This window comes from Oncorhynchus keta, chromosome 2, assembly GCF_023373465.1.
Source record: "Oncorhynchus keta strain PuntledgeMale-10-30-2019 chromosome 2, Oket_V2, whole genome shotgun sequence".
NCBI classification, from domain to species: domain Eukaryota; kingdom Metazoa; phylum Chordata; class Actinopteri; order Salmoniformes; family Salmonidae; genus Oncorhynchus; species Oncorhynchus keta.
Genome location: NC_068422.1, coordinates 48202917 through 48451711, shown reverse-complemented (window position 1 = coordinate 48451711; position 248795 = coordinate 48202917). Strand labels below are relative to the sequence as shown.

Below are 248795 nucleotides of genomic sequence, written 5' to 3'. Positions count from 1 at the left end.
TTCTGGTAAAATGCACATGAAGGGGTACTTCAAGGGTATTCTGGGCAGAGCTGAATATACTTGATGTTACAGTAACCCAAAAAAGGTTGAGAACCACCGAAGCAGCTGATACAATAGTAGAGACCACTTATAGAATGTATCACTTCTTACCTTACACTAGATGGCAGCATGACGCTAAAACAGCTAAAAGCAACATGCTTGCTTTTAATGTGAAAAGGATTGTTATTGTATGGCCCTACTTGTGCACATTGATCCAGTGCAGATTACAATCAATCTTATTTTGTCTATAATTTGTTTACTAAATGTTCCATTCCAGTCCCGTGACATGTTACCTTTGAAATAATTCCGATGACATATCTGAACGTCTACTCAGGCACACCCCTCAATAAATGTTAAATCCCCCTGTGCAGTCTCTTTAATTTAAACCTCTTTAACGAATGTTTATTTACAATGGCAGATAGGATCGTCTAGAGTCTAGAGCCTACCCCGCTTACCCCTTCACAGTAGGAAGATACATATGCAAATAAAAGATGACTGGTCATTGGTCAGAATAATCAGAACAGATTCTGAGGTTCAATGACAAGGTTGCTGTTCTGGAAAGAGCCAAGAACTTGTCTTCCTCAACAACTACTATCCTGAAGCTGTTTACATCCTCTATGACAGGCTCATTGTCCACCCTCCCTCCTAAAAGCCTGGAAGGGATGAGAGAGCCAAGCCCATGGGTTTGTAGCTTCAACCCCGCAGCTCACACACTTACACACACCAGCTGATTAATGGGCTGCTGAATGTTTATTTATATCTTGCTTTGTTTGTTCTTTTACATATTATGAGATGCTACCCAGGAAAGGGATGAAATAAGCCCATATTTATGTAGCCCTAGAAATAAGGTTAATAAAAATCAATAACTTGCTAACATCAGATAACATTCAGATATTAGCCATTTCTGAGACTCACTTAGATAATTAATTTGATGATACAGAAGTAGCAATACAAAGATATAACATCTATAGAAGAGACAGGAATGCTTATGGGGAGGTATTGCTATATACACTACATGACCAAAAATATGTGGACACCTGCTCATTGAACATCTCATTCCAAAATCATTGGCATTAATATGGAGTTGGTCCCCATTAAATGTTGGAGCATTGCTGCGGGGACTTGATTCCATTCAGCCACAAGAGCATTAGTGAGGTTGGGTACTGATGTTGGGCAATTAGGCCTGGCTCGCAGTTGGTGTTCCAATTCATCCCAAAGGTGTTCGATGGGGTTGAGGTCAGGGCTGTGTACAGGCCTGTCACGTTCTTCCACACCGATCTCGACAAACCATTTCTTTATGGACCTCGCTTTGTGCATGGGGGGGATTGTCATGCTGAAACAGGAAAGGGCCTTCCCTAGACTGTTGCAACAAAATTGGAAACACAGAATTGTCTAGAATGTCAGTCTATGCTGTTGCGTTAAGATTTCCCTTCACTGGAACTAAGGGGCCTAGCCCGAAGCATGAAAACAGCCCCAAACCATTATTCCTCGTCCACCAAACTGTACAGTTGGCACTATGCATTGGGGCACGTAGCATTCTCCTGGAATCTACCAAACCCAGTTTCGTCGGACTGCCAGACGGTGTGATTAGTGTGATTAATCACTCCAGAGAATGCGTTTCCACTGCTCCAGGGTCCAATGGCGGCAAGATTTATACAACTCCAGCAGAAGCTTGGCATTGCACATGGTGATCTTAGGCTTGTGTGCGGCTGCTTAGCCATGGAAACCCATTTCACGAAGCTCCCGACGAACAATTATTATGCTGTCAGAGGCAGTTTGGAACTCGGTAGTGAATGTTGCATCCGAGGACAGACAATTTTTACGCGCTATGCGCTTCAGCACTCGACGGTCCCATTCTGTGAGCTTGTGTGGCCTATCACTTTGTGTGTCAGCAGTTGTTGCTCTCAGATGTTTCCACTTCACAATAACAGCACTTACAGTTGACCGGGGCAGCTCTAGCAGTGCAGAAGTCTTACAAACTGACTTGTTGGAAAGGTGGTATCCTATGACAGTGCCACGTTGAAAGTCACTAAGCTCTTCAGTAAGGGCCATTCTACTGCAAAGTTAGTAGAATGGCCAGTACTGAAGAGCTGAGTGGATGAAATAGCCAAATCCACTAATTTGAAGGGGTGTCCATATACTTTTGTACATATAGTGTACAGTGTATTTTCAGAGCCTTTTCCCTATATTGCTTAGAGAAGATCTCATGTTAAGTGATATTGAAGTTCTGTGGTAGCAGGTTAAACCTGCCTCACCTGAAGCTTATTATTTTGGGGTGTTGCTATAGGCCACCAAGTGCTAACAGTCAGTAACTAAATAATGTGTGTGAAATGCTTCATAGTGTATGTGATGTAAACAGAGAAGTCTACTTTCTTGGGGACCTGAATATTGACTGGTTTTCATCAAGCTGTCTGCTCAAGAGGACGCTTCTCACTGTAACCAGTACCTGTAATCTAGTTCAGGTTATTAATCGGGGTGTTTACAAGCACTACAGGGACAAGATCATCCACATGTATTGATCACATTTTAAATAATGCTGTAGAACTTTGTTCTAAAGCTGTATACGTACCCATTGGAACAGTGATCACAATATAGTAGCTACAGTGCCTTCAGAAAGTATTCAGACTCCTTAACTTTCCCCAAATGTTGTTACATTACAGCCGTATTCTAAAATGGATTAAATAAATAAAAATCCTCAGCAATCTACACACAGTACCCCATAAACACAAAGTGGAAACAGGTATTCCATTTTTTGCAATTTTTTAAAACATAATAAACAAATACCTTATGTACATGAGTATTCAGACCCTTTACTATGAGACTCTTGGATAAATCCAAGATGGCGTAGCAGTCGGTCGGTGTGTTGTGTTTGTCTTTTTTTGTCTCTGTCTTACACCTATAGACGTTTAAAAAATATATTTTCTCATATACATTTTATTCTCACATTCTATCTACAAACTAAATATACTTTCCTGCAACCCGCCTCACCTAATGCGGTACGGATCTGCTATTTTTATTCCTTATAACTGGAACCTCCGTCAGGAGCTCGCCAGCTAACTAGCTACTAGTCTTTGTTAGACACGGCTAGCGGTAGGACAATACATGCCAGTCTGCACAGCATATCGGACTGCTTCCCCCTACCACATCACCGGATTCCTGTCGCTTTGGATCATTACACTGGATCATCGCAGCTAGCTGCTACCGAGTGGCTAGCAAGCAAGTGTAACAGTATAACTTTAGACCGTCCCCTCGCCCATACCCGGGCGCGAACCAGGGACCCTCTGCACACATCAACAACAGTCACCCACGAAGCATCGTTACCCATCGCTCCACAAAAGCTGCGGCCCTTGCAGAGCAAGGGGAACCACTACTTCAAGGTCTCAGAGCAAGTGACGTCACCGATTGAAACGCTATTTAGCGCGCACCGCTAACTAAGCCAGCCGTTTCACATCCGTTACACAAGCAAGTATCAGTTAGCCTTGAGCTAGCCACGAGCTAGGCCCATATACCAGCTAATTCTAGGGCTACAATACCTCTTTTGCCAATTGGCCTGGACCCTTTGTTGTCGACGCGGAGCCCCGCCGATCCATCACGACTGGTTTGCCGACGTGGTCGCCCAATGTGGTCTCAACGGGATTTTCCGTTGCAATGTCGCCGAAGACCCATTTCTTGCCCTGGCCCACTAGCTTTCTAAGCGCCGTGTCTCCCACTCGCCTAGCGTAGTACTGACTACTGAACGGCTCCCTGACTCACCTATTGCTGTTCTTCAGACCCTATGATCACTCGGCTACACAGCTGATACCCCCTGGACTGTTTCAATAACACAGTACCTCATTTTGTTAATCGGTTGGCCCCAGCCTCGAATTTAGGTCCTGTATGTACCTAACTGACCCGCTCTGCCCATTCATCTCCATTTACCCGTTGTTGTCTTACCTCTCCCGATCAACACCTGTGACTGCTTTATACCTCTCTCTAATGTCAATATGCCTCTCTCTAATGTCAATGTGCCTAGTCTACTGCTGTCTTGGCTAGCCCTTATTGTTTTATTTCACTGTAGAGCCTTCAGTCGCTGTCACCTGGCCTTATATAGCTCTTTTGTCCCACCCCCCACACATGCGGAGACCTCATTAACTGGTCCCACCAGAGACAAAACCCCTCTTATTGTCACTCAACGCCTAGGTTTACCTCCACTGTACTCACATCCTACCATACCCTTGTCTGTACATTATTCCCTGAATCTATTCTACCACGCCCAGAAATTTGCTCCTTTTATTCTCTGTTCCCAACACACTAGACAACCAGTTCTTATAGCCTTCAGCCATACCCTTATCCTACTCCTCTGTTCCTCTGGTGATGTAAAGATTAACCCAGACCATGTAGACCCCAGTGCCACACCTATTTCCCAGGTGCTATCATTTGTTTACTTCTGTAACCTTAAAAGCCTTGGTTTCATGCATGTTAACATCAGAAGCCTCCTCCCAAAGTTTGTTTTATTCACTGCTTTCACACACTCCACCAATCCTGATGTCCTAGCCGTGTCTGAATCCTGGCTTAGGAAGGCCACCAAAAATTCGGAAATTTCCATCACCAACTACAACATTTTCCGGTAGAACTGCCAAAGTGGGCGGGGGCGGGCTCGCAATCTACTGCAGAGATAGCCTGCAAAATTCTGTCATGCTATCCTGGTCTGTGCCCAAACAGTTCGAGCTTATATTTCTAAAAATCCACCTTTCCAGAAACAAGTCTTCCACTGTTGCCGGTTGCTATAGACCCCCCTCAGCCCCCAGTTGTGCCCTGGACTCTATATTTGAATTGATTGCCCCTCATTTATCTTCAGAGTTCGTACTGTTAGGTGACCTAAACTGGGAAATGCTTAACACCCCGGCTGTCCTACAATCTAAGATAAATGCCCTCAATCTCACACAAATTATCAAGGAACCTACCAGGTACAACCCCAAATCCGTCAACATGGGCACCCTAATAGATATCATTCTGACCAACCTGCCCCCTAAATACACCTCTGCTGTCTTCAACCAGGATCTCAGCGATCACTGCCTCATTGCCTGCGTCCGTAATGGGTTTGCGGTCAAACGACCACCCTCATCAATGTCAAACGCTCCCTAAAACACTTCAGCGAGCAGGCTTTTCTAATCGACCTGGCCCGGGTATCTTTGAAGGATAGTGACCACATCCCGTCAGTAGAGAATGCTTTCCTCACAATCTTAAATAAGCATGCCCCATTCAAAACATGTAGAACTAACTAAGAACAGATATAGCCCTTGGTTCACTGCAGACTTGACTGCCCTTGACCAGCAGAAAAACATCATGTGGCATACGGCATTAGCATCGATTAGCCTCTGCGATATGCAACTTTTCAGGGAAGTTAGGAACCAATATACACCGTCAATTAGGAAAGCAAAGGCTAGCTTTTTCAAATAGAAATTTGCATCTTGTAGCACAAATTCCCAAAAGTTTTGGGACACTGTAAAGTCCATGGAGAGTAAGAGGACCTCCTCCCAGCTGCCCACTGCACTGAGGCTTTGACTTCCGGCGCCGACAGAGATGGCCGCCTCGCTTCACGTTCCTAGGAAACTATGCAGTTTTTGTTTTTTTACGTGTTATTTCTTACATTGGTACCCCAGGGCATCTAAGGTTTCATTACATACAGTCGAGAAGAACTACTGAACATAAGAGCAGCGTCAACTCACCATCAGTAAGACCAAGAATATGACTTTCGCAAAGCGGATCCTGCGTTCTGCCTTTCACCCAGGACAACGGAATGGATCCCAGCCGGCGACCCAAAAAACGACTTCGAAAAAGGGGAAAACGAAGCGGTCTTCTGGTCAGACTCCGGAGACGGGCACATCGTGCACCACTCCCTAGCATTCTCCTCGCCAATGTCCAGTCTCTTGACAACAAGGTTGATGAAATCCGAGCAAGGGTAGCATTCCGGAGGGGCATCAGAAACTGTAACCTTCTTTGCTTCACGGAAACATGGCTCACTGGAGAGACGCTATCGGAGACGGTGCAGCCAGCTGGTTTCTCCACGCATCGCGCAGACAGAAACAAACATCTTTCTGGTAAGTAGAGGGGCGGGGGCGTATGCTTTATGGTTAACGGGACGTGGTGTGATCATAACAACATACAGGAACTCAAGTCCTTCTGTTCACCTGATTTAGAATTCCTCACATTCAAATGTAGACCGCATTATCTACCAAGGGAATTCTCTTCGATTATAATCACATCCGTATATATTCCCCCCCAAGCAGACACATCGATGGCTCTGAACAAACTTTATTTGACTCTTTGCAAACTGGAATCCATATATCCGGAGGCTGCATTCATTGTAGCTGGGGATTTTAACAAGGCTAATCTGAAAACAAGACTCCCTAAATTTTATCAGCATATCGATTGCGCAACCAGGGCTGGAAAAACTGGAAAAACCTTGGATCATTGCTATTCCAACTTCCGCGACGCATATAAGGCCCTGTCCCGCCCTCCTTTCGGAAAAGCTGACCATGACTCCATTTTGCTGATCCCTGCATACAGACAGAAACTAAAACAAGAAGCTCCCGCACTGAGGTCTGTTCAACGCTGGTCCGACCAATCTGATTCCACACTCCAAGACTGCTTCCATCACGTGGACTGGGATATATTCCGTATTGCGTCAGACAACAACATTGACGAATACGCTGATTCGGTGTGCGAGTTCATTAGAACGTGCGTTGAAGATGTCGTTCCCATAGCAACGATTAAAACATTCCCAAACCAGAAACCGTGGATTGATGGCAGCATTCTCGTGAAACTGAAAGCGCGAACCACTGCTTTTAATCAGGGCAAGGTGACTGGAAACATGACCGAATACAAACAGTGTAACTATTCCCTCCGCAAGGCAATCAAACAAGCTAAGCGTCAGTATAGAGACAAAGTAGAATCTCAATTCAACGGCTCAGACACAAGAGGTATGTGGCAGGGTCTACAGTCAATCACGGATTACAAAAAGAAAACCAGCACCGTCACGGACCAGGATGTCTTGCTCCCAGGCAGACTAAATAACTTTTTTGCCCGCTTTGAGGACAATACAGTGCCACTGACACAGCCTGCAACGAAAACATGCGGACTCTCCTTCACTGCAGCCGACATGAGGAAAACATTTAAACGTGTCAACCCTCGCAAGGCTGCAGGCCCAGACGCATCCCCAGCCGCGCCCTCAGAGCATGCGCAGACCAGCTGGCTGGTGTGTTTACGGACATATTCAATCAATCCCTATCCCAGTCTGTTGTTCCCACATGCTTCAAGAGGGCCACCATTGTTCCTGTTCCCAAGAAAGCTAAGGTAGCTGAGCTAAACGACTACCGCCCCGTAGCACTCACTTCCTTCATCATGAAGTGCTTTGAGAGACTAGTCAAGGACCATATCACCTCCAACCTACCTGACACCCTAGACCCACTCCAATTTGCTTACCGCCCAAATAGGTCCACAGACGATGCAATCTCAACCACACTGCACACTGCCCTAACCCATCTGGACAAGAGGAATACCTATGTGAGAATGCTGTTCACCGACAGCTCGGCATTTAACACCATAGTGCCCTCCAAGCTCGTCATCAAGCTCGAGACCCTGGGTCTCGACCCCGCCCTGTGCAACTGGGTGCTGGACTTCTTGACGGGCCGCCCCCAGGTGGTGAGGGTAGGCAACAACATCTCCACCCCGCTGATCCTCAACACTGGGGCCCCACAAGGGTGCGTTCTGAGCCCTCTCCTGTACTCCCTGTTCACCCACGACTGCGTGGCCACGCACGCCTCCAACTTAATCATCAAGTTTGTGGACGACACAACAGTGGTAGGCTTGATTACCAACAACGACGAGACGGCCTACAGGGAGGAGGTGAGGGCCCTCGGAGTGTGGTGTCAGGAAAATAACCTCACACTCAACGTCAACAAAACTAAGGAGATGATTGTGGACTTCAGGAAACAGCAGAGGGAACACCCCCCTATCCAGATCGATGGAACAGTAGTGGAGAGGGTAGTAAGTTTTAAGTTCCTCGGCGTACACATCACAGACAAACCGAATTGGTCCACCCACACAAACAGCATCGTGAAGAAGGCGCAGCAGCGCCTCTTCAACCTCAGGAGGCTGAAGAAATTTGGCTTGTCACCAAAAGCACTCACAAACTTCTACAGATGCACAATCGAGAGCATCCTGTCGGGCTGTATCACCGCCTGGTACGGCAACTGCTCCGCCCACAACCGTAAGACTCTCCAGAGGGTAGTGAGGTCTGCACAACGCATCACCGGGGGCAAACTACCTGCCCTCCAGGACACCTACACCACCCGATGTCACAGGAAGGCCATAAAGATCATCAAGGACAACAACCACCCGAGCCACTGCCTGTTCACCCCGCTATCATCCAGAAGGTGAGGTCAGTACAGATGCATCAAAGCTGGGACCGAGTTACTGAAAAACAGCTTCTATCTCAAGGCCATCAGACTGTTAAACAGCCACCACTAACATTGAGTGGCTGCTGCCAACACACTGCCTCAACTCCAGCCACTTTAATAATGGGAATTGATGGGAAATGATGTAAAATATATCACTAGCCACTTTAAACAATGCTACCTAATATAATGTTTACATACCCTACATTATTCATCTCATATGTATACGTATATACTGTACTCTATATCATCTACTGCATCCTTATGCAATACATGTATCACTAGCCACTTTAACTTGGCCACTTTGTTTACATACTCATCTCATATGTATATACTGCACTCAATACCATCTACTGTATCTTGCCTATGTCGCTCTGTACCATCACTCATTCATATATCTTATGTACATATTCTTTATCCCCTTACACTTGTAAGGTAGTAGTTTTGGAATTGTTAGCTAGATTACTTGTTGGTTATTACTGCATTGTCGGAACTAGAAGCACAAGCATTTCGCTACACTCGCACTAACATCTGCTAACCATGTGTATGTGACAAATAAAATTTGATTTGACCACCGATAAATCGAGAATTTCAAGAAGCATTTCTCTACGGCTGGCCTTGCTTTCCACCTGGCTACCCCTACCCCGGTCAACAGCAACTTGCCCAAGCCCCCCCCTGCTTCTGCTTCAGCTAAATCCAGATAGCTGATGTACTGAAACAGCTGCAAAATCCGGACCCCTACAAATCAGCTGGTATAGACAAACTGGACCCTCTCTTTCTAAAATTGTTGCAACCCTTGTTACTAGCCTGTTCAACCTCTCTTTCTTATCAACCTCTCTCTCTTTCTTATCGTCTGAGATCCCTAAAGATTGGAAAGCTGCTGTGGGCATCCCTTTCTTCAAAGAGGGAGACACTCTAGACCCGAACTGTTATAGACCTATATCCATCCTGCCCTGCCTTTCTAAAATCTTCGAAAGCCAAGTTAATAAACAGATCACCGACCATTTCGAATCTCGAATCTCTGCTATGCAATCTGGTTTCTGAGCTGGTCATTGGTGCACCTCAGCCATGCTCAAGGTTCTAACATAACCACCATCGATAAAAGACAGTACTGTGCAGCCGTCTTCATTGACCTGGCCAAGGCTTTCGTCTATGTCAATCATCGCATTCTTATCGGCAGATTCAACAGCCTTGGTTTCTCAAATGACTGCTTCGCCTGGTTGACCAACTACTTCTCAGATAGAGTTCAGTGTGTCAAATCGGAGGGCATGTTGTCCGGACCTCTGGCAGTCTCTATGGGGGTGCCACAGTCTTCAATTCTCAGGCTGACTCTTTTCTCTGTATATATCAATGAGGTTGCTCTTGCTGCTAGTGATTCTCTGATCCACCTCTACGCAGATGACACCATTCTTTATACTTCTGGCCCTTCTTTGGACACTGTGTTAACAAACCTCCAGACAAGCTTCAATGCCATACTTACACTCCTTCCGTGGCCTCCAACTGCTCTTACATGCTAGTAAAACTAAATGCATGCTTTTCAACCGATCGCTGCCCGCACCCAAAAGCCCGACTAGCATCACTGCTCTGGACGGTTCAAATACCTAGGTGTCTCATTCCAGACTCACATTTAGCATGTCCAATCCAAAGTTAAATCTAGAATCAGCTTCCTATTTCGCAACAAAGCCTCCTTCACTCATGCTGCTAAACATACCCTCGTAAAACTGACTATCCTACCGATCCTTGACTTCGGCGATGTCATTTACAAAATAGCCTCCAACACTTTACTCAGCAAACTGGATGTAGTCTATCACAGTGCCATCCGTTTTGTCACCAAAGCCCCATATACTACTCACCACTGCGACCTGTATTCTCTCATTGGCTGGCCCTCGCCTCACATTAGTCGCCAAACCCACTGGCTCCCGGTCATCTATAAGTCTTTGCCAGGTAAAGCCCCGCCTTATCTCAGCTCACTGGTCACCATAGCAACACCCACCAGTAGCACGCTCTCCCAGCAGATATATTTCACTGGTCATCCTCAAAGCCAACTCCTCCTCCGCCTTTCCTTCCAGTTCTCTGCTGCCAATGACTGGAACGAATTGCAAAAATCACTGAAGCTGGAGACTGAAGCTGAAGCTGGAGACTCACTAATTTTAAGCATCAGCTGTCAGAGCAGCTTACCGATCACTGCAACTGTACACAGCCCATTTGTAAATAGCCCACCCAACTACCCCATTCCCCAAATTGTCAAATCATCTGCATATCTATTACTCCAGTGTTAATGCTAAATTGTAATTAATTTTGCCACTGTGGCCTATTTATTGCATTTGCACACACTGTTTCTAGATTTTTCTGTTGTGGTTTCTTTTCTATTGTGTTATTGACTGTGCATTTGTTTATCCCATGTGTAACTCTGTGTTGTTGTTTTTGTCGCACTGCTTTGCTTTATCTTGACCAGGTCTCAAATGTAAATGAGAACTTGTTCTCTACTGGCCTACCTGGTTAAATAAAGGTGAAAAAAATAAAATAAAGTTTTGATATTGAGCTCAATCCTGTTTTCATTGATCATCCTTGAGATGTTTCTACAACTTGACTGGAATTCATCTGTGGTATATTCAATTTATTAGACATGATTTGGAAAGGCACAGACCTGTCTATATAAGATCCCACAGTTGACAGTGCATGTCAGAGCAAAAATCAAGCCGTGAGTTCGAATTAATTGTCCGTAGAGCTCCGAGACAGGATTGTGTCGAGGCACAGATCTGGGGAAGGGTACCAAAAAATGTCTGCAGCATTGAAGGTCCCCAAGAACACAGTGGCCTCCATCATTCTTAAATGGAAGAAGTTTGGAACCACCAAGGCTCTTCCTAGAGATGGCCGGCTGGCCAAACTAAGCAGTCAGGGTAGAAGGGCCATTGTCAGGGAGGTGACCAAGAACCCAATGTTTTATGGCTTTTCAACCTCTGCCATATCGTGGATTCAGAGCTATTTAACTAATAGAACTCAGAGGGTTCTCTTTAATGGAAGCTTCTCAAATGAAACATGTAGGGTGTGGTGTACTGCAGCTCTCTAGGCCCTCAACTTTTTTCTATTTTTACCAATGACCTGCCACTGGCATTAAACCAAACTGTGTTTCTATTTATGCTGATGATTCAACCATATACGTGTCAGCAACCACAACTAATGAAGTCACTGAAACCCTTATAAAGGAGTTGCAGTCAGTTTTGGAATGGGTGACCAGTAATAAACTGGTCCTGAACATCTCTAAAACTAAGAGCATTCCCTCAGTTCTAGACCTCACCTGAATCTGGTAATGAATGGTGTGGCTGATTAACAAGTTGAGGATACTAAATTACTTGGTGTTACCTTACATTGTAAACTGTTATGGTCAAAACATTTAGATTCAATGGTTGTAAAGATGGGGAGAGGTCTGTTCTCTGCTTTTTTGACACCATACTCCAAAAAGCAAGTCATGCAGGTTCTAGTTTTGCATTATCTGGATTATTATCTTAGTCATGTGGTAATGTGCTCCCAAGAAAAACCTAGTTAAGCTGCAGGCTGGCCCAGAACAGAGTTGCACGTCTTGCTCTGCATTGTAATCAGATGGCTAATATAAATACTATGCATGCCAGTCTCTCTTGACTAAGAGTTGAGGAGAGACTGACTGCATTACTTCTTCTTTTGATAAGAAACATTCATGTGTTGCATAGTCATCTGACACTCAACTCTGACACACACACTTACCCCACCAGACATGCCACCAAGGGTCTTTTCACAGTCCCCAAATCCATAACAAATTTTAAAACCCGTACAGTATTATATAGAGCCATTATTGCATGGAACTGCCTCCTATCTCATATTGCTCAAATGAATAGCAAACCTGGTAAAAACAAACAAACAGCTAAGGCAACACATCACGGCACAACGCCTTTCCCATATTTGACCTAGATATTTTGTGTGTATGTGTTGATATGTAGGCTATGTGTTCCATTTTATTTGTATTTATTTAGTTCTGTCCTTGAGATGTTCCTGTCAATTAATGTTCTGTAATATGTCATGTTTCATATTTTGTGTTGACCCCGGGAAAAGTAGCTGCTGCTTTCTCAACAGCTAATGGGGATCCTAATAAAATACCAACATTTCATGCCCAACAGGCAAAAATTCCAGGCATTTTTTCAAACAGCTCTTACACAAAAAGGACATCATCCTAATTTTCACAATTTCAGTGTGATTTCGACATCACAGTGCAGAAATATAATCAAAATAACAGAATCATGTTTTTGACTGCACTTCCCCTGAATATGTTTTCGTGGTTATCTTTGAAGCAAAGAAGTAGCCTTGAATTCCAGAGAAAAACTACACCAAAAATTATTAACATAAAATATGCTCTAAATCCTTCTAAATTATGTATTTCTCTCTTCATTCATAATTGATTGCTTCAGGTCTCATGCTATATTACGTTTTGTTAGCTCTTGCATGTATTATGTTGAATTGGTTTTCAGTGATTATAAAAACACATTTAATACCAATTGTAAAATGATGATGAATAGAATACTAATTGTTTTTGACGACTCCTTGATCTTGGTCTATGTGTAGGCTATTCAGTGACCTGTACAATCATGTATTCGGAACAAGGTAGTTTTATCTACACAGTTTTCCAATACTTATAATAACATATGTGAACATGTCAAGTGTAGTTATTAATAATGTACTGTATCTGTGTTTACTGTGTAATGCAAATGAATGACATCATGGTTACCAAAGCAGTTAGAGAGTAATGGTGTAACTATGAGGTGCAATATTGTATTTCTACATTTTCTTAGATGAGTAACACAGCATGCACCAGAAGGAGAGGTACCAAGAGGGGAACATTCTATTTGAAGAAGGCCCTAGCGTGATTAACGTTCGTAAGCAGGTTCATAATTTAATCTTCTGTAAATCAGCTATAGGAGGACGGACTCATTGTAATGGCTGGAATGTAATAAATGGAACGGAGTCAAACATGCAGTTTCCATATGTTTGATGTGTTTGATACCGTTCCATTTATTCCATTTCAGCCATTACTATGAGCTGTCCTTCTATAGCTCCTCCCACCAGCATTCTCTCTATCAAACTGATTTACAGATGATTAAATCATGAACCTGCTTCTATTAATACTTAATATTACTTCATATGAAAGGGGTCACAGTAGAAACAGACCCCCATGCACATGGTGCAAGCATTCACTCCCTTGCAGCTGGAAAAAAAAAGTAGCTGCCTAAAACGAGGCTCATCCTTTTGACACTAAATCGCCCGAGTGCCTTTTCATCTGCTGGTCTCAGATGTAATTATTTATGACAAGTTTCACCCGGTGTTTGAATGAAACAGAACAGGCCTATGCCCTACAACCACTCCTACATATTGAATAGCAGCGGTGCCCACTGGAGAAGATACTCGAGCTTCTTCACTCTGCAGTACCTAAAAAATCATAGTCCAACGAGGCTTTGAAGAGACTGGTTTGAATTCTAAATCAGCTCGAGGAAAGACAGAGAGGTAGAACCATAATCTGACACAGCATGCCCTCTCCTAAAATCAACATAAGAAACTAAACTATTGTCATTTAGCAAGGAAAAAGGGAAAAAAGGGAGAATCTCAGACTTGATAATATAATAATAATAATAATAATAATAATAATAATAATAATAATACTTGATGGTGTTATAGACTTGATGGTGTTATTATCTCCCTCTGTGACAAGGCACTTGCTCTCCGTCCAACCACATCTTCCATGACTTACATACTTACATACTCTGCTGAGTAACGTAAGGCACTCTGCCATATAAAGTATAGGGAGAAATATTGAGCTGCTACATTTTCAAACAACATCCAGGATTTGCTTCTAGCCAAAGATGGTGTGGAAAGACTGCCCCTCCACTGAACTGCCCTCTGTTGTGCCATTGGAGAAATTATGATATGTCATATAGGAAACATGAAAGAAAGACCTGCTCACTTTCTGAGAGCTGCATGCACAGCCAACCATATGGTTAAAGCTATAAGTACCACATAAATATGCAAGGCACCCTCAGCACCCACACAGGCTGAAAGGAGGTGAAATGGCACCGGAGACATTCAAAATGGCGCCGGAGACATTAAAAAATGTAATATCATATGCTTCACGGAGTCGTGGCTGAACAACAACACTATCAACACACAGCTGGCTGGTTATACACTGTACCGGCAGGATAGAATAGCGACGTGTGGTAAGACAGAGGGCGGTGGACTATGTACTTTTGTAAATAACAGCAGGTGCACAATATCTAAGAAAGTCTCAAGCTATTTCTCACCTGAGGTAGAGTATCTCATGATAAGCTGTAGACCACACTATCTACCTAGAGAGTTTTTTGTAGCTGTATTGAATGAGCTGTATTCTGCCATAAGTAAACAAGAAAACGCTCACCCAGAGGCGGTGCTCCTAGTAGCCAGGAACTTTATTGAAGGGAAACTTAAATCTGTTTTACCAAATTTCTATCAGCATGTTAAATGTGCAACCAGAGGGAAAAAACTCGGGACCACCTTTACTCCACATACAGAGACGCATACAAAGCTCTCCCTCACCCTCCATTTGGCAGATCTGACCATAATTCTATCCTCTTGATTCCTGCTTACAAGCTAAAATTATAGCAGGAAGCACCAGTGACTAGATCAATAAAAAAGTGGTCAGATGAAGCAGATGCTAAGCTACAGGAATGTTTTGCTAGCACAGACTGGAATATGTTCCGGGATTCCTCCGATGGCATTGAGGAGTACACCTCATTAGTCATTGGCTTCATCAATAAGTGCATCGATGACGTCGTCCCCACAGTGACCGTATATACATACCACAACCAGAAGCCATGGATTACAGGCAACATCCGCACTGAGCAAAAGGCTAGAGCTGCCGCTTTCAAGGAGCGGGACTCTAACCCGGCAGCTTATAAGAAATCCCGCTATGCCCTCCTACGAACCATCAAACAGGCAAAGGGTCAACACAGGACTAAGATCAAATTGTACTACACCGGCTCTGACGCTAGTCGGATGTGGCAGGGCTTGCAAATCATTATAGACTATAAAGGGAAGCACAGCCGAGAGCTGCTGAGTGACACGAGCCTACCAGACGACAAACTACTTCTATGCTCGTTTCGAGCTAAATAACATTGAAACATGCATGAGAGCACCAGCTGTTCCGGAAGACTGTGTGTCACGCTTTCCGCAGCCGATGTGAGAAAGACCTTTAAACAGGTCAACATTCACAAGGCCGCAGGGCCAGATGGATTACCAGGATGTGTACTGAGAGCATGCGCTGATCAACTTGCAAGTGTCTTCATTGATATTTTCAACCTCTCCCTGTCCGAGTCTGTAATACCAACATTTCTTAAGCAGAACACCATACTGCCTGTGTAAGCTGCATAAATGACTACCAACCTGTAACATTCATGTCTGTAGTCATGAAGTGCTTTGAAAGGCTGGTCATGGCTTACATCAACAACATTATCCCAGAAACACTAGACCCCCCAAATTTGCATACCTCTCCAACAGATCCACAGATGATGTAATCTCTATTGCACTCCACACTGCCCTTTCCCACCTGCCCTGAATGACGGGTCGCCACTGTATACAGGAGTTATGCTACACAACGAGTTGCTCTGCTAGGTGGGGGGATAGAGAGGGTAGAGAGGACCTGTGCTTGCCATACTGCATGGCCTTTGTATTTCAAATAAAATAAAATACAATGTTATCAGTCACATGCGCCCGAATACAACAATCTTACAGTGAAATGCTTACTTACGAGCCCCTAACAAACAATGCAGTTTAAAAAAATAGGAATATGAATAAGAAATAAAAGTACCAAGTAATTAAAGAGCAGCAGTAAAAAATAAATAATAGCGAGACTATATACAGGGAGGTAGCGGTACAGAGTCAATGTGTACATGTAGGTAGAGTTATTAATGTGACTATGCATAGATTATAACAACAAAGAGTAGCAGCGGTACACATTGATACACTGTGATTCATTGGCAGCTAAAGAAATGAGCACATATAACTCAGAGATGGCCTATAGACCAATGCAGCAGTAAGCCTATAACTTTATCGTCAACTCAGTAAAATATACTGAACAAAAATATAAACGCAACATGCACAATTTCAACGATTTTACTGAGTTACATTTCATATAAGGAAATCAATCTATGAATTTCAAATGACTGGGCAGGGGCGCAGCCGTCCATGGGCGTGGGAGGGCATAGGGCCACCCATTTGGGAGCCAGGCCCATCCACTGGGGAGCCAGGCACAGCCAATCAGAATGAGTTTTTCCCCACAAAAGGGCTTTATTACAGACATAAATACTCCTCAGTTTCATCAGCTGTCCGGTTTGCTGGTCTCAAACGATCTGCGAAGAGTGTGCCAAGCTGTCATCAAGGCAAAGGTTGGCTACTTTGAAGAGTCTCAAAAATAAAATATATTTAGATTTGTTTAACACTTTTTTGGTTACCACATGATTTCAAATGTGTTATTTCATTGTTTTTATGACTTCACTATTATTCTACAATGTAGAAAATAGTACAAATAAAGACAAACTCTGGGATGAGTAGGTGTATCCAAACTTTTGACTGGTACTGTATGTGGGGTGTTTCTGGCGGTGGCTCCCGATAGTGGCTAATATTTAACATGATACAAATTGTAAAATAAAACTGAGAAAAGCTTGGTTATATAATCAAAACAGTCCATAGCTTGGATTTCCAAATTAATCTATGCAATTTATGAGGGCACACAATACAAATTCTGAATATTGCCACAGCTATATATAACATATTTCACTGTGGAAAAGGGGCCCAATACATGTCATGTTGATATGATTTTCAGTTTGCTTCCGTATGGCTGGTTTCACATTCGTCTCCAGGGATTTTTATTTTACCTTTATTTAACTAGGCAAGTCAGTTAAGGACAAATGCTTATTTTCAATGACAGCCTAGGAACAGTGGGTTAACTGCCTGTTCAGGGGCAGAAGAACAACAGATTCTTCTGGGGGTTTTGAACTTGCAACTGGGGGTTTTGAACTTGCAACCTTCTGGTTACTAATCCAACGCTCTAACCACTAGGCTATCCTGGATGATCATGAAACATAATTTAAAAAAATTGCTGTGTATTTACAGTCCCATTTTCCAAACGGATTACTCATTTACCCAGCTCTTCTCAATAGCTATCAATTTATAAATCACAGTGCACGGAGAATGCTGTAATTTCTGTTGATTTTTCCACTTAAAACCGGCAGTTTTGCTCGACTTTATTCATGGCTTCCTCATGTGTAAACGTGATGAAATTATGAGGGAATTAAGTCAGGGTCAGAATATGGCTTATCTGTAGACTCACTTCCACCACACCTTCATTTATTCGAGCTACACGTCAAACAAATAGTGGGTGAACAGCATGCTATACTCATACTTAAAGTCAAGGTCAGAATACGCATAGAGATAGAAGCGCATTAAAAGGGAATTACGTTCCATTTACACATGCTTAATCGGGTTCATGGGATTATTGATAGCAATAAATATTTGTGCAAACAATCATCAATTTGTGGGGGGAGAAATGGCAGGAAATGTCCCACAATGTTACACAAACTAGCTCTGTGGCTTTCTCAAAGTGGAAGTTACAATTGTCTTATTCACTCTCACATAAGAGACCTCACTACAGTGCATTCGGAAAGAATTTAGACCCCTTGACTTTAAGTAAAAAGAAGAAATTGATTCTAAAATGGATTTTTAAAAAAAATCCTCATCAATCTACACATAACACTGCATAATGACAAAGCAAAAACAGGATTTTAGAAATGTTTGCAAATGTATATGTATATAATTTTTTTTATATTAAATATAACATTTACATATGTATTCAGACTGTACTTTGTTGAAGCACCTTTGGCAGCAATTACAGCCTAGAGTCTTCTTGGGTATGATGCTACAAGCTTGGCACACCTGTATCTGGGGAGTCTCTCCCATTCTTCTCTGCAGATCATCTCAAGCTCTGTCAGGTTGGATCGGGAGCGTCGCTGCACAGCTATTTTCAGGTGTCTCCAGCGATGTTCGATCGGGTTCAAGTCTGGCCTCCGGCTTGGCCACTCAAGGACATTCAGAGACTTGTCCCGAAGCCACTCCTGCTTTGTCTTGGCTGTGAAAAATATGTTTAACTTTTTGCTGTGTAAAAACTCTGACAAAAGCGATCAAAGTTCATTTGAGTTTCCTCTTTGTTAATTATTCTGCCCCTCACAAAAAAACGTAATGTGAAAAAGTAGATTTTCAGCCAGGGCCTAATATTCTAAGAGCTGATTTGGGTTGGGCCGGCCCGGGTTTCTGATTTGAGCAACATTGTGACCTATGTTTGAGACCAACGAGTGGCCGTGTCTATGTGAGAAGCGTGCCAGCATCTCTCACATAACTAAAATAAGATTCACACATGATCTCTCTAACTCTCTGCTCTGACAGACATGAACCTGCAACTCTCATCTCACCAGCGATGCACTTCATAATTTATTTTCTTATCAAATCGAGTGAAGGGTTAAAAAGGAACTGCAGTACCTCTGATAAATGTAAATACATTTGGCAAAGTTATATAATTACTGCGGTCTGTTCAGAAAAAAAACGAAATAATTCAGAATGGCCTACTACACCATGAGCAGGCCTATAGCCACAGAGGCCCAATAACAATGCCCGGGCTACCAAAATATTTACAAAGTAAACCAAAAGCGAGATAGGCTTTTGGCACGAGCCCATCAGCCATCACCAGCGAGTTAGCTGCGTGTCATTGGGCGAGCTAGTGAAACTGGAAAGCATTTTTAGGACTATAATTTTCTCCTCATATTGTAGCCTAAAACATGTATCTCCACACACCTAGGCCTAGGCTATTGATGGATTCAAGAAAAAGTTGTTATTATTGATCTCAGATTCTCAGTTTGTCAGTGTCAAAGTAGCCTGCCATTTCATAATTTATTTGTGCGGCATTAAAAAAGATTCTGCCAATGTCATGTGTCATGTAAAATTGTGTATAATTGCATGAAATGTGTTTACAAAAGGCCACATTTGTCACGCCCTGACCGTAGAGAGCTTTTTATGTCTCTATTTTGGTTTGGTCAGGGTGTGATTTGGGTGGGCATTCTATGTTCATTTTCTATGTTTTGTATTACTTTGTGTTTGGCCGGGTGTGGTTCTCAATCAAAGGCAGAGCTGTCTTTCGTTGTCTCTGATTGAGAACCATACTCAGGTAGCCTTTTCCCACCTGTATTTTGTGGGTAGTTGTTTTCTGTTTTTGTGTCTGCACCAGACAGAACTGTTTCGGTTGCGTTGGTTCGCTTTGTTTTTCAGTATTCAGATCTATTAATAAATCATGAACACTTACCACGCTGCGCTTTGGTCCACTTCTTCAAACAGCCGTCACAACATATTTCTGGGACCCTAGAATACAAAAAATGTTCCCCATGTGTGCAACTTCTGTAAGTGCCTCTACTCCACTGCTCTGTGTCACTTTTTTCTCATGTGTTCAAGTACCTCAACTTCAGAACACCCCAGGTTAATCCCGTCTCGCACTCACTTTTCAGCACCGGAGAATCTTGTTTCTCATGGTCTGAGAGTCCTTTAGGTGCCTTTTGGCAAACTCCAAGCGGGCTGTCATGTGCCTTTTACTGAGGAGTTGCTTCCGTCTGGCCACTCTACCATAATGGCCTGATTGGTGGAGTGCTGCAGCGATGGTTGTCCTTCTAGAAGGTTCTACCATCTCCACAGAGGAACTCTGGTGCTCTGTCAGAGTGACCATCACGTTCTTGGTCACCTCCCTGACAAAGGCCCTTCTCCCCCGATTGCTCCGTTTGGCCAGGCGGCCAGCTCTAGGAAGAGTCTTGGTGGTTCCAAACTTCTTCCATTTAATAATTAAGGAGGCCACTGTGTTCTTGGAGACCTTCAACGCTGCAGAAATGTTTTGGTACCCTTCCCCAGATCTGTACCTCGACACAATTCCGTCTCTGAGTTCTACGGACAATTCTTTCGACCTCATGGCTTGGCTTTTTCTCTGACATGCACTGTCAACTGTGGAACCTTATATAGACAGGTGAGTGCCTTTCCAAATCATGTCCAATCAATTGAATTTACCACAGGTGGAGTCCAATCAAGATGTAGAAACATCTCAAGGATGATCAATGGAAACAGCATGTACCTGAGCTCAATTTTGAGTCTCATAGCAAAGGGTCTGAATAATTATGTAAATAATGTATCTCTCTTTTTTTTTAAATGTTACTTTTTTTTCAAATCTTTTTACTTTATCCCCTTTTCGTGGTATCCAATCGTTAGTATCTTGTCTCATCACTACAACTCCCGTACGGGCTCGGGAGAGATGAAGGTCGAAAGCCATGCATCCTCCAAAACACAACCCAACCAAGCCGCATCCAACACAGCGCGCATCCAACCCGGAAGCCAGCCGCACCAATATGTCGGAGGAAACACCATGCACCTGGCGACCTGGTTAGCGTGCACTGCGCCTGGCCCGCCACAGGAGTGGCTAGTGCGATGAGACAAGGATATCCCTAACGGCCAAACCCTCCCTAACCCAGACAACGCTAGGCCAATTGTGCGTTGCCCCATGGACCTCCTGGTCGCGGCTGCGACAGAGCTTGGGCTCAAACCCAAAGTCTCTGGTGGCACAGCTAGCACTGCGATGCAGTGCACTAGACCACTGCACAACCCGGGAGGCCTGTTTTGTATTTATTTTTAATACATTTGCAACAATTTCTAAAAACCTGTTTTCGCGTTGTGCAGTATAGTGTGTAGATTGATGAGGGGGAAAAAGTAATGGAATCATTTTAGAATAAGGCTGTAAGGTAACAAAATGTGGAAAAAGTCAAGGGGTTTGAATACTTTCCAAATGTACTGTATTTAAATAATTCTGGGAAGTCAGAGTGGGGATTTCTTGACTAATAATGGGCTACTTCCTATAAACTTTCCAGCCTTTGTTTAGATTTACTTTGCTCGTATCTTATACACACTCAGGCAGCATGGAAAGGATTGGATTTTTTTGTCCAATACCAGTTAATTAACAAGGATTTAGTGAGAATGGAAAATAATGTAAACTATTTTCAGCAACAATTGCCAAAAGTAGCATTAGGGAATTGTAATTATTGTACTCCTTTCAAGGCCATAATTGCTGTAGGATTTGCATGGGAATTTAGAGTATGTCCATTGTTCACTCTGACATCATTAGAACACCAAACTGAACATGGCTAAAATCCAAAAGTTGAAAATGTACCTGTTTATATCAATGCTGGTTTGTTGTGTTTGGTGGTGGAATTCTGTGGAAGCATTGGTAGTAGTATTTAGGTAGTAATACCTAAATAGAGAGTGAATTAAAAAATGACTTAAACCTGTGTCCATCAATCCTCATTCTTTTAACAGTTGCAGCACATTCTCACATTTGATTCTGAAAGCAGTATGACATACATCCTAATGATTAACTCATAATTTGCCGTGGTCTTGGTCAATTCCTTCAGTTGCAAACAATAATGTATTTGTTATTTTCTTATTGGTGAAACTAGCAATACTTTTACCTGGGTGCACCTCTACTGCTTAATACCACCTTCCACATCACTCTCTCTCTCTCTCTCACACACACACACACACACACACACACACACACACACACACACACACACACACACACACACACACACACACACACACACACACACACACACACACACACACACACACACACACACACACACACACACACACACACACACACTCACTTCAATTACTTCCTACTTCTGCACATAGACTCGGTACTGGTACCCCGTGAATATAGACAAATTATCATTACTCATTGTATATTTATTAATCTTGTTATAATTGTTCTATTATTTCAATTTTTTCTCTTTGCCTTGTTGGGAAGGGCCTGCAAGAAAGAATTTCACTGTTAGTTTTCACCTGTTGGTCTACAACTGTTGGTCTATTTGACTCACACACTTCTCCCTCCACTCACCTGGCAAAGGAAGCTGGCCACCTGAGCTGAACTCCAGTCCTCACACTGCTCCCTGGTTGGCAGGTTCATTACTGTCACCACCAAATGGAGCTCTGAAGTCCAGGCTCTAATTGGAAGTGATGGACTTACCTCTCTCACACTCCGCTACTCCACTACAGCCCACATCAGGAAGGAGGAGTGGAGATCTCTCACTGGGGCAGGCCATTCTCTCTCTCTTTTTTCTCTCTCTCTCTCTCTCTCTCTTTTTTCTTTCTCTCTCTCGTGTTCTATTTATGAAACCCTTATGGAAAAAAAATGCAGTCAGAGTGCAGTATAACTGCAGTAGGCTGCAAGTACTGCATCCAAAATAACACCGTTGTTTTGCTGCAGTAATTTTGCTATGCAATTGCAGTTAAAGTGCAGTAGGACTGCAGTTCAACTGCAGTACATTGCAGTTATTCTGCAATTACTGCATCCAAAATACCCCAGTCCACTGCAGTTACTGCACTTTTACTGCAGTTTCAAAACTGCAATCTTTTTTGTAAGGGAACAAATGTCACACTTAATCTGCAGGGAGAAAATGGGAAACAAAGACTTCCTCATAGTCAAAGTGAGAAATTACATTTGAAAGTGAACATTTCTGGCTACATGACACAATATTGCTTGACAGCATTATCCTTCTCACAGATGAGTCTGACCTCATCTATATTTTGTCAACCTGTATGTGTCTAAAAGTGTCATGTTTGACTTCAACATAATGACAGCCCACTCAATGTTTGACGCCATAGCCCTTGTCGTCACAAGAAAGAGGAGAGGCAACGCTCTCGAAACTCCATTACATTTGACAACAACAACCTTGTAGTTTTTTGCTCAACAATCACGTTCGATACAGCTGAGGAAAAAAAACGAAGCAATTTCTTTCAGTGAGACAATTATGTAAGGGGAGAGTTTCTTCTTGTATCATCCCCAATATACCCACCCAGCATTTACTGACGGCGACGTCTTTTTTTGGTCTTGTCCGGATTTGTCGTATTTCTTTGGTACAGTCCGGACCAAATCTGAACCAAGCAAATCTGAATCAATCTATGTTTCACACGTTTGGACAGCACAGTGCAGCAGTAGAGCACAGTACAGTAGAGATTTCATAGATCATAGATTTCATAGATACACCAGCAGCTTTAATTTGAGGGACCTAGGAAAATTATGTTGAAGCTAATTTCCTGCAATTCTACGTAGTTTAACAAGACTCATAAAACATTAGTTAGTTATTTAATAATAACAATAAAGGAAAATAGTCTAGACCCGCTTTCCCCAAATGTTCTTCTGCTACCAAATATATATTATTGTGATCATTTATAAGAACCCTCAATTTAATTACACAAATTCTCTTTTACAGAAAGTCAATAGATCAATTGATGGTGACAGTCACACATTGTGTAAGATTACTACTATAAGATTCATATCTTTGACGCCTCAACTTTATAAGGTCATAGCTCAGCTTCGGAATGTTATAGAGACAAACCACACACTGCTCCCTGGTCCGCATGTTCATTACTGTCACCAAATCGATCAGATTTAGATCTGGTCTGCACCGACCAAATGTGTACTTTTTTGGGGACGGGGCTCATTAGAATTATTACCCAGCATGCTTTGCAAGTGTTTTTTTTAACATTAACATTTTGGTCATTCAGCAGACATTCTTATTCAGAGCGACTGCAATCAATTAAGTTACATACAACATATCACAGTCATAGCATGACTGCTTTTCTATAACTGTTACTGAGAACGTAATTGTAGTTGAATTGGTCTGTTGGTTTATTTTTTGGGAGGTTGGACTAATGTGAATATCTTCACAGCCAGTCTTAACCTCTTACACAGTCTGAAACAAATCTACTTTGAAACAAAAGTATACATCTCATACACAAGGTTATGGGCTTCAAAAAAGAATACACCTGTGCCATGTCAGATATAGAGTTGAAATTTATACTTTTTTTTGTTTGTATCCCAATATTACATTATTATGTAATAAACTCGGCAAAAAAAGAAACGTCCCTTTTTCAGGACCCTGTCTTTCAAAGATAATTAGTAAAAATCCAAATAACTTCACAGATCTTCATTGTAAAGGGCTTGGTGTCCACACCACATACCGACTGTTAATTTTGATTTTGACCCACCCCCCTTTTTGTTCAGGGACACATTATTCCATTTCTGCTAGTCACATGTCTGTGGAACTTGTTCAGTTTATGTCTCATTTGTTGAATCTTGTTATGGTCATACAAATATTTACACATGTTAAGTTTGCTGAAAATAAACTCAATTGACAATGAGAAGACATTTGTTTCCATCACAGAAGTATGAAATATAACAAAACCATTTGTCATAGAAACACTGGATTTTCTGAGTATTTCATTTTTTTAATGTTGATTAATTATGAAATTCAAAAAATATTTATAACATCCCACTCATGAGGCCGCTATAGGTAGATTTGTGCATTTTACAGCAGGAAAGGTCTACAGCTTTTGAAAAAGCTAACATGAGAGCATGTGACACGGGCGCACTGATAACTATTCTGTTGCAGTCTTCAGCTGGTTCCTCTTTCCTATATTAAGATGCTTTCAATGTCTGGAGAAGGCGTCTTTTCACATTTCATTCAGCAACTAAAATTCACCTGACATCACTGTCCAGACGCATCTTTTCAAAGTAATTTTGCTTACTCGGTTCACATAAAAATGTAATAAAACTAATGAAACAATTGATTCAGGTCATATCATTTCCTTACTAACGTCACATGCGAACAGAGAGTAATCGTTTAGATATGATTGAAATTGGGTGTGAACTGTAAATGTGCCGACTGTGTGAGTCTTTGCGAGTATGTGTATTTCGTCAGATCACACTGTTGGACTTGGGCCAGCACGGCACACAGCTGAGCGATCGGAGGGAAGTGGGCCGACAATTAGACAAAGCCTAGCCTGTGACACTAACCCTCAAGCATCAGGCTAATGAGAGTTATAGTGGCTGAAGACATTCCATCAGGCAGACAGGCTGGTAGCCCCATGATTGGTTGGTTCACTCTGATCAAGGCATGACATCACAGATTCCCATCAAACCAACTCCTTGAATGCCCTACTCCTTGACGTTTGCAGTTGTGTCTAAAAAACACTATTTTGCTAAATACCATGTTTTTTTTACCCTTTAGTACAGAAATGTTAAACTAACACCACACCCAACCAACAACCGCTATGTTTCTTACGAGTCCGGTGGTCACGTGACTTGTAGCTGCTCTGTGATTGGATGATATAGACCGCAACGTTATATGGGATTTTTACATTTGTTTTGGCGGATCGCAAACAACTGAAAGGTGCATACACCGCCACCTACTGTACTGGAGTGTGAGGCCTCCCTATTAATCTATTGAGCTTATTTAGCCCTGTGTTTCTGCCTACTGTTCTGGACTGTGAATTCATTACAGTTTGTGACACAAAAGGGAAGGGAAAAAGGACTGGGAAAAGGGAAGGAAAATCAACCAGCTCTATACACATTATAACCTCACCATTATTACACTACTTGGCCCCATCTGATCTTAGACCAGGCCAGCAGCCTGGGAGGATGGTACACCATCATTCAACACACCTTGTAAATCCTCTGCAGTAAAATCTTTTACATCCAAGTACTTCTCTGCAGCTGCCACCACAATTTCTATTTTCTGTGATTACATTTCTGCAGTACAGTTGATAACCATTTCTATGAAAGCTAAGCCAACCTTCCTGAAACACATGTTATTCATATCACTCTCTATTGGCCATGGCCTACTTACAGGGAGCTCTTAGGATCCCCCACCCTGGACCCATCTTCCTCTACTACTCTTTTCACTGCATCATCATACGACAACTTCTGTACTTAACTGATCCTGGCAACCTCGACCTGTCTTTCTCTCACCGGACACTTCTGATCTCCAGCACCATGGGTACCCCTTCAGTTAACACACGCATCTTTTTCCTCCTGCTGGATTCCATCTTGAAATATACTTACTATACTAGAAGTTAATGATTACATGTATAAGGAATGTATATGGTGAGGTCAACGGAGGGTGGATAAGAGCTAGGGGTTACGGAAAGTTAGAGTGAGGAAAAAGACAATCACCTGGTTGTGCTCACTAATAAGGTTGGATAGCCGTGGATTATGGAGGAGTGAGGAATTCAGGCCGAGGTCAGTTTGTATTCGGCGTCACTAATAAGGTTGGACAGCCGTGGATTATGGAGGAGTGAGGAATTCAGGCCGAGGTCAAGTTTGATGAAGTGAGAAGGAGCAGTCCTATTACACACACACAACTTATATTTCTGCCTAGCAACAGAAATGTATTGGCTGTCTAGATGTGGAAGGAGTTGACTCCGCCTAGTAGGAGGGTATAAATACTTGTGCTGGTGTAAATATTGCTTTGTCTTTGCAGCTGTTTGACCCAGTGGGTGAATAAACTTGGTTTGAACTTTTACTAGTTGTCCGTTAGGTTCTGACAAACAGAGTGAAAAACTTCGCCCCGATTTAGAGTCGAACTAGAGAGTCAGAATCAGTGAAACAGTAGCCAGCACCGAAAACAAGGTAGACACAGTTCTTACACCTGTTACCACTCATTCTGACATCTTGGGGAGATGAGAGTCATAGGCTGAACCAATTATAGGATATGGACATAGAAAGCCAGGGTGCCAAGTCTAGGTCCAAGAGGCTTCTAAACAGATACTACCCCCAAGCCATTAGACTACTGAACATCTAATCAAATGGCTACCTGGACTACTTGCATTGGCCCACGCCCCCTCTTTTACACTGCTGCTACTCTCTGTTATAATCTATGCATAAGCCACTTTAATAATTCTGCCCACATGTATATATTATCTCAATTAACTCGACTAATCGGTGCCCATGCACATTGACTCTGTACCGGTACCCTGTGTATATAGACTCGCTAATGTTATTTTACCGCTGTTCTTTAATTATTTGTTAAATTGTTTTTATTTTTTGTTGTTGGTATTTTTCTTCAAACTGCATTGTTGGTTACGGGCTTGAAAGTAAGCATTTCACTGTAAGGTCTACACTTGTTGTATTCGGTGCATGTGACAAATAAAATGTGATTTGATTTATTTAGTAGGCCCATTGTGTAACTGCTGGTTGGAAATATATGGGTAGGTTCCGTAAAGAGGGGTCCCGAGTGGGATTAGTCCTCAGCGAGATCCATAGAAATGCATGGTTTAGGGTGGGTTCCGTTAGAATAGGTCCCAAGTGGAGATAGTTTCTGCGAGATCTGTGAGTGACACTACAGTGTAGGGTCAATTCCGTGTAGGACAGGTCCCTTATGGGGTTATTTCCCTGCGAGCTCTGTAAGTGGGACGAAAGTTCCAGCTGCAGTGACTGTGTAGGCCGTAGAGTGTGTGTGTATGGATAGATTGTCATGCTTGTGTACTAGTACAAAAGGTTGTAGCGGTGTAGTCCATATAGAAGGACAAAGGAAGGAAGTGCATACTAAGGAGAATAGGAGATAGCTGAAAACATCTGTGCTTTAAGATGAAACATTGTCAGTGAGTGGTAATGTGGATGGTGATAAAAGGTTGTTTACAAGGTTGCCTACAAGTTCTGGAAGAGAGCATTATTGCTAGTGTATTAGCAGTAGCAATAAGGAGAGAGGTTGACAGATGATGTGGAAATAATAAGATTACTGTAAATAATTTAGGTTATGTGTGTTGTCAACAACAGTGATATTTGAAGCGTGACACTGGTATAAGACATTAGGTCTCTCGTATTCTCCAGTAGTAAATTGGAAGTCACTTCAGTATTGGTTCTAATACAAGGTATCCGGTGGCGTGACCAATTAATAGGCAGAAATACCATAGATATTCTCCGGGGAAGTGGGTATCCCTACCTTGGAAAATTGTAAATACAGTGCGTGTATTAGAGTCGTGAGTGAGGAAATCTAAACATTTACATTTACATTTAAGTCATTTAGCAGACGCTCTTATCCAGAGCGACTTACAAATTGGTGCATTCACCTTATGACATCCAGTGGAACAGCCACTTTACAATAGTGCATCTAAATCTTTAAGGGGGGAGAAGGATTACTTATCCTATCCTAGGTATTCCTTAAAGAGGTGGGGTTTCAGGTGTCTCCGGAAGGTGGTGATTGACTCCGCTGTCCTGGCGTCGTGAGGGAGTTTGTTCCACCATTGGGGGCCAGAGCAGCGAACAGTTTTGACTGGGCTGAGCGGGAACTGTACTTCCTCAGTGGTAGGGAGGCGAGCAGGCCAGAGGTGGATGAACGCAGTGCCCTTGTTTGGGTGTAGGGCCTGATCAGAGCCTGGAGGTACTGAGGTGCCGTTCCCCTCACAGCTCCGTAGGCAAGCACCATGGTCTTGTAGCGGATGCGAGCTTCAACTGGAAGCCAGTGGAGAGAGCGGAGGAGCGGGGTGACGTGAGAGAACTTGGGAAGGTTGAACACCAGACGGGCTGCGGCGTTCTGGATGAGTTGTAGGGGTTTAATGGCACAGGCAGGGAGCCCAGCCAACAGCGAGTTGCAGTAATCAAGACGGGAGATGACAAGTGCCTGGATTAGGACCTGCGCTGCTTCCTGTGTGAGGCAGGGTCGTACTCTGCGGATGTTGTAGAGCATGAACCTACAGGAACGGGACACCGCCTTGATGTTAGTTGAGAACGACAGGGTGTTGTCCAGGATCACGCCAAGGTTCTTAGCGCTCTGGGAGGAGGACACAATGGAGTTGTCAACCGTGATGGCGAGATCATGGAACGGGCAGTCCTTCCCGGGAGGAAGAGGAGCTCCGTCTTGCTGAGGTTCAGCTTGAGGTGGTGATCTATCATCCACACTGATATGTCTGCCAGACATGCAGAGATGCGATTCGCCACCTGGTCATCAGAAGGGGAAAGGAGAAGATTAATTGTGTGTCGTCTGCATAGCAATGATAGGAGAGACCATGTGAGGTTATGACAGAGCCAAGTGACTGGGTGTATAGCGAGAATAAGAGAGGGCCTAGAACAGAGCCCTGGGGGACACCAGTGGTGAGAGCGCGTGGTGAGGAGACAGATTCTCGCCACGCCACCTGGTAGGAGCGACCTGTCAGGTAGGACGCAATCAAGCGTGGGCCGCGCCGGAGATGCCCAACTCGGAGAGGGTGGAGAGGAGGATCTGATGGTTCACAGTATCGAAGGCAGCCGATAGGTCTAGAAGGATGAGAGCAGAGGAGAGAGAGTTAGCTTTAGCAGTGCGGAGCGCCTCCGTGATACAGAGAAGAGCAGTCTCAGTTGAATGACTAGTCTTGAAACCTGACTGATTTGGATCAAGAAGGTCATTCTGAGAGAGATAGCGGTAGAGCTGGCCAAGGACGGCACGCTCAAGAGTTTTGGAGAGAAAAGAGAGAAGGGATACTGGTCTGTAGTTGTTGACATCGGAGGGATCGAGTGTAGGTTTTTTCAGAAGGGGTGCAACTCTCGCTCTCTTGAAGACGGAAGGGACGTAGCCAGCGGTCAGGGATGAGTTGATGAGCGAGGTGAGGTAAGGGAGAAGGTCTCCGGAAATGGTCTGGAGAAGAGAGGAGGGATAGGGTCAAGCGGGCAGGTTGTTGGGCGGCCGGCCGTCACAAGACGCGAGATTTCATCTGGAGAGAGAGGGGAGAAAGAGGTCAGAGCATAGGGTAGGGCAGTGTGAGCAGAACCAGCGGTGTCGTTTGACTTAGCAAACGAGGATCGGATGTCGTCGACCTTCTTTTCAAAATGGTTGACGAAGTCATCTGCAGAGAGGGAGGAGGGGGGAGGATTCAGGAGGGAGGAGAAGGTGGCAAAGAGCTTCCTAGGGTTAGAGGCAGATGCTTGGAATTTAGAATGGTAGAAAGTGGCTTTAGCAGCAGAGACAGAGGAGGAAAATGTAGAGAGGAGGGAGTGAAAGGATGCCAGGTCCGCAGGGAGGCGAGTTTTCCTCCATTTCCGCTCGGCTGCCCGAGCCCTGTTCTGTGAGCTCGCAATGAGTCGTCGAGCCACGGAGCGGGAGGGAGGACCGAGCCGGCCTGGAGGATAGGGGACATAGAGAGTCAAAGGATGCAGAAAGGGAGGAGAGGAGGGTTGAGGAGGCAGAATCAGGAGATAGGTTGGAGAAAGTTTGAGCAGAGGGAAGAGATGATAGGATGGAAGAGGAGAGAGTAGCGGGGAGAGAGAGCGAAGGTTGGGACGGCGCGATACCATCAGTAGGGGCAGTGTGGGAAGTGTTGGATGAGAGCGAGAGGGAAAAGGATACAAGGTAGTGGTCGGAGACTTGGAGGGGAGTTGCAATGAGGTTAGTGGAAGAACAGCATCTAGTAAAGATGAGGTCAAGCGTATTGCCTGCCTTGTGAGTAGGGGGAAGGTGAGAGGGTGAGGTCAAAAGAGGAGAGGAGTGGAAAGAAGGAGGCAGAGAGGAATGAGTCAAAGGTAGACGTGGGGAGGTTAAAGTCGCCCAGAACTGTGAGAGGTGAGCCGTCCTCAGGAAAGGAGCTTATCAAGGCATCAAGCTCATTGATGAACTCTCCAAGGGAACCTGGTAGGGGCGATAAATGATAAGGATGTTAAGCTTGAAAGGGCTGGTAACTGTGACAGCATGGAATTCAAAGGAGGCGATAGACAGATGGGTAAGGGGAGAAAGAGAGAAAGACCACTTGGGAGAGATGAGGATCCCGGTGCCACCACCCCGCTGACCAGAAGCTCTCGGGGTGTGCGAGAACACGTGGGCGGACGAGGAGAGAGCAGTAGGAGTAGCAGTGTTATCTGTGGTGATCCATGTTTCCGTCAGTGCCAAGAAGTCGAGGACTGGAGGGAGGCATAGGCTGAGATGAACTCTGCCTTGTTGGCCGCAGATCGGCAGTTCCAGAGACTACCGGAGACCTGGAACTCCACGTGGGTCGTCGCGCTGGGACCACCAGATTAGGGTGGCCGCGGCCACGCGGTGTGGAGCGTTTGTATGGTCTGTGCAGAGAGGAGAGAACAGGGATAGACAGACACATAGTTGACAGGCTAACTGCTTCTCAGTTTAGCACACATCATGTGTAGACCACCCCCCGTCCTTCACCCGGCACTTATCATTCTAGCGTGTCTTTTTCAGATATCGTCTTCTCAACGGCACATGTAACTTTTGCCTGTCACATTTTGTGGCCCTTGATAATGTCCCGATTTTAATATCCAAGTCGATACTTTTGTTTCTCCCACGTACACAAGTCTCTCACCGGAGCCGTTCTCTTACTCCACTGCTCACTCCACACGCGCTTTTGTTTACTACGGCCCCGGTTTATTGGTCAGTCTCAGATAGAAGTGGTAAAAGTCACTGTCTCTCATTGCATGACTTTGTCGCTCTTTCTTCAGCCGGTTAGGGAGGGTTTTGAGGTTCACACACACTGTTTGTGGACAAATTATTCCTACCATGCATTAAGACACGATCTGACGTCACCTTCCATCATAACCTCAAAACAGTTTAGTTCATTTAATTTCTGTTTCAGGAAATCCAGACAAACATTGACTATATGACGAATAATTACATTAACCATTTCTTAATAACCTTATCTCTACGACAAATGTCAAAAAGCATACAACATACTGTTACTGCTAAAACCATTTTGTAAATTAGTCCATACTCCCTCTACTGGCGACCTCTCGGAAGAGTTACCAGATTGTGAAGTTAGCACCCTAACCCCTCGCAGAATTCCACACTCCATTATCCAATCTGGTAAAATTTGTATGAAAACAAAACACAAAATGAAATCAGCAAAATATACATCACAATCCGTTTGAAGTAACTGTCATCCCTGATTAACATATATTTTCATTTCTATATGCAGACTGAACACAGTACCACTGTATAAGTACACAAAGACCAGGACCTCAGGGAACTGGTCATTTCCCCTTTCGAACATGTGATTCAAAAACATGTTATATCAAAAATAAACATATTCGAATAACTAATCAATTTAGAATTACAACACTTTATAACTCCCTACGGTAATAATAATAATCTCCTAAAGAAATGGTACAATTTGATTAGAGACTGGTGTTTCTCATTCATTTTATAATTAAATGCCCCTGTTCTGTTAATTTCTAGTGAGGTTAATTTCTAATCTCACGAGAGATTTTTAGGATACAGGGCATTCGACACCATTAAAATGTTTCCTGTCCCTTTTCTTTCCCTGTCCTTCAGAAACCATTTAAATACCTTTCAAAACATTTCCATCCTTCTGCATACCCAATTTTACTGAATTGAATAGACCCCATCCAAATAAATTCCACAGTATCAACACACCGCAAACGCATATTCGTAACCAGTAAATGGTGCTGGTGAACCGTAGGTCCAGAACACACATGAACAGGCCTCACATATTATCTGGAACTCGTTTATGGCCTAATCCAGATACGTTAATACCTAAAACTGCCGAATATCACAAACTGCTCTCCCCCTCAATGTCCGAGGACCTTCAAACGAAAAATAATGAAACCCACTCTTTTGGAAAAGAGTGCACATTTCGTTAGCATTCACTATGCAACATTTTAGTCAGCAATCCAAAAGTATTAATTATAAACCAAACCTGTTATTTGTAAATCTGCTGTCCATTATTTAGCATGTACTACCCATAGACACGGCACAATTATTTCTCCACCGAGTGTAACACTGGTCTCCTTACCCCATGATTCTCCATAACCACCACACCACATACAACTATTTCAAGTTCATTTTAGGTTCGGTAACCCCTATACCAATTCCTCGTGACCCCTCCACCCTTTCGACCATTCTAGAATTCTATTCCAGAATAAGACGACATAAAACGTAAATCTATTAAAAATAAAACCACATAAAATGTCTCATGATATATATAAAAAAAATAAGGCTTTCTGAGTTTGCAAGGAGTGTTTGGCCATCTAATTTAAATTTGTTACCTTTAGAATCCATTATTCAACCCAAAATACAGATTGTTCAACCCAGAATACATTTTCCTGCAAATTGAGCCAATTTCTCATTGCAAGGAATCCGCAAAACTTAATCCCTGGCCTAGGCTAGGTAAAACGTGATCTCATACGTCTTCCTCCACATAGAAACTGTAATCTCTATGAACCACTTATTGATCGAACAGAGACTATACATCCCTAGGTGAGAGTTCCATTCTTGCTAATCTCAAAACGATTAGTTGTTGCTCTTTTGAAAAAGATGCAAACTCTTGTATAGTGGCATTTCCTTCGAATGCAGTAGGATCCAGTATCACCTTACACTCATTCTTCCAATGCCTGATAGCTCCCTGTTTTAGATGTGGGACAATCTCCTCACGCTTTGATGTTTTTTCACTACGTTCCTTTGTCTTATCTTGGCCATTGAAACTATAGGTAGTGATTTTCTCTATGGCCCTATTAACCCCTCGCACGTCTGCGATGTGAGAGGAGTTATATTCCATTCTCAAAACATTGTCTTGAATTAAATCTTACTAACCCCGCAAATACCGTTTTGATCACAGGGTTCAAACCTGTCATCAAAGCATAATTGCACATTCTATCAATACACTCCCGTTCCCAGTCTTTCTGTGGTAGCGTACTGGTACTCATTCTGGGTTTATCGTGATGCATTTTTTTGTTGATAGAATCAAAATGTTGGCATATTGAGCTTTTGATTCTATTTTTACGTCTTTATGCCAAGTCATAATAGCCTCCCTGAATTCTTTATTTGATTTGAATTCTCCGTCAGCGGGAAAATATTGTCCAATTTGATCTACTTGATCTACTCTGCAATTTTTCCCATATTCCAGTCGAATTGGTAGAATGCTTGTGCTCTTCTTTCAGCGCCTCCATGGATGAAAACAATTATGCTAGCTCTACATTACAGGGAGAATCGGAGCTGTTTGTCGCCATATCAATAGTTATTATTCCTTAAACTCTCCCGACGGTGTTCAGGGTATCTTAGATTACTTCACTCCCGCCTATAATACACACCTTCTATTAACTATTTTCTAAGATAGCACTACACACTTCCCCGGTAAATAATTAATTGGTCACGACACTTAATACCTTGTATTTAGAACCGATACCATAGTCTCTGCAAATGTATTACAGGAGAATATGGATGACTTATTTCCTCCAATATCCCTATTATTGAAAACACACATCACCAAAATTATTCACACTTGTCTTCCTATTTCCACATAATCTGCCATGGTTCACCACCCCAACAAGGCACAAAACTAACCTCCCATTCACACACACTGTCACGATTGTCATGGAAAGAAGTGGACCAAAGCGCAGCATGGTACGTGTTCATTCCATGTGTTTATTAACCTTTCTACCGCAGGCGCGACAACATTCCACTGAAAGGGCAGCGTGCGAAATTCTAAAATATTTTTTTGAAATATGTAACTTTCACACATTAACAAGTCCAATACAGCAAATGAAAGATGAACATCTTGTTAATCTACCCATCATGTCCAATTTCAAAAATGCTTTACAGCTAAAGCACAACATATGATTATGTTAGATCACCGCCAAGTTAAAAAAAACACACAGCCATTTGTCCAGCCAAAGATAGGAGTCACAAAAAGCAGAAATATAGATAAAATGAATCACTAACCTTTGATGATCTTCATCAGATGACACTCATTGGACATCATGTTACACAATACATGTATGTTTTGTTCGATAATGTGCATATTTATATCCAAAAATCTCAGTTTACATTGGCGCGTTACATGCAGTAATGTTTTGATTCCAAAACAAACGGGGATATTGCAGAAATACTCATAATAAACATTGATAAAAGATACTGGTGTTATTCACAAAATTGAAGATAGACTTCTCCTTAATGCAGCCGCTGTGTCAGATTTCAAAAAAACTTTATGGAAAAAGCATAATCTGAGAAAGGCTCTCAGAGCCCAAAACAGCCAGAGGAATGTCCGCCATTTTGGAATCAACAAAGTTAGAAACAACACCATAAATATTCACTCTTCATCAGAAGGCACTCCCAGGAATCCCAGTTCGACAATAAATGACCAAGGCTCCCTGCCAGACCACTGACTCAAAGAGGTCTCCTGAGCCCCTCCTTTATAGTAGAATCCTGATTCAAGTTTCAAAAGACGGTTGACATCTAGTGGAAGCCGTAGGAAGTGCAACCTCATCCATATCTCAATGTGTATTCAGTAGACCAAGCTTTGAAAAACTACAAACCTCAGATGTCCCACTCCCACCTGATTGGATTTTTCTTGGGTTTTCGCCTGCCATATGAGTTCTGTTATACTCACAGACATCATTCAAACCGTTTTAGAAACTACAGAGTGTTTTCTATCCAATACTAATAATACTATGCATATATTAGCATCTGGGACAGAGTAGGAGGCAGTTCACTCTGGGCATGCTATTCATCCAAAAGTGAAAATGCTGCCCCTTATCCCAAAAAGGTTAACTGAACACCGACAACAACAAAACAAAATACGAACGTGACGTTCTGCAGGGCAAAATAACAACCCGTGCAAAATTAAGAACCCACAAATGAAAGAGGGAAAAAGGACTACCGAAGTATGATTCCCAATCAGAGACAACGATAGACAGCTGCCTCTGATTGGGAACCACACTCGGCCGAAAACAATGAAATAGAAAACATAGAAATAAAGAAACTAGAATGCCCACCCTAGTCACACCCTGCCTAACCAAAATAGAGAATAAAAACCTCTTTATGGCCAGGGCGTGACACACTCACACTCACACCCTACGCTTTTATTGCCACTGAAACTGGGCCTTTTGTCCTCTCGTTACAGTTTTAGCAGGGAACCAACCCCACCCAGAATTTACTCCGCTTGGACTTACCCTTCGCAGGTTTCAGTCTGCGCAGGCTTACCTTCCGGGACTCACCCTATTCTCATAGTATTCACATGAACAATCCCAATCAGAATTTACCCCCTAGGACTTACCCCACAGGTACTAGCCTGCTTGAGTTTACCTTCCGGGACTTAATCTATACTTATAGTACTAGCAGGAACCAACCTACTAGGGATTTACACCCTAGGACTTACCCTATAGGTACCAGCCTGTACGAGTTTACCTTCCGGGACTTACCATCTACCATAAAGCTACTACCGGTCGATATACAATGGGCCTATCGAATTAAACTCAGGCTCTCCAAGTCCGTATCCCATAATTTGTTCAGCCTACGATTCTCATCTCCCAAAGATGTCAAAATAAGTGGAAACAGATATAGGAACTAGCCTACCTAGTTTGTTGCCAGCTCTGCTCCACTGATCTGGACTCTTTGGTTTAACTACAAATCGTCTGTTAGGTTCTAATTTCAGAGTAAATAACTCACGGAGACTAGAGAAGCTTAACCAAGTTGAATTCTTCACAAAGGGTCGACATTCAGACAAAAGCATGTTCTCACCATCACAATTATATATACCCCAATTTGGACACTCCTCCTTCTCTCCAATCCTTACATCTTATGGTTCGACAGGAAGAGGGTAACAGGATACTAAACCCTTATTACTCCCTTCAGGGGATCTGACCTGACCTCCTGACCTCAACCCCTCCTTTGCCTAATCCACAGATGTCCATCCGCTCCCCTATAGCAATCCTGTGATGTCCTCTCGTCCACCCAGCACATTCCACAGCCACTCTGTCCTTCTACAGATCTTACTCCTTTATATACTATGCGTCTGATCTATCATGTCTTTAATATCTCAATGTTCAAAGTTTAGCCCTAATCAAACAATATGAAGTGTTGTTGTTTTGGTTGATTTGCGTTTGTCTTTGCTTCAATACAAACCTCACCAGATTGAGTTTGCTGTCTGGTCGGGATTTCTCCCAAAGGGTTAGCCCTCTAACTCCCTGACCCTGTAACTCTGAGGTGAGGTCGCCAATATGATAAGGGAGTATAAGCTAATTTGTTTCAACAGTGTGTTGTATTTGACATTTGTCTTAGAAATATTTGTATTAATAAAATAAAATGTAATAATTTGTCATACAGTGAATAGTTTGTCTTGATTTCCCAAATCAGACATGCCCTATACTGTTCTTGTAGGTCCAGTCTCGAAGTTATGGTGAGAGTGACTCCAGATGCCATCTAGGTGCATGGAAGAGATAATTCGACCAAGAAGAGTGTGAGCCTCACCCCCTCTAACTGACTGAAGTAATGGCGACAATGGCGTTCACTACGGCCCTGTCCTGCACCACTTCTACCTGAGACCTTAATCCGAGCTAGCAAGGAGTGCGGAATGAGTCCTGAGACCGTGCATGTGGAGTGAGTATGGAGAGAGATCATGTCCAAACTCCTCTCATGCTGCTGGTGCACTGGTCGGAAAATGAAAAAGAAAGAATGGACTGTACAGAATGGTGGTGGAGGCTCAGGTGAGACATTCGTTCACTTGGGAAAAACGGATTATTCCCCAGATATTGAAATCGGGACATTATCAAGGGCCATCAACTTCGACAGGCATGAGTTACATGTGTGCCATTGGGAAGATGTACTGTAACGCTATCGGAAGAAGAAAATTAAGAGAAGTCAGAAGAATGAGTAATGGGAAGGAGGGGGGTTGTCAACTGTAACCGTAATAGATTTAGGGTTGCTCTAAACTGTGTATTTGGGGTATCAGGTTGATTGTGGGGGTCTGCACACAAAAAAATATATAGAGATACCTATCTGTCATTAACATGCCACTCACGACAATGTGAGACAGGGATAAACGGTGGCTGTGATGAGAAAAGTTAATGCTGGTAATATGAGTAGTACATACTGTATATATATTTCCCCCTGCCTGTACATTCTGCCAGTGTCGGTGTGTGATAAGTTGAGAGTCAGGAATTTGATGATAGACTCAAAGTGAAGCACTCAGGACTGTCATTCCAAATTTGGGATGGATAATTTATCAATAGTTCTAATTGTGATTTGGAAAGGAGAGAAGGAGAGAGAGAGAGCGCTGCCCTTAAGCTGTGAGGAGAGCACAAAGTGGTTTCTGAAACTAATTCAATATTCGTAAAAATCCATTGAGTCTAGGGAGGCTTTCCTCCCAGGAAACCTTATCTTTTCGTGTCCTCCGAGAGGGAGGTTATCAGAGAACACAGTAGATGGTAGCGTGGGCTAACCGTAATAGGGACATTGATAGTAGGGGCTTTGTTTTACCATTGACCTCCAATGATGAGGAAGAAGAAGACTGGGTACAACTGAGTGGGATAACAAACAATGTTTTCTAGGTGGCATGGAACATGTGAGTGATCATTGTGCCAGAACTGACTAATTGACTTGAGCATGTCTTAGTATGTTTATAACTATGTGAGTGGCACAGCAGTAGTGATTAACGTGTTATGGGTTAGATGGAATAATCTAGGTGCAAATGTACTTGAGGTCAGAGGCAATGTACATAGGGGACAGAATGTTTGAGGCAGAATGTTTCCATATGACAGATCCTGGTAGGATCGATATCAGTGCATTCTACGGAGTTCCAAAAACCAAGGCATTAACATTACAGGGATTTGGGAAAGCGGAATTTAATATGACTGGGGCGGAGATTTGTGAGGCTCATAGATTAAGGAAGTGGGAAATAGAGTCTCTGGGGAACGATACCACTCCTTGTGTATAGTGATACAGGGGAAAGCACATAGTAGAGGAACGGACAGCTAACTATGCACAATATAGAGACTACTATAAAGTCAAGTGGTGGGAGTAGGTGGGAGTAGCAGAGATAGTGTTGTCATTTCAGACACTATTGTGAACTTTCAGTGAGGGCTTCATCCAAGAAGGTACAACGCTTGAAAGAATAGCCACAGATCCTTGTATACAGGAGGCCACATCACCGGAAGGGAGGTTTGCTGTAATAATAGCATCACATCTCCCACAGAGTGTGATTCAGAAACATGTGACACAGAGTTTTGTACGGTTGGATACTCTTCCAACGCCACTAATCTCTCCCCCATTCCTAACAAACCCGCAAACACTTGACGTATCTCCCAGAAGATTGGGACCAAGTGACTGTAAAAGGAAATTGTTAGAAGGTTGCTGCTTATCAACCGTTGTGACCTAAAGTTCACACTGTAACGAGGGTGTTCACAAAGGGGTGGGGTGTAGATCGGCCTTGGGATGAGAGATGTGTCCCTAACCTGAGCACACGGAAGTATTATCCACAGATACAGACTGTAGCAGAACACAGGATATCAGTGGAGATGTTGGTGTCTAGAAAACTGGGTATGGGTTGGGAGACAATTAGGGAGTATCTGAAATATTAAATTCTTGATCTATTGGTGAACCACAAAGGCAATAGGAGATCAGGAGCAGGAGACAGATTCAATACAATAGCTATTCTCACGGCTGTAGGGACAGCAACTGAATGAGCAGTAGTAGTGGTGAAGGATGCTATAGTAACAGCATAGAACTGGACTACGGCGCAAATGAGGTGTATTTTGAAGCAGTGGGCAGTGTTAGTGGTAGCAGGGGTGAACTTGTTAGCATTGCTGGGATATCAGCTCCTGGAGGCGTTACAGTGCCGATTTGCCTCAAGATGAGGTAAAGTTGATTAAGGCCACTGCACGTGTATATTGGGTGACCATGAAGGGAGCATCTTTTCTAACCTGTGCCCTAACGGGGGAAGACTGGGTGAAAGCCTAAGGAGGTATTTTAGGGCCTTCATTATTGTGGACCCCAGCAGAACAGTATCCTGAAGGTATATAGTCAGGCTAAGAGGGAGTGGGGATCGTCATGTATCAAACTTTTTTTCTGCATATATAGTTATGCAAAGCTTAACGCATTATTAATACTTGTTGTGTTTTGTGTTTTCTTTTCCTTTTCAAGTCTTTCGCTATCACTGGAAAGGGAGTACGTCAAACGCTCCAGCCGAAATGCCATTATCAGTTGTACAATAGGAGGGGGAATAAGAGTGTGCATAGTGTGATTATAAATCAGAGGCCAAAAGTCTCTGAGGTGTAAACATACAAATCAACTAGGAATGTTAATCATGTTTAATTTTCTGTTCATTTATAAGTCATTTCAAATTGTATATCATGTTGAAAGGAATGAGTAACTATTAAAAAAAGGAGTGACTGTTGGATTCTCTCTTGAAATATACAGTACTTGCTATACTAGAAGTTAATGATTACATGTATAAGTATATATGTATACATGTATGTATATGGTGGGGTCATTATGAGGGTGGATAAGAACTAAGGGGTATGGAAAGTTACTGAGTGAGGAAAAAGGCAATCACTTGGTTGTGGTCACTGATAAGATTGGGTATAGAGGTAAGATCCAGATGCAGACCGTGTCAAAGTAACAATGTTTATTACAGCAACAGGGGCAAAGTTAAAGGACGGCAGGCAGGCTCAGGTCAGGCACAGGTCGGTAGTCCAGAGGTGGGGCAAAGGTACAGGACAACATGCAGGCTTAGGGTCAGGCAGAGTGGTCAGGCGGGTGGGTACAGGGTCAGGACAGGCAAGGGTCAAGAACCAGGAGAACAAGAAAAGAGAGACTGGGGAAAAGCAGGATCTGACACAAAAATGCTGGTTGACTTGACAAACAAGATGAACTGGCAACAGGCAAACAGAGGTCACAAGTATAAATACACAGGGGATAATGGGGAAGATGGATGACACCTGGAGGAGGGTGGAGGCAATCACAAAGACAGGTGAAACAGATCAAGGTGTGGCAGATAAGGTTGGATTGCCGTGGATTAGAGAGGAGTGAGGAATTCAGGCCGAGGTCAGGTTAGATGAAGTGAGAAGGAACAGCTCGATTACACACACCACTTAAGTTTCTGCCTAGCAACAGAGTATTGGCTGTCTAGATGTGCAAGGAGTCAACTCGCCTAGTAGCTGGTGTAAACATGCCTTTGTCTTTGCAGCTGTTTGACCCAGTGGGGGAATAATAGTATCGCCATCTATACTGGGAGGTGTGAATTGCAGACAATTACCATGTGCCATATGCTCAGGTATAAACCATTAGCCATAACCATTAGCCCAAACAAAGAAATCCATTTTTCAAAGTTAATACATGTGCATCCAGGTATACTTATCCGGATGAGTCAATTTATTTGAATGAAATTATTTAATACATGCCATTAAAACCTGTTTGGGATTGGCGTCCCACTAGCGGGACACCTCGACAACATCCGGTGAAATGGCAGAGCATCAAATTCAAATTAATTTACTATAAATATTGAACTTTCATAAAATCACAAGTGTAATACATCAAAATAAAGCTTAACTTCTTGTTAATCCAGCCACCGTGTCAGATTTCAAAAAGGCTTTACGGCGAAAGCAAACCATGCGGTTATCTGAGGACAGCGCCCCATCATGCAAATGCATGACAAACATATTTCAACCAAGGAGGTGCGACACGAAAATCAGAAATAGTGATGTAATATAAAAAATGCCTTACCTTTGATGATCTTCTTCTGTTGGCACTCCAAAAGGTTCCAGTTACATCACAAATGGTCCTTTTGTTCGATAATGTTCTTCTTTATATCCATAAAAACTCAGATTAGCTGGCGCCCTTCAGTCAATAATCCACTCAGCTTCCCTAGATCAAAATGCATACAAAATGAATCCCAAACAATACTAATAAACTTTTCCAAACAAGTAAAACAATGTTAATAATCAAACCTTAGGTATCCTAATACGCAAACACACAATACATTTCAGACGAAGAATAGTATGTTCGTTACCTGAGATAAATAAGAAAGAACGCGCTTTCCTCCACACGCTTGGAAACACTACAGCCAAAATGGGAGCCACCTAGAAAAACTACAATTTCTGGGTCATTTAAAAAAAAAACAGCCTGAAACTCTTTCTAAAGACTGTTGTCTAGTGGAAGCCCTAGGAACTGCGATGTGGGAGGACTTGGGCTTAATTATAGTACTAGCCATTGAAAACAGTGGTAAGCTGAATTTTTATGTTTTGGGATGGTGTGTCCTCGGTGTTTCGCCTGCCATATCAGTTCTGCTTTACCCATACAGACATCATTCTAACAGCTTTAGAAAACACTCTAAAGTGTCTATCCAAATCTACCAATTATATGCATATCCTAGCTTCAGGGCCTGAGAAACAGGCAGTTTACTTTGGGCACGCTTTTCATCCTGACGTGAAAATACTGCCCTCTATCCCAATGAAGTTTTAACAAAGTCTGCTCTGTTTTGAAGTAGAAATAAAACATGTTACTTCATTACATTTAACAAAATGTTTAATGACTTTGAAACTACAGGAAATAGGTTGTCAACAGAATTGTGGCTACTGTAGTCTTTTGAATGTAGAAAAACAGGAACGTCTAAAGCAGTGGTGTCTGCTGAGGGGAGGACGGCTCATAATAATGTCTGGAATGGAGCAAATGATATGGCATCAAACACATGGAAACCATGTTTGATATATTTGATACCATTCCCCTTATTCCATTCCAGCCATTACCACGAGCCGTTCTCCCCAATTAAGGTGCCACCAACCTCCTGTGGTCTAAAGTTTTTCCATGTGAGGCAGGCATGCGTGGGAGGGGCAACTGCGAATGTGCAATTCACCGACTGAGCAAGCGAACACGCCCATTGTTTGCTACAAAGAGGGATTTCTGGAATGTATTTATTCCGCCAAAGGTTTCCATTGGACAAATTCAGGTAAGTCCCTCCCCGTTTTGTTCCGTTTGCTTCCATTTAAGAAACGTTTTGCAACAGAATCGGCAGAATGAATACACCCCAGGCCTCTCTTCTCTGTTTCTCACATTCTTTTGTTGGAAAATAGACATTGTATAGTTCAGAGCCATCCATTGCCATTAGACTTGCCATTGGATTAGGGACATTTACTTCAAATTGCCTTGGGATGACCTTTTTGAGTGTTTTTATATCCTTGGACAGGGACTTGAACATCCATTCAAAGACTCAAGCGACAAAATAATTTCAGTCCATTCTAGTGTCTTATCTGAGGAGTTGAGAAACATCTCAAAATTATACTTATGCTTTAATGACCTAATAATGTTTCAAAACTGACCACCATATGCACACCCCCAATTTGGACAAAATAGTCCTAATAATTGACCCCTGGAAAAAGGTTTTGCTCTAACCTGCAGTCCAGAATCATCCCGATTAATAATAATAATAATAATCTAACTGTAATTTTTTTCTGGGCCCCGTTTCATTGGTATTGTTAACATGGCTTTGCTTTTCCTCATTAGATTCTATGTAGATACATTTTCAATCCATTCTATGTGGATTCACGAAGCCCCTCTAATAGGCCAACCATAAGTTATTTATGTTTTTTCCTCTTTGTCATTGTTTGATTGCGGCAGTTGATCTCTGCCTAATAAAATCCAAATCATAAACACCTGTTGCTTTGCCAGAGGCTTCCTGTCTGTCAGCCCCTCACAGACCTCATTCCAACTGCCAGTTTATCCTTGTGTTGACAAATAAGAGGCCAACAACTGTGGCATCACCAAAACAAGCATTTTCCTCGAAGCAAGAGGTGCGAGGTACACAATACAGACCTTTGAGAAAGCAAAACGAGTTTCAAGTTTAAGTGCTCCACTTTCTGAAGCTCATCCCAAAGAGATGAACCATGCTGGCATGCTAGCTCTTGTGAAAAAGAGGAAGAGGCCGGTTGAGGCTGGTGCTCAGGGTCAGGTAGAGGTCAAGTTCAAGGAGGTGACTCTGTATCTGGTGGAGAGGAAGATGGGCAGCAGTAGAAGGAACTTTCTGACCAGCCTGGCCAGGTCAAAAGGCTTTAGGGTGGAAGATGTCCTCAGGTAGGCCAACCAGCACACTGTAATTCTCAAGTCAAATAGATTTATTTTGGTTTCCTTGTTTTAACGGTCAAATGAAGGTATTGATTGTGTTATGGTTGGCCCTATGTCATGTTTTTCCATAACCTCCTGGTCATAATGTTGTTGCTCTATGTCTGATTGTTTGACGTTTCTTGGTTCCAAGCAATGTCATTGTGTATTAAGAAGGAATCGCACACCAGCCACCACACAATAGCCTGTATAACAGGCGGGTTGTTCCACCTCAAATAGCACAATAAAGACACAATTTCGACACCCACCATCTCAGATTGTTCTGAAATGTTTTATGTTGTTAGAAACAGGTAAGATTAGCATTCCTGCAACATTATTTTGTTGAAATAGAATTAAATCTTTATGAAATTAACTCAATTGATTGCACCCAAATTGGCTATTTTAATTTATATAAAATTGAATAAATATATTACCCAACATCCAATTTGGACCAAACAATGAGATAGACATGAGGAATCCAAAGAAATGGTCAAAAGCCACAAACAGACCCATCACAACCCACACCAATCTTGTATTCCACATTATGTTGTTACAGCCTGAACTGCATAATTAATTTTACAGGCAGAAAATGATTCCATCTTGCCATATTTTGTTATGTAGACATTTGGAAAGTTTACTGACCAACTTGCTGTTTCCTTCAGGCCTATTGTGAAAATGTTGTACTCACATTCAAATGTTGGATGGGGAAAAAATGGTCCAAATCGGATGTTAGGTACTATAATTATTAAATATTACCGTGCATTCGGATAGTATTCAGACCCTTTGGCTTTTTCCACATGTTGTTACTTACAGCTTTATTCTAAAATGGATTAAATAAAAAATGTTCCTCATCAATCTATACACATAACCCATTACGACAAAGCAAAAACAGCAACAAAAAAAAAAGTTTTTTTATTCAACATTAAAAAACATAAATACCTTATTTACATAAGTATTCAGACCCTTTGCTTTAAGACTCGAAATTGAGCTCATGTTTCTACAACTTGGTTGTAAATGAAATTGATTGGACATGATTTGGAAAGACACACACCTGTCTGTATAAGGTCCCACAGTTGATAGTGCAAAACCAAGCCGTGAGGTTGAAGGAATTTTCCGTCGAGCTCTGAGACAGGATTGAGTCGAGAGACAGATCTGGGGAAGGGTACCAAAACATTTCTGCAGCATTGAAGGATCCCAAAAACACAGCGGCCTCCATCATTATTAAATGGAAGAACTTTGAAACTGCCAAGACTCTTCCTAGAACTGTCCGCCCGGCTAAACTGAGCAATCGGGGGAGAAGGGCCTTGGTCAGGGAAGTGACCAAGAATCCGGTGGTTACTCTGACAGAGCTCCAGAGTTCCTCTGTGGAGATGGGAGAACCTTCCAGAAGGACAACCATCTCTGTAGCACTCAATCAATCAGGCCTTAATAGTAGAGTGACCAGACGGAAGCCACACCTCAGTAAAAGGCACATGATTGCCCAATTGGAGTTTGCCTAAAGGTCTCTGACCATGAGAGACAAGAGACCAAGATTGAACTATTTTGCCTGAATGCCAAGTGACACATCTGGAGGAAACCTGGGACCATCTCTACAGTGAAGCATGGTGGTGGCATGGTGGTAATCCATTTTAAAATAAGGCTGTAATTGAACAAAATGTGGAAAAATTCAAGGGGTCTAAATACCTTCCAAATACAATGTATATGAATCCTTCAAATGTAAAATGGCCAATTTGGGTGAAATCAATTAGCTTAATTTCTCAGAGGTCAAATTATATTGCAACAAAATAATGCTTCCGGGAATGCTTAACTTCTCTTCCTGACTACAGAAACGATTTCAGAAACATCTGAGATGGTGGGTGTCATGGCTTGCTGAATTGACATGGAGCCAACAGCCAGCCACAGGTTCATTTAATGATCCATTGTGCCATAGCTGGGTGGCAGCGGTAGCTAGCGATACTGAGCTGATCAAGCTCAGCCAGGCAGATAGAGCTGTATAGGTCTGCCTGAGGGGCACCAGTGGGAGGAGGCGAACTGGGAGGCTGTAGAACAGAGCTGCTGCCAGCTCCGCATCGCACCAGGCTGCGGATGATGGCAGCTTTCCCAGAAACACAGCTTGAACGCCTCTACGGTTACACTTGGCTTGATACAATTGTTTGAAACCAACCACAGGAAATAGGCCGTGTGTGCGCCTCGAACTGACATTCTGCCTAGCAGACAGTTTGATATTAGTGGCAGTTTTGATAACACCTCCCTAACACAGCCTTACACAAACAAGATATTCTCTTGAACGTTATACACACACACACACACACACACACACACACACACACACACACACACACACACACACACACACACACACACACACACACACACACACACACACACACACACACACACACACACACACACACACACACACACACACACACACACACACACACACACGCAAGCAGGCACACATACATTGTTTGGTGCGGCTGAATGCTGTTCGTGAGGTGGATGAGAGGCACAAACCTTCATTTATAATTTATCAAGTGTGATCTGATCAGTTTAGCCACTTAGATAAATCCACCATTCTAATTTCAACTCTGAAACGCAAATACACAACACCTTAAGCATTATCAAGTTTTCTGAATTGTGAGGTTATCGTGGGAGTTTTGAGTGACCAGCTAGGTTGGGATTTTGGCTTTAGCTGCTGTGAAATTAATGGCATGTCGATAATTCTGTTATCGACACACACCTTCCGTAATCTTGATCTTGGATCTCCTAGTGGGATGCAGTAGGATGCAGTGTACACTCCAGTTAGCACAGGCGTCAGCGCTCCCTATCTGAACCCCATTGACTTTAGCCTGTCCTTGCTCACTGCGCTGGAGCTCAGGGTCCCACTGTTCCTGGGAACTCCAATCTGGTGCAGCAGGGCATGCTTGCTAATTTGCATATCTATCTGCCATGCCATTTTATATTCACTGCTGGTCGCAAGTCAGAAAAATATCAGGATTTTGGCCTAGATTATAGGGGCTGTGTTTCTGTTTAGAGGGCAGTGAGTAAAAGAGCAGTGAGTGAATGAGAGAGAGCATTCAGTTATTTATCCTTGAGAGAGCACTCTTTTTTATTTATCCACCATGGCTAAATTCAGTACCTATATATCAATTTAAGCACAGAGTTGAATATCTACATCAGTCCACACTCGATTGTGACATTTTGAAAGGCTTCCTGTTTTTTTGTAAGAATCAACAGATGGCGATTAATCTGAAGGACAATTTCACCACTTCTTTGTCGGTAAATAAAAATATTCAGTACACCACAATAACTTCCAAAGTTGATGTTGACAGTGTGTAAAATATTTTTTTCTCTCAGTTTGGTGATAATATAGTCATATTCACACCTGCGCAAAGATATTGAATGTGATTATATGCTCTATCCACCCATACTGTTTGTGTTATCTTTGATGAGCCTGACTCTGTTGCTGTTATTGTTGTGGAGCCTCTCTAAACCTGGTCTCAGCGGCAGGCCAACCAATCAACCAACCAGTACACAGAGCAGTCAGACAGAGCATAAGATTCACTGCTGATTTGGCCAATTAGGCCTTTGCCTCTCTGCTGAAGTGACGCTCTGTTAGGCTGTTGGGATGTCCTGGGAGGGCCGTAAGGAGCCGTTCCACTGTTTTACCTCAGTTAGGAGACAGGAGGAGAAGAAGGAGCATGGGGAGGATAATCATGCATGGACAGGTGCTCTGATTGGCTCATTGGTATGGTAGTTACACACTGGTGGAACAGAGAGGGTTTCCGGGTGGGAGAAAACCAGACACGTCTGTTGTGAGGATCCCTATGGAGCTGTGGGATACTCTAGGTCAGGGATGGGCAACTTTGAATGAGGTGGGTGCCATAAAACATCTGAACTCACCACGAGAGGCCGAAATTGCACCTTAAGTTTTCTACTATTCTAACTAGCAACATTAAGTTTCCCAATCCTGCTGTAGGTGAATGCATATCTTTATGGATCTCAATTGTGAATGCACATCACGCCTGGCTTGCCGGTCCTGACATTTTCCTTAGTCCTCAGCTCTCTGTAGCCACTGGACGACTCCTCCGCTAGCGATGTGTAGCCCCCACTTGTAACCACATCATAAGGTATTATACCTGCAGGCTTTATGTAAAGTTTTACTGTAATTTTACTGACCTGTGACTCCCTTCTTCCTGTTCCTTGTGCAGTGATGATGTCACTCACGTGGTGGCGGAGGACAATCAGGCTGAGGTGTTGTGGGCGTGGCTGATGGGACATGGTCTGAGGGATGCCTCCAGAGTGGCTGTGCTGGACATCTCCTGGTTCACGGACAGCATGAGGGAGGGGAGACCTGTCAGAGTGGAGACCAGGCACTGTATTCAGGTGAGGGAACCTGTGGTCAGTGTGAGTGTATGTGGGCATTTACCGCTGTGTGTGTGCGTGTGTGTGTGTGTGGGCATTTACCGCTGTGTGTGTGTGTGTGTGTGTGTGTGGGTGTTGTGTTACACACAAATCCCCAAAATACAAGTAAAGGAATAAAGAAATATCAGGACGAGCAATGACAATGAGTCCGTAAAATAAATATATATGTATATGATGGTGTGTACAGACATTATGGACAGCATATGAATAGAAAATATGTGTACATCAGTAGTTGTGTAGGATGAGCCTTGACTAGAATACAGTATATACATATGAAATGGGTAAAAGAGTAAACATTATTAAAGTGATCAGTGTTCAATGACTATGTACATTGGGCAGCAGTCTCTAAGGTGCAGGGTTGAGTACAGGGTAGTAGCCGGCTAGTAACAGTGACTAAACTTCAGGGCTGGGTGGAGGCCGGTTAGTGGTGACTATTTAACAGTCTGATGGCCTGGAGATGTGTATGTGTGTAGCGAGTGTGGATGTGTGTGTATGTGCAAGAGAGTATATTTAGGAAAACAAAGGGAATACAGTATAGATACTGTAGTTCTGAAAAATACAGACAGAGGGTGAGTTGAATTAATTTGTCTGAGGAGTCACACACAATATAGGCCTCTCCCCCCACTGAAACCATTTGCTAGCAGATGAGCATCTTGGTGGGGCTGTTTGTAATACTGTAGTATTTCATTATAGATGCACTGACAAACTTTTGTATAATTTCAGCCAGTAGTTTTGAAAGTGGTGCTCATGAGCAAAAAGTAGTCCCCGTTTTTTGTGTACTAGTCATCCATTTAGCAAGATATGTTATGTCCTGCAAAATATATACATGTATATATCATTTAATATAATGTGTTATTCTTAATATCCTGGAGTGCACCTTTAATTGCTGCAGAAGACTACAACATGTCTGTGTGATTGGTGCATTGGAGTGTTCATTTTAGCTATGTTGATTGGTTCAAGTCTATATCATGGCCTCTTGGCCCATGGTCTTACTCTACCGGTCAAAAGTTTTAGATCACCTACTCATTCAAGGGTTTTACTTTATTTTCTTTACTATTTTCTACATTGTAGAATAATAATGAAGAGATCAACACTGTGAAATAACACATATGGAATCATGTAGTAACCAAAAAAGTGTTAAACATATGTGAAAAGCTGCCATCAAGGCAAAGGGTGGCTATTTGAACAATCTCAAATATAAAATACATTTGGATTTGTTTAATACTTTTGGCTACTACATGATTCCATATGTGTTTTTTCATAGTTTTGATGTCTTCACTATGATTCTACAATTCATGTTTTAAATAAAGAAAAACCCTTTCGAATGAGTAGGTGTTCTAAAACTTTTGACCGGTAGTGTCTGTCAAATAGTCCCAGCCGGCATGAAATAGAACATCACAGTCCCACCTGCCTGTGGGGAATACAACCTGAGTGTACCTATGTTACCCCATTGCCTCACACCAAAATCTTGACATTTTCCAAACGCAATTTTCTTGTCTGCTTGTTTTAGTCATTTAAAAACAACATTTATGAAAAGCACAACATGTCTAAAGATGACTTTTCAACATTGCCTGCTCCCGAGCATTCTGACTATTTAGAAAAACATAATATTGTATGGCTTACCTCATGCCCCTTTTAATGACAGTGCTAGTGAGTGCTAGCTAGCTACCAAGACCAACAACACAAACAATTGGACTATACAGCTACAAGTAGTGAGTGGAGTTACAAACGGACGATACTAAACAAGTTAAATGTCTTACCTGTGATTCCACACATAGCTACACATAGTGTAGCCTACTTGTACACTGGGTCCCCACATTTCCCGCTCACCCACAATAAATAGCTTGAAGCCACCAGGCTCTTCTCGCATGCTATATTTCCCTATGCGGGAGCATTACTAACCACGGGTCAGGATTCTTGACCTGGATACGTGTACATTGAACAACACAGCAGCTATTTTGTCATGCTTTGTTATTTCTGTATGACAAAACATGTTCAACGAAGTTGCTTCTTTTATAATGTGGGGACAATGTTTTCCCAATTTGTGGGCGTGGTCGAGGGGATTTTCTTCTTATTAGTGAATATTGACTCGGAGTATAGCGCAGACATGTTTTATGTTTGCCTGCTAAGAGCCAGTGTTCATTTAAATCCAGTTTGACCCGTTCTATCCATGTCCATGGCAATTCCAAATGAAAATAATACATTACGTTTGGTTGGTTGGAACTCAGTTTTGGGGCAACAAGACTAGGTGTGCGACTCGTTTCTGCTATCTGAGATTATACATTTATCAAAAATGGATGTCTACATTCAGCAAATAGTCCAGTATTTCACATGGAAAGGGACAGGATCCTCCTGGTCCGGAGGTCTCCTCCACACAGAATACCACCTCAACTCCACCAAGCCCACTTTCTCAGGCATCCTCTGCTATAGGGAGGTGAGGTAGCCTGAGTTCACCGTAAGTGCCACCCTACTACAGTATCTACACTGTTAAAACCCATTCTGTTATCAGGTTTCCATACATTCGTTTTATGCGGGTAAAGTACATATCAGATAAAACATTTCATGACAGGCCTGATAGAAACAGCAAATTTGCCGGGACACTTTCCAAATGTCGACAAGACAAAATATGCTAGACAAGGTGGGATCTTTTTGTCAGTAAAATGATTTATGCTAGAAATGGCGGTGTAAACGCTTTTATGCTCAAAGATTGATTTAATAACCATCATATTGAAGTAAACTTGGTAGTGTGAATTAGTCCATGAAAGAATGATGTTGGAGAAGGAGAGACAGATAGTAAAATGCAACCTTGAACATACTGAGTCAATTTTCTCAACGACATTTGTAAAAATACTAATTACCATATGGTAACTGATTAGTCGGTATGTCACTGGTGACGCTCAATAAAGGAGTAATAAAATATAAAATCCTTATCTAAAGTTAATGAATTTAATGCTAACAGATTTTAAGGGGGAGCTTTTTTGTGTCGGTGTTTGCGTGTGTGTGTGTGTGTGTTTGTGTGTATGTACGTGTGTGCATGTGCGTGTTTGTGTTTGCGCATTGGTGTGTGTCTGGGCGTGGGTGTGTCAAAGAGAGGAATTGTAGAGAGAACACTTAACTTTCTCTAGCCTTCGCTCACATTAAGACATTTCAGTTTGCTTGACAGCGGCAGAAGGATCCCCCATATTGCTGTTGCATGTCAAATAGACCCATCGGCGCAACATCAGGACTCGGAGCTCGCTCCTAACCAAAACACAGATTTGTTTCTGCTGGAAGGCACTGTGGAGGCATCTACAACAGAATAAAGAAATAGACTGTCTGGTTCTTCTCTTCTTCCTACCATAACTGGGTACAAATGTGATTCGAAATCATTTCAAATACTTTAGCTGGGCTGGATGGAGCTTGCCTGGCGTAATAAAAACCAATAGAAAGACCCAAATGTGCAAACCCAGTCCATCTGACACTTCAGACAAGCTAAAGCAAATAAAGTATTTGAAATATTTCAAATAGTATTTTGAACCCAGTTCCGCTTCCCACCAACCTCATCACAAAAGGGCTTGCAAGCCTGCCTTTCTGACAACATTATGCAAAGATATGACGAGTGTGTGCCAAAGCTATGCAGCAACGGATATGAAAATGTCTATTTCCCATTCCTGCGCAGCCATTCGTGCTATTCCATATGAAATGCTCAAATCTGGCCCATCAATAGATTTCTGGTGGCTATGTCATCATGAAGCTGAGCTAATGATGCAATGTTAACGTTTATCGACCTGTCTCCTAAGGTAACCACAAGCCTCTTTTACTGCTTATCCCGTGATGTATCCCTATTCTAAATTGCACAAGGCAATACACCATGGCATTTACGTGTGCCACGCTTCCAGTAGAGAGTTATAAATCTATTTAAGAGCCTTGTGTAGAGAGACAATATTCTCAGAGCTGGCTTTGCTAACACTTTTGCCTCAGGGTCTTCCTAACACTATAAAAACATTATGCGTTTTACAACCATAAATATTTCACCCTGTACCCTGCACAGTGTGTCTGAAGGGAATTTTGCCTATTAAAAAACTATTGAAATGTAATATTTCTGTTAGGTACTTACCAGTAGGAAAACATACACTGAGTATAGAAAACACTAGGAACATCTTCCTAATATTGAGTTGCACCCCTTTTGCTCTTAGAACAGCCTCAATTCCTCGGGGCATGGACTCTACGTCGGAAGCAGGATACTGGCCCATGTTGACTCCAATGCTTCCCAAAGTTGTGTTAAGTTGGCTGCATGCCCTTTGGTGGTGAACCTTTCTTGATACACAAGGGGATCTGTAAATGTGTGCCATTCACCCTCTGGATGGATGTCTCAATTGTCTCAAGGTTTAAAAATCCTTTAAATCCTCCTGTTCATCTACACTGATTGAAGTGGATTTAACAAGTGACATCAATAAGGGATCATAGCTTTCACCTGGATTCACCTGGTCAGTCTATGTCATGGAAAGAGCAGAGCACTGTTTTGTACACTCCATAATTGTATTTACTGATATCAATAATTATCATTTTTATATCAAAGTATTTATCAATATTAAAAAATATATATATTTTTTTATATAAAATATTATATGATAATGACCTTCATGGGGCGGGATTACATTTGCATGCTCTTACATATGGTCGCTAGTGAAAGTCTACACACACCTTGCACAGTTTTATCATTTAGTTCATTTGATTGCTTTTCCTGTAGAACTACACAACCTACTCATATTTTTCAAAGTGAAAGTCAAATTATATTTAATAAAAATAAATGTTTTTAAGATATTAAAGTGTTTTGATTGTGTATGTCTTCACACCCCAGAGATAATTGGTGGAATCACCTTTGGCAGCCATTACAACTGTGAACATTTTTGAATAAGATTCTACTAACCTTGCACAACACTTAGGGCAACATATCTATTGTTTTTGTCAAAATTACTCAAGCTAAGTACATTTGTATGCGATCATTGATGAACAACAATATTCTAACATACTCCACAGCCACTATTGGTAACAAGCATACCCATAACATGATGCTGCCAACACAATACTCATCTTATTCAAAATTATTCACACCTGTAATGGCTGGCAATTGTGCTTCAACCAAGTATTAACAATGACCAGGCTGCCGGAAAACGTGTGGCGAGGAGGCATTTGCCCCAGCACTTTTCAACGTACTTTATTATGTATAAAATACAGTACATCGACACAAATAATTAAAAAGAGGGGCAAAGTACGTTTTTGTTGTTGTCGATTTGCCTCATGATTGGTGTACTCACAATTTCTCTGTTCTTCACATTGGAGTGCTGCTGCAGGCTTTGTGTGTGTCTGACCAATCAGATTCAAGGAAAGCGCAGGTCTCTGAAGGTCCACTCTCCACTTTCCTCTAAGTTTTTATTTAGCAAGCGTGATGAAACATCACTCCAGGCACCTAAACATTAGTGATCTGACATGCTGTATTGCATGGAAATTATACTTTTTTCCCATTCTGATCAACTGTAGGCTACTAACAACGGCAGCTGCATCGTCTAGCCTGCTATGCACCCTGTCCCTCTGGCCAGGGTAAACAAAGCAATAACGTTGTGTAGGCCTAGTTATAGGCCGTTTGTTTGTGAGAAAATGTGGAGGGGATCAAATTTGGTTTATATTCAAACTCGAGCTGACTAAGCTATCTAGACTTTTTCAATCCAAAATTATGAACTGGAATTAATCAAAAAGCACAATAGCTGACATAGACTGTGTGTTGACTTTTATTTAGGCCTACAGTTGCATAAGGCAGGACTACGCGATTGCAAACCTGCTTAAAGCAAGCTCAGCCCTGTGAGTTTTCAGGGAATTCAGGGGAGAGGGATTTGTGACAAAACTTTAATACAACTAGTCTTTTTTTTTACTGAGGATTTTTTTTTAGACCTGTTGTAAACCAAGGTTTACAGAACCCATCTGCTGCTTTCTTATGTGGTTTAACTAAGGGAAAGCAGTGGTGAAATACAGAATTGGACGATGTGAGGAAATTCTAGTAATAAACATTTCCCCATGAAATATCAACGTCTTAAAGTGCTCACAATTACTTTTGTTGAAGATTCTGGCTTTAATCATTCCCATATGTTCATTTCCAGCTGGCAGAGATAAGTGGAACATTGGGAAGTGCTCAGAAAAGTCAGTATAAAGGGAACCTGTACTAGCCACATTATTTAATGAATATGCACAAATATTTTCAATAAAGATCAATCTTTTGGGTTTATAGACGAGGGGACACAGATGGCTGGGGTATAAAGTATTCAAAAAGCCAGATGTCAGTGAGGGGTTCATCACTTTTAAATACGTTTAAGTTGTAATCAGCCAATAGAAAACCCATTTTATCTTCATTATTAATCAAATCCAAAGTTGATGCAAGGTTATCAATGAAACTACCAATAAACTATTTACCAGAGAGAATTTCTATGAAAAGAGATTCATCATCACTGTTATCAGATGTAAGTGCGGGGTTCTCTTTAACAAAGAGTTGAAAACGTTTATGAACAAAAATGGACACTCCTCCTCCTCCGACTCTTGAGGTTCTATAGTGGTGAACAGCATTATACGGAGATGTGATAAAACCATGCTTGTCTCTTCAGTTAACCATCTTTCTGAAAGGGCAACAAAGGAAAATGAATGATTGAGAGAAGACAGATAATGAACAAGGTGGTCACGATTTTTAAGAATACTGTAACGTTCATCGTCCTCGTCTGAGGAGTATGAAGGACTTGAGGACCAATGCGCAGCGTGGTACGTGTTCATGATGAATTTATTAAACACAGAACACTAAAACAAAAATAACAAAGAGAATGACACGAAACGAAACAGTCCTGTCTGGTGAGATACACAAAGACATAAAACAATCACCCATGAAACACAGGTGGGAAAAGGCTACCTAAATATGATTCTCAATAAGAGACAACTAACGACACCTGCCTCTGATTGAGAACCATACCAGGCCAAACGCAAAACACAACATAGAAAAACGAACATAGACAACCCACCCCAACTCACGCCCTGACCAACCTAAAACAAAGACATAACAAAAGAACTAAGGTCAGAACGTGACCAATACTGCGAACGTTCAAATGAAAGTTAGAAAATAAGCTTGTCTTGTAATTAGATAAACTGCTATACAGGTTGTTAAATTGCTTAGCATTATAGTAAACACAAGTGATCAAATAATTTCTGGTAAATTTCAGGAAATTTGAATCTGTATCAAAACAGTCATTATATTTATTGTTCTCCATTAATATCTAATGGGTTTTTACATCCTCAATTCCATCGATTAAAATGTTAATGCGCCTCGATCTGTTTTCGAGGTAGTCTCCTTTGGAAGAGTGCTTGTCAAGTGTTGTTTGGAAATTTGCGAAATCCTCAGACATGGTTTTGAATGCGGTCTGGCAGGTGACATTCGTGACCTTTATCTCCTCCACCTCCGACAGCGTTATTTCCAAACTGTGTTTAAATTCCATTACAGATCATCAACCCTTTGTGTGTAGAATCCAAAAAGAGCTCAAGCAACACACACTTGCACCTATGAGATCACACATGCACCAGTGAGATCACACTTGCACCAGTGAAATCACACATGCACCAGTGAGATCACACATGCACCAGTGAGATCACACATGCACCAGTGAAATCACACATGCACCAGTGAGATCACACATGCACCAGTGAGATCACACTTGCACCAGTGAAATCACACATGCACCAGTGAGATCACACATGCACCAGTGAGATCACACATGCATGATAAACAGTGAGAAAGCGTAGAACTTGCTCACTGTATGGACCCCGGCTGCACTTACCTAAACAAGCGGGAGATTACCAACTCGCATGTTAGTGTTGCGGATACAAGCAGTATGCGGGGCAGTAAGCCAAAACACAGGTCAAAGATGCTTGGGAGAGACAATGGTAGGAGTATTTTCTTACCCATGGAACGAGCAGCATGAACGAGCAGAGTGAACGAGTATCGTCCGATGTAGTTATTGATATACAAATATGAAATTATTGACATAAAAAATGCTATTAATATATGTTAAAACGGCTTTCCATCCTACAGTGGCTGTTTTGCGTAAGTGGAGTGGGATGTGGAATAGGTGATGGTGAGAACAAGGAGAGAGGAGACAGTGAGTGAAAGATTGTGGGAATGGTTGCAAGATTGGAAAGAGATGCGTAAGGTGTCTCTGTGAACACAGAGACACCTGTTATCCCTGTGCGGTGGCTGTCATCAATCTTCTGTTTAGGAAGAGCTAGTGCCTCCTCCCGTAGGAGTGGATGCCTCTGTGACCCCTAACCCTAGTTGGCGGCCCGAACACACCTCTCTGTCTGTGTGGATACCACTAGTCTGTGTAGACACACACACACAAGCGTTCACAGCCCCGTTCACATGCCCACACAAACTTTTAGTCAGAGGATTAAAATACCGCAAAGGCAGAATTTTATTATCTGTATAGAAGAGGTGAAATTAAGTTTCACTTTTGATTGGCATAAAATCTGGTGCCATGAATATATATTCAGAGCTATTCAATGTTTTTCTTTTAAGAACAGGAGAGCCCTCTGGCTCGGGAATAACTGATGATTTTCTTTTGTATCCCTTACTGATTTATTCCGTCATTCAGTGTGACAGAACCTGAGAGATGCCAAGCCCTTTTTCATGATCTTCCTTTTAACGCCCCTGTTCTTTCTTTAAACGTATCTCCGTCAACACAGCATGGTGGCATTACCTCCTTACGATTCTTCCCTGTCACCATGTTCCTGAGCCACTAGGTCATTTTCACAGACACAATGTGCCATTGTAGATGTCTCATTGTCTGCGAGAACATTAATATTACATCTGTAATCCTTTTGATACATCACACGTGGACAATTTCTTCTTAGGAAATGAAACAACAATTCACAAGAGGCACACTGGATTATGGGTTTGCAAGAATTCTTTATGTGTTACAGGTTAGCTGGAGTAATGGACTTGGATGCCACCAGACTGTATGATGAGTGCCATTAGACTGTTGCCTTGGTGACATGGGGACTGGGATATTCTCAACCTCCTTTATTGTTGTTCAGCTTTCAGAACTCATAACAATTTCATGTAACTTTTTGAAATCCCCTTTTGTCACATTTTGCATGATCCAGAAACTCTGGCTGATGCGGTGACTTATCATTGGATTGCTGGTGAACATCACTCCCACTGGAGCAAGTATTTCCCGATGATTTCAAATACATTTTTTTATGTTATTTTTTTACACAGAACACACCCACAGGGACAGACGGTTCTCCACCCACTGCTGTGGCCAATGTTTCTCAATACGCATGTCAGAGGCGGACGACCACGGAAAATCACAACAAGATATTCACAGTAAGGAAAAACAGAACACACCCCCATACAAGCACACTTTCTCAATTGCATGTCCCTATCTCTGTCTTTGTGAGGCTATTACACGCTCATTGCTCCCACAAAGCATCCATCCTAACCAGTTGTGCTCTGATTGGGGTCTCTTCCTTCACACACCAATGCACCGACGCTGACCCCAATCAGATAAATTAACCTACAAATGAGAAGCATCTGCAGGTAGGCCATGATGAAGGCAGAACAGCTGAGGTGCCCACGAGGACTGACACAGGCTGGTATGGGCTGACCCTGAGGCTAGGCACGCCAGACTGAGATGGGCACTTGACGTAAAGCTTCTCACCAACAATGACGGATCTGTCTCTTCGCCATCTGGCCATCGGGCAGCTAGTGGCCAATTCCAGAGGAAAGAGGGATGGGGGGGGACAGGATGTGAGGGAGTGTGAAGGCTGGTTTACAGTCCGTCTATCGGCATGTCTGTAAACAACACAAAAAAAAACATCAGTTTTAAAAATGAATTCGGTAAATGTCAACCTAGCAAGCCATGCAACTTAAAGCAATTTTCTAAACAATGTTTTGGTTCATTGCTAGCTAGTTTTCTAGCTGGCTAGTCAGTTCATATCATGAACAGAGTATATGATGACGTATTTACTTTAGCTACTTTTTATTAATTATTACAAGAAAATAAACCCAAAGTACATAATTATTTACAAAGTAATGGCACGTTTACAGAAAATAGCTTACTACTACAGTGTGACGAAATAAAAGGTCATTCTATCAGAGAATTTTAGAACTCCTTGTCACAAGAGGATTTGTTCTAGTTGCTGGAGCAGTCTGGCAACCACGACAACGGATGTTGCGACAGTCGCAGATACTTTTTTTCATGTCTGTGCGACAAGGAAACGGACAGATGCAGCAACGGTCTAAAGACATTCCACTGGAATGACCAGCGATACTTGTCGCATTCTTGTTGTCTACAGACATGTCGTTAGACCAAGTATAAACTAGCCTTAATACTCCAGCTTGCCATTGCTTTGTGTGCCGTAACGTTTATCGACACAATAACAATGCCGCCTTCTCACAAACATTTAAAAAATATATGTTTTCAGATAAATCTCATTACCAGTTTTTAATTATTTCTGCCAGTGTGTAATATAGTCTTTATGTGCACTGTGAGGGCTGTTTTGCTGACAGTCCACTTCTGACTACCGCTGATCTGATCTCAAACTTCCAGTGGGGCTTGGTGTGTGGGAGGTTGGTGCTTGGTGATGAAGAGTTCCTCCAAGCCTTATTAAGCAGAGCTTACTGGGAGCATATGGAGACATCTGTTTCATAATGACTTTCACTTCTCCCTGACTGACTACACATGCAGACTCTCACACTTGCACACATATTCATGCGACATGTTCATGCCACCCACACACACACACACCCACCCACACAGACAGACAGACCGAGACAGACACTTGAGTGCTCGGTTCCCCTTCCCCTGTTCCTTTCCACTGCATTAGTTCTGTAATCACCAGTCTCCCTTCACTCCTCATCAGGCTGATGTTTCACTCATTATTCCACTTCAACATACATCACTCACAAGTGTTATTTGAGATAATTACTGTAATGTCAGTTCAACCTGTGGCTGTGGAGAAGAGACAGAAGTAATTAAACTAAATCCTAATATCCTGGGAGCATTAGGGTTAAAGACCAGGGAGGTCTGGTGAAATATCAAAGAGCCTGAATGAATTACAGCACCTAGAAGGTTTCTCTACAAGGATGAACACATCTAAAAGGTGTGGAGATATACAGTGTGGTCTGAAATTATTGACACCCTTGATCATTTACATTTAACATTACATTTAAGTCATTTAGCAGACGCTCTTATCCAGAGCGACTTACAAATTGGTGCATTCACCTTATGACATCCAGTAGAACAGTCACTTTACAATAGTGCATCTAAATCTTAAAGGGGGTGAGAAGGATTACTTACCCTATCCTAGGTATTCCTTAAAGAGGTGGGGTTTCAGGTGTCTCCGGAAGGTGGTGATTGACTCCGCTGTCCTGGCGTCGTGAGGGAGTTTGTTCCACCATTGGGGGCCAGAGCAGCGAACAGTTTTGACTGGGCTGAGCGGGAACTGTACTTTCTCAGTGGTAGGGAGGCGAGCAGGCCAGAGGTGGATGAACGCAGTGCCCTTGTTTGGGTGTAGGGCCTGATCAGAGCCTGGAGGTACTGAGGTGCCGTTCCCCTCACAGCTCCGTAGGCAAGCACCATGGTCTTGTAGCGGATGCGAGCTTCAACTGGAAGCCAGTGGAGAGAGCGGAGGAGCGGGGTGACGTGAGAGAACTTGGGAAGGTTGAACACCAGACGGGCTGCGGCGTTCTGGATGAGTTGTAGGGGTTTAATGGCACAGGCAGGGAGCCCAGCCAACAGCGAGTTGCAGTAATCCAGACGGGAGATGACAAGTGCCTGGATTAGGACCTGCGCCGCTTCCTGTGTGAGGCAGGGTCGTACTCTGCGGATGTTGTAGAGCATGAACCTACAGGAACGGGCCACCACCTTGATGTTAGTTGAGAACGACAGGGTGTTGTCCAGGATCACGCCAAGGTTCTTAGCGCTCTGGGAGGAGGACACAATGGAGTTGTCAACCGAGATGGCGAGATCATGGAACGGGCAGTCCTTCCCCAGGAGGAAGAGCAGCTCCGTCTTGCCGAGGTTCAGCTTGAGGTGGTGATCCGTCATCCACACTGATATGTCTGCCAGACATGCAGAGATGCTATTCGCCACCTGGTCATCAGAAGGGGGAAAGGAGAAGATTAATTGTGTGTCGTCTGCATAGCAATGATAGGAGAGACCATGTGAGGTTATGACAGAGCCAAGTGACTTGGTGTATAGCGAGAATAGGAGAGGGCCTAGAACAGAGCCCTGGGGGACACCAGTGGTGAGAGCGCGTGGTGAGGAGACAGATTCTCGCCACGCCACCCGGTAGGAGCGACCTGTCAGGTAGGACGCAATCCAAGCGTGGGCCGCGCCGGAGATGCCCAACTCGGAGAGGGTGGAGAGGAGGATCTGATGGTTCACAGTATCGAAGGCAGCCGATAGGTCTAGAAGGATGAGAGCAGAGGAGAAAGAGTTAGCTTTAGCGGTGCGGAGCGCCTCCGTGATACAGAGAAGAGCAGTCTCAGTTGAATGACTAGTCTTGAAACCTGACTGATTAGGATCAAGAAGGTCATTCAGAGAGAGATAGCGGTAAATAATAATAAAATCTTGTTCACATGCATGCTGATAAAGATGAAAAACAATTGTTTAACAAGTAATATTTTTTTCTCTCAAAAAAGGTAGGGGTCAAAATGATTGACACCCCTGTTTTCAATACCTCACTGTGAGGATAATGGCACTGAGCCTTTTCAAAAATATTTGAATCCTTCCATATCCGTGATATCCTTCGTTTGCAATTATGGACTTCCCTCTTCATTTCAAACCACAGGTTTGCGATGGGTTTCATGTCCGGAGACTGAGATGGCCATTGCTAAATGTTGATTTTATGTTCAATTAACCCATTTCTTTGTGGAGGTTGATGTGTGGAGGTTGATGTGTGGAGGTTGATGTGTGGCTTGGGGTTCTTGTCTAGCTGGAAGATCCACTTGCAGTCAAGTTTCAGCCAGAAAAAAAAACAGATTTTTGGCTAAAATAACCAGGTACTGGGTAAAGCTCATGATGCAGAAGAATAATGTTGAAAAAAAAAACGAGTTAAAATACGGTACATTGAAATCAAACATTAAAAGCATCTTCTTAAAAATGTGTCTTCAGCATGGATTTAAATAGAGCCACTGACTCTGCAAGCCTTGATCTCCTCTGATCGCCATGCCAGAGGATCTCAGGCTGTGTCCTGGCTCGTAAGGGAGATACAATATCAGAGATATAGGATGGGGATAAACCAAGCCTAGTCTTAAATGTGATTCATACTTTTGTTAAATCTAGTCTAAAAGTGACTGGTAGTCAGTGTAAAGAAGCTAAAATAGGTGCCTGTTAAATGTCGAGTTGCAGCATTTGGGACGAACTGTAGATGATGGAGACATGCATTCAAAGAGGAAATAAAAGCATGTATACCTTTTTCCAGATCAGGGACTGAAGAAAAAGATTTGACTTTAGCTATAATTCTTAGATGAGGCAAAAGGCATAGTGAATAGGTGCTGGGAACGATACTGAACCACCCATGTTCACTGAAAAGAAATCTGCCACATCGATATGATCTGAACCAGTCGAGGGCAACTCCTGAGATTCCCACCCACCTCTCCAGCCGGTCAACAAGTATATAATGATCAATAGTATCCAACGCGGCACGGAGATCCAAAACAATTAGAATAGAGCATTCGCCGGCATCCTCAGCCAACACAAGGTCATTACTGACTTTTAATAAAGCAGTTTCCGTTGTGTGAAGTGAGTGGAAGCCCGATTAGATTTTTTTCCAAATAAGGTGTTCATACTCAAATAAGCCAACGTTGAAAACGTCTAAAATCTTGGATAAATAAAGCAAGTTGAGATAGGTCTATATTTGCTCAGTAAAGAGGGGTGAAGATTGAGCTTTTTAAGAAGAGGTTGGATGAGAGCAATTTTAAAGCAGGCTGGAAAGGAGCCATTTACAATTGACAGTGTGTTGGGGCCAACAGTAGACAGTAGGCATAACCTCTTTTTGTAGTCTAGTAGAGAATGGAAAGCCGTTTTAACATACAGGTATATTCATTGTATTATTTCTATTAATAATTTCATTTTTTTTTACAACAATAATGTTATTTTCGATATCAATGACACATTTTTATATCAAAGCATCTATTGATGTGAAAAATTGAATGTTATTTATCGATATCAATAGTAAGAACTTTTTATATAAATAATTCCCCATAGGATTCAATAGAGAAACAGATATCAAAAGTTTAAAACAAATATTTCAATAATCTTAGCAGATATTTAGCATTATAAAGACTTAAACAAATCAGCTTCTAGTGCCTTGAATGTCAATGAAGAGGAGGGTACCGAGAGACAGTCATCCCATTTTGTTGCCTTAAAATCTAAAAATGGATTACATTCGATTTGTTTCATACTTAACCTACTGTCTTAGGTTTCAGTTAGCATGAAAATATCAATGTATTTGGAAATAAGAAATTGCATGTGAACAACTTATTTAGAAATCTTATATTCAATGAACCGATCTTGACATGTTATTTTTGGGGAGGAACATAAATTAGGTTACTTAAATTAACTACACTACGGGACATAATATGCTTTGCCATGTCCTATGTTGCTAATTATGACAGGGAGGATTGGAGCACTACCAGACCAAGACCGTCAGTGTCTAAAACAGTTTGCAGTTGCTGGAAATAGGGTGAATCCCATCTCTTTTAAAGATTGCTGGTTGCTCCGAGCAGAAAGTTAAAATTGTTGCAAAAGGAGACCTTCTTTTAGGTACCCGTTCAGGGCAATGAGGCAGCTGAAACATTCAGAACCCCTATCATGGTCCAAACAAACTATCATGGTCCAAACACACCCAGAAAGTTGTGAACAGGGCACGACAACACCTTTTCTCCCCCAGGAGACTAAAAAGATTTGGCATGGGTCCCCAGATCCTCAAAAAGTTTTACAGCTGCACCATCAAGAGCATCCTGACCGGTTGCATCACCGCCTGGTATGGCAACTGCTCTGCATCTGACCATAAGGTGCTATAGAGGATAGAGTGTACGGCCCAGTACATCACTGTTGCCACACTTCCTGCCATCCAGGACCTATATACTAGACAGTATCAAAGGAAGGACCAAGGAAACTGTCAAAGACTCCAGCCACACAAGTCATAGACTGCTCTCTACCGGGAGGAAGAGCAGTTCCGTCTTGTCGAGGTTGAGCTTGAGGTGGTGGGACGACATCCAAGTTGAGATATCTGCCAGGCACAGAGAGATGCATGTTGCCACCTGGGTGTCAGAACGGGGGAAGGAGCAGTTATAGGAGAGACCATGTGAGTATATGACCGAGCCGAGTGAGTGAGCCGAGTGACTTGGTGTATAGAGAGAAGAGGGCCTAGAACTGAGCCGTGGTGGACACCAGTAGTGAGAGTACATGGTGCAGACACAGATCCTATCCATGTCACCTGGTAGGAGCTGCCAGCCATGTGTGATACAATTAAAAAATGTGCAGAGCCTGGTGGTTCACGGTGTCAAAGGCAGCCAGATAGATAAGAACAGAGAGAGCTGATCAAAGACAGCATGCTCAAGTGTTTTGGAAAGAAAAGAAAAGAAAAGAAAGGGATACAAGTATTCAGTTTGTCAGATGAGTCGAGTGTTGGTTTCTTGTGGGGAACAACTCATGCCATTTTGAGGTCAGAGGGGTCGCAGCCAGTGGTCAGGGATGAGTTGGAGGGAAGTGAGGAATGGGAGGTCTCCAGAGATGGTCGAGCGGGCAGGATGTCGGGCAGCCAGACCTCACTAGTTGCCGGATGTCATCTGGAGAGAGGGGAGAAAGAGGTCAAGGCGTAGGGTTGTTCTGTGTGAATGACACCAGTGGACACAATAGGCTGAATGAATGAGTAGCGGATGTTGTCAACCTTTTCAAAGTGGCTGACAAAGTCATCCACAGAGAGGGAGGAGGGAGGGGGAGGAGGAGGACTGGAAAGAGGACAGTGCGAGTCATAGGATGCAGAAGGGAGGAGAGTAGGGTCGATGAGGCAGAATCAGGAGACAGCAGGGAGAAGGATTTAGCAGAAGGGAAATATGATATCATAGAAGAGGAGAGAGAGTAGGGTTGCTTCTCCAAGCATCCGCCAAACCCAGATTGTCGGACTGCCAGATGGTGAAGAGTGAATCATCACTCCAGAGAACATGTTTCCACTGCTCCAGAGTCCAATGGTGGTGAGCTTTACACCACTCCAGCCTACGCTTGGCATTGCGCATGGTGTTCTTAGGCCATGTAAACCTATTTCATGAAACTCCCGACGAACAGCTCTTGTGCTGATGTTGCTTCCAGAGGCAAATTGGAACTCTGCAGTAAGTGTTGAAACCGAGGACAGACGATTTTTATGCTCCCCAGCACTCGGCAAACTCCCATTCTGTGAGCTTGTCTGGCCTACCATTTCACGGCTGAGCCTAGATATTGCCACTTCACAATAACAGGACTCACAGTTGACCGGGACAGCTTTAGCAGGGTAGAAATTTGACGAACTGACTTGTTGGAAAGGTGGCATCCTTTGAAAGTTATTGAGCTGTTCAGTAAGGCCATTCTACTGCCAAGGTTTGTCTATGGAGGTGCATGGCTGTGTGCTCAATTGTATACACCTGTCAGCAACGGGTGTGACTGATAAAGCCAAATCCACTAAACTAATTTGAACGGGTGTCCACATATACAATTTTGTATATATCGTGTATCAAAAGGCCTTTCTTTGAGGGCCTAGTTATACCCTAACACAGTGGTGTTAAGAAAATCCTGGTTTACAGGCCAAATCAAATAAATTCACGTGCAAAAACACAGATATTAAAACAAACAGTTCTGAAAATCACCCTGCAATAGAGCATGCTTGGAAATATGTCTCTATGTAGAACCCTTGTTGCCTTCCAAACAACACTTGCCTTCCGAAAAAAATCATTCTTGACTTCCAAAGAAAGAATCATCCTTTCTTTCAAAAACAGTTCTTAGGATATTAAACGTTCTAGGTAGAACCCTTTTGCATTACAAAGAACTCTTGTCTTACAGAAAGGCTACTTCAGATCAAAGCAGTTCTTGGTAGAACTATCTCTCCACAAATAACCCTTTTGGAACCCTTTGTTCTAAGCGCGCAAGCATCTTCACCTCGTTCTGCTATAAGATCATTGAACACCTTTTCTAATGCCTTTAGTGATCGGCAGTAAAAAAGGATGGAAGACATTGATATCCCCTTTGTCTCTGACCTCCTTCACTATCCAATCTAGGAAGTGCAGGTTATCTGTCTGATGTTTGTCTTGTTGGAGCTCACAGTCACTTAAGTTGCCTTCTCCATATGCAATAGCTTGGTCTCCCGGCCTCTGGACTCAACGTCTGCAGATGCTGCCGGCGCCAACACAGGTGTAACTGAAAGACAAATACGTGCACCATTGTATCAGTAATCAAGCCATTATAATAGCCTACAGTTCTCAAAGGAAAATCTCTGGCATCTTAACATTTTTTGAAAATATTACAGACACACTGCAGTATTTCAAGATGTAATATATATATATATTTTTTTACAAGGGTTTATGTGCAAAGCATATACCGTTTTTTTTAATCCATAATTTTAGCCAACACTCATAACAAAAGTGGACGACTGTGTTCTTGCATGTCCCTCACACAGACCTAGAGGCCCTCAATCCAGCATGACATAGAGATATTGTTCTGTTAAATGATAGGAAGTCAGCTGGTTAGGCTTCCTCTTGAATTTGAGGGCTACAGGATAGGAAGTTACAAGACACTTTATGAATATGGGCCCAGGACATGAACTGGCACTGGTTTTATTTGGTGACAAGGCAATGTTTACTCACCCTCTTTGGCAATGTATCAGAGTTCTCCCAGCTTTACAAAGCTGTCGTTGAAGGCTGGCCTCCCTTTTGTACTCTCTCTCCTGGTTGAAAGAACATAAGATCCAACATAAGAGCCTAGATCAGAAAGTGCAATAAAAACATACATAGTTATGGATTTACAAAGACAAGTCATCATATTGTCCATTACTGTCCGTAACGTTGAAATGTTAGGTTAGAGCAAGGCATATGGTCAGCTAAAGTTAGCTAGCTAGCTAGACATGGGAAACAACATCAAGAGGTTGTGTATTGGTTGGACTCTCTGAGTTGTGAATCGTTCTGGTGGGTTGGGACAGAAAATAACCCTACCATGAAAAAATATAACGTCAACAAAGACATATGTCTAATATCTAGGAACTCTACTTACCGGACGTAAAAGTGAAACGTGACCCTCAATATCAAATAAACTTCTGAATCCAACTTTTGTCCAAACCCCACCGTATTCCTGCTGTGTAGACAGTGGTAGATTTTGTGGCAGGAAGTCTTGCGTGAAGTGTGTGGTCTCATGGCAGCCCACTGTCTAACTCAACAGGAATAGGGTGCGGTTTGGACAAAAGTTGGATTCAGACGTTTATTTTATAGCGACGGACACATTTCACTTTACAGCTGGTAAGTAGAGATGCTAGAGATTGGCAAAGCATGGTATAGGTTCTTTCAATCGCATTCATCACCCTACTCTGCCTCTGTCTCCTTTTCTGTGTCTTGAGCTCTAGCAAGCAAACCTGCAACAATGTATCAACTGGGTCCAGCCAAAAGTATGAGGACACCCTTTTAAATGAGTGGATACGGCTAGTTCAGATACACCCGATGCTTGACAGGTGTATAAAATCGACTTTCAACGTGGCACCGTCATAGGATGCCACCTTTCCAGCAAGTCAGTTCGTCAGATTTCTGCCCTGTTAGCACTTACAGTTGGCCGGGGAAGCTCTGCTATTGTGAAGTGGAATCATCTAGGAGTAACAACGGCTCAGCTGCAAACTGTTGTATTACAGACTTGGTCAGGGAGAGGTTGAAAATGTCAGTGAAGACACTTGAAAGTTGGTCCGCGCATGGTTTGAGTACACGTCCTGGTAATCCGTCTGGCCTCTCTCATCTTTTTAAGTGGGAGAACTTGCACAATTGGTGGCTGACTAAATACTTTTTTGCCCCACTGTACATTGATACGTTAACAGAAATGACTGTAACCAAACATTGTAGATTAGAAATGATGGGGATTAGTAGTTCATTTACTACCGGTGATGTATGTAATGGGGAATTTATAAACACTAACACTCAACAATAATTCAAACAATGAAAGCACACAGGATAGGCAGGAAAAAGCGCGTTCTGGAAAGAGACGCGCCTAATGCATCTTCACTACAACCCCTTCACCTCCATTTAAAAGTACTCTCAAGACACATTATCTTCACACATAAGAAATACTCTCACGGACGTGGTCAGGTCCAAAGCAGTAGCAATTATGGAAAACCAATGCAAATTCAAAACAAATGCACGTTCACTTATTTAGTCAATTTTATACACAAAAAAAAAAGAAAATAAAAAGATGCCATACGATACCTGTACTAGTCAACCGATGCCTGTACTAGTCAACCGATGCCTGTACTAGAAAAATAGAGCTAAGATGTCTTTCCCTATAATCAGTGGAAAGCTGCCCCACTCTGTACAGTGGTTCTAGTTAAATTATGGCTAATGCCCCCCCTGCTACAATACTACCAAGCTAGCTCCTCCAGGCAGACCAAGAGTGCAGACAGAGTATCCCAGTACAGCAGGTGCCTTCCCTCTCATCATCTCAATGAAGGCCTCAATCCTCTTGTTATCTCATGCTGTGAAGGGAGCCCAGCTGTGGTATGCGTGGGAGTGTGTTGTGTGAGTGTGCATGCATACGTGTGAACTACCTGTGCGTTTGTGTTTGTGTGTGTGTGTCTGTGCGTGCTTGTTGGTGTGTTTGAGGTCATCCTCTCATTGCATGTTGTGAACGGGTCAGTGGAGCCTCCTGCCAGGCTGGGCTCAGGTCTTGCCTGCTGACCCGAGGCACCATGTCTGGACAGATCACCCATGGCCCGGCCACACTGTTGTTGACCGCACTGATCTAGCTCACTACTCAACCAGACCAGGAGAGAAAAAGCATGCAAACTTTCCCACATTCTGTTGTGTTACAGCCTTAATTTAAAATGAATTACATTGAGATGTTGTGTCACTGACCTACACACAAGACCCCATGATATCAAAGTGGAATTATGTTATTATACATTTTTACAAATTAATACAAAATGAAAAGCTGAAATGTCTTGAGTGAATAAGTATTCAACCCCTTTGTTATGGCAAGCCTAAATAAGTTCAGGACTAAAAATGTGCATAACAAGTTACATAATAAGTTGCATTGACTCAATCTGTGTGCAATATTTGTGTTTAACATGATTTTTCAATGACAATCCCATCTCTGTACCCCACACATACAATTATCTGTAAGGTCCCTCAGCCGAGCAGTGCATTTCAAACACAGATTCAACTAAAAGGACCAGGTAGGTTTTTCAATGCCTTGCAAAGAAGGACATCAAAAAAAAAGCAGACATTGAATATCACTTTAAGCATGGTTTAGTTATTACGTACACTTTGGATGGTGTATCATTACACCCAGTCACTACAAAGATACAGGCGTCCTTCCTAACTCAGTTGCAGGAGAGGAAGAATACCGCTCATGGATTTCATTATGAGGCCAATGGTGACTTTAAAACAGGTACAGGGTTTAATGGCTGTGATAGGAGAACCTGAGGTGGATCACAACATTGTAGTTACTCCACCAAACTAACCTAAATGACAGAGTGAAAAGAAGGAAGCTTGATCAGAATATAAATATTCCAAAACATGAATCCTGTTTGCAATAAGACATTAGTTAAGTTAAACTGCAAAAAATGTGGCAAAGAAATTAACTGTCACAATCTGATCTGTTTCACCTGTCCTTGTGATTGTCTCCACCCCCCTCCAGGTGTCACCCTTCTTCCCCAGTATCCCCTGTGCATTTATACCTGTGTTCTATGTTTGTCTGTAGCCAGTTCGTCATGTTTGTCAAGGCAATCAGCATTTTTGTTATCAGCTCCTGCTTTTCCCAGTCTCTCTTTTTCCCGCCCTCCTGGTTTTGACCCTTGCCTGTCCTGACTCTGAGCCCGCCTGCCTGACCACTCTGCCTGCCTCTGACCTGTACCTTTGCCCCACCTCTGGTTTACTGACCTCTGCCTGCCTTGACCTGTCTTTTGCCTGCCCCTGTTGGAATATTAAACCATTAAACCATCTGGGTCTTACCTTGATACCTGATATTAACTTGATGTCCTGGGGCAAATCCAACACCACATGACCGAGTACCACTCTTCATATGTTCAAGCATGGTGGTAGCTGCATCATGTTATGGGTATGCTTGTCATTGGCAAGGACTAGGGAGTTTTTTTTTATAGAAATAAACAGATTTGAACTAAGCACAGGCAAAAAGCTAGACTTCACAGTGCTTTCCAACAGACATTGGGAGATGGTCATGTATATTGATTTTGTGGTCAATTAACCATTTCTTTGTAGATTTGGATATGTGCTTGGGGTTATTGTCTTGATGGAAGATCCACTTGTGGCCAAAAACCTGGCTGCCTCTGCCACAGTCATACTTGAACCCCATTGAAAATCGGTGGTCTGATTTCAAGAGGGCAGTCCATAAGCGCAGACAAAGGATATCCAGGAGCTGGAAAGATTATGCATGGAGGAATGTTTTAAGATTCCTTTCAGTGTGTTCTCCAATCTCATGAAACATTTTCGAAAAAGTCACAGTGTTTTTATCCTCACAAGGGTAGGGAGCATAAAATAAAATAAAATAATATAATTTCCCATTTTTTAGCATGCAATCTTTATCAAGGGTGCCATTAATTATGGACCTGAATGTACATACCTACATTTACCACGAGTCTGTTCTGTATATCAATGCAGAGCAATAGGTATCGAGTAAGGAAGCTTCTCTTCCCTGGAACATGGTGTCCTCTGGGACAGCTCATGCATAAACCCGCCCCCTCCCCCCCGGCCAAATCCTTCTTCTAAAAATAACAAAAGGGAAAACTCCTGACAGTTGTTCTTTACTTTCGTTTGAACCACCATGTTGTGTCAGAAAAGAAAGAGCACTGCAGGCCCCTGAGGAGCCTTTTGTCAACAAGTGGAAAATGACAGGTTCCTCTCTGGCGCACACCGACCAAAATGTCGCTGTGCGGTCATCCAGTAGAAGTCCTGTGCGCCTGGGCCTACCACGACGGGAAGACAGATGGATGGGGGTAAAGAAGGAGAGGGAAAGGAGAGAGGGGGACTGTGTACTCCGATCCCTGTCTGGCTGTCACCACGGGTCAGTGCATCTGATGTTTGAGTGCACACCTGACATATCTCTCTCTCTCTTTCCCCATACTATCGCCCCCTTTGTTTTTCTCTCTGTTCTCTCCCATCCCTCTATTTCTCTGACCTCATATCACAATTCCTTTGGGTTTCCCTTTTCATCTTTGTTTCTCATCTTCATATTTCTCACATCCCTCTCCTCTGATTGTGGCCCTCTCTCTCTCTCCCTCTCCCTCTCCCTCTCCCTCTCCCTCTCTCTCTCATTCTCTCTCTCATTCTCTCTCTCTCTTTCTCTCTCTCATTCTCTCTCTCATTCTCTCTCTCTCTCTCATTCTCTCTCTCTCCCATCCACCCCTCTTCTCTGTAGGATGTGATGGAGGAGCTGGCTGAAAGTTCTGAGTTCAATGAAAGTAAAGGTCCATGCCTGGCATTCCGTCAAGCAGCCTCAGTCCTGAAGAGTCTGCCGTCAGCAGTGCACTGTCTGGAGGCCATCCAGGGCCTCCCCTGCATGGGGGAACACACCAAGGCTGTCATGGAGGTAATATCATTTCCACTGCATACCACATTAACTAAAGAGTAACATTATTGTTTAAATGGATTTTCTAAACTTTAACATTGAATCTAGAGAAATATAATCTATATTGTTCTCTATGAAGTGTTCAGTCTTGATTGTATGAAAATGAACCTTTCTGATTGATTGAATTACTTAGGCATCTAATTAATTATGTGAAATGTTTAAATTATCCTATATTCATTTTGTCAAAATAATTGCCGTTTCAGTGTCAAGTAATAATCATAGAGATAAATGGAGGACTCTGGATGGATCTAACTTGTTTTAGTATAGACATTGCCATTGAGGGCTTCCACCATTTAGTAATCAGTGAGTATTGTCTTTTTCAAATTGAGTTGCCTACGTTTTGTAAACCAAAGACTAAGGTAGTATAAAGGAGCCAAGACAAAGATTTATACCAGGTCATTGGTCCATTGGTCCCAAGATCCAGAATTGAGACCGCAATAAGTTCAAGACCAAATTTATGTTGTCTCAAGTGGTCTCAAGATCAAGACCACTAGATCAATAGTCCATGGGCCCTTTCTTCATTTGTAAGAAACTCAAGTACAGTACAGTACAGTATAGCACATTGTGTTTTGGCCAAATAGATGTCAATGTTTGGGCTCTTGGAAGATTGGAGTCTGGCTATGCATCTCAATACTTTAACGTTTTCCTGAAGTGTGCACTTGTCCACTACCCACATGTTGGTCCTCTGTAGCTCAGTTGGTAGAGCATGGCGCATGCCACTTTAAAATGGATGATAGCTTCAACGGTGTTGCACATGCTGTCACAGATGCCATGATGGCACAGATACAAGTTTTCATGTACTAAAAATCGATGTATTTCAATGTGTTTCCGTTGTATTTTCAACTCTACTGATTTTGTCACAAAAACTGTTGTGTTAAATAGCAAATGTGTCTACTCTGGTCTTATCACGTTCTCTCTAGCCAACAAATCGCAGATACAGTGCAGGTAGGCTGTGTGGGTAGGCTAGTCTACAAGATGGCATTATTATGGATAAGAGCGAGAATATTTCTGTTGTTGTCAAAAGGCAGTCAAGCATCGATCATCATATCACCAGAATAACACCCTCAATATTTATTGGAAAGGAGCATCAAGATCATTGTGCACTTTCACCACACTGTGAAGTTCACTGTAACTTATGTAATCTTTAGTCTAATGTAACTACATGGTTTCCTGAGTCGTAGTGGGGGGACAACACACTATGTCAACGCGTTACTTCGATGTGATGGTTGTTATATCATTATTTGCACATGAAGACGCTTCCACCGCCATTTCTCACAATTTTTACCGACACAAAAAGATCCCGTCACTGTCGACATTTATAAAATTGTACGGAGACGTCCTGTTTCCATCACAGCTGTCGTGATTTTTTTCTTCTACGGTACAGTTTTACTCACATAAAAAATGTGGATGGAAACGTAGTCACTGTTAAGGGGAAAAAAAAAAATCGACATTAGGACTGTTTCCAACATTAGGGCTGTTTTCCTAAAGAAGTTAAATCCGCCTCGTATTTTGTTTCCTTGACAGGATACTAATGAGGATCGCAATACTGGTATGTTTTGTCCCAGCCTTAATGCGAAGCTACAGGACTGTTTCGCTAGCACAGACTGGAATATGTTCTGGGATTCATCCGATAAGTAGTAGTTTACCACGTCTGTCACCAGCTTCATTAATAAGTTGTTCCCACAGTGACCGTGCGTACATATCCCAACCAGAAGCCATGGATTACAGGAAACATATGCACTGAGCTAAAGGCTAGAGCTGTCACTTTCAAGGTGCGGGACACAAATCCAGATGCTTATAAGAAATCCCTCTATGACCCCCTACGAGCCACGGCAGTGTCAATACAGGACTAAGATTGAATCCTCCTATGCCGGCTCCCTCTCCGTAGGCGATGTGAGTAAGAACTTTAAACAAGTTAACATTCAGACGGATTACCAGGACATGCACTCAGAGAATGCGCTTACCAGCTGACAAGTGTATTCACTGACATTTCCAACCTCTCCCTGACCCAGTCTGTAATACCTACATGTTTCAAGCAGACCGCCATAGTCCCTGTGCCCAAGGACGCCTATGTAACCTGTCTAAATGACTATCGCCCAGTAGCATTCACATCTGTAGCCATGAAATGCTTTGAAAGTCATGGTTCACATCAATACCATTATCCCAGACACCCTGGACCCACTCCATTTCACATACCACCCCAACAGATCCACAGATGACACAATCGCTATTGTACTACACATCCGCACTGTTAACCCGAATGAATACATCAAAAATATATCTAAAAAATAATAACACTATAGACTATGCCTATGTTGCGTTGTATGCTTTGTGAGTAAATCTGAGCTGGAATAAAATGTCAGGCTTTTCCATTAAAATAACCAGTGGTGGAAAAAGTGCTCAAAGCAAAGGTACCTTAATAGAAAATGACTCAAGTTAAAGTGAAAGTCACCCAGTAAAATACTACTTGAGTAAAAGTCTAAAAGTATTTGGTTTTAAATGTACTTTTTATTTATTGAACATTTACTTAACTAGGCAAGTTTTAAGAACCAATTCTTACTTACAATGAATGCCGACCAAGAGGACTCCTGCGGGTACGGGGGCTGGGAATAAAAAAATAAAAAATATAAATATAGGACAAAACACACATCATGACAAGAGAGACAACAAAACATTACATAATGAGAGACCTAAGACAACAACATAGCAAGGCAGTAACACATGACAACACAGCATGGTAGTATCAAAAGTAAATGCAATTGCTCAAATGTCCTTAAGTATCAAAAGTAAAAGTATTAAAGCAAACCAGAAGGAACTATTTTTATTTTATTTTTATTGACTGATAGCCAGGGGTACAGTCCAACACTCAGACATAATTTGCAAATGAAGCATTTGTTTAAAGTGAATCTGCCAGATCAGAAGCAGTAGTGATTACCAGGGATGTGTGTGAATTGGGCCATTTTCCTGTCAAAATGTAACAAGTATTTTTGGGTGTCAGGGAAAATGTATGGAGTAAAAAGTACATAATTTTTTATAGGAATGTTGTGAAGTAAAAGTAAAAGTTGCCAAAAATATAAATTGTAAAGTTCAGATACCCAAAAAACGACTTAAGTAGTATTTTAAAGTATTTTTACTTAAGTACTTTGCACCATTGAAAACAACTAGAGCCTATCTGCACGTTGTAATCAAAAATGGCATATTATTTGCTGCATTTCAAACTGTCCTTTTGTGAGGCGCAGCCGGAAACTAGTTGTTTCAAGTGATGGGGTCGGTAAAACCAGGAGGATTCTCCATCATCGTTAAATCTCCAGTTTGGGAACATTTGGGTTTCCCAGTAGATTACAACCGTGATGGACAGAGAGAGCATATTACCACTGCTCAACCTCAAACATGTTGACACATTTACTCAGACATCACCCCAGTATTCCTACTACCGGAGCAAGACAGAAACGCAAAAAAACAACAACACAACACAGCCAAATAAATGACAAGAGCAATAGGTTTGTTTATAGCTGTGGATATGCTCCCGTTATCAGTGTTTGAGAAGAATAGGGGGTTTCAGCACCTCGTGAACGTGCTCGAGGCACATTAAAAACTCCTCCCTTACACCCGGTGGCTGCATCAACGCTTGGTATGGCAAATACTTGGCATCTGACCGCAAGGCGCCACGTATGGCCCTGTACTTCACTTGGGCCAAGCTCCCTGCCAAGCTCCCTGCCAAGCTCCCTGCCATCCAGGACCTCTATACGAGGCATTGTCAGAGGAAGGCGCTAAAAATGGTCAAAGACTCCAGCCACCCAAGTCATAGACAGTTGGTAAGCGGTACCAATGCACCTTGTCTGGAACCAACAGGACTCTGAACAGCTTCTAACCCCAAGCCAAATAGCTACCTGGACTATCTGCATTGATCCTTTTTTTGTAACTCTTTTGACTCATCATAAATGCTGATAATATTTATTATCCTGTTGGTTAGTCACTTTATCTATATGTACATATCTACGTCAATTACCTCATACCCCTACACATCGACTCGGTACTCTTATCTCACTGCTCCTGAGTGGCACAGTGGGCTAAGGCACTGCATCTCAATGCTAGAGGTGTCACTACAGACATCCTGGTTTGAGTCCAGGATGTATCACAACTGGCCATGATTAGAGAATGTAAGTAAGCATTTCACTGTAAGGTTGTTGTATTCAGCGCACGTGACAAATACACTTTGATTTGATTTGAGTCCCATAGGGCGGCACACAATTGGTCCAGTGTCGGCCGGGTTTGGCAGGGGTAAGCAGTCATTGTAAATAAGAATTTGTTCTTAACTGACTTATCTAGTTAAATAAAGGCTACATATAGCCAAGTTGTTGTTGGGAAGGACCCATAAGTAAGCTTTTCACTGTTAGTTTACAAAGCATGTGACAAATAACATTTGGATACATTTTAGCTACAATACATACTGTATCTAAACACCCACTGAATTAAACATTCAAAAGCATGAAAGTTTATGAAATCACCCCAAAGTCTACCAAGAGATTATAGGATTAAGTCGTCTTTAGAGAGCTCAAGCTCATGCAGAAAACATTGTTGCTAACGCCAGCTAAGTTACTTGCATGGACAATGGAAATCAGTCATTTGATTCTAGGTGTAGCTAACTAGTTAGATAACCAAATATCCAACAATAATGAAGCCAGCTAGCAGCTTGAAATGAAGTGGTTTAAGTCCCCAGCCTTATTCAAATAGTCATTTTAATGATTAAATATTCTGGTTATTGTGTGCAGCTAGCCATCCATCTAGCCATGCTAGCAAGCCAGTCAAATTACCAATGTCCAAAACCAGCTAGCTAGCCACATCTCGGTTAGCCAGTTAGCTATCAAGTGAGAATGTGACGTATCAGTTACTGTTGATGTCTGAAATCTCATCTAGCCAGTTACATAACGCTAAAGAAAAGAACATGTCTTTGGGTGCTCCTGGAATGAAATAATAACATTTCTTCAATGCAAATGTCAGCTAGGAGACAGTCAGTGAGTGGCTAGCCAGGCAGTAAATGCTATTAAAACGTTAGCTAATCCGTCTGTCATGGTTGGCCAGCCAGGCTGTTAGCATTCCTCGATCAACTTCACTCCAAGCGCCGGGCATAGATTGCTTTAGCTTCGTCCAGTCTGTCAAATGTAAGGGTCTCTCCTTCATTAAAGACCTGAAGATGGAGCTGAAACTTGATCCCCTTTTTGTAGAGACAGGCTTTGATGACCTTCTTCACGAGTTTGGCACTCCTGTCCGGGTAGAAATGTATATCTTGCCCACTGAGTTTTTGTTGATGCTCTCTCGCCCAGCGCATGGCACATTTCTTGTCTTAGTAGGGATAAAGGCAAGCAATGATCCCCTAGGCCGCTCCATTGGGTTGGTTTTGGGGGTGGAGCTCTGTGTACTTGGTTGAGGTATCAGGAATCAAGGTAAGACCCAAGTGCAGACTGTGTGAAGTAACAATGTTTATTGTGACAACAGGGGCAGGCAAACGGCAGGTCAAGGCAGGCAGGGGTCAATAATCCAGATATGGAGCAAAGGTACAGGATGGCAGGCAGGCTCAGGGACAAGCAGAGTGGGCGGGTACAGGGTCAGGACAGGCAAGGGGCAAGGGTCAAAAAAACAAAAAAACAAAAGCGAGACTGGAGAAAAACAGGAGCTAAGATAACACACTGTTTGACTTGAACAAACAAGACAAACTGGCACAGACAGGCAGAAAACACAGGTATAAATACCCAGAGTGTAAGTGGGAAGATGGGCGACAGTGGTTAGTGCTTTGGACTAGTAACCAAAAGGTTGCAAGATTGAATCCCTGAGAAGACAAGGTAAAAATCTTCTGCCCCTGAACAAGGCAGTTAACCCACTGTTCCTAGGCCATCATTGAAAATAAGAATTTGTTCTTAACTGACTTGCCTAGTTAAATAAAGGTAAAATAGAAATAGGTGTATAAACAATGACTATATTCATATATAGTATGTTTGTTATTGCCTTGAATTAGAACATACAGTATCATGATGTAAATGAATGTATTTTTTTTAATGGTGGGACTGCAATTTGCACCACTTCTGTAGAATCACCCATATACACTTGCACATACATTTCAGACTTCAGCCGCAGTCCATGTAACATATGTGCAGTCACACACACACACACACACACACAGACACAGACACACACACACACACACACACACACACACACACACACACACACTTTTGAGAAGACTGTCCTGTCACATCGGGTCAATCCACCCCACCCTCCCTGAACACACGTTCACAAACATCTCCAGGGCAGAAATCGTTGCAGGCTGTAGAGTGTCAGAGAATGCCTATTTGAATTGAATGCTAAGCCACAGCTGGGTGAGATCTATGGGCAAATCCATGCAGGTCTGAAATTCAGGCAACGTCTCAATACGAAATGCATGGTGAGAAAGAAGAGAGAGAGGACTGACAGCTAACATCTCAAAGCTCAGACACAGTCTTTATCCAAAAGGATGACAATTCTTTATGTTAAGTAAAAAAGGAAACTGTCTAGAGATTCCCACTCATACTGTCATTTTGCCTGATATAGGTGTTCGCTGAGAGTCCGTCATTACCTAACCTACTTCTCAGAGTGGCTCCTTATAGAACACAAGCAAAAAAACTAAACCAGTGACATGATACAAAACAAAGTGAAACTAAAAAGAGTGAAGCCCAAACGTTTCACATGTCCGTGGACATCGGAGTGACACCCAGTAAGCAACCACTGAGTCGAGTATTGTTGAGTGAACATCAGAGAGGAAAAAGCTAAAAAACAACTTAGTAGTAGCTAGTAGTGAGCACCGAGGCAGTGGTAGTGCTGAACCATGTGTGTGTGTGCACCCCAATGAGAACGTGTGTCCGAGCAATATCCCTGAGCTTGAGGAGGGTTGGCCGTGGCTTGACGGTTGATTACCAGCATTGAGCAGTGAACTCTAGGCAGAAAAGTATATTCCACTTTCAGATTCCAAGAACACAGGATGAGATGTTACTATCCTTTGTGCAAGCACTTCCAAGAGTTCGTGAACAGTGAGCCTGGTGAAATTTGGGGAGCGCATCGTCAGTAGTGTAGCTGCTGTTCATTGTTACAATATTAACCTCAAATTTGTAAATGCTTCTCCACGAGTTGTGTCCTCTGAGATGACCAATTATGGTTCTATTAGATAATTGTGATGTTGTTTGGAGTGTTAATCCTACACCAGGGTCCCCCAACAGGTGGACTGCAGGACGATTTTGTTTTGGTCCCCCCACATTTTCTGAGCAAACAATAGCGATGCTTTTTTTTAATCATCATTTTTAAAACGTCGGACATAAAGTGATTCTAATTTTGGAAATCTGTTCCGAAGTATTCCCACGCATAATAGAGAGATATACAGTATGTGATCATTTGCAAATGTAAGCAGGTTTTAAAATAATTGTGTTTTAGTCAAATATTCAAATATCTGTTTTTTATCTTATTGCGGTAATTTTGCTTTTCTGTAATCATTTGTAATTATGTTCTGGCCCCCTGAACATGCGCTCGACAAGAAATCATCCCGAATCGGCTGAATCTAGTTGATGATCCCTTTACTACACCCTTTGATGAATGTGATATGGAGACACTTACAATGTGACCAGCAAATTAGTTCTGCTCCCCAGAGAGGAGAACACTATTAGGCTCGGGAACAAAGCCTGTTCAAAACAAACATTTGGAGCTGTGGAATATAACATCCTGAGCCTTTCATTACAGCTATTATGGAATTAATCCGATGCTTAACCATACCAAATATATCATTTATAGAATAGGAATGGAAATGAGCATCAAAGGGGTACTTGATTTAAGTATAATCTGTTCTTAAATGAAAAGAAATTACTCAAGCTTTATAACTGTTTTTAGAGAAATTACTTACAACTTACCAGCAGTTTGGAAGGTAAAATCAATATATTAATGTAGTCTACTTGATTTTCCACAGGAGATCCTTACATTTGGCCGCTCTTTTAAAGTTGAAGCGATACGATGTGATGAACGATATCAGGCACTTAAGGTAAGTAGCTCAAAAGGAACTTATTTTGAAATTCTTTTGAAGTCATAGACATACCATGGCTTTTATTTCCTGTACATTTCCACCAAATGATCATTGTATACACCTTGCAAATGCTGCCATTAAGTATTTATATAGTACAAGTACAAGTAATTACGCTTCCCAAAGAGGTCCAATCTGACAATATGTTCTCTTGAGTACATCTGTCCTCCCCTGCCAGCTGTTCACCAGTGTGTTCGGGGTTGGACCCAAAACAGCTGAGAAGTGGTACCGCAGAGGGCTGCGCTCACTCCAGGAGATTTTGACCGAGCCCAACATCCAGTTGAACAGGATGCAGAGAGCTGGTATGAACAGGAGTGGCACACAACCTCTTCTCTTTCTTTTGATATCACAACATAAATATCCAGGTGCACTTACATTTCATATTGACCAAACTCTGCTGGTATCTCTATCTCTGGGATTGTGTTCACAAAAAGTCTCAGAGTAGGAGTGTTGATCTAGGATCAGTTTAGCCTTTTAGGTCATGATGAATATGATTATATGAAGAGAGAGGATCCTAGATTAGTACTACTGCACTAATCTGATACTCTTTTTGAAAACAGTCCCTAATTATGTTAATGTAATGTCCTAGAGTAGGTTATTTACCACAGCAGTAGACCCCCAGACAATTAGCACTTCACGGAGAGAAGCTGAGACCTCAGGGGGAACTAGGTAGCCAGGAGGCAGATTGTCACGCCCTGGTCTAAGAATTTTGTGTTTTTCTTCATGTATTGGGTCAGGCCAGGGTGTGGCATGGAGTTTTTGTATTGTGGTGTGTTTTGTCTTGGGGTTTTGGTGTGGATGTATTTGTGATTGTAGCTAGTGGGGTTATCTAGCAAAGTCTATGGCTGTCTGGAGTGGTTCTCAATCAGAGGCAGGTGCTTAACGTTGTCTCTGATTGGGAACCATATTTAGGCAGCCATATTCTTTGGGTTTGTCGTGGGTGATTGTCCTGAGAGTCTTGACGGCCTTATTCTGTGTTAGTTTGCACCAGTTTAGGCTGTTTCGGTTTTGTAGAGTTTGTGTTTGGATTCGTGTTACGTTTGTTTTATTAAACATGGATCACAATATACACGCTGCAGTTTGGTCCGACTCTCCTTCACCTTATGAAAACCGTGACACAGATGGTACTGTAGCATACATTGTCTGATTCTCTGTAATAATGGTATGGGAATAATAATGCATTTTATTTTGTAAAGTGCTTTCGTGCATCAAACAAACACAACAACATGTTCAGTCACCTCCTTGTCTGAAGAACTAGTGAATAAACAGGATAATGTCAAGCCCTGCATGTTCTTTTCAAAAGTGTCATGGAATGTAGGCCTACATTGAACACCACACGTTGGCGGCTACTGTAGGCTGAATGATAGAATGTTCAAATGTTATGGGATGCATTTTCTCCATTGTTTTTGATGGTAGACCACTCTGATCAAATAGCCACAGGAGCGTACTTGACCACTGTCTGAAACTACTATTTAAAGCGGTTTGTGTTCACAGTAAACGCACAGAATTTTCACAACATTCAAGTTTGCGCTCAGTAGACTTGGAAATGTGCTTGGTGGCAATTTTTTTTTAGGGAACATTGGTACTAACACAAAAGAAACGTGGCACAGTGTGTAAATAATAACACATTAGCATAGGAAATTAAGAAATTTATTAAAATGCTGGAAGTGAATGCTAGAATCAAACAATTAACTATGCAAATGAGCAAAAGCTGTGTGCATTATGGAAATAGATCCCTGGCTGAAATAGAACCTGTCTCTAATAGTGTTCAGTGATTTAAGCAAATTAACACCCAGGCTATATATCCCCCCCCCAAGCAGACACATCGATGGCTCTGAACAAACTTTATATAACTCTTTACAAACTGGAAACCATTTATCCGGAGGCTGCATTCATTGTAGCTGGGGATTTTAACAAAGCTAATCTGAAAACAAGACTCCCTAAATTTTATCAGCATATTGATTGCGCAACCAGGGGTGGTAAAACCTTGGATCATTGTTACTCTAACTTCCGCAACGCATATAAGGCCCTGCCCCGCCCCCTTTTGGAAAAGCTGACCACGACTCCATTTTGCTGATCCCTGCCTACAGGCAGAAACTAAAACAAGATGCTCCCACGCTGAGGTCTGTCCAACGCTGGTCCGACCAAGCTGACTCCACACTCCAAGACTGCTTCCATCACGTGGACTGGGACATGTTTCGTATTGCGTCAGATAAAAATATTGACGAATACGCTGATTCGGTGTTCGAGTTCATTAGAACATGCATCGAAGATGTCGTTCCCATAGCAACGATAAAAACATTCCCTAACCAGAAACCGTGGATTTTCTGATGGCAGCATTCGCGTGAAACTGAAAGAAAGCGAACCACTGCTTTTAATCAGGGCAAGGTGTCTGGTAACATGTCCGAATATAAACAATGCAGCTATTCCCTCCGCAAGGCTATTAAACAAGTTAAGCGTCAGTACAGAGACAAAGTGGAATCTCAATTCAATGGCTCAGACACAAGAGGCATGTGGCAGGGTCTACAGTCAATCACGGACTACAAGAAGAAACCCAGCCCAGTCACCCAGGATGTCTTGCTCCCAGGCAGACTAAATAACTTTTTGCCCGCTTTGAGGACAATACAGTGCCACTGACACGGCCTGCAAAGAAAACATGCGGTCTCTCCTTCACTGCAGCCGAGGTGAGTAAGACATTTAAACGTGTTAACCCTCGCAAGGCTGCAGGCCCAGACGGCATCCCCAGCCGCGCCCTCAGAGCATGCGCAGACCAGCTGGCCGGTGTGTTTACGGACATATTCAATCAATCCCTATACCAGTCTGCTGTTCCCACATGCTTCAAGAGGGCCACCATTGTTCCTGTTCCCAAGAAAGCTAACTGAGCTAAACGACTACCGCCCCGTAGCACTCAGTTCCGTCATCATGAAGTGCTTTGAGAGACTAGTCAAGGACCATATCACCTCCACCCTACCTGTCACCCTAGACCCACTCCAATTTGCTTACCGCCCAAATAGGTCCACAGACGATGCAATCTCAACCACACTGCACACTGCCTAACCCACCTGGACAAGAGGAATACCTATGTGAGAATGCTGTTCATCGACTACAGCTCGGCATTCAACACCATAGTACCCTCCAAGCTCGTCATCAAGCTCGAGACCCTGGGTCTCGACCCCGCCCTGTGCAACTGGGTACTGGACTTCCTGACGGGCCGCACCCAGGTGGTGAGGGTAGGCAACAACATCTCCTCCCCGCTGATCCTCAACACGGGGCCCCACAAGGGTGCGTTCTGAGCCCTCTCCTGTACTCCCTGTTCACCCACGACTGCGTGGCCACGCACGCCTCCAACTCAATCATCAAGTTTGCGGACGACACAACAGTGGTAGGCTTGATTACCAACAACGACGAGACGACCTACAGGGAGGAGGTGAGGGCCCTCGGAGTGTGGTGTCAGGAAAATAACCTCACACTCAACGTCAACAAAACTAAGGAGATGATTGTGGACTTCAGGAAACAGCAGAGGGAACACCCCCTATCCAGATCGATGGAACAGTAGTGGAGAGGGTAGCAAGTTTTAAGTTCCTCGGCATACACATCACAGACTGAATTGGTCCACTCACACTGACAGCGTCGTGAAGAAGGCGCAGCAGCGCCTCTTCAACCTCAGGAGGCTGAAGAAATTCGGCTTGTCACCAAAAGCACTCACAAACTTCTACAGATGCACAATCGAGAGCATCCTGGCGGGCTGTATCACCGCCTGGTACCGGCAGACTGCTCTGCACAACGCATCACCGGGGGCAAACTACCTGCCCTCCAGGACACCTACACCACCCGATGTTACAGGAAGGCCATAAAGATCATCAAGGACATCAACCACCCGAACCACTGCCTGTTCACCCCGCTATCATCCAGAAGTCGAGGTCAGTACAGGTGCATCAAAGCTGGGACCGAGAGACTGAAAAACAGCTTCTATCTCAAGGTCCCATCAGACTGTTAAACAGCCACCACTAACATTGAGTGGCTGCTGCCAACACACTGTCATTGACACTGACCCAACTCCAGCCACTTTAATAATGGGATTGATGGGAAATTATGTAAATATATCACTAGCCACTTTAAACAATGCTACCTTATATAATGTTACTTACCCTACATTATTCATCTCATATGCATACGTATATACTGTACTCTACATCATCGACTGCATCCTTATGTAATACATGTATCACTAGCCACTTTAACTATGCCACTTTGTTTACTTTGTCTACATACTCATCTCATATGTATATACTGTACTCGATACCATCTACTGTATGCTGCTCTGTACCATCACTCATTCATATATCCTTATGTACATATTCTTTATCCCCTTACACTGTGTATAAGACAGTAGTTTTGGAATTGTTAGTTAGATTACTTGTTGGTTATCACTGCATTGTCGGAACTAGAAGCACAAGCATTTCGCTACACTCGCATTAACATCTGCTAACCATGTGTATGTGACAAATAACATTTGATTTGATTTGAAGTGTTAAGGTACCCTTGTTATTTTATCATTGGCTCGGCGAAGTCTTCCTAAACCATTCTTTTATTATCTGTTCTATAATGGATAATAATGTTTTATTCAACTCAATTTCTACTCAGATACGTTTTTTTTTGGAAGCAGGTGAAATTTCCAGTAAACTAAGCTGAAGTTAGAGAGTTTCAGCATTCTCTGTCGCTCTTGAGCAGTTTTTTGTGAAAGAGCAACCCAGATCGTGAACCTTTTTTGTCTTAGCAAGAGTACGACGTTCTTATATTGTTACACTATATGTTATATTTAAATATGTATATATATATATATATATATATATACTGTATATATAGTATATATTTTGAAACAGCCATGATTGTGAACTCGGAAGAGTGGAGGAGAAAGGTAGAGAGGAAAGGCGAGGCTAGTACAGAAGTGGAGTCAGGAGAGAGAAAATAGCATATTTCTTATTGTCACATGAATTTAGAGTAATACCTGTTGTCCTTGAACATCAATTAGGTTATATTCTCACTCTTAATTGTATTTTTTTTGGCTTAGAGAGCTTTAGCACTTAGGTGTGCAGTGTTATTATTATTTATATATTACATCCATTCCCCATGTATGAGACATTTAATTTGCACATGAGTATGTCATGCAGCATGATAAGTTTCATGCAGCTTTACATCAGCACGTATAAAACATCAAATATATACCATGTTGAAATCTTCATATTAAACAGCAAAAGTATTCACTAAGTTGATAGGTTATACTCAGGAGACTATTTAACAGCTTTGTGATTCTAGTTCATATTTATTGTTATTTCATTATATATTTGACATGTTATGAAAATCCACAAAATTCTTGAATACTTCCAAAATTACAGGTCAATTACTATACTGTACATCCTCCACAATTCTACTGCAGCTATTGCCCACTTCAGACAGACCGATTTGGACATTTTCCCTTCAGGTTTCCTGTATTACAGTGACATCTCCAAGGCTGTCAGTAAAGCCGAGGCCAAAGCTCTTGGATGCATCATCGAAGAGACTGTCCACTGGATCGCACCCGATGCTATACTGGCTCTGACAGGTGGCTTTCGCAGGTACAGTACAACTTTTGTCTCAGCTTGCTAGTGTACATGTATTTGAGTGTTTGTAGAGTTTGAAATAGTAGACCAAATACAACACTGTCTGTACAGTATGCAATAGTCTTAGTTCCTTGTTGTCTGATGAATACAACCCCACTGTTGCAGGAATCAAATGACACTTGGAACATTAAATGAACTATATTTCTAATATTATTGAGCCCATTTTTTATTTTTTAAAGAATGATACAAACCATGAGCGGGTCCATGACCCTCTAGCTGTCCAATTTATTCTCTCTGACTTTTTCACAAGCACACACACACACACGCACACACACACACACACACACACGCACACGAGTGGGGATTCCCTAGAGTCTAGGAAATCCCCTCTGTAATTTGTGTGTGTGTGCATATTTGTGCGTGCACTTGCATGTGTGTGCTTGTGAAAAAGTGATAGAGAAATAAATTGGACAGTTCAATCTGCCTTGACTTACTCCAATATCTGTTATGCACAAGGAGTTCATTCTACATACTTTATGACATACATGGTTCGTTAGTTCCTGCCAATAGAGAAGAGAGAAGAGTGTGCATCAAGCATATATGGTGCCCTACAGTAATTACTACAGTAGCTACATTCACATAAATTGCTGGCTAGGCGGCTACAAAGGGAGGCTCTTTATGCCAATTTCCTTTGTGCTCTATTTATGTGTGACACAGTGTGCTTCAGTGAGTTCGGAGCTCTGGGCTCTATGGTGGTGTAAAAATGTGGTGGTGTGGTGTTAAATAATGCAAGAGCAGTCTGCCATAAGGACATGCGCTGCTCTTCTCTACGGGAATGACAGGCCTGCTGCTGGTTAGCCAACAGTCTAACACTTACAGTTGAAGTCGGAAGTTTACATACACCTAAGCCAAATATCGCATTGCCTTTAAATTGTTTAACTTGGTTAAAATGTTTCAGGTAGCCTTCCACAAGCTTCCCACAATAAGTTGGGTGAATTTTGGCCCATTCCTCCTGACAGAGCTGGTGTAACTGAATCAGGTTTGTAGACCTCCTTGCTCGCATAACATTTTTCAGTTCTGCCCACATATTCTATAGGATTGAGGTCAGGGCTTTGTGATGGCCACTCCAATACCTTGACTTTGTTGTCCTTAAGCCATTTTGCCACAACTTTGGAAGTATGCTTGGGGTCATTGTCCATATGGAAGACCCATTTGCGACCAAGCTTTAACTTCCTGACTGATGTCTTGAGATGTTGCTTCAATGTATCCAGATAATTCTCCTACCTCATGATGCCATCTATTTTGTGAAGTGCACCAGTCCCTCCTGCAGCAAAGCACCCCCACAACTTGATGCTGCCACCCCCGTGCTTCACGGTTGGGATGGTGTCTTCAGCTTGCAAGCATCCCTCTTTCCTCCAAACATAACGATGATCATTAAGGCCAAACAGTTCTATTTCTGTTTCATCAGACCAGTTGACATTTCTCCAAAAAGTACGATCTTTGTCACCAGCTTTTTTTATGGCAGTTTTGGAACAGTTTGCTTCTTCCTTGCTGAGCGGCCTTTCAGGTTATGTCGATATAGGACTTGTTTGACTGTGGCTATAGATTATTTTGTACCTGTTTCCTCCAGCATCTTCACAATGTCCTTTGCTGTTGTTCTGGGATTGATTTGCACTTTTCACACCAAAGTATGTTCATCTCTAGGTGACAGAACGCATCTCCTTGCTGAGCGGTATGATGTCTGCGTGGTCACATGGTGTTTATACTTGCGTACTTTTGTTTGTACAGATGAACGTGGTACCTTCAGGCGTTTGGAAATTGCTCCCAAGGATGAACCAGACTTGTAGAGGTCTACAGTTGTTTTTCTGAGGTTTCGGTTGATAATTTTTATTTTCCCATGATGTCAAGCAAAGAGACACTGAGTTTGAAGTAAGCTTTGAAATACATCCAGAGGTACACCTCCAATTGACTCAAATTATGTCAATTAGCCTATCAGAAGCTTCTAAAGCCAATACATCATTTTCTGGAATTTTCCAAGCTGTTTAGAGGCACAGTCAACTTAGTGTATGTAAACTTCTGACCCATTGGTATTGTGATACAGTGAATTATAAGTGAAATATCTGTCTGTAAACAATTGTTGGAATAATTACTTGTGTCATGCACAAAGTACATGTCCTAACCGACTTGCCAAATATATAGTTTGTTAACAAGGAATATGTGGAGTGGTTGAAAAACGAGTTTTAATGACTCCAACCTAATCTCCTTGTTCTCTGTTGTCATTCCCCAACCATCTCTCTCTTTCTTTCTATATAATAATAATATAATAATATATGCCATTTAGCTGACGCTTTTATCCAAAGCGACTTACAGTCATGTGTGCATACATTCTACGTATGGGTGGTCCCGGGAAACGAACCCACTACCCTGGCGTTACAAGCGCCATGCTCTACCAACTGAGCCTCTCTCTTTCCCTTTCTCTCTCTCTCGTTCTTTCTTTCTCTCTCTGACAGTACAGTATAATCCTTGATAATACAGTATAATCCTTTATACACAGTAGGTAAAACTGGTGGAAAGAGAAACACACTGATTTCTTTTTCTTCAAATTTAGTTTTTTTTCTTTATTTTTCTAGTTTTTAGGATGTCCCACTACCCACCCCCCCAGGCTATTTCTATAAAGATTCCAGTCACCTTACTGTGGATACTTCCCTCAATAATAAATGGTGGAAGTATAGTTCTTTGTAACGCTCTGGGCAGCCACACTAGCATACTGAATCGATTAGCATTTTCGTCCCACATAGGCCTGTGTACCAATAACCTCTCCGCTCAAGTGTGGTTGATCTTCTGGAAACAGCTGTAAATGTCCCATGACTCTTGCACCCTATGGAGGGATGACAGCTGGAATGATAATTGATTATGTAAATATCGTCTTCACTGGGGGGAAGAGGGGGAGATTAAAAAGTGATTAAAGCATCATGGGTAGTTAACATGATTGGAGTTGAGAGGAGGAACTGTAGCTGATTTATTTTATTGATTTGCAGCTACAAGATGTGTTTATTACCCAGAAAACTGGGGACGTCCTGAGGACATTCAGCGACATTCCCAGTAGGTCTGTAAGGTTCTGCTTTTCTTTTCTTAGTCAACCTTGTGTTCTTTTTCTTTGTGTTCTTGGACGTAGCTCAGTTTCTTTGTGTTCTGGAACGTAGCCCTGTCTTTCATTTTTGTTCATTGATTTCACCTGTGTTCGTTTCTCACCTGGTCTCATCAGCTCCCTACTTAGTTAATTTCTTTATTTTTGTAAGGTTGTGAGATATTGTTTGTTTTTGACCGCCTACCTGTGTTTGACCATTGCTTGCCTGTGACCACAATTCCTGTCTTCTGCGAAGGCTTAATAAACTTAATAAACATCTGTCGCTCTCTGCGCATGAATATACCCTATTTTCTCCCTGAGCATTCATTACAAGGTCTCTTAAGGGTTTCGGCGCAAGGTTATTCATGTGAAGTTCTGAGAATGTTCTAAGAACGTTGTGTGATTGTCCCAAGGGAACGTTGTCTGGGGGACCTTTGTCTAGTTCCCAGTATGTTACTGGGGACAACGTCAGGACTTTTTTAGTCTGTTAGAAGGACCTTTATTTTACTAGTCCTTAGAACTTCACATGATGGTCCCAAGGAAACATTCTAAGGGGGACCTTTATGACCTGGGGACGTTTTTTAGGATGTTTTTGGAACATTGTGTCATGGTCCCCTGGAGGTTTCGTGTAGCCCCTTAACATGTATGAACACAGGGATGTGATCATTCTACAGTGGTCCCTGCAGCTATGCGCAAACCGATGTGATTAGAACACTTCATCAGAACGTCTAGTTACGATTGACGCAACAGGCAGCTTTTGAGCTGGCCAATGTTTCTTCATAGAACATTTTTCAGTTTTGACAAGGTTATGTCCTCAATGTGAGCAGTTTATGTTTAGATGTAATGTTCAGACATTCACAGTAGGAACAGCATAACATAATTCTCATCCACATCGGAAAATGTAGGCTACATTAGTCCTAGCGCTAACTGAGTAAAAATGAGCTGACACAAGCCGTCATATTTAGCCAACTCTCAGCTGATAGAAAGCATAATATGTATTAGCTAATACCAATTACTATTTACAATTCATCACATCATGGGAAGCTCACAAGTGATTGAAATAATTGAGCAAAATACTTTCTAAAAGTCTCAAGTAATCCCACGGTGGATAGAGTTTGTGCGAGCCACCATGTTTGTTTTTCTGTGTCAACCAAAGATAAGAGGTGACCAGATGAGTTGGGTCTGCTTGCAGTATGCATGTTAAATGTGACGTGGGTGTGTCGTTTACCATCATTCACTTCTACCATCCCTTCACTTCATTTTGCTGTAACCTCCTTGGTCTGACAGACGTTTACGTGCCACCCAGAACACATTGAATGATGTCAAGAAACATGGCTCCACACATAGCCGGAAAATAACTTACCATTACCTCATCATAATCCATACAACCGTAAAAATATATATTTTACACACAACATATGCATCCATTACAATCTATGCAAGAATCTACTAGTCACTAGTACTTGAAAACATGAAAAAACAATAAATAAAGAAATGATTACCACACAAACCATTTTCTGATAGTGATTTATTGATACAAGATGCCCGTGCCGGTGTGATAAAATTACTGATGATTTGTCGCCAGATGGTTTGTTTATCTTTCTACCATTGTCGGTAGAGGGAGTAGCGAGGCCTACAACCACTATATCACGTCGGGGACAACTGTTATCAACAAGGTGTTGATTCTGTCAAGAGAGCACTGGACTAGACATCTTTGTCCTAAAAACTTGGCAGCTCTCTCTTGCTTCCTTGAAAGTGGCAACTGTCTCTCTGTTTCAGCTGCACATGTTTTAGTGAGAGTAATCTCAATCTTGCTTGTAAACTCAGCAAAAAACAAACATCCCTTTTTCAGGACCCTGTCTTTCAAAGATAATTCGTAACAATCCAAATAACTTGACAGATCTTCATTGTAAAGGGTTTAAACACTGTTTCCCATGCTTGTTCATTGAACCATAAACAATTAATGAACATGCACCTGTGGAACGGTTGTTAAGACACTAACAGCTTACATACGGTAGGAAATTAAGGTCACAGTTATGAAAACGTAGGACACTAAAGAGACCTTTCTACCGACTCTGGGCCTTAGGCATGCTGCAAGGAGGCATGAAGACTGCAGATGCGGCCAGGGCAATAAATTGCAATGTCCATACTGTGAGACGGCTAAGACAGGATGGACAGCTGATCGTCCTCGCAGTGGCAGACCACGTGTAACAATACCTGAACAGGTTCGGTACATCCAAGCATCACACCTGCAGGACAGGTACAGGATGGCAACAACAACTGCCCGAGTTACACCAGGAACGCACAATCCCTCAATCAGTGCTCAGACTGTCCGCAACAGGCTGAGAGAGGCTGGACGGAGGGCTTGTAGGCCTGTTGTAAGGCAGGTCCTCACCAGGCATCACCGGCAACAACACCGACTATGGGCACAAACCCACCGTCACTGGACCAGACAGGACCGGCAAAAAGTGCTCTTCATTGGTGAGTCGCGGTCTTGTCTCACCAGGGGTGATGGTCAGATTCGCTTTTATTGTTGAAGGAATGAGCGTTACACCGAGGCCTGTACTCTGGAGCGGGATCGATTTGGAGGTGGAGGGTCTGTCATGGTCTGGGGCAGTGTGTCACAGCATCATCAGATTGAGCTTGTTGTCATTGCAGGCTATCTCAATGCTTTGCGTTAAAGGGAAGACATCCTCCTCCCTCATGTGGTACCCTTCCTGCAGGCTCATCCTGACATGACCCTCCAGTATAACAATGCCACCCGCCATACTGCTTATTCTGTGCTTGATTTCCTGCAAGACAGGAATGTGAGTGTTCTGCCATGGCCAGTGAAGAGCCCGGATCTCAATTCTATTGTGTACGTCTGGGACCTGTTGGATTGGAGGGTGAGGGCTAGGGCCATTCCCCCCAGAAATGACCGGGAACTTGCGGGTGCCTTGGTGGAATAGTGGGAAAACATCTCACAGCAAGAACTGGCAAATCTGGTACAGTCCATGAGGAGCTGCATTGCAGTACTTAATGCAGCTGGTGGCCACACCAGACACTGACTGTTACTTTTGGTTTTGAACCCCCCACCCTTTGTTCAGGGACACATTATTCCATTTATGTTAGTCACGTGTCTGTGGAACTTGTTCAGTATGTGTCTCAGTTGTTGAATCTTATCTTCATACAAATATTTACACATGTTAAGTTTGCTGGAAAGAAACGCAGTTGACAATGAAAGGACGTTTCTTTTTTTGCTGAGTTTAGTTGCAGTATTCTCTCTTCGTTTATGACAGCCTACAGCGAAGTGTTCATTACTGACACATTTGTTACAGTGCCCATTTCTTCCATCACGGTTGGACTCTTCACACTGTTGACAGCATCCTGGTTTGCTTTTACCATCACCACCATCAGAGTATATTATTTTGTACGTTGCTGGAGTGGTACTTCCCTATCTTTGTCCTATTGGTCTGAGAAAGGCTGGCTACTTCTGTGGTGAGGTATTGAAGAGTATCACAGATGGCTTTGTTTCCAGCTTTAAGCCTCTCAATCAGTGTATTTAGTTTAGGTGCGTGACCATTCCCCTTCCTAAGACCACTGACCTGTTCTGCAATTTTTCTCCTCTTCCTGAACTGCAACTACTTTAGCTTCTTTGCTCTTCAATAAGGCTGACATCTTGATGTTCTTTTCCATCTCCAGAAGACTGTAGACAGTATTCATCTTCTCCAGTAATGTCTCGTCCTTCACATTTGGGTCCTGTAAGCAAGGCTTGAGATCTCCAGATATGACGTCATCTTGGAGACCTGTCATCACTGTCTGCAAGAACTGTGTTTGGATCAATTCTGGGTTGTACTGAAATCCAGCTTTAGCTCGTTCTGATGCAAAGAAGACTTTCTGTCTGGTGCCCATTGTATGCACTAAGAACTGAATAGGGTTTTCTTTGGGTTCTTGAACTGCACTGATCAATGAGTTTAATGTCTGGAGCGATCGACTGAATGACAGCTTCAACAATTTCACCTTCAACAGACTTTTTTCAGATCTTTCAATCTGCATCTCAAGACTGTTGAAGTTCAATTTAGCCTTCTGGCCAACTTCACCAATCTGACTACTGATTCAGAACTATTTTATGTACGTGGGGTGTACACCTGCACTCGTATTGGGTTATTATGTGACTCAATTGCACTGGCTGGTTTGTGAGAAGAAATGCCTGTAGCAGTAGTACTATCATCTGCCACAAGAGGGCGTCAACCACAACCGGCTTGCCCATGATCCCCATCCTGATGTACTGATGCATCTTCAACAACATCACCCACGTTTCCCAAGCTGTCAATCTGATAATTTACTGCCAAAATCACTGCAAGTCCCTGATCTTTCACCTGCGTAACCTCACCTCCCGAGTGGCTCAGCGGTCTAAGGCACTGCTTCTCTGTCCAAGCGGTCCCAGTGGTCAACAGTCCCTGGTTTTCAATCCAGGCTGTATTACGTCCGGCCATGATTGGGAGTCCCAATTGCGTCATCAGGGTTTGGCTGAGGTAGGCCGTCATTGTAAATAAGAATTTGTTCTTAACTGACTTGCCTAGTTAAATAAAAGATAAATCTCTCTCTAAGTACTGAATCAAAGCTCTACTCAAATGAATTTGCAATGTCCTCACAAATTTTTAGTTTCAGATTCTCGCAAATTTTCTTTCAGCTCACTAACTCAGCCAATTTCTTCTCAATTTCGACTACAACATTTTCCCTTTCTGATGACATTTTTATCCTTTACTTGGATTGTTCACAGCTAGAAAACAAGACAACTAACGGTTGGTAGTTTCTCTCTCCTCCATACAACAAATCCGCCACAGGATCATGCTCGCTAGCTAGCTATGTATTTCTTCCCATTGCAGTCTTCTCTTGTAAGTAATTTGAACATTTTCACGTCTTGATTTTTGTTTTAGACCGGAAACACCCTTGAAATGACTGACAACTCCAGTCCATCTTTGTTTTGGCAACTTTATATGAGGGGCTTGGTTAAATGACTACATCTTTTGTTTTAGTAGTGTAGGTCTTCTATGATAGCAATCACGGAACTGACTGACCTCTTGCATGATGGAATTCTCAACTTGATGTTATTTTCTGAAGAGACAGTGTACAATTTCCAATGCAATTACATCTCAATAGGAAAACAGTGCTTTCACAATTAATTAACAGAATATTCCAATATATTACTTTTACAGGTATTTTACTCCACATTTTAGCTTCTTATAATAACAAATGTAAGTCGCTCTGGATAAGAGCGTCTGCTAAATGACTTAAATGTAAATGTCTTTACGGAGTCACATTAGTTTCTACAGGGTCACATTAGTTTCCAGGGTAAAATATACAGTAAACAAACCATCTGTGGAAACACATCATCAGTATCACCACACTGGCAGCCAATCACATCATTTCACCCCTCTTGGCCCTGCTGTTGGCTTTGACTTAGTCCCAGTCTGGAGTGCAAAGCCCCTGGCCATCTCCCTCTGAGGCAGAGTGCTCCAAACTTTTTCTGACGGAGGAGCTGGTGGGAGACATAGTGGAGGAGACCAATCACTATACCTTGGAGCCACAGGAGAAGAGAGAGCCACAGGGGTGGACCACCTGATGGGAGAGTGTGCGCTTAGCTATAATTACAAAATGGGGGCAGTGGATAAGGAAGACATGATAAACAGCTGTGTGTGTGTGTGCGTGGTTTCTGAAAGTACAGAATAAAGAGGAATTATTGCTATTTAGAATAAAATATCAAGATATAGAAATAAAACAATATTACAAGTACCAACGCTGTAGGGCAGGACAGAGCTATGCAAGTCAAATTAATACACAGGCCAATGCAATGGTCACAGTAAGACCAGGGCAGCTTCAAATAATGTGTTTATGATGCTTTCCGGACAACTGGGAACTCAAAAGTACGGTCAAATCATGATGTCTGCGATCTTCAGGTCGGAAAGTTGGAGCACTAGACAGAGGCCTGAGTTCCCTTTTGGAATTCCGAGTTGGATGACCGTTCAAAACGATTTTTCCCAGTCGGAGCTCGTTTTTTCCCAGAGTTCCTAGGTGTCTTGAACGCACTGAAGTCGGAAGTCAGAGTTCCCAGTTGTTTTGAAATCGGCAATAGGATACAACACAAGCTAATACTGCTTTGACGCCATTAGCATTGTTTTACAGAACTAACATTTCTTTTTTTTACTACATAAGCACAATTGAGTATAACACCATAAAGGTTATGAAATCAGTACCTTGTGTGTCACGTTGTTGCAACGAAGTCGTTGCCTCTCCTTGTTCGTGCGGGGCTCGGCGTTCGACGTCACCGGTCTTCTAGCCATCATTGATCCATTTTTCATTTTTCCATTGGTTTTGTCTTTTCTTCCCACACACCTGTTTTCAATCCCATTCATTACCTGTTGTGTATTTAACCCTCTGTTTCCCCTCATGTCTTTGTCAGAGATTGTTTATTGTCAGTGTAGTGTTTGTTGTATAGGTGCGCGACGGGTCTTCGTACCCATATTTTGTTTATGTTCTTTTTTTCCTGTTTAGTGTTATGGAGCAGGTTACTAGGACATTATTAAAAGACTACATTTTACACTCCGTTTGACTCTCCTGCGCCTGACTTCCCTGCCACCTATACACATATGCCTGACAGTGTGTCCACTGTTATAAAGAAATACATTATGCCCTATACATAAATATGGTGTGCTACAGTAAAAATGACAACACAATATACAGAAATTGTATTATGATAATGTAATAAGGCACTTAGTAAGGAAAACGACAATGAAGGCAAAATGGAAAATGCACCAGGAGGAAAAGTTCTGCCAGATTATTTTCTGACTGAAGCACTGGTGGAGTACTTCGTCCGTCTCTTCTAAATAATCCTCACCCTACATTAGCATAGCAAGCCTAAAATGTAAGTGATCCGCCACAGTGAAATGGGCTTCTTTTATGTGAATTAATGAGGAAGCAGAACATACCTCACTTCAAACTGCTGTTAGAAAATCATGGGAATTGACAAGTTGAACATAGCCTATAGATCATTAACAGAGAGAGTGCCTTGGTTTTAGGGCAGTCCTGTTTGTGTAACAATCTCATTTTGGAACTAACATATGCATAGAATACTTCCCAGTTTGTCCCGGGGACATCCCCGAGGACGTTTTAGGACGTTCTTGGGAGGTTGTGTCATGGTTCCCTGAATGTTCTTGGGAAGCAGTGTCATGGTCCCCTGTATTTTTTGTGGTCATTTTTACCCCCTTTTCTCCCCAAATTCGTGATTATGATCTTGTCTCATCGCTACAACTCCCCAACGGGCTCAGAGGCGAAGGTCGAGTCATGTGTCCTCCGGAACATGACCCGCCAAGCCGCGCTTCTTAAACACCCGCTCGCTTAACCCGGAAGCCAGCTGCACCAATGTGTCGGAGGAAACAGCGTTCAACTGACAACCGAAGTCAGCCTGCAGGCACCCGGCCTGCCACAAGGAGTCGCTAGAGAGCAATGAGCCAAGAAAAAACTCACTTCAGAGGTACCTTATTGTTTTTATATACCGGTTGCCAACACAGAAAGGCAAGGAACTACACATATAAATTGAAAATGTTGCTTTAAGAAATAAATGTATAATAAATACATTCCGCCAGAAAAGGTAGTCCGGTCAAAAGTCTCATTGCTAGACTGGTTGCATTGCAACATAACCACAGGCTAGCTCACAAGCTTACATGAAATGTATGCAAAAACCGAGCATTAGCGCTACTTCTAGAATGACAAAGACATGGCAATTATTTAATGAAAAATTGTCCCATGTTATCATTTGTTGTTGGCTTCCCCATGTAATCGTTTGTTTTTGGTGCCACGCTGCTGGAAATGAATGCGATTATTTTAGCTGGGGGGAGCTGCTGCTTTGTTGTCAGTTGTAAGTGCTCCACCACCTCCTCGCTTCCAGTAATTTTGAAGATGTTGAGTATCTGTGTCCTAAGACAGAGAATATTTCTCATGCCTCTAGTCAAGCTTCCAGCAGTTTCTGGATCATGGTGGTTCGGAAGCAGTGGTTTGTTTAAATCTGCGAAAGAGGCAGCTTTTTTGCAGTGTTTGGCAGCATTGTTGCTTGTTGTGAATTTGTGTCCTTTTGTATACTCCATGCCAGACTGAGAGGGGCGTCATTGATATGCCGGTTTAAACGAGCTCTGTGTCCAGCGTAGCTGCTAATCCCATATTCTTCGCTGTTCATGTTTCTCACTGAACCATAAAAGTCCCGTAGGATGATGTTCAGCTCAGTTTTTGTTCTATTCCCAAACTCACAATCTATCCCTTTTTTCTAAATGCTTATTTTCTACATTGGCATGCTGAACTATTGTTGATGTAGGCATTTTATTGAGGTGAAAATGTGCAATGATATCAAGGTGAAAAGGATAAACATCATAGTCATGATACAGTCTCACATACTGTACATACGGCTAAATGCTGTTATAGCCAATCAGCATCCAGTATCCAAACTACCCAGTTTATAATAAATAATAATTATTGTATGAATAAACATAAAGAATGTAATCATTTATCTCAAAGTGTGCTAAATATGTAAGTTAAAAGCACTCTTTGTGTGTAAAGAGCTGACTGGATCAGTGGTTCACCAATCAGAGCCTTGATGGGCTTGGCAACAGTATCAAGGAGTGATGTGTTAGGAAACTACGGTGCACGTGCCCTGGGTAGAACATTCTGTTTGTTTGTTGGGAGAAGGTTTCTTTGCGACCATCAGGAGACATCCCCGGGACAAACCTGGAACGAGACAAAAACCTTAATTACACAAAATCCCAAAACCTTGACGGAGCCTGTGTCACGCCCTGGTTGTAATATATTGTGTTTGTTTTCATTTTTTGGTCAGGCCAGGGTGTGACATGGGTTTATTGTGGTGTGTCTTGTCTTGGGGTTTTGTGGGGTGTTGGGTGTGTGGCTTAGTGGGGTTATCTAGCAAAGTCTATGGCTGTCTGGAGTGGTTCTCAATCAGAGGCAGGTGTGTATCGTTGTCTCTGATTGGGAACCATATTTAGGCAGCCATATTCTTTGAGTGTTTTGTGGGTGATTGTTCCTGTCTTTGTGTTTTCACCAGATAGGGCTGTTTCGGTTTTTCACATTTCATTATTTTGTAGTTTCTTCATGTATAGTTTTTCCTTCATTAAAATGTCATGAATCATCATCACGCTGCATTTTGGTCCGACTCTCCTTCTCCACAAGAGAACCGTTACAGAATCACCCACCACAACTGGACCAAGCGGCGTGTCAACAGGCAGCGACAGCAGGAGCAACAATATCGGGACTACACTACTTGGGAGGAAATAGACAGGTGGGCGGTCGACCCAGAGAGAGTGCCGGAGCCCGCCTGGGATTCGCTGCAGCAGTGCGAAGCAGGTTATCGGAGAATGGAGTTGGTGAAGCAGGCATGGCGGCGCGGAAGGAAGCCCAAGAGTCAGCCCCAAAAATGTATTGGGGGGAGGCTCAGGGAGAGTGTGGCAGAGTCAGGAGTCAGACCTGAGCCAACTCTCCCTGTTTATCGTGAGGAGCCAAGGAGGAAACCAGAGCCGAGGTGAGTGAAGCAGAGACTGTGAAGGAGTTAATGGGGAAATTGGAGGAGAGAGTAATGAGGGAGTTGCTGTGTTGGTGTTTTAAACATGGAATTCGCCCGACGGAGCGTGTCGGGGATTTGATGGCACCTGGGTCAGCGCTCCATACTCATCCTGAGGTGCGTGTTAGTCGGCTGGTGAAGATGGTGCCAGCCTCACGCACCAGGCCTCCTGTGCACCTCCCTAGCCTTGCACGTCCTGTGCCAACACTGCTCTCAAGATCTCCAGTATGCCTTCACGGCCTAGCCCATCCTGTGCCACCTCCACATACCAGTCCTCCGGTGGCAGCTCCCCACAGCAGGCTTCCTGTGCGTGTCCTCGGCCCAGTACCACCAGTGCCAGCACCACGCATCAGGCCTACAGTGCGCCTCGCCTCTCAGCGCTGCCGGAGCCTTTCTCCTCTCCTGCGCTGCCGGAGTCTCCCGCCTTTTCAGCGCTGCCGGAGCCTTTCTCCTCTCCTGCGCTGCCGGAGTCTCCCGCCTTTTCAGCGCAGCCAGATCCTTCCTCCTCTACAGCGCTGCTGGAGTCTCCTGTCTGTTCAGCGCAGCCAGAGCCGCCAGCCTGCATGGAGCAGCCAGAGCTGCCAGTCTGCAAGGAGCTGCCAGTCTGCAAAGAGCTGTCAGCCTGCATGGAGCAGCCAGAGCTGCCAGTCTACATGGAGCAGCCAGAGCTGCCAGTCTGCATGGAGCTGCCAGTCTGCAAGGAGCTGCCAGTCTGCAAGGAGCTGCCAGTCTGCAAGGAGCTGCCAGAGCTGCCAGTCTGTAAGAAGCCGCCAGAGCTGTCAGTCAGCGTGGAGCAGCCAGAGCCTCCAGTCAGCGTGGAGCAGCCAGAGCCGCCAGTCAGCATGGAGCAGCCAGATCCGTCAGTCTGTCAGGATCCGCCAGTCAGCCAGACTCTTCCAGATCTGCCAGTCAGCCAGACTCTTCCAGATCTGCCAGTCAGCCAGACTCTTCCAGATCTGCCAGTCAGCCAGACTCTTCCAGATCTGCCAGTCAGCCAGACTCTTCCAGATCTGCCAGTCAGCCAGACTCTTCCAGATCTGCCAGTCAGCCAGACTCTTCCAGATCTGCCAGTCAGCCAGACTCTTCCAGATCTGCCAGTCAGCCAGACTCTTCCAGATCTGCCAGTCAGCCAGATCCAGTCAGCCAGATCTGCCAGTCTTCCAGATCTGCCAGTCAGCAGACTCTTCCAGATCTGCCAGTCAGCCAGACTCTTCCAGATCTGCCAGTCAGCCAGACTCTTCCAGATCTGCCAGTCAGCCAGACTCTTCCAGATCTGCCAGTCAGCCAGACTCTTCCAGATCTGCCAGTCAGCCAGACTCTTCCAGATCTGCCAGTCAGCCAGACTCTTCCAGATCCGCCAGTCAGCCAGACTCTTCCAGATCCAGTCAGCCAGACTCTTCCAGATCCGCCAGTCAGCCAGACTCTTCCAGATCCGCCAGTCAGCCAGACTCTTCCAGATCCGCCAGTCAGCCAGACTCTTCCAGATCCGCCAGTCAGCCAGACTCTTCCAGATCCGCCAGTCAGCCAGACTCTTCCAGATCCGCCAGTCAGCCAGACTCTTCCAGATCCGCCAGTCAGCCAGACTCTTCCAGATCCGCCAGTCAGCCAGACTCTTCCAGATCCGCCAGTCAGCCAGACTCTTCCAGATCCGCCAGCCAGCCAGGATCCGCCGGCCAGACTCTTCCAGATCTCAGCCTCTTCCAGATCCTGAGCTTTCCTCCGCCAGTCAGCCAGACTCTTCCAGATCCGCAGTGCCAGATCTTCCAGATCCGCAGTGCCAGGATCTTCCAGATCCGCAGTGCCGTCTTCCAGATCCGCCAGTCAGCCAGGATCTTCCAGATCCGCCAGTCAGCCAGGATCTGCCAGATCCGCCAGTCAGCCAGGATCTGCCAGATCCCCAGTCAGTCCCAGATCCGCCAGTCAGCCAGGATCTCCCCGCCAGTCAGTCTGCCAGAACCGCCCCCCAGCCAGGATCTGCCGGATCCCCCTGCCTGAGCTTCCCTCAGTGCTGAGCTTCCCTCAGTGCCGGGCTTCCCCTCAGTCCCGAGCTTCCCCTCAGTCCCGAGCTGCCCCTCAGTCCCGAGCTGCCCCTCAGTCCGAGCTGCCCCTCAGTCCAGTGGGGTTCTGGGTGAGGACTACTAGGCCATGGTCGGCGGCGAGGGTTGACTATCCTAGGACGCGAGGAGGAGGGACTAAGACATTGATAGAGTGGGGTCCACGTCCTGTGCCGGAGCCGCCACCATGGACAGACGCCCACCCGGACCCTCCCTATTGTTTTGATGTGCGTCCGGGAGTCCGCACCTTAGGGGGGGAGGTTCTGTCACGCCCTGGTTGTAATATATTGTGTTTGTCTTCATTTATTTGGTCAGGCCAGGGTGTGACATGGGTTTATTGTGGTGTGTCTTGTCTTGGGGTTTTGTGGGGTGTTGGGTGTGTGGCTTAGTGGGGTTATCTAGCAAAGTCTATGGCTGTCTGGAGTGGTTCTCAATCAGAGGCAGGTGTGCATCGTTGTCTTTGATTGGGAACCATATTTAGGCAGCCATATTCTTTGAGTGCTTTGTGGGTGATTGTTCCTGTCTTTGTGTTTTCACCAGATAGGGCTGTTTCGGTTTTTCACATTTCATTATTTTGTAGTTTCTTCATGTATAGTTTTTCCTTCATTAAAATATCATGAATCATCATCACGCTGCATTTTGGTCCGACTCTCCTTCTCCACAAGAGAACCGTTACAGCCTGCAAGGGACCATGATCCAACATCCCAAGAAAGTCCTAAATATGTCCTCAGGGATGTCCCCGGGACAAATCGGGAACTAGACAAAACCTTCAGGGGACCATGATATAACTTTCCAAGAATGTCCTAAAATCTTCCTTGGGGATGTTCCTTGGGACCAACCTTGGAACTAGACAGAATCTCCAGGGGACCATGACACAACATCCTGATGACTTTAAGTGACCCTTTCGTAATATCCCGGGACGCCACAACGACTCATTATTGTTTGCAGGGTATGAGGAAGAGATTTCAAGTATCAAAGCTCAATGGAAGAGATAAACAATCTAAAGCAGCCAGACCTGGGTGACCTTTTTACCTGCCTGGATTGTTGGGTGGGCAGGGTTTGCACTTTTGGGACTTTTCTATTGGTTCCATTGCAAGCTGAAGCAAGCACATCTAAATGATTTCCAATTGTATTTGAACCCAGGTCTGGAAGTAGTTCAAAAAGCAAATACCATAATCTAATTTGCATCATGACTGGTTGCTATAGAGTTGTTCTTCGAGCCAGGTGACCCCCTGAAGTTCATAATCGAACCATCGACTGGCGAGAGAACATGCACATCGCCATGGAGATATTCTCAGGGTTGATGAAACACCTTTGCAGTGGAGACCTATTATACCAAAAATAAATGTTATTACATAATTCAAATGTTCTTAACAGTGAGGGGCCCTCCACTCATCCTCCTCTACATCACATAAAGGTGATAATAATGTAATAGCATAATATTACGTTACTGTAAGACAAAAAACATCACCTAATTTCTTATGAGATTATAGGATGGTTGTGCAAATGGTCACATTTTTCTCTAATAGGGCCAAAACTCAACACCACTCACCACTAGGCAAAATATGCGCTTTGCTAAAAAATTCAAAACAACACTGTACATAACTCACTAAGAATGGTTGGCATGCAGATTCTGCATGGAAGTTTCACTGGTATAACTTGAATAATTATCATTCATGATTTGACAGTGAGAAATGTGAATGGAGGGTGACCACAAATGTGACTGACTGCCTCAATTCGGTCTTATGTAGAACATTTGAAATTGTGTTTTTTATATTGGATAAAAGTAGAGATTCCAAGCTATAGAATTGTATATCATACATTGCAGTTGAGGAAAAATGGGGAAGTAATTTTGCTTTGAAACTTGGAACCACACTTTGGATGGAACCCCACTTTTCCAGTAGGTGTCCCAAAATTTGGTACACCTACTGGAGAGCTCTTCTTTGTCTACACCCATTCAGCATCGTTCACACCCTCTTAAGCATTATCCCCACCCATCTCTTTAAGGATTCACATGTGAGGCCACGTGGTAAACACATCAAATGTATGTTTATTTGTCACATGCACAGGACACAGAAGGTTCAAACAGTATAGTGAAGTGGTTACTTGCATAGTAGCAATATCAAAAACAGAAAGTGTCAAAATATTTAATAAATATTTTATCATTATTTTATAAATTAACTAGATGATGCGTACCCAACACACTTTTCTAAATTGATGGGTGATGTGAAGGAAATTCTATAACCACCCCCCAGCCACATCTAGCTAAGTGGATGGGTCACGATTGTCTAGACATGTACACATGTTCAGGAAATACAATATATGACCGAAATCCCCCCCAGACATACCTGGCTAGTTTGATGGATCGTGTAATAATCCTTTCGAAGTGGATTTTTTTGTTTAGACATGTAGCTCGCTTGCTAGCTAAACAATGAACTGCCATAATCCCAACTCATACTACTACCAATACATCATTGTCATAGCTGTCCCATATACATCATTGTCATAGCTGTGGTATAAATGTGCAGCTAACAAACTCGGTTCAATGTTAGCTTGCTAAGCTTAGGTAATAACTAGCAATGAAAATGGATTTCTGGTTTGAATAATATTACTACACAGATCAAACACGTAACACTAGCTAACTAACAATAAAAAGTACTTTCTGACAAAATTTGAAACTTATATCTGAAAATGTAGCTAGACTCTTACCCATCCGTATATGTGGATGAACGCCTCACGGCAGACTCGGAGCAACATCTTGTTTGGCCAGCATTGTGTCAAGTCACGCTGACCATGGTGGGTGCAGAAAGTAGCCCATCACTTTTTCCAATGAATCTGTCGATAGCGGCTGCTAAATTCGGGGCATCAATGTTGTTGAGAAACGGCGCGGTAGAAAAGACATGTTATAGACAGAAGCATGCTGTTACGATAAATGAGTGATGAGGTGTGGAGTCAGGCGCAGAGAGCAAAAGATGTGGGGAAAAAACACGCTTTAATGTCCCGGAAACATAACATGAACAAAAGTGGAAACACAAATGAACAGAAATATAAACGGACAGCGTGAAACCCAAATGCAAACAAAAATACACTCAAACAACAAAACAGACGAACAAGCCCGCACGAAACAGAAGCGGGCTGAACAGACTATATATAACCCTACCCTAACAACCAAACAAGAAACGGGTGCTACCAATTAGACAGAACTAAAGGAACACAGAACAACGGATCGGCGATAGCTAGTAGACCGGCGACGACGACCGCCGAGCGCCACCCGAACAAGAAGGGGAGTCACCTTCGGTAATATTCGTGACAGTACCCCTCCCCCTGACGCACAGCTCCCGCAGCGCGCCGACGCTGGCCTCGGGGACGACCTGGGGGCCGAGGCGCTGCCCGATCCGGTCGGAGGCGATGGAATTCACTCAACATAGATGGGTCTAGAATATCCCTCACTGGAACCCAGCACCTCTCCTCCGGACCGTACCCCTCCCAGTCAACGAGGTACTGCAAGCCCCTCACCCGGCGTCTCGAGTCCAGAATAGCTCGTATCTTGTACGCCGGGGACCCCTCGATGTCCAGAGGGGGCGGAGGAACCTCCGGAACCTCATCTACCTGCATGGGACCAGCTACCACCGGCCTGAGAAGAGACATGAAACGAGGGGTTAATGCGATAATACGAAGGAAGTAATAATCGATAACAAACCTTGTTTATTCTTCTCAGGACTTTAAATGGCCCTATACACTGCGGACCCAGCTTCCGGCAGGGCAAGCGGAGGGACAGGTTTCGGGTCGAGAGCCAGACCCTGTCCCCAGATGCAAACACGGGGGCCTCACTGCGGTGACGGTCAGCGCTCTTCTTCTGCCTTATACTCGCTTGGCATAATGACTCTTGGACCGCCCTCCTGGTCTCCTTAGAGCGCTGTATCCAACTCCTCCACCGCAGGAGCCTCAGTCTGGCTCTGATGCCACGGTGCCAGGACTGGCTGGTACCCCAACACGCACTCAAATGGTGACATGTTGGTAGAGGAGTGGCTTAGTGAGTTCTGGGCTATTTCTGCCCAGGGAATATATCTCGCCCACTCCCCTGGCCGGTCCTGGCAATATGACCGCAGAAACCTACCCACCTCCTGGTTAACTCTCTCCACCTGCCCATTACTCTCCGGGTGATACCCTGAGGTCAGGCTGACCGAGACCCCCAGACGTTCCATAAATGCCCTCCAAACATGGGAGATAAATTGGGGGCCCCGATCAGAAACTATATCCTCGGGCACCCCGTAGTGCCGGAAGACATGGGTGAAAAGAGCTTCCGCAGTCTGTAGGGCCGTAGGGAGACCGGGCAATGGGATGAGACGGCAGGACTTAGAGAACCGATCCACAACGACCAGGATAGTTGTGTTACCCTGAGAGGGGGGAAGGTCAGTAAGAAAATCCACCGATAGATGGGTCCATGGCCGTTGTGGAACGGGAAGAGGTTGTAATTTACCTCTTGGCAGGTGTCTAGGAGCCTTACTCTGGGCGCACACCGAACAGGAGGAAACATAGAATCGTACATCCCTCCTCAAAGTGGGCCACCAGTACTTCCTCTCAAGTCCTGTCCTAAAAATACCTGGGTGACCCGACGAGGGTAGACAATGAGCCCATCGAATCAATTGATCACGAACAGCCAGCGGCACGTACCTACGACCCTCCGGACACTGTGGAGGCGCAGGTTCCTCCCTTAGCGCCCGCTCGATGTCCGCGTCCACATCCCATACTACTGGTGCCACCAGCTTAGCTGCCGGAATGATGGGAGTTGGATCGATGGACCTGTCCTCAGTGTCATAGAGTCTTGACAGCGCATCGGCCTTAGTGTTGAAGGAACCTGGTCTATACGAGATAGTGAAACGAAATCTAGTGAAAAACATGGCCCACCTTGCCTGACGAGGATTCAGTCTCCTAGCTGATCGGATATACTCCAGGTTACGGTGGTCAGTCCAGATAAGGAAAGAGTGCTTAGCTCCCTCAAGCCAGTGTCTCCACACCTTCAGGGCCTTAACCATAGCCAACAACTCCCTATCCCCCACATCATAATTCCGCTCCGCTGGCCCGAGTTTCTTTGAAAAAAAGGCACAGGGGCGGAGCTTCGGTGGCGCACCCGAATGCTGTGAGAGCACCGCTCCAACCCCAGCCTCGGATGCGTCCAACTCTACTATAAACGCGAAAGAAGGGTCCGGATGCGCCAACACCGGCGCCTCAGTAAACATCGCCTTCAACTTATGAAAAGCTCCGTTCGCCTCTGCTGACCACTGCAGACGCACCGGCCCCCCCCTTCAGCAGTGAGGTAATAGGGGCAGCTACCTGACCAAAACCCCGGATAAACCTCTGGTAGTAATTAGCAAACCCCAAGAACCGCTGCACCTCCTTTACCGTGGTCGGAGTCGGCCAATTACGCACAGCCTTTACCCGGTCACCCTGATTGTTTGGAAAACTCACATTTCTCCGTCTTCACATACAGGTCATGCTCCAGCAGTTGTCTAAGAACCTTGCGCACAAGAGATACATGCGCAGTGCGTGTAGCGGAGTAGATTAAAATATCGTCAATATACACCACTACACCCTGTCCGTGCAGGTCTCTGAGAATCTCATCCACAAAGGATTGAAATATAGCTGGAGCATTCTTTAAACCGTATGGCATGACGAGGTACTCATAATGGCCAGAAGTAGTGCTAAATGCAGTTTTCCACTCATCTCCCTCCCGAATACGCACCAGATTATAAGCACTCCTGAGATCCAGTTTAGTGAAGAACTGCGCTCTGTGAAATGATTCCACTGCCGTAGCAATGAGAGGTAGTGGGTAACTAAAACCCACTGTGATGGAATTTAGACCTCTATAATCAATACACGGACGTCTTTTTTCTTCACAAAAAAGAAACTCGAAGAGACAGGTGACATGGAGGGCCGAATGTACCCCTGTCCCAGAGCCTCGGTGATATAAGTTTCCATAGCCACCTTCTCCTCCTGGGACAAAGGATACACATGACTCCTGGGGAGTGCAGCGTTACCCTGGAGGTTTATCACGCAATCCCCCTGCCTATGGGGTGGTAATTGGGTCGCCTTCTTTTTACTGAAAACGATAGCCAAATAGTCATACTCAGCTGGAATGCACACGGTGGAAACCTGGTCTGGACTCTCCACCATTGTCGCACCGATGGAAACCCCTACACACCTGCCTGAACACTCATCAGACCACCCCTGTAGAGTTCCCTGTTTCCACGAAATCGTAGGATTATGAATAGCTAGTCAGGGAATCCCCAGTACAACTGGAAACGCAGGTGAATCGATAAGGAACAAACTAATTCGCTCCTTGTGATTCCCCTGCGTAATCATCTCCAACGAAATTGTGGCTTTCTTCACCAGCCCTGACCCTAATGGTCGACTATCTAAAGAGTGCACGGTAAAAGGGGGGTCTACTTTTACTAACGGAATCCTCAACCTCTGAGCGAGTCCACGATCTATAAAGTTTCCAGCTGCGCCTGAATCTACCAGTGCCTTATGCTGGAGAGAAGGAGAATAATTAAGGAAACAAATTAATAGGAACATGTGACCAACAGGAAACTCTGGGAGAGTGTGGTGCTTACTCACCTGGGGTGACCGATGAGTGTTCTGCCTGCCCTCTCGATTCCCAGATGAATTCCTCCAGCACCGACCAGACGTGTGCCCTCTCCGGCCACAACTGGTACAGGAGGAGCTTCCTCCTCCGATCTCCCTTGACGCGGTCCCTCCTAGCTCCATCGGGATAGGAGCAGGAGGGTCAGGAGGTAGAACTGACAGGACCCTTTCAGAACGTCCACGAGCAGCTAGCAGATGGTCCAACCGGATCGACAGGTCTATCAATCCATCCAGGCTAAGTGTAGTATCCCGACAGGCCAGCTCCCTACGGACGTCCTCTCTCAGGCTACACCTGTAATGGTCGATCAGGGCCCTGTAGTTCCACCCTGCTCCCGCAGCCAAGGTCCGGAACTCCAGCGCGAAGTCCTGCGCGCTCCTCGTCCCCTATCTAAGATGGAACAATCTCTCACCCGCCGCTCGATCTTCTGGAGGGTGATCGAACACGGCCCTGAAACGGCGGGTGAACTCCGGGTAGTTGTCCCTCGCTGAGTCGGGCCCGTTCCAGACCGCATTAGCCCACTCCAGGGCTCTACCGGTAAGGCATGTGATGAGGACCCCTACTCTCTCCTCCGACGAGGGAGCCGGACGAACGGTGGCCAGGTAAAGGTCTAATTGAAGCAGGAATCCCTGGCACCCCGTCGCTGCTCCATCGTACTTCCTCGGAGGCGTCATGAGCAGAGCGCTGGAACCGGATCCAGATGGGGGAGATGGTAGAGTTGCTGGTGGGAGGGTCGGTGGGGTAGTAGGGAGACCATTCCTCTCCCAACGATCCATCCTCTCCATCTTTTTTTTCAATTTAAAGTTTTATGAAGTTTTCTTGTTTTTCAATCAACCAACAAAACACATTCCACATTCACAGATGTGACAGGCTTTAAAAAAATAAAAAGTCAAAAAATAATAATACATTTGAAAAAATAAAAATACAATTAAAATGAATGATAAAGTCAAATAAAAGCATTTATTTTTCTTAATCTATATATTTTCCTTGGTACATACATACATACATACATACATACATACATACATACATACATACATACACACACGTACTCAAAAACTAAATTTAAATAAAAACACAAAAAACACAAAAAACAACAACATATAACACTTGCAGCACTATCAAGATTCTTATCAGCTATTTCAAGCATTCGCTGAGACGACGGGCCAATAATTTGTTTTTAGGTTTTACAGTACCTTACACAACATGCGCATTTCCCTAGTCACCCCGTTCACTCTGTCCAGTTTGAAATATAGTTGAATAGTGGAGACCAGAGTCTATCAAACTTGGGCTGTCTCTTGTGGAGGTCATAAGTGAGCTTTTCAAGAGGAAGAAAGTCAACAATCTGGTCAATCCACATTTTAAATGTAGGGGGGGTATTAGAGGCCCACAATAGAAGAATACATTTCTTAGCAAAGTATGTAATAGTCATAAGCAAATTTTCTCTGTCAGGATCAAGAACAAAGTCCTGCTGGGCATTAAGAAGATAGATACACGGGGTCATATCAAACTGTACCTCTAGTATTTTCTGTGCCAGAATCTGGCAATCTCCCTACAGCTCCAAAATACATGCATATAGGTTCCACATTCAGATGTACATATTTTACAGTTCGGAGACATATCTGTTTTCATTCTATGGAGTCTCAAAGGAGTACAATAAAATTTGTACAAACATTTTGTAATTAGATTCTTTCATTTTTACACTGGTAGAGGAGCATTATACCCTGTCGCAAACCTCCGCCCATAACTCATCACTGATAGTCAGACCAAGGTCCTTTTCCCAGATTATTTTCAAAGGAGTAAAGGAGGAGCTTCCTTTCTCAGAAAGGAGTCTATAGATGTAAGATATTTTGCCTTTAATGGATTGTGCTGTGACAAGAAGGGTTTCAACTTCATTCAACTGAGTTCTAAACCTCCTCTTGGAGGTAAATGAGGAAATGACATGTCTAATTTGAAGATATTTAAAAAAAATGGGATCTTGGCACATCGAATTCACTGCAGAGCTCTTGAAAGGATTTCAGTGTAGTGGTTTTCTGATGAAATAGGTCTGAAAAGGTCCTGATTCCTAGAATATGCCAAAGATTAAAGTTGGCATCCCTCAGGGCTTTTGGCAAGTTTGGGTTGCCTACTATAGGCGAGTGAGAACATATTTGGGAGGAAATGCCCAGGTATTTCTTTACAGTCCCTCCACGCTAGTAGGGTGCTGTAAATCGCAAAGGTTTTGGCTATGTTTCCCACTTCACTAAAGTTATTAATGAATATAATTGAGCTTAAGGGCAATGAACCACAGGATTGGGCTTCTATCTGAATCCACGTTGACTCTTGTCTGTTTGATCCATGTTAGCATGTTGCGGATTTGGGCAGACCAGTAGTACAATTGAAGGGAGGGAAGGGCAAGACCACCTTTAGATTCAGGTTTTGATAAAGTGGAAAACTTGATCCTAGGTTTTTTATTGCCCCATATAAATTTGGTGATGCTTTGGTTAGTTGTTTTGAAGAAGGAAACTGGGAGATAGCATGGGAGCATCTGAAATAAGTAGTTCAGTCTAGGGAGGACGTTCATAAGGATTACATTCATTCTTCCTACTAAGCTAATTGGGAGGGAGATCCAGGTTTGGAGATCGTTCTTGATTCGATCCAGGAGTGGAAGATAATTTTCCTTAAAAAGGCTATTCAGATCTGGTGTTATGAAGATTCCGAGGTATTGAAACCCCTGTGTTTTCCATTGGAAAGGACAAAGTGTATTCATAGAGCTGGTGAGTGTAATATTGAGAGGGCAGACAGTGGATTTGTTAAAATTGATCTTATAACCTGAAAACTTGCCATACTGAGCAATTGTGTCTAAAATGAGAGGGAGGGATTTCTCAGGGTTGGATATGTAGAGCAAGACATCATCCGCGTAAAGCGAAATCTTGTGCTGCAGGCCACCTGCAGAAACACCCATAATACTTGGATTGCTCCTTATCAGCTCTGCCAGAGGCTCCGCCCCCAACAAGTAGAGCAGCGGTGACAGCGAGCACCCTTGTCTTGTGCCCCGTTCCAGGGGGAATCTGTCAGAGTTCAGTCCATTAGTAGTCACCATGGCATTTGGATGAGAGTATAGTGATTTGATCCATTTAATAAAATTTGGGCCCATATTGAACTTTTCTAAGACTGAAAACAGAAAGCTCCACTCCATCCTGTCAAACGCCTTCTCAGCATCCAGTAAAGCCAGCAGGACAGGGGTCTTTTGTGCATTTACTTGATCAATAATATCAAAAAGACGGCGAATGTTATCAGAAGAGTATCTGTCTCTAATAAATCCAGTTTGGTCCGCTTTTATTATTTTGGGAAGAAGAGTGTTTAGTCTTTTGGCGAGCAATTTGGTAATTATTTTATAGTCGAAATCCAACAAGCTTATGGGCCGGAAGGACGAGCAGGATAGGGGGTCCTTGTCCTTTTTTAGCAACACTGTAATGCGAGCTGTGTGCATTGAGTCTGAGAGAACTCCGTTTTTGCAAAAATCCTCCAGCATTGGCATGAAGATAGGGCTGAGCTGGGGCCAAAAAGCTTTGTAGAACTCTCTGGGGAATCCATCTGGGCCTGGGGACTTATTAGGTGGCATGGAGGTAATTGCCTCCAGGATCTCCTCAGGAGTGAAGGGGGAGTTGAGATCTTCCTGGTCGGTCTCTGATAGTTTAGGTAGCGAGATTCCCTCTAGGAAAGAGTGGAGTTCTGCCTCTGTGTGTTTTCTCTCAGAGGTATATAGTTTGCAGTAAAAATCATGAAAAGTTAAATTGATATTTTTTGGGTCATATGTGACCTCGTCCTCTGCTGTTCGGATAGCCATGATTGTACGCTCTAACTGCTCCTTTTTTAATTGGTAAGCAAGCAATCTACTGGGCCTATTGCTATACTCATGGTATTTCTGTTTAGTAAAGAAACTTTTTATCTCCCGAGTGCAGTCCAAATTCAGTTTGGCTTTGGCTGCTTTAAGATGACTCCAGGAGGTGCTGTCTAGGGATTGTTTATGTATTTTTTCACAGCATTCCAGCTCCCTCTCAAGATCTAGCCCGTGTGCTTCCATTGCTTTTTTCTTAGAGGAAGCATATGCAATTAGATGACCTCTTAGTGTGGCTTTAGCAGCGTCCCACATTGTGGCCGGAGAAACAGGAGAATCTTTATTGTCTTGTGTGTAATTGTCTATCCATGTAGTTACCAATGTATGGAACTCGTCATTTGATAGCATGGAGGTGTTGAATTTCCAGCTCTTTGACCTCGGGATGTTTTTGCAGAGGTCAAAGCGGAGGTGGACAAAGGCGTGATCTGAAAGTGCTATGGGTCCGATTGTACAAGTGGCTGAATTTATGAAACTCTTTGGGATAAAAATGTAATCTATACGGGAGTAGGTGTTATGGACATTAGAGTAGTATGTATAGTCCATAGATGAGCCATTATTCTCTCTCCAGATATCTACCAGTCCCATCTCTTTAGTAAGAGAGTTCAACATCTTTGCAGATCTAGGATTTGTGGTGGGGACTTGAGATGATTTGTCTAGGGTTGGGTTAAGTGTACAATTAAAATCTCCGGCCACCACGCCAAAGGAGACACAATGCTCATTGAACAGGGTTATAATTTTTGACATGAAGGCAGGAGTATCTGTGTTAGGGGCGTATATGTTTAGTATAGTAATTGTTTGACCATATAGTGACCCAGTTATCAAAATAAATCTCCCCTCCGGATCAGATATGTTTTTGTCTATTATGAATGGAACATTTTTATGGATAAGTATGGCTGTGCCTCTACTGTTTGATTTGAAAGATGAGAAATACACCTGTCCCACCCCCAAGCTCTGCGGAGTTTGGCATGTTCAGCATCACAGAGCTGTGTCTCTTGTAATAGCGCAATGTCTGCTTTTTCCTTTTTTAGAGCACATTGTATATTTTTTTTGTTTTATTGCATGCCCTAGACCATGGCAGTTCCATGTCAATAGATTTAAGGTACTAGTCATCGTCATCGAGCAGTAATCGAACTTTAGTGCAAGTCATCGCTGGGTAAAAGTGGATAGTAATTACAGCTGCGTTCACATAAAAGGAAAATAAAAGGTGTACATAAAATAATAATCAGTTAGCAACGCACAACGTCTCCCTCTCCCCACCAAAGAAATGCCTCATCCTCTCCACCGCGCATTGAGTAAATAATACAGTTACCCTCATTCAGACCACAGTAAAAGAGGGGAGAGAAATACAATCAATAGACCAGCCTACATATACCTCCCAAGGGACATAGGGAACCCCAGGTAATAATATCCACAACAAAAAAACAGGGAAATAAAAGTAGGCTGAAACATTAGTAGGCCTAGTTTAGGCTATACAGCCCATCCCTCTCAGTTAAAGGAAAATAAATATAAATTGGACGGCTATAATGACATTTAGGGGGTGGGTCTCTGGATATCGGCTATATGTCGTCTTACCTCCTTTAGTAATGGCATTAATCACATTTAGTCATTGGTCTGTTTCTCATTTTGCCAGGATTTACATTTACATTTACATTTAAGTCATTTAGCAGACTTACAAATTGGTGCATTCACCTTATGACATCCAGTGGAACAGCCACTTTACAATAGTGCATCTAAATCTTTTTAGGGGGGTGAGAAGGATTACTTTATCCTATCCTAGGTATTCCTTAAAGAGGTGGGGTTTCAGGTGTCTCCGGAAGGTGGTGATTGACTCCGCTGTCCTGGCGTCGTGAGGGAGTTTGTTCCACCATTGGGGAGCCAGAGCAGCGAACAGTTTTGACTGGGCTGAGCGGGAACTGTACTTCCTCAGTGGTAGGGAGGCAAGCAGGCCAGAGGTGGATGAACGCAGTGCCCTTGTTTGGGTGTAGGGCCTGATCAGAGCCTGGAGGTACTGAGGTGCCGTTCCCCTCACAGCTCCGTATGCAAGCACCATGGTCTTGTAGCAGATGCGAGCTTCAACTGGAAGCCAGTGGAGAGAGCGGAGGAGCGGGGTGACGTGAGAGAACTTGGGAAGGTTGAACACCATACGGGCTGCGGCGTTCTGGATGAGTTGTAGGGGTTTAATGGCACAGGCAGGGAGCCCAGCCAACAGCGAGTTGCAGTAATCCAGACGGGAGATGACAAGTGCCTGGATTAGGACCTGCGCCGCTTCCTGTGTGAGGCAGGGTCGTACTCTGCGGATGTTGTAGAGCATGAACCTACAGGAACGGGCCACCGCCTTGATGTTAGTTGAGAACGACAGGGTGTTGTCCAGGATCACGCCAAGGTTCTTAGCGCTCTGGGAGGAGGACACAATGGAGTTGTCAACCGTGATGGCGAGATCATGGAACGGGCAGTCCTTCCCCGGAAGGAAGAGCAGCTCCGTCTTGCCGAGGTTCAGCTTGAGGTGGTGATCCGTCATCCACACTGATATGTCTGCCAGACATGCAGAGATGCGATTCGCCACCTGGTCATCAGAAGGGGGAAAGGAGAAGATTAATTGTGTGTCGTCTGCATAGCAATGATAGGAGAGACCATGTGAGGTTATGACAGAGCCAAGTGACTTGGTGTATAGCGAGAATAGGAGAGGGCCTAGAACAGAGCCCTGGGGGACACCAGTGGTGAGAGCGCGTGGTGAGGAGACAGATTCTCGCCACGCCACCTGGTAGGGTTAGGGTTAGGGTTAGGGTTAGGGTTAGGGTTAATCATCTGGAGAGAGAGGGGAGAAAGAGGTCAGAGCACAGGGTAGGGCAGTGTGAGCAGAACCAGCGGTGTCGTTTGACTTAGCAAACGAGGATCGGATGTCGTCGACCTTCTGAGTTGATGAGCAGGTGAGGTAAGGGAGATGGTCACTGGAGGAGTTTCAAAATGGTTGACGAAGTCATCTGCAGAGAGGGAGGAGGGGGGAGGATTCAGGAGGGAGGAGAAGGTGGCAAAGAGCTTCCTAGGGTTAGAGGCAGATGCTTGGAATTTAGAGTGGTAGAAAGTGGCTTTAGCAGCAGAGACAGAGGAGGAAAATGTAGAGAGGAGGGAGTGAAAGGATGCCAGGTCCGCAGGGAGGCGAGTTTTCCTCCATTTCCGCTCGGCTACCCGGAGCCCTGTTCTGTGAGCTCGCAATGAGTCGTCGAGCCACGGAGCGGGAGGGGAGGACCGAGCCGGCCTGGAGGATAGGGGACATAGAGAGTCAAAGGATGCAGAAAGGGAGGAGAGGAGGGTTGAGGAGGCAGAATCAGCAGATAGGTTGGAGAAGGTTTGAGCAGAGGGAAGAGATGATAGGATGGAAGAGGAGAGAGTAGCGGGGGAGAGAGCGAAGGTTGGGACGGCGCGATACCATCCGAGTAGGGGCAGTGTGGGAAGTGTTGGATGAGAGCGAGAGGGAAAAGGATACAAGGTAGTGGTCGGAGACTTGGAGGGGAGTTGCAATGAGGTTAGTGGAAGAACAGCATCTAGTAAAGATGAGGTCGAGCGTATTGCCTGCTTTGTGAGTAGGGGGGGAAGGTGAGAGGGTGAGGTCAAAAGAGGAGAGGAGTGGAAAGAAGGAGGCAGAGAGGAATGAGTCAAAGGTAGATGTGGGGAGGTTAAAGTCGCCCAGAACTGTGAGAGGTGAGCCGTCCTCAGGAAAGGAGCTTATCAAGGCATCAAGCGATAAATGATAAGGATGTTAAGCTTGAAAGGGCTGGTAACTGTGACAGCATGAAATTCAAAGGAGGCGATAGACAGGTAAGGGGAGAAAGAGAGAATGACCACTTGGGAGAGATGAGGATCCCGGTGCCACCACCCCGCTGACCAGAAGCTCTCGGGGTGTGCGAGAACACGTGGGCGGACGAAGAGAGAGCAGTAGGAGTAGCAGTGTTATCTGTGGTGATCCATGTTTCCGTCAGTGCCAAGAAGTCGAGGGACTGGAGGGAGGCATAGGCTGAGATGAACTCTGCCTTGTTGGCCGCAGATCGGCAGTTCCAGAGGCTACCGGAGACCTGGAACTCCACGTGGGTCGTGCGCGCTGGGACCACCAGATTAGGGTGGCCGCGGCCACGCGGTGTGGAGCGTTTGTATGGTCTGTGCAGAGAGGAGAGAACAGGGATAGACAGACACATAGTTGACAGGCTACAGAAGAGGCTATGCTAATGCAAGGAGATTGGAATGACAAGTGGACTACACGTCTCGAATGTTCAGAAAGTTAAGCTTACGTAGCAAGAATCTTATTGACTAAAATGATTAAAATGATACAGTACTGCTGAAGTAGGCTAGCTGGCAGTGGCTGCGTTGTTGACTTTGTAGGCTAGCTGGCAGTGGCTGCGTTGTTGACACTACACTAATCAAGTCGTTCCGTTGAGTGTAATAGCTTCTACAGTGCTGCTATTCGGGGGCTAGCTGGCTAGCTAGCAGTGTTGATTACGTTACGTTGCGTTAAAAGAACGACAATAGCTGGCTAGCTAACCTAGAAAATCACTCTAGACTACACAATTATCTTTGATACACAGACGGCTATGTAGCTAGCTATGTAGCTAGCTACGATCAAACAAATCAAACCGTTGTGCTGTAATGAAATGAAATTAAATGAAAATGTGATACTACCTGTGGAGCGAAGCGGAATGCGACCGGGTTGTTGAGTGCGGAAGTTCTATTCAGTAGACGTTGGCTAGCTGTTGGCTAGCTAGCAGTGTCTCCTACGTTAAGGATTGTCTTTCAAAAAACGTTTTGCCTCTTCGGGAGTTTTGAAGTGTCGCAAGGCTCCTTGGTGAAGAATCCTGAGCTCGTTTGGGTATTTGAATCCCCTGAAGATGCCTCGGTCAATGGAGTATTTCTTCACTTCGTCAAATTCTCGGCGCTTTCGGCGTATTCCAGCTGACAGGTCCTGGTGTAAAGCGAGTTTGGCGTTTCCCACTGTGATGGTGTTGTTTTTCGCCGCCTGTAGGACTCGTTCCTTGTCGGTGAATCTCAGGAAACGTATGGTGATTGGGAGCGGTGGTTGTCTGGCTGCTGGTGGGGGCCTCAGTGCTCGGTGAGCTCTCTCGAGTTCTATAGGCCTGTCGGTGGGCAGGTGGAGCCACTCGGGAAGTTTGTCTTGCAGGTAGCGGATCAGTGGCATGTTTCCCTCTTCTTTTTTCGCCCAGATTGAATAGAACACAATTATTCCTTCGCCCCCTGTTTTCCAGGTCCTCTGTTTTCTCTTCCAGATGCTCGATTTTCTTTTTAGCATATGCTATTGTTTCCATGGCATCTGTCAATAAGTTTTCCATGGATAGGATTCGCCCCTCTGCCTCGTCCAGGCGCCCCGCGTTTATGGTTATCTTGTTGTTGATGTCAGGCAAAGCGTTTTCCAGGATTGTCACCTTGCCCCCTATCGCACTGAGCTGAGAGTTAATGGCATCTAATTTGGTGTTTAGTTCTGTACGTTGGGATCTCAACTCAGAAAGGATGTCTTCGACAGAGTGCGAGGTTGGCATTCGTTGTGCCTCGTGGGGGAGCGGGTTCTCTTGCTCCTGGCTAATGGCGCTATTTTTTTCTGAAGCTAGCTTCTTCTTGGAGGCTTTTTCCGTCGCTAATACTCGAGTCCGGGTAAAAATGTCACCTGTAGTGTCGCCTTTTGTAGCCGCCATTACTTTTTCTTACTAAAGCTAAATGAGTGTGAGCTTGGAGTGGAGGTAAGATTAGGAATTGTAAACTACTTGTGCGGAGCTCTTAGTTCATGCGGCCATCTCGTTCAAGGGTCACGTGATCCCCTCTCCATCATCTGATCCATCGCTGATCCTAGGCGATGGAGGATGGATGTGTGTTGATGGACTCTCTCCTCCATAGTGGGAAGAGGAGTGGTCGCTGCTCCTGCTGACTCCATATCGTGGTGCGGGCTTCTGTTACGATAAATGAGTGATGAGGTGTGGAGTCAGGCGCAGAGAGCAAAAGATGTGGGAAAAAAACACGCTTTTAATGTCCCGGAAACATAACATGAACAAAAGTGGAAACACAAATTAACAGAAATATAAACGGACAGCGTGAAACCCAAATGCAAACAAAAATACACTCAAACAACAAAACAGACGAACAAGCCCGCACGAAACAGAAGCGGGCTGAACAGACTATATATAACCCTACCCTAACAACCAAACAAGAAACAGGTGCTACAAATTAGACAGAACTAAAGGAACACAGAACAACGGATCGGCGATAGCTAGTAGACCGGCGACGACGACCGCCGAGCGCCACCCGAACAAGAATGGGAGTCACCTTCGGTAATATTCGTGACACATGCTACATGGCAGACTAATCCAAACTCATCTCCCGGCATGTCCTGCCCATCCATTATCTCAGCCAGTCATGGCTAGCGGGAAGGTTCCTGCCTTTTTCCGTGGCTAAACCTACTAGGCTCGTAATTTAACAATTTTATTCATATTTATGGAGTAACAAGTTTGTTATTAAGGCACATGAAAGTTCATATGTTCCAGAAGACATTTAAAATGCCACTCCTGTGAAGTAGTGACGTGCCACATAGGCCTAGTTTCCTGAAACAAGTCACAAATGTGTGCATTAGGTAGAGGTAAAGAAACACATGCGCAGAACATAACACTGGGACTTCCAGGGGGCAGGAGGGGGTGGAACGGGGCGGTTACCTTTGGAAACGCAGCCTCTGTCTGAAAGAAAATCTCCACCTAGCATAGAGAATAATCATTTGCCATTCAAAGTTTCTGAGGTCCCGCATTCCTGCACAATCTATAGCCCATAGCCTTGATGACACTTCAGTTGGAGAAGTTTGTGAGGATTTGTTGGCGTTAGTGATTTGATGCTTGTGACATTCACCTTTATGGAGAGGACAGCTGTCGAAGGAGGGTAACAAGGAAGATTAAAAAGAGATACAGAAAAGCTGTCTGCCACTTCAGTGTGAAAAGACTGAGGTGTCAATAAGGTGCTGTTTTTATTTGCAGTGATGTTATCACAGATCCCAGTCATGACATTTCTTTTTTGTCAATGACTTTTTCACTTAAAAAATGCATTAGCTCAACTTGCTCCATTGAACTGCAACTTTCTCTGTATTGTGGAATCCTATAGGAAGCATTTGAATTATTTATAGTGTTTGTAGAGTTCTCTCTGGCATCCTAAGAATGTTTTTGAGGATAAGTCATCACTTAAATCCTTTGCCAATTTTGTGATACATTTTGGGAAATATTGCTAGATGCAAGTATGCCTATCCTTAAGGATACTGACAGCATGTGGACTCACCCACTTACAGTATGTTCAGGTGTATCATCTTAGCCAACAAAACTGTTCCCCAAGATCCTCAAGAATGTAGGAGCTGTTAAAATGAAAACACATTAAAGAATCAGGAAAGTATTATTATTTTCTAGCTGCCATACCGTAGCTAACTTATTAAAATGTGTTTTTTAATAAGACTATAAGCACAGCCAAACAACCGACAAATCTATTATTCATCCGTGTCGCCCCTGTCATTTACTTGTAAATATCCATTTTTATTTTATATGTTCTGCACAGAAGTTATCAATAATATTACCGTTTTTCCTAATGTAATAGTGTTATAAGCTGTATGTACAGTAACTACAGATCAAGTATACAGCCCACAGTAGTAGATGTAGTTGTCTCAGAAACTGTTGCTGCTTTGGCTGGATAACTTGAACACAGCCATGGTGTCACGGCTGAGGAAAGGAGAGGACCAGGGTGCAGCGTGGGGAGCATACATGATCTTTTATTTAAGAAGGACGCCGACAAAACAATAAACAATACAAAACCAAACCGTGAAGCTCAACGGCAAAGTGCCATAAAGAAAGTCAACCTCCCACAAACACAGGTGGGAAAAAGGGTACCTAAGTATGGTTCCCAATCCGAGACAACGATAGACAGCTGTCCCTGATTGAGAACCATACCCGGCCAAACACAAAGAAATAGAAAACATAGAACGCAAAACATAGAATGCCCACCCCAACTTAAGCCCCGACCAAACCAAAATAGAGACATAAAAAGGATCTCTAAGGTCAGGCCGTGCCACATGGTTTATGGGTACAGCCTTTAAAACATCCATCAGTCTTTCTATTCAAGAAGTCGTATAAGCACACTTTTAGAGCCGTCTGATTGAGTTGGAGTAGATGCTTAAACTATAGCTAAATAAGAATACAGTGTTTTCAGGGCATACCATTAGAGATACAAAAAATCTCTTTGAGACTCAATGAAATGCTGTCTTTTCTTTTCCCGTTAACCAGGGCCTTTAAAACCAGGGTTGATTCAGAAGTATCTGCAGACTGTAGACGAAAGAAAGCCTCTAAACTGATGCCATGACTCAGTGACTGTACTGTAAAAGCTGCCTCTCCTTGGTAATGGAGCTTTCATCCCATTTTAGCAACCTGGACTCAGGGGTAGACATAACATAGTAAATGGAAATCCATCTCTCTCAGTATGATATTTTACGTTTCATATGGTATGTATTAATTTGTTGTATTACAATTTGTTATGGCTAACCTTTGGCTAGGTGGCTAACGCCAACGTTAGCTAGGTGGCTGACGTTAGCTAGAGTTAGGGGTTATGGTTAGGTTTATGGTTATGTAGTGAGGTAATATTTGATATCAATGCATTTATTATAGATAACACTATGCAATGAATATGATCAAAGTCTTTTCAACTGAATATCTGACTCCATTTATCATTATAGAAAAACCATGTGCAATCAAGTAATATGCCTTTAGCTGACTAAGATCAAGGAATATTCATAAGAAGCAAATATCAAAGCAAATATTATTTATTCACCTTGTAAAATGTATTAAATCACATACAAGGCATAACGCTTAAGATACGAAGAATTAACAGGTATTAACAAGTTTCCAGGCAAAGCAGGAACAACAAGATGCCTAGAAGCCTAGGAAATGAGAGAAATATTATCCAACCTTTCTTCAATGGACAATATACAGGATAAGATAACCACAGACCTTCATTTAATTTTTAACTTCTGAAAACCAACCACTATTTATCAATCAAATGATACCAAGTTTACAGTAACCTGATCATCCAGGCCCAATCTCTACAGGATATCATAGGCTTATGTGAGGGAGACCAATGTAAATAAGAAAAAATGCCTGAGAGGACAATAAATCCCTTTGCATGAAGTAATTTAAAATTGACCCTGTACAGATTCAAGTTACCACAGTGATCCTACATCCATATAGATGGCATCAGCCAGGCCGACGTGATTCCCTTTTATCGTTGAGCCGAAGCAAAGAAATTCATCCCAGGACTCAGCTGCTTTCCATAGTGTCAGTGATTAGATCACATGCTAGAAAAATACTTAATAGCAATAGGTTGAGTCAGAAAAGTCCAAATCTGAAATCAAAGTAATCTTTGTCATGTAAGGGAAAATAGTCAATCATCATTATAACAACAAGCAAACAAATGTAAACATAGGACACTCCTATCAAATATCTTAGACCATCCCGTGGAGCTTATCAAAAAATAGCCACTGGCTAGCAGAGGGGTGGGACAAAACTCATAACTCACAGATATCTTCACATATCCAATGGACTTGGCCATATGAACAGTACGCATGGGAATAAAAATCACACTCAACTGATTACCACACAACAATAAAAGGGTTAAATGTTATAAACATATGTTTGAGACTACATTGTCTCAGGCTACCCGGCTATGTTAGAATTACAGTTAGACAGTGCGTCTGAGCTCCAGGCAAGTGCATTTTGAGTTTTAAACATTGGGGTGAGTCTGCACCATTTCTCAAACAAGTCAGGATATTTATTCCCCGCTCACACCACGCATTGAGAGGATGTTTATACATTGTAATCACAATGTTTAAACCTGTCCTATGCGCAACCAAGACAACCACAGCATAATAAATAAGGTTTCCAAAAAACACTGCGGTTTGTCCAATGATCACGTTGTCATTTAAAACGTGCTGTTCATGCTAACAAGGAATGGTTCATGAATTACAGTGACTTCACACCTTTTGACTTTACCAACATTTTGTTGAGTTACAGCCTGAATTTAAAATGGATTGAATAGAGATTTCTGGTCACTGGCCTACACACTATAATGTAAGCTAACGCATGTTTGTACATCGTGCTGTTCCGTACAGTTGACCTTATTTTAGCGCCCCAAAAACATAATACTTCCAGGTCAACTGTAATATGAATACCATTGTAAAGCACAATTACTCCCCTTTCCAGCAAAATCAATGACGAGACCTTCATTGCTGCCCGTCTCTGCATGATTGAAGGCAATGGAGCTACATCTGCTCTTTTTAAAAATGGCTGGTTGGAAAGAGAAAGCTACTGCATCATAGTGAAAGGGGGAGATAGTGTGGTGAAATGGCTTTTTTCACCCGAATTTGCCAACTTATCACCCCAAATGTAAATTAAACATTCTAAAGAGTTTATATAATGTCTCATTACATACCTATTTGAAAGTTTGTGTAGGGTTTTTAGGGCGGCGCTGTGGCTGTCACGGTTTTTGAGAGTCATGATGGCTCGCAGTGATAACCCGAATAATTAACAATTGATTAAATTAACTATTGATGAACTCACAAGTAATTTACACTCACCATTGATAATTTCTTGTTTTTAATCTGCGAGAGAAGCGCTACACCTGCTGGAAAGAGGCTGTACGGCACATAATTTGTTGAATAATGCGTGCTGTACGTTACGGGACACGCCACACTTTAACGTACAGTGTCAGTTCAACTTTCTACTTTTCTCCAATACTATTGGGCCATTACCATGTCAATCAACGCTGAATCGAAACTTAGTTCATGATTTTTTTAATGACTACCTCATCTCTGTACCCCACACATACAATTATTTGTAAGGTCCCTCAGTCGAGCAGTGAAGTTTTCCAATACCATTGCAAAGAAGGGAACCTATTGGTAGATGGGTAGAAATAAAGCACATTGAAAGACATTGAATACCACTTTGAGCATGGTGAAGTTATTAATTACACTGGTGTATCAATACACCCAGTCAATACAAAGATACAACTGTTCTTCCTAACTCAGTTGCCAGAGAGGAAAGAATCTGCTCAGGGAATTCACCATGAGGCCAAAATGACTTTAAAACAGTTGCAGTTTAATGGCTGTGATAGAATAAAACTGATGATGGATCAACAACATTGTAGTTACTCCAATACTGGCTATGGCGCCTCAAGATGGACAAATAGTACTATTGTCACTTTTTTTCTTGCGTTAGGAATGAGACCAATGTCAATAAAACATTATTCATAAGATGACACAAAAATACCTTTGCATAGAGTAATTTATTAATTATTAGTAATCTATTAATTATTAATAGTCATTTTATTAAGTTACAACAGAGCTCATACATCCATATACACTGAGTATACAAAACATTAGGGACACCCCTTATTGATGTCACTTGTTAAATCCACTTCAATCAGTGTAGATGAAGAGGAGGAGATGAGTTAAAGAAGGATTTTCAAGCTTAGATACAATTGAGACAATGGGCAAGACACAATATTTAAGTGCCTTTGAAAGGGTAGTAGGTTCCAGGCGCACTGCGTTGTGTCAAAAACTGCTAACACTGTTGTGTTTTCAAAACTCAGTTTCCCGTGTATATATATATATATTTTTTTATTTCACCTTTATTTAACCAGGTAGGCAAGTTGAGAACAAGTTCTCATTTACAATTGCGACCTGGCCAAGATAAAGCAAAGCAGTTCGACAGATACAACAACACAGAGTTACACATGGAGTAAAACAAACATACAGTCAATAATACAGTATAAACAAGTCTATATACAATGTGAGCAAATTAGGTGAGAAGGGAGGTAAAGGCAAAAAAGGCCATGGTGGCAAAGTAAATACAATATAGCAAGTAAAACACTGGAATGGTAGTTTTGCAATGGAAGAATGTGCAAAGTAGAAATAAAAATAATGGGGTGCAAACGAGCAAAATAAATAAATAAATTAAATACAGTTGGGAAAGAGGTAGTTGTTTGGGCTAAATTATAGGTGGGCTATGTACAGGTGCAGTAATCTGTAAGATGCTCTGACAGTTGGTGCTTAAAGCTAGTGAGGGAGATAAGTGTTTCCAGTTTCAGAGATTTTTGTAGTTCGTTCCAGTCATTGGCAGCAGAGAACTGGAAGGAGAGGCGGCCAAAGAAAGAATTGGTTTTGGGGGTGACTAGAGATATACCTGCTGGAGCGTGTGCTACATGTGGGAGATGCTATGGTGACCAGCGAGCTGAGATAAGGGGGGACTTTACCTAGCAGGGTCTTGTAGATGACATGGAGCCAGTGGGTTTGGCGACGAGTATGAAGCGAGGGCCAGCCAACGAGAGCGTACAGGTCGCAATGGTGGGTAGTATATGGGGCTTTGGTGACAAAACGGATTGCACTGTGATAGACTGCATCCAATTTGTTGAGTAGGGTATTGGAGGCTATTTTGTAAATGACATCGCCAAAGTCGAGGATTGGCAGGATGGTCAGTTTTACACGGGTATGTTTGGCAGCATGAGTGAAGGATGCTTTGTTGCGAAATAGGAAGCCAATTCTAGATTTAACTTTGGATTGGAGATGTTTGATATGGGTCTGGAAGGAGAGTTTACAGTCTAACCAGACACCTAAGTATTTGTAGTTGTCCACGTATCCTAAGTCAGAGCCGTCCAGAGTAGTGATGTTGGACAGGCGGGTAGGTGCAGGTAGCGATCGGTTGAAGAGCATGCATTTAGTTTTACTTGTATTTAAGAGCAATTGGAGGCCACGGAAGGAGAGTTGTATGGCATTGAAGCTTGTCTGGAGGGTTGTTAACACAGTGTCCAAAGAAGGGCCGGAAGTATACAGAATGGTGTCGTCTGCGTAGAGGTGGATCAGGGACTCACCAGCAGCAAGAGCGACCTCATTGATGTATACAGAGAAGAGAGTCGGTCCAAGAATTGAACCCTGTGGCACCCCCATAGAGACTGCCAGAGGTCCGGACAGCAGACCCTCCGATTTGACACACTGAACTCTATCAGAGAAGTAGTTGGTGAACCAGGCGAGGCAATCATTTGAGAAACCAAGGCTGTCGAGTCTGCCGATGAGGATGTGGTGGTTGACAGAGTCGAAAGCCTCGGCCAGATCAATGAATACGGCTGCACAGTAATGTTTCTTATCGATGGCGGTTAAGATATAGGAATACTAAGATATTTAGGACCTTGAGCGGGGCTGAAGGTGCACCCATGACCAGCTCTGAAACCATATTGCATAGCAGAGAAGGTATGGTGAGATTCGAAATGGTCGGTAATCTGTTTGTTGACTTGGCTTTCGAAGACCTTAGAAAGGCATGGTAGGATAGATATAGATATATATATCAAGAATGGTCCACTTCCCAAAGGACTTCCAGCCAACTTAGCACAACTGTGGGAAGCATTGGAGTTAACATGGGCCAGCATCCCTATGGAACACTTTCGAAACACCTTGTAGAGTTCATACCCCAACGAATTGAGGATGTTCTGAGGGCAAAAGGGGGAGTCAACTCAATATTAGGGAAGGGAAAGGGGATACCTAGTCAGTTGTACAACTGAATGTATTCAACTGAAATGTGTCTTCCGCATTTAACCCAACCCTTCTGAGGAAGGTGTTCCTAATATTTGGTATACTCGGTATAGATGGCATCCATGCATGTGGGAGTCTGGGAGAGGAAGCGTGTCCATCTAATGAATGGGCATGTGCCTGAACTAAATGCTACACATTAATTGTAGTCTCACCCATTCATTTCTAATGAACGGTCATTTTTGACCGGGAACACCACAGGTGTACAAAAGTGAAATAAAACACCCCAAATTTGATGAAAATCATCCAAGTGTATTTTGTGTGTTCAGATGCCCGGAACCTTATGACAATCATATTAAATGAACTACATGTTTCAGAGAGAACTTGTAAATCGGTCCAATTCGAACGGAACACAGCAGGAGGGTTAATCGAAATTACTGATTGCCTCTTATTTGCTTGTGTGACGGATGTGAAACGGCTAGCTTGTCGCGCTATAGAGTTTGAATCGGTGACGTCACTTGCTCTGAGACCTTGAAGTAGTAGTTCCCCTTGCTCTGCAAGGGCCGCGGCTTTTGTGGAGCGATGGGCAACAATGCTTCGTGGGTGACTGTTGTTGATGTGTGCAGAGGGTCCCTGGTTCGCGCCCGGGTATGGGTGAGGGGACGGTCTAAAGTTCTACTGTTACACTTGTCGTGGTTTGTACATGTCAGCATATGCGCTACTGGTGTTGAAGTCAGGTGCAGGAGGGCAGAGAGTTGTCATAAGACGCACACTTTATTCGGCAGACGCAAACAAGACACGGACGCAACAGTGTCCACCGTCCTCCAGCCAAAGGCAAAAGTGCAAAGTGCGACAAAGTCACAAATAAGCAAAAATGTTTAACAATTAAACATACGCCGGGTTGAAACAAAGTACCCGGGGGAAAAACCAGCCTGGTGCGTCAATACAAAACACGTAACAAAACAATCCCACACAAAGACATGGGGGGGAACAGAGAAATATATATATATGCAGTTGATTAGCGAATGTAAACCAGGTGTGCGGAGAACAAGACAAAAAAATGGAACAATGAAAAATGGAGCGGTGATGGCTAGAAGGCCGCTGAACGTCGCCCGAACAAGGAGGGGAGCCGACTTCGGCGGAAGTCCTGACAGTACATCTCAGTTGTTATTAGAAACAACATTTGTTTAAGCAAGTCAGCCATATCAGCTATGTTTTTATAAAGGTAGTAAAATGAGGCTGAATTAACTGTTTTGCTGCCAGACAAGGCTCCCCCTGATAGCCATGTGTAGCAGTGGTAAGATGTTGGGACTGCTGTTGAGACAGCTTTCTGTAAGCCCTAACAGTTTGTGGGCACCGTTTGTCACCGTTATAGTGCAAGTAATGTATTGTTTAGTGTTGTGTTGTGTTTTGTTGCTTTGCTGGCATGCATTCCACTTTTTTGTTTTTGACCCACAAAGACTTACATGCTAAAATCATCACATGGTATGACACTACAAGCTTGGCACACCTGTATTTGGAGAGTTTCTCCCATTCCTCTCTGCAGATCCTCTCCAAGCTCTGTCAGGTTGGATGGGGAACGTAGCTATTATTTTCAGGTCTCCAGAGATGTTTGATCAAGTTCAAGTCCGGGCTTTGGCTGGGCCACTCAAGGACATTCAGAGACCCCGAAACCACTCCTGCATTGACATGTCTGTGTGCTTAGGGTCATTGTCCTGTTGGAAGGTGAACCTATGCCCCAGTTTGAGGTCCTGAGCGCTCTGGAGCAGGTATTCACTCGCTGTACTTTGCTCCATTCATCTTTGCCTCGATCCTGACTAGTCTCCCAGTCCCTGCGTTTACTAGGTTAAGACTATAAGACCAGACTGAAATTGGCTTCTGGAGCACACACTTCGATAAATCCTTGGTGTTTGAGATTTGATTGGAGGCAAACTGAATTTATGCTGATGATTCCCCCGGCCTCCAGTTTTGCTATTCATGACACACACTTACGTGGTGCACTCAAGTGCATTTTGCTAGCACAGCAGAGGTTAGCTCAGAGATTTACTTAACCACACTGCCTTGGTATTAGGTAGAAGTGTGTTGTGGCATATTTTCATGAAAGTAGTGTCCATTCATTAGATGTGGGTGTATCCAAAAAGGTTACAAATCTTTACTAGCTCTCTCACCTCACAGCTTCTGTGTCTCATTGAATCAGAATGTGGAACTCAGAATGATCGTCCTCAGTCCTTAGTAATTCACTTCAAATTACTCCAACTTTACAAGTTGGCACATGATGTCTTAGTTCTAAATCAAAATTTTGCTTAATGGTTAGATGGAAGTGCTTTTCAATCAACCTGAGCAACAGATTGTCCGTGATTGTGTAATTGTGCATCAGACTGGCCATAGTACTTTCAAAGCGTAAAATGCCCCGGATCTATCACAATAAAGCTATGACCTTATCTTCAGTCAGACTAAACATGTGAGCCAGGTACTGTCTATGTCTGCGAGGTAGACCTCCCTGCTGTGCTACAACTGAGCTGGAGAGGCATTAGCATGCCTTGTTGAGCTCGAAGCAGCTGTTGTCTCATTCCTTGCCCACTGAATTAGACACAATGACCTTTTGCTGCAGACCTCTTCCCCTCAGACAGTCTGTTTGTCCTCTCCTTTTTCTTTCTTTGACGCCCTGCTGCTCTGTTACTCCCATCATTCCGATGGCGGCGATGTGGACGAGATCAAACGCCGCTTTAAGACACCGGCCCGATTTGTTGCTGTTTTGACGTGTTAACCGTAAGATTGGCGCTTATGACTGTATGACTGTATGACTGTGGGTGCCTGTCGATCAAAGAGGGGCGATCAGGAACTGAAAGAAACGTGTGGTTTGCCTCAGTGCCCTCGGATGACACCAACAGGGTTACCTAGAGCCACCCAGGCCCAGGTTCTGAGGGGGCATGCTGCTCCTCTATAAACTACCTGCAGGATGACAATCAGGCATAACTTCGCTATAGGCCTTTGAGGGCCAACTCCCAACAGTCACAGGCAGTGCTTAGGTTCTTTGTATCAATGTACTCTTTGTGCAACTCACTGTTGATTCCATCTGAGCCAGAGACTAGTAGAGCTGGTGGGTTTCCATGATTTAATACACTTTTTTGATCATCCTCTCAGGGCAGCTGGTTCCAATTAGATTCATAGCAGAAGAATAGAGACCTCCAGATCTCTTATTTGATAGTTTGAGTAAATAAGGTCTTCGGGCCTTTAGGTCTAGAAACAGGTTTTTGAGGTTGTTCTATTAGGAATCAGTACACTTTCCCTCTACTCATCTGTCTATCTGTTCACTGCTCACATTTCTGCTGACGTTGAGAGACTACATATTGTGTGAGCAGCCATGCTCAGTACGAGTGTTCTTTATTACAGTAATCCAAGTAGAAAGTTATGATTCTCATAAAAGGGAAGGCTCTGCTGACAGCTGAGACAACAAACATGAGCTTTTGAACTTAATGACGCAGGACAAATTGCTTGTTTGAATAACAGAAAAAGTCAAATCCAGTAATATACTCCTTTCCCCCAATGGCCAGGCCACAGGCCATCTTACTGTGTAACAGTTATCCAGTGTGACTAAAGATCTTCTCATTTAATTATGTATTGCTTGCTTTGACTGGTGACAATGGTCTTAAGTCACTTTCTGTCCCCAGGGGGAAAGAGTATGGGCATGATGTGGACTTCCTCTTGACTATGCCTGAGATGGGGAAAGAAGAGGGGCTACTGCTTCATGTGATTGACAGACTGAAGGACCAGGTAAATTAATGTATTATTGCATATACAGTAGACAAAGCTCAATGTCTATGATTGAACAGTATAGCAGTTATACAGGATATACAGTAAAAAAACATATCAGTCCCATCAGAAGGTTCCAGGGTGATTTAGTTACCCTTTACCAAGATTAATAGTAGAAAAGCACAGCACTAAGTGATGTTTGGATTGTGGCAACATCAAGTGGAGTATCACTTCAGTAAAGATTGGAGGGTGCAGTTTCGGTGAAGGTTTGTTTGATTATAAAGGTAAATTCTACTTAATTGCATTCTTTCAACAAAAAGTTGAAAAGAGAGTAAAACCCTTGATTAGCAGCTTAGTCAGTGCTGACAACGAACAACTAGTTTGTCTCCTCAAGGTATGGATCTTGTGACTCCTCCCACATCTGTCCTAGTGCACATACACTACCGCAAAGACTGAGTACGATGTGCCTAACTGTAATGAACATGAGGGGAGACAGAGAGCTGGTTTCAAGCGCAGGGCGCAGCAAGTGTTTATTGCAAAGGACCACAGGAGGAGGCAGGTAGCTGGGTCCAGGGCCAGGCAGAAAGTCATACACAGGTGTTCAAAAGGGACAACAGTACAGGCAGGTAAAGGCAAGATCGGGCAATAGGTAGATAACAGGAAATCCGATAAAATACAGGCAGGGAATATGCAAAAGCCGTCATTAGTGAGGCAGGAAAAAACTATCATACACGGGAGGAGTAAATCACGGGAAACCCAGCGCTCCAAAAGACATGTGTCACAAAACAAACAATACCTCACAGGGATGGGGTGCAAAGAACTGAACTAAAAAGTGTGATAATGACTTACAGGTGTGTGAACAGGTAATTAGAATTCAGGTGATTGGGATCTGGACAGTGAGCTGCGTTCAGGGGATCTAGGTGTTTGAGCGTGTGAGCTGGAAAGTGGGCTGGAAAGTGAGCTGTGTTCAGGGGATCTACATGTTTGAGGCTGTGAGATCCACCCCTCAGAAAGAAATGCGTTGAGAAAAAAATTGAGAAAGAATGTTCTCAGAATGCAGTAGAGAAAAAACAAAGAAATGTTTGTAGAGTTGAGAGAGTAATATGAACAGAGAAAAGGAGGAGAGGGCTGAGGGGAATTGGGTTAGTGCCCTACAGTGTGGAGAGGGATAAAGTGATTGTAGGAGAGGATGATTACAGTGCCAAGTGCATATGAGTTGGCACATAAGGAGGCAGTAATAAGATGGTCACACCAATATCGAGGGCCTCGGCCCAGGAAATGATTATTTAAATGTGGTTTATACAGTTAACCTGGCTTTGAGAGAGTCAGAGAGAGAACGAGGTAGAAAGAGATGGGGTGCGGGGGGACGTGTTCTTTGGTAGCACCATACGCCTCTCCTCTGAGACAGTTGATGGATTTCATGTTGGAGGGGCTGAAAAGAGAACATTGTTTGATGAAGAGCAGGGCTGTGGTGTCTACTGTAGCTGCAGGCCTGTTTTTGTCATTTCTGCCTGGCTTTAAAAATCGTTCCCCTTTCCTTCCACCCCCACCCTCTACCCCCAGCCTTAACTTGCTTTAATGGGCATTCTTTTGATAAAACCTCCTATGCTAACACACACACACACACACACACACACACACACACACACACACACACACACACACACACACACACACACACACACTGGTTATTGCTGGTTCCTCCCACCCTTTGGTGAGAGGAGGGGGGGATGGGAAGGAAGAAACTTCCCTAGATAGTGTCCCTGGCATGGGGGAGGAATATGTCCATAGGAAAGGGAGCACGGGAGACCGTGATAAAGTGGAGGTAGCAGAGGTTGACTCTAAGTCGTGTAACCTTGTCATCTTCAATCTGGTCACCTGGGGGCCACATGTCGTCAACTCTTTGCCTATGCTGAATATCATGGCTGTTTTTTCCCCCTTTAACCCTGGGGGGAGGTAAAAATCTATCTATCTGGAAATGTCCTTGTGAAAATGGGCTTCATCATTTCTTCTGATGGATATGAAAGCATAACTTGGGGGCACAAGCAAAGGTCAGCCAGACATTTCGATGGTAGACGGATGAGATGCAGCTATTTGCCCTGGTAATAGCAACGGAGAACGTGAGAGGGCGATGCCTCATCCACCATTCACCAATCATCTGCTCTAACTGTCCGGGTGGTAGTGGTAGATTCATTTCCATTGCAGTGCGCTATGTAGATCAAGTACTGATGTAATGATATTATATGATTATGGATATGTTGGCCATAGTACTTCCAAAGCAACAACAGTAGCCAGAGGGCACATGAATTAGATATGTTATGAGATTTGAGTCCCATAAACTGTAGACTGTGCAGTTAAGACGTGTGTAGAGACATTTTTGAGAGACAGTAATACTGGGGTTATTTAAAAGTCAAGGACAATTATTTGGTTTAATCAAGTCACACTCAAAACACACTAAAAGCACCCTGGCGCTGTTGCGCTGTTGCGCCTTCTTCAGTGTGGGTGGACCATTTCAGTTTGTCAGTGATGTGTTCACTGAGGAACCTGAAGCTTTCCACCTGCTCCACTGCAGTCTCGTCAATGTGGATAGGGGGGTGCTCCCTCTGCTGTTTCCTGAATCAAATTAAATCAAATGTATTTATAAAGCCCTTTTTACATCAGCTGATATCTCAAAGTGCTGTACAGAAACCCAGCCTAAAACCCCAAACAGCAAGCAATGCAGGTGCAGAAGAACGGTGGCTAGGAAAAACTCCCTAGAAAGGCTAGAACCTAGGAACAAACCTAGAGAGGAACCAGGCTATGAGGAGTGGCCAGTTCTCTTCTGACTGTGCCGGGTGGAGATTATAACAGAACATGGCCAAGATGTTTAAATGTTCATAGATGACCAGCAGGGTCAAATAATAATAATCACAGTGGTTGTCGAGGGTGCAACTGGTCAGCACCTCAGGAGTAAATGTCAGTTGGCTTTTCATAGTTGATCATTCAGAGTATCTCTACCGCTCCTGCTGTCTCTAGAGAGTTGAAAACAGCAGGTCTGGGACAGGTAGCACGTCCGGTGAACAGGTCAGGGTTCCATAGCCGCAGGCAGAACAGTTGAAACTGGAGCAGCAGCACGGCCAGGTGGACTGGGGACAGCAAGGAGGCATCAGGCCAGGTCGTCCTGAGGCATGGTCCTAGGGCTCAGGTCCTCTGAGAGAGAGAGAGAAAGAAAGAAAGAAAGAGAGAATTAGAGAGCATTCTTAAATTCACACAGGACACCGGATAAGACAGGATAAATACATCATATATAACAGACTGACCCGAGCCCCCCGACACATACACTACTGCAGCATAAATACTGGAGGCTGAGACAGGAGGGGTCGGGAGACTGTGACTGTGGCCCCGTAGGATGATATCCCTGAACAGGGACAAAAAGGAAGGATATAACCCCACCCACTTTGCCACCCACACAGCCTCCACACTACTAGACGGATATCTTCAAGCACCAGCTTACCATCCTAAGACAAGGCCGAGTATAGCCCACAAAGATCTCCGCCATGGCACAAGCCAAGGGGGGGGCGCCAACCCAGACAGGAAGATCACATCAGTGACTCAACCCACTCAAGTGACGCTCTCCTCCTAGGGACGGCATGGAAGAGCACCAGTAAGCCAGTGACTCAGCCCCTGAAATATGGTTAGAGGCAGAGAATCCCAGTGGAGAGAGGGGAACCGGCCAGGCAGACACAGCAAGGGTGGTTCGTTGCTCCATTGCCTTTCCGTTCACCTTCACACTCCTGGGCCAGACTACACTCAATCACAGGACCTACTGAAGAGATTAATCTTCAATAAAGACTTAAATGTTGAGACCGAGTCTGCGTCTCTCACATGGGTAGGCAGACCATTCCATTAAAATGGAGCTCTATAGGAGAAAGCCCTGCCTTCAGCTGTTTGCTTAGAAATTCTAGGGACAGTCAGGAGGTCTGCGTCTTGTGACCGTAGCGTACGTGTAGGTATGTACGGCAGAACCTAATCGGAAAGATAGGTAGGAGCAAGCCCATGTAATGCTTTGTAGGTTAGCAGTAAAACCTTGAAATCAGCACTTGCCTTAACAGGAAGCCAGTGTAGAGAGGCTAGCACTGGAGTAATATGATCACATTTTTTGGGTTCCAGTCAAGATTCTAGCAGCCTTGTTTAGCAAGAACTGAAGTTTATTTAGTGCTTTATCCGGGTAGCCGGAAAGTAGTGCATTGCAGTAGTCTAACCGAGAAGTGACAAAAGCATGGATTAAGTTTTCTGCACAATATTTGGACAGAACGTTTCTGATTTTTGCAATGTTACGTAGATGGAAAAATGATGACAGAAATATGTGCTATGGGGCGATAGTCATTCAGTTCAGTTACCTTTGTTTTCTTGGGTACAGGAACAATGGTGGACATCTTGAAGCATGTGGGGACAGCAAACTGGGAGAGGAAAAGATTGAATATGTATGTAAACATTTCAGCCATTTCTGAGGACACGGCTAGGGATGCCTTCTGGGCCAACAGCCTTGCGAGGGTTCACACGCATAAATGTGTTACTCACGTCGGCCATGGAGAATGAGAGCCCACAGTCCTTGATAGCTGGCTGCGTCGGTGGCACTGTGTTATCCTTAAAGCGGGTGAAAAGGGTGTTTAGTGTGATGTCGGTGTCCGCGATGTGGCTGGTTTTCCCTTTGTAGTCCATGATTGTATGTAGACCCTGCCACATATGTCTTGTGTCTGAGCCGTTGAATTGCGACTCCACTTTGTCTCTGTACTGACGTTTGAGGGATAACTACCCTGTTTGTATTTGGCCATGTTCCCAGTCACCTTGCCATGGTTAAATGTGGTCGTTCATGCTTTCAGTTTTGTGCGAATGCTGCCATCTATCCACGGTTTCTGGTTTGGGTATGTTTTAATAGTCATAGTGGGTACAACATCTTCTGTACAATTCCTGATAAAGTCAGTCACCATATTCGTGTATTCGTCTATATTATTGTCAGTGACTAAACGGAACATATCCCAGTCCGTGTGATCAAAACAATCTTGAAGCATGGATTCCGATTGGTCAGACCAGCGTTGAATAGGCCTTAACACAGGTACTTCCAGTTTGAGTTTCTGCCTGTAGGAAGGGAGAAGCAAGATCATATTTGTCGAAGGGAGGGTGGTGGAGGGCCTTGTAGGCATTTTGAAAAGTTGAGTAGCAGTGGTCCAATGTTTTTTCAGAGTGCGTGCTACAGTCAATGTGTTGGTAGAACTTCGGTAGCGTTTTCCACCGATTATCTTTGTTAAGTTCCCCGCCTACAGTCCCCGCCTGCAGGCTCAGGATATGTGGTTTCCAGTTTGCATAGGGTCTAGTGTAGTTCTTTGAGGGACGTCGTGGTAAAGGCTTGATGGGGAATATACACAGCTGTGACTATAACAGAAGATAGTTCTCTTTGGAGGTAATGCGGTCTGCATTTGATTGTGAGGTATTCTAAGTCGGGTGAACAAAAGGACGTGAGATTCTGTATCTTATCACAATCACACCATGAGTAGTTAATCATGAAACCGATTTCTATTCCTGTCTGTGCGATGAACTGAGAACCCAGTTTGCTGTATGGACTCAGACAGTATATCCCGAGAGAGCCATGTTTCCCTGAAACAGAGTATGTTACAATCCCGGATGTCTCTCTGGAAGGAGATCCTACCCTTGAACTCGTCAACTTATCCAGAGACTGAACATTAGTGAGTAATATACTAGGATGTGGTGGGTGGTGTGCGCGCCTCCAGAGTCGGACTAGGAGTCCACTCCGAATATCTCTTCTCCGCCGGCGGTATTTTGGATCAGCCTCTGGAATCAGTTCAATTGCCAAACAAAGGATCCAATTTGGGAAAGTCGTATTCCTGGTCGTAATGCTGTTGAATTACCGCGACTGTGATATTCAAAAGTTATTTCCGGTTGTATGTAATAACACCGAAAGAATTCTGGGCTACCAACCAGTCAGAATTTTGCCTAAATGTACAATTCGGTTTCACTTTTGCCCAGTTTGACTGCAAAACATGACGTAATAAAAACAGCAAGACACTCCATATCTCTATTGCCTGCAGTTATCACAATTGTCTCCATTTGCTTTGGTGGCTGCGTTGTCTAAAAGAAAACTACAGCTGATTTTTGTTCTTTCACTGACATTGGATGAACACACACACACACACACACACACACACACACACACACACACACACACACACACACACACACACACACACACACACACACACACACACACAGTCTTGAATAACTGACCTTGTGGGGACACAATCCTATTTTCCCTAGCCCCTAACCTTAACCTGAACCCAAAAACCTAACCTTAACCCTAAACCTAACCCTAGCACCTAACCCTAAATCTAATTCTAACCCTAAAACCCTAACCTTACCCTTAAACCCCTTAGAAATAGCATTTGACCTTGAAGGACTAACAAAATGTCCCCAGTTGGTCAAATCTGTGTTTGTTTACTATTATTGGACTGCTGGTCCCCACAAGTAGAGTTAAACATGTCTACACAGTACACACAAACACACAGACAGAAGTTTCAAAATGCTCCACTTTAATTTCAGTAATCAGACCGGACTGTTCCGGCAAAGCTTTGAATCAAAGGAAAACACAGTTCAAACATAGCCTGCTAACACACACTAATCTGGGACATGAAGGGAGGGTTTGTGCTCTGATTCAGAGAAAATTTGACATTAGATCACAGCGGCCCGTGTCCCTGTCACCACTTTGACCGCCGCTCCCTTTGTCCTCTGGGGCAGGTGGCCATGGAGGCAGCTTGCTTGTCCTCTGGGGCAGGTGGCCATGGAGGCAGCTTGCTTGTCCTCTGGAGCAGGTGGCCATGGAGGCAGCTTGCTTGTCCTCTGGGGCAGGTGGCCATGGAGGCAGCTTGCTTGTCCTCTGGGGCAGGTGGCCATGGAGGCAGCCTGCTTGTCCTCTGGGGCAGGTGGCCATGGAGGAGGCAGCCTGCTTGTCCTCTGGGGCAGGTGGCCATGGAGGCAGCTTGCTTGTCCTCTGGGGCAGGTGGCCATGGAGGCAGCCTGCTTGTCCTCTGGGGCAGGTGGCCATGGAGGCAGCCTGCTTGTCGTCTGGGGCAGGTGGCCATGGAGGCAGCCTGCTTGTCCTCTGGGGCAGGTAGCCATGGAGGCAGCCTGCTTGTCCTCTGGGGCAGGTGGCCATGGAGGCAGCCTGCTTGTCGTCTGGGGCAGGTGGCCATGGAGGCAGCCTGCTTGTCCTCTGGGGCAGGTGGCCATGGGGGCAACCTGCTTGTCCTCTGGGGCAGGTGGCCATGGTGGCAGCCTGCTTGTCAGTTGTTTGTCACACACTTGAAAAGAACGAAACAAAAGAAATAATGAAATAAGAATTTTATCAATTTGGCAAGCCACAGAATTCCATCACTTGCATTTGTGTTTTTTGTCTTAAAGGCAAAGCTTAACTTCAAAGATTAACTCCCTGCAACATCTCCGCCTCAGTAATTCCCTCTGTAAATAGTTCTGGTGAGATAAGCTTACGATGGGATGCTCTCTGACATCACCTGCTGCATTTTAGAAGATTACATTGATTGTTGCGCTAAACAGCCATCCTAGACAGAAACTTTAAGGCGTCGCTTTTTTATGGTGGGTTTGTGTGCGTGGGGCCGTAGGCTTCATCAAAGGAAGGGCACTCATGTTTAGAGACTTATGGTCTGTAAAACTGTGAATGATTAAGTGATATGACATGTTATTCTATAAAATCCTTTCTCCATAATTAATATTACCTGATTGAGCTTATCATTTAAATGTAATTAAGTAGAGAGTCGGGGCACCACAAAATAATATTTATAGAGCTGTTATCTTCCGAATAAACTCTTAAGGACCTAGTAATATTTTACATCAATAGCAGTCAATATTAATCGTTACTTTAATTCAGTCTCATCTGAAAGTTGTACATTCTTGGTTATCTTCACGAACCCTGGCTAACAAGTTGAATCAGCAATACAAAATTGGGTTTAATTATTTATTTCCTAAATACTAACTAATCACGCAGATTTACATAGACACAGAATTAATTATATCTTGATTACAAATTACGTCATAAAGGAAAACGTCCCTTGCGGGCGGAACAGATATGAAAACTGGTTACACAAAAGAAAAGGGGCTGGGTTTTAGTGAAAGAGTGGGAAGACTGAGGGACAAAGGGAGAAGCTGTGCTATTGTAAATACAGTATCTTATGCATTCTAAATTACCGCCCATTTGGAAAAGGAAAATGCAATAAATATTTACTCTGAGCTGCACTTTGGCAGGTTGGTGGTAGATGGAAGGCCATGTTGCCAAACCGAGTCCTTTGTCCTTTGAAGAATGTCTCTGGTGGTCAATTGGATACGTTGTAGTAACGTCGTTGTGTGGTAGACGGGTTACTCTATTCTTTCCTAGACCACGTTTGCAACTGCTGTTGCTAACTCAACGGCTAGGAGGTATCACTTCTGTAGTGAATAAGAGTTCAAACGAGGTGTATGAGGTTGGTAAGGTGCCAGCCGATCTTGATGGGGGACCACAACTCATCCACTAGTCTGAAGCTGGATGCAGTACACCATGTCAAGTCATTCCAGAACCCTGCATGGGCCTTCCCAGTGACTCATTTGTTTTAGGATCAGACCACGCTTGTGCCGGTGCCACACTTTTTGGCCAATCTGTAAAGGCTGACCTCAACAGCAGGTGTTGTATGCCCACTTCTGCTTTACCCCTGCTTCCATCAAGCGATGCCGTGCAAAGTCATGGGCTGTGTCCAGGTGCTGATGAAGATGGTGGAGGTACTCCAAGCCTGAGGCTCCAGGAACAAGGACAAGTCCATTGGAGTGCGTAGTTCTCTGGCCACTTGGTAAAATAGTCCATGGCCACAAGTAGGTATCGATTGCCTTCCTCTGTCATGGGGAAAGGACCCAGGATGTCCACAGGGGCCCCCACCTGATATTACTGCAACGGGGCATGGGAGCGTCTGGTTGGTCCTTTATGGGCAGTGCAGGCGTCACAGGCACGCACGCACATACTGTTATGTGCCTTGGCGGCAGCCAGCCAGTAGAGTTTCCTTCAGAGTTGTTGGAGGGTCTTTGTGTACCAGAAGTGTTCTGACCCCACCGACCCATGGACAGCCCTGAAGGCATGGGCTCACATGGAACAATGCACCAGCCGCTACCACACCACCAAGTTGTATGTTGGTTCCCTCCATTTTTTAAACATCACCCCATTGTGAATGGCAAGGTTGTCACACTGGGAGTAGTAGGCCTTGGCTTCAGGGCACACTGTTCAAGGCAGGCCACTGACCGGTTTCCAACCAACCCCGGATAGTCGCCAACACCCGGTCACCTTCCTACTCCCTCTTCAGGTCCTGGTTATTCTAGCTCTCCAAGGGTGCTGAGCTCCTGTCTCCCATCTGAATTGCCACCAATGTGGGCAGTGCTTGCAGTCATCCTCTTCACATGGCTGGTGAGATAGGAAATCTTCCTGGTCACATAGTTCAGCTGCCTGTAGTCTATACAGAAGCACTATGAGCAGTCCTTCTTCTTGACAAGGACTACGGTGGGCCTCCCAAGGGCTGTTGGGTGGCTTGATGAACCCTGTCTTTGCCATCTTCCGGATCTTCTGCTCTTTCTCTCTTTGCCAGTGGCAAGCGATGGAGTGCTGGACCAGACTGGTTCTCTGGCAGTCTTCATCTCATACGGCAAAGACATCCACAAACTCTGCAAACAGTGCTTCCAACACATCCCGCTGCTCAGGCTCTAGCCCTTCCGAACACCTCTACACTTGTTTCCGCACAGCGTAACTTCTTGGAACTACCCATGCCAGAGAATTGTCAGCAACTACACTAATTAGCATAGCGCAACGATCAAATAATCTCACCAGAAAATATTAATATTCATGAAGTCACAAGTGAAATATAGCGAAACACAGCTGAGCCTTTTGTTAATCACCCTGTCATCTCAGATTTTGAAATGATGCTTTACAGCGATAGCAAGACAAGCGTTTGTGTAAGTTTATCGATAGCCTAGCATAGCATGTTGTCCAGTGAGCAGCAGGAAGCTTGGTCACGAAAATCAGAAAAGCAATCAAATTAACCGTTTACCTTTGATGATCTTCGGATGTTTTCACTGACGAGACTCCCAGTTAGACAGCAAATGTTCCTTTTGTTCCATAAAGATTATTTTTATAGCCAAAATACCTCTGTTTGTTTGTCACGTTATGTTCAGAAATCCACCGGAAATAGCGGTCTCGACATCGGCGAAAAAAATTCAAAATTATATCCATAATATCGACAAACATGGCAAACGTTTTTTTATAATCAATCCTCAAGGTGTTTTTCAAATATCTATTAGATAATATATCAACCGGGGCAGTTGGCTTTTCACTAGGACCGGGAGTAAAAATTCATTCTTCAATATAAAGGGGTGGAACTACGTCTAAAGGCTGTAGACACCTTAGGGAAGACATAGAAAAGGGAATATGGTTGATATCCCTTTCAATGGGCAATAGGGATGCATAGAAAGACAGGGCTTTCAAAATAAGGGTCACTTCCTGAAGTGATTTTTTTCTCAGGATTTCGCCTGCAATATCAGTTCTGTTATACTCACAGACAATATTTTTACAGTTTTGGAAACTTTAGAGTGTTTTCTATCCTAAGCTGTCAATTATATGCATATTCTAGCATCTGGTCCTGAGAAATAGGCAGTCTACTTTGGGAACTCACCTCCTTGGGGGTCTTTAGTTGCTCCTTCTCATCTGGGGGAAGGATCTTTGTGGGGCTGGCTGTCACCAATTCCTGACGAGTCAGCTGCGACTGCCGGTGTCTTCTTCCACTGCTCCGAAGTCCCATCATGGAGTCCTTCATCTGGAGGTTCCACATTCCAACATCTAGGTACTTGACTGAGTGAATCCAACCCTAGGATGCAGTCATCTTGGATATCGCCCAACCAGAACTTGTGCTCCAGCAAGACATTGCTGACTCTCACAGATAAGGACCGCCAGCGCTTCATTTCCACGAGATCCCCTGTCACAGTGTGAAGATAAACCAAGGTAGGGGTCCAACCCAGAGGGGAAGGACCCACTGTGTCTGGAAGAACACCAGGCCAAACAAGGGATATCGTGGAACTGGTGTCAATCATCGCCTGGCAGGCCTCACAGTGTCTCTTAGTGATGGCTGTTTAACAATCTGATGGTCTGGAAATAGAAGCTGTTTTTCAATCTCTCTGTCCCAGCTTTGATGCACCTGTACTGACCTCGCCTTCTGGATGGAAGCGGGGTGAACAGGCAGTGGCTCGGGTGGTTATTGTCCTTGATGATCTTTTTTGCCTTTTTTGCCTTTTGCCTGTGACATCCGGTTTTGTAAGTGTCCTTGAAGTAGGTAGATTGTCCCCGGTGATGCGTTGTGCAGACCACACCACCCTCTCGAGAGCCCTGCGGTTGTGAGCGGTGCAGTTACCGTACCAGGCGGTGATACAGCCCGACAAAATGCTCTCGATTGTGCACCTGTAAAGGTTAGTGAGGGTTTCTGTGGGGAGGTGCACATTTGGGCTGCAGATTGTGGTCTCAGAGACGCTTAGCTATGTCACAACGGGACATCGGACTATCATCTCTCAGCGTCTCAGGACTATGATTCACGCTTAAGGCTATACATTTTGGACGGAAGATTGCTTTAGTATTTCAGTAATTTCAGTTTATTTGGCTTTATAATCTACAGTATTTTGAAATGTAGTTAATGAGAATGTATGTAGAATGAAGGATGATGTGTCCAGTATGTGAGGGAGTTGGAGACTTTCTAATCTGCTCATATCCTTGTGGGAAGTGAAATGTTACCTGTACAGTAATTGCCGATAGAGAGTGTTTCTGTGGTTCAACAGGGGTGACATCAGGGGTTTCTCTCACAGTTCTGAGGACAAGCTGATTGGCGCCTGAAGCTAATTAGAGGAGCTGAGGTGTAAGGGATGAGGGAAGAGGGATGAGGACAACTTCTCTGAGTGCAGTCCACACGTGTCTCTCACTCAGTCTCTCTGATGTCATCAGTTAATGACTCAATCATCCCCTCCTCTCCCGATGCCCTCTGGGAAACGCTGTCTCTTCTAATGAAGCGGAGAAACGCGGTCAAACAAGACCAGGCAGTACTGGCTCAGTAGGGTTTAATGTCTCTTGATTGACCTCAGTGTCTTGGTTCGACAGGGGGAGCAGTTACAGCTGCACTTCCTCCTGCAATTATTGCTCTTTGAAGAGAGTCTGGCAGATTAATGGTCAGTTAGAGGAACACAGTATCCCAACAATTACTGTGGGTGCTGGAATTAAATTGACAATTTGTAATGTTAATCACCTTTAGCGCTCCTGGACTGAGGGAGCTGCATAATCAGCCGGGCCAAAGCCCAGAGGAAATCAAACCTCTTCTTCTTCCTGCTACTGCCTACTCTCCACTATCCACCCCACAAGTCATCTACTCCTCTCCCTCTTTCCCTTTGTCTTATCTAGCCGTATCCTCACTGATTCTCTCCCTATATCTCTCCCCAACCATCTCCTTTCTTTCTCTCTCTTTCTTTCTGTCTCTCTCACTCTCTCTGCTAAAAAGTAATATCTTACTTGGGAGTGATTTTCCATGGAGTGGAATTGTGTGCCATTGGGTCCGAATGGCCCCACTTTGTTATGCGTCTTGAAGGTTGTAATTTAGTTGCAATCTCACAGTTGGCATATTACACTAAGTGGCAGACACACTGTTTTTATATGCTTCTACTGCGAGTGTGTATATAAATCCTTCAAACCCATTGCAGGCTCTAGATGACAGCATGTGCAAAAACGCAACTACATTTTCATAATAACATACATCAGGCACTGAAGTACGGTAGTAGCATAAACCAATCCCATGACAAAGTCAATATCTACATTATATTTATAATGTCGATATCTGTTTTTATTAGTGGCGACAGTGACGATGTCCACGCTGATTAATATTCTCATCTCACAAGGGCATTCTGCTGTACTGCGAGTACCAGGGCTCCACCTTTGATGTGAGCAAGCTGCCTAGTTGCAGGTTTGAGGACATGGACTGCTTCCAGAAGTGCTTCCTGATCCTGAGGCTGGAACAGGGCCAGGTGGAGGGGGAGAGGGGGCTGCAGAGGGACCCAGGGGACAGCAGGGGCTGGAGGGCCGTACGGGTGGACCTGGTGGCTCCACCTGTTGACCGCTACGCCTTTGCCCTCCTAGGCTGGACCGGCTCCAGGGTAGGCTTGGATCAAATTATTGTGAAATAAATGTGGATGCCAAAACACGCAAAGATACATTGACTAAAATTGTTAATCAATTTTGATCTAAAGACAGCTGAGTTTGAATTAGGAAACGTTTCATTTGCAAAAAAACAAATGATCCAATTCACATGATGATAGTGTTTGACAGAGCAGTCAATAACCAAAAATAAAACATTGATGATGAGAAATGAATAGCTAAACACTAACAAGAAAGTTACTAACGGAACACATATGATATGGCAGATGTATTCCCTGCTGATAAAAACAGCATAGACCAGCATAAATTTCAAGCTGGTCTATGCTGGTCCATACTGGTCTATGCTGTGTTTTGGACCCTGGTCTGACCAGCATGGCCTAGCTGGTTCTTCTAGCTGACCAGCATGACCAATCTAGTTGGCCAAGCTGGTCTGACCAGCATGGTCTAGCTGGTTATGCTTACTTCATTGTGTTTTCGCTGGTGACTGACTTTTCACTACACCGGCAATAACATCTGTTAAAAAATGGTATTTTATTTTATGTGTTTTCGCTGATAATCAACTTTCGCTGTGTTTTGGACACTGATGACCACCATAAACTAAAACAAAACCAGCATCAAGTAACATCATGCTTGCAAAGTAATGTTTAATTCCTTGTTAGAATCCAGCCAGAGTGGATTCCTACAATCTGTATAAAGAATGACTGCCAGGTTTAGAGAAATGAATAAAGGAGACTAGCTAAACCATCTAAACTGGAACAACAATTTCAGTAATGGGTGCAATAATTCCAACTAACAGATTGGATTAGTTTAGAAAGTAAACTACCTTTCAAAAGTTTGGGGTCACTTAGAAATGTGTTTGTTTTTGAAAGAAAATGACATTTTTTGTCCATTAAAATAACATCAAATTGATCAGAAACACAGTGTAGACATTGCTAATGTTGTAAATGACTATTGTAGCTGGAAACGGCAGATTTCTTATGGAATATCTACATAGACGTATAGAAGCCCATTATCAGCAACCATCACTTATGTGTTCCAATGGCATGTTGTGTTAGCTAATCCAAGATTATCATTTTAAAAGGCTAATTGATAATTGGAAAACGCTTTTGCAATTATATTAGCACAGCTGAAAACTGTTGTCCTGATTAAAGAAGCAATAAAACTGTCCTTCTTTAGACTAGTTGAGTATCTGGAGCATCAGCATTTGTGGGTTCGATTACAGGCTCAAAATGGCCAGAAACAAAGAACTTTCTTCTGAAACTCGTCAGTCTATTCTTGTTCTGAGAAATGTAGGTTATTCCATGCGAGAAATTGCCAAGAAATTGAAGATCTCAGACAACGCTGTGTACTACTCCCTTCACAGAACAGCGCATACTGTCCATAACCAGAATAGAATGAGAAGTGGGAGGCCCCGGTGCACAACTGAGCAGGAGGACAAGTACATTAGAGTGTCTAGTTTGAGAAACAAATGCCTCACAAGTCCTCAACTGGCAGCTTAATTGAAAAGTACTCGCAAAACAACCAGTCTCAACGTCAACAGTGAAGAGGCGACTCCGGGATGCTGGCCTTCTAGACAGAGTTCCTCTGTCCAGTGCCTGTGTTCTTTTGCCCATCTTAATATTATATTTTTATTGACCAGTCTTAGATATGGCTTTTTCTTTGCAACTCCGCCTATAAGTCTAGAAGGCCAGCATCCCGGAGTCGCCTCTTCACTGTTGACATTGAGACTGGTGTTTTCCGGGTAATCTTTAGTATTCTTTCACTGTAATATACAAATGGTTGGATATCCCCACTCAGGCTGGATTCCAGTAGGAATTAGACATCCCTTGCAATGACTTGATGCTGTTTTTACTGTTTTTGCTGGTGACAAGCGAAGGCTGGTTACCAGTAAAAATACAGTGAAGGCTGGTCAACGGCGATAACAAAATAAAGGCTGGTCACCAGCGTAAATACAATGAAGGCTGGTCACCAGGGAAAAGGAAACGAAGGCTGGTCACCTGCGAATTAACATAGAAATCTGGTCACCAGCGAAAACACAACATGGGCTGGTTACCAACCTATGCTGGTCTATGCATTTTTTTCTGCTGCAGGGTTACTGTTGGAGAATACAACAAGGGTTGTAAGGTGGCTGGAGGGTGGTAGGAAAGGGGGATAAATAGATAACAAGAGATATGATTATCAATTCTCTTCTTCCACAGCAGTTTGGGAGAGATCTGAGGACATTTGCCCAGAAGGAGAGGCTGATGCTTCTTGACAACCATGCCCTGTATGACAAAACTAAGGTACGGTGTGTTCTCTCATTACAGTGCAATTGATAAATACAAGGCTCAACAATTGGTTTTAGACCGGTCTTGTCCCAATGGTGGTGATGCTCAATATATCTTTACCACGGAGGCAATTCTTTTGGTCACCTACAGTATTGTGCTGTACTAGTACAAATGTTTTAGTTGTCGTGTTGGTTCTCTCTCTCACACTCCAAAGTCTAGCCTCCAGAGTGTGTGTTTATGGATCTGGGTGGTGAATTACAGCAAAGCCCTTGTCCTCAAACTTTATTGGAAGGATTAGGCTTGGGTGTTAGAATGCCTGTGCTGGGAATACACAGACACATTATCTTGAGTAATTTTATAACAATGCGATTCTCCTCTGAGTGAGCAGAAACTAGATATTGGCATGAGGGCAACATTTTTAATGACAGTTCTGCTTGCTGTGAAGGGGCATGAAGGGGCACCCCACACACACATGCGCACATACATACAAAGGCATGCACACACAAACAAACAGACAAACACCTACCCATGCACGCACACACCACACCGGCAAATGCATACACGCACGTAAGAAACACACACAAACGCACATACATGTACACACACACACACACACACACACACACACACACACACACAAACGCACACACGTACACACACACACACACACACACACACACACACACACACACACACACACACACACACACACACACACACACTAAAATTAGAAGAAATAATGACACATCAGCATTAAGTTATAAGTGAATCAAATCCGTCTATTGGTTTCAATATATGAGGTAGAGGCTTGTTAAGGTGAAGTTAATTGTACTGGGAAGCGCAAGGTTCATTTACACATTTCCAAATGAATTACATTTGCATCTCAGTTTCAGCCAACAGATTGATCGAGAACTGATATGATAAAAGGCTATTATATAAATTTACATCTCATTAGAATTCAAATGACATTAATCCTCACTTGCCCACACAGCAAGAGCTAATTACACTCGGTTTAATACCTCTTGAATGATAGGGCAAAATGTAGATTTATTCATAAATAGACATATCCAAAAGTAATAACAATAACTGGTAATGCTGCATGGTTCTAAAAAAGTCTGGAACACTCTTCAATTTTTAAAATATAGATTGTTGACATTTTCTCACCTTTGACGCCACAAACGCAGTAGAAGTATTATGAAAATATAAAAATACGAAAAATAATATTTGATTTCTTTCCTGTTCAACAAAAGTGGTGCCAAAAGGGCTTCAAATGACTGAAATTCCTAGTAACAATCAAATTCTAAACATCTTTCTATAAAATGTCACCTTTCTTATATCTGTAAAATAAATATGATCATACTTAGTGACATACAATATTGGTGCCATTTCATATTACTGACGAAAGATACTTTTTTCCCCAAACGTCCTCTGAGACGTGCTGAGACTCCATTAATATGTGTGCAGTCTAGTTACAACAGGGTTGTTAAACTAATTCCATGGAGGGCCTAGTGTCTGAGGGTTTTTGTTTTTTCCTTTAAATTTAGACCCAGACAGCCAGGCGAGGGGAGTTCTTTAATGATTAGTGACTTTAATTTGTCAATCAATTACAAGGGATGAGTGGAAACCCGCAGACACTCGGCCAACCGTGGAATGAGTTTGACACGTGTTCTACGTGGTCTTTATGCTGAGCCACACTGGCTGCGTTACAACTTCAGCTTCAAGCACAAAGTGATTTCGTCTGTCTGTGACCAAGAGAAAGTGGTCTTGATTCAATTTTATGAAATTATTATTTTTTAAATCCTGTTGATAGCTATAAATCCATCTGAGAACATCACTTGTGCAATATGCACTATTGCAAGCGCAGCTGTGAGTTTCACAGGCACAGGAAATCGTTCTTTTGTCTGGACAGGCCAGAAAATATGACTTGTCGCTCCATATGCAAATAGCCAATTTCCTGTGTCCCTGAAACTGATAGCTGAGCTTGATATAGCATATATGAATTGGAACAACCAGTGCTTTTCGAGATTGTAAGGCAATTGATGTTGCACCATTTACAGAGCGCATTGTAAAACAGAATTATCAGTCGGAACTGGTCCAGAACTGCTCAAAGTCCAAAATACTGTATAGGGGACTAAGAGGTTTTAATTCATGTTTAGATACATAATGTAATTCATGTGTTTTATCACTAAGGGTTACTACTATCACTAATTACTATTGCACTACATGCTAAAGACTATGGCGTGAATTTATTGTTTATTTTTTACCTTTATTGTTGAGGCTAGATACGTTTTAAATAAGAGTGTCTCTTTTTTTTGATCACTTAATTTCAAGCTTACGCTAAAATCACTCTGAACAAATATGACATACTGTAAGAGAATGTGTCACATGAAAAACATAAATATGTTTATTCCAGTCCCAGATGACAGTCAGTGCTGAGGTTATGCATACACTTAGCCTTGCTAAGAGCATGGCATCCTGCAGCAATGCATCTTGGCTCATTTACATGTACAGGGCTGGGGGAGCATGGGGACAGGCATCTTGAGGAGTGAGTGAAGCAGGACAAGGGCACCAGGCATGTCACCTGACTCACCGACAGGGGGACACACTGTCACCACAACGTCCCCATTACCCGATCTCTTGGGAATGGGGGTCAGGACATAGAGAGAGCAGGGTGGCAGCTTTGACACATATTATACAGATGCGGCCATCTCAGAGATTGTTTATTCATACACAAGGGCAGAGGTAAGCATCTGGGTGCTGGCAGGGACAGGGTGATTGGATAACATGCATTTACACTCAAAATTAGATCTGGGGTCACGTCAGATGAGTGTGTTGTGTCTGTGACCATCATTAAATGTGAAGACTGTTATTTAATCAAACAATTCTGTCTGTGTAATTATTATTACGTGATTATACTAGTCATGTTAACTTTAATTAACTAGGAAGTCGGGGCACCACGGGAAAATGTTTATGGAGTCTCTATTTCCTGACTTGACTCTTTAGATATTGTCATATCTTATCAAAACAGTCGCTTATTAATGAATTGTACCTCATCAGTTCTCATTACTGAACATCACAAACCTTTGGATATCTGCACGAACCCTGGCATAAATTATGAATCAGCGATATACAAATTGGTTTAATTATTTATTTACTAACTAACTAATCAAGTCACGGAAATACATGAAAACACACAATTAGGTCATACATGGGGTATTACATGATACAAAGAAAAGTCCGATATAACGGCTTGGTAGACAAAGGAAAAGGGGTGTGGACCGCTCAAGAAATTGCTAATACTTTACATGAACGACCGCCCATTCGAAAATAAATTGCAATTTACATATTTACAAGTGTTGTCTTGTGGTCGCCGGTTCGTCTGCTGGAGAGTCAATCAACAAAAAGTCTCTTGTTGTGTTCATAATGGATAAGTCAGGTGTACCCATGGTTGATGCATAGAATAAATATTTCGGAGGTTGTTGGTATTCTTGTCCTAGGCTACATACATTTCCGGCTGCAGACTGGTAGTTTCTTACTTCTGTAGTGAATCGATAGTCTCAGAGTTTAACCATTTCTAGCCGTGTAGCCAATGCTCCACGCTGTATGGTCTTGTCCTTTGGTAGAGTTGTAGTGCCAACAATTTCAACATGTAGCTACCACTTTATATTTTCTGGTCTTAGAATTTGCAACCTTAGTTTACACCATGGTTGGGTGGTCTGGCGTGAATTGCGTCACAGGGGCTTTTATACTTGGGTAGAAAAGGGGCCATCTCTTCATGTTTGTGCCCACCTGGGCATGGCTACTGACTGTGTATAAGTTACCATAAAACAAGCAATTAAGAAGACTAAAATCACATGGTTAACTTTTCAAAAGTATTCTTATACTTATTCATCCATCTTATACAACATTCAGAAGTAAACCTGACAGCTGGGAAATGTACACTTTAAGAGATATAGTTATGTGTGTTTCCTGTTACCAAATGAAGCACACTCAACATGACTGAAGGGACAGTGTCCATGGACCATTCCTACCTTCTCAAAAATATAAATATTGTTTAATTCTCCAGTTTTGGGGATTAGGAGTTTTGGGAAGAAGAATGTCTTTGTTCTCCATAGGCTCTCTCCCTCCATACTCCATGGCAACGAAGATAGAGAGTTTCGAGCAGGAATTTATGACTGTTGTAAAACCTGAGAAAGAGAGTGAGAGATGGGGGAGCCACGTGATACACCCCAAAAGGGCCACGTCGTGACATATGTATGTTTGAGTTTGAGTTTGATGAGGAAAGTGGTCGGAAACGGTCTGATTAATTGAGATGTTGACGTTATCTGCATACACACACACACACACACACAGACACAGACACAGACACAGACACAGACACAGACACAGACACAGACACAGACACAGACACAGACACAGACACAGACACAGACACACACACAGACACACACACACTGTAGTTTCACTGCTAGTTTCAAGGTCAGCAGATCGCTTAAAAGGGTACTTTCTGACAATATCATTCAACAGTGTGGCCCGTTTTTCAGCTGTCAGCTTGACATTACAGCCATAATTAAGGTAATGAAGATCAATTCACTTTCTAAGTCGCCGGGCGGCCTCCGTCTCCACAGATCATTGACTATTCCTTCTGTTCTTCTGTTCGCTCTAGGCAGGGAGGAGTTGGGAGTTGTCCCTATCTGTCTGGTCCTCGTCACTGTTGCAAAGCCCTCATTAATTGGATGAACGTACGGCCGCCACCACTCAGATAATGGCACTTTTATCTTTGCAGCCGTCATAATTGACCAATCTTTTCCCCCCAGAGAGTCGATGCTCTGCGTCTGACTGATGTCAGGACAAACTGGAGAGATATCGGAATGGGCTGAATAGGAGGGAGGGGGTTTCAGAGAGGGGGGGTTACTCGTCGCCACCTGACCATTGAAGACCAAACACGGTCGTTTAGAGGACTTCCATCTCGTCATTTGCTTTAAAGAGCTCTTCCTGGATGGATGCACATGACGACGTGCTCTGTCTCACTGTAATATGGAATAGCTTAGAAATGATATGACTAAACTCACACTAATTATCCCAATTAAGGAAGGACAAGCCCAGGGGAATAGCCTTGAGAAGGAAATGCAACAGCTTCCAGAGACAGCTTGTCATAATACAATAGCAATACCTGGCGGAGAGTTGGACTTACTATACAAATATCACATCGTTGGAGTGCTACAGTCATTCTGTATGTCGTCCATATTACGACAGCAGAGAGTCCCAAGGCCTTAGATCAATATAGTACTACTGCAGCTGTATTTAAAGCATACATTGGCCTCGTCTGTGAGTGAGGTGTGATGTTAGGGCCTGTGTTCTATGGGAGCAAGGTTGAGTGTCTGTCCTCTGCTGGTAGGCTGAAGGTGTGGGATAATTAATATGTTTTGTGGGCTTGATGAATGAGGACAGGTGGGGGATTTCATCAGCCCCAGACAAACTGACTCCCTCCACAATGACGAGGGCTCTGTGACCTGTCCAACACCTCCTATACAAAGCCCTCTACTGCATTAAAATTCCTTACCTGTGGGATTATGTGTGTGTGAGAGAGCGCATGTGTCAAGAAAGGTATGTGAGTATTTGTCTGATACAAATGTGTATGCAAATGTAATTCACTACTGTATGTGCTAGTGTGTAAGTATGAATGTGTGCTGCATATGTCATGTATGTGCATACAGTGTGATTATATATTGTATTTGAGTGTCTTTGAGTGTTTGTATGGGTGTGAGTATGTGTGTGTGTGTGTGTATGTTTGTGCAGTAAATTGATTGACAGATACATTTCCTCTTATTTAGGCTACTGTATATCCTGATATTTGAACACTATTAAACAAGAGTGAAGCAGGGCTGTTTGAGTTCAAAACCTGGTGTACCCCATGCAAGGTTAAAGGTATGTATGAAACTCATCACTACATTTTGCCTTGCAAATATGAAAAGCTCGTGTTAGAATTGACAATTTAAATATTTAATGAACTTCGGCACACTCTGAAAAGAAAGTGTTTCATGACCTAAATTCCCCAATGCGACCTCGTTTTTCACTTATCCCTCAATACGTCACACATTTAGAGGAAATTCTCAGCGTCACAATCCAGATGTGACTTCTCTGTTGAGGTCACATCTGTTACAGTTGTAACATTCAGTATCACATCTTTCCTCCCGAAAGACAAGTCAACAGTGAGTTGAACTGCCTGTCCGATTTCAGTCGTAGCATGTGGAGTGTTCACAACTCATCCTCCTCCCCCCTCTCTCCCTCTATCCCTCCCTCCATTCTCAGAGAAGCGGATGGGTAGACAAAACCCGGAGCAATTGCACTGGGCTTTGGGGAGCGTCATTTTTTAATGCTCCCCAGCTGGTGCTGAAAAGCACTGTTTGCAGACAGGATGAAAACGGTCTGGAAAGAGGCCTTTCACAGAAAGGAGAGGAGAGGCGGGAGAGGATGTGGAGGAAAGGCTCTGGGTTTAATTTTGCGGCTCATGCCACAGTGCCCTCAAAGCGTCACATGTACACCGCTGAGGTGTGACAGACAGATAGGTGAGAGGACAAAGGAGGGTGGAGTGCCTTTATGCATCATGAGTGGTCGTTTGAGATTTGGAGCGTTAATGTTTTTATCATCTTTTGTGGTCAATTAACCATTTCTTTGGATTTTGATGTGTACTTTTGGACGTGTTTCAGCCTTCTGGCAGAGAGGCGACCAGGTTTTTGGCAAAAAATGTATTAGTATACATTTCACATTTACATTTTAGTCATGCAGCATGTGCTTTTATCCAAAGCGACTTACAGTAAGTGCGATAGTAAGATAGCTAGGTGAGACAACCACATACCACAGTCGTAGGAAGTACATTTTTCCTCAATACAAAAGTTATCAGCAAAGTAAGTGCTAGTAGGAAAAGACAAGTGCACAATTTCTTTATGGGGGTGGGGATACGGTAGGTAGGGTTTCAGTTGTTTTCGGAAGATGGGCAGGGACTCTGCAGTCCTAGTTTCAGGGGGAAGCTTGTTCCACCATTGGGGTGCCAGGACAGAGAAGAGCTTTGACTGGGCTGACAGGGAGCTGACCCCCGTACAGGTGGGACGGCCAAGAGAACAAAGGTGGCAGAACGGAGTGCTCGGGTTCGCCTGTAGGGGTTGAACATATCCTGAAGGCAGGGAGGGGCAGTTCCCCTTTCTGCTCCGTAGGCAAGCACCGTGGTCTTGTAATGGATGCGAGCTTCAACTGGAAGCCAGTGGAATGTGTGGAGGAGCGGGGTGACAGTGGTATCAAATTATTTACTTTTACATTTGTGAGCATACAAAATAGCTCAGTATTTGTATTATTTATTTTATACAGTCTTTTTTGCTCATCTTTATCAAGGGTGCCAATAATTTTGGTCGTGACTTGTAACTGTAACTTACAATCTCCACTTAAATTATCTACACTGCATTCATGTATTAAATTCATTAATCTACTCACAAAACACGTTTTTTTAGTCATTGTTGATACTTTATATATATATATAAAACTGAAATATCACATTTACATAACTATTCAGACCCTTTACTCAGTACTTTGTTGAAGCACCTTTGGCAGCGATTACAGCTTTGAGTCTTCTTGGGTATGAAGCTACAAGCTTGGCACACCTGTATTTGGGGAGTTTCTCCCATTCTTCTCTGCAGATCCTCTTAAGCTTTGTCAGGTGTGATGGGGAGCGTTGCTGCACGGCTATTTTCAGGTCTCTCCAGAGATGTTTGATCGGGCTCAAGTCCAGGCTCTGGCTGGGCAACTCAAGGACATTCAGAGACTTGTCCACAAGCCATTCCTGCGTTGTCTTGGCTGTGTGCTTAGGGTCATTGTCCTATTGGAAGGTGAACCTTCGCCCCAGTCGGAGGTCCTAAAAGCGCTCTGAAGCAGGTTGTCATCATGGATCTCTCTCTACTTTGCGCCATTCATCTTTGCCTCAATCCTGACTAGTCTCCCTGTCCATGCTGCTGAAAAACATCCCCACTGCATGCTCTCAACACCATGCTTCACCATCGGGATGGTGCCAGGTTTCCTCCAGACATAACGCTTGGCATTCAGGCCAAAAAGTTCAATCTTGGTTTCATCAGACCAGAGAATCTCGTTTGTTATGGTCTAAGAGAGTCTTTAGGTGCCTTTTGGCAAACTCCCAGCGGGCGGACATGTGCCATTTACTCCGTCTGGCCACTCTACCAGAAAGGCCTGGAGTGCCTTTGGTGGAGTGCTGCGGAGATGGTTGTCCTTCTGGAAGGTTATCCCATCTCTACAGAAGAACTCTAGAGCTCTGTCAGAGTGACCATCGGGTTCTTGGTCAACTCCCTGACCAAGGCCCTTCTCCCCTGATTGCTCAGTTTGCTGTATTCGTTGAGTCTCTCTAGTATGGTTTTACAAGAATTGAAATCTCACAGCATCAACTTTGCTGTCCGTTCGAGGCTTCTTTTTACAGTCTATGGCTCAAGGAAACTGTGCACACGGTGATCTGAGTTATCTGATTGGCCAGTGGTTGGCCTAAAGGCAGTGTTGGAAAACATACTGAATTGTCATACTTGAGTATTTTTACTTAAGTACTTTACACCACAGCCTATAGGTACACTTGATTTGTTCTCTGGTCCTGCTGGGTAGGCAAAGTTCTACCTTCAGACACATGAAATGGTTCAAAATGGGAACACTTTGGCTTTCCTGTGCTAGGGCTGCTGATATCGGGATCGCCCGGTTGGTGACCACTGTTTTACAGGGTCAGCCATAGTAGTACGGCGTCCCTGGATAAAATTTGGGTTAAGTCAATCAAGTCATGAAATGTATTTATAAAGCCCGTTTTACATCAGCCAATGTCACAAAGTGCTACACAGAAACCCAGTCTATAACGCCAAACAGCAAGCAATGCAGATGTAGAAGTACGTGTCTTGCTCAAGTGCACATCGACAGATTTTTCAGTTACTTCACCTTGTCGGCGCAGGTATTGAACCAGCAACCTTTCAGTTACTGGCCAAACTCTCCAGCCGTATTTGTTCAGCTCCTGATAATACTTTTCTCGGACTGACGTCCCCATGTAAGATTTAATGATGCTCATTTATCCTTCTTGGGCAGCATGTCTGCCTCAGACTTCATGGTTGTCAATTTGTTTGCACCTATGACGTCGACATCATGTCTGTAGCTAAGCATTAGTTTGAAGAAGTTTTCTTCCGTTTTCTGTGCCAAAGATTGTGGGTCTCCGAATCTGGATGGACAGACAGTAGATGTTGTTTCCATGTAAATAACAAATAACATGACTAAACCCACAAGTCCTAGAGCAGCAATCAAAGTTGATGGAAGTTGTTGTTTTTAAAAGGAATACTTTTTGTTTTTGCATAACCTTATGCAAAATCTTTATACTATACCATAGACCCAGAATAAATTAAATTCAGAGATGAGTTCAGGAATTGCCTGAATAGTTTTTGCAGTTTTTACAGTACACTCACACACACACACGTACACACGTACACACGCACACACGCACACACGCACACACACACACACACACACACACACACACACACACACACACACACACACACACACACACACACACACACACAATGAAGTCATTATATTATCTAAAGCACTAGAGGCTTGACTGTTCAAATATCTTTTACAAACCCAGGAACTTGTGTTGAATTGAGTTGCGGATTCTATTATGCAAGTGGTGAGGCAGACAGCCAAGGCCAGGGTTCCCCAATTGGCCCTCCAAGTGTTCGGAGCAAAAAACACAAAAAAAACAATTATTATATGTTTCATTTATTTTAATTGTTGGACATAAAATACTGTAAAAACACCACGCATAATAGTATTCCCACACATAATAGAGAAATACTATATGTGATAGTATACAAATATAAGCAAGGTTTGAAATTATTATGTTGGTAATATATATATAATATATAAAAAATATTATATATTTAGCTTCTTGTAGTCAATTTGCAGTATTCGTTTTTTTTGTAATTATGTTCCGGCCCCCTGATCATCCGCACCAGAAAAATTCCATTCCGCCACCTGACAATATGTTGACAAATGTATATTTCCCTGACTCCTAGTTCATTCATAAATGGCTAATGTAACAGGAGAAATCAAAAATAAAGGTTCTAATGCTGGAATACACCATTGTGGGAACAGGTGCTGCGCGAGTGAAATCCCCGGTTGGATTTTGGAGTCATTGTAGACAAGGAGAACAACCCATGGATACAGCCTACAAAAGTGCAAGCCAGTATTTGTTTACGATAATTAAGTAAACATTATCAGTTCATCATTACATTCATTCAGGATTTCATTCATTTAGACCATACGCAGGCCATACAACGTTTAAACCTGTGTGGCATAGCCTATATGTTTCTGGGAATTGATCATTTAGGTTTAAATTAAGTGTGATTGTTTAAACAATATTGAATGTAAAGATATTATTTTATTATGACGGCTACAGGCTTTTATTAGGTAAGAAAAAGGCTCAAATAAAAGGCTCTTTTTCAAAGCGATTTGAGTTTGTCAATGTGCTCTGTTATTTTATTAGCATCCCCATTAGCTGTTGCAAAAGCCGCAGCTTCTCTTCCTGGGCTCCACACAACATAAAGAAATGTACATAATACAGAATAACAAAAATAGACAAGAGCAGCTCAAATGCAGGACTACACACATTTACACATATGATGTGCCACATCGCATTGTGAAAATAAGAAGATGGGCCGATCATTCTTAATTCATGGAAAATGTATTTCAGGAAGGGGAATAGCCTAAAAACATACTACTCTGTTCCAGGAAAAATGAGTCATGCAAGCTCATTCATGATGTTTGAGCTGGAGTCTTGTAAAATATTGGGTTTAAAGAAGTTGGTCCACCGAAACCATATTGCAAATCTGCCATCAACATAGTATTCAAGAAAGTAGTCAACATAATAAAAAGCATCAAAATCAAAAGCACATTGCATGATCTGTTTGATTTTGAGTTCTAATATTTGGCAGGTGTGGTAAGGAGTACAGAAGTAGATCATCCAAAGGCAACGAGTCAAATTTGTCCTGATGGTGGCACTGCGGTGCAATAGGGTTTGAACTGCTTGCAGCTATATTTTCTTGTATTTCTATAACCATGTAAAGCGACTCCAGGTACTAGAAAAGCTCTATAACAATACCAGGTCATTTTATCATGATCTCAGAACGAGATATTTCACAGATAGAATGTCATAATCCAAGGTCTCGTTGTCCTCCATCACAGCATACTTCTCTTCAATATTATCCATTTTGTTCATGAACTTGCCCTGCATCTTCATGAAGTTTTTGAATGGTCTTGGTTTTGTTTCATGTTCTTGTCATCATTCTCTAGACACTGTTTGAAGCTTTTTTGTGATTTAGCTAACCCAATGTTTCCAACAGACTTTGGCTAAGGCATCAACAGATCTGGCAACCAGGCTAGTTAATGGATGATGATTCCTTTATAAGGTTCATATCAGTGATTCTAACATTTTTATTGAAGCCCATTAATCTGTGGAAATGTTTCCTAAAGCCTTTGTAGTTTAAGTAGTACGTTATTTATCTCCACTACCCAGCCACACAGAAGAGAGAGTAAAAAGTCTAACATTTTGATGGGTGAATGAATTAAATTAGTAAAAGTAAGCACTTTGCTGTTCTACGAAAGTTTATCTGGATGTTTGAGAGAAATTAAGTACATTGTTAGCTTTGAATGCTTTGTGAAACCCACCCCAGGTGGATCAGGTGTGTTTGTACTGGTCTAAAACAAAATGTAAAAAGACAACGTATGTAAATTAAGCTGTCAATTAGAACACAGCATAAAGCATGATGGTGCAATACATCTTGACCCTATATTAAGTGACTGGAGTTGAGAAACGCAGCTCTAAATTGCCTAAGGGTAAATATGTTCCCACAAGGCGTATTGGTGGCTGTGCCTGTAGTTGGTAGGTGATGATTAGTTAAGAGAAACAGCAGTGGTTGACAAAACGTCTAATGGGAAAGTATGTTCACATGAGTCGTTGTTGTGTAACCAGAATAAGCTATGTACCAGGGAGGCTGGAGAAAGTATGTTACATCCTACTGCAATTTGCAAATAAGTATGATGTGTTGGGCTTGGTGTGTTCTGGCCATTGTCGAGCTAATATGGCAATGGTGTGGGCTAGCCTGTGTTGACTGGTGATGGCGACCCCGTGTCAGACTGGTGTGGGCTTTGTTGTGGGCTAGCCAGTGCTGGGCTGGTGTGTGCCAGACCGTGCTCACCTAGCCGACTGAATACCCACATGGAACCAATGGGGCCATGTTTGCTGGACTGTTTCTCAACCTCCATGGGATGTTGCTGGCCGGTCCCCGAGATGGCTAAATTACACCAATTTAGTGAGTTCTACAGTGTTTTTTTTTATGTAAGTGGTCCCCCAAAGAGGAAAAATAAAGCTTATTGAGACCATCTATTGAGATGTTCCTTTTGCTAAGGAAATCAGGTGATAAAGGTCAACCCGGTTACGTGCACTGAACTCTCATATACTGTATATCTTGATCTGTTTGAGTCAGTCAAGGATTATGGCACACATGTTAATGCTAAGGGATGTGAGTCTACTGTAGCTAACCTGTATAATATGTGAGCTCATTGGCTTATAGCGACCATAATGTTTGAGATAGTCTTGGTATCTCCAACACACGTGACATATTCCCAGAACAGGATTTTCAAAAAATGTTAAAATGTCAGATTTGAAAAGTTGGAGGTTGCGTTTAAGAAAGTCAGCCTCACCCTTAACTCTGCATGTTCGGAATGGAATGGCCCACAGTTAACCTCGGTCTCCTCGGGAACGATCTATAGGAACAACAGTTTTATTAGAAGATTTGCAAAAATGCCTTAAACCATTTATTTAACTAGGCAAGTCAGTTAAGAACAAATTGTTATTTACAATGACGGCCTACACCGGCCAAACTCTAACCTGGAGGACGTTGGGCCACTTGTGTGCAACCCTATGGGACTCCCAATCACTGCCAGTTGTAATACAGCCTGGAATCGAATCAGGGTCCGTAGTTTACATTTACATTACATTTAAGTCATTTAGCAGACGCTCTTATCCAGAGCGACTTACAAATTGGTGCATTCACCTTATGACATCCAGTGGAACAGCCACTTTACAATAGTGCATCTAAATCTTTTAAGGTGGGGGGGGGGGGATGAGAAGGATTACTTTATCCTATCCTAGGTATTCCTTAAAGAGGTGGGGTTTCAGGTGTCTCCGGAAGGTGGTGATTGACTCCGCTGTCCTGGCGTCGTGAACCACCATTGGGGAGTCAGAGCAGAACAGTTTTGACTGGGCTGAGCGGGAACTGTACTTCCTCCCAGTGGTAGGAGGCGAGCAGGCCAGAGGTGGATGAACCAGTGCCCTTGTTTGGGTGTAGGGCCTGATCAGAGCCTGGAGGTACAGGTGCCGTTCCCTCACAGCTCCGTAGGCAAGCACCATGGTCTTGTAGCGGATGCGAGCTTCAACTGGAAGCCAGTGGAGAGAGCGGAGGAGCGGGGTGACGTGAGAGAACTTGGGAAGGTTGAACACCAGACGGGCTGCGGCGTTCTGGATGAGTTGAGTAGTGACACCTATAGCACTGAGATGCAGTGCCTTAGACTGCTGCGCCACTCCAGAGCCCAAAATCATTACCAAGAATGGTTCAGATTTGAAAGCTTAAAAGACACAGTCGGGTCTCTGCATTTATAGAAAAAGTACAACCTCTTGTCTACGTGGCAGTAAAGCAGATGTCTGTAAACAGGGGAGGAAGATAGTATAAAAGGCGATTGGTTTGTCTGTGCAGATTAAGATACCCCGAGGTTGATAGCACGATGGCTCAACATCGTTTTGTCACAGTTCACACTATAATGTGCTCCTTCCTGCAAGGTTCAACAGAGCTGACTTCCTGCAGATAGTAAACCCATGGGATGTCTCACATTGTGCTGTCGCACCTAAATGGATCTTAGCTACAGTATATGCCCAGTCTTATGACTAAGTCACACAAAGACAAGTTTGTATCAGGTTAGAAAAAACACTGATGAAACTGGCTATTCTACGCGCTAAGGTTAAAAGACTATATGAACATTGTTTCCAGAGAAAAGGGATATCCGGAAGTGTGACCTGTCAGATTCACTGAAACTCATGTTCTATGACTAAGTGGAATTTCTTCGAATTGCACTGAATTAAATTTTACTTCCTGTCACTCAAATTCAAAATCTAAATCCTTTGGGGTGTGGCCAATTCAATTAGAATAGGAATCAACTGCAAAATTCTGAATTGAGCACAATCCTGTTCGCCACAACACCTTGCTTGTTTCAACAAGGGGCAGAAAAGTTTCATCAAGTTGTTAAGAGTACATGTTACAAGTTTACACCTCACATACAGTACATTGTTATGGGCTTTAAAAAAGGAAGACACCTGTACCGTGTCAGATATAGAGTTGAAATGTATTCCATTTGGAGTTTGCATTCCAATATTACACTTTATATACATCACAAAAGACTGATGTTGAAAATGTTAGTGAAGTCCCTTGCCAGCTGATCAGTGCATGCTCTGAGTAGGCATCCTGGTAATCCATCTGGCAGGGCAGCCTTTAAAGGTCTTCCTCATATTGGCTACGGAGAGCGAGATCACACAGTTGTCCAGAACAACTTGTGCTCTCATGCATGGTTCAGTATTGCTTGCGAGCAAAAAAGGCATTTATCTCGTCTGGTAGGCTCGCTCCACTGGGAAACTCGCTGCTGGATTTCCCTTTGTAATTTGTGATAGTTGCAATGAGCATCAGATCTGGCATAGTAGGATTCGATCTTAGTCCTGTATTGACACTTTTGCCTGTTTGATGTCTTGTAGAAGGTTGTAGAGGGATTTTTACAAGTAGTGTCTCACTTCTTGAAAGCGGCAACTCTAGCCTGTCATCGAATTAACTTATTAATGGAGCCGGTGACTGATGTGGTAAACTCCTCAATGTTATGAATCCCGGAACATATTTCAATCTGTGCTAGTGAAACAGCAAAACAGTTCTGTAGCTTAGCATCCACTTCATCAGACCACTTCTGTATGAGCGAGTCACTGGTACTTCCTGTTTGAGTTTTTGCTTGTAAGCAGGAGTCAGGAGGATAGAGTTATGATCATATTTGCCTAAGGGAGGGCGAGGGAGAGCCTTGTATATGCATTTCTGAGTGTGGAGTAAAGGTGATCAATAGTTTTGGTGCCATGCTGGCAAAAATGCTGGCAAAAATGTGTTAAAACAGATTTAACTTTCCCTGCATTAAAATCACGGGCCACGAAAAGCGTTGCCTTTGGATTTATATTTTCTTTCTTGCTTATGGCTCTACAAAGGTGGTGCCTCAATCCTCCTACACCACTGCACACACCCGTCATTACTATGACAACTAGCATAGCCATGTCAGCAAATGACTGCTGTCTGAACACACACAGATCCGATTTGGTCACCTGTAACTTGCTGTTTGGACAGCCAGGATTTGAAAAACAAAACTGATGTGAGCACAAGGGCCTGCAGTGTGAATAAGGATTAATAGTCCATTTAGGCCCCCTCATCCACAGCACTGATTGATCCTAATTTGCTGCCTCCTGAATCCAATCGGAGTGCAGCTGCTGTAACCAGGGCCTACTCTGCTGGCTTGGACCAGAACAGGCCTATTGGCACAGTCAGATAGAAATGCACATTTCTTTTAGTTTTCCGTAGCGTGCCCTAATGAATACAACCCAAATTAAAACTCTCAATCACTCTCCTTGACCAGGAGAAACTGTCCATTCTGTATAACAAAGACCAGGAGGCAGTTTAGCTTTAAAAAATTTCAAACATGTAGTCTTCAGCCAGTCAAGAACAGCTCAAGGACTTTGCGGTGTGAAATATTTGCTTTGATCACACCAAATGGTTTTGGACATTTTCAATGGCTTATCTCTGGGTGTTTACGTTCAGAGCGGGTTGGAAAGCTCTGGCTTTGAGAGGGCAGAGTGTCAGGGATTTGAGGAGATGGCATAAAACTAGGCTGAATCTACAGTAGATGGGAAAATGCAAGCTTTGGTATATATTTTTCTTTAAAATCTGGCAATATACTTCACTTAAAAGGGCAATCCACAGTAGAAAATATCAAAGCGTAATCCCCACCACTGTTTTGGTAAAAAGCTGAGGGATGGGGCTGGAGAAATGATACCACTCTCAAATTCATAGACAGACCTATTGAGGCAAGGACTGACCATTCATGATATCAACATTATAGTTTTAACTATGTTTTGAGGCTATAGAGTTTTTATATTTACTTTGTATACAAACATTGGAGTAAAACAAGCGTATATATTTTTGGTTTGATTTATTTTGTAATTTTTTGTTGGGGTTTTACAGGCACAATATCAGTTTCAATCAGTGGAAGCTGCTGAGGGGTTAATAATAACGGCTGGAATGGAGGAAATAGAATGGCATCAAACGCATGGAAACGATGTGTTTGATGTATTTGATACCATTCCATCGATTCCGCTCCAGCCATTACCATGAACCTGTACTCCCCAATTAAGGTGCCACCAACCTCCTGTGATATCAATGAATATATTTTGGCTGCCACTCAAAAGAAAAACAAAAAGGTAAGAAATACATGATACAGGATTTTTTTTAATAGTAAAATTCAAATCAAATCAAATTGTATTAGTCACATGCGCCGAGTACAACAGGTACAACCTCACAGTGAAATGCTTACCTACAAGCTCCTAACCAACAATGCAGTTTAAAAATATGAATAAGAAATAAAAAGGAACAAGTAAATAAAGAGCAACAGTAAATTAACAAATCGCGAGACTATATACAGCGGGAACCGGTACAGAGTCAATGTGCTGGGGAACCAGTTGAGATAATATGTACATTTAGGTAGAGTTATTAAAGTGACTATGCAAATAGTCTGGGTATCCATTTGATTAGATGTTCAGGAGTCTTATGGCTTGGAGGTAGAAGCTGTTCAGAAGCCTGTTGTACCTAGACTTGGCTCTCCCGGTAACGCTTGCCATGCAGTAGCAGAGAGAACAGTCTATGACTAGGGTGGCTGGAGTCTTTGACAATTTTTGGGCCTTCCTCTGACATTGCCTGGCATAGAGGTCATGGCTGGCAGGAATCTTGGCCCCAGTGATGTACTGGGCCATACACACTACCCTCTAGTGCCTTGCGGTCGGAAGCCGAGCAGTTGCCATATGAGGCAGTGATGCAACCGGTCAGGATGCTCTCGATGGTGCAGCTGTAGAACCTTTTGAGGATCTGAGGACCCACACCCTCTCTGCTGAGGGGGAATAGGTTTTGTCGTGCCCTCTTCATGACTGTCTTGGTGTGCTTGGACCATGTAAGTTTGTTGGTGATGTGGACACCAAGGACTTTGAAGCGCTCAACCTGCTCCACTACAGCCCCATCGATGAGAATGGAGTCAACAATCACGTTGAGGGAGAGGTTGTTGTCCTGGCACCACACTACCAGGTCTCTGACCTCCTCCGTATAGGTTGTCATGTCGTTGATCAGGCCTGCCACTGTTGTGTCATCGCAAAACTTGATAATTGTATTGGAGTCGTGCCTGGCCATGCATTCATGAGTGAACATGGAGTACAGATGGGAACTGAGCACGCACCCCTGAATAGCCCCTGTGTTGAGGATCAGCATGGCGGATGTGTTGTTACCTAACCTTACCACCTGAGGGTGGCCCGTCAGGAAGTCCAGGATCCAGTTGCAGAGGGAGGTGTTTAGTCCTAGGATCCTTAACTTATTGATGAGCTTTGAGGGCGCTATGGTTTTGAACGCTGAGCTGTTGTAAATGAATAGCATTCATTTAAGGGCAGTGTGGAGTGCAATAGAGATTGCATCATCTGTGGATCTGTTAGGACGGTATGCAAATTGGAGTGGGTCTAAGGTTTCTGGGATAATGGTGTTGATGTGAGCCATGACCAGTCTTTCAAATCAAATCAAATTTCATTTGTCACATACACACGGTTAGCAGATGTTAATGCGAGTGTAGCGAAATGCTTGTGGTTCTAATTCCGACCATGCAATAATATCTAACAAGTAATCTTTAACAATTTCACAACAACTACCTTATACACACAAATGTAAAGGAATGAATAAGAATATGTACATAAAAATATATATGAATGAGCAATGGCCGAATGGCATAGGCAAGATGCAGTAGATGGTAGAGTACAGTATAAACATTTGAGATGACTAGTGTAGGGTATGTAAACATTATATAAAGTGGCATATTTAAAGTGACTAGTGATACATTTATTACATCCAATGTTTTATTATTAAAGTGGCTAGAGATGAGTCAATATGTTGGCAGCAGCCACTCAATGTTACTGATGGCTGTTTAACAGTCTGATGGCTTTGAGATTGAATTTATTTTTCAGTCTCTCGGGTCCCAGCTTTGATGCACCTGTACTGACCTCGCCTTCTGGATGATAGCGGGGTGAACAGGCAGTGGCTTGAGTGGTTGTTGTCCTTGATGATCTTTTTGGCCTTCCTGTGACATCAGGTGGTGTAGGTGTCCTGGAGAGCAGGTAGTTTGCCCCCGGTGATGCGTCGTGCAGACCCCATTACCCTCTGGAGAGCCTTACGGTTGTGGGCGGAGAAGTTGCCATACCAGGCGGTGATACAGCCCGACAGGATGCTCTCGATTGTGCATCTGTAAACGTTTGTGAGTGTTTTTGGTGACAAGCCGAATTTCTTCAGCCTCCTGAGGTTGAAGAGGCGCTGTTGCCCCTTCTTCACCACACTGTCTGTGTGGGTGGACCATTTCAGTTTGTCCGTGATGTGTACGCCGAGGAACTTAAAACTTTCCACCTTCTCCACTACTGTCCCGTCGATGTGAATAGGGGGGTGCTCCCTCTGCTGTTTCCTGAAGTCCACGATCATATCTTTGTTTTGTTGACATTGAGTGCGAGGTTATTTTCCTGACACCACACTCCAAGGCCCCTCACCTCCTCCCTGTAGGTCGTCTCGTCGTTGTTGGTAATCAAGCCTACCACTGTAGTGTCATCTGCAAACTTGATGATTGAGTTGGAGGCGTGCATGGCCACGCAGTCATGGGTGAACAGGGAATACAGGATAGGGCTGAGAACGGACCCTTGTTGGGCCCCATTGTTGAGGATCAGTGGAACGGAGATGTTGTTTCCTACCCTCACCACCTGGGGGCGGCCCGTCAGGAAGTCCAGGACCCAGTTGCACAGGGTGGGGTCGAGACCCAGGGTCTTGAGCTTAATGACGAGTTTGGAGGATAATATGGTGTTAAATGCTGAGCTGTAGTCGAACAGCATTCGAACAGCATTCGAACAGCATTCTCACGTAAGTATTCCTCTTGTCCAGATGGGTAAGGGCAGTGTGCAGTGTGATTGGGATTGCGTCGTCTGTGGACCTATTGGGGCGGTACCAAATTGGAGTGGGTCTAGGGTGTCAGGTAGGGTGGAGGTGATATGATTCTTGACTAGTCTCTCAAAGCACTTCATGATGACGGAAATGAGTGCTACGGGGCGATAGTCATTTAGCTCAGTTGCCTTAGCTTTCTTGGGAACTGGAACAATGGTGGCCCTCTTGAAGCATGTGTGAACAGCAGACCGGGATAAGGATTGATTGAATATGTCCGTAAACACACCAGCCAGCTGGTCTGCACATGCTCTGAGGACGCTGCTAGGGATGCCGTCTGGGCGAGGGTTTACACGTTTAAATGCTTGACTCAAGTTGGGTGTGGGGAAGGAGAGCCCGCAGGTTTTGGTAGCGGGCCGTGTCGTTGCCACTCTATTGTCCTCAAAGCGAGCAAATAAGTTGTTTAGTTTGTCTGGGAGCAGGACATCGTGGTCCGCGACGGAGCTGGTTTTCTTTTTGTAGTCCGTGATTGACTGCAGACCCTGCCACATACCTCTCGTGTCTGAGCCGTTGAATTGCGACTCTACTTTGTCTCTATGCTGACGCTTAGCTTGTTTGATTGATTAATATAATATATAATAATAATAATATTCATTGCCTTGAGGAGGGAATAGCTACACTGTTTGTATTCGGTCATGTTTCCGGTCGCCTTGCCCCGATGAAAAGCAGTGGTTTGCGCTTTCAGTTTTGCACGAATGCTGCCATCAATCCATGGTTTCTGGTTGGGGAAGGTTTTAATAGTTGCTGTGGGTACAACATCACCGATGCACTTGCTAATAAACTCGCTCACCGAATCAGCCTATTCATCAATGTTATTGTCCGACGCTATGCGGAACATATCCCAGTCCACGTGATCGAAGTAATCTTGAAGCGTGGAATCAGATTGGTCGGACCAGCATTGTACAGACCTGAGCACGGTCTTTTCCTGTTTTAGTTTCTGTCTATAGGCTGGGAGCAACAAAATAGAGTCGTGGTCAGATTTTCCGAAGGTAGGGCGGGGCAGGGCTTTGTATGCGTCGCAGAAGTTCGAGTTACAATGGTCCAGGATTTTGTCCGCCCGCGTAGCGCATTCGATATGCTGATAAAATTTAGGGAGTCTGCTTATCAGATTGCCTTGTTAAAATCCCCAGCTACAATGAATGCAGCCTCAGGATATGTGTTTTCCAGTTTACATAGACTCCAATAAAGTTCATTCAGGGCCATCGATGTGTCTGCTTGGGGGGCATATATACAGCTTTTATTATAATCGAAGAGAATTCTCTTGGTAGATAATGCGGTCAACATTTGATTGTAAGAAATTCTAGGTCAGGTGAGCAAAAGGACTTGAGTTCCTGTATGTTGTTATGATCACACCACGTCTCGTTAATCATAAGGCATACCCCCCGCCCTTCTTTGTACCAGAGAGATGTTTGTTTCTGTCGGCGCGATGCGTGAAGAAACCAGGTGGCTGTACCGTCTCCGATAGCGTGTCTTGAGCGAGCCACGTTTCCGTGAAACAAAGAACGTTACAATCTCTGATGTCTCTCTGGAATGCAACCCGTGCTCAGATTTCATCTACCTTGTTGTCAAGAGACTGGACGTTGGCGAGTAGTAAACTCGGGAGCGGTGCGTAATGTGCCCGTCTACGGAGCCTCCGTTGTTTTCCATTTCCATTTAAGTCATTTAGCAGACGCTCTTATCCAGAGCGACTTACAAATTGGTGCATTCACCTTATGACATCCAGTGGAACAGCCACTTTACAATAGTGCATCTAAATCTTTTAAGGGGGGTGAGAAGGATTACTTTATCCTAACCTAGGTATTCCTTAAAGAGGTGGGGTTTCAGGTGTCTCCGGAAGGTGGTGATTGACTCCGCTGTCCTAGTGTCGTGAGGGAGTTTGTTCCACCATTGGGGGGCCAGAGCAGCGAACAGTTTTGACTGGGCTGAGCGGGAACTGTACTTCCTCAGTGGTAGGGAGGCGAGCAGGCCAGAGGTGGATGAACGCAGTGCCCTTGTTTGGGTGTAGGGCCTGATCAGAGCCTGGAGGTACTGAGGTGCCGTTCCCCTCACAGCTCCGTAGGCAAGCACCATGGTCTTGTAGCGGATGCGAGCTTCAACTGGAAGCCAGTGGAGAGAGCGGAGTTTTGTGTCGCCTGCTGGGATCCAATCCATTGTCCTGGGTGGTGGACCAAACAGAGGATCCGCATCAGGAAAGTCGTATTCCTGGTCGTAATGTTGGTAAATTGACGTTGCTCTTATATCCAGTAGTTCCTCCCGGCTGTATATGATAAAACGTAAGATTTCCTGGGGTAACAATGTAAGAAATAATACAAAAAACAACTAAATACTGCATAGTTTCCTGAGAACGCGAAGCAAGGCGGACATCTCTGTCGGCGCTGGATAGAGCTAGCACTTCATGGCTACAGACATGAGTGTTACGGGTCGGTAGTCATTTAGGCAGGTTACCTTGGTGTTCATGGGCACAGGGACTATGGTGGTCTGCGTAAAACATGTTGGTACTGAGGGTGGAGCTAGAATGTTGGAGTGAATAGCTCTGTTTGAGAGAGGCTCCCACAATCTAACTTAACCTACTTTACAGCACTTTTCACAGTGTAAGTCTCTTTCTAATACAATATTGTAACTTTTTATGTGAACATGCCAAGTAATAGTCGACTAAAGGATAATAAATCCTCATCGGTGGCCTCTTCCCCACCAAAAATGAGACAGACATGGCGGAAGGCACAGGTAATAACGTGACAATTTCAGAACTTATTTGGCTTCAAGGAGAACTACGTGTTGCTCTCGCTGAGGATTTTAAGGCTATTAATTGCTGAACTGGACACCAAAATCGAGAAGTGACAGGTGTTTTGCAGGTACTATTTTATGAAGCTGCCAGTTGAGGACTTGTGAGGCATCTGTTTCTCAAACCGGGGTCTCCCACTCCTCTTTCTATTCTGGTTAGGGACAGTTTGCGCTGTTCTGTGAAGGGGTAGTACAGAGCGTTGTACAAGATCTTCAGTTTCTTGGTAATGCCTCACATGGAATAGCCTTCATTTCTTAGAACAAGAATAGACTGACAAATTCAGAAGATAATTATTTGTTTCCAGCCATTTTGAGCCTGTAATCGAACACACAAATGCTAATGCTCTAGATACTCAGCTAGTCTAAAGAAGGACGGTTGTATTGCTTCTTTAATCAGGACAACAGCTTTCAGCTGTGCTAACATAATTGCAAAATGTTTTTAATGATTAATTAGCCTTTTAAAATGATACATTTGGATTAGTTAACACAACGTGCCATTGGAACACAGGAGTGATGGTTGCCTCTGTACGCCCATGTAGATGTTCAGCCCTTTCCAGCTACAATAGTCATTAACAACATTAATAATGTCTACACTGTATTTCTGATCAATTTTATGTTATTTTAATGGACGGAAAATGTGCTTGTCTTTCAAAAACAAGGACATTTCTAAGTGACCCCAAACTTTTGAACGGAAGTATATGTAATTCATTTTAAGTGTTTTTACCCTGGGATAGCCTGCTAATAAGACCCATAATAGGGAAGAACATTTCTTGAGTGCAATTCGATCTATAGTACATCGACACCATGATAGGAAACGTTGATTTGAACCTTCTGACCAACTAATTGTATTAGGTGTGTTCACACCATTTTAAGCTTTAGCCCCACCCATCTCTTTAAGGATTCACATGTGAGGCCATGTACTAAACAACCAAAGATTGCAAGACTAAATGCTGGATTATACGTAAATTTAGTCTGGAGTGCCAGAGTGTGCTCTAGGTGTTCGTAAACTATGAGCGTTGTCAGATTGTCCGTGAGCACACTGGCCAAGGAGTAGGGTTGATCAGAGCGTCCTAAAAACAGCAGTCAAGCACCCAACCTAACTGGCTAACATTGACTAGCTACTTCCAGACACAAATGAGAGAACAGCTCACTGACTATTTTACTCGGCCTAGCAGAGCTGGTTAGGCTATTTTTATGTTATGCAGGGAGTTGGTGACTGCAACTGTGCTCCAATTACGCTTTTTTTTGCCAATGTTTGCTGACACTGGCTAGAGTGCTCTGAAATCGGAGAAGATAGCCAGAGCAAATTTACCAGCTACGTCTATCGACAGTTGTCACAGTGACATCATAAACATTCTATTGAATAGTTACTTGCATAGTGAAGTCTTTTGTTTAGATGTAGCTAGATAGCAAAAAAATTACCATAATCCCAACTCATAATTTTACCATACTACATGAATCTGCAGGTAGCTAACCAACCAGGTATGATGTTAGCTAGCTAACATTAGGTTATAACTAGCAAATGGCTCTGAGATACGAATTGTATTACCACACAGATCAAACATGTAACGTTAGCTAGCCTGTTAGTCCTATAGGGGCAGTATTTCATTTTTGGATAAAAAGACGTGCCCGTTTTAAGCGCAATATTTTGTCACGAAAAGATGCTCGACTATGCTTGGAATTGATAGTTTTGGAAAGAAGACACTCTGACGTTTCCAGAACTGCAAAGATTTTCACTGTGAGTGCCATAGAACAAAATCTACAGGCAAAACCAAGATGCTTGAGTGACCAGGAAATCAACAGGATTTCTGGAGGCACGTTTTCCATGATCTCCTTATATGGCTGTGAATGCGACAGGAATGAACGGACACTTCCTATCGTTTCCCCCAGGTGTCTGCAGCATTGTGACGTATTTGTAGGCATATCATTGGAAGATTGACCATAAGAGCCTACAATTACCAAGTGTCCCTCACGGTGTCTGCGTGGAAATTGGTGCGCAAAGTCAGGTACCAGTATTTTTCCATCCGAATCAGAGAAGAATGCACGCTTCCAGGGAAGGCATTTCAATGAAGAGCTATATGACAAAACACCTTGAGGATTGATTCAAACAACGTTTTCCATGTTTCAGTCGATATTATGGAGTTAATTCGGAAAAAAGTTTGACGTTTAGGTGACTGAATTTTCGGTTAGTTTCGGTAGCCAAATGCATAGTAACAAAACGGAACGTTGTGTCCTACACAAGCATCTTTCAGGAAAAACTGGACATCTGCTATGTAACTGAGAGTCTCCTCATTGAAACATCTGAAGTTCTTCAAAGGTAAATTATTTTATTTGATCCCTTTGCTGGTTTTTGTGAATGTTGCGTGCTAAATGCTAACGCTAAATGCTAAGCTAGCTATCACCACTCTTACACAAATTATTGATTTTCTCTGGTTCTAAAGCATATTTTGAAAATCTGAGACGACAGGATTGTTAAGAAAAGGATAAGCTTGAGGACAGGCATATTTATTTAATTTCATTTGCAATTTTCAGAAATCGCTAATGTTGCGTTATGGTAATGAGCTTGAGGCTGTAGTCACGATCCCGCATGCGGGATGGGGCGGCCTAAGAGGCTAGCCAGCCAGTACACGTTAACTTGAAATGAAAATGACTTTATTGACAAAATTAGAAACGTGCAATATCTGAAAATGTAGTTAGACTCTCTTACCTGTTTACATGGATGGACACTTCTCCCTCTCTGTCATGGATGCCATGGTTGCCCTTAGTTTGAAGATGTAATCCGGAGACAGGTGTGTTCTCTTTTTGACTCCATCTGCATACTTGCAATCAAATGTCAGAATTTTCTTAATTTCCTTAGCTATCATATTCTTAATCCACTGGTTTCAAAACTTGGTCCTCCAGAAAGTTGAGAGCGACACGTATACAGTTCTGCTATGTGATATCTTTCAAAATAGCCACGTTGGAAAGGATTACCTACACATACTGACCAGCTCATATTATAGACAGAAGTGTACTACAAGGCAGACCAATCCAAACTCATCGCTCAGCATGTCCAGCCCACTCATTATCTCAGCCAATCATGTCTAGCGGTAAGGTTGCTGTATTTGTTCGTGGCTAAACCAACTAGGCTCATAATTTAACACTTGTATTAATGTTTACAGGTTTGGAAACAAGTTTGTTATTAAGGCACATGAAAGTTCCAGAAGGTTTTTCTGCCAAAATGTTTACAAAAACTTTACGTTCAAATGGCGCTCCTGTGAAGTAGGGATGCGTGACATACGCTTAGTTTCCTGAAATGAGTCACATATAATGAAATTATTTACAGATTTTAATCATGGTGTGCACACAGAAATGTAAAATTCAACTAAAAACTCCTAGGAGCCAACGTTTGGATTCAAATTTGCCATGACTATATTCAGTTAATTTGGAAAGTATTCAGACACCTTGACTTTTTCCACATTTTGTTAAATTACTTATTATAAAATAGATTTTCCTCATCAATCTACACACAATAATCCCTAATGACAAAGTGAAAACAGGTTTTTAGACATTTTTGCAAACCTATAAAACAAAGAAAACAGATTGTTTATTTACATAAGTATTCAGATCCTTTGCTATGAGGCTCGATATTGAGCTCAGGTGCATCCTGTTTCCATTGATCATCCTTGAGATGTTTCTACAACTTGATTGGAGTCCACCTCCAATCAAGTTGATTTGATATGATTTGGAAAGGCACACACCTGTCGATATAAGGTCCCACAGTGCATGTCAGAGCAAAGACCAAGCCAGGAGGTCAAAGGAATTGTCCGTAGAGCGCCGAGAGAGGATTTTGTCGAGACACAGACCTGGGGAAGGGTACCAAAAAATGTCTGAAGCATTGAAGGTCCCCAAGAACACAGTGGCCTCCATCATTCTTAAATGGAAGAAGTTTGGAACCACCAAGAGACTTCCTACAGCTGGCTGCCGTGCCAAACTGAGCAATCGGGGGAGAAGGGCCTTGGTCAGGGAGATGACCAAGAACCCGATGGTCACTCTGACAGAGCTCCAGAGTGTGGAGATGGGAGAACCTTCCAGAAGGACAACCATCTCTACAGCACTCCACCAATCAGGCCTTTATGGTAAACTGGCCAGATGGAAGCCACTCCTCAGTAAAAGGCATATGACAGCCCACTTGTAGTTGGCCAAAGGCACCTAAAGATCCCTCAGTCCATGAGAAACTAGATTCTTTGGTCTGAATAAAACAAAATGTAACTCTTTGGAATGAATGCCCAGCGTCAAATCTGGAGGAAACCTGGCACCATCGCTACGTAGAAGCATGGTGGTGGCAGCATCATAATGTGGGGATGTTTTTCAGCGGCATGGACTGGGAGACTAGGTTTAAGGGGAAAATGAACTGAGCAAAGTACTGCGAGATGCTTGATGAAAACCTGCTCCAGAGCACTCAGGACCTCAGACTGGGCCAAAGGTTCACATAACAACAGGGCAACGACCCTAAGCACACAGCCAAGACAATGCAGGAGTGGCTTGGGGACAAGTCTCTGAATGTCCTTGAGTGCCCCAGCCAGAGCCCGGACTTGAACCAAATCGAACATCTCCGGAAAGACCTGAAAATAGCGGTGTAGTGACTTTCCCCATCCAACCTAACAGAGCTTGAGAGGATTTGCAAAGAAGAATGGGAGAAACTCCCCAAATACAGGTGTGCTGAGCTTGCTTGCTTACTTATTTTGCAAAAACTTCTAAAAACATGTTTCTGCTCTATCATTATGGGGTATTGTGTGTAGATTGACGCGGGTGGGGAAAAACTATTCAATCAATTTTAGAATGAGGCTCTATCGTAACAATATGTCGAAAAAGTCAAGGGGTCTAAGTACTTTCCGAATGCACTGAATTGTTTGCCAATTTCTATTGTGAGGAGATTGTCATGCTTTTAATACAGATATCTCTTCAAAGCAAACCCTTCACAATGCCTCTCACTCTTCCTCTCCTTGAACATGGACCCTTTTCTCTCCATCCGCCAAAGAAATCACACCCCCAGTGACAGGGGAACAATGCAAATATGGACTCTCATTTCAGGCTACAATTGCTGTGTGATTGGGTCATTTTCCATGGAGGTCAGAGAGACAATTAAGGCTGGTGTAATAGGAGTGATAGGGGAGAGTCAGGGAGAGGGAGCTACAGTGAAATTGATGGTGTGCAATGAGAGAGGGATAGGAGCAGGGTGTTAAACTGATGGCCTGTGGTGGTACAGTACTGAGACTACTGAAAGCTGATTTATGCTTGATCAGGCTATGCGGTCAGAGGCTCTATGGAGGGTGTGCGCAATTGCGTAACATCGTTCACCACGCTCTACTGGGCGAATCTCACATAGTATGAATACCCTGACTCCTTCCGAGTCCATATCGCCGGTGGCTAATTTTGCTGGTGGCTAATTTTGAGTAATCAAAAAGTTGTGTGTGTCTGTTTTGCTTGTACTGTTTTTCAGAGTTGAGATTTTACTTTGACTTTTGATTGGATTCTACTGAAAGATCAGAAGCCACAGATGTATAGTGCACACTTAAATACTGTTGTAACAATATTACATTTAAATTGACTTTTTACTTCCAGATCTGTACAGACTGTTCCTGGTAAGGCATTCACAATAAATTATTCTGAAGGTCAGTGCCTCTCTGTAGCTTCGTACGAACCATCCGGATCTCGCAAGCTTACATTTCGCTACACAAATCCAAACTGGTCATGACCAGATTCAAATCTTTTGAGCCCCTCCCTTCCCTTCAGGGTATGGCTAGTCCAATCAGTGTTTTCTGCTCATCTGTGGGGGTGGTTTAGTTGAAGATGACAACGAGAAGCGCCTGTATTGGAAACACAAGTCGAAAATCATAACAACAATAGTTCCTCTTCAGGAGGTTGGCGTTGATGCTGCTATAGCATCAGTTACTGTATATCAAAACTGGAGGGCATAACTTCATTGAAAGAACAGCATATAACTGCATTAAAAGATAATCTCAGAGGAAAGACGTTTTCGCTCTTCTCCAGACTGGGTTTGGCAACAGCTTGATTTACTAGCTAGCTCTGCTGCTAGTCAAGAAAAAGAGACTGATCAAGGATCCAATTTTCATTGTTGTGTCGCCGTTGGTCGCCTTCATGGAGTACTAGATGAGGGAGGGTGCGAAGCCTGGGATCACTGCTATGCAGCTCGGTGTAAATAATGAGGCGGACATCCTCCATGGACGTTGCCAGGTTGTATCGAGAACCTCATGGGGATGAGGTTCATGTCACATACAAATGGTAAATATAACTACATCATTTTATATCAAACGAGTCCATGCTATGTTAAACATTCATTGGATTCCTAGCTAGCAGCTCGTTAGCTAGCTAGTGCATAAGTAACAGACTTTCTCAAAGACAATAAGCTAGTGTAGCTCGCTAACTTTAGACATGCTCTAACCTCACGTTACAATGTTACCAATAGTAATGGACAGTATGATGACTTATTTTTGCAAGTTCGTATGTTATTATGTATGCTATTATTCTACTTTCTGACCCTAGACTCTAATGTTGGATCTTATTTTCTTTCAACCAGGGAAGAGGGTGCAAAAGGGGATTAGCCTTCAGAGAGAGCTGGGAGAACTTCGATCCATTGCCAAAGAGGGTGAGTAAACATTGTCACCAAATAAAACCAGTATCAGTTCATGCCCTGGGCTCATATTCCTAAAGTGTCTTAGAGTTGGAGTGTTGATCAAGGACATTGTCCCACCTGTTTGTAACTCCTAAATATGGACCCTGGAAATTTTCACTTCCTTCTCAACCCGATCCTGTCGCCCTCAAATTCAAGAGGAAGCTTAACCAACTGATTTCCCATAATTTAACAGGCAATATCTCTATGTCATACTGAGTTGATGAGCCCCTAGGTCTGTTTGAGGGACATGAAAGAACACAGTCCCTGTGCATTTTTGATATCAGTAGTGTTAGCTAAGATGATGGATAAAACAATTTCAAATAAACTTTGTGTTATGTATTGAGGTTGTGCAGCAGAGCATCATGAGAATTGAATGTGCTGAGATAATCACTTTCTAGATACATTTTTGAACAAATTCTTGTCTCCCGCTAAATTAATTATTGAATTGTTATAAAGACGTGGTTAGGAAACCCACGAGACATAACCAAAGATTGGCGAAGAGGAAGTCTGAACCTGCAGGAGCTATTCTGTCAGGAAGAAGTCATTTTTTACATGTTTAAAACTATTTTCCGTGGAATAGTCTAAGATAATGTTAGCACAGTGTATTGCTAGTAGAGGCAAACGTTGAGCTAGCTAAGAGAGAGAATTACCATCGTCATGGACGGCAGAAACAGATTAGAGACGGACGTCGTGCGGGAAAACAATGTGATTAAAAAGGGAGAAATATACAGAAGTAAAGGAAAGAACATTTATTCAACTGTGAAGACTAACTTGGGAATTAAAAACTGCTAGATGAGTGTACTTGAGGTGGAAATGTCAGTGATTGAAGTGAATGAAGTTCACATAACTGAGGAATATATTTCGGTGAGTGATAATCAGGATCCTATTTAGAAAGGAAAAATGTCTGGACTTGTTGGAAACTTTGGACAGTTTGATGAAAGAATTGAATAGTGGAGCTCATATACAGAACAGTATTAATATTGTGTCCTTGTAAATGACATCAATGGGGGCAGAACTGTTGAGTGTAATGGGTCCAAGAACATTTAATTTACTAAGTAGCCTGCAACAGCCAGACAGGCCAGGTAATAAGACGTATGGGGATATTGGGAAATGCTGAAAGGACACTTTTCACCAAAACTGCTAGTTATTGCTGAAAAGTTTACATTCCACAGACAAAATCAATTAGAGGGGTATCAGTAACAATGTTTGCTGCTTCTTTAAAGAAATGATCAGATCACTGAGATGAATGATGTTCTAAAATACGCCATTAGAGAGAGACTAGTATGTGGGCCACAGAGTGGAGCTACACAAAAGAGACTATTGACTGAAAGTAATCTGACCTTGGCAAAGGCCATTGAAATCAGTGTGTCCATGGAACTACTGTAGCTGCTAAAGAGGTTCAGCAGTTAAGTTCATCAGGAAAAGTGCACAGAGTTGCAACTGATAATCAGAGACAGGGAAATCAAGCAAAGTGGTTCATCAGGCGTCTACATGCTGTTGTTGAAGACATGGATTGCCGAGCATGTGGTACAAAATAGCCACGTCAAACGAGCCTGCAGAAACAAAAAGAGCTCAGAGAAAATGTCGAAGACTGGAAACAAGAGACATTCCAACGAAAGAAAAAGAGACATGTTCACGCTGTTTAGCAGAAGAACACAGAGGTGAGTGACTCAGACGAGGAAGTCACACTGAATATGCTGACTTTTGCTCGGGGCCGAACAGCTACTATGTCTCTCCCTTGCTAGAGGGGCAGCCGGTGCGTATGGAAATTGACACAGGGGCAGCTGAATCTCGTGTCAGACTCAGTTTGCAAAAAGACAATGAAACACCAACTTCAGCCAGCACACATCTTGTTAAAGACTTTGAACAGTTGAATGTCACCATGAGAGGTATCACTGATGTCACAGGAAATGGCCCCGTTTATACCGGTGAATGGCTTACACCACATCAGATCGGCACCGTATCATCCATCCACCAACGGACTTGCACATAGGTTTGCACAGACCATGAAACATGCCTTAAAAGCATCTCAGGGTCAAGGGACACTACACTAATGTTTGAACAGCTTCCTGCTATTCTACAGGAACACACCTCACGCAACCACCAAGGCTTCACCTGCATCGCTACTCATAAAGAGAGAGCTACGCACAAGCTTCAACCTATTCAAACCTCAGAACGCAAAGGAGACAGTGCAACGTCAACAGAAGCGTCAGGTCAAACATTGTGAACTGAGATTAAAGGACAGAGCTTTCAATCCTGGAGAAACTGTCTTAGATTGGAACTACCTCAAAGGACCAAAGTGGGTTCCTGCTACAGTCACTGCTCAGACTGGTCCTGTATCCTACACTGTCCAGACTGAAGAGGACACCATCTGGAAAAGGCACACAGATCAGTTACTGTTGAGTAAAGCAACACAGACAGAACCAGTCGTGAGTGGTCCAGAACTGTTAATGGGTGACACCCTGACCCAGCAGTCGTCACATATGAGCTCACAGTCACGTAACTCAGGGCACTGACCCAGCCGCACCACACAAGTGTGTGACAAGACTGGGACACAGGCGACTCACATGCCTACACCTGTGTCAATGCCACAGTCTGCAGTCAGGTTGACCGCCATTATCCTACAAGAGATAGGAGGGCACCTAGACACTTGGTAGACAGTTCATGTAGGAGGGAAGAAGTTGTTATGTTTTGGGGTTGTACCGCTGAGCATCATAGGACTTGTATGTGTTGAGATATCACGTTCCAAATAAATGGTTGAACTGATTCCTGTCTCACGTCTTATCATAATTGAATTGTTATTAAGACGTAGTTATGGAACCCATGAGACATAACACTTCGCACATACACCCCTGTTAAACATTTTTTTTTAAAATCTGGAAATACACCAGTGTGTCTAATATTTTCAAAAACATCCGATAAGACACAGGTATGCCTTTGGGAACTTTCCCGAACTTCAGGCTATTATAATGGCTATTATTACTTATGCATTGGTGCATGTATTTGTCTTTCAGGTACACCAGTGTTGCCACTCACAGCATCAACATGCAAGAGCAAATCTGCACATCATCAGTGAAGTATTTGGTAACATTGAAGGTGTAGAGCCTACTTTCCATCAGGATAGCTTAACTGAGCCAGATGACGATTACATTGGTTAATATGATGAGGAAGTTGAGGACTTTGGGATGGGAAAACAACACAGCAGCTTCGACAGATAAATTAAAGGGTCACTTAAACAAACGTGGCACCACTGGTCAGCAGTAGGCCACTAGAACCAAACTGCTATAATACAACTGTCATTTTATGGGGGGGATGGGACATTGTTCTATATAGATTTAGTTGAGCGAGAGTTAGTTGAACGACTGTTCAGAAATGAGACTGTGTTACTATCTGTATGTTGTTACTTGTTCAAAAACTGTCATAATGTCACGCCCTGGCCATAGAGAGGCTTTTATTCTCTATTTTGGTTAGGCCAGGGTGTGACTAGGGTGGGCATTCTAGTTTCTTTATTTCTATGTTTTGGCCGGGTATGGTTCTCAATCAGGGACAGCTGTATATGGTTGTCTCTGATTGGGAATCATACTTAGGCAGCCTTTTTCCCACCTGTGTTTTGTGGGTAGTTTATTTTCTGTTTAGCTGTTTAGTTGCCTGACAGAACTGTGCGTGTTTGTTGTCTCTTTGTTATGGTGTTCAGTATAATAAATATCATGAACGCCTACCACGCTGCACCTTGGTTTCCTTCAACCCACGAGAGTCGTGACACATAACTGTTGCTCAAAACTATCTGAGGTATTTCAACTTAACATTATGGATTTTTTTTCAAATTATGATGAGTTAATCAAGAAGTATGAGTTTTAACGTTGTTACAGAATACAGTACAACAGAACAATGATGCATGAAAAGTTATAAAGATAAAACCAGATACAAGTTATACTGAAATACAAAACTTAAATAATTTCAAATGCAGATCAATACGAAATGTTAACAGTGACAACATTAGTTGACTTAGCCTACTCCTTCTCCTTAACTCCTTAACTCCCCATCGCTATCTACCGCTTGGACAGGGTTCGATAGTCAGACTAAGCAGCCCACATCCACAGCTAGCCTGGAACATAAGTTGTTTCAAATCAAACTGGAACATTTCTCCACCACTTCAATTTGAACCTCAACCACCCCCACAACTCACTGTACTTCACTTTTGAGAGACGGTTTCTGTTAACCAAGGAATGCTGTGAACTCTCTGCCTGGTTGGGTTTTGAACAGCTCTGCCTCCCTGATAACCTCCACAAGGGATAGAATGTCCTCGGTCTGATGAGCAGCATGATGGATGCCACTAGACTTAGATACCTTTAACTCAGAGTCTGTGATGTCTATCAAGTACTTGAGGGCACCAATGGATTTGCTTAATCTTGTCTCCCTCTTGCTTTGTCATGTTTGGACCCAGACCCTTAAAAACGACTTCTAGAAGTTGTTGATGTGGTCTAGGTGTAAGTCATCAGGTATATTCTTTCCCTTCCCATTTTAAAACTTGTTCCAGGTAAGACTGTGTGCCATCCAAAGGGAGGAGTGGCATTGACTTGCAAGGTCAGTAGAAGGGTACTGTAGGCTATCTGGACATGACCATAGGCCTTGTAGAACAACAGAGGTACAGTGTATAACTTCAACAACCTCTCCCCATCTCCCTCTTTCACTGCATCCTGCTTGTTGGACAGGAAGAAGCCAAAGCTGAGTCTTACCTCAGTATGTTGTTGTTTTTGGTCCACCTCACTAGTCCTGGTTGCATCTGGCACTGAATCTATTACCAAGTCATATTTTTTGCATGGTTCTCCCTTGCTTTGCTGTATGTGTAGACATTTCTGCAACCTGGCATAGGGCATGGGATGCTTTCTCTGTAGAGGTTGTGTCATGATCGTCTAAGGTGGAAACAGTGGACCAAGGTGCAGCGTGGAGAGCGTACATCTATATTTTAAGCTGTCGCCAACAAAACAATAAACATCAAGCGAAACCGTGAAGCCAATGTATTGCTCACAGGCAACTATACATGGACAACTACCCACCAATACATGTGGGGAAAAAGCTACCTAAGTATGGTTCTCAAAAAAGTGTAATAATGACAATGATAAATACATTTCAAAAGTGTAAATAATGCAATAGACATGACAAAATAACTAATGTTGAATTGTGTTTGATCGTCAACACAACTGAATATCAACATTTAAAGGGTATCTATTGCTTGGACAGTTTCATTTGAGCCACTGGCTTAATCCTATTCTTTAACTTTTATTTTGGATTTTAGTTGGAGACGTGAATCCAATATAACATTTGATAACTTGTTTTTAATAGGCTATTTAATGTATAGCGAAAGTGATATTGAATTTTGTTTTCAAATCAAATTGTATTTGTCACGCGCACCGAATACAACGGGTGTAGACTTTACAGTGAAATGCTTACTTACAAGCCCTTAACCAACAATAGAGTTAAGAAATATATTTACTAAATAAACTCAACTAAAAAAGAAAAGAAAGAGCAACAATGAATAACAATAATAATACAGGGGGCACCAGAAACAGGGGGCACCAGAACTGAGTCAATGTGCGGGTGTACAGGTTATTCGAGATAATTGAGGTAATATGTACATGTAGGTAGGGGTAAAGTGACTATGCATACATGATAAACAGCGAGTAGCAGCAGCTCAAAAAAAAGGGGGGTGTCAATGCAAATAGTCCGGGTAGCATTTGATTAGCTGTTCAGCAGCCTTATGGCTTGGGGTTAGAAGCTGTTAAGAAGCCTTTTGGACCAAGACTTGGCGCTCCGGTACAACTTGCCGTGCGGTATTATATATATATATATATGCCATTTAGCAGAGAGAACAGTCTATGACTAGAGTGGCTGGAATCTCTGGCAATTTTAAGGGCCTTCCCCTGACACCGCCTGGTATAGAGGTCATGGATGGCAGGAAGCTTGGCCCCAGTGATGTACTGGGCCGTATGCACTACCCTCTGTAGTGCCTTGTGGTCGGAGGCCGAGCAGTTGCCATACCAGGCAGTGACGCAATCGGTCAGGATGCTCTCGATGGTGCAGCTGTAGACCTTTTTGAGGACCCATGCCAAGTCCTTTCAGTCCTGGTTATACATCTCGCCCTGCGGCCTTGTGAATGTTGACCTGTTTAAAGGTCTTACTCACATCGGCTACGGAGAGCATGATCACACAGTCGTCCAGAACAGCTGGTGCTCTCATGCATTTTCAGTGTGACTTGCCTCGAAGCGAGTAGGCTTATGTCACTGGGCAGCTCGCGGCTGGGCTTCCATTTGTAGTCCGTAATAGTTTGCAAGTCCTGCCACATTCATCAAGTTTTGCAGCCGGTGTAGTACGATTCAATCTTAGTACTGTAATGAAGCTTTGCCTGTTTGATGGTTCGTCTGAGGGCATAGCGGGATTTCTTATAAGCGTCCGGATTAGTGTCCCGCTCTTGAAAGCAGCAGCTCTACCCTTTAGCTCAATGCGGATGTTGCCTGTAATCCATGCCTTCTGGTTGGGGTATGTACGTACGGTCACTGGAGTCAACGTCATCGATGCACTTATTGATGAAGCCGGTGACTGATGTAGTATACTTCTCAATGCCATCGGATTTGTCCTGGAACATATTCCAGTCTGTGCTAGCAAAACAGTCCTGTAGCTTAGCATCTGCGTCATCTGACCACTTCCGTATTGATTAAGTCACTGGTACTTCCTGCTTTAGTTTTTGCTTGTAAGTAGGAATAGGGACGATAGAATTATGATCAGATTTGCTAATTTAGTCTTTCTTTAATTCCAATTTGTCTACAAATGTATAATTGGTATGTTGGATTCACATCTCCATCTCAACCAATAATTAAAGTTAAAGAATAGGAATAAATCAAATCCCAATTTTTTTCAAGTGCATTTTATTTTATTTGGTCTTATTATTTAACTTATACCAAGACCCTGGGCTACCAAAAACAACATGGTAATGTATTGCATGAGGGCGACCAAAGGCGACAAAACAATGAGAATTGGTTCCTCGATCTGTCACATTTTCTTCACTACCAGAGGAGGCAGGTGGTAAATCAAGCTCTTGCCAACCCAGAAAAACCAAAATATCTTCTTCCCTGAGAAAAGCCTTCAATGCAGTTTTCCGTTCTTTCAATTAAGTTATGCTCTCCTGTTATAACTTCTTCTACAGCAGCATCAACACCAACTTCCTCAAGATCAGCCATACAATGGAGGGAAGGGAGGGACTCAAATAGTTTGAATCTGGTTGTGGCCAGAACCTATCCGCAGCTGTGCAACTAGTTTTATAATTAGAATGTGATACAAAACGTGCTTTAGGACCATACGGACGCCTCCGAGCGGTTGGTTAGGCTGTTTGGAGTGTTTATTCAACTATATATAAAATAAATATATATGTTATGTCCCCCCCACTTCTAAAACCACATTTGTGCCCCTGTTAATCTGTGCAATGAAACAGAATGTAAGCTCGCAAGAGTTCATAGGAGTCTAGTGTTTCTGAGGGAATCAATGAAACTGAGTTGGAGATATGGATGGAGAGATCAAGAACTTGTGAGAGAAAAGAGAGAACAGAGACATACAGACCGAGACAGATAGGGGGGGAAACACACATTAGAACAGTCCCCCCGCCAGGGTGAACAATACCACACTGAAAGTTCCTCTCATATCCTCTTTTCCTCTTTCTTTGCCACCCCTCTCACCATCGCCCCCTCATTTCCTCACCCTTCCCCCCTCCTTCCCATCCTCCCACACTAAGGCCCATTATCACTCTATCCTGGGAGAGAAAATGAGTGGTATTTATAGATCCTATTCCTTGCAGATGTTTTTGTGTCAAAAATGAAATTCAATCTCAAGCTATTATCCATGAATACACAACTATTGTTGCAATCTATTATTATGGAATTAGAAAAAGAAAACAAATATTCTGAACTCAGAAGAGAATATGAGGGGGAGGATGAAAGAGATGGGGGGAGTGTATAGGAGTGGGGTGTTGTCAATCGGGCTAACTCTAGAGACAGGTCCTGCTGCATTATTGATGAAAGTGAATGGCAGAGGTTTTCACTCCGGCTCCGATGTTGGGTCTGTTTGCCTGTCATGTAACATTAATTGACATGGCCCTTGGGGTGGGTGGCACCCATCCATCCATATATCCAATTTCAGTTTGGACCATGAATAATTCACAGGACACTCCATTGAACATACATTGAAATGTCCTGCATCAGATGGAACCTCCTGCTTTTGTGTGCAGTACAGTAACCATGACATACATGATCTATGTGTTATGTTACTACAGTGAAACGCTAGAGTCAGACATGTGATGTTTCACTGTTTATCATTATTTTTGAACCACTTCCAGATGTGTCTGGTCTCCCATCCAGGGACATACCAGGACCAACCTTGCTTAACTTCAGAGGCAAACCAGCAGTGGGATGCCGGGTCCTATGTTGTTGGAATAAATGTACCAAAACTTGCAACTGGAAAAAAGGCAGTGAAAGCAAAGGCCAATGTAACATAACCAAAGACACTGAAAATTGCAGGAAAGAGGGAGGCATTTTAATTAATTGCTTTATGATAAAACAATATTCACCCCCAAAAAAAAAACTTCAGGAGTTTTGCTTGATATTAATGGCACAAAATTAACTCACTCACTAGAGGATTGCACCATATCATAATACTATATAATATTTGCACCATATAATATTACTCTATTAAAGGTGTTTAAAGCGGTAGTCCTAATTAAAACATGAATACTCTGTTTTCCCAACCACAGTATCTGTAAAAAACTGAGGGATGGGGCTGGAGAAATGCAACCCAGACTACGCTATGGATGCAAGTACTAACCATCTATGATATAAAAATGATAGTTTTAACCATGTTTTTAGGCTATACAGTGTTTTACATTTACTTTGTTTACATTGGAGTAAATGTGGAGATTTCTTACATGTGAAACTGCTAATTTGATGTTCACTTTCACATGTGGAATTGCAAGTTCAAGTGTGAGTAACAATCACGTCAATGTTTTTCATACAGTATATGAAACTGCAAATTAGATTGTTACATGTGATTGTTTTTCACATGTGAACTTTTAATTCCAGACAGTTATACCTTCATTCCAAACATGTGCCATCCCGGTAATACTGGCAGTAAACACAAGGGGCAACATTTTCCAACCCCACTGAGCCTCTGTAATTCGAAGGTTACATGTAAAGTACATGTAAAATCCTATAGTGAATGCTAACCTTTTATACATTCTTTGACATAAACTATTTGCAGGACATACATCCCAGCTAATAAAATTATACAAGTAACAAAACAAGTTTGCTGTACACACAAAACATATATAAGACAGCAAGCTTAGAAACGGCAAATGTGATTCTCATATGTGAATTTCTTTCACTTGAAAATGCTATCACACATGTGGAAGTGAGATTTACACGTGGAGTTTTTTTTTACATGTGAAAGGGCAAATGTGATTTTCACATGTGAATCTGCCATTCACATGAGGTGAAAACATATTATTCTCCTCATATGTGAAAAGGTGGTGATGACATGTGAACTAAATTTAATACATATGATATTATGGTTTTACATGCGACATTTAGGTTGGCTCAACATGTGAAAACAGCTATTTCACATGTGAAAATGCGACTTTTACATGTGAAACGTGTTTAATTATTTCAACAGCAACTTTTCCAATACAATAGAATAAACATTCAAATCAGCTATCCCCCTAGAGTCGATTGATACACCTGTGCATCAATCGAAGTAACATAATAAACAACATTGGATGAATCTCAATCCTCAGCATCCACCTACTATGTATGTCGCACTTCCGTATCTGCGGTGAAAGGTGGCAGAGCTAGGGCGGTGTTTGTCAGACTGAGACATCCCAAAAATCTGACTTCACACGTAAACGTCTGCAGCTTCCGAACGGTTTGACCTACAAAACTATGGTGAGCACTCTATGGAAAGAGAAGACTCAAGAACCTGATGGTGGTTTTGTTCTACATCACCCACAAGTGTCACAGGTAACCGGTACCGTTTTAAAAAAATGAATGGAAGTATGAAGGTGGGTTAAATATGTGTTCAAATAAAATTATGATAATATTTCCTGAGCTTTCTTGTATCTCCTAGATATAGGTCAGACACTTTACAAACCTTGTTTCTTATTATACATTTTTTGACTGACTTTTTTGCCATTTATAAATGTGTTATTCAATGCGTTTCTCTGGGCTATATTAGTCAAGTCCAAATTAAATATTTTATAAAATATAGTTTTATATATATTTTTTATACCTAAAGGGGTCCTAAAATTTTAATCAAATAGCTAAATGATCCCCCCCATCCACCACAGCTTAGACTTTTAAGAATGAACTCATTATAAGATGAAAGCACAGTTAAAGAAAAACTTCCAAACAAAGCTCATGTTTTGCAGATACTTTTTTAATTGAGCAGAACCTTCATTCTGCTGATGCAGCAGCATCGGATCACATTGTGTGAATGCAGAAGGAATTAAATTGGTCATGCAAAACCAGCCCCTTTAGAACAAACCAATTCATTATTTTCAGGCTTCAGTAGACCAGTGAAACGTAATTTATTGTAATCATTAATGGAGCATTCTGTTGGGGTCCGTACAAGAGAGAGCCGAGAAAAACACCCAGGGCTCTATTTTAACAAACCTTATTCAATGGTGAGTCTAAGCGCTAGCGGTAGCACTATAGATCCATGGGTGTGTGAGAAATATTTATTGCTATTTTCACAGCCATTATTATGAGCGCAATAGCTGGCGGTGGGCGAAAAGGGCTGGGTTTGATGAATAAACAAGTTGTAAGTGTAACGAAGGCTTGGCCACTCACTGGCAATCAAGGTGCAATCGAGATCTGTTTGTTATTGACAGTATTTGCATAGTAATAAACTCCAATTTCGGCAGGGGTAACCACATATTATCCTCCTAGTCCATTATTGTTACAGGCATTGGTTTTTCCATTTATATTTCAAGACTGGACGTTAGCACATGGGACGCGCACAGGTTTGTCATCTCGTTAGTGGGTAGGTGTTTCACCTCTGCTGACCCAGTGTCACGTTCTGACCTTTATTTCCTTTGTTTTGTCATTATTTAGTATGGTCAGGGCGTGAGTTGGGGTGGGCAGTCTATGTTTGTTTTTCTATGTTTTTGGGTATTTCTATGTTTCGGCCTAGTATGGTTCTTAATCAGAGGCAGGTGTCATTAGTTGTCTCTGATTGAGAATCATACTTAGATAGCCTGGGTTTCGCTGTGTGTTTGCGGGTGATTGTTCCTGTCTCTGTGTTTGCACCAGATAGGACTGTTTTTGGTTTTCCACATTTATTGTTCTGTTAGTTATTTCATGTCCAGTTCCTTTATTAAAGAACATGAATAACCACCACTCTGCATTTTGGTCCGCTTCTCCTTCACCACAGGAAAACCCTTACACCCAGGTGATATTTAAGAATGGCTGGCCCAGTGCTCCAGTTGTCTTGAGAGATGTAGAGGGTTAACCCCTTTAGTTGTCTCTCCCTATTTGATTTATTGAAAAAAATACCTTTATCTGATCTTCCCTGTTTTCATTTTGCTCCACTTTTTGGTGTGCTTCCTGTCTTTAAGTTTGGTGTGGGTTTTATTTTTGTTTGCCTGTTTTTTTTGTCAAATTTAGTGGGCACTCATGGTGGGTGTCTTTAAGGTTCCAGTTGTTGTTGCTAGTCAACTTTCAGTGGACACCCCCATGAGTCTCTTTCAGAATCCCTCCTAAAACCCCATCGTTTTGGCTGTTGTCAGTGACTGTTCGTTCCCCCTTCTGTTTGAGCAACATTATTTGGTTTTCCCGCTGGTAAACGCAACAATTATGGATTGATACTACAGTTTATTAAATAACATGGGCTCATCTCTCATTTCAAGATGGGCATATAGCCTACATGGAGGTGTTTTTACACAAAATAATAACAGGAGCTGGCAAAAATATTGTAATAGCTTACATATATTTATAGATAAAATGGGATGTCCGCTCACTGTCCTGCCAAACTTGATTTTTTTAATCAAGCTTTGGTGATAAAAGTTTATTTCAAAGAGGTCTCATGAGGAAAGCCTTTTATCGATAGTCTTGACTACATGGCGAATGCATTGGGCATGACAAAAGAAACAGAGGGGAGGTTATGCTTTGTTTTTAATCAAATTCAACAAAATGGGAGAAATCATTAGTTTATGTTTCTAAAGATGAGGTTAATGGGCACAAAAAACACTCTCTTGTTCCGTGTGCATAATGGGCACTGCGTCACAGCTGGATAGGATGAGCTTCATTTGTCAAAATCTATGTGACAACACAGGGTTTTTTGCCCTAACACTACACAGCTGATTCAAATAACCAACTCATCATCAAGCTTTGATTATTTGAATCAGCTGTGTAGTGCTAGGGCAAAAAACTAAACGTGCACCCAGGCGGGGCCCCAGGACTAAGACCATCGATAAAAGGTTTGGCTCGGGAGACGGCTTTATCGCCAAAGCTTTATTAAAAGATAAAGTTAGGCAGCAGCAGGACAGTGAGCGGACATCCCATTTTTATCTATAAATATATGTAAGCTATTACATTATTTTTGCCAGCTCCTGTTATTATTTTGGATGTGTAAAAACCCCTCCATGTAGGCTATATGCCCAGGACCGAGTTTGGGAAACCCTGCCATAAACCAACTGCTTCACAGCTAAGATCAGCTTTCGATTGGACTTAAATGTCCCCACCAGCTCATACTGAAATTGACACTTTGGTTGTGCGTTGTTACCTCTGGAATTGTGATGTATTGTTAGCATGTGTATTTAGTGATATTTTTAACTGCAAGTCAGCATGATCTATTGGCAAGTGCTTTAATATAAATGTGGCAGCAATGTATGAATGCAACGACATTCTACATTTATCAACTGGGTTGTGTTTCGAAAGTACAGTTGAAGTCGGAAGTTTACATACACCTTAGCCACTCAGTTTTTCCACAATTCCTGACATTCAATCCTAGTAAAAAATTCCCTGTCTTAGGTCAGTTAGGATCACCACTTTATTTTAAGAATGTGAATTGTCAGAATAATAGTAGAGAATGATTTATTTCAGATTTTATATCTTTCATCACATTCCCAGTGGGTCGGAAGTTTACATACACTCAATTCGTGTTTGTTAGCATTGCCTTTAAATTATTTAACTTGGGTCAAATGTGTCAGGTAGCCTTCCACAGGCTTCCCACAATAAGTTGGGTGAATTTTGGCCCATTCCTCCTGACAGAGCTGGTGTAACTGAGTCAGGTTTGTAGGCCTCCTTCCTCGCACACAATTTTTCAGTTCTGCCCACAACTATTCTATAGGATTTAGGTCAGGGCTTTGGGATGGCCACTACAATACCTTGACTTTGTTGTCCTTAAGCCATTTTGCCACAACTTTGGAAGTATGCTTGGGGTCATGGTCCATTTGGAAGACCCATTTGCGACCAAGCTTTAATTTCCTGACTTATGTCTTGAGGTTGCTTCAATATATCCACCTAATTTTCCTCCCTCATGATGCCATCTATTTTGTGAAGTGCACCAGTCCCTCCTGCAGCAAAGCACCCCCACAACATGATGCTGCCATCCCCGTGCTTCACGGTTGGGATGGTGTTTTTCGGCTTGCAAGCCTCCCCCTTTTTCCTCGAAACATAATGATGGTCATTATGGCCAAACAGTTAGATTTTTGTTTCATCAGACCAGAGGACATTTCTCCAAAAAGTACAATCTTTGTCCCCATGTGCAGTTGCAAACTGTAGTCTGGCTTTTTTATGGTGGTTTTGGAGCAGTGGCTTCTTCCTTGCTGAGCAGCCTTTCAGGTTATGTCGATAAAGGACTCGTTTTACTGTGGATATAGATACTTTTGGACCTGTTTCCTCCAGCATCTTCACAAGGTGCTTTGCTGTTGGTTTGGGATTGATTTGCACTTTTCGCACCAAAGTACGTTCATCTCTAGGATACAGAATGTGTCTCCTTCCTGAGCGGTATGACATCTGCGTGGTCCCATGGTGTTTATACTTGCGCACTATTGTTTGTACAGATGAACGTGGTACCTTCAGGAATTTGGAAATTGCTCCCAAGGATGAACCAGACTTGTGGAGGTCTACAATTTTTTTTCTGAGGTCTTGGCTGACTTCTTTTGATTTCAAAGAGGCACTGAGTTTGAAGGTAGGCCTTGAAATACATCCACAGGTACACCTCCAATTGACTCAAATGATGTCAATTAGCCTATCAGCAGCTTCTAAAGCCATGACATTATTTTCTGGAATGTAAACTTCTGACCCACTGAAATTGTGATACAGGGAATTATAAGTGAAATAATCTGTTTGAAAACAATTGTTGGAAAAACGACTTGCCAAAACTATAGTTTGTTAAAAAGACATTTGTGGAGTGGTTGAAAAACGAGTTTTAATGACTCCAACCTAAGTGTATGTAAACTTCAGACTTCAACTGTATACAGTGCCTTCAGAAAGTATTCATACCCTTTGACTTATTACGCATTTTATTGTTACAGCCTTAATTCAAAATATACAGCATATATGTTTTTCTCAGCCATCTACACACAGTACCCCATAATGACAGTGAAAACTTTTTTTTGTATTTTTTAAAAATGTATTTAAAATGAAATACAGATATTAATTTACATAAGTATTCACATCCCTGAGTCAATACATGTTATAATCAATTTGCGATTACAGCTGTGTCTTACTGGGTAAGTGTCTAAGAGCTTTGCGTTACAAATGCAAAGAGGCTTGTTGTGCAATTAAACTGAACATTTTTAATTCAGATGTTGACCACTTGTTCAAAACTCACTCATCCAATCCTTACACCTGTGTTTACGCACAATGTGCATGATGTTTCCACCCCCATGCTTCACAGTAGGTATGGTGTTCTTTGGATGCAACTCAGCATTCTTTGTCCTCCAAACACGACGAGTTGAGTTTTTACCCAAAAATTATATTTTGGTTTCATCTGACCATATGACATTCTCCCAATCTTCTTCTGGATCATCCAAATGCTCTCTAGCAAACTTCAGACGGGCCTGGACATGTACTGGCTTAATCAGGGGGAGACGTCTGGCACTGCAGGATTTGAGTCCCTGGCGGCGTAGTGCGTTACTGATGGTAGGCTTTGTTACTTTGGTCCCAGCTCTCTGCAGGTCATTCACTAGGTCCCCCCGTGTGGTTGTGGGATTTTTCCTCACCGTTCTTGTGATCATTTTGACCCCACGGGGTGAGATCTTGCGTGGTGCCCCAGATCGAGGGAGATTATCAGTGGTCTTGTATGTCTTCTATTTCCTAATAATTGCTCCCACAGTTGATTTCTTCAAACCAAGCTGCTTACCTATTGCAGATTCAGTCTTCCCAGCCTGGTGCAGGTCTACAATTTTGTTTCTGGTGTCCTTTGACAGCTCTTTGTTCTTGGCCATAGTGGAGTTTGGAGTGTGACTGTTTGAGGTTGTGGACAGGTGTCTTTTATACTGATAACAAGTTCAAACAGGTGCCATTAATACAGGTAACGAGTGGAGGACAGAGGAGCCTCTTAAAGAAGAAGTTACAGGTCTGTGAGAGCCAGAAATCTTGTTTGTTTGTAGGTGACCAAATACTTATTTTACACCATAATTTGCAAATAAATTCATTAAAAATCCTAAAATGTGATTTTCTGGATTTTTTTCTCTCACTTTGTCTGTCATAGTTGAAGTGTACCTATGATGGAAATTACAGGCCTCTTTCATCTTTTTAAGTGGTGGAACTTGCACAATTGGTGGCTGACTAAATACTGTTTTGCCCCACTGTAGGTATTCCTCTTGTCCAGATTGGTTAGGGCAGTGTGCAGTGTGATTGTGATTGCGTCGTCTATTGACCTATTAGGGCAGTAAGCAAATTGGAGTGGGTCTAGGGTGTCAGGTATGGTGGAGGTGATATGATCCTTGACTAGTCTCTCAAAGCACTTAATGATGATGGAAGTGTGTGCTACGGGGCGATAGTCCTTAGCGAAAGTCCTTACCTTAGCTTTCTTGGTAACAGGAACAATGGTGGCCCTTTTGAAGCATGTGGGAACAGCAGACTGTGATAAGGATTGATTGAATATGTCCGTAAACACACCAGCCAGCTGGACTGCGCATGCTCTGAGGACGTGGCTGGGGATGCTGTCTGGGCTGGCAGCCTTGCGAGGGTTAACACGTTTAAATGTTTTATTGACGTTGGCTGCAGTGAAGGAGAGCCCCCAGGTTTTGGTAGCGGGCTGTGTCAATGGCACTGTATTGTCCTCAAAGCGAGCAAAGAAGTTGTTTAGTTTGTCTTGGAGCAAGACATCGTGGTCCGCGACGGAGCTGGTTTTCCTTTTGTAGTCCGTGATTGACTGTAGACCCTGCCACATACCTCTTGTGTCTGAGCCGTTGAAGTGGTACTCTACTTTGTCTCTGTATTGATGCTGAGCTTGTTTGATTGCCTTGCGGAGGGAATAGCTACACTGTTTGTATTCGGTCATGTTTCCGGTCACCTTGCCCTGATTAAATGCAGTGGTTTGCGCTTTCAGTGTTGCGCGAATGCTGCCATCAATCCACGGTTTCTGGTTGGGGATTGTTTTAATAGACGCTGTGGGCACAACATCACCGATGCACTTGCTAATAAACTCGCTCACCGAATCAGCGTATTCATCAATGTTATTGTCCGAAGCAATGAAGAACATATCCCAGTCCACATGATCGAAGCAATTTTGAAGCATGGAATCCAATTGGTCAGACCAGCGTTGAACAAACCTGAGCACGCGTGCTTCCTGTTTTAGTTTCTGTCTATAGGCTGGGAGCACAAAATGGAGTCGTGGTCAGATTTTCCGAATTGGGGGTGGGGGAGAGCTTTATATGCTTCGCGGAAGTTAGAATAACAATGATCCTGGGTTTTGCCAGCCCGGGTCGCGCATTCGATATGCTGATAACATTTAGGGAGCCTCAAAAGAAAGTGCATGGTTATTGATTGCCTTGGTTTCCAAATATTCACGTCTGGACTAGAGATTGAGTGGGTCGAAAGGGAATTAGACTAATTGTTTTAAACTTCTCTATTTTGCCAAGTAAAGTTTTACGGTTAAAACGTTTATTGGGATGTATAGGCTGTGTTTGTTCTGACAATTAGCCTACCTATTTGAAAACAATGGCAGCCTACCTGTGTTGATTTCGATCATAGGCTGGAAATAGGCTGGAAAACTCGAGGAATGAGGTAACTCCGATTTCAAGAGAGAATACAACTGTTTACAATGGCTTTTCATCACAATTACGCTGGCGAACACTACACTACGCTACTCTCGCGTACCCAAAATTCACATAGTTGACAGATGTCCCTCCGTGTGATTTGGGCTTATGTTAGCTGTGTGACAGTGATGTGTTATGTAGGCCTTATGAAGGATTGAAGGAACGTGTCAGAGAAGATAAATAAAGAATTCTGCTTAATAGACAATGAGATAGAGTGAGGTCATATTACACTGGCATAATGACTTTGTCTTCCTTTGCTTGTTACATTCGGACACTCTAATCAACAATTATGTATTTTTTACTCATGTTTATGTGGCAAAACCCTGGCGGCCAAATAAATTCATTTTCTGTGTATGATTAAATGGTTGATTATCTGGCACTGTTTCCCCTTACTGCCCAGTTTATTTGGCTGATTAGCAGGCTGAGAGAGTTAGGCAATGTAAACCACATTCAGCTCAATAGCCTTTTTATGGTTCAGAGGGGTTCATGATGCTAACACTAATTGCTGGGTTGATTAGTGAGGTGTCTGAATCGCCTCTTTTCTCTCCCAGGTTCTATTCTGCTGTCCCAGTGTGCCTGGAGAAGGCTAGGTGTGTGCGCGTGTGAGCACGTGCGTGCGTGCTGATCGTGGGTGGATCGTTTCAGTAGGACAGCAGAGGCACTAATCGACTCGCGCTTTTCCACCACTGTCAGCCCTTTCCTGTGAGCTGCAATAAAGATAGATTAACTTAGAGACAATCAAAACATTTTTCGATTCACCACCCTCTTGGCAATAACATGTTTCCAGGTGGTGACAGTAAGAAGAAAACTATCTAAACAACGAGAGGGAGGAAGGCTGTGGCCCACGCTGGTATGCCTTATGTAATAGTCCTGATGTGATATCTATGGATTTCTAATGGAGAGACCCACGGGAGTAGTACGCTATGGATACGGAGAAATATGATACGGTAGAATATAGGTGGATGTATATGTTCCTCTCTTACAGAAACAATGTGTTCTTTAGTCCTGGGGGATCTTTCAGTGTCAACGAGTTGGACACAAAATGTAAATGGGTGATTTTCAAAGGGGACTATCTCAAAATACTGATTTTCTTTTGAATAATTTAAATTCATTGCTTGCTGTCCAACAGAGGAAAACAAACGCAACAGTCCCGAATTGCCATGTCCTTCAGACATACTACCGGTGTATTATAGATTATGAATGTTAACACTGAATACAATCAAACGGAAATACTCTCTGACAGGCTACCTGTTGTGTGTGTTTGTAGTGTTTGCGTAACATCTGTATTTACATGTTCCTATGAGTTGTTCATTTAGTGTGGATTTGCATATTATTCAACTGTGTTTGCATATCACTGTGTCTGAGGATCCACAAGCCAGCAAGTCTGTTCCAGTGTGTGGTGTGTGTGTGTTTTTGGTTTTACTATCCTTGTGGTGACTCACAAACATAGTAAAACATGGAAGATTCGGACATTTCCCCACACGGAAAAATACTAGTTTAGGCTTAGGGATTAGGGTTAGGAGTTAGGTCAAACATGTTTTTGAATGGGAATCAATTGTTTGCTCCACACAAATCTAGTAAAACAAATGTTTGAAATTGTGGGTGTGCATTAATTTGTGTGTTTGTGTGTGGATGTGCATGGCTCTTCGAGTGGCAGCCAATCATTTCCATCAGACCCTTCCATCAGCCTGTGTGGTCATGGCATGGAGGCAATGACAGAAGGCAGATGTTAAGATGGCCTGATGTCTGTGTTCACATCCACGAGAGCTGTAAATATGCAGCGGGAAGAGGAAATACACAGCTGGTTAGCCGGTCACTAAGTCAAGGACATTGACATGCATTAACTCACACTCCAGCTCCTCCTGCTTACCATAGTTCTGTCTGAATAAAGTAGTACTTATTGTAGTACATGGTAAGTAGGCTTATATTTGCATGGCATATGCTCCTTACGGAGTAAAAGGGTTTAAGTCAAGTAAGGCCAGGCTCAGAAGAGCAACAACATGTTATTGGTCAAAGCTTTCAGAGAGTTTGCTGTGGTCAAATCAAATCAATTCAAATTGTATTTGTCACACACACACACACACACATATATATATACATATATATATATATATATATATGAGGAATAAGAAATAAAAGTAACAAATAATTAAAGAGCAGCAGTAAAACAACAATAGCGAGGCTATATACAGGGGGTACCGCTTCGTCGAGGAAATCTAACCAGTGCTCCTGCTATTGGGGCACAAATAACTGACAAGTTAATATAGACATAACTTGTCAGTATGTAATGAAAAAATTTCCCCCGTGGGGATTGGAAGGATTGGACAGAGTTCACATTTCCTTTGTTAGTTGGATGTTAGAGCTTACCATAGCTTTCCGTTGAGCCTTTTGAACAGTAAGCATGCATCTTGTTAGGGATGCCTGAACATGATGCTCTACGAGCTATATCACCTTCAGATCTGACTGTCCAAAGCTCTTATATGTGACTACTTCACCAGTTCCCCAATCACTGTGTGGATGTTGTCTTATTTACTTCCTGAGAGGGAAAAAGTATCTGGTGGTCTGCTCTGGTACAAGGGAGTTGTTGGGAAGAATATAGCAAATTGCACCTCTGTGGAAAGATTTTCATCTGCTGTAACAATGGGGGTGTTTTCTCTAGAGTTTAATGTATGTGAGAGTTAGTGACCTGTTAGTGACCTGCAGAGAACCAATCATCCACTTAGCTGGTGGAGAGACTTAAAGTGTGTGTGTGTGCCCCTGTCAGACATGCGGGCATGACTGCGTTTAATGTGTGTCAGGTCATAATCAAATTTAGATGATCAAGATTTAAGCCTGGACTGTTTGTGAAATTGATTTTATCAACAGAGACAGAAGTCAAATGAAGACAGAGGGAGTGATATTTACACAGATTGGACCTGGGCTGGACTGACTTATTTTACCCAGCATGCACTCAGGGCCTGTAATGTCCCCCTTGTTATTTGCATTGCAAATAATGGGCTAGAATGGCAGAATACATGCCTAGCAGTACTTTTCCCTCTCTCCTACCAGTTATGATTGTTTATCATCTGCCTTTAGCTGTCGGAGGGGCACAACACATACAGTGGGGTGAGCAAGTTTTTGATACCCTGCCGATTTTGCCGGTATTCCCACTTACAGAGCATGTAGAGGTCTGTAATCTTTTTTCATAGGTACACTTCAACTGTGAGAGACAGAATCTAAAACAAAAATCCAGAAAATCACATTGTATGATTTTTAAGTAATTAATTTGCATTTTATTGCATGACATAAGTATTTGATACATCAGAAAAGCAGAACTTAATATTTGGTACAGAAACCTTTGTTTGCAATTGCAGAGAGCATACGTTTCCTGTAGTTCTTGACCAGGTTTGCTATGCTATGTCTGGCGCAAACTCAACACCTCGCATCACCCTGAGAACACCATCCCCACAGCATGATGCTGCCACCACCATGCTTCACTGTGGGGATGTTTTTCATCAGCAAGGACTGGGAAACTGGTCAGAATTAAAGGAATGATCGATGGTGCTAAATACAGGGAAGTTCTTGAGGGAAACTTGTTTCAGTCTTCCAGAGATTTGAGACTGGGACGGAGGTTCACCTTCCAGCAGGACAATGACCATATGCATACTGCTAAAGCAACACTCATATAGTTAAAGGGGAGACATTTAAATATTTTGGAATGGCCTAGTCAAAGCCCAGACCTCAATCCAATTGAGAATCTGTGGTATGACTTAAAGATTACTGTACACCAGCAGAACCCATCCAAATTGAAGGAGCTGGAGCAGTTTTGCCTTGAAGAATGGGCAAAAATCCAAGTGGCTAGATGTGCCAAGCTTATAGAGACATACCCCAGGAGACTTGCAGCTGTAATTGCTGCAAAAGGTGGCTCTACAAAGTATTGACTTGGGGGGGTGAATAGTTAAGCATGCTCAAGTTTCCTGTTTTTTTGTCTTATTTCTTGTTTGTTTCACCCAAAAAAATATTTAGCATCTTTAAAGTGGTAGGCATGTTGTGTAAATCAAATGAAACAGACTCCCCCCAAAATCTATTGTAATTCCAGGTTGTAAGGCAACAAAATAGGAAAAATGCCAAGGGAGGTGAATAATTTCACAAGCCACTGTATAACGATGTTATCTTTGTGTTCATCTGAGACTAACTAGTGTCCTCCGATTGGCTCATACTTGGGCTTGTTTGGTTTGCAACTTGAGATGTTTCAGTGCGTGCGTGGCATCTTGATGTCAAGCCATGTCAACTCTCACAGTCTCTCACATATCTCTTATGTCTACTATATTTCTGAATCCAACCATCAATTTTGTCTTTGTTCTTTCTCCAGAAACTATGCCTACTGGCGACTACTGAGGAGGACATCTTTGCCCATCTGGGTTTGGAGTATGTGGAGCCTTGGCAGAGAAATGCATAAGCATCATCCTCTCACAGACACCCATACAATACCACCTTTATACATACAGTACATTAGGGGTTCCCAACTTTTTAATTCTCAGCCCACCTTCCAACATTGGGAAACACATTTTGCAATGGGGTGGAGAAATATTTTGCTGTTTTAAAGCTAATTTCCTGCAGTTCTACAGATTTTGGCATGTCTTACGTGTGTTTATGTAATATCTGAGTGAGTTAAACATTACAACAAAATGAATGGGCTAAAAACCTAGCTACAAATCATTAGCTGACATGGGCTAGTTGATTTGGACATTTCTGACAAGTTATAAATCGCTATCTAATAACTGACATGACAAAAGGAAAAACTGCTGATGCACCACCCAATTTAGAAATGTCAACTTTCAAGAGTAAGTTGAAAGCCCTACTGAGTTCCTTAAAAAAATATGTTTTGGGGAACACCGCACCACCCCTGCCATCCCCTTGATCCCCCCGCAGTTTGGGAACCACTGCAGTACATAATTCCCATCTGTCTCCCCCCTCGGCTACACACTACTGCAATCTCATTTCAAAGAGCCTAATCTGGGTTGATTTTTATACTTGTGTTCTGTTGTCAGACGACATACTGATGTATGATTCATGATTATATTCTTTTCATCATGCCTGGCTTTTTTCTCTTAGCCTCTTACTAAATAAAAATTCTGTTCTGTCATTCAAAACCCGTTTTTCTCTGAGTATTCTTATGTGATTGATACATAACTACATAAATCAAATGGCTACGAGGTAAAAAGGGAAGAGGAGAGGGGCATAAGCACGGGCAAGAGAGAGAAAGTCCCTTGTTGAGTAAAATGGTTGTAATCACCCTCCTCCTGGCAGGACAGCGCTCGAAGTGAACCGGAGCCAAGCCTCCTGGGAATGGAGAGGAGGGTAATGAGCTGCAGATAGAGGTGCATTCAGCATCCCCGTTTAGCCTCCGTTAGTGCCTCCACATCCACTGGAGGGCATTTACAGTAGCAACCGCCCACTAATGCTACAGCCTCCTCCCCTCAGTCTGCTGTGTCGCAATGAATCCCTTCCCTAGGTGCAGGAATGAATTGTGCTGATTAAGGCCAATCAACCGTACTGGAGATACTGCAATCACCAGGGTTCATATGACAGGTCAGTTTACGTTGTAAATACAGTCATTTACAGATGTAGAATTTTAATTTGAGACAGTTTGCTACAGCAGGAAAATAATCTTGCAGCAACAGGAAATGCGCATTATTATGTGGATTATAATTAATGGACATTTTTGTAGGGGTTGAGAATGTTTTTCTCAAATCAAGTCAGAAATTCAAATTCAGAAATTCCAAAGTGGAATCAAGTCAGAAATTCCGACAAACTTTCGAAACCAATTGGGCATTTCCTGCTGTGCAGAACGATTCTCGGCAACAAAGGAGTGATCAAATTAACATGCTACATCGGCAGTAAGTGTTGCTGTTTTAAGGGCCTCTTTTTAGGAAGCATGCTATTACTCTTCTTATGGTAGCTGTGCTGGGTCATACAGATTCATCTGCTGAAGATATAAAGAGCACAGTCCTCCAGCTGCACAGTAGCATGGCCTGCTGTCCTGTCCACAACCTAGCCCAGTTTCCCATGATGCTCAGATCAAGCACATCCCATGATACCGCTGAAAGATCACTGGGGCTATCACATCCTAGTGAATCACCCTATTTAAAGATATTTAAGTAGAGCATAACAGGCACTTTGAGGACTCGACCCCAGGGCCTAGCTCTCCCTCTCACCCCCCTCTCTCCCCTATCCTGGCTGGTCGGTCAAACAGAGAGTCACACTAACTGCATTCTGAGACAGGCCTACACAGTGGTGTTGAAACTGGAGCTCTATCTGCCTTTCTCTGGAGGCCTGGGTCATTGGGTTGTATAATAATAAAACGATGGCGATGAACGTTTCACTGTCCAGCTGAGGCAGCTTATCTAATACTGCATGGACAAATACTTTTTTAGCTGTGATGTCTTCAGTAACTATGGGAGGGATTCAGATCCGAGTTACCAGTGCGTAAATTGAACATAATTCAATGTTTATACACTTTTCTCTCTACCCGTATTCTGACCTTGAACATGGGAAAAGCCAGTGCCAGCATGGGAAAAGCCAGTGCCAGCAAGGTACACATTTGAATAAGGATACGATGAATAAGGTTTGCACAACCTGTTGGTTCCAAGTGGAAAAACATCAAATACATTTTTGCCTGACATAAATAACACCGTTCTCTATGCACTGTCATTTACTAATTGGTTAAGAGCTATTGATTGGGAATTTAGGCTTGGTTTCTGTACAAGCACTTTGACAACTGCTGATGTAAAAAGACATTCATAGATAGTGGTTAAATAACATTTATTCAGATAAAATAAAATGTATTTGTCACATACAGGTGTTGAGCAGATTTTATTGTGGGTGTAGCGAAATGCTTGTGTTTCTAGCTCCAACAGTGCAGTAATCTCTAACAAGTAATATCTAACAATTTCACAACAATACACACAAATCTAAAGTAAAGGAATGAAATTAAGAATATATAAATATTTGGGTGAGCAATTTCAGAGTGGTATAGACTAAGATACAGTAGAATAGGACACAATACAGTATATACATATGAGATTAGTAGTGTAAATAATGTTAGCATTGTTAGTGACTAGTGTTCCATTATTAAAGTGGCCAGTGATTTCAAGTCTATGTATATAGGGCAGCAGCCTCTAATGTTTTAGTGATGGCTGTTTAACAGTCTGGTGGCCTTGAGATAGAAGCTGTTTTTCAGTCTCTCGGTCCCAGCTTTGATGCACCCGTACTGACCTCGCATTCTGGATGATAGCGGGGTGAACAGGAAGTGGCTAGGGTGGTTGTTGTCCTTCATGATCTTTTTGGCATTCCTGAGACATCAGGACAGGTAGTTTGCCCCCGGTGATGAGTTGGGCAGACCGCACCACCCTCTGGAGAGCCCCGCGGTTGCGGATGGTGTAGTTGCCGTACCAGGCGATGACACAGCCCGACAAGATGCTCTTAATTGTGCATCTGTAAACGTTTGAGGGTTTTAGGTGCCAAGACACATTTCTTCAAGTTCCTGAGGTTAAAGAGGCACTGTTGTGCCTTCTTCACCACACTGTCTGTGTGGGTGGACCATTTCCGTTTGTCAGTGATGTGTACGCCAAGGAACTTGAAGCTTTCAGCCACTCCCAAAGAGCTCGGTGCGTACCTGCGTAAGGTAAGTCTGAATATTAATTAGAACCAAAAGCGGCCATCGGCGGCTTTTCTTTAAATCGCTATAGCAGATGCGAACATCCTAGTTTTTTAAACAATAATATCTGTGTCAATATCGCAATATAAAATTGCTAACAACCTGTTGTCGTATTCACGTGGTTGTTGTCATCAACCAGAAACCAGAAACTGGGCATGCTGCCATTTTGAATAAAAAATACAAATCATTCCTCAAAATGACGGCCCCCGAAGTAGACACAACTTTTCACTGTGAAAGAGGCTTTATCTATGTAGGCTAGTGATACGGATTCTCACACGTCCTTGCACTTTGAAAAGTGATGATCTTGAGTGAAATAAGTAAACAGATATATGTTTGGTGTTGTCATTGTTTGATGCTGTGAAACTTGAGGAATAGCTCACAGATTAACAAATGCTGTCATGTCATGATAACTTGGTACTTTAGTGGTGGATCTTGAATGATTGCTCTCTGTCTCATAGAAATAGTTGCAGTGCTTAGTCGTATATAATCAGCTAACTAGATGTTTGTTTTGTCTTGTTTACACCTATGTAATTCATTTGGAAACTGTCCCAGCTTCGTAACTAACCAGCTAACATTGGCGAACTGTAGTTAGTCTGTCAGGCAAGAGTTGATTGGAGGAGAGAGAGAGAGTGAGTGTGTGTGTGTGTGTGTGTGTGTGTGTGTGTGTGTGTGTGTGTGTGTGTGTGTGTGTGTGTGTGTGTGTGTGTGTGTGTGTGTGTGTGTGTGTGTGTGTGTGTGTGTGTGTGTGTGTAATGGGAGGCCTGTACCTATATCACACAATTTATTATGGAGAACCCTTATTAGGAAGAGAGTATGTGTATGGTTGAGAAAAAAGAAAGAGGAAGGAAGAGAGACAGTGTGAGGGAGAGAGAAAGTTGATGTTCCTGACTAAAAATGTATTCTATTTGTTGCTCTTCTCCTTTTCCTCTGTTACTCTGCTCCTCTAGGTCAGTGAACGTGAGGTAAGTGATTCTGAGAGTCAGGGCTCAGCAGCAAAAGGCAGGGAGAAAGAGCAGTTAGAGATGATTGGAGGGATAGAGATGTGGCGAGAGGGAGAGTAGAGGGAGAGCAGAAGAGGCGAGTGAAGGAGAGGGAGAGGAGAGTGGAGGGAGAGGAACACGGAGAGGAGGAAGAAGAGGAGGGAGAGGACGAAGCAGAGGACGAAGCAGCGGGAGAGGAGGAAGATGAGGGAGATCACACCCGAGAGGGGAGCCTACGTTTCCATGGCATGTGTCTGCCCCAAGTCCCACCACTCACCACACAGTCTGGGCCTAAAGTGCATTCAAAATGCAGCTTTTGCATTCACTTTGTGACATGGGCACAATGGCAGGAAGAGGGGAGCCAAGAATGTGGCACCGGGGTGTGTGGACCGAGTTACAACTCATTTGAAGGCAGGTGAAGTTTGAAGGGCACAAGAGAGGCTGTGTGGTGTGCATCCGAAGTGGATGCAGGGCGAAGAGTGGGAGATGTGTAAAACCCTCCTTTAGGTGCTCTACTGTTCTGTGCCACTTTGCAGGGTGGGGCTGTGCTTCCACAAGTTCCATTACATGCTGTAGGCTAAATGCAAACACTAAAGTGACTGTGTGAAATATGAATTTATCCTACAAATCATTCATTGTCTCTGAAGAGGTTATGTATCTTCCCTCTTTATCTCTCTCTATCTAATATTTGTTACATCCACTGAATTGTTGTCAAAGTAGGCTACTCTTTCTACATTTCAACATTTTGTGTCAGGCTTGGTCTGTACTAAATTTTATTGAGTGAAGTTACCTACATTTAAGGGATAATGCCCGAGAAGCCGGTGTTTGGAGGATATATTGACAGGGGTGTTGTCAGGCCCAAGACTAAGTGTTTTGTGGACAATTCATTTTTTTTTTTTCTGACCCAGGCAGAATTTACCCAATGCAATTCCCAATTGTTTGTGCAGTTCAAGTCTGCAGATATTTGCGCAACTCCCGTCAGAACAAGATCTGCACACGTGTTCATATTTTGCGTCTGTTGTCCGCATCACAGTCATTGTTGTTTGTGTTTCCAATAATAACTTTGGAAATGTGTGCCTTTCTTTCAAAGTAAGTGCCTTTTGCGTTATAATAGTTTCTGTATGTCGTGTTATGCCTTTTTTACTGCAGCTCACTGCATGTATGGAGCATAATATATTTGTGTATATTCCTTATAACTGCGGTGTCACGTCCTGACTTTAGTTCAGTGTTCAGTTTAATAAATATATTATGGACGCTTATCTCGCTGCGCATTGGTCCGATATTTCCTACTCCTCCTCAGAAGAGGAGGAAAATCGTTACAAGCAGACACACGAAGAAACCTTACTCATTTCATAACCTTTATGGTGTTATGTTCAATCATGCTTATGTAGCTAGCTACATTCTTCTATTAGCTCTGTAAAACAATGCTAATTGAGTCCAGGAAGTATTATCTTGTGTTGTATTTTGAAGCTACCCTGGCCTTGTGACTCCCAAGTGGCGCAGCGGTCAGCATCTTAGTGCTAGAGGCATCACTACAGACACCCTGGTTCAAATCCAGGCTACGTTTCTATCAAAGTAAGTGACTTATTACGTTATAATAGTTTCTGTATGTGATTTGTATGTCCATTTACCAAAAATACCTTGTTCGGTAATCATCTCACCTGTTAGACGGCGGTGAACTATGTGGCCATTGAGGGCAGCAGTGTCAATCAGATGGAAAAATATCTTCTTATCCCACTTTGTCGTTTTCCAAGTGCATTCCACAAAGCTGCTTATCATGTCTGTCTTATCCACTGCCCCCTTTTTGAGGTTATAGTCAAGCACACAGTCTGGTTTGATTTCTCTTTCTCCCGTCAGCTGGTCCACCTTCCCTGTGGCCGACATCGTTGCAGTATGGACAGTGCAGAGGACATGGACGTTTCGTTTGTCATGCCACTTTACTGCCAGCTGTTGACCGTTCTCCTTGAACTCCACCTCCCCTCTCTGCATCTTCCTGCATCCGAATGCCGGCATCCCCTTCCTGTTCGACCCGACTGTGCCACAAGCCCCTGTGCTGTTAGAGAGCAGATGCTGGAAGACTGTGGGACTGCTGTAACAATTGTCCACATACAAAGTGTGTCCCCTGCTGAGATGAGGAGCCAGCATGGTCATCACCACGGACCCGACACCCCAAGCCCCTCAAAATGTTGGATTTCAGTGGTGGACCCTTCGTAAACTATAATGTCCTGGACAAACCCTGTCTTCACGTCGCACATGACAAAGAACTTGACCCCAAACCTGTGCCTTTTGGAGGGAATATTGACGGAACGCCAGCCTACCATTCCATAACATCAGGGACTCATCAATCCATAGGTCCTTGTATGCCACAAAGACCCAACCAAATGCTAATGTCAGGCTGGTAAGAACATTTCTTATTTGGTATAACGGGTCATTTAGGATGGCAGTAGCATAGTTGATGAAATGCAGGCATCGCAGCAGAACTAGGAAGCGGTCTTGGGAAAAGAGGTTGGCAAAGAAGGGAGTTGCAAACATAGGATCTGTGCTCCAGTATTCTCTTAGGGAGTTCTTTACTATCCCCATGAGAAGGACTGTCACCAGGAAGGTATACATTTCACTAATTGTGGTTGTCACCCATTTAGCAAGTTCCCCCCCCACTCCTGGCTCTCTTCTCCTGTAGCTCCAAGACATAGCGATTGGTCTCCTCTACTATGTTTCCCACCAGCTCCTCTGTCAGAAACAACTTGAAGCACTCTGCCTCAGATGGAAATGGCTAGGAGCGTTGCACTCCAGACTGGGACTCATCAAAGCAAACAGCAGGGCCAGGTTGGGGTGAGATGGCTCAGGCCTTCCAGCTGAACCTTTCCACAGAACTCCTGTACTTCATCCACTGTCGGTCTGCCTCCATCACTACCAGCATCTTCAAAGGGACCTGGGACTTCGTCAGTGGACAAGGAGTCCTCAGATTCAGGGTTCTCAACGGCTACAAGGTTGGGGAGCAGTTCCTCACTGTCAGAATCTGATTCCTGACTTTCATACTCAGACTCATTGTCAGAATTAAAAACATCTCCAGAATTTCCGCATTTGTGAGTTGTCTCTTTGTGAAAGACATTGCTAATTCTACAGTTTATCTCACTAGCTATAAACATACAGCAATAACAACACTGAATGGCTCAGAGTGGGAGTGAGAGGTTATGTGATTGACTGCCGGCACGTGCCACTTGTATCAATAAATCACTATCAGAAAATGTTTAGTGTGGTAATTATTTACATATTTACTGTTTTATTCACATGTTTTCAAGTTCTATTGACAAATCATTTATTTCGATTCTTGCATAGATTGTAATGGGCACATATTATGTGTGTAAAATACTTTTTTGATGGTTGTACTGATTATGATGAGCTAAGCTAATTCCAGCTATGTGTGGAGCCATGTTTGACATACAATGCATTCTGGGTATCAGACCAGGTCTGTCGGACCAAAGATGTTATAACAAAATGAGGTGATTAAGGGTTCACAATTTTTTTGAGAACTTCCGGAAGTGAATGGTGGGATGTGAACGATGGTAGACGACACACCCCTAAATTTCGCGGTCTGCAATTTCACCAGATGTTGTCGAGGTGGGTCACTAGCGCCCCACCTAGCCCAAAGAGGTTGTTTAAGCCGTTTTCTAGTGACATTTATTTGGATACATCCTTAACAATGAGCTAAGGAGGAGTGATTTCACCTGGCATAGAAAATCTGCAACCTTGTCAGGACACTGTTGGTCAGAGGAGCTAGCCAACAACAAACGTCTTGTTTGTCAGGTCAACCAGCATTTTTGTTCTCAGCTCCTGCTTTTTCCAGTCTCTCTTTTTCTCGCCCTCCTGGTTTTGACCCTTGCCTGTCCGGACTCTGAGCCCACCTGCCTGACCACTCTGCCTGCCACTGACCCTGCCTGCCGACCTGCACCTTTGCCCCACTTCTGGATTGTTGACCTCTGCCTACCCTGACCCTGAGCCTGCCTGCCATCCGTGCCACTTCGCCCCGTGCCACTTCGCCCGCGCCGCACTGACCTTATGACTACGGGATCGACCTTCACCCTCTGTTGGGACCAGAGACCAAGTCGATGGAGAACTACATTTGGGACTCCCTTGCTGCAGGATTCATCCATCCTTCTTCTTCTTCCGCCGGCTCAGGGTTCTTCTTTGTGGAGAAGAAGGACAAGACCCTGTGCCCGTGCCTCGACTACCGGGGTCTCAACAACATAACGTTGAAGACCCGCTACCCGCTACCACTCATCCCCTCAGCCTTCAAGCCACTCCAGGGGGCCACCATGTTATCCAAGCTGGATCTACGTAACACCGACCACCTGGTGCAGATACAGGAAGGGGACGAGTGGAAGACCACCCTCAACATTCTGTGAAGGGAATAGTACACAGCGTTGTACGAGATCTTCAGTTTCTTGGCAGTTTCCCGCATGGATTAGACTTCATTTCGCAGAACAAGAATAGACTTTCAGAAGAAAGTTCTTTGTTTCTGGCCATTTGAGCCTGTGATCGAACCCACACATGTTGATGCTCCAGATACTCCACTAGTCAAAAGAAGGCCAGTTGTATTGCTTCTTTAATCAGAAAAGCAGTTTTCAGCTGTGCTCACATAATTGCAAAAGGGTTTTCTAATGATCAATTAGCCTTTTAAAATGATAAACTTGGATTAGTTAACACAACAGTGATGGTTGCTGATAATGGGCCTCTGTATGCCTATGTAGATATTCCATTAACTTTCAACTTTCAAAAACAAGGACATTTCTAAGTGACCCCAAACTTTTGAACACTGCTCAAAAAAATAAGGGCAACACTTAAACAACACAATGTAACTCCAAGTCAATCACACTTCTGTGAAAACAAAGTGTCCACTTAGGAAGCAACATTGATTGACAATAAATTGCACATGCTGTTGTGCAAATGGAATAGACAACAGGTGGAAATTATATGCAATTAGCAAGACACCCCCAATAAAGGAGTGGTTCTGCAGGTGGTGAACACAGACCATTTCTCAGTTCCTATGCTTCCTGGCTGATGTTTTGGTCACTTTTGAATGCTGGTGATGCTTTCACTCTAGTGGTAGCATGAGACGGAGTCTTACAACCCACACAAGTGGCTCAGGTAGCGCAGCTCATCCAGGATGACACATCAATGCGAGCTGTGGCAAGAAGGTTTGCTGTGTCTGTCAGCGTAGTGTCCAGAGCATGGAGGCGCTACCAGGAGACAGGCCAGTACATCAGGAGACGTGGAGGAGGCCGTAGGAGGGCAACAACCCAGCAGCAGGAAAGCTACCTCCGCCTTTGTGCAAGGAGGAGCAGGAGGAGTACTGCCAGAGCCCTGCAAAATGGCCTCCAGCAGGCCACAAATGTGCATGTGTCTGCTCAAATGGTCAGAAACAGACTCCATGAGGGTGGTATGAGTGCCCGGCGTCCACAGGTGGGGGTTGTGTTTACACCCCGACACCGTGCAGGGCGTTTGGCATTTAACAGAGAACACCAAGATTGGTAAATTCGCCACTGGCGCCCTGTGCTCTTCACAGATGAAAGCAGGTTCACACTGAGCACATGTGACAGACGTGACAGTCTGGAGATGCCGTGGAGAACGTTCTGCTGCCTGCAACATCCTCCAGCATGACCGGTTTGGCGGTGGGTCAGTCATGGTGTGGGGTGGCATTTCTTTGGGGGGCCGCACAGCCCTCCATGTGCTCGCCAGAGGTAGCCTGACTGCCAGTAGGTACCGAGATGAGATCCTCAGACCCCTTGTGAGACCATATGCTGGTGCGGTTGGCCCTGGGTTCCTCCTAATGCAAGACAATGCTAGATCTCATGTGGCTGGAGTGTGTCAGCAGTTCCTGCAAGAGGAAGGCATTGGTGCTATGGACTGGCCCGCCCGTTCCCCAGACCTGAATCCAATTGAGCACATCTGGGACATCATGCCTCGCTCCATCCACCAATCCAAGTCCATTTGCCACGTTGCACCACAGACTGTCCAGGAGTTGTAGGGAGGTCATACAGGCACGTGGAGGCCACACACACTACTGAGCCTCATTTTGACTTGTTTTAAGGACATGACATCAAAGTTGGATCAGCCTGTAGTGTGGTTTTCCACTTTAATTTTGAGTGACTCCAAATCCAGACCTCCATGGGTTGATAAATTTGATTTCCATTGATCATTTTTGTGTGATTTTGTTGTCAGCACATTCAACTATGTAAAGAAAAAAGTATTTAATAAGAATATTTCATTCATTCAGATCTAGGATGTGTTATTTTTCGTGTTCCCTTTATTTTTTTGAGCAGTGTATATATAATTTTTATGGAAACACAGACTGGGTCTCAACTTACAAGTGAGAGTGAGAATAGTAGAATACACCAGATGCCATTTAGAAATGTGTTTGTGCATTAGCTTTTCTTTTGTTATTCCAGTCACTGACAGTAGTTAGCCATGTCAGCTAAGAATTTTTTGATTGGTAGTTAGTCTAGCCAGCTAAATAAACATAGAGTAATCATGGCCGAATACCGACCAGACACTTCAAGAGGGCTGTGACCTCCAGAGGACACCCATTGAATTTCAGAGTCATTCTCGCTCAGATATCATATTAACATGGCATAAGTCATTACAAAATGTGTAGAATTGCAGGATTTTATTTTTAAACTTCAAAATCATCTCTCCATGACCCATGACAAAATGTGTAGAATTGGAGGAAAATAGCTGTAAAACAAAAAATGTTCTCTCCACCCTCAAGAGGGGGGGCACTAAAATGTTTTGTCTCGAGGTGCGGTCCCCCCCCAACCAAATCTCGGTTAGGGACCCCAAAAGGGACACTACACCTTTACAGCTGAAAATGGACTTGGATGCTTTTGTGTGCTGTGTTTGAAATCCTTTGTAAAGAGTATGGGCATACTGGAAGTGTGTTTGTGTATATGCTTGTGTTTGTGCATGACAGTACACTTCCCAAGATCATATACAGTGCCTTGCGAAAGTAATAATATAATAATAATAATAATATATGCCATTTAGCAGACGCTTTTATCCAAAGCGACTTACAGTCATGTGTGCATACACCTTTTGCCACATTTCAGGCTTCAAACATAAAGATATAAAACTGTATTTTTATGTGAAGAATCAACAACAAGTGGGACACAATCATGAAGTGGAACGACATTTATTGGATATTTCAAACTTTTTTAACAAATCAAAAAATGAAAAATTGGGCGTGCAAAATTATTCAGCCTCTTTACTTTCAGTGCAGCAAACTCTCTCCAGAAGTTCAGTGAGGATCTCTGAATGATCCAATGTTGACCTAAATGACTAATGATGATAAATACAATCCACCTGTGTGTAATCAAGTCTCCGTATAAATGCACCTGCACTGTGATAATCTCAGAGGTCCGTTAAAAGCGCAGAGAGCATCATGAAGAACAAGGAACACACCAGGCAGGTCCGAGATACTGTTGTGAAGAAGTTTAAAGCCGGATTTGGATACAAAAAGATTTCCCAAGCTTTAACCTGTTAAGTCGACCCTCTACTTTTTCGAACATTCTGTTAAAAATCGCGCAACATTTCAGCGCCCTGCTACTCAGGCCAGGAATATAGTATATGCATATGATTAGTATGTGTGGATAGAAAACACTCAGACGTTTCTAAAATCACGGCTGTGACTATAACAGAACGTGCGTTTCATCGAAAAGTGCAGGAAAATCTGATGACTGAAAATGGAAATAAATATCCTTGCGCTACTTCCAGGAATTGTTCAAAGTGAACCGAATTAAATGAGGCCGAGGTTGCAGTGCCTACAGCTTCCACACGTTGTCTAGAGTCTTGTCATTTGATTCAGCTTTGATTCTTGGTCTAACCGAATCAAAGGAATCGATTCCCTCCGGTCTCCGACCGGATGTTTTGGTCGAGCTCTCTCCAGACATTTTTTCGAGACGGACACCTATAGAATTGACATCGCCTCCTGATGAATTTTATCGCTTATTAACGTGTACTAATACCTAAAGTTGCATTACAAAAGTATTTCGAAGTGTTTTGTGAAAGTTTATCGTTGACTTTTTGAATAAAAAAAAATGACGTTACGTTATGAAACGCTATTTTTTTCCGTTTATCACACAGTCTTCATAGATCGATATCTAGGCTATATATGGACCGATTTAATCGAAAAAAAAGACCCAATAGTGATTATGGGACATCTAGGAGTGCCAACAAAGAAGATGGTCAAAGGTAATGAATGTTTTATATTTTATTTGTGCAGTTTGTGTAGCGACGGCTATGCTAATTATTTTGTTTACGTCCCCTGCGGGTCTTTTGGGGTGTTACATGCTATCAGATAATAGCTTCTCATGCTTTCGCCGAAAAGCATTTTAAAAATCTGACTTGTTGGCTGGATTCACAACGAGTGTAGCTTTAATTCAATACCCTGCATGTGTATTTTAATGAAGGTTTGAGTTTTAACTAATACTATTAGCATTTAGCGTAGCGCATTTGCATTTCCAGAGCTCTAGATGGGACGCCTGCGTGCCAGGTAGGAGCAAGAGGTTAAACATCCCAAGGAGCACTATGCAAGCGATAATATTGAAATGGAATGAGTATCAGACCACTGCAAATCTACCAAGACCTGGCCGTCCCTCTAAACTTTCAGCTTATACAAGGAGAAGACTGATCAGAGATGCAGCCAAGAGGCCCATGATCACTCTGGATGAACTGCAGAGATCTACAGCTGAGGTAGGAGACTCTGTCCATAGGACAACAATTAGTCGTATATTTCACAAATCTGGCCTTTATGGAAGTGGCAAGAAGAAAGCCATTTCTTAAAGATATCCATAAAAAGTGTCGTTTAAAGTTTGCCACAAGCCACCTGGGAGACACACCAAACATGTGGAAGAAGGTGCTCTGGTCAGATGGAACCAAAATTGAACTTTTTGGCAACAATGCAAAACGTTATGTTTGGCGTAAAAGCAACACAGCTCATCACCCTGAACACACCATCCCCACTGTCAAACATGGTGGTGGCAGCTTCATGGTTTGGGCCTGCTTTTCTTCAGCAGGGACAGGGAAGATGGTTAAAATCGATGGGAAGATGGATGGAGCCAAATACAGGACCATTCTGGAAGAAAACCTGATGGAGTCTGCAAAAGACCTGAGACTGGGACGGAGATTTGTCTTCCAACAAGACAATGATCCAAAACATAAAGCAAAGTCTACAATGGAATGGTTCAAAAATAAACATATCCAGGTGTTAGAATGGCCAAGTCAAAGTCCAGACCTGAATCCAATCGAGAATCTGTGGAAAGAACTGAAAACTGCTGTTCACAAATGCTCTCCATCCAACCTCACTGAGCTCGAGCTGTTTTGCAAGGAGGAATGGGAAAAAAGTTCAGTCTCTCGATGTGCAAAACTGAGAGAGACATACCCCAAGCGACTTACAGCTGTAATCGCAGCAAAAGGTGGCGCCACAAAGTATTAACTTAAGGGGGCTAAATAATTTAGCACGCCCAATTCTTCAGTTTTTGAGTTAAAACCTCTTAAGGTTAGTATGTGTGGATAGAAAACACTCTCACGTTTCTAAAACTGGTTAAATCACGGCTGTGACTATAACAGAGCGTGTGTTTCATCGAAAAGTGCAAGAAAAACTGATCACCGAAAACTGGGAAAAATATCCATGCGCCACTTGCATGTACTGTCTATGGGAAACCAAATTACATGGGGCTGAGATTGCAAGTCCTACAGCTTCCACACGATGTCGCCAGTCTTGTCAATTGCCTGGGCTTTGTTTCTTGGTCAAACGAGTAAGAGAGAGCCCATTCCTTCCGGTCTCCGACAGGATGTTTTGGAGGAGAAATTTTCGACCATGATTTCAAGACGTGGAGCTATTGAATACACATCGCCCCGTGATCAATTTGATAGATTATTAACGTTTACTAATACCTAAAGTTGGATTACAAAAGTATTTCGAAGTGTTTTGTGAATGTTTATTGTCGACTTTTTTAATTTGAAAAAATAACGTTGTGTTTTAAAACAGTGTTTTTTCCTGGATCACACACTTTTCATAGATCGATATTTAGGGTATATATGGACCGATTTAATCGAAAAAAAATACCCAATAGTGATGTTTATGGGACATCTAGGAGTGCCAACAAAGAAGCTCGTCAAAGGTAATGAATGTTTTATATTTTATTTCTGCGTTTTGTGTAGCGCCGGCTATGCTAATTATTTTGTTTACGTCCCCTTCAGGTATTTCGGGGTGTTGCATGCTATCAGATAATAGCTTCTCATGCTTTTGCCGAAAAGCATTTTAAAAATCTGACTTGTTGGCTGGATTCACAACGAGTGTAGCTTTAATTCAGTACCCTGCATGTGTGTTTTAATGAACGTTTGAGTTTTAACGAGTGCTATTATCATTTAGCGTAGCGCATTTGCATTTCCAGATGGCTAGATGGGGCGCCTGCGTGTCGGGTGGGCTTAAGAGGTTTGACAAAAGTTTGAAATATCCAATAAATGTCGTTCCACTTCATGATTGTGTCCCACTTGTTGCTGATTCTTCACAAAAAAATACAGTTTTATATCTTTATGTTTGAAGCCTGAAATGTGGCAAAAGGTCGCAAAGTTCAAGGGGGCCGAATACTTTCGCAAGGCACTGTAGGTTTGCATCATATTATAGCCTAGGGAATGGCTGTCACAGCAACTGTATGGGCTTTCACTCCCAACGCAATGTGACACATTACTGTCCAATCAGCAACACTGTCACAACATCACTGTGCTGCTTTACTTACTGACAAAAGTTTTCTTTCTACTCAACCATCACATAAACTAAACGAGGAGAGGAGACAGAAATAGATTAGGTTGAAGGCAGGTAATTTCATAGTTGCTTGAGTAAACTCTTCGGTATTGTATTAGAGGACAGTGATTTATTGGATGTGCTGTAAGTGCTAGAACGCATCATGTCTGGGCTAGTTAAAGCCAATGGAGGAGGGTGACAGAATAAGGACACTGTGTATCCTTTCCTCTCAAGTCCTGTCAGGCCGTCAACTCACTCGGAGAGAAGTGAAACCGATACATGTCTGCAGTCGATGTGAAAAAAAAAACAAGGTAGAGGGGGAAATACTCAGATTGCTTGGCTTCACAGCTCGGAGATATTGGAGTCTCCCACACAAGGAATGACAGGCATTTAGAAGGACCTGCTGCTGGCCCTGCAGGATGGTCTTTCATGGGTGAAAACAATCAATCAATCTGATTTCTACTCTAACTCCAACTTTTTCCTTTCATCTTTTCTCTCGTCTTTTCTAGGTAAGGTGCCATTTGGTCTCCATCAATTGTCTTCATCAGTACAAAGAGTAATGATAGTATCAAGGTTTCACATTTTCTTTAGGAATCATATCTTGTTCATGAAAGGATAAATAAAAGGGAATCAGAAAGGACACCGTGCTTGACCTGACAATGACACTGAGCGTGCTGTGGAGTAAAGTGTGGCATGGATCTACCGTACAGTGTGTGTGGATTTCCGTGATAAATTACCTGCATCCTGGTTCCTGGGGTGGGTGGGCCGAGCCTCAGGAGGTGTCCACCTCCGCAGGTGGAATAGGAGAGAATGGAGAGAGATGGAAAGAAAAAAAAGGAGTAAGGAGGAGATATGCCATCTGCTCCACCATGTCACCTTGCTACCCTCCACCTTCTGCTGTGTCTAAAGGAGGGGCTGTGGTGACCTTCTTGCCCTTCCTCAAGCTGTCTTCAACCCCCATTCTCTACCCTCCCTCTCTCAGCCCACTGTCTGGTCTGGCAGCCACGGCCCTCCAAATGTCCTGATAGGCCCACCACCTTCTGGAGATTGTAATTAGGCAGAGATGCACATTTTGTCGCTCTTTGAATAGAGGGCCAATCGTTTAACCCCTCCCAAACCCCCCTGTTGACCTGCTGTATTTTTAGACATCACCTCATTTCACGCCATGGTAAACACCTTCGCCTGGAACCTTGGGGGCAAGACCACAAATTCGACAAGGTGGATTTTTTAAATAATGGAGTCTCTGATTCAGAGCAATTTTAGAGTTGATTCATGTGAAAATTGAGCCGTTAGCATGTCGGACCAGCAGGGCATTTACTCAGGTGCATTTAGGCTACACAACTGTGTCTGTGTGAGTAAGTGCATAATGTCTATCAGAGCAGGTGAGTGTCTGAATCAGTATTGCTCTGGTAGTTTCTCTCAGGCCAAAAATGCCCATGTGTTCTATGAGTAGTAGGCTTCCTGACATACAGTATGTGGCTCCTGCATCAGGGTCAACCTCTTTCCACAGGTCATTCTTCCATCAGGTATGATTTGCTGAGATTCTCTTTGGACCCTTTATGTCTGTTCTGCCTGTGTTCCCCTGACCTGACAACTCAACCAGTTCGACCCCCTAAGCAGACAAGACACACTAAGATAAAAACAATCTAACAACCAATTGTAAATAGTGTAACACTAAGTGAAAATAAACAGCCATCAGTTTAGTTTAAGTTAACGTCAAATGTGATGGTGATAATTAGGCAAGAAAAGACAGTTAACAGCATGAAGAAAAGGCTGCGCACAATTTGTAATGTGTGATGATGGCACCTGATTAACCCCTTTAAGTTCCAAGACTTGAATCACAAAATGAATCTCTGGGGATCTTTAATTGTCAATCTAGTCCTGTCCTAATTCATCTAGCTACATTTTTTTTAACACACATCTCAATCAATACATGAGAGCTCATCAAGATTTTTATTTTACCTTTATTTAACCAGGCAAGTCAGTTAAGAACATATTCTTATTTTCAATGACGGCCTGGGAACAGTGGGTTAACTGCCTGTTCAGGGGCAGAACGACAGATTTGTACCTTGTCAGCTCGGGGGTTTGAACTCGCAACCTTCCAGTTACTAGTCCAACGCTCTAACCACTAGGCTACGCTGCTGATGATGAGCATCTCATTGGTTCGTGCCCAACACTATTCTTCACACTCAAGCTGCATCTTGATTTGACAAATTTCAGTCTGGAGAATGTTATTGTGACGATCATTATTCAAGGACTTTGAAAACGCAGTGGTCAGACTTACTGTCCAAAGTAAATATCAAAGCAATCAGAGAGACGGAGACAAACAGGCCTGATTAGTCTGCCTAGTCCTCTCTTCCTCTCTTCCTCTTTCCCCCTCTCACTCTCTCTCCTTTCCCTCTTGTCTCTCCTCATCTCATATCACATTTGCTCAATTGCATAGGGCTTGCTCATGCTTTCTTCCGAACCATAGTGTCATTTTGCAGTTGTGAAAACCCATGACGGGCTTTTGAAATGAGTGGTTAGGACGTTCTCCCCACCCCACTACTCCCTACGGTGCTCTCTGCAAACAACAGGACATATAATCATGTGTGCGATTAACTATAATAAATGGCATCTTTAAATTGGCTACACTTGTTACCTTCCAATTCCCTCTTATCTACACTCAAAACACCGCTCTCACAAAATAACCATGGAGATGTTGAAGCAAAGACGATTGCATGAGATTATGAGAATTAAGTGATCAGGGAAGCAATAAGACATTGAATCAAACCAGAATCAGCACATTTACTCATGGCATTTACTTTGACAGGGACAGTGCACATTCATCAACATTTCAGTGTTCACATTCATCTAAATCTGCTGGAGTTAAAACAGAAGAGCAAACTGTCATCCGTAACTCAAGCAAGGAATCATGCCAACAATACCAATAGAAGTGTTAGCCCGCTCACTAATTTGCTGTAATATCAGGATGTGGTCTGGATGATAACCTTGCGGCCTGAGTGAGGTAAAGCTCCTGAAGAGATATTGACAACAGTATGACCCGTCACGCTGAGACGGATGACCAACTGCTATGATGTTACTTGGAAGAGGAAATCGAGTTTCCTCCCACCTCACATCACCTCTCACTATTATGAACGTCATAGGTTTATGGCGGCGCCGCAAAATTCACGTTGCCTCATAGCTTACAGAAGGGGGTTGGAGAATGTAAAGGTTGTGGTGCTAGATCTTGGTGTGAAATCTATCATTGATCTCCAACCCTAAGTGTCCTGTACATTGTAACATTATAATGATCCATGGCCTTGTACCCTCCAGCTAATATAAGTGATATTTTACATTTTAAAAAATTAATAAATTATAATTTCTTGGTAGGGCCCACGCGTTTCGAGTTACAGAAAGCCAGAAATGAGTTGTTCCACAGGGGGCTGAGGAGGTGATAGGGACATTTGTTTTATTCTCCCACTGTCACACCCTGATCTCTTTCACCTGTCTTGTGCTTGTCTTCACCCCCCACCAGGTGTTTCCCATTTGTCCCCATTATCTCCTGTGTATTTTTACCTGCGTTTTCTGTTTGTCTGTGCCAGTTCATCTTGTCTTGTCAGGTCGTTCCAACGTTTTTCCAGTTTTTCCCTTTTCTCAAGTTTTGTTTTCTAGTCTTCCCGGATTCTGACCATTCTGCCTGCCCTGACCCTGTGCCTGCCTGCCGTTCAGTCCCAGATTGACTCTGCCTTGGATTTCTGACCTCTGCTTGCCCTTGACCTGCCATTTGCCTGCCACCTGTTTCATAATAAATATCTCAGATTCTAACTGTCCGCCTCCTGTGTCTGCATCTGGGTCTTATCCTGAGTCGTGACACCCACTCGTTTCTTGCTTCTCTCCTCCTTTTCTCTCTTCCACTCCTCTCCAGCTTGGAGGAGAACAAAAAGATCTCATCTGTGGTAGTGTATAAATAACAGTTACCGTGACGACGGAAAACTAGTGTAACACACCATCTGGCTCTCCACCGATGTGTGCTGCTTCAGACGCAGCAAAGGAGGAGGATCACTGGATGGAATCACTCAAGATGGTTTTGTCGCTTCTGCTCCTCAAACTCAAGAGGGGTGCCGTGTATGAGCCAAAGTAAATCTATAGCAAGGAGTTTTCGTTCTAATGAGGGGGGTTCTACTAAATTACAGTAACATATTTGTTACTGCAATTGTTTAAAAATGGTCATACTGTGGATCATTTAGCTCTTTGAGTTGGAATTTTAGGACGCCTGTAGGTATTCCCCAATATTTATATTTTGTATGATTCGATGAAACATTCAATTTGGCCTTATTGCTATTAGCCCCTAGAAAAACATTGAATAACAGATTCATACATGTAAAAACATATACTCAGAAAATAAATCAAAAGGAAGTACTGTATGTTTTGAAGTGTCTGTCCTATATCTGAGAGTGGGCGTCGTATAGCAAAACAACCAAAAAGTATGTGAGAGTCTCAGCTTTCGATGGTGGGGTCTGAAATACACCTCTGTAGCTCTGCTTACATTCCACTGCAGATTCAGAAGGCCGATATTGTCGGATTCAGTGGATTGAGACTCAGTCCATGCAAAAAAACATCTCTATCTTAAGCAGACGGATTTTGATGGGGATTCTTTTATTGTAATTTGATGTCCATGCAGGTGCGGACATCGACTCTATGGGGTACTACTATAAAGTGAGCACTATTTATACTTTAGAAATACTTCATAAATGTTTTGAGTGAAAAGTGTAATTTCTGCCATAAAGACGGGCATGCCATTGGTAAACATTCCTGCAGTACCTGGTAAAAGAAGAAGCAGAGAACACAGGATGTTTAAGGAAATATGTATACATGTGTGAATAACTAGCTTACTAACATTTACTAATGTGTGAGTAATGATGAATAAACTTTAGCTAAACAAATGCCCTATGAATAGTGTATTACGGACCATTTAAAAAAAAAGTATTACCCAATCTTTATACTGTTTCTGTGTCACTTAGGCTTAGATACTGTCACGAAAATGAACTACCTACTCCCTGAATTTTCCTTAGTGTTGATATCACGTGTTAGGGAAGACCCAGACGCAGACAGTGTCGAAGTAACACAAGTGTATTACTATAACAGGGGGCAGGCAAAATGACAAGTCAAGGGCAGGCAGAGGTCGGTAATCCAAATCAGAGTCCAATAGGTACAGAACGGCAGGCAGTCTCAGGGTCAGGGCAGGCAGAATGGTCAAAACTGTGAAAACAGGAACTATAAACAGACAGGAGCAAGGGGAAAACTGCTGGTAGGCTTGACGAACAAAACAAACTGACAACAGACAAACAGAGAACACAGGTATAAATGCACTAGGGATATATACACTAGGGCGAAACCTGTAGGGGGGTGGAGACAAGAACAAAGAATGGTGAAGCAGATCAGGATGTGACAGTTGAGGTCTTTTCTGCCTGGATCTCCTCCTCTGTCTCCTCTTTCATTTCTCCCATATCCCACTCGGATTGATTTTCATCATTCGCATGAATCCCAATCGATTCTTCTTGCCCTAGCAAGTACCATTACTGATAATTTATCATCTACGGCTGTGAGAAAATAAATATTAATCAATGTAAGCTTTGCAACTAGCAAACTTGTTCTTCTTCAAAGCCAAACAAAATGAGAATTTGGCTGTGTTCAGGTCTCATTATTAAGATGAGCATGGGAACAGACGTTATACAGAGCTATTGATCACAGCGTGAAGACAGGCCTACACAGATAATACCTCCATGGAATAAAAATTATCTGTATCCAGCAGAGAAAAATACTTCCTTTCACTTGCTCTTTTGTTCTGTTCCTTTGATTCTCAGGGGCAGTCCAGACTCCATAACTTGTCAGGAAGGCAAAATGTAAAACCACAATGGTGACCATATAATCAATGGTTTTCAGGAATGTTTTAATTAATACATTTTGCCCAAATGTTTTGTTGGTTAGTTTAATAATTAATTTGAGATTCAGCAAAAACAATTTAACTCACAAGGTTAGTAGTTCAATGTTTCCCGTTATATTATTATCCTGATCACAATATTCCAGCAAATAATTAGTCTGATTTCACTTTGCTTCTCAATCCCTGTAGGACCAAAGCGCAGCTCTAATCCAAGCAGACACGGAGACTGACAGAAGAGAGAACACGTGATCGAGAGGGATAGAAAGCAGTTTGTGAGCCTGAAAATACATGATCTAAGTGATTGATAGGTGGTATTCAGCAGTCATAAAAGTATACCTTACTAATTTGAGTGCCTCAACAGCACTAGCTTCCTTCCTCCTCTTGGTACATTGACATCAATACAAAACCTAGAAGGTTATTGGTCCCTAGACTTACACAGTAATTGTGACAACTTCCAGAGGATGTCCTCCAACCTACCTGCTGTAGCTCAGTTGGTAGAGCATGGCGCTTGTAACGCCAGGGTAGTGGGTTCGATTCCCGGGACCACCCATACGTAGAATGTATGCACACATGACTGTAAGTCGCTTTGGATAAAAGCGTCTGCTAAATGGCATATATTATTATTATTATATTATCAGAGCTCTTGCAGCATGCACTGACATGTTGTCCACCCAATCAAAGGATCAGAGAATGAATCTACAGTAGTACTGAAAGCATAATCTACAGCTACCTAGCACTATAGTGCAAAAATGTGGTGAGTAGTTGACTCAGAGTGAGAGAAAGACAATAGTTGAACAGTTTTCAACAAATTAATTTCTTCAAAAATGAAGGAAAAGAAAGAGCGAGAAAGAGAGAGAGGGAGAGATTGTCTTTTTTTCTCAGTTTCACTTACTTAGTTTAGCCTACTCAAACACCCATCAAACAGAGGGATGCTATGTTAGCTAGCTGGCTATGACTATTCAACACAACACTGGAACTCTTCCAAGTCAAGGTCAGCTTTTGGTTGTATGCTCACTGACTATGCACAGTAAAGTTACCGCATGACTGTAGTGGGTTTACTAACACATTAGTTCTATTAGCTATGTTGACTAGGACGTTACTTTAGCTAATATAGGGACCACGATATAGGCTGTGTGTAGCGGTTATAATATGGTTTGGCTTGGAAAGCCATATTCACCTGGTCACATACAGCTGATGTGTCGTGCATTGAAGTCCACAAACAAAGGGAAAAGGTGAGAGGAGGAAAGTGCAAAGAGGCGAGAAGGAATACAGGGTGGCACCTATGACATCAAATCCTGACTCTGCCATCAGCATGACGCAATAGGAACCGCGATTCATTGGACCGAGCAATGTTTTTACACTCCTCAATTGTCCAGTGTTGGTGAGCCCATGCCAACTGGAGCCACTTCTTCTTGTTTTAAGCTGAGAAGGAGTGTCCCATCCGTGACAGGATCAACGAGTTGTGCGTTTATCCACGGTTCTTGCCATTATCCTTCAACCAAGAGGGCGTTTCTGAGATACTGGATCCGGTGTGCACCGACGATCATACCACACTCAAAGTCGCTTAGGTCCCTCATTTTTGCCCATTCTAACGTTCAATCAAACAGTAACTAAATGCCTCGATGCCTATCTGCCTGCTTTACATAGCAAGCCACCGCCATGTGATTCACTTTCTGTAGGAGTGATACATTTCCATGAACGGGGTAGTGTACCAAATAAACTGTCCAGTGAGTGTATTTTATTTTATTGTATTTTTTTTTAATCAAGGGTGCCAATAAATTTGGACCTGAAAGTGAAGCAAATATATATTTTTGGGGACCTATACTCTAGCAATTTGGATTTGAAATATAATGTTTTACATTTATGTTTCATATTAGCTTAACAGTAGAGAATGTCATCTTTTATTTGAGGGTATTATCATACATATCTGTTTTACCATTTAGAAAACATTTGATGTAATTCACTTGAATAATATTTGTCTAAAGTTTTAGTAGTCAGAATTTTAGTATTAGTCCCATATTTCTTACAAAAAATGACTACATCAAGCTTGTGACTTACAAAAGAATCCTGTGCTGGTCAAACACACGTGTGATCAAATCACATGCAAAAAAATATAAATGTTGTTGTTGAAAGGCTGTTGAAATGTTCACATGAGTCAGACACATGTTGTCTTTGGACACGTGTGAAGATTCACATGTTAATAATTTGTGTTTTCCCTTGTAAAAAAAACACACATTACATTTTTTTCACACCTTTATTTTTCACCACTTCTAGTTAGATCTGGTCTCCTATCCAGGGAGTGACCAGGAGTGACCCTGCTTATGTTCATAATACAGCCAGCAGTGGGATTCAGGGTGCTAGGTTGCTGGAATGAATGTGCCAAAACATGCAAATAGAAAAAGGCAGCAAAAGCAAGGACCATGGAAACATAACCAAAGATAGGGAACGAGGGAGGAATTTCAATTGTTTTCCTTGCAATATTTTTAATTGTAGCTTTATTTAAACTAAGCAAGTCAGTTAAGAACAAATTCTTATTTACAATGACAGCCTAGGAATAGTGGGTTAACTGCTTTGTTCAGGGGCAGAGCGACAGATTTTTGCTTTGTCAGCTTGGTGATTCAATCTAGCAACCATTCAGTTATTGGACCAACGCTCTAACCACTAGGCTACCTGCTATCAATACTTTTGTCACGCCCTGGCCATAGAGAGGCTTTTATTATCTATTTTGGTTAGGCCAGGGTGTGACTAGGGTGGGCATTCTATGTTCATTTTCTATGTTTTGTATTTCTTTGTTGTTTGGCCGTGTGGTTCTCAATCAGAGGCAGCTGTCTATCATTGTCTCTGATTGAGAACCATACTTAGGTAGCTTTTTCCCACATGGGTTTTGTGGGTAGTTACATTTACATTTACATTTAAGTCATTTAGCAGACACTCTTATCCAGAGCGACTTTTGGTGCATTCACCTTATGACATCCAGTGGAAGAGTCACTTTACAATAGTGCATCTAAATCTAAATCCTCCCTGAACTGTTTCATCTCTTCTTTTAGTTTCTGGACAGTGTCCTCCTCTTGAAGCTTGTTCTCTCTGAGTTATATAACCTCTGCTTCGACTCGAGAGAGGGTGTTGTGGAAACATTGCATAGCAGGTGTTCTTATTACATTTACATTTAAGTCATTTAGCAGACGCTCTTATCCAGAGCGACTTACAAATTGGTGCATTCACCTTATGACATCCAGTGGAACAGCCACTTTACAATAGTGCATCTAAATCTTTTAAGGGGAGGGGGTGTGAGAAGGATTACTTTATCCTATCCTAGGTATTCCTTAAAGAGGTGGGGTTTCAGGTGTCTCCGGAAGGTGGTGATTGACTCCGCTGTCCTGGCGTCGTGGGGAGTTTGTTCCACCATTGGGGGCCAGAGCAGCGAACAGTTTTGACTGGGCTGAGCGGGAACTGTACTTCCTCAGTGGTAGGGAGGCGAGCAGGCCAGAGGTGGATGAACGCAGTGCCCTTGTTTGGGTGTAGGGCCTGATCAGAGCCTGAGGTACTGAGGTGCCGTTCCCCTCACAACTCCGTAGGCAAGCACCATGGTCTTGTAGCGGATGCGAGCTTCAACTGGAAGCCAGTGGAGAGAGCGGAGGAGCGGGGTGACGTGAGAGAACCGTGGGAAGGTTGAACACCAGACGGGCTGCGGCGTTCTGGATGAGTTGTAGGGGTTTAATGGCACAGGCAGGGAGCCCAGCCAACAGCGAGTTGCAGTAATCCAGACGGGAGATGACAAGTGCCTGGATTAGGACCTGCGCCGCTTCCTGTGTGAGGCAGGGTCGTACTTGCGGATGTTGTAGAGCATGAACCTAACGGGCCAATGTTAGTTGAGAACGACAGGGTGTTGTCCAGGATCACGCCAAGGTTCTTAGCGCTCTGGGAGGAGGACACAATGGAGTTGTCAACCGTGATGGCGAGATCATGGAACGGGCAGTCCTTCCCCGGGAGGAAGAGCAGCTCCGTCTTGCCGAGGTTCAGCTTGAGGTGGTGATCCGTCATCCACACTGATATGTCTGCCAGACATGCAGAGATGCGATTCGCCACCTGGTCATCAGAAGGGGGAAAGGAGAAGATTAATTGTGTGTCGTCTGCATAGCAATGATAGGAGAGACCATGTGAGGATATGACAGAGCCAAGTGACTTGGTGTATAGCGAGAATAGGAGAGGGCCTAGAACAGAGCCCTGGGTGACACCAGTGGTGAGAGCGCGTGGTGAGGAGACAGATTCTCGCCACGCCACCTGGTAGGAGCGACCTGTCAGGTAGGACGCAATCCAAGCGTGGGCCGCGCCGGAGATGCCCAACTCGGAGAGGGTGGAGAGGAGGATCTGATGGTTCACAGTATCGAAGGCAGCCGATAGGTCTAGAAGGATGAGAGCAGAGGAGAGAGAGTTAGCTTTAGCAGTGCGGAGCGCCTCCGTGATACAGAGAAGAGCAGTCTCAGTTGAATGACTAGTCTTGAAACCTGACTGATTTGGATCAAGAAGGTCAGAAAGAGGTTAGAGCACAGGGTAGGGCAGTGTGAGCAGAACCAGCGGTGTCGTTTGACTTAGCAAACGAGGATCGGATGTCGTCGACCTTCTTTTCAAAATGGTTGACGAAGTCATCTGCAGAGAGGGAGGAGGGGGAGGATTCAGGAGGGAGGAGAAGGTGGCAAAGAGCTTCCTAGGGTTAGAGGCAGATGCTTGGAATTTAGAGTGGTAGAAAGTGGCTTTAGCAGCAGAGACAGAGGAGGAAAATGTAGAGAGGAGGGAGTGAAAGAATGCCAGGTCCGCAGGGAGGCGAGTTTTCCTGCATTTCCGCTCGGCTGCCCGGAGCACTGTTCTGTGAGCTCGCAATGAGTCGTCGAGCCACGGAGCGGGAGGGAGGGCCGAGCCGGCCTGGAGGATAGGGGACATAGAGAGTCAAAGGATGCAGAAAGGGAGGAGAGGAGGGTTGAGGAGGCAGAATCAGGAGATAGGTTGGAGAAGGTTTGAGCAGAGGGAAGAGATGATAGGATGGAAGAGGAGAGAGTAGCGGGGGAGAGAGAGCGAAGGTTGGGACGGCGCGATACCATCCGAGTAGGGGCAGTGTGGGAAGTGTTGGATGAGAGCGAGAGGGAAAAGGATACAAGGTAGTGGTCGGAGACTTGGAGGGAGTTGCAATGAGGTTAGTGGAAGAACAGCATCTAGTAAAGATGAGGTTGAGCGTATTGCCTGCCTTGTGAGTAGGGGGGAAGGTGAGAGGGTGAGGTCAAAAGAGGAGAGGAGTGGAAAGAAGGAGGCAGAGGGGAATGAGTCAAAGGTAGACGTGGGGAGGTTAAAGTCGCCCAGAACTGTGAGAGGTGAGCCGTCCTCAGGAAAGGAGCTTATCAAGGCATCAAGCCCATTGATGAACTCTCCGAGGGACCTGGAGGGCGATAAATGATATGGATGTTAAGCTTGAAAGGGCTGGTAACTGTGACAGCGAAATTCAAAGGAGGCGATAGACAGATGGGTAAGGGGAGAAAGAGAGAATGACCACTTGGGAGAGATGAGGATCCCGGTGCCACCACCCCGCTGACCAGAAGCTCTTATGCAGAACACGTGGGCGGAGTAAAACAAGCTTATATGTTGAGTTCTGATGGGGTATAACAGTTGAACTAGGGTCATGAGGCATCAGTACATCTCATTAATATGTACAGTAAGTCTAAAAATGGATGTAGCAGCTAAGGATCGCCCCTTTAACAGACAGTGACGTTCATACAGAAGAACTATGTCGCCATTTGAACGTGATCCATTAACCTGCCCTCCACTGTTCTGTGAACGTTCTGCAAAATCGGTCCCTCGTCCCACATTTGGGCTTTTAAGATGCCGTCACCCTAAGTCCACTGCAACATGTTAACACCATCTTTTAAAATTTCTTTTTTTTTACATAGGAGAAGAATAACATTATTGCAATTCCAAATTTGAAAGTGAGATTTTCACAGTTGTAGTTTTCTTAAATATGAAACCGCTAATTGTATTTTCACGTGATTGATTTTCACAGTTTTTTTTTATTTGTATGAGTAAACGGCAAATGTGATTTTCACATGTGACTGTTGTTCACTAGAAGATGGAATTCCACACGTGAAAGTGAGAATTTCACGTGAATATTTTTCACATATGAAACTGCATATCCAATGTTTTCATGTGAGTTTTTTTTTTGTCCATGTGAAACCGCACATTTCACGTGTACATGCCATTCACGTGAGGTGAAAACATATTATTCTCCTCACTGTGAAAATGTGTTGTTAACCTGTGAACTCTATACTTACTACACGTGAAAATATGGTTTCACATATGACATTTAAGCTCACCATGTGGAAACAGCTTCAGTAGTTCACATGTGAAACTGCACATTTTAGGTGTTTGTTTGTTTTGTAAGAGTACAAACCTCTTGGGCCTGTTTGCAGTTTGTTTTGGATTATGCTTTGCCCAATAGAACTGAATGGTTAATAATGACTTGTGTCATTTTGGAGTCACCTTTATTGTAAGTAAGAATAGAAGATGTTCCTGAACACTTCTGCTACTACGATGATGGATAAATTAATTGTGAATAATGACAGATCATAAAGTACCTCCCTTGTTATTGGTAATGGTGAAATGTTAGCATGTTTTGTTGTAGTTTCTCACATCTTAATCATTAAATGGCATTATCAGGATGTATTTAGTAGTGTTCAGAAACATGTTATCTACTTACTTAGAAATAAAAATGACTCCAGTCATCATTCAGTTATTGGGCAAAAAAACCCAACCTAAAACACAACCAAAACTGCAAATGCACCCGACGAGTTTGGAGAGCCACAAACTTCACCTAGTCATTGCGTGCAAGGAATATGGGGTTGTCATATTCTTTACAATCATATGCCTGGCAACTACGTTCGCCGCTGTCGTCGACGTGGCTGCTGCCGTCGTGGCCGCTGAGCTATAAGGTTGAGCTTCAGTGGGGCAAGGTAAGTCGTAGTCTGTGTCTGAGAGACGATAAAAGAGAGAGAGAGAGAGAGAGAGAGAGAGTGCGTGTGTGTGGGAGAGTGAAATTAATATTACAATGCACTGTCATAAACTGACAATTCTGTCTATTATTGTAGGCAGTTGCTATTGAAGATCCTTTTTGGCCTCCATATAGAATGGACACAATGGGATTCACATTGATCACCTGTTATCATCACCAACACATCATCCCCCCTTCCATCACCAATATGCATCTTTCTGTATCACTGGATGCATGTCTTAATAATAGTGTAGTAATATTTCATTTCCCTCCATGTATTGACAATAATACTCTGTTACATTCCCAATAAATGAACCGCTCTTAGAGAGTCGCAATGTGAATGTTTCTCCATAAATGTTTACTTTGTCCTGATAGATGATAGATCATGTTAGTGGATAAACAATGATGATGTGTATTCATGGCAGCAATTATGTATTCGTGAGATGGTGTTTTGTGATCCTCCAATGAACCTATTGCAAGTGGCATGATATTAGCCGTGCTGCCATGGTGGGAGGACGTACAACCCGCAATCTCTTTGCTCATCTCATTGACATGCTTTCCCTGATTGACTTGGTTGTAATTAATGGTGGGCAGTAGCCAGTTTTTCCCACTGTCCATAAATAATCCAGACTGAATATCTGTCTGTTTCATTATTGTTTTACTTTACTGATTCCATCAAAACCACTTCCTATATTTCTAATGAATGGTGTTTTGCAAACCATATTTGTCAGAAATTGGACCACCTTCAACCAATCGGTAGACTGCTGCTGGGTGACAATACAGCAGAGCAGAAAAGTCAAACAGCACCATACAGGGGAGAAAATAGGTGAAGAAATGTCATCGGATTGCATTAACAATTTCATATCCTCTGTATTGATGTTCACTTAACAGAGAACTGTGTTTAATCACATTTCACTACACTATCAATTGTGTGAAGTTGATGGGTCTTTATAAATCGTTACATTTATAGAATTGTTGTAACGGTTCTCTTCTATCTCCTCCTCTGACGAAGAGGTGGAACAAGGATCGGACCAAAATGCAGCGTGATGATGATTCATGATATTTTAATGAAGGAAAAAACTATACATGAAGAAACTAGAAAATAATGAAATGTGAAAACCGAAACAGCCCTATCTGGTGCAAACACAAAGACAGGAACAATCACGAACACAATATACTTCGACCAGGGCATGACAATTGTCTATTTCACTAATAGTCCACCGATTATTTAGGATTTGATCATGCCTGCTGAACCAACTTTATGATTTGAGTTATTAATAGTTCCCACTGGGCACAAACTGATTTAATCATAATTTCCACCTCATGTCAACAGAAGAATGTAATGTGAATCAACGTGGAAAACTGTTTGGATTTCCAAAAAGGAATGTATGTCTTTTTAAAAATTTAAATCCAATGACCGGTTAACATTTTTGTTGATTTTACTTTGAATTCCCATTGGTTGACAATTCTAGATGTTGAACTGACGTCTGTGAACTGAGGTCTGTGTCCAGTCGGTTATACTGTATTTGTCAGTGATATATATATATATATATATATATATATATATATATATATATATATATATATATATATATATATATATATATATATATATATATATATATATATATATATATATATATATAAATAAGCTACAACATCTAAATGGATTTGACAGCACTGTCAGTAAGGTTTCCGACAGATATGGTACAATTATAATAATTATTTTTACTACTATTATTATTATTATTATTAATTATATCCCATGGCATTGGTATGCTTACACCATCTCTTCATTTATCTGAGGAAATAATTGCTTCAGTATAAGATTCATAACATCTCTGATCACAGAACAATAAAGATCTCAGCACAATGATAAACGTTCAAACATTTGGTGGCAGCGCTGTGATCCAGTATCCACCTTGTTCTCTTTATCTCTCCTCATTTCATTCAGATTATTTGCCCCCGTTTTGCCCACACTAAGTCACTGAGTGACAAAGCTTTGTGAGTGACAACCAACAGTATAACTTGAAGGTTATTAGCTCTGTGAAGAACTCTTGATGTACACTTTGATGTACAGTATCCTTCTTTGCAGGCGGTGTAAAGACTTGTACTTTTTATTTTTTTACCAAGGGTGCTCTCCTCAAGGTTATTAGCTCTGTGAAGAACTCTTGATGCCACTTTGATGTATCCTTCTTTGCAGGCGGTGTAAAGACTTTTTAATAATTACCAAGGGCGCTCTCCTCCATGCACCATCATGAAATTGGGCATAATTAATGCAGAGGTGTCTGCACTGTATGGGCTTTTCCACTTCAAGTGGGATTAAATATAAACAGATTCACAATTAAAGATGCATTTTGTTTGCAGCCTTCGCCCCTCCTCCAAAGCCTCCTCCTCCCCTGAGTCTCGTTTGTAATTCCGCTGTAGTCCCGCTAGCACAGGTGCAGCCCAGAACCTTGACTTGGACCAGAAACACTCCATCCGCTATGAAGCACAAAGCATTAGAACTTCAAAAAACATGAATCATTCACATCTCCAAAAAAAGACAGCAGCATGTTTGTGTGTATCTGTGTGTGTGTGTGTGCGTGCATGTTCTCTTTGCAGCAAAAATACACAAAATTCATGATAAAGCATTTAATATTCAGTGTGAAATGGAGGCCTGCTTAATGCTGCTTGACCCTGAACTATATAAAGAAACCATTACTTCAGATGCACCTGGAGCCGACTGCAGTCCCATGCACAACTCTAATAACCCAGGTAGCAAAAACACATTCTAAGAATCATCAGAGCATGGTTAGAGTGTGATTGTCCTATGGTTAACTGGCATAACACCTTCCCACAACTTGTGACAGGATAGTTGCTTGGCTTTGGAACAAAGATTGACACGTTGATTGACACGTCACGTCATCAGATTTGATGGCTGCAATCCCATTAACGGGATGATATAACAACAGCCAGTGAAAGTGCAGGGCGCCAAATTCAAAACATCAAAAATCTCATAATTAAAAGTATAGAGTGCAGTGATGTGTCCTAAAAGGAGCATTGGTGGCAAATCTGATGGCCGAATGGTAAAGAACATCTTGCCGCTCGAGAGCACCCTTACCTGCCAATCTATAAATGATCTCTCCGTAATCTAGCATGGGTAGGATGTTCATCTGAATCAGGGTTAGTTTGGCAGCTGGGGTGAGAGAGGAGCGATTATGATACTGGAAACCAAGTCTAGATTTAACTTTAGCCTGCAGCTTTGATATGTGCTGAGAGAAGGACAGTGCACCGTCTAGCCATACTCCCAAGTACTTGTATGAGGTGACTTCCTCAAGCTCTAAACCCTGAGAGGTAGTAATCCCACCTGTGGGGAGAGGGGCATTCTTCTTACCAAACCACATGACCTTTGTTTTGGAGGTGTTCAGAACAAGGTTAAGCTTGTTGGTCACTAGAAAGCTTTGTTGTAGAGCATTTAATGCACGGAACCCGGAACCCGGTAGCGGGCTGAAATTCCACAACATACTTTGATCCTACATAAATAGTCATATTAAACATTCATGGAAATACAAGTGTCTCACATGTATCGAAAGCCTAGAATCTTGCTAATCCAATTGCTTTGTCAGATATAAAAAAGGATTTACTGCGAAATAATACGATGCGATTATCTGAGGATTGATTGACTGTATTTTAACCCAATGACCACTGATCGTCTTGAAATCTAGCTGGGTAGATAGCCAATGAGCTGAGGTAAATGGCAATATGCAATGTTTATGTGTTGGAAAACCAACCCATGTAGTAAACTCCAGAGTAAAGAGAGTCATTCACTATTGAAGTTTTATACCGGAAGGAGCTACGCATATTACGCGCAGCATTGTTTGGTAAACGCGCAGATTCAGCTGTTTATATATCAATCAGTATGGCGACTAAGTCAGGGAAAGCTAAATGTAAGTCTAGATATACAGATGTACACACAATTTTAGAAGAAATTGATCGGAAAAGTGAGATTGTTGTAGGACGATTCATTTAGCGATTCCCAAGTGCAGGAATATTTTTTGAACAGAGGACATGTTTTGGACGGAAGTTACCAGAACATTAAAGGACGAGTTCACCTTATTGGAAGTTCTTCTCACGCTAATGCCCTTGTTTGAAAGTAATAATATAAAGTATTATTTGTGATTTTTTATTTATTTTAGAAGCAATATATAAAAATGTAATGAAATTAAATGTGAGATGCGTGTGTCTGCCGCCCTGCCCCAACCCACATGAAATAGCCTATTTGAGGCTGTTAAGGGGAGGGCAGGCCCACAACAATGGCCAAAGTGAAATGGAGACAGTAGATCTAGCAGGTCTATCATAATATATTCAACCTTATGTTCCCTGTACTCTATATATATATATCTGTTTATTATACCTGTTGATACTCACTTTACAGCAGAAAGAGACTGCTATGGCACCTGGCATCGGCAGCACAATATTGTGTAGGGCTTTGGCAAAGTGGGTGGGGTTATATCCTTCCTGTTTGTCCCTGTCCGGGGGTCTCATCGGCTGGGGCCACAGTGTCTCCTGACCCCTCCTGTCTCAGCCTCCAGTATTTATGCTGCAGTAGTTAATGTGTCGGGGGGCTAGGGTCAGTTTGTTATATCTGGAGTACTTCTTCTGTCTTATCCGGTGTCCTGTGTGAATTTAAGTATGCTCTCTCTAATTCTCTCTTTCTCTCTCTCGGAGGACCTGAGCCCTAGGACCATGCATCAGGACTACCTGGCATGATGACTCCTTGCTGTCCCCAGTCCACCTGGCCTTGCTGCTGTTCCAGTTTCAACTGTTCTGCCTGTGGCTATGGAACCCTAAACTGTTCATATTTACTCTTGAGGTGCTGTCCTGTTGCATCCTCTACAACCACTGTGATTATCATTTGACCCTGCCATGTTCTGTTATAATCTCCACCCGGCACAGCCAGAAGAGGACTGGCCTCCCCTCATAGCCTGGTTCCTCTCTAGGTTTCTTCCTAGGTTTTGGCCTTTCTATGGAGTTTTTCCTAGCCACCGTGCTTCTACACCTGCATTGCTTGCTGTTTGAGGTTTTAGGCTGGGTTTCTGTACAGCACTTTGGGATATTAGCTGATGTATGAAGGGTTATATAAATACATTTGATTTGATAGAGGACTGAGGGTCTTCCAAATATTGAAAGTGTGTAAATAGTTACCCATGTTATTTTGTAAATGTATATATTTTTTTCTTGTGTGTGTGTTAGAAAACCATTTTGGCATTTTGTATATAGTTATTTGTTTCAAAATGTGTACCTTCACCAATTTGGCCACTTGGGTACATTTGGGCTACTTGTGTGGGACACCTGGGTGACTTCATGATAAATGTCATGTTGGACACTCATTTTGGAAGTTATCATTCTGAAACTTTGCACAAGTACTGTTGCCCTCTATGTTTTTCAATGAAATTGTCCCCATCATCCTATCTGAATGTTTGTTTATCTTGTTCATTTTAAAGATGATGATACAACAATAAAAATAAAAAATGTATGTTTTTTTCATTGTATTATCTAAACCACATCTATTGTGTTATATTCTCCTACATTCAATTCACATTTACACAAACTTCAGAGTGTTTTCTTTCAAATGGTACCAAGAATATGCATATCCTTGTTTCTGTGCCTGAGCACACAGTTAGATTTGGGTGGAAATTGAAAAAAGTAAGGGGGTAGCTCTAAGTGGTTTTAACACATGAAATAGGGTGATGCCGTATGCTTTTCCTCCTATGGTATGTTGCCTACCCTCCCTTTTCCATTTACACGGAGTAAGGAAATAGGGCCTCCCCCTCATCTTCAAACCACTCGATGACCAGTGATGTTCCAGTCGGCAGTTACACTGTTTTGCACCATAGCGAACAAAGCAATTCTCTACCCTCATCTGGATGCTATAGTCCTTGGCGTCCCTGAAGCCAGTTTGAGGACCTCACTCTACCAGCCACTGTTCATGCCAGCAGTTTGCCCCAGGGTTTTTCAGGATAGCTGAAATGTTACATACGTCTCGTGTCTGAGCCGCTGAATTGTGACTCCACTTTGTTTCTATACTGACATTTTGCTTGTTTGATTGACTTGCTGAGGGAATAACTACACTGTTTGTATTCGGCAAAAATCCCAGTCACCTTTCTCGATGCTTCACACTTTCAGTTTTGCACGAATATTGCCATCTGTCCACGGTTTCTGGTAAGGGTAGGTTTTAATAGTCACAGTAGGTACAACATCTCCTTTGCACTTCCTTATTATCAGAGAACCGGGATTACGAAAGTAACCTTAAATTATCTTTTAAGTCAGTTCTTGGTAATATACTGGCAATGTTCTAAAAAATATATTCTGAATGTTACCAGAACATTAAAGGACGAGTTCACCTTATTAGAACCAAATCTGTGTTTTGGATGTAAATGGCATCATTTAGAAGTGCCAAGACACTTTTTTTGCAATCTCACATGTTTTTGAGAGGTTTACCTCACCAGCGTTATTCTTCCAAATGCTTGTTCAGCAGTTACAGGGGCACATGGACAAAGGCTCCAAAAATTCACAAATTAGTAATTGCAATGCTCTAAGTATACATAGTGATGCAGGTGTTTAGATGTTGTTTCATTTCGAACGTTATCTGAAAAGTATTATTGTGTTTTATTGTGAAGCTCTAGCAGTTTCCCATATCCGGCTGTGTTGCTTCTCCATGTAGCCCACGCATGCGCACACTGAACAGTTGAAAAGTATAGTGGGCTACACAGAGAAGTATCGCTCGATGCACATATCCTCTATCTTGATAAGTTCCTCTCTATGCAAAAGCAAATGAGACATTACATTCTGATAGATTAAATTAACAGTTTTGTATGGGATTGGATGGGATTGGAACCAGGTGTGATACAAGACAAGACAAAACCAAAGGAAAATGAAAAGAGGATCAGCGATGGCGAGAAAATCGGTGACTTCGACCACCGGACACCGCCTGAACAAGGAGAGGGACCAACTTCGGGGGAAGTTGTGACAAATTAAAACATTTAAAAAGTTATATATATTTTTTCAACTATACTGCATATATTCACGTCACCAAATAATGTATTAAAACACACTGTTATGCAATGAAGGTCTACAGTAGCCTCACCAGCACTCTGTAGGGTAGCACCAGGGTGTAGTGTTAAACAAATCTAAATATACAGTTGACTCTCCTTCTTGGTCAAATAGCCCTTAGATAGCCTGGAGATGTGGTGGGTCATTGTCCTATTGAAAAACAAGTGACTGTCACACTAAGCGCAAACCAGATGGGATGGCATTTCTTCTGCAGAATGCTGTGGTAGCCATGCTGGTGTGCCTTGAATTCTAAATAAATCACAAACAGTGTCACCAGCAAAGCACCCCCACACCATCCCACCTCTTCCCCCATGCTTCACGGTGGGAACCACTCATGCGGAGATCATCCGTTCACCAACTCTGGGACAGATTTGCACTGGTCTAATGTCCATTGCTTGTGTTTCTTGGACCAATCAAGTCATACCTTCTTATTGGTGTCCTTTAGCAGTGGTTTCTTTGCAGAATTTCATCCATGAAGGCCTGATTCACACAGTATCCTCTGAACAGTTGATGTTGAGATGTGTCTGCTGCTTGAACTCTGTGAATCATTTATTTGGGCTGCAATTTCTGAGGCTGCTAACTCTAATGAACTTATCCTTTTCAGCAGAGGTAACTCTTTGTCTTCCTTTCCTGTGCCGGTCGTCATGAGAGCCAGTTTCATCATAGCACTTGATGGTTTTTGCAGCTGCATTTGATGAAACTTTCAAAGTTCTTGACATTTTCTGTATTGACTGACCTTCATGTCTTAAAGTAATGATGGACTGTTGTTTCAAATTGCTTATTTGAGCTGTTCTTGCCTTAATATGGACTTGGTCTTTTACCAAATAGGGCTATCTTCTATATACCACCCCTACCTTGTCACAACACAACTGATTGGCTCAAACACATCTTTTTTTTTAAATTCAACAAATTAACAAGGCACACCTGTTAATTTAAATGCATTCCAGGGGACTACCTCATGAAGCTGGTTGAGAGAATGCCAAGAGTGTGCAAAGCTGTCATCAAGGCAAAGACTGCTTTGAAGAATCTCAAATATAACGTTTAGTTTGTTTTGTTGATCACTTTTTTGGTTACTACATGATTCTATATGTGTTATTTCATATTTTTGATGTCTTCACTGTTATTCTACAATGTAGAAAATAGTAAAAATAAAGAAAAACTCTTGAATGAGTAGCTGTGTCCAAACGTTTGACTGGTACTGTACATGATTGCTCAGGAACTAGGAACTCGTGTAGGCCTGTCATTTCCAAGGGGATTATTTTTGAAGAGCATAATTTCCGCATGCATTTAAAATCCGCCTACCCAAAATCGTGATTGCTTGGAAGAGTTGTCTGTCTGAGGAACACCCTCCCCAGAATTTTATTCACCCCTTTGGAAGGTGCAGAGGAAATCCCCAATGGTCCCCAGCCTTATTGTTGAGGAAATCCCCAGCCTTATTGTTGGTCTGGGATTTTCCGAGACTATAGGTAAATGCTGATCACTAATCGCTGTTTGCAGTGAGTAAAGTATTGATCCCCATGCTTTTAATGCATCCACAAAAGGACCTTTACGTGCATTTACCTTCCACTACACCACTGGTTATAATAACATGTACAGTGGTTCCTCCTTTAAAAGTTGCGAGCTCCAGACCACAGCAAGGTGGAGTTAGAGCACTCATTATGCATTTGGTTGCCACGGTTTTTATATGACCAATCATGTCGAGTGGTTCCAATGACAAATTTGACGCGAGCCATCCGTCACTCGTGACTTTCTTCAGCAAAGTTTGCTGACAAAACATTCCGGTGGAAGCAAAAGTAATTATAACGTCATAACGAGTCAAGCAAAAAATGTACAATTGAGAGGACTATGTTAGTTAATGTAGAGACAAACGATTGTGCATATATCTTTGTCATAAAGTTCATTTATGAAAATCGCTATTTAGCAAGTTAGCTGACTAGCTAAAATTAGCCAGCTAGCTAGCTAGTGCTAAGACATGAGTATGAAATTGTAATTCGTGTTCTTTAATGTTTTAGGGACTCCTGAGAAAACCAGCAAACCAGTCTGTCATCTTGTGAAACAGTGGATGTAAAGAATCTAGCTAGCTAAAGCATTTACTGCAAATTGAATGTACAATTGTGTGAGCTTGCCTTGCTTATATTTGCAATGCAATGCAGCTGAAGCAACATAGCTCGCTAACGATTTATTTGCTTATTGTGTAGTGGAGGATAAAAATAACCGTATGCCTATGGATGTGTAGCTAGCTACAGTATGTAGCCGATCTGTGTATAGACCCTAAAACGTTTGGTATGATTATTAGTTCAGAACCTATGAACCTCAGCTATCATAGTTGTTGTATCGACTTCAAGTCTGAATGGCATTAATGAAGCCTACGGATTGAGTAGAATATAATACTTTATTGTGCCAAGGATGCAAGTCCTATATACATGTACTGTAGTTATTACCAAGCATGAGATCCCCACATTGTAGCCTGTACATTGAATATATTAACTGATCATGTACTCTTCCTTGGCAAATAAAGGTGCGGTTCAGGTATGAATCTCTGAGACATTCTTTTTCAGTCATATCCAATAATGCTGTGCCTGCATGTATGTATTACAATTATACACTTCAACTGTGTTTACCACTCCTGATACTGGGACATCAATGATTACACATTGTAACTATGCAATAGACTAGAAACATGAATTAAGTTAAGGCTGATTTGTAATTCATATATACAGAAAAAACAGCAGTCTACACCTCCTATGCATATCTAACTCCCTTCATCTGCATTCATCTGAGGACACAGGATAGGTGTAGTATTTCAATGAGATAATTGAGTTAATTTCAACCAGTGGAGAATGTGAAACGCTTTATTGAAAGTTCATTATCCAGGTGTTATAAATATACAATACATGCATTATAAATATAATAAATGTAAAATAATTTTATAAATACAAGTTCAATCTGTACATCAATGTGCATATGGTGTGCATTATAAAACAAAGAGGATGAAAGAGGAGGTGGGGAGAGAGGTGTAGAAGACAGAAAAGGAATGAGGTAAGATAGAGGAGCAGGGAAGACCGCATATGATTAATGAATTACAGTACTATCCTAATATTCTCTCGGTTCATCACAATTACATAGTGTCTCTAGAGGTGTCTCCGAACCAGTCTCCTAACCAGCCTTGGGCTGGAAGGTTATCTTAAGAGCAGGTAAGGTGGCGATGATGGGACTGGCTTCCTCTCTCACATCAAAACATACCTGCAGAGAGTGACAGATGGATAGAGACAGAGCATTATTTTTTTAAACCTTTATTTAACTAGGCAAGTCAGTTAAGAACAAATTCTTATTTTCAATAAGGGCCTAGGAACTGTGGGTTAACTGCCTGTTCAGGGGCAGAACGACAGATTTGTACCTTGTCAGCTTGGGGATTTGAACTTGCAACCTTCCGGTTACCAGTCCAACATGCTACCCTGCCGCCCCGGTGATTAAGCTTTGTTTTTTTAAATGATCAGTCATCATAATCATCAGGAGGTGAAATGCAAAACTGACCTTGGATCATTAACTCTGGGACTACTACATCTCTGTCTGTATTTCAATGTAAAGCATTTCTTTAATAATACTTCCTGTTGACCCGACCAATTGACCTCTCACCTATGATCATGCTGTGCACTCTGTGTCACAGTTCAGATGCGGGAGGGGTTCACCAACACAGCTGATATAACCTAGAGGATTTAGGGGGAAGGGGGAGAGGGATGAAGTGAAGGAGAGAGACTGTTACCGAGAAAATAAGGTAGTTAAAGAAACTGTGTTCAACAGGAATCTGTGTGTGTAGTCTCACCTGGTGTCCACACTAAGTGACTACAGAGTACTTTATGCTGAAAAACAGACACATGAGGACAAAAAAATAGAAGATAATGTCATTATTAGACTTTTACATTACCAGATCACAAATGAATACATAAATACCACTTGAAGCTTGATGATGACTTGATCATTTGAATCAGTTGTGTAGTGCTAAGGCAACAGCTGGTGAGGTGTCAGGTTGACCTCTGTACTTAAAGGGGGATTATTCCAACTCTCTGTGAAACACTGCAGATCTGCCTGCAGACAAGGTAGGAACACATATCCCACACAGAAGAGGTGGAAAGAATTTGACAGGTCAAGGTAGCCTTCTTCCCTCAAACTGTGCAGAAAGTTGAAAAGGATTTGTGGGGGGGGGGGGCTAATTTCTGTGGTCCTGTGGTCTTCCTCCATGAATAGTGATCACTGAGGTGGGTCCGAAGTTATAGAAATGCAAGTTGTGTGTGCCTCTGTGAGTGGTTACTGACTGTATGTGATGCATACACCTATCCGAGTGTACCTGAAACAGTTAAATATAGAGGGCTATGTGTCTCACCGCTTGGTTATAGCAAGGCTAACCCCCAGGGAAATCATGACTTGGCAGCAACAGAGGCTTGATAGTCCAGTGAAAATGGCTGTGTTTATGTGATGTAAATCTGAAAATTAGCAGCTGACATCTTCAATGAATGCATGTGAGACAGGTTACATGTACAACAAGACAGGCAGAGAGGAAGAGAGAAAAAGAACACAGAACAGTTTAATTACCTCTGGTAACTTTTGCCCAACAATAAAGCTTCCATAGCCTGTTCCTCGGACAGTGAACATACATCTGGCAATATCGACATTTTCGACCCCTTGATCAGCTCTCACTCTGAAAGTAAAGAAAATAGCTTATTTTTTATGTAGATATGAAAACAATAACTGAGATATGACTGTTCAATCTAAAGCAGCAGGTGTAATTTTCAGGAGACGTCAATACAGCACAGAAAGCTTAACACCAGACTGGTATTATGGTTGTTCATTAGGTGATGGGAAATATGCAATATGCATACAAAATTATACCTGCACCATCTACACTCTGCAGAGACTCCCTAACTTTTCGCCATTGTACACGGAAACACTCAAGAAATTGTCAAAATGGAGGGTGGTTGATAGCGAAATTAAATTTTTGTTTTAAAATACATTTTTTGTTCTCAAAATAATTTTGGGGAATAAAATGCATAAAGTGTTGAGCTCTATTACAAAATATTTGATTGCCTCGTTTTTGCTTTCAGAACAATTATTTTTGATTGAAAATAAAAAGGTTTTGCTCTCGACAAAAAGACACAAATGTACCTCCATAGTATATAATAATTTTCCTGTGAATAACCAGACCTTCATACAAATTTGCTATGCAGAATTCTTGACATGAAACCGAAGGTGCTGCCATATCCTGCCAGAACGCCCACAAGCAAGCCACTCGGCCGGAGAATGGCGTGTGGAAGAGGGCGAGGAAAGAGATGGGAGTAACAACAATTTGTTGCAAGTTGTTGAGGGGAACTAATAGCTGAACAATAGGCTATTCATCCTTTACTAAAGAATAGTCTAATAGCAGAGCTAGGTGTGAACCCCCCCCCCTATCACAGACCAGATTTGCCCTAACGACTGAGGGGGAGTTAGAGCACTGATTATGCTTTTGGGTCCCAAAGCACTACTGTATCTCTAACTGACAATGAATGGTAAATATAAACCAAATAATAAACTGATAATTGTGCACTACTTCAAATGAAACAAGCAGGGAGCACATTTTGAATCCTCAACATTCTTGCCCGAAGTTCAGCTCGCTAATCAACTGTGTACCAAAAGCATGTTCAAGCCGCAGAGTCGATAGAGAGTGTCTTCGTGGTAGCTTGCTACTCAATATAATAAAGTAATTACTTTTTAAATAAGTTACCTTACACGTTATGTTAGTTGACATTTTGTTAGCTACGCTGTCCTTATGAACCACATAGCATATCATTACAGCAGTATGTACCGGTATGTTAGCTATCTACCTAACGTTAGTAGTTATACATCAAACTTGCCAGTATATTAACTATAGGCTATCTAACTACCCAATGTTTATTGACTTGATTATTCCCGTCATTCTTAGCTAAATGGTATAGTCATGTGCATTCTCAATGGACATTCGGGTACTTTCGTATATTCGCTCTGGCTATCTACTCCGATTTCAGAGCACTCTCGTCTGAGTGTACCAGAGCACAGAATAATGAATTTACAAGCGCTCAACACCTGTTGAATATGGCCGGTGTCAGTAAACGTCTGTAAAAAAACGTAATTAAATTGTTTCCAGCAGCACAGTTACAGTCACCAACGCTCTGGTTAACACAGAAAAACTGCCTAACCAGTTCTGCTAGAGTGAGTAAAATGGTCAGAGTGTCACGGATGTGTGGCGAGACAGACCAAGGTGCAGCGTGATTAAAGTTCCACATATTTATTTAAGTGAAATTTCCAAACAAAAAGAAACAAACAACGAACCGTGACATCAGAGGTGCAACATGCACTAACTCAAAACAATATCCCACACAGGAGGTGGAAACAGGGAACCCTTAAGTATGATCCCAAATGAGAGACGACGAACCTCAGCTGCCTCTAATTGGGAACCGTACCATGAGCACCAACATAGAAATAATACACCTAGAACACCCCCTAGTCATGCCCTGACCTACTATACCATAGAGAACCAAGGGCGTGAGAGTACCCCCCCCCCAAAGGTGGCCGCAAAACCTGGTCGTAGCCCCCGCCCAGACCCCAGATCCGGCCATGGCGCCGGGTTGAACGTGCCTGGTCTGGGCACCGGCGCAGAGGATGTAGCTGGACTGGACCGAACCTTTGACCGCCGCTGGAGGTTCCGGACTGTGGACCGTCGCAGGAGGTTCCGGACTGTGGACCGTTGCAGGAGGTTCCGGACACAGAGTGGTCTCATTTGTGTCTGGAAGTAGCTAACAAGCTAGCCAACGTTAGCTTGGATGCTTTAGAATTTAAGAACATTCCCATAGTCGAAAAATGTCTAACTAATAATTTGTTATGATAACTTGCGAGCAAGAGGTTGCATAGCAACAGCATCAACTTCCGGCAGAGAAGTAGAGAAGGCAAAGAGCAAGTATGCTCAACTGAAAGTTTGGTTACACTACAATTAGGGTGTGGAAATGTTATGCCCCTTAGATAGTCCTCCAATCCTCTTATGCTGTAGCCTATTCCCGACCATCACTTTGTACGGCGCCATATTTCCCTGAGAGTTTCCATTTTCATTTTTCTTGGAATAGAAACACCATAATATTAATCAAATTAATTAAGAGAAATTTCTTAAAATCAACCCCATATACTATGTTATTTCAAAATAAAATAAAAAATCTCTGGTAATGCCAATATGGAAGACTATCAAATGCTTCTCAAAGATGCCCTCTGGTGGTCAAACTAGCACTCACTCGCATTAACAGAAAAAATGACTGACAAATAAATAACGTGCCACAAAATGCTGCAGCAGCCCGCAAGGTGTGCTGCAGTATGACACAACTTTTAAAGGAGGAACCATTGTAATTTACCAGTATTTTCCAGAGAGAAAGTGGAGAGAGTACTAACATGGAACCAAACCGGATGAGCGCGTGCGCCATCGTGCGCTATCGTGCATACATTTATTTTACCCCGCACACCAAACGCGATCACGACACATTGGTTAAAATATCAAAACATATATAAAAACTCTGAACCAACGACATTAATTTGGGGACAGGTCGAAAAGCATTAAACATGTATGACAATGTAGCTAGTTAGCTTGCTCCTGCTAGTTAATTTGTCCTGGGATATAAACATTGAGTTGTTATTTTACCTGAAATGCACAAGGTCCTCTACTCCGACAATTAATCCACACATAAACGGCCAACCGAATCGTTTCTAGTCATCTCTCCTCCTTCCAGGCTTTTTCATCGTTTAACTTATATGGTGATCGCATCTAAACTTTCATTGTATTACCACGACTACCGGCAAAACAGTTCAGTCTTTCATTCACCCACGTGGATATAACCATTGAGGAGATGGGAGAGGCAGGACTTGCAGTGTGATCTGCATCAGAAATAGGAATGAGTTCTATTTTAGCCCTTGGCGTCACAGACGCTCGTTGGCAAGCTCGAGCAATGTGGTTGCAATAATTGAATAACAAGGATTTCTAAATGTATTTTGCGACGCTCGTGCACGCGACATGTCCGGTCTGGTCAGCATGTTAGGGCAGTAATTGACATTGTACGCTCACGCCTCTACCCTGTTTCACCCTCATTGTTCCATCGATGATTGGCAGCGGCATGTAGCAATCACAACGTTTTAAACCAAAAAATGTACAGACCAAAAATGAGAACACCAGCAATTATGAAGAAAGATAATAATTCCCAGGATAAAAGCACATATGGGAAAGGAAAGTGAGAGGATGCATTGAGTTGGAGAACCATTCTAAAGCTTCCGGCCTTGAAATGTGAGTTTATACCAATGTGATTTATGTTTGCATTGTGCTAAATGGGGTGTGAAGCCAGTCTTTCCTTTTCAATTTTAATCATTTGATGATCTCTCGTTGGGGGATGGCGGTGGTGGAGCAGCACTCTACTGTTAACGGGGCCCATGTGTTGGAGTGTATGGAGTATTGAGGGACAAAGGTGGGCGAGGCTTTCTGCTCTAATTGATATCCTCATTGTTCCTACTCTGTCATCCATGGCCCACTGCCTATACCACAATAGCAACTCCATCGGATGAATGTGCTACAATTCACAAAGTATATCAGCGCAGAGCTGTATGTCTTAGTGAAATAAAATGTGACAGCGGGAACTATCGAGGAACCTGAATCAGTAAAATCATCCTCTCAAAAGTCTACCTACATTATGCTTTGTCCATTTCCCACTCTGCTCCTTGGTCAGTACGTGTCACATTGTGATGATGGAAACAATTTGCATAGTGAAACAGGAATGTAAAAAGTCTCAGCCAGACAAGATGTAAATCTATGCCAGGAACAGTGGGTTGAGCTAAATGGTTCAGAAAATTTCCTCAGAGAAGCATATGATTTATTGATTATACATTTACATACATCTTGTATGTATATCTTTTTGACCTTGCTTTGGTTTAGTCATGGAAGCCCAGATCCCCTTTGGTCTCCGTTCCAAGGTTCTAACCAAGCCCAGCCTGCTTAGTTTTGATATTTGTCAGCAGTAGTGTAAAGTACTTAAGTAAAAAATACTTTAAATTCTACTTAAGTCATTTTTTGGGCTATCTGTACTTTACTTTACTATTTATATTTTTGACAACTTTTACTTTTACTTCACTAGATTCCTAAAGAGAATGATGTACTTTTTACACATACACTTCTCTGACACTGAAAAGTACTCGTTACATTTTGAATGCTTAGCAGACCAGGAATATTGTGAAATTCATGCACTTATCAAGTTAACAAGTGGTCATCCCTACGGCCTATGTTATGGCGTACTCACTAAACACAAATGCATCTTTTGTAAATAATATCTGAGTGTTGGAGTGTGACCCTGGCTATACATTTTAAAAAGAAGAAAACTGTGCATTCTAGTTTGCTTAATATAAGGAATTTGAAGTGATTTATACTTTTACTTTTGATACTTAAGTATATTTTATCAAATACATGTACTTTTGATACTTAAGTATATTTAAAACCAAATTGTTTAAAACTTTTACTCAAGTAGTATTTTACTGGGTGACTTTCACTTTTACTTGAGTAATTTTCTATTAAGGTAGCTATACTTTTACTCATATGACAATTCTGTACTTTTTCCATTTCTCTTTGTGAGTGACTATTACCAATGTGCTATCGTGAGAATGATTGTTGAAAGATCACTTAAGAACTAAATAGATGTACTATTGCTATCAAAGTCATTCCAAAGAGTAGGTTTAACAGAGCAAATGAACTGTGACCATACTTTATTACTCATATCAGGGGCGTCATTCCAGCTAAATTTAGGGTATGGCAAAGTGACAATCTTCCAAGGATATATTTTTAAATTGAAGCTCATTTACTGCATTTCTACACAGTTTAAAAGCTATTACATGCCATTTGGAGAACAGCAAAAACAAGCAAAATTGACTCAAGTCATTATCATCGTGTTGCTGTAGCTTCATTCACCTCAGTTAATAGGGGACTTAAAGTAGAACTGACAGCATTATAACAACATGAAATGTTATAAAAAAAATATGCTCATATACACCACCAAGAAGAATATGACACCATTTTCTGTACAAGCCAGCTTTTAAATATGATAATTTTCATGTTTTCATAAAGTCATAGAATGCTTGGGAATGATGTATAGTAAGGAATTTGTGAACATTCTACAGCAATACAGAGTGGGAAAGCAGCTGTGCGTTTGGACAAGTAGTAGACACTGCAATAAATAAAACCGAATAAAAACATCTGTCTTGTCCAGGACCGGAGTTTACGCAGACCAGTGCGCCATATCCAATCAGAGCTACAGCAGGCATTTATGCAAATAAGCCATTTGCCACATGGGCCTACCATCATACACTTTGAACTGGACTGTGTGTTTACAGGCAGTAGCAACAGCACGACTTTAGATAATTAGAATGCATTCACAAAATACACCAGAATGTATTTCTGCAAATATGTAAATACCAGAGGTGTGGACTCGAGTCACATGACTTGGACTCGAGTCAGACTTGAGTCACAAATATGATGACTTGCAACTCGACTTTGACTTTAACACCAATGACTCGTGACTTAACTTGGACTTGAGCCCTTTGACTCAAACTGACTTGATACCCTCCCCAAGCCCAATATTAAAAATGATGCTATTAAAAAAAGCATAAACTCTTCATTTTAACGAATTACAGTTTGAATCGGACAGCAGCCAATCAAATTGTGCCAGCTGGGGAAAAGTTGTGCGTCGTAGTGCAGAGGAACGTCAGCAGGTGAATTTACATGGAGCTCTTGGAAAGATGATACCCAAAATTATTATTTTTGTTTATAAAGACTACGCTGTATCAACAAAGAACGGATTGCAACTTGCAAAACACGCGGGAAGAAAATGACAGACGGAGGCACAACAACTTCCAACTTTGTTTGACATTTGAAGCTGCACAAAGAACGGTAAGACGTGGCTAATATAGCCGACAGCTAACGTTATATCATTTATAACTTTGCTATTGTAGCATGTAGGTTAATGTAACGTTAAATCAATGAGCCTCCACACAGTCAGTCGGTGCGGGAATGTGATCATTGCACCCAAGATTGAGCTACAACTGGCTAGGCAGTTGGTAGCCTAAATCCTGCCTGATGTTACTGTTGTTCCTAAAACCATTGACATACGTTAGCCTACTGTGACCACACACAGAGAGGGTGTGTGTGTGGTTTAAGTTTGGGTGATTGTGTACAAGCCTACATCGCCTCATTGGCCCCATAGTGATCCTTGATAGTTGATCGCTAAAGGGGGTCTTTCTCATGGCTACCCATGTATTTCCATGGAAATGTAAAGTTTATTTGGAAAGTAATAAATATATATATTTTTTAAAGCATTCATGATTTGCGTGAATGTAATATACTATCTATTACTAATATACTAACTATTGTTACAAATATGAAATGGTGTTACATTTGGTGAAGAGCACATTATGACTTATTTAGAACTCGAAACTCAAAGTTTAGGACTTGAGACTTGACTTGAGACTTGTCGGTCTTGATTTGACACTTGACTCAGACTTGCCTGTCTTGACTTGGGACTTGAGTGCTAAGACTTGAGACTTACTTGTGACTTGTAAAACAATGACTTGGTCCCACCTCTGGTAAATACTCTCACACAAATGAGAGAACACCTCACTGGCCATTTTACTCACGCTAGCAGAGCAAGTTAGGCTGTTTGCATGTTAACTAGAGGATTAGTTACTAACTGTGCTGCTGACTACAATTTACAGTATCTTCGGAAAGTATTCAGACCCCTTGTAACGGCGTTTGTTTGTCGAAAGAGAGTCGGACCGAAATGCAGCGTGGTTGTTACTCATGTTCTTTAATGATTGATCGCGATACATGAAATAACTTAATAAATACAAAAAAACAACAAACGGAACGTGAAACCTAATTACAGCCTATCTGGTGAACACTACACAGAGACAGGAACAATCACCCACGAAATACACAGTGAAACCCCGGCTACCTAAATATGGTTCCCAATCAGAGACAACGAGAAATCACCTGACTCTGATTGAGAACCGCCTCAGGCAGCCAAGCCTATGCTAGACACACCCCTAATAAACCACAATCCCAATGCCTACAAAAACCCCAATAAGACAACACAATAAACCCATGTCACACCCTGGCCTGAACAAATAATTAAGGAAAACACAAAATACTATGACCAAGGCGTGACACCCCTTGACCTTTTCCACATTTTGTTAAATTACAGCCTTATTCTAAAATGGATTAAATAAATAAAAATACTCACAAATCTACACACAATACCCCATAATGACAAAGCTAAAAAAGTTTTGGGGAATTCTTTTGAAAATATAGTACATAAAAACAGAAATACCTTATTTAAATACAGTAAATACAGTAAGAATTCAGACCTTTTGAAATGAGACTCGAAATTGAGCTCAGGTGCATCCAGTTTCCATTGATCATTTTGAGATGTTTCTACAACGTTTCTACAACTTGATTTGAGTCCACCTCTGGTAAATTCATTTGATTGGACATGATTTGGAAAGGCACACCTGTCTACAGTATATAAGGTTCTACAGTTGACAGTGCATGTCAGAGAAAAAAACAAGCAATGAGGTTGAAGGAATTGTCCATAGAGCTTCAAGACAGGACTTCGTCATGGCACAGATCTGGGGAAGGGTACCAAAAAATGTCTGCAGCATTGAAGATCCCCAAAAATACAGTGGCCTCCATCATAAATGGAGGGGGGGGCCTTGGTCAGGGGGGTGACCAAGAACCTGATGGCCACTCTGACAGAGCTCTAGAGTTCCTCTGTTGAGATGGGAAAAACTTCCAGAAGGACAACTATCTGTGCAGCACTCCACCAATCAGGCCTTTATGGTAGATTGGCCAGAAGGAAGCTACTCCTCAGTAAAAGGCACATGACAGCCCACTTGGGGTTTGCCAGAAGGCACCTAAAGACTCTTAGACCATGTGAAACAATTTCCACGACTGGATGAAACCTGGCACCATCACTACGGTGAAGCATGGTGGTGGTAGCATCATGCTTTGGGGATGTTTTTCAGCGGCAGGGACTGGGAGACTAGTCAGTATAGAGGCAAAGATGAACGGAGCAAAGTACAGGGAGATCCATGATGAAAACCTGCTCCAGAGCGCTCAGGACCTCAGACTGGGGTGAAGGTTCCCCTTCCAACAGGACAACGACCCTAAGCACACAGCCAAGCCAACGCAGGAGTGGCTTCTGGACAAGTATCTGAATATCCATGAGTGGCCCAGCCAGAGCCCGGACTTGAACCCATTCGAACATCTCTGGAGAGACCTGAAAATAACTCTGCATCAACGCTCCCCATCTAACCTTGAGAGGATCTGCAGAGAAGAATGGGACAAACTCCCCAAGTACAGGTGTGCCAAGCTTGTACTGTCATACCCAAGAAGACTCAAGGCTTAATCGCTGCCAAAGGTGCTTCAACAAGTACTGAGTAAATGGTCTGAATACTTATGTAAATGTGATATTTCATTTTTTTATTTTATACATTTTCTAAAATTTAAAAAAAAGAATGTTTTTGCTTTGTCATTATGGGGTATTGTGTGTAGATTGATGAGGGGGAATTTTTTTTTAAAAATCAATTTCAGAATAAGGCTGTAACATAACAAAATGTGGAAAAAGTCACGGTGTCTGAATACTTTCCGAATGCACAGTAATCCCTTTTGCATACGTTTCCTGACACCAGTCATATTCAGTGGTTGTTGCGCATTCGTAAATTCATCAGGTATTCTGCGCTTTGACACACTCACACCAGAGTGCTCTGACATTGGATAGACAGAGTGAATTTACAAACGCATCCTGGATAACAATTCTTCAAGTTAAGCTAACTAGCTAGCAAAGCAATTCCTATTTAAATAAAAGTTCAATCAAATAAATGTATTATAATCTAGCTGTAGTCACCAAAAAACAACGAGGGGGAAAAGTAGGTCACTCACCCACTGCGCCAATGACATGACATCCTCCCAACAGCTTTATTTTTAGCTTGCTAAATGAATAGTTAATTAAATAAATACCCTTGCCCTTGCTAGTTTGACTGTATTGACATTCCCAGCCTTACTAGAAAAGCAATTCTTATTTCTTACTAGATAACCAAATGACATCGAGTCATTGAAACTAAAACAGTGAATTACATTAATCATGCATTGAACTGGCCTCCCGAGTGGCACAGCGCTCTAAGGCACTGCAGTGCTTGAGGCATCACTACAGATCTGGGTTCGATCCCGGGCTGTGTTGCAGCTGGCTGAACCGGGAGACCCATGAGGTGATGCACAATTGGCCCAGAGTTGTCTGGGATAGGGGAGGGTTTGGCCGGTCGGGATGTCTTTTTCCTATCGTGATCTAGTGACTCCTGTGGCAGGCCGTGCACATGCATGCTGACACCGCGCCAGTTGTATGGTGTTTCCTCAGACAATTTGGTGGGGCTGGCTTCCGGGTTAAGTGAGCAGTGTGGCTTGGCAGGGTTGTGTTTTGGAGGACACATTGCTCTCAACCTTCACCTCTCCCATGTCCGTATCGGAGTTGCAGCAATGGGACAAGACTGTAATGACCAGTTGGGGAGAAAAAAGGATAAAAATGTTTTGAAATCATGCAATGAACTGCATCCATCTATTCTGCCTTAATGTACGTCATGGAATTTTGAGTCAAATATAATCTATTTTTTAAACTTCTTATGAAGTTGGTTTTGTATTATAAACTAGGAGTTTGACATTTTTTACTGATATGATTGTCTGTTTCATTATCTGCAAAGTAGTTAAAACGCTGTCAGTTCCACTTTAACATTCTACAAACATGTCATACAAGAATTACCTGCCCGCTACACACTAGCCCAGAACCGGGATCAAAACCCTAGCTTAGTTTCATGTTGAGTCAAACAGCAGTTACCATCTACTGCAGACATCTTTACTTCTGCAATGTGTTGAGAAAAAGTCCCACTGTTCCCTGCAGCTGCGTCCATGCACTCTCCACAGAGACGAAAAAGCAAAGCGAGAAGTTTCACTCTCGACAACATCTGTCTAAAATAAGCCCAATGATTTTTGGGGGGGTTTATTTTGGACCTTAAACTTGCCTCCTGCTTCCCACCTTCAGGACAATGACTCCCATTCTTATGGCGGAGACGTGAACATCTCATCATTATGTGCAGATCTCTACTTTCCATAAAGCCCTTCAGACATACAAACAGATATCCCTCCCACTCCCAGGTGTCAGCATGTTCCAAAAGTCAGCCTTTAATGCCACTTTCTACTGCTAAACTGCATTTGCCTTTTAATCTGAACTGGAGTGATTTTAGTAGCCTATTTTAAATTGTTGGTGTTGAGCCATATCCAGTTGACGCACCTGACTCATATATCATCAATGATGCTATTTAGGCATATAGCATTTGCAAATTCATCAACATATATTTTTTCAATTCAACCCAGGATTCAACTAAAAATAGACAATACAAGGCCTAAGGTTTCGATCTCTGGTTGATTTGTATATTTGTGCTATTGTAACGGCGTTCTTCGTTTGTCAAAAGAGAGTCGGACCGAAATGCAGCGTGGTGGTTACTCATGTCTTTAATTAAGGAAGAGTGATACATGAAATAACTATACAAATGCAAAACAACAAAACGGAACGTGAAACCTAATACAGCCTATCTGGTGAAACTACACAGAGACAGGAACAATCACCCACGAAATACAAAGCGAAACCAGGCTACCTAAATACGGTTCCCAATCAGAGACAACGAGAATCACCTGACTCTGATTGAGAACTGACTCAGGCAGCCAAGCCTATACAACACCCCTAATTAGCCGCGATCCCAAATACTACAAACCCCAATACGAAAATACAATAACATAAACCCATGTCACACCCTGGCCTGACCAAATATATAACGATAACACAAAATACAATGACCAAGGCGTGACAGCTATACTGCTATTTGTGATATTGAATTGTATTTGGTTGTCAATGCAACCACATATAAACATTTGAAGGAGATGTATACTTCAAATGTTAATATTTGGTTGCGTTGACAACCAAACACAATTCAATATAACTTTTGAAATGCAATACATTTAGTTTATTCATTAACTTGTCGACAAGTTAACAAAATGATATGTTGAATTCACATCTCCGAACTCAATGGAAAATAAAAGTTCAAGAATGGGATTCAGCCAGTGAATCAGAAGGAACCATCCAAGCGGTAGATACATCTCCTTTACATTTTGATATTTGGTTGCGTTTTCAACCAAACACAATTTAATATTACTTTTTGTAATATGGTAAGTTACAGTGCTTAAAATTCAGGCTATCTTACAAACTAATGTAACATTAAACATTAACATGAGTAACGCATTCATCACCACATTTTGAGGGTACGGTAACTATACATGTCTTCTTATGTAATCATATAAAGCGTGCAATGTTCAAACTAACATGGCGTTCATAGGTCGTCACAGGTTTGTGGAGATCTTTACACTTGCTGTAATAATCTCAAACTTGCACCATGTAATCTCAACTGCAATCCAGGTCGATTGGTTATGCTATTGGATGAAGCACAAGTGATAACATTAATCTGTTGTATAAACAAAAACAAAATATCTGACATTGTATTCCAATTTGGAATTTGGTTTTGCTTTTAGGTGGTTGAAAGCATAGTGATAACACATTGTAAATTCAAATCATTTTGCCATTTCTTTTTTGAGTGGGTGAATATAGGTTGTAATCTCATTGATCAATGTCTCAACCAAACATTACCCAGTTATCCACGTTGAAATGACGTGGTGTGCCCAGTGGGCTAATTCTTCTGAGCCTATCAGGATGCAGCTCTGAAAGCTACTTTGCTGCTTTAGGGCCGACACAAACTAAACATACATAGTTGTACGCACGTGCGTGCGCTTGGGTAGAGTCAGTGCATACTACAAGGATGAAAAACGACACTCACGTGCTGCATTATGTTGCATTTGGATTTGTTGTATAGGCTTGTAGAGGCTTTTAGGGCCACCCTACTGAAGGGGTATAGAGCATTTACCCTGAATCACCTGTCAGCCCAACAAATTATTCAGTCTGTATGTTGCCGAGCACATTCACACATTGGTGTTATGGAGAGTTCATCATCCAAGTGCTCTGCACAGGTGGACTCCCAACCCCCACGGGTTGGTTAGAGAAGCAGTTGGCACCTCATTCGAATACTAGTGTGTGGGTGTTGCGTGTGAAAAACTGACTGTGAACGGTGTGTGGTAAAGCATGTGCTCTTCTGATGAGCCTCTGAAAGGTTTGGATGAATCAAATCAAATTGTATTGGTCACATGCACATTGTTAGCAGATGTTATTGCGAGTGTATCGAAATGCTTGTGCTTCTAGTTCCGACAGTGCAGCAAAATCTAGCAGGTAATCTAACAATTCCACAACAACTACCTAATACGCAGAAATCTAAGTAAAGGAATGGAATTAGAATATATACTGTATGTAGGCAACAGCCTCTCTGTGTTAGTGATGGCTGTTTAACAGTCTGATGGCCTTGAGATAGAAGCTATTTTTCAGTCTCTCAGTCCCAGATTTGATGCACCTGTACCGACCTCGTCTTCTGGAAAAGGCTGCCATACCCAACTCTGTGGAGATCGCATGGGCCTCAATTGTAATCCATGCTTGAGACCTGGTTTCAGGAATTATAATTCTAATGTTGATGAGTGATAATAAATAAGAAGGTAGTTTATTCAGTAGTGCTTTATAGTCAAACACGAGAGCATGTTGTTCTCGTCTCATGGGCAGCGAAGTCCAACCCACATTTGATATAAAACATTTGATATGAGTTCTGTAGCTAGCACCTGTAATAAACCTAAGTGCGCAATGATAAGTAGCATCTAGCGATTTAAGTGTGGATGCCGTAGCATGCATGTAGATAATATATCCATAATCTATAACGGACATAAAAGTAGCTTGCATAATTTATCTTCTATTTGTAGAGGACAAACATGTCCTGTTTCTATAGAGGAAGCCTCGCTTGCTTTTTTTGCCGTTTACAAAGTTTGTCAACATGCATTTTAAAAGACAGCTTATCATCCAACCATATCCCTAAGTATTTATATGCAGATACCTGATTAATTCGAGAGCCATCTAAGCTCATAAGTGCAAGTGTTTTCTCAACCCACCCTTTGAACCTATTCAAAATCATAAAATGTGTTTTCTTTGCATTTAAAACAAGTTTCAGCTGTATAAAAAACCCTTGTAATATCTTAAAATCTGTATCCATGACGGTGTCATCAGCATATAGATGAATTTTACACTTTCTTATCTCATCACCGATATTGTTTATGTAGAGAGTGAACAGTAATGGACCAAGTATAGAACCTTGTGGGACCACTATGTTTAGGTCTGAAGCCAGACTGATTGCTAGAAAGAGTATTGTTAATTAACAGTTAAAAATGATTGTAGTTGCCTATTCACCAATGACTCTAGAATTTTTGCCAAACAGGAGAGCTTAGAGATGGGCCGATAATTCATCCAATCACCTCCCTTGAGGAATGGTAAAAACAAAAGCTGTTTTACGACTAATGTTTTCTTACGACGAATGTTTGATTAAAGATATGTGTCACTGCACTAGCAATAATACCGTACTCAACAAATTAGATGCAGTCTATCACCGTTTTGTCACCAAAGCCCCATATACTACCCACCATTGCGACCTGTACGCTCTCGTTGGCTGGCCCTCGCTTCATACTCGTCGCCAAACCCACTGGCTCCATGTCATCTAAAAGACCCTGCTAGGTAAAGTCCCCCCTTATCTCAGCTCGCTGGTCACCATAGCATCACCCACCTGTAGCACGTGCTCCAGCAGGTATATCTCTCTGGTCACCCCCAAAACCAATTTTTTCTTTGGCCGCCTCTCCTTCCAGTTCTCTGCTGCCAATGACTGGAACGAACTACAAAAATCTCTGAAACTGGAAACACTTATCTCCCTCACTAGCTTTAAACACCAGCTGTAAGAGCATCTCACAGATTACTGCACCTATACATAGCCCACCAGTGTTTTACTTGCTATATTGTATTTACTTTGCCACTGTGGCCTTTTTTTGCCTTTACCTCCCTTATCTCACCTCATTTGCTCACATCATATGTAGACTTGTTTCTACTGTATTATTGACTGTATGTTTGTTTTACTCCATGTGTAACTCTGTGTCGTTGTATGTGTTGAACTGCTTTGCTTTATCTTGGCCAGGTCGCAATTGTAAATGAGAACTTGTTCTCAACTTGCCTACCTGGTTAAATAAAGGTGAAATACTTTTTTTTTAAATAGGTGCCGCACACTTGAGTAAATATGGATCCAGATTGTCAGCGCCTAACGATTTCTTAGAATCTATAGTAGATAGTGCAGATAAGACCTCATCTTCTGTGACCTTTTGAAAATTAAAAACCGGCTCACTGTTTTACACATCAGCCGAAGGCAGAGGGGCTGAAACAATAGACCGGTCAGGATAATGTTGGTAATTTTTTATTTCAAAAAGAAAATCAGCAGAAATAAAGTGCTTATTAAAAACATCATTCATTTCAGTTCGGTCACTGATGATCCCAGATT

The 248795-nt window shown here is 42.8% G+C and overlaps 2 protein-coding genes and 1 long non-coding RNA gene across 7 annotated transcripts in view; 1 reads left to right on the top strand and 2 right to left on the bottom strand.

Annotated features, from left to right (window-relative positions):
* LOC118401584 (B-cell linker protein-like) overlaps window positions 1–22627 on the bottom strand; it is a 36941-nt gene extending 14314 nt beyond the window's left edge. The window contains exons 1-2 of one of the 2 annotated variants that reach the window (XM_035799223.2): window positions 22507–22627; window positions 21775–21855 (exon numbers count right to left, since the gene is read on the bottom strand). Coding sequence is in view for 1 of the 2 variants with exons in the window: in XM_035799212.2 (XP_035655105.1) it covers window positions 22507–22575 (69 nt within the window). In the remaining variant the exon portion in view is untranslated. The remainder of the gene's footprint in view (window positions 1–21774; window positions 21856–22506) is intronic. The other variant, XM_035799212.2, reaches the window with a different exon arrangement.
* A 21330-nt stretch (window positions 22628–43957) lies between these two features.
* On the top strand, window positions 43958–194761 carry LOC118401536 (DNA nucleotidylexotransferase). 4 transcript variants are annotated; one of them, XM_035799143.1, is made up of 11 exons: window positions 43958–44221; window positions 48463–48637; window positions 57963–58070; window positions 71347–71517; window positions 79541–79612; window positions 79830–79953; window positions 85134–85266; window positions 127816–127918; window positions 140900–141154; window positions 143357–143437; window positions 193981–194761. In XM_035799143.1, the coding sequence occupies exons 1-11, from the start codon at window positions 44028–44030 to the stop codon at window positions 194065–194067; spliced, it is 1503 nt and encodes a 500-aa protein (XP_035655036.1). In that variant the 5' UTR covers window positions 43958–44027; the 3' UTR covers window positions 194068–194761. The 4 variants fall into 4 exon arrangements, with proteins under 4 accessions (XP_035655036.1, XP_035655026.1, XP_035655053.1 ...); XM_035799133.1 differs by having other exon boundaries at window positions 143354–143437; XM_035799152.2 differs by lacking the exon at window positions 43958–44221 and adding an exon at window positions 47353–47530 and having other exon boundaries at window positions 143354–143437.
* LOC118401553 (uncharacterized) lies at window positions 58065–74160 on the bottom strand. Its single transcript, XR_008078319.1, has 4 exons — window positions 74121–74160; window positions 66588–66667; window positions 66047–66141; window positions 58065–58538 (listed from the first exon to the last, which is right to left on the bottom strand). It is a non-coding gene; the product is annotated as an uncharacterized LOC118401553 (long non-coding RNA).
* Window positions 194762–248795: the final 54034 nt, after the last annotated feature.

Excerpts from the sequence above, each read along its gene's own strand:
- LOC118401536 (XM_035799133.1), top strand. The coding sequence starts at position 44,028 with ATGAACCATGCTGGCATGCTAGCTCTTGTGAAAAAGAGGAAGAGGCCG. Across the intron at positions 71,518-79,540 it reads ACACCAAGGCTGTCATGGAG|GAGATCCTTACATTTGGCCG; the intron begins GTAATATCATTT and ends GATTTTCCACAG. Across the intron at positions 85,267-127,815 it reads CTGACAGGTGGCTTTCGCAG|GGGGAAAGAGTATGGGCATG; the intron begins GTACAGTACAAC and ends TTCTGTCCCCAG.